The sequence below is a fragment of the Micropterus salmoides genome, unplaced genomic scaffold, assembly GCF_014851395.1.
Source record: "Micropterus salmoides isolate LMB-PRFRI ecotype aquatic unplaced genomic scaffold, ASM1485139v1 Ms_hic_scaffold_20, whole genome shotgun sequence".
Taxonomy (NCBI): Eukaryota; Metazoa; Chordata; class Actinopteri; order Centrarchiformes; family Centrarchidae; genus Micropterus; species Micropterus salmoides.
In genome coordinates, this window is record NW_024041151.1 from 18725222 (window position 1) to 18961722 (window position 236501).

The window sequence follows — 236501 nt, forward strand, 5'->3', positions numbered from 1 at the left end:
ACGCCTGCCATCTGACACCCCTCTAAGGAGTTCTTATTTTGAGCTGTCTTCTAAAACCCACAGTGAGCACGCACACACACACACACACACACACACACATTGTTTGGTGGTTGTGAGGAGGAGCTCCTATGTTCTCAATCCAAGGCAGAGGAACAGGCCAAATGGCAAAGAGAGAAACAGACGGAAGGACAGAGAGACAGACAGACACCCTTTCTGCGGGTTAATCAGGCCTATGTGCACATCAAGAAAGAGGAAGAAGCAGAAGGATTGAGGGGGACTTTCTGTTGGTGGACCACAGTGTACTGTAGGTCGCAGCATGTGTGTTATCAACCGTTGGTCACTTGGTGTGATGCCACCTGGCTGTCTGACCACAAGCAGGACATGGGGAGTTGGGTGTGTGTGAGTTTAGTGTGTGAGGAGTGTGAGGAGTCTCGCTGGGCCGGACAGAACTTCGACGGGTAGCAGATGGTGGTGCCAGCGTGGCATGGGCAGAAGAGCAAGGTGGACTCACACACATGGATGCACACAGGCTGCCCTGCTTGTGGTCAGGCAGCCAGGGTTGCCAGGAAGAATTTCAATAAAAACTAATCCACCACTCTTTGTACTTTTTTTAGCAACTGTGTAAAGATCTATCCATCTACTTCTGTTTCTTTCATTTTTCTTCCTGCTTATTAGCACCCATTATTATGCCCACCATGGTATTAATTTATTTTCAAATTAAAAAAGTTTCCTCAATATATTATGGTGGAGAGTACATGTCACTGTCAACAAAGGAGTAATCAATCTGTTTAAGTGTCTCTAAATGAATGCCATTCAACACAGAACAATACTGGTGTCAAACAGGTGTTTGGAGTCTTTGTCTGCATTTGTTTTAGCACAGACTAAGTATATTTTTTTAAACAAGATCTTATAATTATACCAGAGGTCCATTATGCACACAAACAAACTCACTCATGTTTGCACATACAGTACACATACATAAACATGATGCACAGGCACACACACTTTCTCATGGGGCTGTGGCTGAGCAGCTGTCTAGGGAGTGGATGACATCTCTATTGTTGAAATCTGATGGATGAGACGGGAGCTTGGACTATGGGCTGGGGGGAAAATTTCTTCTGTCCACATTGTGTACCTTCATTAATGTGGTTGATGGAAAAATGTGTTCTGGAGTGGCTTTTTGAACAAGGATGTCCTTTCCCATCTCATGAAAGGTGAGGACAAGAGTCGCCAAATCGCATGGAATGAGCAGATGATGACGTGACACCTCCACAAAACCGGTATTGTGCATAGAAGATAGATTTGCTTTGAGAGTGTGTGTTTATGAGCTTCATATCTTGTATATGTTCCATATATATTGTTTCATATCTGGGCTTTAGATCAGTAACTCACATTCATTTCCCTCACACACAAACAATCAAAAACACACACACACACACACACACACTGTGGTCGTTGGGTAAATAATCCTGTCGGGTGAACATCTGTTGTAAGTGACAGGTGATGGTAAGGTGAGACCACACTGTTGCCCCCACCCAAATAACCAATACAGACACACACACACACAGTAATGTTGGGTGCAGCTCAAGCCTTTGGCTGTCAGACTCCATCTCTCTCTGCACTGGTGGTGACAGCATGACATACACACTCATCAAAAGAGTTGACACTCTCTTTTGTTAGCCGTAATACTCAAGGATCTTCAGATGCTGCTCACCAAAATAACACGTTGTGCAAAACACAACAGCAGGTTTTCCAGCGAGAAACCCACATCTAAACTAAACTCATTCAGATATAAAACACATACTATTTGGATACATGTATGTATTTCATCCTTGGTGGCAAGCGTCTTAAACATGTTGACTGCCTTTTAGCTCCAACGTTGTTCCATAGCTGAATCTTACCCCTGACCCCCCTGCAAAGGGGGGGAGGGGGGCAAGGGAAAAACAAATATGTCCTTTGGGGACCATTGACATTTCATATATCATCTTGATATCCAGCAAAAGTAACAGCCTTATAATCCGACTGAATTGCCATTTCATTTCAGAATTGCTCCCCAAATCAGAGATACAGTATGGGTGACAATTCAGAGGTGTAGAGCCAGGCAACATGTGGAGGCTCATATTATTTCACTAATTACCTCCAGGGCTCACTCTGGGCACACACCTGTGTAGTCACATAGAAAGGAGGATGTTAATTGTTTTAAAATACACAGTAAGAATGTCGATGTTTGGGGAGAAGATGCTTGAGAAAATCTGGCCAGCCTCTTCAGTCTCTGTTTTTTTTTAAATCACACCCCAAAAACGGGATGATACAGCTTTTTACTCTGGCTCTATATTGAAAGCGGTCATCTTTTATTGGTGTTTTAATATCTGTTTATTTCATTACACATGCTCTTTGAATGTTTTTTTTGTATTAATTTTCTGGAGTACTGTTGAACACTTTGTAAATTTGCTGTGAAAAAAAAGTTTCCTTTAATTTCCAACATTCTTTTAAGAAACCTACTTGAGTATTGACCTACATGGTAGCTTGAGTATTTTTCATTTTAATAAATCAAACAAAATGAATACATATGGTTCATACCAACATTGATAGGGGTTGTTGGTGGACTGTTGGTTTTTGGCAATGTGTTTTCACATTACTTGGTTGGCTGATGAAATTTCCCCACATACCAAAAATAATGAGTTGACACAACTTCACAATTTGAGATCTAATGCTCCATCATTTTTGCATTTTCACTCTGCTTTAAATGTGCAGACATTTATGCATTGCATTTTTTTTTGTAAAAGGCTAACATCTACGTTTAAAGAGTGTTGCCGTATTTGTTGTGTAGGGACCATGTCATTCACTAAGCAGAAGTGAGCATTTGTCTGGAGTGCAGTACCTGCCATTTATTTTTGTCACTGCACGACTGTGACACTTCAACAGGCTTCAAAGAGCTACAATTATGCTTATTCATTATAATCAAACCATTGGTACATTTAAAGGGCCTTCAGAGAGCAGAAAGTTGGAAAGGACACATGCAGAGATACATTGTAAATTGCATGATTATACACCTGTACATGCACACCTGCCCAAACACAGAGGCTGGGGAGACTTTAGAAGTTGAAACACACAGAAACTGAGCGATCAGACTTTGACTCAAACAGGCTGTTGGCCAGATGATGCAAAGCAGTGAAACCACCAACTTCTTCTTTGTCTCTCTTGTATCAGTCAGGCTAGTGTGAGCTACCATGAAGGTGTCTTAGTTTAGCAGTGCAGCTCATATGGCATCCCATCAAACGTGCAATGAATTTACACTTCGATCCCAGCTGTGAGTTTTATATAGAAAGGAGGGAGAAAAACAAAGAAAGAAAGCCAGACAGGCGGAGATAAATAGGAGGGAGAAAACCGAATCCATACATGGTAGCTCTTATTGCTGCACTGATCTTGCTCTTGACCTTGACGGATATAGGTTACTTTACATCAGTGAGAGACATCAATCCAGCTTGTTCAACCTCTACTCCACATGCTCAATCATCTCAACCACCTGCCCATTCCCTCCTTCCCCATCCGACATACCATGCTGGCACTTTCATCTTCCCCCTTCTTTACATCCTTGCATTCAAATCCTTCCTCTTCATCTTTTGAGATTCCATCCAAACCCCTGCATCTATGTTCCTGTTCAACATGAACATACATGAATATAGTGCCGCTGTTTTCTACATTTACTTTCTATTAATGCTTTTTAAAACCTAACTAAAATGAATAATAATAGTCTGAAGCTACTTATACTGACTATTATTAACGCTGCAATCATTATTTTAGGGAGTAGGTGTTGGGAAAGGGATTATTAACTGATACTAGACATCACAATCAGGGTTGTATATATTAATATATCATATTCATAATGACAGAAGAATTGACAAACAAAAATCTTGCTTCTGTTTTGTCTGTGCTTGCATGTGTGAGTGCATGTGTGTGGGTGTGTGTGTGTGTGTGTGTGTGTGTGAGAGAGAGAGACACACACACAGAAAGTCTGCCTAAATCCTTCCATCTGTTGAGCAATAACAAACCTCCCATTAGATCAGGCTGAATGGAGGAAATAATAAACAAAAATATTCCAGATCACCGATTTCCTAACTATAGAGACAAAGTCTTCGCCACCACACAAACCACATATATTTTTAAATGTTAATGTAGTTTCACTCACTACAATTAAGCACACACCTATCCCTTCACGTGTTAATTTTAAAAGCACATATGATTTTATCCTGAAAAACATTTTTGTAAGTAAGAGTGATGACTTGACTCAAAGCTATAGCTACCAAACCTTTTAATTTTATGCCACTGGTTACCAGTTTAACTCTGTGTCAGTGTCTCCATGTGCAAACAGTAATGTACCCTTGAATCTTCCATTAACGCTATCTGAAAAATATGGAGCTATAAAACACTGCATTTTCAAAAATGGTATATTGTATTGTTTTTTAAAAGGTTGTAGGGACTCCATAAAAAGATGAAGAATCTTTAAATCGCACCCTCAATTGTGCATTGTGCTTGTGCAAATTGTCAAATACTGTGCTGAAAGATGTTCCAGCCCAGATGTGCAAAGTTGATTTATAGAGAAGCGAGAGAATTTATTCCACAAAGGCCATCAATATTCATTCAGACCTAAATTCTATCAGCAAATACTGATGAATAATCCAACGTGATGATCCTCAAAAGAATATGTGCATCATTAGCAGCGGTGTCATTTCTTGTGTTTAATAGGAATTCTTCAGCTAATTGGATTGTCATGTTGAGGAGAATATGCGAAGCAGCACTGTGTTGATTGTAGTAGTTCAAAGCTTCCAAATAAAAATGTTGTTTTTATCCAATCTGGGCTCTCAAACAGTGTGAAACCAACTAAACATCAGTTTGTAGCCATCTGGTGTAGTCCCTGTATGCTGAGAATGCAGTGGTAATATCATAAAATATTGTATGGTCATATGTTTTGTTAATATATGGTAGTCTACCATCATGGCAGTAACTCCATTCCACTGTACACTGTACCTCATATTGTACCATTATGCAAAAACTAGCACTTTATTGCCATATCATGTGCAGAGTATTTACAAACTATCTAATGTAAATGCAAAAGTAGTACATTACCATCATTAGTATTCCTAAACTCAGTTTTCTTGCTGTTGATTCGAGCTAGTATTATGTTATGTATTATGTATTAAGTATTATGTTAATTGTGTGTGTGCACATTTCTGATGTCTGATAATTGGTATGTGAATGGGTGTGTATTTTCGTAGAGTATTAAGAGCAATGCAAATCCCTTGGACTTAGATTCAAAGGAGTTATATGTGACTGACAAGTCTCTGTTTATAACACCCTCCCTACTCTCCCCCTTTCTCTTTGTATTTTTTTCCTAAGTCATTTTATCTTTCTGCCTGTCTCGTCCCCTCTCCATCAAAAACATTTGCATGCGTTTTTGCCCACACCGTTCCCTAATGATGGTTCAGGCCCTGGATTCTGGGTACTATGATGAAAATGAGCACAGGATATTTGCATCTTTCGGGCTAATCCACTTTTAATGTGTCCCAGGCCCTTAATCAGCTTCTTTTATTTGTGAGTCTGGCACGTTGGGTTTAAAGGTGTTAATTACAGTTCAGTTTTAGAGATGCAGCTGTCTACTCCTCTTAGAGAACATGAGGACAGAGAAATGTGTGTGCGCATGTGTCCACATATGTGGAGATGGATGTGTGGCCCAATGAAATAATGAATTATACACACATAAAATCAACAAAAATCATGATCCTATATATGACCTGGATGATGTGTATATATAGCACAGACTTGCCAGGAGGGTGTGTACTCAAACGCACACACAAATACCACTGACATCTTCTTATGGCTTTTCATTACCCTGTCACTGATAAAAGAATTTCATTTCTGGTGGGGACATTGTTTATTACAGTTAGACCTCTCATTATAGATTTCTTTTTATCAGTTTTGTCTTTCAATTTAACAAAAAAACTCCACAAAAGCATTAGGACCTGTGATACTTTGCAACAGCAGCCTCAAAAGCAAATATAAAGCTACATTTTATTCAAATCTGTATGTAAGCCACCATTTCCATCATTAGCATGGGTTGACAAAAGAGACACACATATAAACTGATATACCTGTATATTACTTTTAAGAACAATGGTTTATGACGAGGAGGAAAGGCTGAAGAGAAGAATGAGAAAACAAATTATTAGAGACAAAAAGGAAAGCTTTCACAAGTTTTTTCGCATTCATCACATCTCATTGCAAACACTGTTTTGTCAAAGCCACCGCTGTTGTGTCGGTCACTTCTGTTTACTTTTTGATTACTGCTGCCATTTTGGGGACTTCCCCGACATGAACAAAAAACAAAACAGGCAGTTTTCAGATACATCAAATTTTGGACTTGGCCTCAACAATGTTTCAGTGATTTTGGCTGCTCAAATCACTCATAGCTAGTTTTACACTGAAACTAACCCTATGTCTGTCTCAGACACACACTTGTACTAAACCAAAAACATCAATGAAACACAGTTTACCTATATACCTATTCACAAATAAAGTAGTAAGTCAGATCAGTGTGCGGTAGTTTGTTTTTAGATTTTACATGTTTACCTACTTTGTATCTTCTTGTTACTTTAATGTGAATGCTCTTACAAAATTAGATTTCAACAAACATCGAGTCTTAGTTCCTTTGATTTAAAGAAAGAGGATTTCTTTCTAGTCTTACTATTTTTCAACAATGAAGAACCAGCAAAATGTTATTTTTATTTGAATGTTCCTCATCTTTCCATCCATGTAATCAGTAGGTCTAAATTAAATCTTATTTGAGCTGCCATTTGTGATCAACACCATCTCAATCCATGTGTGTGTGTTTGTGTGTGTGTGTGTGTAGGAGGAAAGGGACACTGCAGAATCATTTGAGACTGTGTTTTTTAATTTGCAAATGAAATGAAAAAATGGAAAAGAGAAAATACTAAAAATGTGTGTGTGCTTGTATTAGAGACAGAGATGGAGGGTTAGTAGAAAGATGAAGGGAAAATGAAAGAGTTTGCCAGAAAAGAATTGTCTCAGCTGTGTCTATAAGATGCAAGGTATGTGTGTGTGTGTGTGTGTGTGTATGGGTTTAGATGTCTCCCTCTGATCTGCAGGCTGAGACTAGATTCACACCTGCTGAAGATTTTTTTCCCAGACACTCAGAAATCTGTCACCTCCACATTGCTGTCTCTCCTCGTCTCTCTCTTGCTGTCGGGTTTTCAATGATCTTTTTCCCACCCTTCCTCTCGTCTTATTTCTTTCTTTAACTTTTATATATAATATATTTCACACTTCTGCATTGGGTTTTAGGGCACAGACTCTTTTTCTCACAGAGATGTGCTCCTCTTTTTATAACCCTCTAACTTATTTTCATCTCTCTCTGCTCAGCAGCACTCTTCTCATTATTCCTTCCTTTCTCACTCTCATACTCACCTCTCTTGTGACTCCATCATCTGTCCTTTTGTTCCTCCCAGTACAATTTAAGAATATGTGTGGTCATGAACTTCCACATGCAAAAGAATGTAACAGAATTAAGTGCATTTACCTTAAATATAATGAGTTAAAGACACTAAAGAAAAATATAGTTAAGTATGGTATAGTTATAGTAATTCAGTCCTTCAAACATCAACACCTGGCTTCACAACATCATCTCAGTGGAAGGACTTGGAAGTTAACTACCATGCAGCACTTAAAAGAGTATTATTCACTTTCCCCAGCTATAGTTTGAAGCCTCTGTAGTAATTGCTGTCTGATGTTCCCAGACAGCTGACGTTTCCAGATGGGTCTTGTGTTTTGGGTGTGGCAGCAGAGATCTTAAAGGATTTGTTTGAACACACAGAAAGAACACCCTTTTTCAGAAAAACGTATGATACCACTCTCATGTCTGTGTGACAAATATGGAGCTACAGCCAGCATAACAGAACAAAGAAAATAGCAAGCCTGACTCAAGCACCTCTAAAGCTCAGTAATTAAAACCGAAGTCCAGCTACGTCTGTTTACTTGGCCAGGCAAGAAATAGTGTGGCACATAACCCCCAGAACAAACATCTAATTTTAACACCCACAACTTGTTGCTCATTTCAGTTTTTGTGTGGATGAAACAAACAACATATAGCGTGTTGTTGCCTTCACACAGACCCCGGCTAGCTGGTTCATCCTGTTTCTGTGTCTATGTGCTGAGCTAAGCAAACCAACTACTGTTCATATTTATCATATAGACATTAGAGTGGTACTGTATTTATCTCCTCACCTCATTTTCACAATGTGAAAAAGAATGTAAAATGTCGGACTACTCCTTGAAGTTGTGGTGGGATTCTCATCATCCTCTCCCTCAGACTTGCTCCATCTCCCTCTCTATCCACCTCCTCACTAATGTGATGTTTTTTTCTTTGTGTAGGAGGGTCCTCCTGATCTTTTATGCTGTCAGTGTTAGTTAAAGTAAAATTTTGATGAACTAAGCCAAAAACCATCCTTTCACAGAGACATGGGTTATGATAAAGTGGCTAACTTGAACACTACCTCAGACTCAATAATGCCATGGCAGTTTAGTCAGATTATCATGGACAATCATATCAAACATCTGTCCTACTACTTCCCCACAACCGCTGTAAGGTCCCCTGCGAGCTGACTCACCTGTACGGGATTGCCATAAAGAAGAGCCCTCTGGTCCTTATACTGCTTCCCAAAGGCATTTTTGAGCTTCCTCTTGTCTGAAACTATCCAGAATTACCTCAACCTGGGGGCTTAAACATACCATCCTAGGACCATCCTGGAGATTTGATGAATAATAAAGTGCCTAAAGTCTACAAAGTAACTTGTGGGTTCTTTGTGTTAGTTAAGGTGAGTAATACCAGTACTGACTTTATTACTAATACTGTGTTTAAATTCATGAAAATATCACAGAATTATAAAATGCCATTGTTTTCTTCAGTGCATGGTACCTAAATTCCACAAAATATTTGAGTAACATTATGTATTTTTATCTTAAAATAACAGCTAAATAATTTTATTGCTACACTGACTTGTAATAGGGTGAATGGAGTTTCTGTCATTTCCACTCTGGGCTCCTATTCGCTAGATATGTAACATTGGAATCCATGCAAGACATTTATCATCACAACAGCGTAGTGATTTGTAACACCACCACGCAGAGCCGGCCCTAGACCTTCAGGGACCCTAATAAAATTTAGTTGGAGGCCCCTCTGACTGTCGGGCGTTGTCACTACACAGAAACGTCTCTTGTTTTTAAATAAGACCTGAAGAATCTTTCTTATATTCTTAAACCTGCCATGTTTGTTTAGCACAAAAACACAAAAGCAAATTTCTTAAACCTGTTTGACAATAAAGCTGATTCTGATGAAAAACAATAACTAGATTATACTCTATATTATTATATCTACAATGTTTGATGTCAAACTGGAAACATACGATACCACCAGTGCTACTGAGCTTAATGGCAGTGCAACACCCAATAGACACTGATGAACTTAGTTCTGGATAAAATGACTGATAAAGTGATTATGACCAAAGCTTAAATCGTTATTGACAACCAGACAATCGATTAAGAGACAAAAACTACATAACAGTTGATAGCATCACTTTTCTCAACCAGAAAATACTTTTACTGTCTGAGTGTCTTTTTGGAAAAGTCCTGGTAAGTAACTGGTCATTAAGGACTGATGGCCAGTCAGCTGGATCCTCTGGAGGAGTAGAAATTAGAGAGTCAGGTGTGGTAGTAAGCACGATGGTACTGCTCTCCACTTCAGTAGGCCGAGGTAGACCTATGAGGGAGATTAACAAATAAAAAATAAGCAAAAAATAAGTAATTTTAGCAAGTTGACATGTTCATACACTTCGTGTTCCTAGAGGTGAATAATTGTTGATGTACGCCTAAAACTTACCAGCACTGTCAGCTTCTTGGATGAAACCAATGATGGAGGTAGAGGTGGAGGCTGATGGACCTGCTATGAAATAATAAAAAAATATAAATAAATTGACTGAACTGAAATGACTGACTTGTGTTTTTAGAGGTGATAGATCTTATAATTCAAGACAATCTGCCAGAGTTTGATTCTGTCTCCTTTTAAAAAGTGACTTTAGATAAGATGTCTTTTCAACACTGGCAGCTTTGGAGGAGGCTCCATAATGTCTCTCAACAATCAGTCCTTTAAAACAGCTACTGTTTTAAGTACTCCCTACAAGACAGATTTGATATATAATGAAAGAACAGGGCATCTCTGTAAGTTTAACTAAAACACATAACCTACCAGCAGAGTCAGCTTCTTAGGTGATATGACCTGTTGAAACCTGACCCATCTGGTTTTGTTCAGGTAAATGCTTTATAACTTTAGATTTGAACAGCTCAGCTCCAGAGATAGTTAGATAGAAAAAAGATAGGCTAATGGCTTAAATTGGAGAAGACCCATGTCCTAATAACACTATTAATCTAATCAACTGACTTTAACAATGCAAGTTAATCCTATACTATGGTATAATATTAATACTATACTATATTTATGCAGTTAGCATGTTAGCAAGCTATAGCGTTAGCATTGTTAAAAGATAGGCTAATGGCTTAAATTGGAGAAGACCCATGTCCTAATAACACTATTAATCTAATCAACTGATTTTAACAATGCAAGTTAATCCTATACTATGGTATAATATTAATACTATACTATATTTATGCAGTTAGCATGTTAGCAAGCTATAGCGTTAGCATTGTTAATACCAGCGCGGCTAACTAAGACTAATGTAAGACCTTTAGTGCAGATTATCTAAAAAACAGGCATAGGAAATGGAGCTTGTGGCCTTAACTTACGTACCTTTATCTTCTTGCCTCCTCTCTTCTGTTGTCTTTTTACATGTCCAGACAAATATGATCTTCTCTTGTCAGACGTCAAGCGAGTGATGTCGGTGATGTCACAGGGTCAGTCAAGGTTAGGAGTCACAGGTCACAGCTGATTTTCCAAAGTAAATTAAATAAACACTATGCTTATTATGGTGCGTAATAAAAGAGCTTTCTTTCATTTTATTTTTATTATTTTACGTTTCTTTTGTCAGTGATTTTCTTCCACCACTAGCAAGCAGTGACTGTAGGGGGCCTCTGCTGGCCACGGGGCCCTAGGGCAACATAACTGAGCTCAGCAGCCTCTAAGGACAGAAGAGGATGCTGTCCGAGGAAGTTAAGAAGAAAAAAAGAAAGTGACCTACCAAGCAAAAGGCTAGCGCTTTGTGAAATAAAAGGCTGCAAGACACAGAAATGGCAGTCTTTCTGTGTAGACAGTTGGACTAGTAAGTAATATTGCTTTGTCTCATGATGATGCACTTACTTGATGTTTGGCTGTGTTAGCAAAGTTGGTAACTTGCTAGTTTCTGATCATAATGTAATCATAACAAATGCTAGTGGACAGTTTAGTTATGACAGCCAGGAATTACACTCTGAAACAGTAGGGGCGCCAAATCCCCCCCCCCCAAAAAACCCATGTTACATTATGTTGCTTTTTTTGAGATAAAATAGCTGATTTTTGAGAAAATAGCACAATACACTGTATTACACACAGTGCAAAGTATATGCTGTGAAAAATTAACGAAAGATGAAATCCAAGTATTGTATAAGTCAGGCTTCTCTAAGTCTAAGTCTTTTTTATTAGTTTTTTCTTAGCAGGCTCAGCACACACATACCGATGCTCAAGCAGGAACACACACACACAGAGGGTGAGCCCTTATTTTACAATAATGCTATAGCACTGTGGCGTTGACAGTTGTTGCTAATCCAAAGAAAAGAACATCTGAGCTATGAGGTCAAGATGTTTTGGAATTTCTGTCATGCTAACCGTCGTTGTTTGTGGAGTACATGTGTCAGTGCTGAGATATTTACAGGGGGGCTCAAGCAAAAACAAAAGACACTAAGCATGCAGAAATAGTTCAGGAGAGTGGGTGCATTATTATTATAAGTGGGATCACTTCTGTATGTCATTGTTATGTTAATATTATATATCATACATGAGCAGCAGAGCAAAGGGTCACTTGATTCAGATATTCTATCTTTTTATAAATAGGCTGTATAAAGTGGGTCTTGGCATTTCCTCACGTAGAACGCAATTATGTTGATAATTATTTTATAAGATAAATTTGGAGAAAGGGCCACACATTAATGGTAACAATGAAGTGAAAGTATTTATAGAGTTTTTGGTAAAGCCAACCCAACCACCTGTTCTTCTAACTATTTACTGGGATAGACCACCATGTATGTGAGAGTGTTTGTGTGTGTGTGTGTGTGAGAGAGAGATAGAGAGAAAATGAGGCGAACAGAAGATCACTGAAACATAACACCACAGTATTCAAAGTATATCCAACAATGGTGACTAGTATATAGTTTAGTTTAATAAGCATATGTAGACCATGGCAAAACGATTAACCACCATTAATATTATGTGTTACTTGATAACCCTATCACAACAGCTACAGATTTGCGCGAAATACACAATGGCTCTTTTTATTTTATTTATTTGATGTCATATTTCATAAAAAAATCATTTATTTTAGTGATGTTACCGTTAATATAAAACACTGCTGGAATCCCTGGAGTAAAAATAGAGGCATCATAGGTAATATAAAGGTTAAAAATGGAAGGGATGAACCGGTGCTTTAACTGTTTTTTTCGTAACTCCTGCTGAGAGCTGCCACCAAATCCATGCTCATTATACGTAAGTAATCAATGATCATGTTTATTAATCTTCAGCCCCAAGGAATGGGAGGTCACTATGGACAGGCCGCATAATCAGCTTAAATCAATGTACTCATACTAATTGGGTTTGGAGCCAATGGAAGGGTAAGCTTTCCCCAGAAAGGGCAGGGGTGAGGTCACCCATCTGTAGAGAAATTGAAATGATGACCTTCACATGAACCTCTCCTGACCACTGAGAAAGTGGGGCTGATTCCCTAGATTTACACTGAGGGATGTATTATGTAAAGCAGGACACAGTGAAGTAAATCCATCAAATGTGGTCGGTAGTGTTGGTATGGAATCATCTGGTCAATACTGAGCGCTAGGCAAAAGCCGTAGGCACCAAATGTGGGCATGATATCAATCAATCTAATGGTTAAACTTTATATTTTCAAACATTGAAAGTTGCAACACAGTACAATACGTAGCCCTTTGTTGCATGTCATTCCCTCTCTCTCTCCCCTAAATTTCCTGTCTCTCACATCACTTAACATTTTTCATCCAGTTAATTCACACGTTTAAAATGATAACATTTGGCCAAGATCCACCTAATTTTAACAATACCACTTTCAATCATGCTTTCAATAGACCTTTTTTCACAGCCAACATTTTGGCTGGTCATAGCAGGAAGAGCACAGGGGCTTTTGCATTTTGTGATTTATTACGTGCTGTAAATGATTTCATGTAATGGCCCCTGATCACATTTTTGAACTACTGTTTCCTTACCAACCTGTACACTGCCTGTCATTTGTGACTAAAACAGACTGAACTTTTTCTGTCAGGGCTTCTTGGGAATACCAGGAATAACGTGCCAGACTCAATTCTGAAAGGGTCTTTTATTGAAAGTTTTTGGTGCAATTTTGTACTTCAATACTTTTTGAGGTACAAAAATCGGGGGTCCCAATATCATCAAAAGAAAACACAGTGTAGAAAAAGCTTTTTTTCTGATCTCTCAACAGTAACATGAATATTAGTTGTCATTCAGTTTGTATATTTATATTTATATATTTATTGTCTGTGACAGACTTTTGTCTCAAACGTATTGCAGTAATATCATATTCTAGGAATGGTTATTCCTCAGCATCACAGGAACCTGTAAATTACTTGATAGCTGTTATGGCCATGCAAAAGGGAAGGGAAAAAGAACAGGGAATTTGGAATTTTAAAAATAACTGTTATATATTATACAATATTTATTCCCAGGTCCCGAGCTAAATTGAGCATCACTTTTTTTCCCCATTCATTGTATTGTAAGGCCGGCCAATCAATCACTGAGTACTTGCAGGGATTTGTCTTGTAAGACTGTTGTGTCGCAGTGCTATATGCAATAATTGATATAAAGGAGCAGGTTAGGAGGAATAGGGAGCTAACTTACTCAATGTTAGAGAGTGCAGGGCCCTTTGTTTGTGAGACAACACATGCTAATATTCCTCAAGAGAATTAGAATGAGTTCTCTTTATACTGTGGCAAAGCTTCATGAAGTACAATCACGTTAACACATGGACACATAACATTGAATACCAGTCAAAGTTGTCACTCTAACCAACAAAGCAAGACTTTGCCATTAGATGAGACGTTATTTTTACCAACCAATTTTGATTTTATTTGTCACAATTGACAGTTACAGCAGATCCCCTATTGCATGTGCCTTTAATTTTAGGGAAGAAAAAACACTCACCTGAATTTCAGTTAAATTTTGTGTTTTACTAACCTGGTTCCAGACCTCTGAATCTCTGGCCACATCTCAGATCTTTAGCCATTCACATACAGCAAGCTAGTGTTTAATGCATCACACCCATATTTGCCTCAAGAAATATACAGTCTTGCAACATCCTAACCTATTCCACTGATTTGTAAATTAGATTCTAGTTTATTTCTTATATCTGTCATCTGTAGTCATGTGTACATAAAAAGGATTTTATGATTGAATACCCTACTTGATTATAATGTAACGCTCTTCCCCAACCAACTAGAGTCATGTAGTTACTCTTAAGGATTTATTCCTATTTTCCTGCTTCTCAATGTCATAAATCATGTACTGACTGGGCTATGCTAGCAGCATATACGCAACCAGGGTTGGGAGGATTACTTTAAAACTGTAATCCGGTACAATTGTTAAAAAATGTAATCAATAACATAATGCAAGTACCAAAAAATAAAAGTAATGTGAACTGATTACTTTTAGTTACTTTTGGATTACTTCAATGCCAAATAGGCAAATGAAGACAAAAGTAGTATCAATGATGCGTTTTCTGCTCAGAGTTTTTTTTTTTTTGAGAAATATACAATAACTAAATCTCCTATTCTCCAAATCTATTGTCAGGAGTTATGCTAGAACCCAGATGCAGACACAGAAACAAAGCAGCAGTTAAACAGTTTATTGACTGAGGCAGGGTGAGCAAACTAGGCAAGGTGAGGTGGCAGGGAGTCTCTTTCCAAGTAGTGGAGCGTGAGGGCTGGCTGGTGTGGCTGGAAAGTTTGGATCTCGGCTTTGAGGTACTTGGAACTGGCAGGCAGGCAGGCAGAGCAGGTGATCTGGAGACAGGCAGAGAGTTAGTAAAAGCAAAGTGGGTGCTAGATTAACAGGCTTAAGGCTAGATGCTAAGGTAAGACCTTCGGTACACGACTTAACAATCCAGCAGGGAACGGAAGTCTGGTCTCTCCTTAAGAAGTAGGGATGGCTGATGAGGAACAGGTGCATCATTACCAGCAGGTGCAGCAAGTGCCAACTCAGGAAATCAGACATGCCCAGGTTTAAAAAAATCAGTCCCAAACTGAGAGATGCAGGGTTCATGACATCCCTATTTAAATGTTTTATATGATATGCTTTGCACTATGTCACCAGTATGGCAATATCTGGCATCAATGACAAAAAAAATTTGTTTTGTAGGTATTCTTGATATTTAAGTTTGTCATTTGGAAAACCACTCTGTCCAATGAAAAGATTTCTCAATGAAGCTGCTGAAGGATAGTGTTTCTCTAACAGGGCCCCACTATACAAAAGCACAACTTTTTTCACTCATTTCATTGAAATTGGATATTTGATGGAGAAATATTAGAAATATGGAGAAAATACATTCTAGTTTTCTCTCTGATGTCTCCTGGTTGCTCTTCCTCAACTCAGTTATTCACAGAGTTTCCTGATGGACAGATAGCTTTACTTGTTACAGTAGTTAACAGTTAACTAGCTGCTGTTGTTAGCTCAGTTAGCAGTGCAACCACTGGTCTAATTAGCTTACTCTGCCAGTCTATACCAAAGACTGTATAAAGGTGTTTAAGTTAAATGGGGTGCGGTGCCTGAACCCTGCTCAGCAGCCTCCCAGTGAACAGGGCATGAACAGGACCAACAGGGACGCGGTTCTATTAGTTTACTCAGCCCCGGGGTGACAAGAGCTAAACCCAGCAAGAAAACCACCTCAGTCTCGGAGGCTGTGCTCGGTCCCGGTCCAGCTGCCGTGTTTACGCACTGAGAGATGAACCAGTCTGCACAGAGCAGAGAGTAGTGTTGTGTCGTTCAAAGAACGTTTCGTTCATAAGACCTAATCGTGTGTATGACTCTGGAGGAACGGGTTGTCTCAGTGAGTCTTGGACACAGCAGCTGCATGGGCTCCGTCAGCACAGGAAGCAGAATTGATTAGTTCACGACTCTCAACTGTGGGTCTCCAGGTCTGAGTCGTTCATTTGTCTCGTGACAGCTCCTTTTGTGGAGCAGGAATGAACCACTCGTTCAACGCTCACATGGGTCCTCCTCAGTCTTTTCGTTCATTCGGCAGGCTGAGTTACTGCCAGCGCCGGAGAATGAGCGGCAGGTCAGCTGTCAGGTAACAGTCACTGGACTGATTATATAGCTATTTTGTTAATTATGTGACATTTTATAAAGCGTACCGTTATTTCAGCGCAGTGATGTTGTGCTAAGTTATAGTTTTAACACAGCTGTACCATAACTTTAGTCCAGCTAGTGTTTAACATTACAGCTAACAGCTGATGAGAGTTGTTGTGGGTCCACTTCAGAGCCCTGACAGGGTTCTACCGGGAGCTGAATTACCTCAGAGGTCGTCTCTCCTCTCCAAAACAAACGGACCCGGTCATTAAAACATTAAAACACAGCCACGTAGCAACATTAGCGTTCGCCCTGTAAACAGCTAACAGCTGATCCAGGTCCGCCAGAGAACGCAACGTAACTTTCCTTTTTATTTACCAACGGAGCCCTGCTGTTGTTTCACAGCTCTTGGCTGGTGAACAACCTGCAGTGTTTGAGAGCGATGCACTCATGTGCGTTTCTCTGTCTGCAGGATCAGAACCTGATGTGGCCCATTCTGCTTCAAGAACTGCCAAACTGCTGCGTTTATATGTGTTTATTTCTTTGTTCCTCTCTCTGTGCTGTAGTTCTTTAAGAACTTGGTGGTCTGGTTGTATACTCGGGAAAGATTGTGAAAATGGAAGGATTTAGCCGGAGTAGTGGCGATTACATATTGACAGCATATTTCTGTGGTTTTTACATGGTTTGAATTTGGTTGTGGGCCCAGGGGGGGTGTATAATGATAATATACAGTAATCAAGAGGTGAATTTGTGCATTATACTTTGTCAAATAAAGCAAGCCAGGCAGCCTTCGTGTTTGAGAACGGTGCTGTTTTTTAATCGCCCACTAGAGGGCTGCAGCGCTGCAATAACCAGCCTATATATAATAATGAACGAAATTACTCAAAAAAAGATTAGTTCATTTTAATGAACGAGATTAGAATGAACGAGTCTGTCAAAAGACTCGAACTTGCCATCACTAGCAGAGAGCCTGCGTGGGCATTAACATTCGGTGCTACTGGCAACTGTAAATGCCAATCAATGTCTGCGACACGCCCCTCCCTAGCTTTGTGTTTTTACAGGAATACGTATATATACCATAGACTGTATATAAAAAACATATATGGAGGCAAACAGCACTGCCTTTTCTGTTTCATGGAAACTTTATGCTTAAAGTAATCCCTGTGAGTAATCCCAGATTTTTCAAAATGTACCTGTAATCTGATTACGTCTTTATTTTCTGTACTGTAAGGGAATACAGTTCAATTTTTTTGTATCCTGACTTCTTAACGCAAGAAAATGATGGATTGAAAATACTTTTAAGATTAAATTAATGCTGTTAATGATAGCTATGATAGTTGAGGAGAAATGGTATCTTTTGTTAAACAGACAGGCATGGTGATGAATCATTTGATTAAGTACAAAGCATTTGAAATGTACCTAAAACTATTCTGTGCAGTCAGTGTGTTAAAGATTTATTAAACATTAGTTAGTCCCACATTTAAAAAAAAATCAATTACATTGAAGTTGCTAGTGTTCAGGTTCCTTTTTTCAGTATAGCTAGCCAGATATTGGCTGCTTGCGAACACATGGCAATCATGTTGTATGATTACTACATTGCACATCATTATGATTGATCAAATCTATGTAAATTGGTCATAATTCTGCAAACGCTTTGAGTGCAGTAGCTTAAATAAATAACTAAGCACAAAAACCTTCATTTAAATATGCGTTGTATTCATGTTGCAATAAGTTTGCATGTGAACAATTTTTTTCAGACAAATATGATATGAACAGTGAGCATCAAGTCACTTGTCAGGAGCACACAGTTTAACAGGCAGGCAGCTGGGGCATCATTAGAGCAAGCAGTGCACAACGACTGTTGCAGATGGTCTCTGTTCTTGTCAGGGTGGATCTGGCACAAGAGCTGAAGTGAGAAAGGCTTGAGAGAGAAGATTTTTCCCTAGCAAATCAGGATGAGAGGGTAAGACCAGGGCAGCACCATGGTCAAAGGTTATGTTTTTATAAATCACACATTCTCTTTCTCTCTGTTTCAGTCTATCACCCCTTGCTTTTTATTGTAGCACTGAAGAACCTTTTTTCAAACCCTCGTTTCATCAGGATATGTCTCTGCCCTAAGATGCACAAGAACTAGACGAGAAGAATCATGTTTGCCCAAAAGTCATACCTGAGAGGCCCAGGTGTGCCTCTGGTCAGCCTGACTGCCCCTCTGCTAGCTCTGTTGTGACCCTAATGAACCATAAAGCTAAATGTAACCCTAAACCTTCTTCCTTTGCCCCTGCCAATCAGGGGAGTCTGTGCAGTGTAGTAAACCACGAAGCCAGCATCCATTACAAGATATTATGCTCATGATGTATATCCCTGTGTTGGCTTTTCATTTCATCACTCTTAATTTTAACATAATTCAATATATTTAAACCTAGCAAAGTTAAAGTAAGAGTACTACTTAAATATTCACTCAAGTAAAGGTGTACACTGGAAAATACTGAGCCTATCCTTGTTTTTATTTATTACAGGGGGATCAAACATGTCATGTATAGCCACCGTCAGCAAATCCTGTTAACTGACACACACACACACACACACAAACACAAAGGTCAGGGGATAAACCCCCCTCTGTTTTTTTTCTGTCACTCACATATCAGGTTCAATGTCAACGGTTTCACTGCAGTGAAAGAAAGACAGACTAGTTTGTTGGTGATATAGCCGATGAGTACAGTTATTTAAAAAGTATGTGTGTATTTATGACATAATGTGGATTAATATGTCATACAATTCTTTATTTCATACAGATACACAGATACATCACAGATCTTAGAGCTTGTGTCTTTTCTTATACAACTCTCTGTGTTTCCATTCCCTGTCAGTGGACATTGTTTTGAGATCACCTTTTTTGTACCAGCCTCACAGACAGCTGCTTACTTTGTTCATAGCATTTACCCTCCTGACGCTATAGTTCTTTTAAGCATTTGTTAGAGCATTACATTGTGCAGAGATAAAAGTGAAAGGGCATGCCACTGAGGAGAAGCTGTTGTTGTAGCTGGCTGTTTTTCATGGCAGAGATGAGCTTCAATGGAGAGATTCACATTGCTGAAGGCCATAAACTGGAGGACTTGAACTTAATTCCACTCAGATACGGAAAAACCCTTTACGTGATATATATTAGCAGTAAAGTAGTCAGTGAACTCAGAAATATTGGTGTTGTTTCACACTAAAATACTTAATAGGTACCTGGACAAGGTAACAGGACAAGTATGTGAGTACTGGGGACGAAGAGACCATGTTATATGGATACGGGGGTAACAACTCTGAAAATTGTTTTCAATACTGTTACTGGGCATAAAACAGGAAAAATAGGGATAGCATGGTGAAGGTAACAGTGAACATATTTTCCTGTGAAGTATTTACTCTTTTGTATCAGTGCTGAAACTCTATAAAGCGTGCTCACTCTGTAGTTTTAAGATAATGCCTCTCTTTCGCTATAGCTAGCTGAAAAGTGTAGGGAAGTAATGATGTGAGGGCTTTTGTAAGAAATGACAGATGACGTAGGACCTCCTGCTTCATGGTGTTGAGTACATTCACGTACACCAAAAGAGCCTGCAATTCTCAAACTCTCTCAGTTGATATTGTCTGACTCAGAAACTGTCCAGGCCCTGTGCCTCTGGGCCTATGTGAGGAACAGAGTAACCGAAACAGCCCTGTCAGCTTCTTACTCTCGCATGTCCTGCTGTGATTTCCATAACACTCCAGGTCAGTGAAGACTTCGGAACAACTGTACTATGATTTTAAAGTGCTTCAGAGTGAACTCACAAGTCACTGAAATTTTATTTACAGCAGAAAGAGTAGATCATTCTCTTTATTGGACCCTCTGCAGCTTGCACTTGCAAAGGCTAACTGAGACGAAGGAATGAGAGGGGTAGGCCACACTGTCTTCTGAGAATAACTGGAGAATATCTACAGATGCTTCTTAGAAAAAACACAGAAATGTAGCATTTATACTTCGTGGTAGTTAGTACTTGTTTTTACTGTAAATAATGGATAAGGTGGATTCAGAAGCGAAACCTAGTTAAATGTAATGTACTCAAATAATCTGAACCCAATTATACCACGGTCACTTGCCTTGGTTGAAAGACTCCTTGAACTTTCTCTGAGAGGAACACTTTACACTTTGAGAAAAACATCATTAGTACTATTAGTTGTCTTTTTCTTAGTGGTACACATACACCTTTAAATTTCCCTCTGCTCTCTAACCAATAAATAAGTTGTTTTTATGTGGTCTTAACCAAAAGTCTTTCAGGATTTGACCTGAAGAGTCTTTGAACTTTCTTTGATGTCGTTTGCAGTGAACACATCAATACTGTGGAGGAAGATGGTGATGAGATTGGAGCCTTTCCTTGCGAGTCACCTTGTGACTGTCAAAAGTCATGAAACATAAATGGGTACGACAACTAACCTACATCTATGGTCTCTTAGCTATGAAGAAGGTTACACTCGTATTTACAGAGGTTCTTTCCACTGCTGAGAATCAAAAGATTACATTTGAAAAACTAACAGCAACATGTTTTTGGCAGAATCAATGTCCTGATGATTCAGGATAATCCACAGACTTTGCTGTCACACAGTTTCACTATTATGTAGGCTACCAAATTTTTATTTATTTTTATCAGAAAATTCTGCTAATTCAGAAAATTCTGATAAAAATCCCCCTCATCATCTGCAGATTTTGGGTGCACTGTCAAATACTTTGTGGTTGCCGGTTTAAAAATGTGATGAAATGGAAAATGTGCATACAGTACAAATATGATATTCAATATCATTGCGGGCCCACAGTTTGACCGATCTGAACACTGCTTTACCTTCAGTGCTAATGCTCTTTGCACTGCCTCCACCACACACACACATATACAGACACATACATATACAGACATATGTATACAGAGTAAACATCATGTAATGTAATTACAGCAATCTGCTCAAAATCCAGCTGAGAAGAAAAAAACAAGGAGTCCTCGAAATAGTTGTTGCAAATGTATTTAAATACAAAGGAACACAAACAGAAAATGATACTCCCTTCACATACTTTTTATAGGATAATGTTTTGCAGAAAACTGGGACTATATCTGTCAATATGCTCACTGCCTATCTAAACTCGTGCCTCTTATTAGATTTCAACCATAAATAATTGATGACTTTGCACCTCCCTCATCCCCCTCAACCTCTCTCTTTTTGTCTCACCCTCTCAGTCAGCTGTGGCGAAGGACACTCAAGGCTGAACAATGTGATTTTGATGTACATTTGTGTGTGTTTGTGTATAAACCATGAAACAGAGAGCAGCAGAGACCAAAGGACAGGGAGCGTCTTGGTTTGATTCCAGGAGGCAGGGACTGATGGATAGATGGAGAGGTAAGAGAAGGAAAAATGGAATGAGAGGCAGAGAGAGACTTTCATACAACAACAAAGTGTACAGTAAAGCACAATAAAGAGAATTACATTAACATGATGAACATAATAACAATACGATGCAGTAGGTTTAGATTAGATTAGATGAAACATTATGATTGGCTTGCAGACATTGGGTCACAATGCAAGATAGACGGACATTAGACAAATGGTGTATGTTAGAAACAAAACAATACACATTTCTTTAATGTAGAGAAAAACATCTTTAAAAAGATGGGATTTGCTCAAGCATTGGCAACATGTTGGCTTTTACAGCAACAGGTTTGCAGGTTAACAGATGTTCACAGCTCTTCATAGTCAGTGAGAGCCTTCACAAGGACCAGACTCACTCAGAAATTATGCAAGTGAGATGCTTATCTTCTCACATCATCCAGTATGCAGATAGAAGAACATTAATACAGAATTAATTAAATGTGCATTGTTAGCTGTTGACATATTTCATGAATTTCAAAACAAAGTAAGCACTTAATTTATTCCTTCTAGTGATGCCTCTGCCAAGTTGAACTGTTGGTGTAATAAGATTACATTGTATCTGACAAAAGGAAAACAGAAGAATTTAATTTAAATAAAAATATAAAGTGCAAGGTACAACATAAGAATAATGTTCTTTAAAGGGGCTCTATGTAGTTTTATATTGAAATTAGTCACTTTGTTATTGTGAATGGGTTGTAATGGAGTTAAGTAAACTGAGGTTCAGGAACAGGACAACGCCTCCCTCATCCCCCTCACTGATTAAACCACCCGTGTCCCATCACACACACCTGCGAATCCAATCACCACCACATACATAAGATTGCCCCCTCGCAGTGTGGACAAACGAGGCAGGCCCATGCTCTTCCAGGGTGGCCGCATGGTGTGCAATAACTTCAACGACTTGGGTTGCATCATGTCAGGCTGCCGTTTTCACACTTGCTCCTTCTGCGGTGGCGCACATGCTTGTCACTGCTGCGCTCACAACCCCACCAAGCCCAGTCTATGACTAAGGCAATTTCTGAAAACAGCCATAAATATCCCCGCCCTCGACCTCACATTGGCAAACCACCCTGACCGCCAGTTTGTGAACTTCCTCATCAACGGTTTCACTTGCGGTTTCCACCCAGGCATCGAGGTTTTTCCCGACCATTCCTTCTCTTGCCACAACTTCCAGTCTGCCTTAGCCGAACATTGTGGACGAGCTCCTAGCCAAGGAGGTGTCAGATGGGTTCATGATCGGACCTTCTCACCAATTCTCCATTCCCTGTCCACCGCATTAGCCTTATCGGCATTGCGAGCCGCAAGTACTCCTGCAAAAAGAGACTCATCTTAGGTCTATCTTCCCACCACGGCGCCTCCACACCTAGCATCAACAGCTTAATACCCAGCCCAGGATTTTTCCATCCACTACGCCACCACACGCTCAGGCTATCAACCTCATTCGCCTCGCCGGCCCCCGATGCATGATTAGCCAAGGCCGACATAAACAGCGCCTTCAAGATCTTGCCCATACACCCTGATTTCTGGCATTTGTTTCGCGTCTCCTGGAAAGGCTCCTTATACTTCTCCGTCCGTCTCACTTTTGGGTGCAAGAGCAGCCCCAAGATCTTCGACTCACTTTCCGAAGCTTTGTGTTCGATCTTGCTCAATAACCACAGACTCCCGTACGTCATCCATCTCTTGGACGACTTCCTCATAGTCTCGCCCTCCTCTCATTTCCCAGTGCACGGCGTTACCACACTGAAATCTGCCTTCCTCCAGTCCCCCTTTCCCCAGAGAAAACCACGGGACCCAGTACATCTCTGTTAATCTCCAACTACCTCCTCGCCACCAGATGCACGAAGCGCCAGCTCCTCTCACTTCTCGGTCACCTCAACTTCACTATTTGCATCATTCCACAGGGTTGTTCCTTCCTCTCCCACCTGCTTTAGGTAACTGCAGCAGTTCCTGCCCTTCACGGCTTTGTCACCATTGACGACGCTTGCAAAATGGAGCTCAGATTGTGGAGGGACTTCCTGTCGTCATGGAATGGCATCTCTTTCTTTTACAATGCCCACATCAACCACCCAGAGGACATCGGCCTCTACACGGATGCTGCTCCATCCACCGGGTTCGGTGGTTACGGCTCCCAGTGGTTTGTCTCAGAGTGGCCACCGGAGATATTTTCCCTCTCCCCCTCTTCAGCCCTCTTCGAACTGTACCCAATCGTCGCGGGGGCACGAGTGGTCCCAAAAACTCATCCTCATACACTCCGACAACCAATCCACAGTCAACATTATAAACAAAGGGCGTTCCCAATCTCTCGACATCATGAAGTTCATCCGCAGGCTAACCTTGGTATCAGCCCAGCACCAATTCATCATCCGCACTGCCCACATCCCAGGCTCACAAAACTCCATAGCTGACTCTCTCTCTCGTTTCTCTCCGACTCCCATCCAACACGGTCCACGGTCTTCGACTGAATCCCCAGCTTCTCCACTTGGTCTCCGCTTCACGACTATCAATCATAAACAGCCTTGCCACCAAAACACTCTCATCATACTATTCAGGATGGTGCAGTTTCAAAACCTTCCATACCTCGTACGGTTTGCAGTTCCCCTCTTTAGACATCATATCCCTAACCAGTTACATTTCCCACGCCCACCCGGTACTCAAGATCAGCACATCCACCATCCGAGTATACCTAAGTGGGATCAACTACTTCAACAAACTCCTCTCAGGAGCTCCAGCTCCTTCCATCTCTCACCCCCACATTCACATGCTGATGAAAGGCTTGAGGAAAACAGAACCTCGTAACACCCTCAAACGCTTGCCTTTGACATCAGACCTCCTCACCCGCTGCATCCTGACCCTCCGGGCCAGGTATCTATCTCCCTTGACTGACTCTACCGTCGTAGCTATGTTCCTCCTTGCTGTCTTCGGCTTCCTACGATGCTCAGAATTCACCACCACCTCCTCTTTCTACGACTCTTCCCGGCACACAAGTCTATCCGACATTGCCGTTCACTCCACAGACTCACTCAGGTTCAATCTCAAAAGGAGCAAAACAGACCAGTTTGGCCTTTCTCATCCCATATTCATTTTCCGTTTAAACTCCTACCTAAGCCCTTTCGAACCAATCCTAAACCACATCAACCGCAGACTAAACTTCCACGCCTCCCCGCAAGACCCACTGTTCACCACCGAATCAGGCGCAGTTGCCACACGATTCTGGTTCCACCACCATCTCAGTCTAGTCCTCTCCAAATCTGGCATTTCTCTGGAGCTATACTCCGGACACTCCTTCCTCGTCGGAGCTGCTTCCTCCACTGCCAGCCAAGGCATTCCGGACCACACCATAAAAATCCTCGGCCGATGGTCCTCCCACGCATACCTCAGTTACATCCGCAACGATCTCTGCGACATCCAACGAGCCCATCACAGCCTAGCACAATAACTTGGGGGGCACGATCCATCAGCTGCTCCAGAGCGAGCCTCTACAGATGATGATGATGCGCGCTACTGAGCCTCTTGCCTACTGATTCTGAAGTGTACACACAACGCCACAGCTAATGAAATAGTCTGTTAAAACACTCCATGTAAGGATAAAAAATAACAACAAAAATGTTTAATGTGCTGGAGCCCATCATGCCAAACACTAATCAGATTGACGTTAGCAAAAACACGGTCAACATCGGAAAGGTATTTGAGTCATGAAGAGACCTCTGCTTTGTTTTGGATATAAAAACCAACCCAGATTTGGCTTTCATTCCGTTGGACGTATTCTAATATTACTACAGATCATATGAAATGTATTATGATTTAGTGTTTAAGTTGGCTCGTGTAAGGTAACGTTATCTTGCCGGCTAACGCCAACCAGTTGCTAACATTATCTGGTGCAAAATATTACAGTTATGTTGTATAGCTTGCCACATTACTTCAACAGCTAATGAGATCCATATTACTATCCTTTGTACCACAGGTATTATGTCAAAGTGTTGATTTTAGCCTGTAAGAAATGATGTAACAGTACAAAGCAAATCTGGAACAATTTGTTCTACAAGCCAATAGTGATGCAAGGCAGGGGCAGCCAGCTGGATTAGCATGGATCTGGTGTTGTTTGCTGCAACAGTCAATTTAGATTTATTGTTGTTTTACCGATACTCAGGTATGTGACCCAAATAAAATACAATAATGCAACATAACAGTGCAGGACAACACCACATCAGAAGACACATTCAAGACAGTAACGTTACTGTGGTCTAACTTTTGAACTAAAGTACATGGATTAGTTCAAAATCAAGCTGATAAAAATATCACTGTAATGTTGCAGTGGGAGTTTACCTGAGTTTCCAGCATTTTGTCTGAAGCACATGCTTGAAAATGTAGTGGTTTCAATCTGAAACCTCACTGCTAGATATCACTGAAAACTACACAAGGCCGCTTTAAGAATGTGGTTTTAGTCAGTGCAGAAAGAGGAAAAGCTTTACGATGACACTTTGTACATGCTCAAAACAAGCACAGTTTAAATTTGAGACTGAAACTTTCATCAACAATTTCACCACAAGGTAGATGTTCAAATTTCCATTTGAACAGTCCATATTTCGCAACATTTCTTGTGACTTTCTGCATGTTCACATCAGGGATTTGCTCAATGGTGATGGAGCTGAATCATATCAGGACTAATAGAAATTATATTTTAATGACAGAAAGATAATGCTTGACTAAACATTAAAAAGGGAAAATTAAACAATTATATTGTTGAAAGAGACTGACAGATCAATACATGCTACAAAAATCACTTTCTCTGAATAATGATGTATGTTGACAATTACCCAGTGGAGTGAGATAAATTAAGGGATATCATCAAGCTGTGTTTTAATTTGGCAGGCATTAAACTCACAATGATCCCTGACACCATCTGGTCTCTTTGTTCCCCCCTGTAGTCCACTCTCTCTCTCTGCGTATTTCAGTCTCTCTCTCTCTCTCTCTCTCTCTCTCTCTCTCTCTCTCTCTCTCTCTCTCTCTCTTCCTGTCTGTTGTTCACATTTACCACACCTCTTTTTCTTTTGTTACAGTATTCTGTCATTCATTCTCCAGTTCGCAGTTAACTATGACTGGCACATGTTGACTGGGTCAAGGTCTGTGCTGGCTGAGTGGATGCTGAGAAAATAAGAAAGGATTATGATTAAGCTGACACAATGTGTGTGAGAGAGAGATAGATGGAGAGGGGGAAAGGAAAATAGGAAATGTTTTCATTTTATACCCACAATGAGCTTCCTCTTCCTCTCTACTGCTAAACGTCTAGTGTCCAAAGTAATTTGATTTGTACTTAATTATGCCTATTTGGGATCTGTTGGGTTGCTTTTAGTGCAATATGTTATAAATATTTCTTTGTGGAGTGGTTAAGTGAGCTATCAAAAGAAGTGGGTAAGAAGTAATGAAATATTCAAAAAGGGATTACTTCCCTGGAATGTTTAAATATATATATATCTATCTGCTTCTAGCCTTTCAAAGTGCTCTTATTTAGCTCAAATAGCATCAATAGTCTGATTACACTTTGATGTAATGATACCTGCAGAGTTTCCTGAATGAAGACTCACAGTCTCTTCATATCCCTTTGTTTTTATCTTCTGCTTTCCCTCATCTTACATGTGTAGTTTGTATGCTGACCTGTTATATTCCTCTGACAACTGAATGATGGAGTTGGAAACTCTATGGGAATCTGACTGGACCTATCCGCCTGTGCCTGTTGTACAGAGGCACTGCACTCTAGTCATTCATGTAGCTGTAGATGTGAGGGAAGATTGAAGGCATGCCATCATCATCAGGTCACACTCCTTATTATCCCTGCCCCAGTTTCTAGAAATCATAATTAGTTTTACTGAAACCATGTTTATGGTTTTATGGCAACAAGTAAAATCCATAGTGAGAGGAGACCCATTATTAAATTGTAAAACACAGAATAGGAACCTACTATCATTCCCACATTGATCATCAGGTGATATGAAATCTATACAACATTTACTGATTTCTAATGTCAGAAGTAAAAGTTTAGTACAGGTAAAACAGGCTGATGTTTTCAGTTATGAGCCACTGAAAACACTTAATGTTTACTGTGGTCTATATTCACCCTGTAGTTGAGTGTTCCCAAATCCCATAATGCCAGGAAATGGGTACTTCAACTTCCTGCAAAACAATGTAGCTCCAGTGGTGATGTCATCCTGCACTAGTAGGTGCAACAAATTAAACTAAAAACTAAACTAAACAACATCAGAATTGTTTCTACAATCCCACCTTTCTGCCCTTTCTCTCCATACTAATAATTTGTTTACACATTGGCTTGACTCTCCACTGGTCTCCGCCAACAGCCTCACATTAGGCGAGTAATGATACAATTTAATTGGACCTGTAAGTTTAGCTTTTCAATCCATTCCCAGTGTTTCCTGCATACTTCTCTCTCTGGACCTCTGTCCATGGTGCTGATTGCCCCTGTCTTCAGAGTCCATACTGAGAGAGAATGTGAGGATTCAGCGTTGAAACCACTTCAGTTTGTCTATTTTGCCTCAGAGTGGGGGATTTAAGATACTCTGAAGCACACAGTAGGTCAGTGTGACCTGATGCCAGGAATTGGATCCAGATTATTCTTTTCCCTCTTGAATGTTTTGACTGATTCGATAATCTTCCCTCACTCAGTATATGTGAGCGTCACCAGACAAGGGCAAGGACAGGACCTGCCTCTGGTTCTACTCAGCCAGGGGACCATCTGTTTTAAAACTTTTCCTCTGGAAGACCAATTTCAGTTATCACTAAGATCCCTTTAAAGCTCAATAGTAATGAGAATTATCATCTCATTCAAACAGCCCTCCTGAGATTTACGCCTCCCAGAAAATTAGAAAATTATTAAATCTGTACAATTTAACTATCCAATGGCTAAAACTTATATTGACCCTTACCACTGTTGTTGCTTGCTACCATGCAATGTATTACTCTTATAATGTATAATTGATGGCCAAAATGTTCAAGTACTGACAACATATGGTACTACTATGGCATGAAAAGTGTTGATGCTGTGAATGTTCTGCAGAGCTTTCTTCTCATGAATCTTATTACATTCAGTAGAACTTCTTAATTTCATACATGGTACAAAAACACTACTGCACATTCAGTGCTATACCTTCTGCAGCTGCAGTCATCCATGCATGCTGCTTCAAATGCACACAATTATAACACCATTTACCATAAGTGGCTTACATTTAAATCAAGCACAAGCATTGACATTATGTTGCAATCTCAGTTATTTGCAGTCCTCTAGTGGTTGGAAACTGGAAGTACATGAAGTACATGATGAAAAAAAGCAGATCAATGGAAATGTACCAGAGCATTTCAATTGGCTTCTAAACACAGAGTTGCACTGATACAGTGACAGAATTAGAAAAGATAGAAGCTGCATTTATACTTGTTGTTGTTGTGTTGTGGAGAAGATTGTCTTTAGATAGCAGTGATGTTGCATGTGAAACCTCACAATTTATGGCTCGATAATGATGAACCTAATCATTTCAGAGACAAGTATATGAGTTGAATGCCAGTGGACTGAAATGTTGAAATGCCAAGAAGATCAGACAGGGAAGTGAAATGGAAGAACGATCCCATCCATCAACAACTCCAACCGAAAGGCCATTAAGTACTTAATCCCCAACTGCTCTGGTGAACTTTCTCAGGGGCCAAAAGTAGAAGTGAAATGACCCCCGCCAGCATCAGTGCATCCATGTAACCCTGTGTGACCTGCAGCTACTCCCAGTGCTGTTAAAGTGAATGCAGAAAAAACGGTTTTGCTGCATTTGCCTTTTCCAAGCTGTGATAAAGCAAGAATTTCATATTTAAGATAATAGTTTAAAATGAGTAAATCCATAAGCATTTCTTCATCATTGTTTATCATATTAACTCATGATAGTGTTATCGATATCTGTAGTGCTTCAGTATGTGCATTTTGAAGGAGGACATGCGCACGCATACTATACATCCATAATATCCTGATTATCCAAAGATTTGGGAGAAAAAAAACATATCACTACAACTTGATCCCTCATATATGTGCTATACAGGACGCCCTTGTAAAAGAGACTGTGTCTCAATGGGACATTTTCTGTTTAAATAAAGGTTTATATATAATGCGCTTCTCTGCAGGCATAAATAGTAATAAGAAAATACAGCAAAATGTATAGTGTTGGTAATGGATCAGAGCTGCACCAAATCATATAAATTGCAGTTTTCATTGAGGAGTCATTGTTTACTTTTAATGATTCAACACGTCACCAACAGATTAGTGTTACTATGAGAGCTGCACCTGGTGCAGATGAGTCACCTTCAGCTGGCTGGACTGCTAGACTCAAAGTGTTGGACACACAAACACACACACACACACACAGGCACACACACGCACAGGCACACTTGTATTCCTTATTCCCAAGCTGGCCTCTTGACTTCCCTCCCAAAGCACAAATGGGATGACACAGAAATGGATAGCAGCAGATTGTCCAGTAATGGAGTGTTTTTGTGTGTGTCTATGCAGTTGTGCTCTTTATAGACTCTTATCATTTACTGATATGGACATTTAATGACTCTGGTTATATTTTTACATCACAGTAAACATTTTCACTTACTCTCAGTTTATCTTATTTTGTGGCAAAGGAATAATAAATATTAATAAGAATCCTAATACAGTGTCTGGGAAAACCACATTCTTTGGAAGCTGTCTTTCCTGTTGTAACCGTGTAGAGCTACACCCAGATGCAAAGAATGGCAGATTCATGCCAAAACAATCAACAGGCTGCAAGAGTCATAAATTAAGCAGTATGTGTAAGGCCTGTACATACTTACAAAAATAAACTTAATTATAAGAGAACAAATGGATATGTTTTAAGAGTAATGCTGTGTATGTATATCACTTTCAGTTTGACCCGGTCAAGTAAAACAGAAATCAACAGTGGTTAGTAAATTGTTAAATGTCATATGGGCCAACAAATGCCAACTGAATAACTTCAGTCCCAGTCCAGGGACACAAGCTGCCAGAAATCAAAGCTGGCAGAGCTCATGTAAACTGGAGTGTTCTCAGGTCTCCTTGTATTTTTCCCAAATTACTCACTCAGTTGACATCTGAGCATCACAGAGACAGTGTCCCTGTCTATACAGAAACTTGCCAATCTCTCAGTGATCCTCACTCACCTTCTGTTAATCTTACTCTGGATGACACCCAAACCACTGCTGTGTGTTATGCATTACAGTTCTTTGCTATGACTGGTCTCTGTTTGGCCAATCAAGGCAGGTGATTTCTCCCCAATGTGAAATTCAATTATGTTTGGCGCCTCCTATAGTCTGTGTATCTGTATAGTATGACACATTTGAAATACTTTTATGTATTTGACTCCCCTATTTACAGAGCTTACATTCTTTAATACCTGTCACCTGCAACGGTTTGGCTATGTATATCAGCCAATAGGTGGCAAATTAAATCAACAATAAGATCACAATGTGCAGTTTAGAGCCCTTACCTTACAGCAAACCTGGATGCCCTGCAAACCATTTCTGAGTAGATACGGGAGAAATTTTCTCTTTATATAACCAGTACATTAATCACAGTAAAGCCCTCAACGGAAAACATAAAAAATTCTTAATGAAGAATAGATAATATATGTCAATGGTAGACAATAAGATGCCACGCATGATAGCTAAAGCATTTCACTCCAAACCTCATGTAATAATTTTTTATTTAAGGTCCTCACAAGTACAGCAAATGATGTATCTGTGTATATGCCAGGATGAATGTGTGCTTGTGTGTATTTGCTGCTTTAATTTCACCTTGATGACAAACAAGGCTTCGATAACTCAGCTCCCTGCCTCCCTTATGTGTGACAAATCACATCAACACAAAATGTCAAAACCTGACGACACAATCTGAAACATGGTCGTCTTGACCTTTTCCACCCGCCGTCGTTTCAGTTTACAATTGTTGTATTTTTCCAGCATTCCTCTTTATTGGACAGTATACAATATTAATTGGCAGGTAGAACGCTTGAAAATAAAAACAGATACCATGACACAAAGGAAGAGGGAGACATAGAGACAATCCTGACAGCCCACAGAATTTAGAGTGTTGATGCTTTCAGTGGTGACACTAAACAAAGACCCCCTTCATACTGAGTCTGAGCTGCTCCCTTCAGGGTGACGATACAGAGTACCTCTGGCAAACAAAGAGATCTGTTAGACATTTATACCTTGTGCAATAAACCTAATGAACAAACTCCATTAATCTACACCTTTCAGCATAGAAAACATACTTTACATTGTATGTATGTTGTATTAACTGTAGTGATGAAATGAGTAGCATTGATTGATGAAATAGGATGTTTTTATATCAAATATACAGTGTTCTGTTATATAGCAGCTGTGGCTTTCATGTGTTTGTCAAACCCACTTTGTCTATTGTGTTTTTTTTAAGGTCGTCATTCCTCATGTATTTGACAGCTACAAATCATATGATTACTGCAGATTATTCATGGTAACACATTTGTATAGATTAAACAACCCAACAGCATTATATAAAGTTAAAGCTTCAGCTAGCTACAACATTAAAATGCTTCTCACACATTTATGCATCAGTAATAATTACTTAATAATCTAATAAAAACTGTACTTTACCTATATTTTGCTGATAATGTTATGTTGGACTGCAGGACTTTAAGTTTTAATGGAGTATTTTTACGTTGTTGTATTCCACCACTGCAGCAGCTTTCAGAGTCTCCTCAGTAAATCAAAGAGAGAGCAGCTGTCATTGATCATCCACAAGAAAGTTGACAACAGCATCACATTAAAGGTCACAATCACATTCAAATAGCAGTAGATACTTATTCAGTTGTTGTTGCAGTGAAGTCAGGATAAATGATTTTGCAAATGTATAGCAGAATGACTCAGGTCATGTGCTGCACATGCACTGTAAAAGTCATCCGGAATTGAGTTTAAAATTTACATTCAAGTAGTAACAGTTCAGGGTAATTCATTCAAGTGATGTGTAGGTACTTTTCCAGAGGAAAGTGTAATAAGAGAAAAGCATTGTGCAATGCTGACAATGCTATAAAAAAAACACAGAGGATGATGGTTACAGTCAATTAGATACATATTACCTACTTATCAGTTCATTAATTTCTGGCAGCATACAGCAACATCACACTCATAAACAACCCTAATTAACAAGGAAGCAATGAAAAGATTTATGACTATTATCCAATAAGGACTATATAACTATCAGTACACGACTTTGCCCAGTAAGCTTTTATATTGTGTTTCTGAAGAACACAAATGTACATACACTTTAAGTAGGTAGAAAAACAAGTACATAAAATATGTGCTATGTTTGCTGTCTTTAGGATGTGTGATAAATGTACAGAATACTTGTGGTATGTTATTTTGGAAATTAAATAAAATGAAAGGTGTGAGGGATCTCATGAAGGAGCACAGCATTTACTGTGTGTTTTTGTCTAAAAAAGGTTTCAGTTTTGTGCGTCTCTCTCACAGGGCGGTGTGTATCATCGCGGCCTCAGGTCAAAGTGAGCTGTCATCGTATGAGGTGGCGGAGAGCTGAATTATTGAAAGCTTGTTTTTTCATCAAGGTGAAATTAAAGCAACACACACACACACACACACACACACACACACACACACACACACACACAGTCATTCACTCCAGCAAATTGCTTCTGTGGAAAACCTGTTTGGGACACAAAATAAAAGTCTAACGCACTACTTCAGTACTTCAGGGTGTACGTGAGCGCTCACACGTGTATGTGTGTGTGTTTACCACACTATATCGTATTTCTCACTTTTCCCAATCTACCTCCATATTGTTGGATTACAGAGAAGTGATTAGCAGTCATGTTCAGTTGGTTCAGTCCATAGGCTGCACCAAAAGGACTAGATGTTCTACTTGGACCTTACTCCCTAAAAATAACCTGTTCAGGTGGACATGGGCATTACCTGGAGGCACCAGCCACTCAATGGTTCACAGAAAAATATGGCATCACAAAAACACACTTTTTAAGACAAAAAAAAATTGTTACATGTATGACTGGATGAAACGGACCATTAGCCTGGTAATTAGTCTTCATTAGTCTTAGTGACTTTTAATTGGAAATGTGCAAGGCCAATTTAACAGCAATTTTCCAGACCAAGCAGGCATCTGTCTACAGTTATCTGTGGTGAAGTACATATAGAGTAAAACACAGTAGGTTGGCTGTAGTTCTGTTTTGTCAGGGACCTTTGGTGGCATCCAGAGGATGGCTAACAGCAGATTAGGGAGGGATCTCTGTGTAACTGTTTCTAACTGAGCACAGCGACCCTTTCTGAGACGCTGAAATGTCATAATTTATGTGTACATTCAAAGAGCCTTTTGTCCCTTAATTAAGAAGGTAAAAATGTTTTTAGTCTTGTTGACAAAATAAAACCAGACAATGTGATGGTGAACTGATGAAGTCTGAAATATTATCATCAGGGCATGTTGCTCTTTAAAGTTGCAGGATGATGAATATGTTAAAATAATAATAGTGCGTATGGTTTCAAATATTACCTTTAAAATAGGTACTGTTTCTGAATGTTTCATATGTACTGGAGTTTTCATTTTGCTTTGTATTTGTATGTTTTTTACTCTGTTCTATGCCTTCTCAGTTCACAGACTAAATATACTGGTGTGGTACAGTGTTCACAGGAAGACGAAAAGCGACTTTGCACAAGCTGCACGCCCAAAAGTCAACAGGAAGTGAAAACCCATAGACCCATTGCTCATGCTAAACACTACATGAGAAGTAGGTCCATACACTATATATTACAGTGACTATTACTCATCTCTGTGTTACAGTAGGAGCATATTAGCTGATCTCCCTGACCTGATATTTGAACACATTAAGTTTTACTGTATTATGCATGTTTTAAAAAAAAGAAATAAATTAACACATACGTAAAAAAAATGCAATGATATGCTGTATTTTGCGTTTGTATTTTGCATTTGTGGAGTTTGTTCCTGTTTGTTATTATGTTTAAATGATAAATAAGAGGAAGGAACAAACAACAAACAAACAAACAAACAAATGACACCAAGACACCAGTGAGTTTCTTATCTTTTTGTAGGGCACCATTGTTCAAAATAAATTGTGGTTTCATTGGATAAGGTTATGGACAGATTGTGGTCAGGGTTACAGTAAAAGAAAATCCATCATTGAAGGCTCTCTGGAGACAGGATGTTAACCTTGGTTTCTGGTTTTAAAGTCTTGCCATTCTGCCTTTATTCGTAAATGGGCCATTCTTCACAAGACAAAGCGACCTCTCAGCAAAACAGTCATTTTTCTGGTAAGTACGGTCACCAAAAAACCCCTTATGTAAATCTCTATCATCAAATGCTTCACTCCTTAACATAGAGCTTTCCCCTTTTGTGGGTGCACTGAAGGATGCTTTGCACTGAACCGAGACATGCTGACAAACAACAGGTCCCAATCACTACATAAATATTTTTTCTTTCATTAATTTCACTGAATCAGGCATGTCGTTATTCTTTTCTCCTTAGAAATTAGATGCACATTAGAATTATCTTAATAATGCATTAGGGTGCAGCAGCATTTTGAGAGATTAAGATTCTCTACCTTCAAACATTAACTATGTATAGAAACTGTGTTGGGAAGATTAAAGGACTCCTGGTTTGAAGTAAATAATCAGTGTCAAAGGTGAGTTATTACCTCTAGATGAGTTTATAACCAGCTGTTTATTTCAAAAGATCAAAGTCACCTATCAGCACTTGTGTTTTTAACACTTTACACCCCTCCAACTTTCCATGGCAACTCTATCTATCATACCAACACTTTTGGCCAGAGGCCACCCTCATATATTCCTATTTTTTATCTTACCCTTTTTTAACCCATGTCATCTCAAATCATCTTTTCATTTCCTCTTACCATTGGTCCTTTTTAGCTTTACACAGGAAGTGTCACGGGCTGCCCTGCCCCTGCTGCTGCCTCTCATATCTCAGTTTAGTCTCCCTCACACATGAATAAGTGTTTGCAGTATCTCACCCACAGAGAGGAACTGTGGTTCAAGGTTTGCCCTCCATAACAAGAACTGATCCTCCCTATCTGGCTCCGCTTTTCTGTTTTACTTTGTCTCCTCTCAGATGATCCATCTGTCACCCACCTGCAGCTGATCTTATACGCACACTGCAGCCACAACATGAGCATACGGAAACTGAGTGAGTACTGTGTGTGTGTGTGGAGCAGCTGCACTTTCACGTTCATGTGTTTCTGCATATAGTCATCTGGGGTGTGAGCAGTTAGGTTAACCAATGCTGTCAGCCACCGTTAGTTTTGCTACATTTTTGTGACAAGGATGACTTGCAAAACAAAATCAACTTGCATGACCTGTTTTGCTGTTTTGCAGTTCCGTCAATTATTAAAATATATACAATTCATAATAAAATATGATTTTAATTATATCCAGTATAGGTTTTGTAAAAGCAGGTCTTTTTCATAAATAGCAAAATGGCTGAATGCCTTCCGGTGTTGACACAGAAACAACCAAGCAGGACCAGATGCACCCACCCACACACACACATCCACACACACACATCCACACACACACATCCACACACACACACATATACCATCACTTTCATTTCATAGCTTCAAATGGTTGACTGCTTCTACATCTGTAGAGCAACACAATCAGTACAATAGCTCTACAAAAGGCCATTTTACTGTAACAGCTGGACCGAAAGAAAGGGACTTGTTTATTAAAGCTGCATTCATTGATTTGTTTCCCACTTGGGGGCAGCAGAAAAGCTGAAAACACAACATCTGAAAAATGAACTTTAAAAAGTTGCTTAGTCATGTTTCTGTCCATTTCATAAATCCAACATTCACTCTCCTTTTAGCTCTAGTTTTAGCCTATGCCAACGAATGAAAACTATCATCTTTTTTGCCTACAAAGCCTTCCAATATGTAGCACAGCTAGTTGCTAACTTTGAAGTGAAGAGTTGGAAAACCAAAACAATAAGCTTAAAGACACTACAAAGCTATGGAAAGATGAGGGAACAGCGGAGTTGGGTTTGTTCTCTTCTTTCCATGTTACAATCCAAATGTACTTAACCCTGTACTCTTTAGTTCCTCACACTTTTAGTTTCCTCCTTAAACATAACAACAACTCTTTTGCAAATGTCTCATTTAACTAACATATTATTCAAATAATCTAATCTCTAATTGAGAGGTTCTCTGAGGATTAGTTGGCAGAATAAAAACCCTAATAAAAGCGATAAAATTCAGCAGTTTTATACTGGACCAACATCATATAGTTGTAACCACACAGTAAGCATTTCTTCCCCTTTTCAAACTTTTCCCCTCTCAAGGTTTCAAGTGGTTCGGGAGCCTCACCAACCTCTCTTTTCGCCGCAGCACTGAGAAATCAGACTCCAAGTCCTCTCAGTCGAAGTCTGGAGCAGGAGCGGGATTTGCACCTGAAGATGGCGCTGACTGCGGTACGCCAGTCCTGGCTCCAGTTGCTGAGACAACAGTGGACGACATGGGTGCCATGCGGCCTCGCACCGCCAGTTACGTACGCTCCAGCGAGAGCTATACACACATGGGTACGCTGCCACGGCTACTGATGAAGAGGAGAGGCAAGAGTAATAAAGGTAAAGCAACTGAAGCTATGAACAACACTGAAGTGACAGCACTTCTATTTCTTTTCTTATTTTTCCTCTACCTGTCTTTGTCTGCTTTGATGTTTATTTCTGATGTCCCCCTCTTCTCTAGGAGGCCCCAGCAGCAGTAAGAAAAGTAAAGACAAGAGCAGCATCAGCAGAAGTCAAAGCCAGCGACCAGCAGGTGACAAAGACAGCTGGCACCCGAGGCCGACAGCCGCCTCATCCAGAGTGGCTGGAGACGGGGCTGGAGTTAAAGCTGGGCTCAAAAAAGACTCTCTCACTGATCTTAAGACCCAGCCTGAACCTACAGGTGAAACAAATACACAAAACGCCATCTCTGGACCCATTCCTGCCTGTGAAGATGTGTCGCCATCTAGTGGCTCAAGTGCTGCACAACAACCTGAGACATGTGACAAGCAACGAATCACCCAGGCAGGTGCAGGTTTGAACCCCGAAGAGACTTCATCACCTCCACTCAGTCAGGGGAATGATCGGATCCGGACAGGTGAGGATGATGGGTTAGGGTCCGGGCCTGTATCTGAAACAAAGGAGGAAGCAGAGAGCAGAGAGCTGACAGACGGAGCAGACAAAGGAAACCAAAACTCTGACAGCATTTACAGGTGATTCTTTTTAAATTTTCTTGTGAACTGTTTATTTTCTTTCCTTTTTTTCTTCCTTGAACGATAAATTCATTGAAGGAAGAAAGGTTACTGATTGGGGAGGAGAGGAGAGTGCCATTCATTTAAAGCTCTGTCCTGTACAATCACTTGTACAGGACAGAGTTTTAAATGAACAGGACAAATGATCCCTATCACACTCAACACAACATTTTGCATTTCGGTTAAACAATAAGTGTTTGATGCAGAGGTACAGTTTCCTTCTTCTGTGCTGATTTCCAAATTGGGAAACTGTCCCAAGAGGTCTTGAGAAGGGTCCCTGTCTAAAAGTCAGTGTTAGAAACACTTTACTCAAGTACTTTCATTAAGCACAGATTTTCCATAGTATGGAACATCACAGATGAAATTTTTTTTAGGATTATCCTGGCAAAAGGTTTTTTCAGTTGTTCTTAAGCCATAAACACAGGAGAGAAAAGTACTTAGATCTCTCAGGGCTTTCATATTTGTTTGTATGTTTCTTTTACATTTACAAAAAATAGAAGATTTAAAAAATAAATATTTTTTCTTTCTTACCCCATAAATAGTTATTAGTAGACCTCTTTGTCTAGTGACACTTTGGGCAACCCCTTGGTTGTAAACAATTGAACTACACTAAGGAACTGTATAACAGGTAGTTAAAGTAGTAGTAGTAGTTATCTCTCCACATCGCATCAGCACATCAGTATTAGCAGTTTTGTAGTGACATATGCTGCAGAAACAGTACGTTTATTTTTAATACATTGAGTATATATGTACATTAGCCGAAAATACTGTGCAGATAGAATTGAATGAAGGGCTTTGTGTATTTTTACATTGTTGTATTGGCACCACTTCTTCCACCATTAGTCAAAATCTGAGTCTTACATTATTTCAGATTTGTGATTACATGTTCCATTGGGCTATACCTAAAGTAATGTGTTTAACACAATTACCACAAAAATATGCTCAAGCTGTGTGGGTATGCCAGGGGGCGCAAATCAGTTTTTACTGCGTGTAAACCTTCCAGGGAAGTTGGACAGTTCACGCTTCACAGTTTGTGCTGACTTTGCTGTGGACAGGGCTTTTCTCAGGCGATGGGTGTGAGGTGAGAAGATAACAGGATTCATAACTTCACCTTTTCAAGGCAGCAAGTAACATTGATTCCTTTTATTGATCAGATGCTGCTGGAAAGCTACCGCACTGTTGTGGTGATGTTTTCTTATTTTGCATCGATGTGTTCTGACACACATGAGACCGACATAAACAAGCGTTTCTTGTGCGCATTGTGTGCGTTTCATAATGTTGTAGTTGTTTTATCAAAAAAATACTTTATGGAAGAGTTTGAGGGAGAATGTGCCTCCTGAAAGGTGCCCACCCCCTACTCCTCTCAGCCGAGCAGACTGCATTTTCTCGCTGCTTTCCCATGACATGCTAAGGTCTCCCTGCCTCCAATATTCCATGCATGATAGCTGAGTGCTTGTATCGTGTTACAGTGGGATTTTCACTGCGTGTGAATGTGCATGCCTGTGTGCAGGCTGCAGTCCTGCTGGTATGTACGGGCACGCCTCTACGAGCATGCACCCCCAGCCCATTAGTTCAGCCCAGGGACCGTGGGAAATATAGCTGTATGGTGTTGTACAAGTTCAGTATGGGCACATCAAAGACTCTCTCTCCCCTGTCTGTTCAGCCCTGAATCACAGGTCGTTCCTTCTCTCAACCCTACTGTCCATTTCACTCTCCAATTCTTATTCTGCCCAAAGTGCAGCTCTTCACTTCTTTGCCTGAGTTTGCCTGCTTTTCTGGAAAACCAATTTCATTTCTCAGAGAGTGCCTTTGGAGGCTGGTAAGCTGGTACAATTATGGGTTTTGTTCTCTAACCTCATTGTCCCTCCTGGAGTAAAGCATTTCAACTGTTATATTCTGTTAGAACTGTTATATTCTGATGAATGGGTATTTGACATTTAAAAGACAAAATTATGAATTGATTTATCAAGAACTAGCAGATTAATTGATATTGAAAATACTATACTAATACTAATTGCAACCCCAATCAAAGCCAATTCAAGTAGACTTTGATTATGTAGCCCAGCATCACAAGTTTCTCGCTGGGGCTTAAAATTTGTACAACATATTACAATCTCTTTCCGCACATCCTTGAGTCACATAAGGAAAAACTGAAAAAGCTTAAATAGGAGTAAGCACGTCATCTAAGCACTGATGGCATTTATGCTCACCCTCTTCCAAGTTAGGCAGACATGCTGTAGGTGCTGCTTGTACAGATTAGACAGATGTAGCAGCAGCAATAGAAACAGAGTTTCAATCTTTAGTAAATACAAGTCAAGTATAATATCAAGTTTATAATATTAAGAGTATAATATTGAGGACATATTATGTGTAATAAGTTCACGAGTTTCAGGAAAATGCGAAAAAGTTTCCTATCTCTAAAGCTACTTGGCCTTGCTTGCCAAACCATATTTGTAGTTTCAAAGCATAAACACAAGGCATGCTAGTGAGTGTTTGAAGCACAACTGGTAAGCTTGACATGGACTTCTTCTCTACTAGTGCTTGATGGCCATCTTATCAAGGTCTGATGTTATTTTCAAAGCCTGGTGCATGATTGGTATGTTTTTGTATTTAAAGCTCAGTCTCACATTCTTTTCCGGAGAAATGCTGACGTTATCAGTGCAAATGACGGAGGCAAAGACTTTACAGTTGTACAACCATTTCTGAAAAAGTTTAAACACAGGAGCAGCTTAGGAGTGGAATGTAGAGCTTCTCTGCCGTGGGACCTATTAACATTCCCAAGCCCACTGCCATGATGGGACCCTTTGATCTGGCCTCTTTGTGGTCATGTGTAACACGGCTTTACTCTGGGCCCTATGAGACCCATCATGAAATTGGGAGTTACGCTGATTGATCTTAAAACGTGTCTGCGAGTGTAATTGCCCCTTTAGCTCGCGCTCGCCCCATATCACAAAGCTACACAGCAGTATCTGCAGTATGGCTTCCTAGACTGCAGCACAGCGGGGGATTTGACACATGATCCAGATCCATCATGGGTGTAAAAGTGTGAGTTATTGCGCCCGAGAGATTTGAGAGGCCAGCTTCATATTCAGCAACCTAAGACGGTCAGCGGGATTTGTTATCTGTCTATTTTCCACGAAGCTAGATTGCACCAGCATTTTACTCAGTGGAGAGGCCGCTGCGGAAGTGAGTCATGGGAATACAGGCATGTTTTTTGCCTGCAGTAACATTCACTGCACCTGTTACAAGACCAGATCAAACACAAAAGCACCAGCATGTGCACATATGTGTCGATATGTACACACAATTTCAACAGAGTTTACAGCCCTATTCCTGTTATTACAACGCCTAACATCTCCCCTCTTTAATCTTTTTTTTTGCCTTTTTCTGTTTCTTCAGCTACATGAAGCCAGTGCAGAGCCAGGGAGAATATGTTGAGGTAAGTCTGCTCTGTCCCAGTGTATGTGTGTCTGTGCCCTAGTCCTGTCCTCTTCCGTCTGGGTCTGTGTCCTTGAATGTGTGGTATGATTGTACAGATGAATGTGCTCTGTGTGTGTGTGTGTGTGTGTGTGTGTGTGGCTAAAATGATTAGTGCTTCATACTGACAGACACAATTACTATTTATACTTATTGTCAGTCTTTCTACACATCCAATTGCTGGAGGTTAAATGTCACATCCAACCATATTGTCCTTTTAAAAACGTAATGTCATAAGTTTCAGTATTAAAAATATATTCATTTTTACTTTTACTAGATTGTAAAAACTTTTTGTGCTGCTTATGCAAAATGTCCATACATTAACCGTACCGGTGCTAGATTATGCCACTTAACACTTTGTCCACCCACTGGTATTAATGATGAATGTGAGAACACTGTTAGGTTGCTTGTAGAGAATGGAGAGACAGAATCTGACAAAACATCAGCTTTTCCTAGTATACAAAGTTTCACTTTTTTCTCAGTGACATACATGTAATGCCTGAGATGCCATTAGATATGAGTTGTAGTTTTCCGCCTGCATAAGCATCTCAGTTTGAATTTCCTCCTCCCTGCTCCCTCCCACGTTATTGAATTAGATTTTTTATTGTGAGCGCTCAGATGTAATTGTGGCTGATTATTAGCCCCTAGTCTTCAACAGTTATGCTCATTTCAGCAGGCTCACTCTGCATTTAGCCTAATTTGGTCTGCCATTTAGCTAATTGAATTTGGAGTGAAGCAGTGCTAATGTCAGCAGTGTGCACCTAGCAAGCAGTCTGTGCTGCAGCCAGTAGGTGGGGCCATACGCTGGAGTTGTGAACTTACAGACCAGAGAGCATGTGAAGCCGTTTCATGACCTTGGAGATAGATGACGGGGATTCGTGCATCTTGTAGACTACAAATACACATTGATACAGATATTGGACTTTAAAGGAAGCAAGAAGAGAGGGAAGGAAAGACTGAAATGAACTGTTGAGCTCTTGGGATCTGTTTTTCTATTGATTATACATCACAGGCGGAGTGGTAAAAGCCTTCTCCTGTGACCCTGACCTGTACTCCGGTTGTAAAACAAATATATCCAACTTCCTCTGACCACAACAAATTGACTGCTGTTAAATCCCACTACACTGCTTCCCTTGTTAGGATCTTAATGTTGTTTTTGCATCAGTGTCTCATAATTGAGAATATAGGCTTGTTTTACTGCTGTGTAAACAAAACTTTAAGTGCATCAGAACATTACATTGAGCTGTTTAGTATTAGTGTAGCGGCATTAAGCCACCCATATCCTCTCAGATCTTGTCTTGTCATTAATTTACTTAGTAGATGAAGGCCTGAACAACTGGTTTAATAGTGCCTCTACTCTTAAAAGTGTATTAATTTGTATAATGTTAGTGATGTGGTCTTTATTTCAGTTTAGGTGACCCACTGTGATATTGGGCAGTGCTAGTCAATTTGAGAGTCCTACAATTACTGATCTTATAATTTAGCAGCATTACATAGGGTGGGGTGGCATGGTGGTGCAGTGGTTAGCACTGTCGCCTCACAGCAAGGAGGTTGTGGGTTTGAACCTTGGTCGTTCCAGGCCTGTCTGTTAGGAGTGTCTGCGTTGGTTCTCTCTGGGTGTTCCGGCTTCCTCTCACCATCATAAGACATACAGGCTAGGTTAATTAGTGACTCCTAATTGTCCTTAGGTGTGACTGGTTGTTTCTCTATGTGTGGCCATGCGATGGACTGGCGACCTGTCCAGGGTGTACCCCACCTTTCACCGATGTCAGCTGGGATTGGGGCCTTCATTTGGTGGACATTTGAGAGGTGACAGGAAATGGGGCCAGAGGGTGGTGACTTGCAGAGTGCTTGTAACACAAATTTTCATTATATTTGTAATATTGTAACATGTAATATTGGATAAACACACACCAAGCACACCATTCAGATTTTAAAGAGCAAGAAGAGAAGCAGTGTCACTGTTTTCTGCTTTAAATCCCAACTCGCCTACTTTTTTCAAATGCATGTTTTGCCACCCAAATTAGTTTCATCTTTCCTTTTCTCACTCTCACACTCCACAACAGCCCCTCCCGCCACCACGCACCGCCCCACCCACTCCCTGAAAGCTGCCAGTACTACCTCCATCTCCTTCAATTTCTCTGAAACATTTATGACAGCTGATGTTTAAATCAGGAGCTGGCCTCAGTGTTCCCTGTTATAGTTGGAAAGACCAGGCCTGTGACTTTCTCCCCTGGTTTGTCATATGTGCATTTTCTCACTTACACATAGACAGTATCACACACACATCAATTGAAAATGAGTTTGACAGCGAGAAAGACAGACAAACCAATCTGATCTTAATATGCCCAAAGAAAATAAGCAATTGCTAAGAAAAGCTCCTGATGCATTCAGGGCAAGTTATTCATCATTTAGGCTTTATCATAAAAAATCCATCATCATTAATTTTTCATGTGGGGGTATGGGTGGTCAAGCAATATCTGCTGTTTTTGTTTTTGTGACTTTTAGTCAAAGATTTAAAAAGCAGTTGGTTAGTTTAGTCTTAGTCTGAGTGTGAGCATGTTTTCAAATAGTGTGTATGTGTGTGGCTACTTGCGCTTTGATTGCTTGCGCTTGTCTTTGCCTGCAGCCCAGCCCTGCTTTGTCTCCTGTCCTATTTAGTGGCTTGGAGCTACTTTGAAAGGAGGGGCAGGGGGGGTTGGTTCATATGATGTTTATTAACATTTGTCTGGCAATAGATTCACACTGGTGCTCTAAAAAAAATTAGTGTGTGTGTGTGTGTGTGTGTGTGTGTGTGTGTGTGTGTGTGTGAGAACAGGCTCAGCTGTATATCTGTGTGTTACTGGTGTTTGATTATGCGAATGGTTTGAATTTCCAAAATCTGTATGTGTCTGTGTGCCGCCTGATTAAATGAAGGCAGTGCCCTGTGGGTGCATGCACGTGTATGTGCGTGTGACTTAATACAGTAGATTGAATTAATGTGGCGCCTCTGTAAATGAGGGGGGTGTAAACTGTCAGGGCAGGCCCACGGTAAAACACCCCTGAAAAGTCTTCAGTTTCTGTTCCTTTGCTGTGCAGACAGACTGACAAAGCCTTGTATTTTATAGCAAGTAGGTGCACACATACACGTCATACACACTATTTGAAAACAAGCTCACACTTAGACTGAGACTGAACAAACACTGTGTTTACTGAAAGGGCATTTATATCTTGGAGTATTGCATAAATCAGTCTATTTAGGTCATCAAAGAGAAAAGGGCTCAGATATGCACAACATATTTTTATGGCATATAGTCGTTTGTAAAATTTGGCTTGGATTTGACTCTCAGGACATGGACAAAATAACAGAAATGCCTTAAAATTTAATGCGGATACCAGTTTGTTGAAACCTACAATGTTCAGAGTGTCATGATAGAGTTTTCCATTGCACATACTTTTTCACTGTTTGCCGTGGACACACCAGCAATTAAAGCCAATAATTGCAATGCTTGCAGGTAATGCTTTTTTTCCCCCCTCTTAGTTTTGAGCATGTTAGCATGCTAACATTTGCTAATTAGCATGTCAACCTCATGGTAGTAGGTTGGACCTCTTGTTATCTCTGCCACATTTACCACATATATTCAATAGGCCTAGTTGTTGAGATAATTCAGTCTGGACCAAAGTCGTGGTACAGACAGATTGACATTGCCATCCCTAAGAATGCTGACAGCATTCAGCAGGCACACTTTGCTAATTGGTTTTCAACTTCAAATGATTCGTCTAGCTGCTTTGTAATGATGATTTACAGAACAGAGGTTGCTGTCTGAACTCCTGGTGCTCCAGTCATAAAACTCTGAAAACATATGTGATTTGGTAAAGAAAACAGTCTCCAAATACTACATGTAAAAAGTGGAAAAACTGCATTAGCAATCAACATTGAGTTGAATCAACACCTCTAAGAATCTCAGAAAAAAAGCTCTGATTTTTACTGTTACTTCGTTCTGTTATTTTGTCCACCCTCTTCAAGGTCAGCATGCTCGTGCCACTAAGCAGCACACGAGGCAGAAAATAATGACACATTGATCTCTCTAAGACAGTGTTACACACCGCTTTATTCACGCTAAAGATGTGTCTAGTTGCTACAGCAACACATTTGGTGTAAGGCTAAGTCATTTTAATGCGATTAAAGCAAGACAGCTGATTTTTAATTGCGCTATTTCACACCTAAATGAACATTTTTTCACACGTCTGTGCGGACAAAGTTGCAGCATTTCCAGCTGGACTCGTTCTCTCTTGCTGCATCATTATTGCAGGATGATGTTTCAAACAGGCTTTGAAACACATATCTGGTGGTTCGATACGGATTAACCACTCGGTGAATGGGGTCCACCCTGTGAAAACACACTGATGACAATCAGACACACAGATCATTAGCTGTACCCTCCTAACCCCCAACGGAGCCTGGCCTTTGTTTTTAGACACGCACGTGTGCACATATGGACACACATAAAGATATGTGTGTATAATCTTCCTCTGTGTGTCTCTTTTCATCTCTCACACACATGCACATATACACATTGTACTCTCTCCCCTCTCACGCTCACTATCTCTGTCTGTCTCTTACACACACACACACACACACACACACACACACACTCACATGCACACTCCTTTCATTAGTGGGATGCTTGCAGGCACATGCAGGGATTCTCCATTGTGCTCCCTATCAGCCTGCGGGATGGGGCTCACTAATTAATATTTAACTGAAGACCGCCTCCAAGCAGGGGAGGAGAGATAGAGATAGAAGTGTGGAAGGATGGCCATGGAGGAGAAGGGAAGGACAGAGGAGAGAAAAGAGGGAAAGACAGGGATTTGAGAATGGAGGATGATGGAAGAAGGAGGTTAGGCTGCTGGTGAGAGGATAAGGAGGGAGAGATGATGGGAGGAGCATTGCAATAAGAAGAGTTGGAGAAAGGTTGGATTTGATAGAGCATAAGGGGAGGGAGGGGAGAGGGAAATGAGGGAAATGCTGAAAAGTGCAAGGAAATGTTCAATGGATGTATAACAGTAAGAGTAATGGAGAGAAAGAGACAAAGAAAGTGAAGGAAATGGAGGAGCGAGTACCTCTATGCACATTTTCTGACAGAGGCACTTGTGCAGAGAATGAAAGTAGGATAGATAAAATGATTTAAAAGGAAGCAATAGTGCAAACAAAGTAAGGATGAGGCAAGGAAAGAAAAATAACAAGAAAGATGACTCAGAGTAATGAAGTGTGCAAGACATTAAAGTAAGAATGAGACACTCTTTAGTCTTCCCAAAGGCACAAAATACAACCATTTTTCATTCAACCTGTGTCTGTGGAGAGTCTATTCCATTAAATCATCCTAAATGAGATGGAGCAGTGAAAGCTGAAGCTTGATGATATACCCTGAACTGTGTATTACGATAAATTGCCACATTTATCTCCATAATGAAATATGTAACAATAATAGTTTTTAACACATTGGTGCATGATGTCTTTACTTTGTTATGTTGACTGATATGTATGCCTCAATGAATTACAGTATAACCATATAAAAATCTGGACTTGTGGACTCAACTGTAGACTGGTTAGCTACTTGGGCTTAGTTGTTTTGGGTTTTTTTACATTATGTTCAGACAGTTGGAAAATGGGAAGTGACTATACTTAGCTCTGTAAGATATTCATAATATTTGCATTTTGATAAATTCAGTTAATTGTCACCTCAATTCAAGACATAGTTCTTCTTAGTTGCCAGGGAAAGGCAAGTAAATAGGGCAAGTTACTGTTGCACCAGAATGTCCACCCCTGAGTGTCATATCATAGTGCAGAGCACAATATACAGTGGGTACGGAAAGTATTCAGACCCCTTTAAATTTTTCACTTTGTTTCATTGCAGCCATTTTCCAAAAATCAAAAAAGTTCATTTTATTTCTCAGTAATGTACACTCAGCACCCCATCTTGACAGAAAACAGAAATGTAGAAATTTTTGCAAATTTATTAAAAAAGAAAAACTGAAATATCACATGGTCATAAGTATTCAGACCCTTTGCTCAGTATTTAGTAGAAGCACCCTTTTGATCGAATACAGCCATGAGTCGTTTTGGGAAAGATGCAACAAGTTTTTCACATCTGGATTTGGGTATCCTCTCCAGTTCTGTCAGGTTGGATGGTAAACGTTGGTGGACAGCCATTTTCAGGTCTCTCCAGAGATGCTCAATTGGGTTTAAGTCAGGGCTCTGGCTGGGCCATTCAAGAACAGCCACGGAGTTGTTGTGAAGCCACTCCTTCGTTATTTTAGCGGTGTGCTTAGGGTCATTGTCTTGTTGGAAGGTAAACCTTCGGCCCAGTCTGAGGTCCAGAGCACTCTGGAAAAGGTTTTCGTCCAGGATATCCCTGTACTTGGCCGCATTCATCTTTCCCTCGATTGCAACCAGTCGTCCTGTCCCTGCAGCTGAAAAACACCCCCACAGCATGATGCTGCCACCACCGTGCTTCACTGTTGAGACTGTATTGGACAGGTGATGAGCAGTGCCTGGTTTTCTCCACACATACCGCTTAGAATTAAGGCCAAAAAGTTCTATCTTGGTCTCATCAGACCAGAGGATCTTATTTATCACCATCTTGGAGTCCTTCAGGTGTTTTTTAGCAAACTCCATGCGGGCTTTCATGTGTCTTGCACTGGGGAGAGGCTTCCGTCGGGCCACTCTGCCATAAAGCCCCGACTGGTGGATTGCTGCAGTGATGGTTGACTTACTACAACTTTCTCCCATCTCCCGACTGCATCTCTGGAGCTCAGCCACAGTGACCTTTGGGTTCTTCTTTACCTCTCTCACCAAGGCTCTTCTCCCCCGATAGCTCAGTTTGGCCGGACGGCCAGCTCTAGGAAGGGTTCTGGTCGTCCCAAACGTCTTCCATTTGAGGATTATGGAGGCCACTGTGCTCTTAGGAACCTTAAGTGCAGCAGAAATTTTTTTGTAACCTTGGCCAGATCTGTGCCTTGCCACAATTCTGTCTCTGAGCTCTTCAGGCAGTTCCTTTGACCTCATGATTCTCATTTGCTCTGACATGCACTGTGAGCTGTAAGGTCTTATATAGACAGGTGTGTGGCTTTCCTAATCAAGTCCAATCAGTATAATCAAACACAGCTGGACTCAAATGAAGGTGTAGAACCATCTCAAGGATGATCAGAAGAAATAGATAGCACCTGAGTTAAATATGAGTGTCACGGCAAAGGGTCTGAATACTTATGACCATGTGATATTTCAGTTTTTCTTTTTTAATAAATTTGCAAAAATTTCTACATTTCTGTTTTTTTTCTGTCAAGATGGGGTGCTGAGTGTACATTACTGAGAAATAAAATGAACTTTTTTGATTTTTGGAAAATGGCTGCAATGAAACAAAGAGTGAAAAATTTAAAGGGGTCTGAATACTTTCCGTACCCACTGTATTTTCTTCTGTGTCAAGCATTGTCAGAGAACATGGTGTGATTTAGCTGGAGTGAATCTGTTGCTTTGCTTTAATGTCACAGCCCCCCAGAGTAGCCATTTGATATCTGTTTGACTTAACTTAATTCATCGGAGGATGCAGTTTGACACGTGGAAACACAAGCCAGAGAGCTTTCAGAATGTGTTTTGCTTCAAAACAATGAGAGGATATATGCTCCTCTTAGCGGGATTCTTTCACTTGTGCAAATTTAAATACTTGTTTAAAAGTGTATGTTTTAAAAAGTATCATTTTGTGGAGTGGCTTTTAACTAATTTGCCTTACAGCGCAATACATTTTCAGTATGACCTGTCTGAGTGGGAATTACTCGCCTAACATTACTATTTTAATGCTAAACTCATAGCTATAGCGGACCATCTTTGTTTTAATCTATGCATCCATCATATTGTCGCATGTGCTTTTCCCACAGCATGCGTTTTGGAGTTGCTTGTGTGTGGCGCAGCGGCCAGATATAACATTCTTTATGTTGCGATTGTTTTGGCATGGTATTACAGAGGATTGAGAGAAGGAGAGCGCAGGGCCCCTCTTATGAGATTATTTGTGTCCCCACTGTGTAATCAGTCTAATCCAGCACTGGATGGTTTGAGATTACATTAAGAGGAGACGCTGCAGTTAATGAATCCATCCTGTGTCTTGTAGCTCCTTATCTGTCGGCCTTTTCTCTGACCCACTAGCATGCATTCAAGAAGCAGATTAGTAGAGTGATTACTGGCATCATCTGATGCTGCTTGTGTGTTTGTGTGGCACTGAGATGACCTCAAAGACAAAGTTAACAAAGGAGAGTAAGACAAAAAGAAGGAACATGTTGCATATTTCTCTGGATATGTCGTTCACTCTTACGTTACGTGTCCCTGCAGTGGTGCAGACCCAACTAAATGCAGTGTCAGAATTTTGGATGCTGTCAAGGCTCTTGCAGTGTTGCCATGGTGAAGCGTCCTCAATGATGTCACTCACTCAGGCCTCTGGAGACAGAGCCCCACCCCTCCTGACATCTCCCCGTTGGTATGTGTGTTTGTGTGTGTGTCTGTGTGTGAAATGGGCCAGTGAAAATCACACGGTGTTATCCTTGAAACACCTGCCCGTGTGTTTCAGTTTATAATGAGCTGTCTAGCTGCAGTCTGCGTTGCTTTTTAGAAACACATCATTATATTCTGCACACACACACACACACACACACACACACACATACACACACACACACACACACACACACACACACACACACACACAGAAGGATAAAATTTCTATTTCCCCACACAAACCAAAAGCTCTGTAGCTCCTGCTATCTTGAGTACTATATAGTGATGTGTGTGTGTGTGTGTGTGTCTACATGCAGGTGGGATAAAAGGTATAAATTTGCATTCAAGCACGTGTGTGTGTGTGTGTGTGGTGGGGGGCACCCCTGTTGGGTTCTTTTCATGGCAAAAGAAAGCTCAGATTCCTTTGGGAAGCTGCACTCCTCCTCCTTTCTCTCCTTCTACCCGCATCTTAGTCATTCATCATCTCATCTTTTAATTATCTTTTCTCCCATCTTTTCTCACTTTCTGCATTTTTTTACTCCCTCCATCACCCCCAACCCTGTGTAAGCTTTGTCTTAGCACTGGAGCAGGGGTCGTCGGGAGGGTGGGTGGGGTTTTCGACAGCACTTCTGTCTTCTCTCTGCTTGTGCCTGCTAGCATTCAACCCCCCTCCCTCGCTCCATCCATCCTTCCCACCCACCCTCCCCCTCTCTCTCTCTCTCTCTCTCTCTCTCTCTCTCTCCCTGTGTCCCTCTCCCTCCCTCTCCCTCTGGTCTGCCCTCCCCCCACCCACACTCCTTTCATCACCAAGCAATGAGGTAATCCCTAGCAGCCGCGTGAAGTGCTGCAAGTGCAGTGAGAGGGAGAGAAGCGAGAGCAGAAGCGACAGAAGCCGGTGCAGGGCAGAAGCAGTGGAGATGTCAGGAGCTGTAATATCACTAGCTGTTATCAGTACCAGCTGTTAGCGGCTCACTCGTAGCTAATAGCTGATGTGGTTACCAGCAGCTGCTTGTAAGCTGTAGCTGTGGTGTTAGCTGTTTAGCTTGTAGCCTGGTTTTGTAGTGGTGGCACTATGTTGAGGGGCTGTTAGGCAGGCAGGCAGGCAAGGAGGCTGGCAGGGGTGGGACAGGCTTAGCCCAGGGGCTGGGGTTTAGATCGGACACCCTGGGTGGGGTGGAGAGAAAGAAGAGGACAGGAGACGGGGGAGAGAAGAATAGGGAGAGGTGAAGTAGAGGAAAAGGAGAAAGGAGCGAGGGAAAAGGTTTGAGCAAAGGTAGCAGAGGAAGGTGTGCACCCACCATGACGGAGAGGTGTAGTCTGTGGAGTGCCCTGTCGGCTGCAGCATGCTGCTTCTACCGGGGATCTTTCATGCAGGTGCAGGTGAGTGAGCATCTATCTATGCGTGTTTCAGTTAGTTTGCATGTGTTGTTATACAGTAAGAGACCCCGGGCTTCCTGGTGTGTAACAAAGTCCTTTCAGCACATGATATGTCTTTAGCAGGAATATGTGTGCTCCGATTTCATCTACTATCCAAGTTTCCTTATATTTGGCGCATTTGTCCATGCACGTGTGTGTATGTGTATGTTCGTGGGAGGTGCACTCACTGTTGGCTCCTCTCCTGTCCCGGCAGCCGGTAATGTCTGCTGGCTGGCAGACTGATGATATCATAGATGCTGTACAGTACTTTGGTGTCAGATGGACTCTGTGAAATCACCGCATGGAGAGAGATAGAGGGACACGATGAAGGAGGAGAGGGGTTTGGAAGAAAAATACAAAAAAAAATGTGTATGTGTGTGTGTGCATGCATGTGTGTGTGTGTGTGTGTGTTTGTGTATGAGAGGGAGAGAAAGTGTGTGAAAGGTACAGTAGAGCTTTCAGGATCAGTTTTACTTCGGTCTAATTCTGGCTTCATGCTTGAAACTTAATATCCGACCTTATTCCTAGGACAAAATGACACCTACAGTATATTTTGTGTGTGTATATGGTATGCTTCTGTGTAGAGTTTAGTTTATAGAATATTACATAACATGAGACTTTTCAGAGTGAGAGTTGCAAAGATTTTATATATGACAGCAGTGATAAAGGAAGAGAACACATAAAGGGGACTGATTAATACATTAGATAATGGGAAATAGTAGACTATGAGGAACCAAAAGATGTTACTGCCTGGGGTTATGATACTGTGCTGGACTCCCTTCTCTTCTCCCTGCCACGTTGTTTTAGCTGACTCTGTTGTTATAATTATGGCTTTACTTTAAACAGCAAAGCCACCGAGTTGTGTTCGTGTGTGTGGTTTTAGTGCTTTTCAGGGCAGCGATGTTAGGTGTTGGTGCCCCCCCCCCCCCTCCTGTCATCAGTGTGACAACCAGCTGAGACAGACGGTGTATTCATGTTGGATTACTTTGGTTGTTTTCTTGTTCTAAAAACAAAATATCTGTCCTAGAGAAAGGACAGAGAGAGATTCTTGGCTCTCTTCTTTCAAGGTTTTGGAAGCATCTGCTTTTGTTTAGAGTGAAGTGTTTCAAAGCTCAGAGTAATGAAGTCGTTTTAATTGAATCTGTCATGGGGTTCCTGTGTAGTGGTGGTTGTAGTAGGCGTATATGTGTGTGAGCGGGGGTAAATTAATTAGTAGTCGCTGAATTAGTTAGAGGGATTCTATTGTAAAAAAACAAAAATAAATTACTTAATTCCCTGCAACTTGGGTTTGTTTACAAACAGTGTGATCTTTGTCTGTAGACTAATATTGATTCCCCACTCTATTCTAATTAAACACACCCTGTCAAGCACAAAACTGTGTGTCACATAACCCAAACAGTGTCTGCTACCCAGAGAAGTGATGCTTTAATCATTACTTGTTCTGCGCATTCAGTGTCAAGTTGATGCAGTTTCTTTGCCTTCAGGGGGTAACCATTCGTTATAATATTTAGCTTCCTAGTACTTTTCTCTTAGAAACCTGCAATTGTGGTGATTTTGTTTTCTTTTTATCTGAAAACACAAGGAATACGCTCTGCCCGGATGGTGTGTGAAACTGTGGGGAACTCAGGGGAATGTGTGATATTGATCTCAATCCTCTTGTCAGTGCTTTACCCCCAAAATACATTTTGATGAGAATTAAGTGGTAGTTCAGCATAGTTTTTTTCATGAAGTAACTATACTGTCACTACCTGTGCTGAAGCATTATCAGTGTTCTGTCACATTTACTGCTCAACATTAATCCTTAATGATTTGTCACCTATCTCTGATAAGAGAAGATGGTAAACCCAGAGATTAACATCTAACTTGTGGGCAATAACAGTACATATTCCATAGAATATAGTTAGTAATATAGTTATTGTTGATACTTCATAGTTAAGTTAATTGCAGCCAGAAAGGGTCAAATACTATAAAATAAATAGGTTAAAAAGTGTATTTAATTTAATTTATGAATGAATTAACACTGCATTGTTACAAGTGACATGCAGAGATGATGTTGGACAGTGGTGTGTGACCACAGCTCATCAGCTGTATCAGTGGAGAGAGATTACACTTGATCCCCTGGTCTAGACTGCAGTATGCTAACTATGGACACACACACACACACACACACATAGAAACACACATGCAGCTTAACCATTGTGTCTGCATTATACCCAGTGCTTCCAGCACATCTCTGTAACTGGGACAATGTAACTGTCTGCTGGACTCCAGCAGCGGTAACCCCACCCCCCCATGAGCCCCCAGAAAAAGACACATACATACACACAAGTACATAAACTCATGCATGGACACACAAGTACACAGAACTACCCCCCCCCCCCCCCCCCCACCCACACACACACACACTCACACACTACATTGTTTTTGAAGCTAATCCTTTTTTCTGCAAGCCACTTTCCCAACCTTGCCCCTCCCTCTCTCTCTTCCTTTCTGCCACTCGACTCTGTAGCCTCGTTCCCTGCTGACCCGACCAGCATGTGACAGCCTTTATGCCAGCCAGTAGCCAGTCTCTCTGTCCTTTAGCGTTCCAGCAGCCCAACTGTATCTGGAACGTTGCTGTCAACCTCCAACCCCGCAGCATGGCACCTCTCTGCGATCCAATCCCATACACCTCTAACCAAGTTTCTGTTTGGACAAATATTCAGTACAAAATAAGAAAAATGTCCAGTAGTTCTGCTTTTAGTCTCCTCTAATGACTACTTTGATTTGATCACATACGGTGGAATAATACAAGGCTGTAATATCACAATACAGTAGAATATAAAGTGGATTGTTTTTGTTTACATTGATTTTTAGTGAAAAATACCAGGATTTTTTACGAGTAGATTAGATTTTCGCCTTCATTTAAAGTCCCTTTGCAACCAAAACTTGTGTTTCCTGCTGCAAGAACATCCTGATCATCTTACTTTACAGTCAAAATAAAGGATTCCTGTGATGCGCAAAGCTCAGAGGATCTTCTGGTTCTAAAACGAGACAAATGGGGAGTAACTGCAAAGGAGCTGCTGATTATGCACCAGAGTCTATCTAAGTAAGTGGTATATTACATGCAGCAGGATGATCGTTTTCAAGAAATGCTGCAACAAATAGATCATACATATTAAACTGGCCAGCTTTATTGCATTGATGTCCCTTCTGTATGTCCCCTCTATGCTTTATCTCTACTCCCAAGAACAGGTCACAGTTTAATAACAGAAATTGAACTAATCATCTTGTCTGTATATGTCTGGACACAGTTCACTGTACTCTGTACTTCGATGTTATTAGTTTTACAGAAACAAAAAAAAAGTTTCATTTGCCTTCTGCAAGTTAGATTGTTTTTTCCAAATGATGACAAAGTCTTAAAATGATAGGGAGAGCTCGGTTGGTATTGGTCCACTCAGTTAGTAACAGCGGGTTAACCAGCAATCATCTTGTCAGTCAGATCCCCGTGGGGCCCAGTGGTTTTCTATTGCTTTACCCATCACCCCCACTGTCTGTCTAGTCAGTGCTAAGCTAGCTGTAGAAGATTTTGGCCGTGCTAATGCCTTAATATGTCTGTGTGTGTGTGTGTGTGTGTGTGTGTGAAACTGTCTGTCCAAGCCAGAAAGGGAGCCCAAGCCAATTGGTATGTTTTCGTATTGAAATATTCACCATGTAATCCCCTCTTCTCCACCCCTCCTATCTCTCTCTCCCTCTCGCCCTCCTCCCCAAAGCTTTTCACCACAAATCCTCTTTTGGCGTGCCTGCCTGTCACACCCTCAGGCTCATAGTGTGAAGGGCAGCTGTGCATGCGTGCATGTGTGTGTGCTTAAATCGCCTTCTCCCAGAGTCCATATCCTCATTAGAGCACTGTGATGTTTTTGGCACTAATGAGGAGCAAGCCTGTGTGTGTGTGTGTGTGTGTGTGCGTGTGTGGTGCGGCAGACCGTCTGTGAATTTGTTCTTCATTCACGTTTCTTTTTCAATTTATAGAGGACATGTTAAGCCATTATAGGTTTGGGCATTAGCTGAAGACAAGGATTAGAATAAGCCGGTGTAATCGATCAACAATTCTTTAGATTAACTACTTTGTACAAGTTAGTTTGACACCAGATCAAAGAGAAGTTATCAGCTCTCACAAACACAGTTCATATGAACTTTTTGTAATCTGCCACCTCTGTGGTTAAGGTTGGATTACTTGTGAGGGAATATGGGAAATCTCAAAGAATCCGAGCAGCAACGATTTAATTGTAATCCCCCATTCATAAACGCATACCTGGGCATTCAGCCTGAGTTAAATCAACAATATCAAGTGTGGTTGTAATTGCTGCACTGTATGCCTGAATATGATTGGAGCCAGTGATTGCGAGGCATAAGTTAAACAGCTTATACCAATCAGCTAATACAAGCGCGGCTTCAATGCTTTGCCTGAACCCGCCTGAAGTGTTTTACCAAATGGCAAGTGTTGTTGATTTCTAGTGTGGTCTTCTCCAGAGCATTTCCATCTCCTCCTAACCCCTTACCACATTCAAGCTTACGTGGGAATGTGGTTAGGGGTTAGGAGTTACACAGAAACATCACAAGAAAATGTTGTCTACCTCGATTATGTGTGTTGGAGGCTTAAGGCCCAGATTGCCATAAAGCCCAACCAGCTGACTTCTGTAAAACTGATCACGACAACAGCAGAAAAAAATGTAGATGTCATCTACTATCTAAAACTCAAAATATTCAGCAGCTGCCTTACAGTAAAAGCCAAACAGAAGCTTATTTCACCTTCGCTTAAAGGCTTTTACTGCAAAACAGCTATGGGAAGTGTTGAGTTAGCTTTAACAGCACAATAAAGAGTCCACTACGATCTCATTCTTCAGCAGTGCTTTGTCATTCTGATATATTGTGCTCAGGCTCTCTCTTAATCTTCATCTTGGCCTAGAAGGTTGGAGAAAACACTGCAAGTTAAGTGGTCTTTCAGCCGCAGATCACTTTTAGGCAGCTTAAGGTAAAAGTGTGGTTTGATTCCTAAAGAGATAAAATGTGAATTAACTGATGTGTTGACGTATGGTTGAGCCTCATATCAAATAATGTAAACTTATTTAGTTGTACACACTAAAATACTCAGCTTTAAATGAGTTGTTAGAGCTAAGAGCAAAGGCGTTGACATCAGTTATAAATACTGTAATTAAATACTGTAAAAATACTGTAAGTAAATGTGGCCAGGCTGACTAGTAGAAATGTGTCTTTAGGCGCTCCATGGTTCAGCGAACTCAAGCGCATAATGTGCTCCCCGTTCAAACAAGTGAAAATGCAAAATCCAAATTGTCCTCACATCATGACTTTTAGCTGCAGGCTGGGATCATGGAGGTTTCCAGCTCAGCGCTTCATGTGATCATCTGCTCTCTATCTTGACAGGATAGAGGAAAGCTTTAAAATAGAACAACATAAGAACATAAACCTATGGTGTAGACTCTTTAAACAGAGGCTGGTGGAGGAGAGAGATTATTCTACAGAATACCTGCCTGCAGGTTAGAGATGAAAATGCCCTTCAATTCAGTGTTATAATTATCTTCTTCTCTCTCAACATTTAAGTGGTAGAGCTTAAAGTAATTGCATTGGCGAATATTTACATTTTGCTTTTTTATCTTGTGGCACCTTTGCCTCTACAGAAACTCCTAAATGTTCAGCACTGTTCTACAATCCTGCATCACAGTCTATATTGTCCGTGGATTATGAGAGCTGGGTAAAACATGCCAAAAAATAGCAGCCACCGCCTCACAGAGATGCTAATGATGGCAGGCTGGTTGTTTCTGGACTTGAATGGAGGTATGAATGCTGAAAAGCGTAGACACCCCTTTTAAATGAAGAGAAATGATCTAAAGATGATCACAAATTGTGAAAGCTCTTGATAACTGTGAACATAAAGGTGTAATTTCACATTGAACAAAGGTTTATTGCCTCGCCCATTAGCACAGCTTATGTATTGCATCCACTTGCTCGCCATTGATTGAAAATAAGAATAATATTCTGCTCTCCTCTCCTCCTTTTATTCCTTTCTTGCTCTCTCACTCTGTCTCCTCTTACCGCTCCATTCATTCACAATTTCTAATGGTAAGTTTTAAGATGAATGAAGTCAAGTGTCTGTTAGTTTTGCAAGCAAACCTTCAGATCTGACACAGAGGCTGAATACTGTGCGTGTGCGTTTGTGTGTGTGTGTGTGTGTGTGTGTGTGTGTGTGTGTGTGTGTGTGAGAGAGAGAGAGAGAGCGAGTGAATCAGTCCTCTGAAGTCTCTCCGCTAGTCTCTCGCTGAAGAAATCACACATGCCTGTGGATCCACACAGGCACACACCATGCTCACATATGCTGGGAACGACACAGCTGAGAGGGAGTGTGGCATAGGGCATTTGGAGCAGGAGGCTGGCAATTGTTTGCTCTCCTCATCTTTGACCTTACTTGACCTCAGAGAACGACTAGGCTAGTAGATCACAGGCAGCTGCAGCTTTCAAGGCTCTGTTTTCCCTATTGAAACAAATATCCGTTCCAGCATCGGGAGGTGTGCTCTCATGCTTTTGATGGCCATTTGAATACATACAAAAAGTAGGGCCTTCTAGTTTGAAATCACACATAGTGGATGCAATCTGGAAGTCTAGCACCTTCACAGACATGGAGATGTTAGTGGGAATGTTGATTTAGTTCATGTTAAAGAATACTGAATTTTTTGAATGTTTATGAAGGGTTTGGTCTCATGTAATGCAAAACAGCAGAACACAGTCCAGGGCTTTGGACATCAGTTTTATCATGAAAATAAATCAATGTAGGGTGTGGGGTCCGTTTTGCGAGGGAGATTGTGCTTTCTATAGGTGAAGGTTTTCCAGCTTTCCATGATGCTGTTCCAATGTCTAATAAATCCCACTGCGTGAATGTGTTTGAGTTACAGCATTTCATTTGCATTTGTCCTTGTTAAACAGCATAAACAATTAATTGGTTATCGAAAATGTTTTCAAATAATTTTCTGTCAGTTGAGTAACTGTTTCAGCACTACTGCAGATGCACAAGTTCAAACACACTCACTCATAGAGATGGAGATGACTTGGCAGATAGAGTTAGTGATAAAATGTTTTAGTTATTAACGAAGCTGATTGGGGTGTTAATGTGAGCCTGATACAGATACTGATTAGAGATTAAACAGATTTAATTGGCTGATATTTGATCGCTTTGTTGGATGTAATTCAATTCAAATTAGATTACACTTCTGCTAACAAGAGAGAATTCATGCAGTGCAGACAATCCGGAACACATATAACTCACGCACATGCATAATCTCTGGGATTACTTTAATCAGAGAGACAGAAAGAGACGGATGAGAAGACTGTCGATAGAACAGTAGATCAGTTAATATGTTTCCGGTGTGTAATGAGTAAGCAATACAAGTGTCCAGATATAAGACAGTAATGGACTAGGCACAAGCTAAGAACATCCTCTTGTGACCCAATTATTTTCTGTAACAGGACATCTCATATTGCATTATTATGGTTGGTAAAATGTTTTTTACTATGTGTGGTATCTGGATTTGTATCTATAGTGTGCATGCTGGATTTTTAATATGAAACTAAACAACTACAGTATGTTTAAATAAGAATCCGGGCTGTTTTGCATCTTGTGTTCATACGTGAAGTCTTGGAAGAAACCCAGAAATACAGCTATGCTGGCAATTACAAGCCTGCAAGTGACATCATAGTCCAAAAAAAGCAGCGTTGGGGTGAGGAGTGGAAGGTGTGGGTGGAGGGGGAGGGGGAGGGGAGTGTAAAACACTCAAGGAGGAAAGAGAGGAAGAGAAGAAGGAGAGTGAACGTGCAGCACTGTGTAACAAGCTATCACAGGCTAATTTCCCATGAGCATCTCTTAGAGGAACGTGTCTAGTGTCTCTTGTGGGAGTGTTTATGCTCACACCTTCACACGCACACACACACACTGAAAGCGAGTCCTTTTTCTGTTTTCTATATTTTCTGTTGCTTGAAAGTGGTTGCAGTGAGGGCAAGGTTGCACTCAAAAAGGTGTGCATGTGCACGCCTCAGTGAAGAGAGGTGTGAGTGCTTGTGTCGGGGTGTGTGTGTGTGTGTGTGTGTGTGTGTAGTTTATTGCCCAGCTAGCAGTTAAAGCTCCATCTGCATCACCATGACAACAGCCCAGTAACAACAGGGAGACAACACCCATCTCAACCCTCCCAACCCCCTTCAGCTGTGTGTGTGTATGCGTGTGTGTGCATGCTTGATTACTTGCATATTTGATTGTGTGCATTTGAGAGAAATTCCAGTGTGTGTGTTTGTGTGTGACAGAGAGAGTGTCCATTAGGGAGCATCCCAGCAGGTACTGTCTGTGTCTCTGAATGATGGACACGGCCCTAATAGCCCTGCCTGTATGCCTCAGTGGGGAGTGGTCTCACATACACACGCACGCATGCGCGCGCACACCATAGACTGTATATAAAGGCGCACACACACGCTCCATTGCTGTCTCTGTATGAATGGAATTGATACCTCAGCGGCGCTCTCCTACTGTCTGCCTCAGCCAGCCAATTGTTCAACTCGCTGCTCAGCCTCCAGGAAGAGATGACATCATTGCTGGCCAATGGCAGCACAGCACCAGGGCGTGCTTCTTTTTGATGGTCTACATGATCAGGGGTGACAAGGAAGGTTGTGTGTGTATGCGCGCTGGTAATAGGGAGATAAAACTGATTGATATGCATTCGTGGTCTACCTATGGGATCAAACTGTTCCTCATTTCCATCTCATCATATTCAGTCACCACCCTCTTTTCTTCCTTCCCTTCCTCTGTTTTTTCTCCCATCTTTCTCCTTCTATAACTTTTTTCCCCTTTTCCTTTTCTGTCTTGTTTCAATTCTTCCTCTTTCTTATCTCTCTGTTTTTATTGTTTCTTTACTTTTCACTGCTCTTTTCATCATCTCTTCTTGTGCCTTACAGTGTGTTTGTGTGTCCAAGTTTAGTCAGCCAGTCAATAGGTCATTGTTTGTACTGTGACTCGGCAAAAATGTGTGTGTGTGTGTGTGTGTGTGTGTGTGTGCGCGTGTGTACTGACACAGCAGGGAGTAGGATGTCACTGTGACCAGCCTACTGATTGTGATACACTTCCCTACTGTGACCTTCAATCTAAAGTTTTGAATGAACTTCTGAGATTATTGGAATTGCTGTATATGAAAAATATATATTTTTTGCTTTTGAAGTCTCTGTAAAATGTTCTTATTTACATTTGGAATATGAACATATGGTCTGTGTTAAACACCTCCTTTTCTTTGTGGTAGGCTAAGCTAACCGTGCCCTGGATCGAGATTCATATTGAACAAACAGATAGCCTACAGCACATTTTGGACACAGCATGTCACGTCCTTATGCTCTAAGAAAGTGAATACTTTTCCCACTGACAGTAGAGGCACGGAGAGTCCTCATTTGATCCCATTTGAGTTTTGAAAGCTTAAAGTTGAGCGTAATCCCATATACAATTAAATAAAAAAAACACATCAAAAGCGCTGGTTGTGTTTGTCTGAGAGTGTTTGTACATACATCCTATTTCTTGGCTGTGTTTCAGCTAACAAAGCAGATTAATCCTCTGCTGTCAGTCATTGATTAATTAATTAGATGCTGTGTCACCATATGTGTGTGTATCCATGGTAACCAGGCCTACAGCTTAGGCCACAGCCTTCATTTAAGATAAATATTAATGTAACTAGTACAAACAGAATGCTATGTTATGTTTTTAAATATAGTAAAGTAGAATTATACAAAGCCATAATCTGCATTGTTATCAAAACAATGACACTGTTATCAAAACTCTGCACTGTCCGTCACTTAGATGAATACAAGAATAGGGCATATGAATTGCGTTCTGTTATAGCATTCCTCTTAAAATCACATGTCAATGAAGGATATAAATTGCTATTTTTATTTTTAAAGAGACATCTTCTCCTACTTCACCAAACCCCACCTCTCCTTTTGCCTCTCTGCAAAGCCGTCCTTCAGCTTCTGTCAAGATAGATGGTACTAGTATGGATGGTAATGGTGCTGGCTTGCGGTTAAATGGCAGGTAAGGAATAGATGCGTGTGTGTGTGTTTACCCGGTCCACAGCGCACGCATCTGATTGGTTGCAATACAGGTTTAAATTCATTCACACATGGCTGCACCTGGACATGTCAATGTGCACAAAAAAGTCACACACAACAGCGGAAGGTTAGTATTGATGAGTCCTTAGACCCTCCATCCATCAGTGTGACCTTTTACCTTAAAAAGCCAGCAAATTAGCCATTAATGGTTCAGCCCAGAGGATGGAAGAGAGGATGATAGCAAGTGGCACAGCCCTTATTGGTAATTGTGTGTGCATATATGAGATGTTGTGTTTCGTTTTTCTGAAGCGAAATTGCGACCAAGCTGGGTTAAGGGTGTTTGTTATCGTGGGTGGACGCTGATTTAACATACCATAATTAACATATTTGTCATGATGAGGTCTGTTTTTAAAATAACACTTTTCCAGTCTGCTAACATTCAGCCCTCTGCCCCCACCAATCCCAGGCTCTTCCCTGAGCCGCCAAAATGAAAGGTTAGATGTTGTATTTCCAGCTGAGTGAATAAACTGCCCAGAGCATCTTTCAGCTGTCCCAGCTGGTCTTGGCTGTCAAAGACACAAACGGGTCCTGTTTCAATTAAAGGCAAAAGGAGGATAGTCTTTACTGTGAGTGAAATAGTGCCACATGATCTCAGAAGAATTGCAACAAATAATGAAATGATGAAAGATAAAGCTGATATTCTATGAATAGAGCAGATACTAAGACAGTGTGTGCTCTTAGTAAAGGCAAAGTACATTAAAATGACTAATCAAATTATACAAGTGAGAGGAAAAGTAACTCATTCGCTGCAGCGTAAAACATTTTACTAGACACAAGCCTATATAGTAGCTTTCCTTGAATGTGCTCATTGTAATGTATTATGTATACCCTTTGTAGACTGGGTTGTCAATGTAACAAGGAATTTAAATGAAACCATTCTACAAGCTCACTTGAGAGTGCATAACATACTTTTTTAAAGAAAAACTAAATCATTAAGGAATGGTTGATTAAATGCTTTAAATGACAGCACTTCCACCCCCCTTCTCTCTCTTCTGCCTCGTAATGCATCACTTCTCTCTCTGTATCTGTCTCTCTATATCTGTTTCGCTGATGGAACAAGGTGATCGTCCTGCTGTATGTTTTACAACAGCACACATGCACACACACAAACAACTACACACCCATGCCAATAGACCGGCTGAGTGGATCGCTGAGGGAATAGATATGAGATGTGGTTGAGAGATGGCAGGTTAGAGCAGGGAGGGAGAGACGAACTGGCAGTGGAGGCATAGAAGTAGTGACTGAGATGATTAACTTAGAGGAGAAGGGATGAAGGAGTACTTTGAGTGGAGGAATAAAGGGATGAAAGAGGAAAAGGCAATAGAGTGAGTTGACAGGGTGATAAAGTACATGTTGAGAGAGAGAGAGTCAGGGATGAGATGGACAGATCAGCTGTGATGCTGGTCACAAAGGGGAAATGAAAAAACTGAACTCCCTCCACTTTATCTCCATCTTTACCAGCTCCACCTGTTAAACGGGTACATGTGAGAAGGAGAATGGGGAGACATAAGAGGAAAGACAAAGAACAAGTTCAGAGGAAGATACAAGGAAAACATTTTCAAATAAAGATAATGAAAAGGTAGGAAGTGCCTGCAGAAAGTCTGCAGTGTTTGCTTTAAAACTGTTAGGTGGACGAAAAAGGAAGGAAAATAAAGCTGTGTAGGAAAGCCATATAATGAGTCAGATGTGTGTGAACATTTCAGCGGTCTATAAATTGCACCGCAGTGAAGGAGAAGTGAAGTATGAGAGGCACAGGAAAGCAAGCACAAATGCAGTGACGAACAGCAAAGACTGGATTCTCTTTGATTACTCTGAGCTTTAGCCAGCCAGGAAAGATGGACAGGGTCGGCTCAGCTGCACCAGTCGGGGTTAATAAACATCTTGAAAGAGAATTGTTTTAAAAAGGTTTCTGTGTGGTCCAGAAGACTGTGTCAGGGATTTATTCAATATCATGGCTAAGTGTGCCACTAGCAATGTTGGCTTCACACTGGATGGCTACGGTATTATAGGGCTTATTGTTCAGACAACAGATAACCAGCTTAGTTGTGTGGTCACATGACAAGCAAACACTCAAACTTCTCCCACTGTCAGCCTTTTTTTTAAACAAAAACACAATGACAGTGCCCCTACCAGATGCAGATGCAAAGCCAGAAACACTGTGTGCTGAACAATAGTAAATGTCCTTTGAGTACCTCATACGTGTTGGCTGTTAGCGAGGGCAGAAGTGTGTATTGCACTGATGGACGCTCTGTGATGAGAAATGTTGCAGTAAAAGGCAAAAACATAGAGGTTTGTTGTTGATTAGTTCAGGACATTTTCATTGTTAAGTTCCTGTTGTTCATCACAGAAAGTTAACTACACAGCATAACACAAATTAGCCATTAGCTTTTATGTGACAGACTATGCCATCATTCATTTCGAGTCAGACTGTTGCCAAATCCTTTATTTTAAATTTTTAAATTTTACCTTTATTTAACCAGGAAAAAAAACTCATTGAGATTAAAAATCTCTTTTCCAATAGCATCTTGGCCAAGACAGGCAGCAGCACAATTAGCTTAAGGTTGCAGACATTAAAACATAAAACATAACATGAACATAAAACAATTGTATGTGTCTTTGTGTAAGTTCCCATGATGAGTTATGCTACAGTGAACAACACTGTGCTGGACATGACTACTAAATGCTTTTTTAAATACAGAAAGAAAAAAATGTTGTACTTGTCTCAGATCCTCTCAGCCATGTTGGCTGACACCCAGGTCACCACACACTGTAATGTGTGTAAATTTAAAGCATGAGTCACTGTAAGCAAAAAGCTGTGTGATTGAGTGGGCTGCTGACGTATATGTTGTCTGTGGTGTAGCTCCATGACTTCAGCTATTGTTGTGGTTGTACTATCAGATTTAAATTAATTGAGTTCAGATTTTGGCAGTATATTCTTGGCTGTAAAGTAGATCTAAAGGGTTTAGTGGTGTTTTATCTTCATTCACTGCATCTTCAATGTTGTTCTGTCAGGGGTGAAATGCTCGACCAACACCTAAAAAAACTGATGGCTGAAGTATAGAACAGAAACATAGGAAAATATCACACACACAATCATACACGCAATGGGATACCATGATAACTGCTTCCAACCAGTCATGTTTTCCTCTTCAGTGCACCCCACTGCACATGACAGAGCAAGGCACACATGGGGGCACATTAACCTCTCTCTGTCTCACACACACACACACACACGCTCACACACACATGCTCACACACGCCCATACATCTTCCTCAGGGAAACACCAGCTGGGGCATGCAGAATATGGTGTTACCATGGCAACAGCATATATAGGTGTGGCATTGCTGAGTCGACAGTAAGGGAGTGGGGTGTGAATATGTGTGCTTGTGTGTGTCTGATTTTATGTGTGTGGCATCTTATTCTGGGTAACAATTTTGTTTTGTGGCCATTTTGTGGTCGTTACTGCAACAGCAATGAAAAAAGTCTGTCCATATTACAAACAGATAACAGACATCTGTCGTCAAGTACGGCATTACTATGTTTTTCTCTGCCGCATGCACATTTCTATACAATAGCAGTGCAAATTGTAAGCAACTGAAAAAAAACCCAACAATTCTTCTGTCTCTGTTGCTTTCCAGTGTTTCTAAAAGCTCCTTTGAATGTTTATTAGTAAACTGTAAACTACCACGGCTTCCTGCCTGATGACCCTTTGTTTCCATGTCTAGGGAAAACCACAGAGGTTGGTTTGTTTCGCGATGTTGAGATAGAATGAATGATTAAGTGTTCTTTTATGGTCACAAAAAGGTCTGTTTTCTGCTTATGAAAGGTAGACACATGGTTTTCACAGGATTGACACAATGCTGCACCTACTCTTTATTCCTGCACCAATAATCTCAACATCTGTATGTACTATTTATTAGGGAATGTAACACTCAAAAAAATTAAAAAATCCCACCAACTGTCATCAGATTGTTGCTGTATCTTGACTGGTGCTCAGAAATTCTTGACATCAGTTTTTTATAACCAAGCCTCGCCCACTTCAAACCAGCAAGCAGAGAACAGAGAAGAAATACATCCAGAAACCTGTGATGTGAATTAACCAAAACTGTTCAAAATTTGTCAGGAAGTAGAGCACTCTTGTACGACCGTGTCACCCAAAGTCACCCTTAGTCATCTACACATTGGGTGAGTCTGTGCAATAGACCTGTGCATGTGCTTGCAATAAATTTGTATGGCTAATTACCGTAACGCAATGTGTGTGGCTACATTGCTGTGTCGTTAGCAGAAGTATTAAACTAATTTGAATTGAATTAGGTTCATGCAAGCTATCCAATTTCATCTAGAGAAACGTCTAATTGAATCTGTGTAATCTCTAATCAGTATCTGTATCTCACTCTGGATGACATCAACACTCCAATATACTTCTTTAATAACTAAACATGTTATGTTTACAGTACCTTTAGCTAAATCGAGCACTATCATCTCTATTTTTAACTGTGTCTACACTTTGTCTAACAATATGTGTGCGTCTGTGTATATCTTATGTAGTCTTTGTATACCTGTGTGTTCATTTGTGGGAATAGGGGTTTTGTGTTTGCGCGGATGCTTTGGGGAAATGGATGTTTACTCCCCTCACTCTTCTGAGTGTGTGTGTGTGTGTGTGTGTGTGTGAGAGAGAGAGAGAGAGAGAGAGAGACAGTGTGTAGCCTCTAGGCCTGCTTAACAGAGAAACCATGGGTCAGGAGGCGAGGGAGTAACGTGCAGTTGGGAGTCGTGCTTCACAGTCAAACATCATTAGAATCTTCTCTGCTCCTCTGTGTGTGTGCGTCAGCATGTCTTGTATTTATATTTGTGTGCGTGTGTGTTGGTGTTTCTCCGACAGTTCACATTTGTGGGGGGATAACAAAGTTTTTAGGTTGCTTACTTCTGTTTTCCCTCACATGATAGCTGACAGCGCTGTCAAACACTCTGATTACAGCAATTAAAAAAAAAAGAAGATAAATGAGCCAGAAAAGATGTAATTCAATTCACTCGAGTGACAGTATTGTGAACACATTCACAATAATAATGCACAAAAGCACTCTCACACATGTATACAGACACATCCAGAGAGGACATTCAGCCCTTTAGGCAACTGATTATCAGCTCGTATCTATTGGAACAATGACGCACACACACATACACACTTGTGTTTCACTCTCAGTAATGGTCTTCTCATCAAAGTGCTGATAGATGTTGCTCGCCAGGTTGATTAGTGAGAGGGAGAGAGAAACAGAGAGAGGAAATGCTTTAGTAGCTCTTTGAGCCAGAAACAAAAAGCAGGAGAAGTGACTCACAGAGGACGAGACATTTAAAATATGAATGAAAAGAGTCAGAAATGGACCCAGAGAGAGAAAGATGGGTTTGGTCCATAGAGAGAAAAGCAGATACTTGCATTAATATATAAAAGGAACATTATTTTTTTAACCACAACATGTGCTTTATTTTCATTGTTATGGCTCTTATTCATCGATTTTGACAAGATTTTACTCAGTCAACATTATTGATGCTATCTCAGGACACAGTGGGAGGTCTTAGCTTTCCAGCTGTGTTCTCTGGATAAGGCATCACAAATGGTCTGACATGTTTTATGTATGTTTTATACATACAAGCCCACAGTTCAACTACCTTTCAATCACTTTAACCAGGGGAGGGAACGTGAAAGGTTATTACCCAAACTGATTCTGCAGAGCTGTGTCTTGGTTCAACCTGGTTTGACCTGATGTGCTGACATGCACCAGAAGCTGTGGCTCACACTGTGCTACAGTGCAAAGGATGATTCTAACAGACATTTTGGGTGCATCCGCTCGTGTTTTTACTTCCACACAAGGACGTTTTTTACACTGGGGACGGGAGGGACACGTCCTTCTCACTTTTCAAAATCCTATTTATGTTCCCCCTCCCCAGTGGACTTACTTGCTAAAGATTTCCATAAACAAAGTCTTCTTACTGTCCAGCCAACATCCTTCAGCAGAGAGGAGGGAGGAGTTGATAAAAATGTTGATATGCTCATCAAGGTCACTTTCAGTTGTCACAGCAATTAAGCTTTATGAGCAGAAGAGAGCGAATGAAAGACTTCCTTTACCCCGGGGGCTGTTTCTCTAAGACTACTGCCCTGGCCTCTGATTGGTGGAGGTTGTACCTGCAGCCCCAGAGGAGGACTACGTGTTCTACTCAGGACTGTAAAAAATTATTTATAACCCCGTTATAATCTATATTTTTATTTGCAGAGATGATATATTTCAACATCAATCAATGATAAGGCAGTAAAGAATCATCGATCATCAAAAATGTAGGAACAAAAGGGAGGATAGCATTTGTCTTTGTCCCTGCCTCTTCATGGCTATAAAGGCTCTTGAAATTGAGTCAGTAGACAGAACGGGGTTGAGAGACATAAAGAAGCAATCTGGGAAAAGAGAGATAGACACAGCTGAAGGAGAAAGCAAAAGTGTAGGAGAGAAGGAGTGCAGTTTTGAGAAAGAGTGGAGCCGTGCAGTGCAGAGCGGCACTGTGCTTTCTGCTGTCTCAGTGGGAGTGTAGCTGTATGTCATATCCTGTCCACCACCTGTCACTCAATCCAGGGGGTCTCTGCTCTGACACCATACTGACTGACAGCTCACAGCAGCGCTCTATATGTGTGTGTACAGTATATATTTCTGTGGTAGGATATATGTCGGCATCCACCTGCCTCAAGGAGTGAATGCCCTGTGTGTGTTTGTGTGTGCATGTGTGTGTGTGTTTGTAGGAGACACTCATTCCCAACGACAGTAGAAGGTCACAGTTATCAGTCTCATATTCTCTTGCTGTCTCTCCACCAGTCATCACTCTCTCTCTGTCGTTGAAGAGACTAGCTGGTTCACTGATACTGTCTGATCTTATGAAACATCAGCAGTGTTATTTTTATCTCTGTGTGTTGTTTTTTTTTCCTTTTTTTCGGAACGCCTGTTGTATCCCATTTGTGACAAGTGCTTGTTCATACTGCCCCACGAAACAATCAATAATAAATCAAATATAGCTTTATATCTCAGGTTCTTTTTTTTTTTACAGTCAAAGCATTACATTCTCATCCCAAACCAGTCCGGGTGAAACAGGTTTTAGACTGTTGGATCTAATTTCTCTCCATTCCCTTGCATATGAATCAATTAGGTTTTGTTTTAATTCATTTGGTTCTTGACTTTCTTTCACACGACATCATGTGCGTCATAAAGCCTGCATCTTCTCCACAGGCAGACAGTCAAAATCAATAAAAGATTACTAATTACTAACAGCTTTTTTCACCTTATAAGAGTTATGGTTATTCCAGAAAATGGCTGGCTGAGGCACTGTTAAGAGTTTGAAGCTTCCATTTTACTTCAAACCATCATTAGGAACAAGTGCGTGTGTCAGGAAACAATGTTTAATAAATACCACATGTGTCAGCTGATTACTCAGCTGCATCAATTAGGCTGATATAAGGGAGACTCTGGATGTAACACCACGACCTGCAAAGCAAAGGTCACGTTTGACGCAGCTAGCCGAGCTAGCACATCCAGCTACTGCTAATGCGATAATCTGTTAGCATGGAAGCTGTTTTTACTCTGTTATCTAATATACCACGCTCTCTGTGCGTTTGACGACGTTGTTTTAGTTAATATGAATCAATTATTGAAAAGGATGTTGTCTTTTTATTACAGTGGCATTGAGCTGTGTGCTCTGTTCTGATACAGACCGAACAGAGTTGGTGGAAGTCTTTTGAAGATCAACTCCCACATTAAAAAATTGGATGGATGATTCTGTGAAATACAGAAAGAAAAAAAATACTTGTATTAAAGGGACCAGTAATTGTGATTTTCTGAATCTAGTTAAATAGAAGAAATGTTTGTATGAATATTCATAAAGGGTACAACGTAATAAGGAGGTTGGCTTGTTCAATGTCTTCTATAAGTTTGGTTCTCTCATCTCATTACATTTAAGTCACAAATTATCAAAACTATATAGAGGTAAAAGAATAATGAAATGCAGCAGGTTGAACAAGCTTTGCAGCATTTTTCCCAATAATGTGCTTCTTCACTTATTAACGTCTGACAGTACAAGTAGAAAAGCTATCAAGGCTGCCGACAAATAACCTCGTTACGGCCTTAGCTGTCTCCAGTGCTCGTGATGCCAGCCTTGCAGATAGGACACATCAATACATATCATCACTCACTGCTCTTAACATCATGTAAATAACAATTTAATAATTAAAAATGGATGTTACTCCAACAAAAAGCCCAGGGTACGGAGACATTGATACGGTTCAAAATGTTAAGAGTTCAATCTTGTTAAACTGCAGTGGCTTGGGTTCAGGTTGAGTTCAGGCTGAATCCATGTTGGTTGAAAAAGCAATTTCTTTGGACTTGAGCAGAATCTTACTTATATTGTAGGTGTAAAAAGTTAAAGATACCAATTTTGCCTCTCTCTTTACATTCATTTCTTATTTCTTATTCATTTTCCTGTAGAGCAATCCACTACCAACTATTACTAGTACTATTTCTTCCTTACTTTCATATTCTTAGAAACAAGAATACGATTTGTCATGCAAAACGTTAACCCCCCCCACCACCCTCCATTGAGCTTTCTTTATTAGATCGTTGCAAAAGCAGTTTCATTACCTATGATTCAATGCCATTCTCACGTCACAAAAATAAAGGTTAAATATAGAATGTCTAATGTTGCCAGTGCTCCCTGTAATGCTCATATCATCTTACATGTGTGTTAAAGACTACTATACCTGTGTGAACCAGGGTGAATATAACAGGGGAAATAAGGCTGGAGGGCACAGAGGGATTATGACAGTCTGGAGAGGGGTGATGCTGGCCTTGTATATACACATAAACCCCTAAAATGTGCCTGTGTGTGTAATGGTGTGTAATAGGAGATAGGAGGATTCAAGGGTCTTTATGCTAAAGAGAGGCGACATGGAGTTTAAGGGGGGGGTGTGGGGCAGAGAGAGAAAGGGAAAGAGAAAGCAGATCAAGGTATAGAAAGGTTCTTCAAGAATTGGACACCTGACTTTGATGTGTGTGTGTGTGTGTGTGTGTGTGTGTGTGTGTGTGTGTGTGTTTCATGATGTTATATCCCGGTTGGGACTAACCTGTATGCACACTAACCCATATCAGCAATCTCTATCTATGGGGACCTCAGTTTTTGTCCCCACGGGTAAAGACTGCTTTTTGGGGGTTAAGACGTGGTTTTAGGGTTCAGGGTACAATTGGGTTAAGATCAAGCATGTAGTGGTTAAGGTTAGGGTAAGAGGCTAGGAAATGGATTATGTCAATGAGATGTTCCAATAGGGATAGAAGAACAAACGTGTGTCTGTGTGTACGCACGCTCGTGACCAGGAGCCAAACCCCCCCTGCTCAAACCCAGCCTCAATCCTCCCCCCACTGCCACTACCACTCGGGGCGTTACCATGACAACGGGGTTAGAGGCTAGCCCATGAGCTGAAAAAGAAAGACGATGCATTTTGACATGAGCTTAGTTCTAAGTGCTGCAGTCTGTTTAGAACGCATTCCTCTCTTTTGTTGGTACATTTTCCCCCCACTTTGCATCCATGCAGCTAAATGCCAAAGACATAATTTCCTTCACTGCAGGTTTGTATACTTGTCAGCAATTATCCTCTATTTCATTTCTCATTCATGCCTTAGCTCTCTGCCTTGTTTGTTTTTAGTCGCATCTCTTTAAATTGCTCAAGGTATTTGGCTTTGTGCTCCTTCCACAAGAATTAGCAAACAAACCAGTTCAACCACAAACAACAACATGCTGATTTGTGCCAGCGTTAATTCTGCCCCGCTGTGTTGTGCATTGTAAATACCTGTGGCGGTGTATTTTTGACTTGACATCAAACACAGTTTCAGTCAGAAAGTGGTAACTCTCTGTTAACTCTTAATGACTACTCAGATTGTTTTTCTAATCAAATAATGTTCATTAACTGTAAGTTAGAACTCTAAAGCAGACACACTTGCATAATAAAAGAAAAAATACGGCAAACTGAACAAAGTAATATACATAAAAGAACCAATTCAGCAGGAACACACACAACGTGCTAAAAAAAGGATTGTGTGTGCATAATATATGTATAAATATGTGCATACATTTAGAATTTCTCCCCATTTTCAGCCCTTTCATTTATTTTCCTTTTAGGTGGTCCATTTTAATTGATAGCAGGGTCAATTTTCACTCAGGGAGGGTGTAGTGATGTCATCAGACGAGATGGTCTAATTGGCCTACTCTAAGGAAAAGACACTCAAGTGCATGTTGGTGTAAATTAGGTGATGGATCACACTTGGTTTTTATCTATAACTCATATTCACACATGTGCACACACCCTTAATCCCTGTAGCCTAGTCCCTGTACCCCCCCCCCCCCCCCTCCACAATCATTCAAACTATACAGCATATCATGAATATATCTAAGCCCATCTTTATATTAGCTGTGTTCTTATCTTTGGTAACCCAGAGTTACTTTCGCTTCAATTCAGACCAAAAATAGAGCCCCATCCATTAATAGTGCTACCCATGTAGAACACACACATATGCACACACACCCACATGGATGAATACACACCCACACACATCCTGCATATACACCAATCTCTTTTCCTCTCTCCGCCTCCCTGGGGAAGCAAAGTCCTGCATCAGCTGCTAAATTGCCTAAACTCTCTCATCTGGTAATGGGCTACCTGTCTTCCTGCGTGTCTGGCTCTCTGTCTACATTAATGAGTTTCTGTTGTCTGTCTGCCTGCCTCTTTGCCTTCCTGAATGTCTGATGTCTTGTCTTTATGTCTGCTGGTTGCTTTGTTTGTCTGTCTCTGACTGTTTCTGCTCCCTTCTGCTCCTGTGCCTCTCATGTCTTTCTGCCTCTTGATTCATAAATCTGTTGGTCTCTGTGTTTTGAGCTGGAAGTCTTTGCTACTCTCTATGACAGTTGTGTTGATGAATCCTCTCTCATACTTATTCCCTCGATGTACACATCTTATAAATAGAAAATGATCAGGTGCTATGTTTTTGATGCTTCAAAACCTGTGGGAAATACAAAACAAAGGATGACTAAGGGAGCCTGCTTACATTTGTATTTCAGTCTTACATACTAGTACTTGTTACTGATCGATCCATCCATCCATCCATCGCCAACCGCTTATCCTGCGTACAGGGTCGCTGGAGCCAATCCCAGCTGACATCGGGCGCAAGGCGGGGTACACCCTGGACAGGTCGCTAGTCCATCGCAGGGCCACACATAGACGAACAACCACTCACACTCACACCTAAGGACAAATTAGGGTCACCAATCAACCTTTGGATGGTGGGAGGAAGCCGGAGCACCCGGAGAGAACCCACACAGACACGGGGAGAACATGCAAACTCTGCACAGAAAGGCCGGGGCAACCGGGGTTTGAACCCACAACCTTCTTGTTGTGAGGCAACAGTGCTAACCACTGTAGTACAAAAATGCTAGTTACAGTTACATTAGTTATATCAGAATAGTTGTAGAAGTAGTAAGAGTAGTAAAAGCAGTAATACTAGCTATAGTAGTACTGCTACTAAAAACATGGACTCAAGCTAATTTTATTTATTTTTTATTTTATTAACAGAACAAATGGCAGATAAAGGTATATAAAAACAACATAGGAAGCAATGTGCAGAAGAGGTACAAAACCCCAAAAGGCTTATAGTAGAACCTCCCCTCTAGGATTTACAGTGTATATAATAATACAATTAATAATAGTAAAATAGTAGTAGTAATACTATTATTATTATTAGTATGGAACTATAGTGGTTATACTATTAATAGTTATTACTGTTAGCTCAGGGGGTAGCGACGTCGTCCGTCCATTTATCAGAAAGTCGGTGGCTCGATGCCTGCATGTCGAAGTGTCCTTGGGCAAAACACTGAACCCCAAATTGCTCCCTGTGAATGTGTATGAATTACTCAATTTCTGTTTCTGGTGTCTAGGTGTCACCTAAGCCTCTGCTCATCAGTGTGTGCATGTGTGTGAATGGGTGAATGTGATGTAGTGTAAAGCGCTTTGAGTGGTTGCAAAGACTAGAAAGGCGCTACACAAGTACCATTTACCATTAATATTATTACTGTCGTGTTTGTTTCAATGTGTCCATGTTTATAGTAGTAATGGTACAAGTAGTAGTGATAGAAATGATTATAGCACTAAGAGTCATATACATTCTAGTTATGTTGTAGTCAGCAGTAATAGTGGTTGTAGTGATGCTAATAGCAGGAGAAGTATTTGTGACAAAATTAATATAGTTGCAAGGGCAGTTATTAGTAGTAGCAGTTAAAGTCATATAAGTTATAACTAACACCTAACAGTATTAGTTGTTGTTATTATTAGCAGTAGAAGTACTCGAGACAAAGACTACCACTACTAAGCAGTAATTACAGATAGCAGTACTTAGTAGTAGTAACAGTAATTTGTGGTGTAGTGCTAACAGTAATCAAGTATAATTTGGATGATATGAATAATACATAATATATAAATATTAGATGATCCATAGTATCAGAATATGTAGTTCTAGTACATAGTAAGTAGTTACTACTACTGTAGTTGATGAAACATGGAAGACCTTACTCTTCTTTGCACACCGACAGGCAGACGAGCACAATGGTATGTTGCTATGACAACCAAAACTCGGCATAGTGGGCATGTACCTAGTCGTTGTAATTGTACTAGTAACATCATATCGTATAATTTGTAGATGTCTCCCATTGTACTTTTTTCCTTTGTGTCGTCCCCTTTTTGTCATCAGTCAACACAATTCTCCTGAATAGAGTATTTCTTTTTCTTCAGTCTTACCTTTTCTGTGATCTCGATGTCATCTCTGTTGTGCCCCACCACTCTTTAAGAGGAGAGTGTGTATGCCATTACAGTGCACAGTTATAGTCATGAGCGCAAGACATTTTCGAGTGAAACAGGCCCACAGTATGTACAAATAGCACAATAGAGGAATGTCTCTGCAATATTAACATAGGATATGTTCATATTGATGCCTACTAGTGTGTGTGTTGGATGCATACTTTCTGCTTCCCTCATATGTTAGAATACAATAAAGTTAATGTTTTTCTGTGTCTTTGTCTGTCCTTCACTTTTTCTCCACTGCTCCTTTATTGTCTGTCCATTTTTCACTCCCTCTCTTCCCCTCTGATGTCAGCCTATTTCATGAACCGTATCATAAATAGAGCCCCATTGACATTTCAATTTGCCCCATAACCCTTCATATATATATGTGCACACTCACATGCACACAAACACACACACACACACACACACACACACACACGCACATACACACACACCTATACATACCAAGTTCATTGCTGAGCATCAGTTCAGTGGCAGGCCTCTCCTGGGTTTCCACAGAGACAAGGAAAAGCAATAACTGCACACTTGACCTCTCTACTCTTTTATTGGCCTCTTCTCCCCTTCACACACACACATACACACACACACACACACACACACACACACACACACATACACTCACACACCTCAAATCTAATCTGGGAGAGTGAGCCTCCATGCCCATATTCCTCCATCCTCCCCTGAGGATTGGAGAAAGAGCAGGGAAAAGAGGAAGTTAATAATTTCATCTTGCAGTGACCTGGAGACGATAAGATCGATTGTTTGGCTCTTGTAGTCTCCTCATATCACACACTCTCACACACACACACACACACACACACACACACACACACACACACACACACACACACACACACACACACAGACTCATGCAGCTAGGCGGAAACACACTCTACACACACAGATCATCACAGTTTCCCATCCTCTCTCTTGCTCTTTTATGCTCTCTCTGCCTCCCTCTCTGTCTGTCACACACATTCAGCAAAAGGCCTAACAACTTACTGAAACGATTGTGAGGGATGAGGAGAAAACTGTGGGCAGGGGGGAAAAGAGTGTGAGTGAGAGAAAGCTGGAGAATAACACTGGGCCAAAGGGGGAGAGAGGGAAAGAGAGAGTGAAAGAAAATATTAGGAGAAACGACAGGCCAGCCTTAGCGACAAGGCTGTTTACTGTTTATTTTGGTCTCCGAGCTCATTTCTCTTCATATTGGCAGAGTCGAGATGATTTCCTTCTCGCTGTTTATTCCTGTGTGGATATCTTGTGTTGCGTGTTTTTTTGTGTAAGAGTTTGTGTTTCTGTGTATGTGTGTGCACATGCGTATATTAGTGTGTCCTCTGTTTGCCTCATCTAAGATCATCTATGTGAACTCAATCTTTCCACAATCATCGGTTGTTATGGTATCTTCACGGAACATCAAGGTCCCAGTGTGGGATTTCCTATCTTTCTTTCCAAACCTACACAAACAGTTCCTGAGTAGATCACATACTTGAACGCATTCTATCTTCAGGGGTTCGTGTAAAATGTAGAATGCCCAATTAAGCATGCATGTTCTGTGGATAAATACAAGTTAAATCAAGCACTTACTAAGAGATTGTGGATTCAACCAATCCAGGTGTCAGTATCACCTAAGAAGCTCAGCGTGTGCTCGTTATCATTATCTCAGACACACACAGCTGAAGAGTTTATTTAAATAACCATGAAAGCATTCAGTGGAATTTATTTTCATGTTTTACAACCCAGCTTTGCCCCCCATCTGCCGTTCTTTGTGCAAACAGAAATATGAAACTTTGAAATCTAAATTATGATCCGTTTGTTTGTGTGTGGAGTGTATGTGTGTGTGTGTGTGTGTGTGTGTGTGTGTGTGTATTTGACACTTTTACAATATATCCTGAGTGACCACACTCGAAAGCTGAAGCTAGGTCTCCACAGTACATGAGAACAATAAGAGCTTACTCATGATGAATTCTCCCTCTTAGTAATCAGGTCAGGGTCGATTGGATTGTCTCTTGTATGTGTGGAGTGTTTGTTTGTGTGTGTGTGTGTTTGTGCCTGAGTGATTGTGTGGATGGCAGCACACAGTGTTACTTCCCTGCAGTGTTGCCTTCTGTAACACAGGTGTGTGTGTTTCTGTAAACGACGCTCTGCTGTAGCTAGGAACCACACACCCATATGATATTATTATACTGTTGCAAGATTGTTTTCTGCTCTACAATGAAGTATTATTTCAGCATCATTTTGTCAAATCTCTATGGGATGTACCTGAATAAATAAAACTGTCCATTACAGTGTGAATACACTATGTTTTCCTCTTTTTCCATGCAGTTCTCCAAGGAGAAGTACCTGCTGGAGTCTCCTCCCGAGAAACTTCGTAAGGAGCTGGAGGAGGAGCTGAAATTAAGCGTTGCTGACATCAGAAGCCATGGCTGGTACCATGGACACATACCGAGAGAGGTATAAACACACTGTGCACCGTAGGATCGGTGTACATGCACCATAGAGTAAATCCGGTTAGTCATGATAGTGCAAATCCTGAATGGATGTTTGAGAATAGATGGTTACAAGGCAATAAACCACAGTATGTCCCAGCACGTGCAATGGTACACACAAACTTACACTAGCCCTTTGCAGGAACACATACTAGAGCTGAAACGATTTGTGGATTAATGGATTACAAGATATTTGTAGATGTCATCTATAATTTGGGGCATTATTCACAAATTTTCTGACATTTCTTTGACAAAATCAGTCAATAAATTGAGAACATAATTGGCAGATAATTGCAGATTGATTGCAGACAGCCCTAATGTATATACAAATCGCAATTTTAACAAAGGTTTCTGCTTTAAAACTGTGAGAATTTACACTGTTTTCTGTTATGTCATTGGAAAATTTTTTTTACAGATGAGTCGAAAATTAAAACAATCATTATTTGCAGCACTGCAGCTCTAGCTGTACAAGTCTAATGTGTTTCAGCTAACACACTGAACTTTCATACTTAAAAAAGCCAAAACTTAATTTATTAATAGCAATTGATCAGTTTCAAACTTTAGTTATCAAGAAACTCACTAAAATATAAAGCTTCATGTCATGTCTTCCAGTCCCTGCAGCAGTGAAATCTATTATGAATAAATTTCTCACGTTTCATGATATATTTTTAAAAGCCAGAATTAAATGAGATAAAAGCACACACATAATAGTATTTCAGTGTGGGTTGATTGTGGTTGTCAACCAGTAGTATTAGTTGAGCGCTTACTTGGCCAAAGTCTCTGGCTTTGAAAGCACAGTTTAAATGCTTTACAAACAGAATGACACTGATTAATGAATCCTATCATTTGTCACAGCTCAGTAGAAATTGCTTTAGCGTTCAGAAGGAGGGGAACCACTGCCAAACAGACAGCTGCACGTGTTGCTGATGTAGGCAATTGCTTTTCGCAGCTGGTGACTAAGACACAGATACACACAACCGACCTGCACCCACACACACACACACACAAACACACACTGCAGGCACATGTGGAGGGTACAACCTCTGTCTCTTAATCAACCTCTGTCTCAAACACACACACGCACACACACAAACACAGATTCAAATCAGCCATCTGTGAGTCTTTCCTCTTTTAATTTACATAAAATATTCATGGATTCATGGATTTGCCCCAGTGTAAACTTGGGGAAACCCTGAGCCCCCTGGTTACCAAAACAATATTTATTGACTAGATTTTACACACATCCTGTGTGTTGCTGTGCTGTACATTAGCTTCCCTAAATCCCATCCTTCCTCCTTCTTGCTTTTCTTCTGTTCTTTTCCCTTTGAAGTGAAGACACACACGTCATAAGTGTAAGGAACAATGTGGCCTTCCTTTTAGTCATATAATTTTATATATTGAGTTCCAGGAAGTGTAAAACATGATATATTCTTATATGCAGTTCGGGATAAGATAGAATAAGCTACAAAAAGAGACAAATGTTTAGCAATGAGAGAGACAAGAGCATCCTCAACTTGGTTTGAGCTTTTGATTGTGTATATACTGCCACCTGCTGGTCAGTGACACTCTGGGACCACTGTGTACCTTCATCAGCAGTGTCTCTCTGCAGGTAGTTTTAAAGGGAATACTGCTCAGTTTGAAATATGTTTCTCTTTTACTACACGGCTACTAGATCAATATTTGTGATCTCTCTTCTGCAGTGTTTGGTATCAGCAAGATGTACAGCCTGAAGCTGTTCCATTGACCATGGATGTGGAGATTGCTTTTCTTTATTGCTTTTTTGTCTATACATTCGAAACAACTTAAATTTTTTTACAATAGCTGAACTGGATAAAATGTATCCTCAGAAAGTCATTGCAGCCATTGTTGCTGGCATTTTATCCATTAATTCAAACTGTGCACAGACAGTTTGGCAGTGAGAGAAACTGTCCTAAGGCATTTTTATAATTAATCATGATTCTCTAAATTCAATTATTCAGCAGTCAAAGTGTCTGAAACAAAATATTCGCACCCCAACCTTTAAGGATTGGAAAATTTTTGACCTGTTTTTCCAACTTAAAACCATATGCATCATCTGTCTAGGTGTCAGAAACTCTGGTTCTGCGTAATGGAGATTTCCTTGTGCGCGACTCTCTGACCAGCGTGGGTGACTATGTACTGACCTGTCGATGGGATAATGAGGTGCTGCACTTCAAGATCAGCAAAGTCCTGGTCAAATCCAATGACACCAAGGTACTTAATTCTTTTACTAGCTGTTTTAGCACTCATCACCTAACAGTCAACAATCACTTTATTTTAATACGCTTATATGTCACGCCTTTTGCCTTGTTGTTAAATTTGATCTCATATTTTTGTATTCAATGATTTTACCTTTTAAATCTTGTGGTGCTTTGCATTTAATTTATATTCTATAGGCATTAAAGACAGTGGAGCTGAATCTGCCGTTGTTGTTGCCTATTCTCTCTAATTTATTTAATGCCAAAAGATCAACCCTTCATCACTCAGAAAGTCAGTCGGTCCTTTTTGGGGTGGGAGCAGAAAGTGCACAGATGTAAACGATAACAGTAGCCACGGCTCTGTTCCATTTAGGTGTCTTAGCCAATGCTTTGCCAGTGATTTAGCATACAGGATACAGCATATATTTAGCATATAATCTGAAATTTTAGTGATTTTGGTACAAAAGAGAACACTGGTCTCACTGAGGCAAAATTTAGGCTTCAGTGTGTCCATAGCACAAGCTAATTGCAGCAGGTATGCAATACATAATATGTTATATTAAATTCTACTGGATGTATATTCTCCTTGTCTTCAGGTGCAGTATGTATTGGAGTCTGACAGTTTCGACTCGGTCCAAGAGCTTGTGCGGTTTTACGTGGGCCAGCGTAAACCGGTCTCCCAGTCCAGCGGTGTCCACATCTACTGTCCAGTCAGCAGGACTCTCCCTCTGCGCTACCTGGAGGCCACCTTTGCTCTGGCCAACAGCAAGCAAGGCTCCGCCTACTCGCCGTCCAGTCAGAGGGGAGCGTACATTAAGAGAAGGAGCGTCACCATGACTGATGGGCTGACGACTGAGAAGATGATGCCTCACAGGTGAGCCAGGAGGAAGAGGAGTGGAGTGAGCAGCCAATAATAAAACCCTGACTATTCTTTTTTTGCAGTCTTCATCATATTTGTCATTGTTTCATTCTTGCTTTATGTTATATACACAATCAGTGACTCAGAGAGTCCCAGTCCAGTTAAGACGCCAGTGGCACCACCAGAACCAGAGCCGGAACCTGTGCCCAACTGCAGGTTGTGTGTGTGTGTGTGTGACACTAGTGTTGTGTTTGAGCACTAAACTAGCTCACTTACCTCCCACATTCCTGTGGTCCCCTCACTTCACAGACACCCTAACCCCATCCCCTAGTAATGAGCATCAAGTCCTGTCCCCAGAGACACTTTTGGACTGGATCACTTGAGTTTCAAACAGAACAAGGCTAAAACTTGAATCTACAAAGAAGGAGTAGACAAATATGTTGTGCACAGTGGAAATCAGTGCCTCATAGTGAGTATGGGAAGGAGTTGAGCAAGCTTATGAAGCATGGGACAAAACCAATGCCAAGGACACACTGGCATGCATTTGCATGATTATTGAAAACATTTCCTGGTGTTAATGCACTAAAATAGCGATAATGCACCTTAAACATTAGCTAGGTATTACTTTTTTGCAGGTTGTCTTTTCTTAAGAAGCCACATTATACAACATTCTGTATTCCTGCTTTAAAGCCCTAAACATGGTTTTAATACTAAATAAACTTAACTTACTGAATTCATAAACACAAGAATATGTGTGAATCATGACGTATAAGAAAGGTTGCACCAACTAAAATCTTTCCCTCTTCTCTCACCTTACACAGCATTTGCATCCGTAACAACACTATTCCTGTCATCTTATAAATGTGACATCCTGAACTGCACTGCTTTGTGGGGTTTAATTCAGTACCCTGACAACTTTTAAATCCTTAGCCAAAGAAGATTTTTTAACATCCTTAAAATGCTGTGTTTGCAGCCCGTCGACAATCCACCACCATAAAGACGCAATGCGGAACTGTGCGATGAGCATGGACCAGATTCAGGAGTATCGCTGCCCCTTGTCACCTGTTGGCGAAACCCCGCTGTCTCCTGCATATAGTGCCAGTAAGTGCCAGAGAAACACAACTCAAGACACACTCACAATCACACTCACAAACAGTCTGATATCTTAAGACTTTTCTTTCTTTCTTTAGTCACCAGGCAGAGAGTCCACTCAGGCGGGCGGGTCCTGGCTGTTTGTCCCACCCTCCCCTGTGATGCGCCGTTCCAGCGACCCTCAGCTCAGCCCCTCAGCCTGTGACAACCCTCCGGAGCATCCCGTACATACCTCTCAGTCGGCACACTCCTCGCCTGCCCATCACCCCAGCTACCAATCACATTCCTCAGAAACAGCGGGGAGCTACTGTGACCTTAGACCTTGCCCCGTCGGGCCCCCTAAACCCCCGACTAAGAGCTATGTGGAGCGGTTGCGAGTGGAAGAAGGGAGGCAGGACGGACCAAGGGAGGAAGGAGATGGGATGTTCAGTGCCCCACAGGTGGAGACGGCGTCCTCATTCAGGCCATCCAGGTACGAGATACATACACACTTCTAAAATTGGACTTTATGGTGTTTCCAAAGGACACACATCTCTTTCATCTTGATTTGGTGTGTGAAGGGAGGGAGGGAGTCCTACCACTATTTACCTCTTAAGAAAAATGACTTTAGGTGACAAGAAATTCAGAAACTAAATCAGGAGTATGTTACATGCTTTGAGGGCTAATAGGTTGTTTACACTGTCAAAAACTTGGTAGACCGTTTGAAAACTTTTAAATGCGTTGTGGATGGGTGGAGTTGCAAACTGTCATCTTGAGCAACAAAGACCGAGTATGTAAACCATATAGTTAGAAACTTTCTGAAAATAGTACACAACATGACACTATTTGAAGGCCAATGGTGAAGGCCGCTTCTGCATGAGTCATTCTTGTTTTATTCCTCTCTTTGAGTGAGAAATTATATAATGAGGAAAATCTGTATTACATTGAATTAGTTTCATTATCTGTTTGCTAAGGCTGAATGCACATTTAAAGAATTGTTGTCATGTCCATAGGAAGAAGTCCAGGTACAGAAATATGGCCTTCCTGAACGACTAGTGACTTATGGCAGGACTTTCAGCTGAGTCAGATTGGTGTGCTCAGTAGACATTGAAAATACTTCCACTGAACTATTGATCAAGAAGACTGCTGCTTGAATGGAACTAAAAAGAAGCAGTTTAATAGATAAGTTAGAGCTCAAAAGTAATATAAATGTAGGCCGATATAACAAGGAATGCAGGAGACAACTTTTGTAGCAAACAGCGTAGCGGACTGCTGCCCAGCTTTTACTACACTGAAGCATATTCTCTCAGGATGTCAGGTTGGTGTGCTCAAAAGTCAGTACACCTGCTGACATTTTGTCACAGCGGACAAAAATATGGGAGTGAGGCAATTTTGACCGGACACTGCAGTACAGAGACGGGAAAACAGACTTGAGTAAACAACTGATAATCCTGTGGGAAATAGCCTTAGGGTAGACTAAGATACTGTATTTCATTGGACTTACGGAGCAACAGGAGGACACAGCAGATGAGGCTTGTAAAAAGAAAATGGACAGGTACACTGAGTTGGCAGCAGTGATGGAGCAGGCAGTAGCTCAGGACATCTAAGCGTCCCCTGTGAAACTTTGGCACAGAGCGGTTACTGTTAGTGTTAACACTAGTGGGGAAATGGACTCTTAAGCCAGTAAAAACTACTTATGTTTTGAGCCTGTGACTGGCTGGTTGAAGGGAAAGCAAAATTATTGGGACACAATGTTACAACTAGTGTCACATTGCTTGAAATATATACTGTGTATTTGGTTTGGTTTGCTGATGTATTAGTCCAGTTTGTCATCCAGTCTGACAGATCTATGACAGAGCGTCAGGTGCATTCACTGAAAAATTGTGTTAGTAGTAAGCTTTGAGCTCTACATTATTGGTTTATAATGTGTCACATCAGTTCATAAAAGTAATTCAACAAATAACCTAAAGACCCCTTCAGTTACAGGACTCCTTTGTAACTAACAAGAAATTGCACAACAAAAATGACACTGTACAGCAGGGGTCGGCAAGTAGGTCTGGCATCGGGCCAGATTTTTTTCAAGTCATTAGATGGTGGGGCAGAACACAGTCAATTAATTTTTTATAATCCATTTTCATTGCGTACCTGTTTATCTCAGTTAGCAGTGCACAGGACTCCAGTTCAAAGGATTATGTGTTCAATCCCTACTTGCTGGTAGTGTTATTTTTCTCCCTTTTCAACAAATTGATTATGAAGAAATCATTTTACATGTTCACAATTAAGCATGTGCAGGAGTGTGCCTCCCAGCGATTGGTCCACATCAACCTACATACAAACTGTAAAGATCTTTATAAAGAATAAGCTTTATGACAATATATTGTTCTAAAGATTTTTAAACTCTCAGATATCGTATGTCAATCCCTATTACAACATGATCAACTTAAAGTCATAAACTACGCATCTCCTTTGAACCAAAGAACTGGACCACTGGGTGAGCCCACCAGGTTACAAACCATTCTGTTGTAACCTATTTATCTTTACAACACTCTTTTCTTTTGCAGCCCTTGCCAGTGCTCATGCCCTGTCCTTGTTCAGTATTTTCTAATATGGTGTAATCGCCCCTGTGCAGGTATGAGTCTTGTCTTATGCCAGCTGAGAATAAGCCTCTGGAGATGTCTGTACTGAAGAGAGTCAAAGAGCTGCTGGCTGAGGTGGATGCAAGGACTGCAGCTAAACATATCACCATGGCAGACTGCAAGGTACACACCAACACACACACACACACACACACACACACACACACACACACTCACACGCACACAAATACACGCATACCCAAATAAAAAAATCACATTCACACACACTGACTTGCATCAATCATACAGTAAATGCACAAATGTGAACACCAATAGGCATGCATGCATGTATGCACACATAAATGTAAACACACAAACGAATACGCGCACTAACAAATACCTGCACACACAGCACACACGTACAACTAAACATTTTTTCATCCTTGTGGACAGGTGGCTAGAATAATAGGTGTAACCTCAGACCTGCAAAGGATGATGGGAGTGTCCTCAGGGTTGGAGTTACTGACACTACCACATGGACACCAGCTAAGACTTGACCTACTGGAGAGGTAAAAGAAAACACACCTTTTTCCCCCACTGTCAACTGACTAACATTCATTAATTCAACTATTGATTATCTGTGCTCATTTATTCTTCTCCTCCATCCCCTCTCTTCTCTTCCCTCTACCCTGCAAATCTCTTTTTACTTTCTTCTGTTCCACCTCTTTTTTCCCTCTCCTTTCATATGGCTGGTTATACAACACATCTTTGCATGACTTCCTCTTCCTTAACTTTGCTTGAGTGCTTGAAATAATATATATTTCATCAACATCTGAAGGATCCGTCAGATTACATCACTCTATTATACACTACAATCTGACATTATGTGAATTTCCTGAATGGCTTTCAAAATAAGCCATAAATAACATCCTCTGCTTCCCTATCAGCAGCAGTAATTCACTTGTATTATTAAGTTTTATTGAAAAGCTCATTCTTCTTTTCTCAGGTTCTACACCATGTCGATCATGATGGCAGTGGACCTGCTAGGTTGCACAGGAAGCACAGAGGAGAGGGCGGCCCTACTCCACAAGACCATCCAATTGGCAGCAGAGTTGAAAAGCAACCTGGGTAACATGTTTGGCTTTGCTGCTGTGATGAGAGCCCTGGAGCTGCCGCAGGTAAGAAGGAGATAGAAGTCACCATCATTAGCACAAAAACAAAGGTTTTCAAAGAATATTTTTTCAAAAAATGTTTGTTGTATCGCTCATTATGTTAGATATCCCGCCTGGAGCAGACGTGGGTGACTTTACGCCAGAGACACACAGAGGGCGCTATTTTATATGAGAAGAAACTCAAACCTTTCATGAAGAATATGAACGATGGCAAAGGTGAGATCCTAGTTTATATGGCCGTGTGCAAAATGTGCAAGTGTGCTTTTAATTACAACTCTCAACTCACCTTTGCATACAGAGTCCAGCGCCTTGTCCAACACCTCCATCCCACACATCATTCCTGTCCTGTCCTTATTGGAGCGGGGAATGGCTCTCGGGGAGGCACCGGAGCCCTGGGAGAGTGCAGAGGTGGGAGTAGACGTGGTCATGTACCACCTAGAGGCAGCTCGTACTATCGCACATCACGGGGGGATCTATAGAACCAACGCTGAGACCAAACTGCAGGGTAAGGCAGAAGGCAGTCTTTGGAAGCACAACAGCATCGGTGTTATTTTTAGCCATGTTATGTATATGTATATATGTTTGTCAGTCTGTTGGTCAGTTGGGCATTTTGGCCATCCTCCTCTCTGGTACAGCAACTGGATGGATTGCCATTTTGCACATTCATGATCCCCAGAGGATAGTGACGTGTGATACCACTTAATTCCTATATAATCCAATACCAAATAATACCCAGGCTGGTATTGCCGATACCGATACCAATACCAATACTTTTTACATATTTTATTTCTAGTTTAATGTGACCTCCCCTCCTCTGTATTTATGAGATAAATAAGAAGTAGGCTGTAGCGTTACCAATTCAAAATAATAGCTGCATAATGACAAGACATCAAACTACTGTCATATTCTTTAATTATAGCCTAAAAAAAATATCCTGCTCAGAACTGCTGCTTCATAACATCATCCTATTATTGTGACAGACTTAATCTCAGATGTTTAGCGAAGTTTGCAGTGTTGTCAAAGTATTTCACTGTCTTTGCTCACATCACACACAGCATCATTATTACCGTCACAGCTAATATACAGCCAGACGTGACTGTTTCTACAGTCAGCCAGATTCAGTATTTAATCGCGGGAAATGTAAAGGGCTACAGCAGTTCACTTCAAAGAAGCTCCTTTGACTTGTACCTGTAGCATCAATAGCAGCTCACAGTTCTCACCTATCCAGTAAAATTTCTCAGTACTAGATGGATTGGCAAAAAATGTTGTACAGACATTCATGGTTCCCAGACAAATCCTAAAGATTTTTGTTGTGAGATTTCTCTGCAACTATTGGATGGATTGTATTTGGTACACACATTCATGTTCCCCCCCAGGATGAATTGTAATAACATTAAAACAATAAGTTTTAATGACCAAATACCTGCAGAACTGATGACTTTCCCATCAGCCTCAGCTGTATTTCTTGTTCATTGCTAATTGACCAATGTTAGCATGCTCCCACTCTAAACTAAGACATTGTCATTGTGACCATGTTCGTATACTAATACGATACTTTAGCATTTAACCCAAAGCATCACTGTGCCCGAGTAAAGCCTCCCAGGAGTGCTAGCATGGCTGTAGAATCTTGTTTTAAATAAAAAAAATGCATCTACCTTGTGAGCTGTAGAATTTTGGGGGGAATAACGTATGTTTTCTCTACACCTCTATAACTCTCATACTGTTTGGTTTAAGCTCATTAATACAGTTAATCATGTTAATTATTTCATCCAAGTCAACCATGACAAATGATGAAAATAAGCCATTTTATCGCTACATGCTGCAGCTGGTATTGTGTGTTACATGTTATGCTGTTACTGTATTACTATTAATAATAATGATCGTTTTTGGTATTAGTGTTACCACGACATCACTGATTTGACGTAATGATTGTGTGTGTGTGTGTGTGTGTGTGTGTGTGTGGTTACTATGTTAACTGTATTGATCCCTAATACCTCCCCAGTGATCCTCAGTTTGAGGCCATTAATGCTTTATCGAACCGTGTCAATAGCTATCAGCTCACATCTCTGTGTTGTGTTATATCTCACTATCGATCAGCCTGACCTCAGTCTGCTCCCGTCATCAACAATGCTATGAGCCAATGTCGAGATGCTTACTTCATACATTGTTAAAACTGGTTCATCTCAGGATGTTTATCTTCAAGTGTTGTTCATCAATAGGTTAGGTTTAGGGAGTATGAATTTCTAAGGAATGTATTATATACTGTACTGTACACAAGGCACACAGGTTAAATTCCCTGTAGCCTTATTGCAATGACCAACAGAATGATGATATTTAAGCATGGAATAGTATGTGTGACAAAATAATCTCTTCTCAAATGTCCACTTTTGAGACCTTTAAACCTTATTTCACAGTCTTCACCAGCAAATGTAACTGGTTCAAGTGTCGTCCCTTGACCTGGAGTGTGGAAAGTCTGTCACGTGGTAATAAATAGTCATATAGAGGGGAGAAGAGCACATATGAAGATCATGAGATATGATTGAAATATAGAGCATTTTCAGTGAATATTTTCAAACTGAAGACTTTCCCCATGTAATTTCTTTAAGTTAGTTAATTTTATTAGTTGACAAAATCAGCTACATTTCAGTTTTAGTTTTTCCACACTCTTTTTTTTGTTTTTATTTTATTATCCAATCAAGGATTTTTTTAGTAACACTTTTAAATGAATTTTTGTTATTTCCTGTCAACCATGATTGTCATACAATGTCATCTCCAAGAGTAACATCCTCTCCTCTCCTCTCCAGGATTCCAGGAGCGAGCAGAAATACACGATATCTTCCAGACAGAGTTTCAGATGCGTCTTTTGTGGGGCAGCCGTGGCTCTGAGGGCAGCCAATCAGAGCGTTACGAGAAGTTTGACAAGGTCCTCACCGCCCTATCACACAAGCTAGAGCCTCTTGTGCGCCACAGCGAGCTATAGCACCTGCCCCAACACTCGCCACAGCTGAAACACCCCCATTTGCACTCACCACTCATCGTGGTATGGTCTTGTTTTGCATCGCGAAGGATGATGTGGAAGAGTATGGCGTGAACACTGGGAGGGGTGAGAGTGACAGAAGAGGCAGCTAACAGAGCATGTAAAGTGAGCAATAGGAATACAGAAAAGAGGGTCTCACTTATAACACGTGTTGCACTTCTCCTTCTGTTCCTCCCTGTGGACTTCCTCATTTAGTGCTAAAATATTTAAATGGCATGAGTGAGGAGAAAAGCTAACTGGAAAAGAAGATGGGAGAGATGGATGACCACCTCCTCTACTTGGTGAAAAACAGTAACATGTGTACAGTGTGTCCAGAGGGCCAAACAGAGCTGCAGAGTTTGGCTTTGGTCCAATGAAACTCAGACACTCTCTTGTTTCAAACAACTGCTGTCACACACTGTAGCAGGAATGATAACAATAACTTACATAGCTCATATATAGATATTTGTGTGGGTGAGTGAGTGAGTGAGTGAGTGTGTTTTGGTATGTATGTTTCCATTCCTTAATTTTTTGTATGGCATTAATGTTTCATGTGGGTTTTGTTTGTGTCTTATTGATTTGTTTTGATCAAAAGATAGCTAAACATCATGGACGCTGCTCCACCGACCTCACGAGAATCTGTCAGTGCTCATGCTGAGGGAACCATGTTCATAAAACCTCATTAAATATGTATCAAGCAGTCCCATTGAATCCCATTAAAAATGTATCAGGCATGCATTAATAAATGTATCAGAAATGAAACATTTGCAGAAGTAATGCAGCAACTTCAATACGAGGGCTTTGTGAGTTGTTAAAAACATTAAGAGGACAAAGCAACCTCCCTCTGTTGTGGCTGTTTGACTAATACTTTTGATATTGTGTGTCTTGTGCACAAACGTTGCTGAAACAGCGCTGTGAGACAAATGGGATGCTCAGTATTTAAATTTAAAGCAATGTTTCACTTAGTATATAAACATTTATGAACGTGTATAACTCTAGTTTAAGTTACTAAATTTGCATAAATAATACAGTAAAATGTTGCTTTAAACTAATAATTTAAATATAGCAATGTGTCAAATGTGAGAAAAAATACAGATGATACAGTTCATGTCTGTGGACAATCTTGAATGACAGAAAAATCTGTCATCTTTCACATTTCTTTTTTTTGAAAGCCAATGAATGATTCCCAAACCAAATCAAACAAGGACATTTTGACCACAGCCCTGCTACAGAGAATGTCTATTGGTTGTGTGTTTTGAATTTGTGTTTCTGCAACATAGCTAAGAATCTTTTTACAGCTATGTGATTACATTTCGGTTGAATGTTCAGTGTAAAATCATTGCTGTATTTACAGCATGTGGGCCTGAGAGGGCTTGAGCTAACTCTCAGAGCTATGCAACCATTTCAACCAAGGGCTGAGACCCCTGAGGAACAGACTCTCATTCAGAATGTATTAGAAAAAAAATCTTTTTCACTTTTTGACCTCTACTTCACCTTCTTTTCAAATATCAGTCCTTTTGTTCTTCCTAACTCTATCCAAACCAATAACCTATATATGAATGAAAGTCATATCAATCAAATAATTCTACACATACTACCCTAGAGTCGCAAATCAGAGATCCTCAAATGGAGTCAATGCAGTTTGTGAGGTGAGGAGCCATGTGCCAGTTCCCACTGTGGTCCAACAGGGGGCGATCTTGAGTCAGCAAAAAAACACTGAATCATTAATTGTAATACAATGTCACAGGAAGACCTGTACACACAGGGAAAAAATACATTGATTGTGTGTGTTTTGAGACCAATGTTTGACATCAATGCTATCCGATATCAAACCTACTGGTTTAGGTTTGATATCTGATAACGCTGATGATGAAAAAGTCATGATGGTGATAATATAATATGTATGTTTTTATTTGTCCTCTGTTGAATGCTGTACAGGAATGTGCTGACAGTGTGTGGATTCTCCTGTTTTTGAAAACAGGACTGTATGAAATGAACTTGAAAAGCAAAAAGATAAGAAATGTTTTAGGATTGATCTCATGTTTTTTTACGTACTGTACATAGCGATTCACTTTTTTTCAAATAAAATGAATGCTCGTGTCAAAAGAGTGTGATTTTGTTCAGGAAATAAAGCATACGTGTGTATCGCTTGTATAGTTTTGACTGTGTAATACCTTGCCATTTACAAGTGTAACAGGATGCTGTTCTAAAGTTATTTAGGGAATCTCTTAAATGATCAAATTCAGCTTTAGAGAAAAAGACTAAACCAATAATTAAGTGTTGCCTGCATTGCAAAAGCCTGATATAGTTCATTCCTCAATGACAGTTGTTGTGCAGAAACTGTTAAAAACACATCATTGAGATACACTTCAGACTGTGGCTGAAGTTAGTCCCTAACAAACATTGTTGTAATGTTTGCTCAAAACTGTAGTGCCCAGCTGTTTTAGGAAATATTTAAACCAGTTTAAAAATAAAAATAAATATTTGTGACCTGTTTTTTAAAGAAGTACGTCTTCAATAGTAACGAATGGGCTTAATGCTGAGCGCTACAAACAGCCTGGAGATGTTGGAAAGTATGGAGAGACTGACCAATACATTCTTTTGGTCTTTTCAAGGAATTAGTTGAAAATAATTATTAGAAGAAGAAAATAAGAAAAATAAAGTAGATTGCCCGACTTATCCTTTAAGCTATTTAAATACACACACTCTTTACATTTTTTGTTAATAAGAAAAGATGAAGTTCCAATGAAGATACTTAGCAACAACTATTGTAGAATTGATTAGGATAAACAATTACAGATCCATGTACTTAAAGAGCTTCTGTTGCAATTCATATTGGTAGCCAATAGGGGACAGCATTTCACTGTCAAACCAAAGCTGACCCTTCTCTTATATACAGTTCAGAGTTAATCCTCATCTAGCCAACTGCAGTCCTGAGCATCCTGGCTCCTGGTGCAGTTAAGGTAGAGTTGTAATGGTTCCTCCCCAGGCTGACAAAAACATCCTTGTTAGTCCACTAGTTTCTTGGATCGTGCACCCTCCTAGGCATTTTAGCTACTCTATTAGTATGTTTAAAGTTCATGATGCATAAAAATCTGCAACATATTTTGTGTTTATCTAAAAATGCACTGAATGGTGCACTGAGCATGTGTGTTGAGCAGGGCATCACACATTTTTCTGCAGACAGACCCATGGTGATGGCAGTGGGAGGGAGACAAAGACAGATGGACTGTGTGTGCCTCCATGCAACTGTGAGTGTGTGCTCGTATGTATGCATGCATGCACGTGTTTTTGTATCAAGGTGTGCTTTTGTCAACACGTCTGTGTCTGTGTGTGTGCCACAACACATATGTTGCAGGAATTCTGCTGTTGGTCTTGCTGCTTACTCCCTTCATGAAGAAGGCAGTAGTGCGGCCTGGCTGATGTTACAGTGAGTAGGGGTCGAGGTTATTCCAGGTGGATAATGTCCTGGGAAAAACAGAAAGTAGAAGCATTGATAGCGACATGAAAGCTTTCAAAGCTATCATGTCGAACAGAGAAGTTCAAAACAAAACAGAATACAATAGAATCAAACAGAATTGAGCACAATAGGATGCCCCATAATCTGCTACAAAAGAAAATTATCATTCGCACTGCTCTTTGTCTCCCCTTTCCATACAGTTCCATAGGCGTAACATGTTATGGATGTAATCTCTAAGAGGATTCTCTCTGCTTGGTATCATGGTACATGTTAATTTCAGCTCTTTATGTTCCTTATTGAAACAGACCCAAGATCTCCTAGGCCTGCCAGCCAGCCAACCAGCCAGCCAACCGTCATCAATTCACCCCTAATCTCTCCCCCCAGTCCTTTTACAGCTAATCCATTGTGTTGGTCATTGTCATCTGATCATGTGTGACCCTGGCTGCTTTATAGCCATTGCCTGGCAGAGTAGCATTGACTTTTGACATCCATCTACAGAGCAGATATGGGGGTGGGGGGTTCAAAACTTGCCTCCATTTTAGTGGATTTAAGGTTGTAGTTGTGCTTGATTATGAGACTTCTTAATTTCAAAAAATGTCTAAAAAGTGGATGAGAGTCTGCGGTGAAGATGACAGAAGTTGAGGAGGATATAGGTTGGAATCAAATGTTAGAATAATCTAATGAAAAATGTTTGTACTCATGAACCAGGTGTTGGATCACATTTTTAGGTTGTCCATGCTGGAGATTGTGTAATTTAAAGGGTATATGAATACTCGCATTGGATGATGAGAGCAGATCCTTTTAACAGGGTATTGTGTATTCACATTTGACAAACACAGAATTAAGAATATGACCACAAAAGTTAAGATTAATAGCTATTTGTATAATAATAATAATAATCTTTTTTAAGGCAGCTTAACAAAAGGGGGATGTAAATCAAATACATGTGAAGGCAAATTTTTACAGAGACGAAGATAGCACAAGAAATCCATCAGAGTACAACAGAACTTTACGTAGCCTACCATCCACAGCTTTACTTGATCCTCAAGGCAGCTTAGTAAATGTGACGTGACACCCAGCGATTGTGGGATAATTTCTGGATAACCCATGAAACGTACAGCCATAACAATCCCACACACACCCCATCTTCTGCCCGTTTGTCTCCCTCTGAGCTCACCACATGACTGTTTTCACTTGTGATGATACTCCTCATCCTCAGCTAGGACGACAGACTGCAACCACAAATCGCGCTCATCATGTCTTCATTATCTTTCAGAAACTTCCACTTGGTATCCACCATCAGAGGACCCCCTCGTTTTCCCGCCTGCCTCTCCATCCACGCCTCGCTCTTCCCAACCCCCCTACCCCCACCCCGATCTGTCTATCTGCCCCTGCACTGACTCCTCATTAACACATGAATGAAGGCAGGGAAGGGCCTGCTAAGGCTTGGACGCCAACAGAAGGCAGTGGATTTGCAATTCAAACCTCTGACCGACTCTCTCCCACCCCCACCTCATCCTCTCTGTATATAAGACTGGGACTGGAACTGTCACCAGTATGATTGAGGGTGTATGTAAGGAGAGAGAGAGGGATAGCGAGAGACAGATGTACATTCGCACACTCATGTTATGCCTCTGCACATTTTCATATTGACATACACAGTTCAAATACTGTTGTGTATACTAACAACTTTCCAGTATAATGATTTTCTAAAATGAAGTTAAGTCCAAGGGAATACCAGTTCATACATAGGGACGCTGTCATAGGGCTTAGTAGTTAGACAGCATTTGGCTTAGAAACAAGTGAATCTGGTCATTTAACCTGATCACGAAAGGTCGGGGAAGTCCATAAGAGCAAGGCCCTCAATCACAACTTGGGAAAAAATAGGTCAAGTCTGGCCTAAAATGATAATTTAAGTCCCTACACTACAGGTGTTTAGATAACAATATAATTTTAAAAAGTCTCATTAAGTAGGCCTATGCTGCTGCTCGACCAAGAAACTGACCAAATCACACAGGTCTCTGCACTGGCTTCCAATGTGTCAGAGAGAAGACTTTAAAGTTCTGCTGCTGGTATAAACATCTCTGAGTGGCTTATGACCAAAATACCTCTCTGAATGTCCTTTACCCCACGAACCCTCTGGCTTCTAAGATGCCTTTGATTAAACCTTAAATACTAATCATGAACCGTCTTGTTTGCCTACACTATTTTTACTGTATGTCTTTCTTTTAAAGGTTTTCCATTCTTTTATTTATGTATGAAATGTGCTACACAAATAAAGTCACTTCACCTTGGGATAAAGGAGTTGGTATTTGCAAAACTGACTGTACAGTAGAAGCACTGCAAGTATACAGAACAGAACAATGTCCAGAATGAGTATTCATATGATCAAGTTAACAAAAAACCCAACTCCTTAGCTCCTCATGTTGAGGGCAATATGAAAAACAACACATAACATAAAATCAAAGTAACTGAGCAACAATATTTTTATAACTAGTTAAAAACTACCCGGTAACCAAATCATAAGCAAAATATTTACACTGGTGAATTACAGAGAAATTACCTACACACAATTTTATTATTATATATTATTATATTATTATTTATATATATATTATAATATTTTTGCAACACTCATTCACACTGACACTACACAGGCAATATTGTGAATAGGGAATAGGTTGATTTTGTGTTTTCTTCATTATACAAGGCTATAATGTAGTAGTGTTATCTTTTTTTTTCTAACATTCTGAATTACTATAAATAAATTGTTAACTCTGTACAACATGCTTTAGCAACACTGTGCATGATTATGGTCATGCCAATAAAATTGGAACATTGAACTTCAATAGGTGGAAGAAAGAAAGAAAGCAAGAGGTGGATATTATCAATTAAATAACAATATGTGTCTTTAGTTATAAAATACATTGTTTATTCAAAAATAATTATAAGTTTGCTGATTATTTCATGTCTCAGGTTAACTAAGTGGAAAGTTGTACGAAATTTGTACCAAATACGTCACTTCCGACTTCTCTCTCCATTACTTCCTGTATGTGCCGACAACATGGCAGCGCCCACAGCGATACACCTGGAGTTCGGGTAGGCGAATTTAAAACTCTTTGTTATAGTTTTGCCTGCCTGTTTTGATGTTCTGTCGCCACTCATGCGGAAATAAAATGTTTACTTAAGTTTATGTTTTTATATCGTTATCCTTCGTTTATTTAAACACGAGCTCAAACCAGTGTGACAGCTCGCTGCCTACCAGTTTTGAGTTTGTTTATGAAATATCCATCAGCTTGTGGTCCGCTTCTTCACTCTGACTAGACAGGGACAGACAGAGGTGTGGTGGCTCAACACACTTTAGAAAATGAGCAACTCTCGTATAACGTTACACAGCCACAGAACTGAACCTAACAAAAGATAACACTGCTGGCAGCTGAGTAACATTCATTCTCATTCTGACCATGCTGCACTGTGGACGCTGTAAAACATATAAAACTGTGAGATTGTCTCGCACACAGACCTCCTGCAGCTCAGCCAGATGTGCAAAGTCAGCCTGGCAAAGCATTATTACTGAACATGCAAACTGCAAAAACAAAATAGACCTTAGACTTGGATTCAAGTCAGACTTGCATCACAAAAACGAGGACTTGAGAATTGACTTCTCCCGCTAAAGCTTTGAATTGAGACTTGACAGCAACCAAGATCAAGTCTCTAGTGTGTGTTTACACTGGGGACGCTGGGGGCATGTCCCCACTGCTTTTTGAAGGGGCTGATTTTGTCCCCATCACTTTTTGAAAGTATTTGTTAAAATGATTCTGATAAATTGCTTGTAATGAGTAATGTTAAATGTTAAATAAATGAAAATACTTTAAGAAAGGTTCATTTGCACAATAAGAAACATTCAATGCAATGTCTAAGAAACAAATCCAACAAATCTAAGAAACAAATGTGCATTGTCCAAGAATGTAAAGTTGCTGATCACTACATTATATTACATTATCATCATATATCACAGTAGTGAATATTTATTCTAGTATCTTCTTGTTTTGCTCACATCTCGGGAGCAAGTGTATTCACTGCACCCCTAATCTGAGCCCTTAAATGTCTCCATCACTTTTCGGCACAAAGTGACGCCTTGTAATTACCTAATATGTTACAGAAAGGAACGTCCCTGTCTTTCAGCCAGTGGACACTGCAGGTCAGCAGAACATGCATGTGGGGAATAATGTTTCCAATAATACATTAATATTTCCTTGGGTTTAATTGGATCTTTTTGAGTCATTAGGATTTTAAACTGAACTGATGAACAGCTGGTTGTAAATTCAACACAAATAACTAAAATAACTAAAAACCGAAATGACTATTTCAGGATCTCTTCAAAGTTATTGCACTCTGTAAACTCTTAGATACATACATAGGATCATAAACTGTGACTGTGAAAGAAGTCTGTGACAGGTAAAATTAATACAAACAAAGACCACCAATTTCTGTAATTACTATAACCCAAACAATAACCTATATCCAATATAAAATAACCAGACTTGCATGTCTGGTTGTGGCTAATCCACTGAATAAAATACCTGACAATTCAAAGTGCTTAATCACTGTGATTTAAAAATACAATATTGTCATAATAAAACTGCCCTGCACAGTGATTTGCAACAATGTCCACAATGGCTCAGCATAGATATAAAAGAGATAACTGTGATAACAGCTATATTGTCCAACCTTAGCTGCACACCACAAACATTTAATTGTTAGGCCTAAGCACTGAAAAGACTTGGTCTAAGCACAAATAATAAATAAACAAATAAATTTCAAATGTAGTGGTCAGCATTCAGAGACATGACAGACTTAAATCTGGGATTGCAGCTTGCTAATAAAGACCTGCGACTAGACTTTGACCTGCCCTGCTTTCCACACGTGACATTTTGTTTATCAGCAGTGTCTTCCACTTATCTTCCGAGTATGCTCAGAGAAATAGCAACTCTGTCTAACTGGGTTTTATACATTTAATCGTGCCACCTGTTTAGGCCGCTTAGATTTCTGTGTGTTGTTTCAATGTGTGCTCTTGTTTTTGTTTTTTTTTGGAATACATTAGATTAGCAGAATAGCCAGTTTTCATGCACTGATGATGAACCCTCTCAAGTATCTAAATGCCCCCTAAACACACTCTTTCATCTGACTCTTTTTTTTTGTCTAGTGGTGGAGCAGAGCTGCTTTTTAATGGTGTGAAGGAACATCATGTGAGTCTTCCAAGCCAGTCTGTGCCTTGTGAGTATCCCCTATCACCTGTACGTATCACATCACCATGTGATGATAATGTTAGATTAACAAAATGGAAATTAGATGTGAGGTTCAGTGTGATGGATTACACATCAAGTTTGCAGCGTCATCAAGTTGACAGTGACGTGCTGACGGAAGTGGAAACCAGTGGCTTCCTGGCAGGTAGAATAAAAGTATTTCAAAAATGTAATATAGGATGGTCCATCAGTTGTATTCACTTCATTCATTCGTTCCTATAGCGTGTAGGATTCCTTCTTCACAGTCAAGAGTTTGTGTTCCTATACACCTCACTGAGGCACTTAAGGTGTGTTCACACAGAAAGCGAGGTTAATATTCGCCTCGCTTTACCCGCACGAGTTTGACCGCTGGACATTTTGAGTGTTCACACACAACGCGATAAGCACACAACCCAACCCAAACACAACCCACGAATTCAACAGCTGTAAACCTTTTGCTGCGATTTATTTACAATAAACGGATCAAACCGATGCCGGACGTCAGCAGGACGACAACTTTTAAAATGTTTGTTTTCTGAATGGAGTTCGGATCGAGCTGGGCTATGCTATGCTAACCTGTTCACAGTGAAGTACAACGACAGCTGGAATAAAGTTACAGACACATATTTTCTGAACTCACTAGACAGCTCAACTTCCTTGTTTTCTTTTCTCCAAGTGATGTCCAGTTTTGTCTGTTTTTTACATAAATATGTAGTAGTAGTCCAACAGAACTCTGGGTGCCATCCGATGCTAACAACAACAGTGGAACCGGAGGTGCACGGAAGCTAACTGCCGAGAAGCGTGAGTGAAGATAAATTGTAAAGTTGTAATCCGAAAAACTAAAGTAAAAAGCTAATTTGATAAAAGCTGTTAACTCTGAGCTCCTCCTGTGGGTAAACGGTGTAGTTGTCAGAGCAGAATCCACACCGACTACGGGTGTTTATTTGTCCGAAAGCTGCAGCGCTCCTCCCCGTCCGCTTCCCCGTTCTTTAGCAGCTCCCCATCGGCCAGTGGATTGTCATTACACTGCTCACCAGGTCCTCTCCAAACAACACTCCGAAGCCGCTGGTGACGTTTGGGTGATTATCTTTTGCAACATCGCATCCATCAAATTTCTCGCTCAAGTTGAAAAATTTTAACTTGCGCGAACCAGCGAATGTCGTGACAAACCCTCCGCCCTCCGAATTTGTAGGAATTTGCCTCTTTGCATTGACTTTGTATGTAATCAAGCCGCCCAAAACGCTGGATTCGCTTTCAGTGTGAACACACCTTTAGGCTTTTTTTAGTGTACAAGAAAATTGTACAAATAGTTACTTAGAGGAGGGTATGGAAATTAAGGTAATCTAAAGAGAAATCACATTAAAATGCAAAACCATCAATATTGTCCTGATTTCACATCATTAGAGCTGTTATCTCAAAACAATAGACAAATGAGTCTTTTTCTAGATCATTATTGCCACATTTAACCTTTATGTAACCTTTTTTTTTATTCTTTTGAGAGACATTATCACCTTTAGAAGACCATCCTGAAATTATGCTTGTAGCAGAGTCCTCTGGCAGTGAACTATGAACAATATGGAACTAAATTTATGTTAGGATTTGGGGAGGATTTTGCAATTTGTTGCATGTGATATACTTTATTTTTGCCTCAGGGCTTTATCTGTTTAGTGTAGCTATCATAGAACTTCTGTAATAGTAGATTATCGAAATGCGTTCCTCCAGAAAGCAGTGATTCTTTCCCTACCTAAAACACTATTTTATTTAAATTTAGGACGTGGCAGAAAATGTTATCTTTTTAAAACATACTTTACTGCATTATAACTGCTAATACATGACAACAATGTTTTAAGAGGACATTATAACTCCATGTTTATAAGACTTCTGAGTGCCACCTTTTGAGGTTTTGTTGTGACATGTTTTTATTTTTTGTTTGTGCTGTTTCTATTTTTTTGTAAAACACTTTGATGGGAAGCACTCTATAGATAAATGTAGTATTATTATTATTATTATTTTATTATTATTATGCTAGTATCATGCAACAAGAAAATCTGGAAACTAGATACTCTGTATTCAGTGTTGATGCAAGCTCTATTATTAATCCATAACCACCAGTTAAAACAAATGTAAATAAGCCATATTTTAGCTTCCCCTTCGCATTTCTCTGTCACACCTTCCCTCCCATAAGTTATTATCCTCCCATCACTTTCCCTTTTCTTCTCTTTCTGTTCCTCCGTCCCTCCATCCTCATCTCTAACATCTGTGTGGCTGCCTGTTCTGCTTCTAAACGGATCGTTTCTGCCTCTTTCACTTGTGAATGTTGCCCACTGGTAATGCCGATGTATGTGAGCGTGTGAATGGGGGTAGTAAATGGGGTAAAAGCAAAGTTTATGTTGTTTTTTTCTGCTTGTTGCAAAACACAAGTAGGGTGACAGAGCCCAAAGCCATTTCTTGTCTGAGGTCATTTCAGCCAGCTTGGCGAGCAAGGGCTCATTTCTCAATTCATACAAAACTTTTCCACCTCCAAATTGATTAGATTTTATTTTGCTGAGGGATTCCGGTTCCTTCCAATATGGGTCACTAACTCAGCATGGAGTCGAGGGGGAACCTGCCTGCAGCCTGATTTTATTTGCCAAACTCAGCTCAGGACCCGGATCATTGAGAAAATAAGGGGAGGAAAAGTGAAGGCTGCGAATGACACTTACCTAGAGGTTAAAATGTCTTGTGATTATATATAGATGTGTGTGTGTGTGTGTGTGTGTGTGTGTGTGTGTGTGTGTGTGTGTGTGTGTTAGGGAGAGAAAGAACAAACTAGAGAAATATGTGTCTTTGGTATTTAACCAAACAAAGGGTGTTCATCCATGGTGCTGATGTTACCACGACAACAAAAAGACAAAGGTTGACCAGAACAGGGAATGTGAGCCAGATATGACCTTGCAGCACCAGCGGACCTGTGTGTGTGTTTCTGTGTGTGAAGTTTTGCCATGTGGTGCACAAAGTTCATCATTTTGATGTCACAGAAGCGCCGACATTTTGACATAACATTTCCTGATTGTATTTGCTCATTGTGATCTAAAGTCTGGACTGATTGTGCATCTGGCAGGTTTGCTGATCCTGAAAATGTTGCTCTGAACTAATTTCGCATTACACATCAGTGCGCGCGTGTGTGTGTGTGTGTGTGTGTGTGTGTTTGCACAAGTGTGTGTTGGTACAGAAGGGGCGCAGTGAAGGCAGATATAATTGGTTCTGAATCCTTCGTATTTCTCTTTGACCCCAGCCAGTGATTGATGACCCTCGACTGAAAGAACCCACCCCCACTCTCTCTCTCTCTCTGTCTTTCTCTATATAACTCTAAGGATCACGCCAATTCTGCCCCTCACATCAGCAGAAAGATGGATAGCTCATCCCCCCTCATATGACCATCATAATCGCACAAAGACAGAAAAGCAAAAAGAGAAGAAAGGGGGGAAAAAACTGCATGCACAAAAGAAAAGCTGGCACGGTTTTGAATCAGAGTCAAAATGGCGCCTTTTCCCTCCCCTCGCTCCATGTCTCCTTTCCACCCACGCAACGCAGATATCCCAAGATGCTTTAGGAGCCTGTGACGCATTTTCCCTCTCGTCTGTTTGTTCCCTCATTTTCTTTCCCCTCTACCTGGACCGCAAAGCAAAACCTTCACCTCTCAGTCCCTCCATGATGCTATTCTTTCCTTTCACCTCTCGACTCCCAATTATCTTTACGTTGTCTTCCATTTTTTTAATACAGTTCATTTATATGAGCCTGTCTTTTCGGTTCACACTGGATGATTTAAATTTGTGTAACCTTTTTACAAGAAAGCCATAAAAGGGGGAGCGCCCGAAGACTGTTTCTGTTATAAAACTCTTAATTGATGAAAGTGTGAATTATTATTGACTTGTGTATTGAGCTAAGGCATCCCATTTATTTTCTGCGTGCAACTTTGAACATGTTTGCTTGTGTGTGCATTTAGGGAGGGAAATAAAAGAGAGAAGGCACAAGATGGAAAGAGATGAAGGCGAGGAAGAGGGGAGGAGAGCAGGTTTTTACGAGAGAACTAAAGAGTGTGTGTGTGTGTGTGATATGGAGAGAGAAAGAGAGAGAGCAAATGAAAAAGTAAATGGGGGCGAGAGGATGAAAGAGCGAATAAGGGGTAATGGTGGAGAAAAATTACCAATAGGCCATGGCAGAGAGAGAGCAAAGAACGGAGTCTCCACAAAGAAGGAGTTATGACTGCTGTAGTGATTAGTTCTGTTTTTAGCCCCGCAGAGGTGCAGGTCAATATTCACTGCCTAGTACACGTGTGTGTGTGTGTGTGTGTGTGTGTTGCAAGGGAGAGATATTTGTCTTTTTTTTATATGGAGGACTGGAACCATAGAAAACCAGCACTATCATTATACTACTGAGCTGGCCGACAGCACTGCAATTAACCTGAACACTATTCACACAGGCTTGGAGCTGCATGTGCAGGCACACACACACTTATACACCTCCAACACACAGTCGGTTGCCCCCACAGTGACCTTTTTTTAAGAATCTTTTATTTTCACAAGCTAAGTGCTGCAAGTAGGCCTTCTAATATTTATTTTTTTTAAACTTTGTTTTGATGTTGTCTTGTCTTGTTTAGCTTGTGGGGTATTTGTATCATCTGTTTTGTAATCAGCATTGGTTGATTAAGATGGGGGCACTGTCATTTCTGCGATTTGTATGGATGAATAAATGAAACCTTTGTGAGAACAAAATATATTTTTTGTCAGACATGTGGACCCAGATTTGAAATTGAAAACACATGAATCCCAATCTAAACCACTCTCTCAGTATAATTTCATCATCTGAAAAAGGTGGCCTGGAAAAGGTAGGCATTTTGGAGAATTCTTTGGAAGATTTCAGGCATCAAAATGTCTCAGTAAATTCAGATGTGTGCTCAAACCCAAAATGTAAGCCTACATTCTAAATCTAATAGGATAATTAACTGCAAAGTCAAACAAAATCCAATTTGAGCATGCAGCATTTTCCTCCTGCATTTTTCTGAATGTGTTTCATGTAACGGTCTTCTTTGCACTGTTTAAATGTGATATTAGCTCTGCCTTCGATCCAGCTGAACTTGCGAATCCCTGTGTGGTTCGACTCATACCTGCTACGGCTTCCCTGTTCTCCTTACACCTGGCTCGGGATGACTTACTGTCGTCCTCTTAACCCCTCGTATGTGCTCTCTCTGCGGCTGCTCTCTTTCTCTCTTGCTCTTAATGTGTCCATATTATTACACCATGTTTCTGTTTTTATAAGGAAATGTAGAGTTTTGTAAGGAAACACACCAAGCTAATAGACACACACACTCTTAAAAGCTCTTACACCACCTTGAATGTTAATGTGAACGGCCATTACTATAATATATTCATTATTAGTTGTTTAGTGCGGATTTATCCTAAAACGCCTCATTGTCATTGCTTTTGTGGCTGTCTGTCAGCCGGTCTGAGTGAGGTTCAACCTATTGTTGAGACGAGGTCAATCTGATTGTTCGGGAGGTCAGACTCGTAGAAAACTCAAGCAGATTCATATTCAAGCTCAGGCGATTTAATGTTCGACTCCAACAAAGAAAATTATTATTCTGAAATTATATTAGTTCAATTTATTAGTCCTGCGTTGAAAAATGTCAGTATTCTAATATGAGGCTAGAGAGGTATAGGATTTTTGTTTATAGTTTATAAGAATGAGATGTTTTTAGAAGATATCTGCATTAATATTTTAATATTTTTTCTTTGTTCTAGCCTTTGAAAATTGCATGGCCAGCTGTGGATGGTCTTTGTTTTCTAATCTGTTCAGCCATTCCTACATTTATACACACAAATCATTCATTTTATTTCTTTCTAACCAAGGTGAACAATGTCGCTCTTGGCCATTGACTTCAGTCAACCCTCCCCCCTTTTCTAGCACGCCCTCACCCCAACATACACATACACTTATAAATATACATGCACATAGACACACACAAACACAGCCTCGTCCCGCCTGGTGCTTCCGTCGCGTCACATCGACCAGGGGGCTGGAACCATGCACCTTGACCCTTAACCCCTGACCTGTGACCTCTGTTGTCTGCCTGTGTATGGGCTTTGTGTGTGTGTGTTTTCCAGGGGACATGAAGCAGCTGCTGGTCTGGATCCAACGGAACCTGCTGAAGGAACGGCCCGAGCTCTTTGTCCAGGGAGAGTCTGTGTGAGTGTGTGCGTGCACTTGACACACACTTGATCTGTGTACAACAATACAACCATATATGTTACAAATCACAGCGCCACTGGAACAAAATCATGACTTCAAAATATGTAATATATGTTCAAAATTGCTCTGTAAGAACAGTTTTCAATGTACTGAGTATTTGAAAATGAAAGTGAAGTAGACGGTGAGTCGAGGAGCTTTCTGAAGCATTTTTCCTGCAATTTGAAACTGCTGAAATGCAGGGGAAAAAACAGTCTAGCCTACAGGTTATGGGTTTCAGTAAGATGATTACCTGTGTGCATGAGAACGTGTGTGTGTGTGTGTGTGTGTGTGTGTGTGTGGATCCAGGGCTCACAGCAGCCTTACAGGACTAGCTGACTTTTAGAGCTGCCTTTGTGCAGGACTATTTATAGCACCACATAACCAATGAATGAAGAAAAAGCTGAACTACCTATAAACCCTTTAGATTAGATGTGTGTGTTTGTGTGCACTCTATTTTGGCAGCAAACACTCTTTTTAAGCAAACCATCATCAAGGTGTTTCTTCATTATCTTTTAAAAATGAACTATGTACAATCTTGACCTGTTTAAAAAAAAAAAAAAAAAAAAAAATTTTGTTCTTTCTCAACGCAGCCCTGTTTTTGTGTGTGTGTGTTTTCATGCCGCTTGTGTAGACCCACGTTTGTACTCACAGGTTCCTCTCACAGTGCCCTTTCTCATTGACGTCATAGAGCATCTACAAGGTGGAAAGAAGCTCACTTGAACCGCATAAGAGGCATCAATATCTGTTTAAGGCATTATCTCGCCACCTAAACTGTTTACTCTGTGGCTTTCAGCAGAAAAATACCCAACTTGTTTAAGAAGACTGTACCCATAGGTGCCTGTTGTTATCCTCCCCCATTATCCCCATTATCCTCCTTTGAAGGGTGGTGGAAAAAAAATTAAGGCTTCCTCTGTATGTTATTTTTGGGCCCCCATTAATTTCCGTTGACAGATTGTTTTCCCCCCACAATCTCCCTACTCTTTTACTTCAGCCACTTATGTATGTTTTATTAAAAAAAAACATGAACGTTACTTTCAGTCCTTGTTAGCCAGAAAACAATTCAGTAATTTGTAATTGGTAATACAAGTGCTCTCTGCATGTTATCAGATAGAGCAGTTTAAATGTACATAGCTTTATCGGTAGTGAGAGTAACCCCAATGTGCTTGTTTATGGTCCTGTATGGGCTGTAACATGAACATAACACACCCATGCAGTCACTTACACTGATAGATTTATTATCATAAAAAATAATAATAATAATATGTGTTTGTTCCTCAAACAAAATGCTGGTTGTCTTTTATTTTTATACTGTGAAGTGTTGAAAACACCAGGTTTGATTTCTTGTCTTTTTCTGGGCTACATTTTACTTTAAATTGTAAAAAACAAAACAAAACAACAAAAAACAATTTAAAATATTTCAATAAAAATGTTCAATTACTTTCAAGTGTCTTTATTATGTTTTTTTTATAAGGAAATTTATATTGGTTGATTATAACTGTTAGACAGGCGGTGTTCACAAACATATGACCTCTTTGTCACAATTCATCACCTAGAGAATGTAAAGACTAAACTCTAATTGGTAATAATTAATTAGAATGTAATTAGTGATAATATATGTATTTAAAAATATGTTTTAATTAGACAGGCTTCGATTCAGAAAAAAAATACAAATCTCCGCTCCAAGAAAGCAATACCTATAGCTCTCATTCATTAAACATCATTTTAATCTTTATTGTAGCTCCTGTTTCACAAATTTAGTTTTCAAATTTCAGTTTGTATTTTGTCTTAATTTAAAAAAAAAAAAAAAAAAAAAAAAAGCTTTCCTGCTTTACCTGTTTGTGTCTTTTACACGCTTGTGTTTGCATCTCTATTCCCTTTGGGAAATGCGTCTCACTGAAAACAGTGTGTTTTCCCACAGGAGACCTGGGATTCTGGTGCTTATCAATGATGCAGACTGGGAGCTAATGGTGAGCACTTGGAGCCGTGTTCCCTGTCAGATGGGGTACTGTGTGTGTGTGTGTGTGTGTGATTCCTGCAGCTTTTAAAAACATGCATTTTTTTTGTATTTTTAGCTATTTTAACCCATGTTGTCTGTTTTCAGGATGCCCCATTGCAGTGTTAAATGATTTGAGCTTATGTATACAGTTGTGTTCATGTGTTCATGCATAGGTCCCTTTAACTAAAAAAATTGCTTGTGCAGACGTTCAGGAGGAGGAAGGTTGGCCTATATGTTCACCGATACTGAGATTGTTAATTTTCTCTGAGTGAGCTCATGTGAAAGCAGCTGCAAGACATGTTTGTCCATGGGGTCTCATATCTGAACACATATTTACATGCGCACCCAGTCTGAGCACTTCAGTTTGAATCCATTGATTCAATTACAGGACACAACACGGGATGTAAATGAAATGCAAAGTTTGTCATTGATTGGACACCAATGGGAACACAGGAGTAATACACAAATTTGTACTGGTAAAGACAGATATTTCTCCTTTCACTTGTAGAGGTGTTAGAATATTGAATATTTTGTGTGTTTTCTAAACCTTAGGGGGAGCTGGACTACCAACTACAAGACCAAGACAACGTCGTGTTTATTTCTACTCTTCATGGTGGATAAAAAATGAATTGAGGAATACAAACATCTTCTGTAACGGCCGTTTCTCCACATCCTCTTCACTGTTTCACCCCCCTCCCCCCCCCATCTCAACAACACGCCACCCCGTTTGATGCTGCTATTGCCCCGTGACATCTGAGGTGATTGATGTCGGCCCGCAGGAATGAGTGAAAATTCAGAGATGGTTACCAGGAAAAATGTGGAAACTGTGAGACAGGAATTCTGTGGACACATGCGTACATTTTTTCAAATCAAACTGGACAGGTTTAAAGGGCAGTCGCAGGGAGCTGCAGTTGAACTGGTCAACTAACAGTTGTGTAAATACCTACAGTTGGCGTGTAAACCTTCATCTCCCTACATCCTCTCCTCTAGCATGACTGAAAGATCAAATGACCTCATCTTGAGGTCTAATGACCTTCAGTTCACACAAATATAAAAGAAAAGGTAACACTTTACTTCAACCCGCCCTAATTAGCATTTCTAAGCTGTAACATTTAATAAATTGTTCATAACGCATGTGTGATGTGATGTAGTTATAAGCAGATATGAGGACATTTTATTAATGTTTTATGAATGTCAACAATTCTAACTTTTCCTATGAAGATACATTTTATATGATAACTATTATACTATTGTCATGAATCATCTTATACACTAGCAACCAGTTATGGATGTTTCCTTAATAAACAAAACTTACAACTACATTATAGAGTGATAAATGTTAATTTAGTGTTAAGGAATGCTAATTAGGGTGCAATAAAGTGTTACACATAGAAGAAAGTAGAAGAGAGTTTTTTTTGCCTCTTTTTTTGGACCCATGTGATGGGGATAAAAAGTTGTTTTCTTAAAATATATTTTATTGTAATTGCTTGTGATATTTTTCCTCAAAAAATGATAAAAGATTAAAAGTTTTTTTTAATCATATCTGGATCTATTTTTTTTTTTATGCCATGGAATTGCACTCTTAATATTTATTTAATATGTATTGCTGGCAGGAATTTCCATTTATAAACATAGCAGTGAAATAAGGAATTTAAAATATAATAAATTAGGAAAATGTAGCTCTTACATACTATTGTCTTTGTCTTGCAATTGCACTGATATGTGTCAACTCGTGTCAACTCTTGTCAATGTTAGGATGCTTGTTCTCACTCTAAATGTTATTCTTCTACAAATCCCAAACCCACATTGTGTTTCTGCACTTTGCGAACTCCGAAGAGTCCAGTTTTGGCTGCAAGGACCCAAACCACAGTGTACATCGCACAGAGAGGCCTGTAGCCAAATGCTTTTCTCAATTAGGATTTTACATCACGCTTCGATAATTCCTGGTGATATCTTATATCTGATCGATTTAAGCCCAGCTCTGTGATCACACTGCAGTTTTAGGCTGATTAAAGGACACAGGGGAAATTTTTTACTATAGCCCCACTCAGCTGGAATATTCATAAAGGGGGGGTGAACTACAGGACCACTGCGGGAGGTCGAGGTCTAGCCTCCGGGCAGCCCTCCCATGAACGCTCGGGGCGACCTAAAATCTTTTCTCGGTTGTGGAGTCCGATTTGCAACGGGAAACCGACCGATAATGGCCGGTAGAAAGGAAATGCTAATGAGGCTGCGAGGGGGTTGGAGAGGAGAAAATGTATCTCTGTATCAGCTGGTTATAGGCCTGGGGTACTGAGTGTGTGCGAGATGGAGACTTTTACAGAGTGAGGAGATGAGTAAAGACTGATTCTGCATATGTGTGTAGGCCTGATGCCTCTTAGGCTCCTCATTTCAAATGTTGCATCTTTTTTCAATTTGTTTGGATCAACTATTGAGAACATCAAAGGTTTCAAAGTTGTTCAAGCTCTTGTTTTACTTTAAAATTATCTGTTATAGCCTAGATACATACTTTATTTTTCCATAATTCGTGTGCAAATCTATTGTTATGTAGGCTACTAGAGATAGAATATGAGCTCAGTTATAAATACTGGCGGTCTTCCGTCAGTCCTGCACGGTTTATAGTTTAGTCCACATGTCCATAGCCTGCACACTGACCGGCTGACTGCTCAGCAGGAGAGATAGTGACAATGCTGGTGGGGAGAGAGTCGACCTGGCCTCACCATCAGATCACAGGCGTGTATCACAACGAACACAGAACAACAGTTCAGGTTACAACACTGCCTGGGTAAGCTATAAAAAATGCCTGTGATCTCCAGGCTGTGAACAACCATAAAGTAAACACTAGCCAACACACGAACTGCCAGACTATGGTTTTACATAATAGCATTGATCTAGTGTTTATTTATTTTTCCTTTCAGACTGACAGTATGATCCTTTTTGTAATTGGATTTGTTCTATAACGAAAAAGAGCAAAACTCAAGTGCATCCCTGCATTAAAGAAAATGTACATTTACCACAAAAATTTCGATCATGTTAACACAATTTTAAACGTTTTAATTAGACTTGTTTGTGTATAAGTGACACCTGTCGCTTTTTTGGGCTAAAAGCAACTGTTGCCAGATTTGCTCTCCATCTTGTTTTCCTCTTGCATCCATAGGCTCCCATAGTTTCCTGCAGTGCTGAAGCTCAATGCATGTCAGCTGTATGTGAACAGAACACTGTAGTTCGAATATACAGCTCAAATTGAGCAAACCAATGAAAACTAAGCTTACAGCCAAGTGCCTCTTAATTGTATTGTTTTAGTATCTACCGCCACATTCAGAATATTACAGGACTCAGCTCTAACAACACTGTAACCTGCTGATTAAAAAATTTAAAAAGGAGCTCTTTGTGGGAAACACATTCCTGTAATGCATTAGTTTTTTTTTGTTAAAACGCATAAAGTGCACAAATCATGCATTTGTGCAGAAAAGGTTACAGATATTACAATATCTAGCATGCGGTTGTAATTCAGAGGCTACCAGTAGTCTGTAAAATAAATGAAGAGAAACAGTAGAGACTTGCAGAGTCCATTTCACACAGAAGCATTTCTGCATGGGCAAACATGATGCACTGATCCCCTGGAATTAAGAAAGGTTAGCCTTTCATGTTCAACAACAACACGCACGTTGGCTGTTGTGTGTGTGTGTGTGTGTGTGTGTGTGTGTGTGTGGGTGGGTGTATGTGTGTGTTTAGTGTTTTGAATTTAATTGTGAGTCTACAACAGCGAAAAAAAATCAAAGACATTTAAAAAAAAGATATTTAAAATAAGAAAATAGCTAGAGGTAATATATTTTTGATATACGTTTTGCATTAAAACGTGAATCGTGTTTATTATTTATTGGATTAATCTTAGTTTTAATGTTTAATAATTTCTCGTTTAAAAACAATTTGAACTATTTTAACGTTGTAAAATCATTAAATTTTAAAAAGGAATAAAAAGTGATTGGATAAAAACATCTAATGAATCAAAAGGTGTCCCACGTGATTAATCTGTGACGCTGTTTGGCTCCAGAGAATTGGCAGCATCAACCATCAGGCCTCTTCTGTGTGTTTTCTGTTGTTACAGTACAGTAAACACCTTTAAATTAAGTACATTGCCTTTGCCTTTACCTTAGAAGAACTAAATGTCTTTTAAAAATTATGTTTTAAGTAATAGGCCTATATGTGATTAACTGGCATCCTGTGTGATGCACTTTAGGCTTTGCCTTAATAAGCTCTTAATACCCTATTAATATTAGAAATTATTTAAGAAGCTATTTTACCACCAAATGTAGTTTTAACGAAAACCTTTTTTTAATGTAGGCTATCAAATCTTCCACGTTTATTTGTATTTATCCTCCTCGTCCATGACTTCAAATATCAGAGAAGGTCTTTTTTTATTATTATTTTTTTTTAGCTTTGCTCGTCTCATCCACAGCGTGCATCTGTGCTGCATGCAGGCCTCACTCTGTGACCACTCAACTTACTGCTTTCTACTATTTGCCAAACACAGTCGATACATCAATGCTTCTAGTCGATATTTGCCATTTAAAACAAACAGTCTTGATTAGATCTTCGACAAAGTGTAAATATCAATCGGGCCAACCACAACGGACACCCCCGAAAAATACATTACATGAGGCAGAATAGGTTTCCTCCACTTTATTGGCCAAGGCCCGCGCCGTTTTTCTCTATAACATGCTACATGTGGGTTGTATCTTACCTGAAATGTGACAGTTACAAAACCAAACGGGGACTAAAGGCCTTTCTATAGCCTTCTTTGTGGTTTGGAGGCCTACATTCTTGGTATGGCGTTTGGCCAAAGACAGCAGTGATGAATGTGAGTCTGCAGCAACAGATGTCCATACACAATTCTTGGGGGTGAATTTGAGTTTACTCAAGAATTGCGTTTGGACAATCAGTCGCTAAAGACTCTGTAAATGCTCTGCCAAGATTAAAAGAGGAAATTCAGCATTTGATTATTTAAATCACAAGTGTGCACGGGCACAGTTATTATATAGGCCCATGGCTGCACCTGCTATGGCTGCCTAAATGCCCTTTGAGAGTATTGGATGCGTCTGACGCCGAAAACTGTTTTCTTTCCCTTTTTTCCCTACAAGATAAAGAGTTGCAGTACAGTGCATTATTTTTGACACTCTCCCTGCTCAGCAGTGCCTCTGATTCGCCTTTTCCTTTGGAAAATTAGCTTTCCTGTGCATCTCCAAAACTGAGTTGTTGCAGCAGAAAACTAAACCCCAAGACATAAAAAATATATTCAAATAGCCTGCAGTGCAACTTTCCTTCAAACTCCAAAATGCTTGAGCACACTCCGTTAATAAATGTCAGCTAGAAGCTGATCTCTGTTGGACTGATCGCCACATTAGAAGAAACTCCCGTCTTTTGAGGAATTGTTTGATAATGCTAAGGAGGCATTGTTAAAGCTGTGTGACTTTTAAAAAAAATGCTGTATGAAATAGCTACCATTATCTCCCCAAGTCTTTACACTGGTTGCTAGTTGTAAAGTTAACCCCAAGTCTGTCCAGATCTCTGGGCCCTTAAGATGGCTGAACGGTCGTTGCATCTTTAAGTAAAAATGTCATCTCCTTCGGTACACCAGAGATTATTACTTTTAAAGTGTCTCAAAAACGGTGTAAAAGACAGGAATCAAACAGCTCAACTGGACTTTCCTTCATTTTAAAGTTCGAGGTGAGAACGCCAGGAAAACGTTTCGCCATTCCTGCACCTGTGCTCTGTCATCGATTTAGGGAAAGACTGTTCAGTTCTGGTGCCTCAAGATGCACAATGGCTTTCCACGGATGTTAAATAATAAAAAAAAATCCTCTCCTATTTGAAGAAATACACTTGGAGCGTTCATGTTCTTTCCTCTGGGGTTTTATAGCTGGTAATGAAACCGAAATGAAAAAATAAATAAATAAAAATTGGAAACCCCTTTAGTTCCCGTTGGTGCGTCCTTGGTTCAGTTCCCACGACGTGCGTTCTCTCGGATCGCTCTGCTCCGTCCAAATGCCCCCCAGCGAGCAGCGTTGGATGCTGACAAAAAGAGGCTGAGGAGGAGCAGGAGAGCAGCGGGCTTCGTACACTCCGGACAGACGCTCCTGCCTTCCTTCCATCCTTCCTTTACGGGTCTCTCGGACTGACTGGCTGACTGGATGGATGTCTCTCTGCCCTCCTGGCTTTTTCTTTACGCTGCTCCAACAATGAACGCTGCGGCCGCGACGCAAGGCGGAGAGAGGAGTGGAGAAGGTCCTCGCTTGGTACTGAATTTGAATAACACCACGGGGTGATAAATGTCCATTGTACTGCTTAAGTAATGAATCTCCGCTGTCCTCTGTGTCACACACACACACACACACACACACACACACACACACACACACACACACACACGCCAGCAGCTGCGATGAGGGACCAGCAGCCCCTCTTAAAGACACAACAGCCCTATTTTCTACCCAAAAAGAGATTACAATCCCGACACTGTTTACTCTCTGACCGCACTGCATGACGTTTAGTGTTTGTCTTGTGCCCCCTCTCTTGTGTGAGCAAACTAGTGCAACGCTGTAACCAGGCACTTGGACATAAAGCGGTGCCTTCAGCGCCATGTGCAGCCATTCTGTTGCAGAAAGGGCAGCCTGTAGGCCTGTGTGGCAAGTGTGGTCCGGAGTGACAGAAAATGAGTGGATTATATGATGCTCATGTGACAGACGATTGATGGGGCGACATAGGCCGTGTTGTCTAATATTTTTACATAATGATGCATCTTGATTTATATAGCACATTTCACACAAAAAGATTGCAAAACTATAATGATCATTTGGTATAGGCTTTGCAATGCATTGCATATATAATTTTACACTATAAACCTCTGCTATGTTGCACTTGTGCAGCTGCTCTGTTTATTTTTAAACGCCAAGGTTAAAGCACCTGGTTAAATCAGGAACACTGTCACTAATGAGATTTTTAACAATTATTTAAACAAAAGAACCAAATTAAAGAACTTTTTTGTGAGCGTTTTCTGCTTGAAAGCACACAAAGCTGCATTTTAGCACACTGAAAAATCCTATTAAGAGAGTTGGGACGCTTTTATGTTCATGCGTAACATGGTTTTGTGTAAAAGCCCCGATATGTGAGTGAGAGAGGTAAGGGCTACGCCGGTGTCTCCCTTTCGCTGGAATCTGACTCAAGCCCATCCTCATGTCGTGCATATCAGCACTTTTGAATGCTGCGTTTGCGCTGCAGCTTTTGGATGCTTACAAACGTCACTCTCTCTCTCTCTCTCTCTCTCTCTCTCTCTCTCTCTCTCTAATAAATCATCCTGTCTGATCCCGCCCCCGGGCGCAGGGGGTCCTCCTCTTTAAAGCTCAATCCGTTTTTTCCCTTTTCATTCCTCTGAAGAAGCCGAGTTAACCTCTGCTGATCCACAGGGCCAGAGCCCCTCTCAGCCCCAGCCCGCCTCTCATTCATTGCTCTCTTTTTTGAGTGGTCAAAAGGAACCCCTCCATTTCCACTCCCCTCTCTCTCTCTCCCTCTTTGCCTTTTCATGCCCTGACTCTTCCACAGGCGGGAAACCCAGTAAGAAGTCAAGAGGGTCCACTTTCACTCTCACCTTGACATCCTTCACTCATGGATCTGAGGAGTTTTGACACTCTCAGAAGCAGTAACACAGTGCAAAGATCCGTTTTTTGACCTTGTAACCACATCAAACACACACTGTTAAGATCACAGAAGTTTGTTCTTTTGAGCTTAAAAATATTGCCTATATGTACAGACAGCTCAACAAGTGATGTACAGGATATGTTATTTACTTATTTTGTCGACAAGAAACATCTTTAAATCTGAAAATGATGTTCCAGACATGTTAAAACATTAGATTTGGACCATTTTAAGTTCAAGCACTAAAACAAGTTTGTCCCTTAAAAATGTTAAACGTTTCTGTTAAGTTGTAGGCCTATAGGTATTTGGCTTTAGTTAGTAAGAAAACACAATGCTGTGACAATGTGGAAATTGTCTGACGACTTTGTATTTTAAAAAAGTCCAATCAAAACTATCAAAGGCTAAATTGCAACACAAAAACATTTGAAACACTATCATCTTCAGTTTGTTGAATTAAGGCCTTTTAGCTCAGTAGCTTTCATGTTGGCTGTTAGTCTTGGTGGTGTATAGTAGGGGTGTGTGTGTGTACACACAGAAACAGTAGGGGACCGCTGCACTCGACGCAGGGGCCACTGTGCTTCCCTCCATTCACAAATCAATGTTTAACCCGCTGGCTAAAAGGCCTGGCAGGGGAGAGAGAGGCCCAGTCGACGGGGTGGGCTATGAAACCGTCCCCTCGAGAAATGGAAAGTAGAGAGAGGACAAAGGGAACAGGGGAATCCTTAAAATAAACCTCCTCTGGTGAAGGCATCTCCTCCCCGCTGCTAGGGCAAGGCTATAGAGGATGGAGAGCAGAGGAGAGAGGTTAGAGAGAGAGGCAATGCTGTGGCAGGGAATGTCATTGAAATTTATTGTGGGAAGCATGTTTAGGCAACACAGGATATAGAGTCAAATGGACAAAGAGGTAAATTGGGAGGAGACTTTTTGAACAGGCTCAGTGGACAAACACAAGTCCTGCACACATATCTACCACTGTTGTGTTTTTCAAAAACATCATTACACTATGCCAATTTCATCCAGCGACCATGATAAAATTGGGACCTGTTCATCTGTGCTGGCAGCTTGCAACATTTAGTAGAGAAAATGTACGCGATAGGCAGGAAATATGATGCACGACCAGGGGCGTTAAAGGAGACAGACAGCGAATGCAGGAAGCCAATTATAGAGAGGCATCGAAGTCTTACGGCCATGACACACAAGAGAGACCGTTTTAGCTTTCATTGGAAATGCATTCTGTGTCCCACAGTCCCATAAGAACATAACATGCTTTTTTTCTTTTTGCACATTCATTTACTTCTTGCATGTAGTGTTGCCAAAATGTAATATTTCTTATGGGGAAAATATTTCAGAGTTTGGTTCACATGTTATTGTAGGTCAAGAAGATCACCTTGTGACCAGGGTAAAACAATGAAAACACACTGTAAACATCAAAAACATATGTGTGTGTGTGTGTGTGTGTGTGTGTGTGTGTGTGTGTGTTTGTGTGTGCGTATGTGTGTGTGTGAAGAGCAAGTTCTTCTTTCTTGGTGAGAGAAAAGTTGACTCGTCAGAGATCCGGGCTGTAGGCCTACTTTGTGACACTGATGAAAGGCTGGATTGTAAAACAGATCTTGAAGAATCACCAAGTGGTGTAATGGCTGAGATTAAAAGATTAAAAGAAAATTCTCATATAAATGCACAACAGAGAGTGTCCTTCTACTTTTTACCCAGGCCAATACACACTCCTGCTTCTCCTCTGCCGCCACACACACACACACACTCCTTCCCCCCAAAGCATGCCGCTGCCTAAACATCCCCCAGAATTCTTTGACAGTGGCTGCGCTGTTGCTTGGCAACGAGGCGACGGACAGCGTCATCCAGGGACTAGCAGAGAAGATGAGAAGCAGAGAAGTCCACACTAATCTCACCATTACTTTGTAGAGATCACGGGGCCCAAGGGTGTTCACAAATATCCTGTAATTTGTTATCTGTTATGTCTGTAAGATTTTAAAGATACAAAAGTAAACCCACCTTTGAATCAGTGTGCAGGGTTTGAGATTTCTGTGAGAAGTAAAAAAAAGGAGCTGATATTCCTAAATCATGCCTCTGCAACCAAAATCTATGAAGTGACTCTAAACTGCAGCAGCGTAAAGGTGGAAGAAGGTTTAAAGGAGATTTTTCCCTCACTTCACACCAGACTGTAAGGCTCACTGTCATCAACTACTGTAAAATGAATTTACTGAGCAGGTTTTGTATTTGATAACATTCAAATGAACTAAAAAAAAAATCAAATATTATAAATGTTTTGTTGACAATCTGTTTCATATTCATGAGAACAGGTAATGCAATCATACCTCCATCACTATCCTCATAATCTCATTATTTCAGGTATTGCCAGAGCATTCAGTCTGAGCATCGGCTTCTCTGTGCTGACTAAGTGGTGTTGTGTAAAGACTGGACTTGACGTACACAGGTTATTTTTTTACTGAAGCAATTCTGTTAAAGCGCTTGAGTCAAACTGCAGTTTTGGCCACCTGGGGTAAAAAACAAAAAAACAAAACAAAGCCCAGCCCACTATACTGCTCCCAGCTCCTCAACATCCCCTCTTCATCTGACACTGTCCATTGTGACCAGAAACATGACGATATTTATATTTCTAACAAACATGCTGACTTGTCGCTTACTTACAGTAAATGTGCAAAAACCATTCTTGTTGGAAACCAGCTCTTGTTGGATTAGCTACACATATTACTGGGATGAAAGGAGACAGTCAAAATGTGTGAGTTTCAACATAATGTTCTTTTTTTGTGTGTAACTAAATAGTGACTGAATGTAATTCAAAGTGTGCACCACAAGAACTCTTAACTGAAATGATCACAAGGTTACATTTTCACAACAGTCTCCTTCGCAACCAAGTGAACAGTAGCCTATTTTTGTTTTTAGGAAAACAATCTCGAGTTTCTCAAATATCAGCTGCTTAGTAGCAGAAAAAAAACCCTGATTTGATTTTCTCAAAACTGCCATGTATGAAATTTTCAATTCGTAAAATTAGTTTTGAAAGAGTTTCATAAGCTGGTCGTGGAATTTTCTGAACCTGCAGATGATTATGTAATCATTCTGTTTACAATAAAACACGTTAACAACAACTGGAGTTGAGTGATGAAAAGATGAACTGATTTGTGAATTGAAAGAATATTCACTGATAACAAATGCTGATTATTGAATGATTGTTTAAGTCTTTTATCAAGAAATGCAGATCATTCTCTGGTTCCAGCTCCTCAGATGTGAAGATTTGCTGCTTTTCTCTGGTTTATATCATTGCAAATGGGTTTTGGACAAATAAATTACTCAAAAAGAATCAAAAACCATCATTAATTGCAGTCCTATAGGAGTCACTATAGATTTTCACTGATACTGTGGCTCAGTTGGATATGATTTCAGATGAAACACATGTCTGCTTAAATTGTGATAACATTACACTCCTGAGATACATAAGATGACATGGGAGAAGGGATGCAGACAGAGTGAGGCTGCTGTAGCTGCTGAGTAAGAGGGTATGTGCCACGGATCAGACCCTGAGTGACAGGTATTGACCCGCCCAGCCAAAAGACTCTGTCTCTGTGGGAACGCTATTGATTATTGCCACAGCAATAAAGGTCCCGGAAGCTTGTGAGAATGTCACGACTCTCTGCTGCCTACCAGCCCCGGTCCCAACACGCAAAGACAAAGACAGAAACACTTTCCCTTGGACACATCCTAACCTGCAGCCACTCATTCTCTCACGCTAACTGAAGTGTTCTGACTGGGAGAAGAGAAGATGAAAGAGAGATTGGTGGCGTAGTGACTGCCTGGCTGGTTGAGGCGTGTATTGTTGAGTAGTTCCAAAAAACAATATATGCCCACTTATCATCAGTGGTATCATGCAGATAGTTTTGGTTTATTTTGCTTGACGTTTTTGTTAGAGTTCTGCTGCCACTCCTGTACGTTTGTGGGACGTACTCCGAGCGACGAAGAATTACTGTCTTTCCAAAATCACTATCCCTGCTACTCAAAATAATCCGCAGAACATGTTGACTTATTTTGTTGCAGCAAAGATTGCAGATTATTCAGGATAAGTGGATTCTAAAAAAGACACGTTGCTGCTGAATTTTCAAAATGTCACTTTTCACTGCTTTGAGTGCCACAAACAAAATCCCATTCACCTCCACTGTATTGGAATGAAGGCAGAAATCTCAGGGTTTGATATTTCAAAACCTGCACAAATAAAACCAAAACCATCTATATGGGTATATTCCACTAAAGGAGAGTAAGAAAATGTGTTTGGTTTTTTTTTGTAATTTGGGTGAAAAGATCTTTAAAGTAAAGCCACACAAGTAATTCAATAACTGCAATTTACCCACTTTTTCTTTTCTCTCTCCTGCAATCTGGTCTAAACAATGAAGATTTCCTTTTTGTCCTTCGTTCTGTCTGTCTTTTCCTTCTCCCCCCAAAACTCTCTTTCACACACCCCCACACCCAAACTCCATCTCCACCCTTGACCTCGCAGTGAAAAGTTAGTGCACCCGAGGTGAACTCTCCCAGATCTGCCCCAGCCACAAATGCTGGGAAAGTGCCACTGCCATACGTGAATGTGTGCGCGCAAGTGTGTGTTTGTGTGTGAGCGTGGCAACACTTGGGGTGTCATGAATAGGAGAGATGTGACCCTCGACCCGATGACCTGTCCACACAAACAGCCGATTTAACCCAACTCTGCTATTGTCAGCCTATGACTGCCTCCGTTTATTCACAGAGCCCACCAAAAGAGTCAAAATGCATTATATATTACTTTGCTTATTATTTTCCACCCACATTTATGACTCTGCGCCTTTTCCTCATTCTTTCTTTCCATCATCTCATTCTCTTCCTCCTGCTCCCATCACTCCTCTTTTTGCTTTCTCCACAGCCTCTGTCCTGCTGACCTCCACTTCTGATCTTTAATTTTCACTGGAGTGTGGAGCAGATTGAGCATCAGTATGAAAATGTTGGCATTGTTAAATTCACTATGGTTTTGGTAATATTTAATTTAGTTCCAATATATATTTTTTGTTCTTAGAAAAGTGTTCTTCTGGCCAAGATTTCCTAGAAGAGTTAATTGTGCATGTGTATATGTATGAACATTATGAGTGTGATGGAATGGACTGCTGATTGAACACAATAGATTTGACATTGTTACAATTATTTAGATAGTTACTTTAGTGATATTGTGTTTAATCTATCTCATTTAGATGATGGGATTATCCTTTACAGAGGAGCAATAGAAAGCATCCTGACTGAAAACATCACAAACTGCCCTGGGATATGCATGGCCCAAGACAGAAGACGTCTGCAGCGGGTGAATAACTCTGCTCAGAAGATCATTGGCATCCATCTACTGATTATCACTGATATCACTGAGGTGAGGTGCCTGTGTACAGCCCAAAGGATACTAAAAGACAGTACCCATCCAGCCACAGCCTGTTCACCCTGCTGCTGTCATACCACCAGACTTCTTAGCAGCTTCTTCCCTCAGGCTGAGACTCCTAAATTCATCCTCAGCTCTCCATCATGTAAAATATATTTCTATGACTCGTTATTTATCCACCCATCTACTGTATATAAGTCTTGGATATAATGTTTTGCTTTTGTGAGTATAAAGAGAACTACAATTTCACCTCGTTATACAACCATGTGTCGTAAAATGATAAATAAATCTACCTTGTACCTTGGGACTTGTTGACCCTCAGATTGACGAATACCAGTGGTTATTTATTTAAGTGAGTAATGGAAGCTATCTTTACCTTTTCCACCAATTTTTGTTTGGCATATTCCTTTACTTTGTGACCATTGTAGTTGGCCTTGTTCCATCAGTAACTGACCCAACACACATTTAATCCTCTGACCTCATCTGTTCACAAGCTTGAAACTCACCACATTCCTAAGGTCTAACCTGTCTGCTCCTGCACCCACTAATCAGGTACGACTTGTCTGATGCCCACATAGTGGCACCCAATACATTAAAGAAGCATCTTTGACCCTTTAATTTACTGAGGAACTAATCTCGGTTTTCTTGGTTCTTTCTCAACAATTGATTCTCTGAGACCATCAAAACCTACCGCTTCTCTTCTCAACAGACCACTCTAGGCTATATAGTGCTTTAATAAATAAAACCAGGGTGCAAATGGAAAATGACAAATTAAAAGTTGTATGTAACTTTCTAACTTTTTAGGGGGCCTCATGGCTCAGTGCCAGAAACGTTCCTATGTTGTTGTTAAGAACTGCCATGACTCCACGGATTCAGTGATCAGTCCCCCTCTCCAGAATTCCAATGAATATTAGGTTGAACATCAGTCCCATTGATCATTGTTCCAATGATCAAGCCTCCGATACTAAACTCATTACTTAACCCATCCTACAGGAGACCGTTACAGCCATGAAGCCTCCTGCCCCTGTGGCGTGCATTGCACAATACATGTGCCACCACCCATCCCAACACAGTTTTAGATCCCTTTATCTTAAATCTTATCTTTTCTATATAAAGTACTTGTACCTTTCCCAATTATCATCTCTTTGAACATAATCTTTTTTTGAGATTCTGTGTGTGAGGTAACCAATGAGCACCTACTAGCAGCTGATGCAAAAAAAAAACAACAACCCCGACTTCTGCATTTTTGGTTTTCTTTGAGAGCTCAGTGTGGCTTTTGACAGCAGGCCATATACAGTAATTGTGATTAACCCAAGACTCTTTTACTTATGGAAAAGTAGCAAATACCACAGTGTAGAAGTATTTACATAAATGTAGAAGTAGTCTATTATCAGCAAAATGTAGTATGTATGTCAAATGTAGTCATTATGCAGGATGGCCACTTTCAATGTGTTATGTTGTTACAGTGTTGTAGCTAATCTGAACTGTTTTATACTGTATCTACAGCTGTGTACTTTAATCTACAACAATCAGATGTTTTGTATGTAGAATTATATGTTACAAAGATACTAGTAACTATTATTGGCAAATAAATGCGGAGTGAAAGTAGGGTATCCCTCTAAATGTAGAAGTGTAGAAGATTAAAGTAGCATGAAAATACTCGTACAAGTAACCCCAGAAGTGTAACTGAATGCAGTCCTTGAGAAAATGTAATTAGTTATCCCACCATTAACCAAAGACAAGCATGAGATCAAAGGCCTCAGACAGAGTGAGTAATGGGCCTTCTCTTGGATCAAAACCCCCCTCTGCTGGTGAATCTCTGAAACTGCTGCCAGAATAAACACCAAAAACTCATCATAATACTGATGTAGTGTACATTTTAGCCTACAGATTTTAGACTACACCTTCATTCAGTATCTCACTTACATATTATATTTCATAACAGGAAACATGCCTGCTTAAGGTTATATAATAATGTTAGTCTAAATGGTTAGAATTTATCTGCTGACTTGCAAACTGTGCTAAAAATGAAACAGGGAGAAACGAGCAGGGTAGGCTACTATTTTCGACTCAAAGCAACAATGTGTTATCACTTGAAATCGGTACTATAAATGCATTTCATGATATTTTACACATTTATCCAGCAATAACTAAAGACAAACTGATTTATTCCTTTAGAGGTTTTTCTGTATACTAACGTCTTCCCCACTGTATGTCTGCATTGTCTGCAGAGATTTACGAAGAACTACAACCTGGCCAAATCACGCCTTCATATTTGGATAACGTTGTCAGACTTTTCTTGTGCCACAGGCCTAAAGCGGAAGTTGTCATTTAACCCTCTCTCTGGCTGGGTTTGGATTTGTTCTTGGAAAAAGCGAGCCAGCCTGAACACAAAATAAGGGGGGGGTGGGTTGAAAACTTATGGGAAACCCTTTTTTTTTCTAGGACTGCTGACGCGTCCAGCAGCTACTTGCTGTGCTGAAGCACCGCGGATCAAAACCCTCACAGCTTCCATCATGTTACTTCACTTTCTAGTTTTCGGGGCCTTGGTTTTCCAGGCTGAATGTTACTTTTCGGAGGAAAAATATCCGGAGGAGTCGAAAATGCAGCCTCCTACGGTGGTTGTCGCTATCATAGCCAGAAACACCGCTCACTCCCTGCCGTACTACCTCGGAGCTCTGGAGAGGCTCAAATTCCCCAAAGATCGCATCTCTGTGTGGTGGGTTTCCTGCATGGGCTCTGTGGACTGCATGCACTGCCAGGCTGTTTGTAGAGGGCTCTCCTTTTTATCTAAAGAAGCCGTTCAAAAGGTCAATGGCATTTAAATTAGTTTGTGAAAGCAGCAGCGTCCTACCCCTCCCTTCTTCCCTCAGTGCCTTTCACAGCCCAGGCTGCCTTTCACTCTGCTACATCCATTTCCTACTGTGGATTGCATGACATTTTTTGTTTTGTTGAGTTTGTTCTAACTGTTTTTTGCAAGTATTTTAATAAAATATGTCTAACAATAATGATTAAAACTCACAAACTGAAAGGTCCTCGAAGGGTTTTTAGTTGCAAATGCCTCTGTGGGGTACTTTGATGTAGGATACTTTGTGTCATAAAGTTACCCTGATCTAATTTAAAATCTGTTAAAATTTCATTAAGAGAAAGATTAACTGTTACCCGTTTGCCTTTACAGCACTACTTAGAGCTGTGATAATCACATAAAACGACCTATGGTGAACAGTGATGTAGGAAAAATGTACAGATATTGTTTTGTTAGGCCTATGTGTTTTGTAAAAAGGTGATAATTATACTATAGCTGGTGTGTTATTCAAGTACACTTTTGAGCTAGGGTGGGGATTTGTGGGGACAAATCCTATGTCACAGCAATGACATTTTATATCACTATATCAATATCATGAAAAAGTCACTTGTCTACAAATTGATTGAGAAATTGCTAATGGATGAAATAACTAGACAAGAGTGTCTGCTTTCAACTAATCCAGCAAATTAAATACCTTAAGAACACTAATTCATTGATGCTGCTTTCCACCAAGTCTACTGGAGTAGACACTCCAGCTCTGGAGTAGAAGTAAGATGTTAAAAGCTATCCAAACACTTTTGAAGGTTGGGCACAGTTACTAAGAGATTATAGATGTCAAATGGGACATCCTGATTGAAAAAAGGTTCACTCTGAAAGCACCCCACTAACTATTGCCTCTTCCAATTTAGTGATGCGCTTCAAAGTTGTGACCATCTTTGTCTAATGAGGGAAATACTGCCAAATCTAGTATAATATGCAATGACAGCATAAAAAAGATGTTAAAGATTTGTTGGAATATATTTCTCCTCATTTAAACCAGCATTTGAAACAAAACAGTTTTGAAGATGTGCATTTATTTTACACTCCTCTCTCTGTGCTCTTCAGGGCAGCCACGGATCACAACACCGATAACACCACAGCCATACTGAAAGAGTGGCTTACAGTCATGCAGAAGTTTTACCATTATGTTGAGTGGAGACCAATGGACCAGCCCACGTAAGTCCAAATATTTTTATGTAGCGAACTATATTTGCAGTAGTGATCTGGGTAAGTAAACATCCTGTCCTGTACCTATAGGTCACGAATAGATCTAAGTAACTCTTACCAAGGACACTTCAGTAGGTGCATTATATGAAGGAAAAGAAAGGAGTAAGCCTACTCCCTCTCTTGTATTTAATCAGGATCACAATCAAAGCTTCCTTCAAGTGTCATTCTGTTGGTGATAAGTTGAATTTACCAAATATATCTGCAAACACTCCAAGTTTATAGTTTAATATTTAAGTTTATTAACACACTTTTGAAGCCTCTAAATCTGTAGTTTACCAATTAGTCGTAGTGAAGAAACCCTCGTTTTCACTTTACATAATGAAGAATGATGCAGCATGCCACTGCTTGTCCACACGTGTAACCTGTGTGGACATACATCTGAGCTGAAGAGGTCATTAGTGGAAATTATTTGTGCATGTCAATTACAGTTTGATTTATCTCTGCTAATCTGCTTACAGTCACTTAACTTTATGAGCTGTCAGTCTAGCTGTTATTTAAGCCGTTTATAGAACAGATTCAGTGTTAACTGTATGTAGAATTAATTTGGGCAATTCAGCCAGATTAGATTGTTACTGAGCCTATAGTAGACTTTCGTCTGTTTAGTATGCATTAAGACTTAGCAAAAGGTATTTCTGGCAATACGCTAGGCTAAAAAAACAAAAACAAGGCTGAACTAAAACTGACATCCATGGAAAAGCATCGTCTCATCTTGTACCGGCTCTGGTGATTAATGCCATACCCGAAATGTTGTGATCCACTAAAGTCAGGCACAATACCAGATGACTAAAGCCCTGTTTTTGTTATCTTTGTTGCCATCTTGACTGTAAGGGAGCCAGGAGGGACAATTCACTGAGATTTGGGAGGGGAGAGGGATGTAGGGAGGGGTTTTATTTTGTGTAGTGTGTTACAAAATGTTCTGAATAAATAAGTGTAAATTCAGAAGTTTGGACTTCTTCTATTTCCTTAGTAGGTTTATACAGTTAGGTGAATCCAGGGTGTTTGTTTGGCATCTTAAAAGAAAACTGAGACTATAACCTACTATATAAAAACACTTCCAAGATTTTTGGTTTGTTTTAATATGTGTAACGATCACAGACTGTATAAAAGAAGTGGACATAGCCAGTGTCACCCATTGGTTTGTGGACTATCATTTTGAAGCCTCAAGTTTGGCGTTTTGGCCTTCTCTGTCTTTTTTGGAACCATAAGTGACCATATTTGGATGATAGGGTGGAGCCAGTTAGCTTGGTTAGTAAGGCGCATCCGTAATTCACGTTAACTGATATTAATTGGGAAGCTTATTTTGGTTTGTGAAAAACAGATGTAAAAGAAAATGTACTTTCTAGGATTTCAGACCTGTTGGACTTACATGCGAGGGTATGAAGTGCTTTGAGAGAGTAATGCTAAACCTACTTAGACTAGAAGTAACTCCTTGTCTTGATCCCTTCCAGTTTGCATATAGGGGGGGACGGACGCCTATGCATGCGTTTTATTTGTGGATTTTAGTTCTGCTTTCTCACGTCCTCACTTGCTCGTTCGGAGGCTTGCTGACATGAAAGTTAATCCTTTAATTATCAATGGTTTTATTCTCTTTTAAGAAACAGGTAACAACTTTAAGTGTAGTGTAAATGCTACACTCTCTAAGGTGAAATACTGTAGTATAGGCGTATCTCAAGGAGCTCCCCTCTTGTTCACACTTTATGCTAATGAGTGTAGAAGTAGTGTGTTCAACAACTATGTCATAAAATTCTCTGATGACACAATCATTTTAAGTTTATTGCATGCTGCCCTTCTACTTATTACAGGGAGATTGATTTCTTTAAGGATTGGTGTGTGAGGAATCATCTCATCCTTAATAATTTGAAAACAAAAGAGATGATATTTGAACCCAGGGAAGTGAGAGCCCACGACAATGTTATCATTGGGGACAGAGAAATCGAGCAAGTTACTTCATATAAGTACTTGGGTATAAAATTAGACAACCGACTAAAAAGAAATGTGCATGTCGACTATTTGTGTGCCAAACTGGCCCAAAGACTGCATTTTCTCTGCAGATTGAGATTGGTAGGGGTGAGTACTAAGATCATGACATTATTTTACAGCGCAGTGCTGGAAAGTCTGATCAGATATGGAATGTCATCCTGGTTTGGCACCCTTACCATCCAATGCAAGACAAAAATTGAAAGACTAATAAAAGCTGCGATGAAAGTTATGGGAGAAAGACTACACTTCACTTTAGACCATCTTCAAAAAAATGGTAGTCTCCCAGGCACAGAAAATTCTGAAGGACCCTTCACATATTCTGCACTCTGAATATGATGTTTTACCTTCAGGGAAACACTATAGAGCTAGCAGATGTAAAAGTAACCACTATAAGCTGTCCTTCATCCCATCTTCCATAGCGCTTCTAAACAATCTGTTCGGAACATGGCGGCTTGAAGCACTTCCGGCACTTTAATTATTTTTAAGCCTAGTTTAATATTGATTGATCGCTTGCACTAGTGTTTTTTATCAACCAGGTCTTATATGAGTTCTTCCTTTTTAATATAGAATTGTGGTGGATGTACTTTAATGTTGATATATTGTTTTCTGCTTTATCTGCTCAAGTGCAATTGAATATAATTATTCATTGGTTTATATCACTCAGGTTCTACTTACCTTGTAATTAATTATTGACAGGGGTATGGTCTCTGATACTTGTGCAATGTAACATAAATGTATGGTGCTTACTGCAGCCTCATTGCAGCACTGCTGCCCAAGACAAATTTCCCTTCGGGGACAATAAAGTTCATCTTAATCTTAATCTTACTTACAGGAAAAAATAATGAATGGCTGACTCCTTAGAGTGTCTTTTTGTACAACCTAACGCAGACAAGACATTTTTAGGCAACCAAAATGTTACAACTTTTGAGCTGAAAACACACAATGAAAGGGTCAATGTTCTTAGACGAAAACACAGACAAAACCCAGAAAGAAGTTCACACCAAGTTAATGTACACAGTGAAGTGGATACGATTTGCCTCTATTGGCTACCACAGCGACATGTCTACCACAGCGTAGCCACAGCCTAAAACAGACCCTGCTTTATCATCTATTTTACTCTAAATGGGACCATAATTTACAAAATTAATAGCTGTACACAGTAAAGTGGATGTGCTGTTTTGCATAAAACTTTAAACTAGTGATTGAGATTTGAGAACTGATTAGGAAGGTATTTACTGAGGTAATAAATCAAGTGAGAAGTAGGTCTTTTTGCTATTAACTCTTATGCAATCAGACTTCTTTTTGCAACCAGTGGAGTGGCCCCCTGCTGGCCATTACAAAGAATGCAGGTTAATGGCAGCCACTGTTCGATCTAAGATTGCGTTGTTGTTCTGTAATCAATGAGCCCCCAGAAACACTCAGCTGTGGCGATGTCTATCATATTTCCAGCCTAATTTTTTTTTTTTGAATTCGGGGTCTGATAACACACACATTCGTCAAATTCAGTGCCCCATATCGCTATTTTCCAAGGTAGTTACTTTAGCTGTCATATGCTGTCGAGCACACTGTCAAGAAGATGAGGGCCACAAGCACTGGTTACAGAAACAGATTTTGGTTGACTGCTTGGTGAAAAAAGGAAGGTTTACATAGCCTTCATACAACAGAACCCTACTACTCATGCTCAAACCCCACTGGCTCACAGAACTGGGGGACTCAGGAGGAAGGACTGCAGTTGGACCTATCTCACCTCCTCTTGCATAGTCAGACCTATCTCCATACAGAAAGTGGGCTTTTAGGGAGGGGGGCCTTAAAGAGACACGAGCTAAAATTGAGTGTTCAAAATAAATAAACTGAGTGTTCAGTGTGAGTGAATAGAGGTGCTACAGCAAAGGACAGTATGAGAAAATTATGTGTTTTTTAAACATTAAAGCATGTTAACATTTTCTTCCAGTTAAAATTAGCATAATATGTGACCTTTAAAATGCTGATCGATTGTTTTCTTGAGAGTTGATAAAATCTTTTTACTATATCATTAATTTTTGCTACAAACCATTCAGCCTAATCCAGTTATCTGAAAATTATGATATATGAGAAAATGGTAACATCAATACAACAATAAACTATAAAATCTGTATCGTTTTTCTCTGTTTAGGTCCTATGCAGGAGAGCTGGGTCCCAAGCACTGGCCCAACAGCAGATATGAGTATGTAATGAAGCTGAAGCAGGCAGCACTCAACTTCGCCAGGAAACGCTGGGCTGATTACATCCTGGTACATAGTAAAATAACCTTTCTTGTGACAGCAGTATAAGATTCATATCAGGTCCCTTGCAAGATTAATCTCATGAGATTTGTTCCCTCTTTGTTGCTGTTGTTTCATCTAAGAAAAGGAAAAGAGACATCACACCACAGTCACTCTGCTATTCTTTTCTTTTTCCCTCTGTCTGTCTGTTTCAGTATGCTGACACAGACAATATCCTCACCAACCCAGACACCCTCAACCTACTGATAGCAGAGAACAAGTCAGTCATCGCTCCCATGCTAGATTCTCAGGGAGCGTATTCCAACTACTGGTGCGGTATCACTCCGCAGGTGAGTGAACTTGATAGCGGCCAGGAAAAGTCAGCCATTACTTTTGAGTTGGACACATGCGCAGCACTCAAAAATGACTAGAAAATAACCTTTTCATGTCAAGATTCCTCTTACACATGCATACCTGCTACTTGCATGATTACCAACCTGTAAGCATTTGTTTTAAAATAAATATGATTTCTTGATTGCATAAAAGAGATTATGTTACGTTCAAAGTAACCATACTTTTTATATTTGTGCTCCCACTCTTACTGTATATCCTAATCCCTCTCTTTCTCAGGGATATTACCGTCGAACAGCAGAGTATTTCCCCACCCGTCACCGCCACAGACTGGGCTGCTTCCCTGTGCCCATGGTCCATTCCACCATGTTGCTGGATTTAAGGAAGGAAGGCATGAAGAAACTGGCCTTCTTCCCTCCTCATAAGGACTACTCGTGGCCATACGACGACATCATCGTGTTCGCCTTCTCCTGCCGGGCTGCAGGTTCGATAGCGATTGCCTGTGGTTTATGTAATCATATAAACTGAAAGACAGGAAGAAAAAAGAATGTCAATGTCTCAAATGTCTCATTCATTCATTCTTTTATTGACTAATTCATCTTTGGTGCTACTCAGAGATACAGATGTACCTGTGTAACAAGGAGCGCTATGGCTACCTGAATGTCCCGGCCAAACCTCACCACACCTTGGAAGACGATCAGCTCAACTTTGTCCATGTCCATCTTGAGTCCATGAGTAAGAACAGACTAATGTACAGGAAGAAAATACATTAAAGCAACAAACAGTGTTTATTTGTTAATCCTCATCTTATCAAACATTGATATGCAAGTTCATTATGTTGTTTTTGTTCACCTATCTATCTATTCTCTCCTTGTCTAACAGTTGATGGTCCTCCCATGCACCACTCACGCTACGTCCATATGTTCCCCAAACAGAGAGACCTCATGGGCTTTGATGAGGTGAGAGACCCTGTTGTTTTTCTGATAAGGATGTAGATATGTTTTATGGACACAGTAATTCCTGATTTATAGATATTCTGTATACATTGTATACGTATATTAGATTGTTTTTCAACCAACATGGTAGTCTCAACATCTGTGGAAAAACACTGTGCCCTAACTTCTTCATTTTTAAGTCTAAATTGATTAAAATAAGGCTAATTATGAAATGGGCTACAAAATAATGAGAGCATAGAGGAACTGAATTTGTTTTAGGCTGTTTTATCATTCAGGTTGTAGTATGTAAGTATGTAACACGTTCCTTTAAGTATGTTTCTGCAGTTTAAGAAAGTGCAGGATATAGACTTGTTTACAGAAGTCAAAGGTGGGAGTTAATTTTATACATTTTAGTTATAACATGCAGTTTACACAGTACACAGTTAAATAACCATTTGTCCATAAATAACCATCCTCTCCTCAGATATATCTGATTAATCTGCGGCGGCGTTCTGACCGTAGAGACCGGATGCTGTTCTCTCTGAATGAGCTAGAGGTTGATGTCAAGGTGGTGGACGCTGTGGATGGAAAGTGAGTGCACTCTCAGGGAAAGACTCAATATAGTGAGAGCACTCAACTGGCTTAGATGGAAAGTGTGTTTTGAGTGTTTCTATGAGAAAGAGAGAAAAATCAATGCTAAAATAGCAGATGCTGACAGAAAATGTATAATGGACAATGGTTGGTGAGAAGGAAAGAAAATTCCCTACAGAAATGCACTGATATATCAGTACCTGATATTTTAAGAAAATTGTCAATGATGGTAATTGCAAAATGCCCTCTTTAGTTTTTATGGGGAACTGAATAAAATGTATAGACCACAACTAAAAAAGGTGGTTGCAGTTCTTATGATCATTCAATTATTTTTGTTTTGTTTTGCTGTTAGCTTGCTTCTTTTCCTCCTCCCCTGTTTACTTTTATTGTTTTCTGTCGTTCAGTTCATTCAGCTCAATTTTTAGTGTACTGTAATTGTGCACAACCAGGTAATTTTCTCATTATGATGGTCATGTTTAAACAAAATACGGTTATAAGTTTAATACTCAAGTTGCAACTAGAGATATCCATTGTGGTGTTCATCGTGGAGTATGTATATTTTCTGTTTATGATGTCAACACTGAGGTCCCTTTGGGAAACAGTAGAAATATGTAAATATAATAATAGAATATCTCTGGGTGTGTGCAGTGCATTGAACAGCAGTGACATTAAGATCCTGGGTGTCGACCTGCTGCCAGGCTACTATGACCCGTTCTCTGGACGCACTCTAACCAAAGGAGAGGTGGGCTGCTTCCTCAGCCACTACTTCATCTGGAAAGAGGTAAGAAAACACACACATTACTCATCTAAGTCTTTATTGGCATGATTGAATAATTAACACGTTATCTCTTGTTTATTTTATCCGTAGTGTAAAAAAGACAATTCACCCAACCAGGCTTTCTGTTTCCTGCGGTGTCCTTTTTTTGTGCTAATCTAAGCCCTCACCCCTCTTTGTCACTGTCCCATGTTTTCTTTCTCATCGTGAATGTTTTTTCCCTCTGTTTTCCTTAACATCTCTGCCATTCTGAAACAAACGTTCCCCCCCCCCCTTCTCCTCAGATAGTGGACATGCAGATGGATAAGGCGCTGGTATTTGAAGACGACGTTCGTTTCCAGGCCAACTTCAAACGACGAGTCCTCAGACTGATGGAGGAGGTGGAGCAGGTGGAGCTAGACTGGGACATCATGTAAGATGGACACGTTTTGTTCACGTGGGTCTTTTTTTAATAGTGGGAAGGTCAAAGGGTGAGGATGGGTAGGTGAGATTATGTCGATACAGTGTCGTCTAAAGCTTCACAAACCTCTCCTGGAGTACCCCTGCTCCAATACAGCTGATTTAAATGATCAGCTTGTTATTCGGCAGTTTCAGGAGTTCATAAAGGGGACTATGTTATGTGTATGTGTGCTGAGGAACAGGGTCAGAAGTCCGAGGAAAGTTGTTAAGTCCAGGAATGCTATGCAGGTCACTCATTTTGTGTCAGTGTCTCTGTGGTTGAGGTTTCCACAGGACACAGAAACAAATGTTTTTGATTGAAATCATGCCGAAATGATTAGACAAAACTTCAAACACAGGATTAAGTAATTTTTAAAATATTTGTCAGCAGAAGGATGAGAAATGTGCCAGCATGTTTTTTAGTGTGTTGTGGTTGCCACGACGATCTGAAAAATGTTAGGCACACATGCAGAACACATGTTGCTAAAAAAGACGACGCTTCAAAAAACACATTTGGCAGCAATAAACCGCAACACTACAACAGATTTCAGTACTCCGATGCTTTGGACGTTGCCTCTTTTTTCGACTATTGTTTTTGTTCTTCTTCGTCCTCCTTTTTTCTCATTCTGGCTTTATGTTACTACAGATACTTTGGCAGGAAGCAGGTGAATCCTGGAAAGGAGGAGGCGGTGGAGAATGTTCGCAACTTGGTAATGGCTGACTACTCGTACTGGACTTTGTCCTATGCCATCTCCCAGCAGGGAGCCCAAAAACTGCTCAATGCTGAGCCACTGTCCAAGATGCTGCCTGTTGATGAATTCCTTCCCATCATGTATGACAAGCATCCCAAGTATGTATAAACAGCACTTACTGCACCGGCAAAAATGTGCAAATTTGTTGAGCATATGCATGCACACCTCATACTTTTCTTGTTTTAATCTTTAATCTTGATGAATATCTTGGTGAAATTATGTACAGTGGTTGTTTCTTATCAATCATTTTCATCAGTCACTTCTATGGTGACTTTCAGTCCTCCGCACTCACAGCCTGACAATCTATAACTGACCTCATAATTGCTAAAAACAGTCTTCCCTATAGTTGCCTAAACATGTATACACGCTATATATTCAGAATAGGTTTTACTACTAAGAACTATAGTTAAGTCTGCGGCCAGGATTTCTATTCTTGTCAGTTTAATATGTAGTGCTTGTCGGGCTCAATTAGAACGCCACATTTCAATGTCGGTCTTTAATCTTTCTCAGCATTTTTCTTTTTATGATGTACAGGTTTCATGGCATGGCGTCTCTTTCTGGGATTGGTTGTCTGGGATTCAGATGTGTTTGTGGCAGACTTGTGCTTAACGTTTAACTTTTCTTTTAATGTTTTTAGCCACACTATTGGTATAGCTTGAGGGATGGGAAAGTTGGCTGGTCTGACGATTGGTTCACCACTTTGGTCCAGAGTTAAATATCTCTGCAACTATTGGATGGATATTTGAAATTCTGGACAGACAGTTGTTGTGCCCACAGGATGAATCCCAACAACTTTGGTGACCATGTTTTTGTTTTTTAGTGAAATGTCAACAATTATTGGAATTGTCATGAAAGCTTGTGCTGAGATTCATGCCTCCCTCAGGATTAATTGTAATTGACATTTGCATCAGCATCAGCTATACGTAGTGTTTAGTTCTAATTAGAAATGTTAGCATGCTAATATGCGAAGATAAGACTGTAAACATTATATCTGCTAAACATGTTAGCATGCCTACACTTTTGGCAATTTTCTCAAAGCATCGCTATTTCTTTTATTCTTATTGGCATGACAGGTGGTCCACCCAAGCGTATGTCAAAACAGTAACATTTGGGTCCTCCAACCAGTCTGAAAAATGTCCTCAGCTCTTCTCACACTAATTCCTTCTCTTTCCCCCTTAACTCACACAAGATGGTTGTTGCTGGCATTTGTAGTTGTTGTTGGTCGTTGGTTTATTCCAAAGGCATTGTGACGTGAATTAACTGTCATCTTCGAAATCACTGCTGTTTTTAAAAAAATACATACTTCACCCGGAGACTATATTGTAATATATTGACCAAATGACTTTTCTCATTATCCCCCAGTTATGATCTAGCAGAGTGACTGAGGCACATGAGGCGCAAAGTGTAAGAGATGAAATGCACCTTGGGGTGCAGGGCCAGCAAACCAGAAGGCTTGGCAGTGTCTGTGTGCTCCATCATGTGTGGAAAACTGGCTTATAGCCAACCCACTTTCTCTATTCTCTCTCGCTTTCTCTCTCACCTCTCTGATTCTAATTCGATATGCTTGACTAGTCCACTAAGAATGCACAACGACTGCACACCACACATTGGTCCTGCTGTCGCCCTCCGTGCTAAGAGTAACTGAACTGTATTTGATAAATCCGCCTCTGTCTCCATCTCTTGTCAAATCAGTGTATTCCAAATGAATAATATATTAATAATAATCACTGATATTATTGATTAACACTGAATTGTAGGAAAAATTTTAAAAGTGCACTAATATTAGGAGTTATATTTTTAAGTGAAATATTAAATACATGTTAAAAATCTATGTCTCAAATTAATAAAACCACATCTATCATCATCTCTTTCACTGTTCTCTCTCTGCAGTGAGGACTACAAGTCCCATTTCCCCAACAGAAACTTACAAGCCTACAGTACACGCCCTCTTCTGGTCCAGCCATGTCACTACGCTGGTGATCCCCAGTGGGTGAGCGACACGGAGACGTCGACTCTGTGGGACGATGACTCTGTACGCACCGATTGGAGGGGTTCCCACAAGACCCTGAAAGGGGCTGCGGCTCCACCCAACATGCTGTCAGCTGCCTACAGGGATGAACTTTAGTGCGGAGCTATGGAGAACCTGCAGACCAAAAGGCCATGAGGTCAGAGAGACAGACGCTGAGAAGCGTCCACTCTGTGTCATGCCATTGACATGCTCAGTGTCATTTAAACTGGACTTTGTATTTTTTTTCAGAGCATGTTAGCAAGTGTATGGTACAAGATGATTTTTTGGGGGGGAAACAATATAAAGGACAGCATTAACAGAGGCTGTTTGAAAAGTAAAATAATGGGTGTTTTCTAACTTGTACAGATGTATTATTAGCAATTCAAATACTTGAACTTCCACAACAAGATTTTTCTAAAGAACAACCCATCCTTTAGATTTTTTTTTTTTAAACTTTATTCAGACATTTTTGATATTATGGGAGTTATGGTTACAGTTTGGGTGGCTGATGTCAAGAGCATTGTTGTTTGAATGTATGCTTGTGATGGTGTGTGTGATAACGGCATGTTTATAATGCTATTTACACAGCTTTTAAAAAGGATACCAGAGAGGCGGCTTTACAAGAACTTTAATGTGTTAATCTGTTGAGAGCCGACTGTGGCCCCAGTAGCTGAATTGTTCACAACTCCTGGCAAGTCAGGAAAACAGTGGATATTAACACAAAGCAAGACTGCCCCAAATTATTATTCAACAATAGTTTTAAAGCTGATGTACCTCATGGTTTCTAGTGACGGTACAAGACTTTCAGTGGTACCAGATTGTATTCAGGAAGTCTTTTATTAGTGAAACTAACACATTGAATGTTTGCATTTAAATAATTTAAGCTTCTTTGACTCATTACACTACATTCTACTTCTACACTATGGCTGTGTTTTAATAATTTTACATTTCACGCCATAGAAATTTGATTTAGATTTTGTGTAATATTTATTTAGCACTCCCAAACTTCCACTAAGTCATCTCTTCCACAGGGTATTCCGTTTTATTTTCAGAAGTATTAAACTGTGTTTAAAGAGAAAAATACATAATATAATTTATTATTCCTATAATAAAACAAACAAATTATTTATACTCCAACTAAGACGTATCTGACGTTAAAGTATTGTAAAAAGCAGTTGACATAATCAAAACCTCACAAAATGTTTACATCATCTCGAATGAATCATCAGTAATCAGAATTTAAGTACAAATGCTTGGCACTATGTTACTGCATAATCACATGACAAGTCAGTGGACACATTTGATGTTTTATCATATATGGTAACTATTTTAGACATAATCCTGAACAAGTAATTTTGGGAGAGCTCAAATATCAACAAAATCAGTGTGGCATGATGAGACGTGAACACTTGTTTGCAGTGAAAGTCTCAGGCGGTAACTGTGGTCTATCTGGTGTTAAGTGTTCGTCCAGTTTTGCAGAATGCTGCTACCTTTTTGGAGGACAACCAGCTACTGTCCCATGCTACATCCTATGTTAAAAATTTCTCCACACACAGCCATATTAAAACACAGCCTTAAATAACCTTTTTTTGTAGCATCACTGGGAATGTGTTGACACTTTGTCTGTACAGGGTTGCTATGCAAGTAACTGATGTTGTAATCCTGATGTCTTTCTGAATTTAGATTACTATGATTAAGTTACACTAAACTTATATTACATTAATTTGTCTTGATAGGCATCTATGATTTTCTGAGTTTATGTATTCATTTTTATCTGTCATGAGTGTTTCTTTTCCTTCAAATGTCTTAATTTATTTGTTGAGTCTTGATGTGATTGATGATGAGTCACACAAAATTATGTAAAGCAAGCAATCAAAGTGCAATGGCTTTCTTTCATAAGCCCCACTCTATCAAATGTCTTTGAGCAATACATTTGTATTAAGATGTTATAAAATAGGATGTTAGGACAACTGTATAGCACACTTTTCAAATGTTATTTTATATATTTTTTTTCCATTGGCTGAATGTGATTATACAGTTTGTTAGTTAATAAACCAAACTTTCTGTGGACAGAAAAGTATCTAAGTATACGTCCATTTAAGAAAAAAAAGACTACCAGATGTTGTACTGACAAACATGCATCACAAGAGTGTATAATATAAATTTTATGTAATAACCAGTTGGACCAGGCATGGTACTATTCCCTGGATTTCAAGAAAGTCTTTAGAAGCCCAGTTGCAGATTTCCATTTGTGAATGGAATTTATATTGTTTTTTAATTTTCTTATTGCTGTTTGCACAAACATAGCACGCACACTTGCGCATGTTTGTGCATATAATGGTGTGTGAGTGTACATGCCATGTTGCACTTAATTTCTAGTTCAGAAACTGTCAACTACACAAAGTTCAAGGTTGGTATAGACCATTTTCTCAATCTTAGACACACACACATACAGTGCATTGGCTGCAACTCCTGTCCAGCTCAAGGCTGTATGAACTGGAGAGAACCCGTCGCAGGAGGGAACCTAAACTCAGGACCTCATTGGCTGCTGGCTTGGAGGTGGGGATTCATGAGATCAACTTGGCAGACGGAAATACCTCAGGGCTACGGACCATACGTTGTCATAATGTTGATTTACTTAGGCAGCGATATTTCAGGGTTTTAAACTGTTCTTCTCTTGTCCTTTATTACCACTGCAAGATCACCTTGACTATGTATCTAATGCCTCACACATGCAAACTCTGCATACGTCACGTCCTATGCAGAACTGTTCTACTTCTGCTTTGTTAAGTCTCTGGACCTTGAGGGCTCTCAACAACAGCTGCTACCCTGACATCCGCCACACAGTTTATATAATTGAATCTAAATAGAGCAAACAACAATTTGACTGCTTCTGCAATTCTCCTTTGAGAATATTTTGAGGTGCTTTGCCCTCTAATAGAGAGGCTCCTCACGGCGGAATGGGGCGGGGTCAGATAAAAGGTGAGATTGGATTTCTGACCCCTCCCTGTAACTGTCCTGATTGGATTGCCCTTCCCTTTCCTTCAACCACTGTCCACACTCCAGATTAGTGGGTATTCCACCTGAAAGCTATTTGCCAAACATAAAAAAAAAACAAAGAAAGAGGATAAACAAAAGCACAAGGCAATGCTCCTGGTCCCACCCGGGGAACACAACCCATTGCTTAAAAACCTGTGCAAATCACACCACACAATTAAGAGCTATCCATTGAGACGTCAGAGGAGAACCCTTGGCCCTCCATGTCCAGGTCCATGGCAGACAAAGATTTCCCAAAAAACCTGTTGTGTGACGAGAAATCTCAACCTAGCCAGCTGCGATCGCACCCCTAAGGTGTGACTGCTGTCAAACAGGTCTGCAGAGATGCAAAATATCCTCCTGGAGGCAAGGACAGGGGTTGATGGCAGGGGTCTTCAAGCAAACGCATGAACATATGCAAAGCGGAACCACTGGACCTGGGAGATCTATGTTACTCGGCTTCTCTCCGAGCTGCCAAACCATACAATGGTGTTCCAGGACGGCGTGAGTTACAGAGAAACCCCCCTTGAATCTGCTTGAAAGGACAGGACTTAAATCGTCTGTGGGCATTGCCCATAGTTGATTCAAGAGTCATGCATCTGTACCAGTTGGCATTCGGGGCCCTCTGGTGCCACTACTCTGACTCGCAGGCACTGACAGCTTGCTCCACTCTTGCGACAATGTGAGAATTGCCCTGGTGCGTGCAGCTTTCTGAGATTTCACTCTCAATGAGTAACAGTATTAGTGAAATCGTTCATTTAATCACAAAAAAGATTTTCCTCCTGAGTAATTGGTGAAATTTCACAAACAACAAGTCTGAATTTGTGTTAAAAAAACTTCCTACCTGCTTCTTGCTCTTCAGGGGTTAAGAGGGACTGTCCAATTGGCTTGCCATCCAACTTATTCAGCTTGACCAGCAGACACCAGTAAGCCTGATTGGGTGACCAGAGTATTTCTACTTTTACTTATGTACAAGATCTCAGTACATCCTATGGCAACTGTACTCAAACCAGCTAAGGTCAGCTAAAACCAGCAACCATTGAAACCGGTCTGTGCTGTTTTTTTCAGACATGATATGTTGTTTCTTCACAAAATCCTTTTTTGACTGACCTAATTTGTGAGTTCAGTGTACAGTATTTTAAGAGACGGGTCCGGAGGGGAGGGGTGAAGTCAGGAACTGTTCTGCAGTAGGCTACGCTACAGCTCACGTTATCTGCAGCTACGGAACTGCACCTCCCGGACCACACTTTAAATAACTGTAATTTCTAGTATAGGCCTGCACGACTGTTTTTTTCGCGACTACAACCCCGCCTGCAAAGTGTTTTCTCGCCTACCTTTTTAGATCTTGCATCGAGCGTAGGCTACTGTGACAGGCGGAATCGAGAGTAAGTGTGCATGTGGAAACCAATCTGCTCTCATGCTGCAACAAAGTTATTGTTGAACGTGGAGGTTTGGTAACGTTGTTATGTATCACGTGCTTGTCGGTGTGATTTCTCACATGTTACGTATATGCCCTGTCACCGGCTGTAGCTGCTCAGGCAGTTTTTGTTATTTTGGGACGTGGCGTTTACACTCAAGTGCATGCAGTCTGTCAAGTGGGACGGCGCGGTTCAGTTATCGCCTACACGTTAATATGCATGGTAGGCCTTTCGTTTATCCACAGTGAAGTTTGCGGCGATGTTTTTCAAATCTTCCTCCTCCTCGTCTCCCAAGTTACTGGAGGTTGCCAAACTACAGAAAGGGCAAATTGTGAATGGGGACTTTTATACCTTGACGGACAACCTGTCATTCACACACACAACGATGGCGGCTGGCCCATCATGCATAGCCTACTCATCTAATTAGCGTAAAGGAATGCATCTCTGTATGTACGTCCGTCGACAGTCGTTCATCTGATCGGCTTCATTGTTGCTGAGATGGTACGGGACATATTTATCATCTCCACTTGACATAAGCATGGAGGGGATCGTGCGTTTGTCTAGGTCAATACGCAGCTCTAGCATAGACCTACTACTGGATCTTTTTTGTGCGCACAAAAAAATAAAAAATAAAATAAATTATTGATTGAGACTGTATCATAAAGGCCACATTTTGGCCTTTATAAGATAGGCTCAGTGTTGTGGCCTCAAAAACTAACATCCTTAAAGTTTTGGTCTCACCGGAACATCTGCTGATAAATTCCATACCCGATATGTTTATGATCCAACAAAGTTAAGCAACATATGACATTGATAAATACCTGTTTTTATTATCTTCGAGTTGAGTTTAAATCCTTTGTTTGGGAGGGAGGAGGGAAGTAGGGAGGGTTTTATTCTAAATAAGCTACAAAATGTTCTAATAATTAACAATGTTTAAATTCAAAAGTTTGGATTCATCATCCCATTTATTGTTTTCTCACTGAAGGGAAACTTAGGACACTCTTTGTGGACCCTATTTCCCCATGTTTATGTGTGCGAAAATGGCCATGTAATGCAGTATCTGGGGGAGTTTGCATACATGATCAGCCCTATTGTTAAAATCCCAATTTAATCTTTTTTTAGTTATAATGGGACACTGAACTAAGATCTTTATAGAGGACATTTGTTTTTTATTTTGTTCAGATTGCAGCCATCTGCTTACTTAGCTTGGTGGTACAAATCTAGGACATCAATCAAAGCAGGTGTTCTCTGACTGGAACTAGAGTTTAGTAACCTGTTAAAAGCCACCGGTTTTACCTGCCCTTTCTTTAACCTTTGTTCCATAGTTTTTATAAAATAATGCATCCATTTACTGTAATGGGACACAAACCTTGTATTTGAATATTTAATTACTATAAATACAGCTACACACTATATAAGTAGTAGCCTTCGGCAACCAGAAATCTCAGTTACAGAATATACTGTATACATATGAGTCATGTCATCTGTCATGTAGTTTATGTAAATACATTTGAAGCTACTTGCATTGTACATGACTTTATTTTTAATATTGCTTATTCTGCACATACAATCCACATACGCTTCAGCAACATGACTCTGTCCCTTTGTGTCTGCTGACTGCCAACAGGGGCCATGGCCTTCCTAGGGAGCGCAGTTCGCCGTGTGGTGTCGACAGTGTGGCCTCCTGTCTCTCCCTTGTGCCGGACAACCGCTCGGTCCTACAGCTCAGAGCCCACCAAGGAAAAAAGTGTCCCCTATGAGAAGACACTCAAACAGGAGGGTGGAGTCTCCTCTGGACCCACTAAACCTTTACCCAGGTTAGCTTAGTGGATGAATGGATGGTGTATAATGTGCTGTAAAAGTGACTGTTGACTTTCAGTGGTTCTTGCAATGTAAGACCAGCTTCTGTTTGAATTCTTACATCATGATAAGATGATTTAGTTTTAAGAATATAATAATTTCGGGGGGGGAGCTTCATAGCAGTATTTTAACATTTTGCGACCTATGTTTTACTTTTGTGCCAAGAGTTTGAGTTTGAAGATCAATACCACTCTCATATCTGTAAGTTAAATATGAAGATACAGCCATTAGCCAGTTAGCTTAGCTTGGATGAATTGAACAAATGAGAGACATGTTAGTTAGTGTACTTTAGAGGTGCTGGTAGGAAGCTTTTGTTATTTAGTGAAGGGTGTCACGGGTTTGATTTTTAAGTGGTTCATCTGCCATCTGCCTCAGGTCAGCGGATGTGGTGGTGATCGGAGGAGGCAGTCTGGGCTGTCAGACCATCTACCACCTGGCTAAAATGGGGATGACCAACGTAGTTCTGCTGGAGAGAGACAGACTGACTGCTGGCACCACCTGGCACACTGCAGGTAAAAAACTGTAAGAATATGGACAGGCCTAAGGAGTGTGAATATACCTAAAATTATGAGCATCAAGTATTATTAAAATTAATATGTTTTAATTCAACATTAGTATCATGGCTCCAACTCATGTAAAATATCCTTACAATGAGTAAAGAACTGGGTTAGTTCTTGTTGGTTTAACAATAAAGCCAAATTTTGGTACCTTCTTGTCGGTACCTCTAAAAGAACATTTCTGCACCCCTAGTGACAAAAATGTACCTTTACAATTATTAATTTAGCTGACACTTATCCAAAGAGACGTACAATTGTTATATATATCAGAGGTCACACACCTCTGGAGCAACTAGGGGTTAAGTGTCTTGCTGAGGAACTCATTGGCGGATGTGTCACAGTGGAAATTGAACCCGGGTCTCTCACACCAAAGGCATGTGTCTTATCCACTGTTACATTGCCCATTTATTACCTGGTGGCACGGGATCACTGATTTTCTGCGTCATTTGCCTGTAAGCTTGTTAGAAGTACAATTATGTACCCTTTGCTATCATCAATGATTCTGTACCTTTAAAAATTAACAAAGGTCCACGGTTAACACCTTAAGGACGATTTCCGTACCTTACAGGGTACTTTTTTGAAAAATGTACCTTTAGGGAACAGAAATGATACCCCTATTTCTCTTTGTGTACATGTGTGTTCAAACACTTTTCAGTACATGCTTTCCTGTATTTTTCTGTCCACTAGGGCTGCTGTGGCAGCTCCGTCCCAGTGATGTTGAGGTAGAGCTCTTGGCTCACACCAGGAATGTGATCAGCAAAGACCTGGAGGAGGAAACGGGTCTCCACACAGGCTGGATCCAAAATGGAGGACTCTTTATTGCCTCCAACAAGCAAAGGCTGGATGAGTACAAGCGCCTCATGTCGGTAAGAATCCAGATTGCTTGGATATCATTGTATTGACAGATAAAGAAATTAAAGGCTTATTATGGGACACAATAATTGTATAGTGCTAAGGTGGATTTTGGTACTGGTGGATTGTATAGGAGAATGAAGTATAAAACTGGTGAGGAAATGCCAACAATTGAACAAGCTTATCAGATAGAAATAGAAAATATTTTATTTCCTTTATTTTTTATCAACATAATTAATTAATATGAATAATTTCCAGTGTTAACACATGTCAGAAAGCAAAAATGTTTGTTTGATGATTCCTCATCAAACAAATAATGCTTGGTGCAGAGGGAGATATCAAACTGGCTAGCACTTCCTAATGCTAGGCTACATACTGAAAGTATTACTGACTACTCAGTTATTTAAATATGTAATTAACTGGCTTATAGCTTTAAATGTTTTCATAGCAACAGGGGTCATTGAGTCCACTACATTAACAGTTTTTTTCTAAGAATGCAAAAAGACTTTGGACAGAAGAAGCATTACTGTGACAGCAGTAAGGCATGATGTATTCAAAATAACTTGAGGTTGAAACAAATTGGATAAGAAAATAACTCAACTACTGCAACTACTCATCAGGGATTTAAAATGCAGTTGATATTTGGGTCTATTATTGCTCAACACCATGGTGGCACATGGCCAAGGAAAGGCTTTGTTTACCTCAAGTATGTGTGTCTGGTGTTCGAAGTTCACTTGAAACGTCACCTAATCATTACACGGTATGAAAACTAATCCAGCCATGAAAATGCAGTGAACATGTTTAGATGTTAATCCTCAGTCAAAACCTAGCTAATGATCTGCTACTTGTGACTGTCACGCTTCAGGCAGCTGCTTCACAGTGAGATAATCAGATCTGTTTGCTTGAAAGCTTTTACTGTGAAACGCATGTAGCTCATGTCTCATTTGATGTAGAATTAAGGTGATGTAACTGATCTTAAAATGAAAACATCCCTCTCATGCAAGACCTTAACCAATAAAACATGCCATCTCCCCATATTTCTAGCTGGGTAAAGTTTATGGTATTGAGTCCCATGTGTTGTCACCTGCGGAGACCAAGGACCTGTATCCTCTGATGAACACTGATGATCTGTATGGGACCCTGTATGTACCAAAGGATGGCACCATGGACCCAGCAGGCACCTGCACCACCCTGACCAGAGCTGCCTCCGCCAGGGGAGCCACGGTAATGTGTGCTGGTCCGCTGACTGGTGGTGACACAGTGTTTTGTTCTATTAAATGGATATACATCACATACTACAGTGGATGCACAAATTTGTAAATGCAGTCTAGTCAACCAAAATCTCTTATTCTTTGTAAATGGTAGTTTTTAGTAAGCTTTAGTATTTTAAGAAAAGCAGGTGTGCCAAAAGTATAGTAGCTTTTGTTACACTGCAATTAAAAGTTTATACAGTTGTCTGCATGTGATTTAAGTTTCAGTTCAGTTTAGTTAATCATGTTACATAATGTTAAATGTCCGGATATATTAAATCCCACCCATTTGAATGCTGCAAATAGCTTCAAAACAAATGCCAGAAATAATACAGTACAGTAAATAAGGTTTAACCTTTTTGTTAGGATAATTTCGATAGTTCGAAATACCTTTGTCATGCAAAAGAATTCTTAGCTGGTGTCAAATTTTTTGTGTGTGACTCAACCTGGTACACCCTTATCTGAACAAGATCTAGTGTAGATACGCAAGTTATATCCTTGTGTTCGGCTAAATATTAATTGCTCTTTCGATCAAATGACTGCTTGAATGGCAGTAAATATAACTCACAATACCATACCTTTTTAATCTAATCTATTGCCTATCAAAGACCTTCATATTTATGATGGATCATTTTCATCAAAACTAGGGTAAGAATTTAGAGAGACAAAATGTAGGTTTTGCATATACACACTTTTTGGCCTCATGAAGATTACTTTCTGGGTAGATCATCATGGTAACTGAGACTGCACAGCTGCTGGGAAGCTGCTAAACTCAGGCTACCAGATCCAAAAATACTGTCCTAAAAATGAAAACTAAATAACTAATAATTTTTCTCAAACAATGAGATGTCACAATTCCTAGATTACTTTTATTAGCAGTACGATGCAAAAGCACCTTGAAACCACTGAAACCATGTGATATGTGGAAGACTGTATATTGTACTGTTTGTTTAGCTTAGATTGCTGTGACATGTGGAGAACCTCTGCTCTTTCGTGTGCTGTTTGTTCTCAGAGAATTTATTTGTGTATATCACATATTTTAGCATTTTACAGTAGTTTACTCTATGGTAATCTATGGAATTATGAAAATATGAACAGGATTATTAGGATAAACCCATACCACTGCCACAGCAGAGTTAAAGAAAATAAGGCCACACTAGAAAACCTATTCAGAGCCTCAGTGAGCAGATATTAAAAGGGCTGTAATATTATCCAGTTGATTTACTGTACAAATCCTCTGTACATTACATATATCCAAAGCATACATTATCTCCATGTTGCATGTGAATAACTCCACGTTGTCTTCTTCAATCAGGTGATTGAGAACTGCCCTGTGACTGGAATCCAAGTGCGGACAGATGAACTTGGTACGAAGAAGGTAAAAGCAGTGGAGACCCCTCATGGGACCATTGAGACTTCTTGTGTGGTGAACTGCGCAGGTGAGATTTAAACAAGATCAAAACCACAAGTTAAAAGCATTTTGGTTTTAATTGACATGTAAAATATATATTGTGCCATGTACATTTTGTGATGTGAGACACTGTTGATGTGACTCAGGTAGATATTAGGAGCATCTCCCTGCTGTTTCACGTATGTCTTGTAAAAGTGAGATTTCAAAGAGGTTTAATACTGAATGCAAAAGAAGCAGTTTGGTATAATGTTACTGGTGTCTTTGCTCAAATTGCATTGATCCAGAATTAAAGGTGGAATTTATGTGAAATTATGGTCCCTGTGTGTTGCAGGTGTGTGGGCCGCCAAGCTGGGGGAAATGGCCGGAGTCAAGGTGCCTCTTATTGCGATGCATCATGCATATGTGGTGACAGAGAGAATTGAAGGCATACAGGTACACAGTCGGACTGCCATCTGTCATATCTGAACAGCTTGACTGTGGTTCATGACATATTATGCTAAAATAAAATCAACCATTGGCACACAATTCTGTAGGCCCTGATGGTATGCTGGTAAATGGCAGGTATGCCTTTCATATTTTATTGCATCTAAACTTTTCTTGCCAACATGTTTTATAGTATTTTTTTTTTTTCTTTTTATTCTCATCAAGCAGCATGTTGCCAACAATGTATAACCCTTCAAACAAGAATAATCATCAGTAACCACGATACCTGATTATATGTGTAATTACACAACTACTTGGATAGGGTGAGATAGATAGAATTTACTCTTCATTTAATTCCTGGTAGAGAGAAATTCCTTCATCTGCCTGTATTAAGTCTGTATGACCAACAGGGGGCACTGTGACACTATAGATTTCCACCTGTCATGGTCCAGACTGCTGTTAGTGAATGTCGGAATGTGATGTGTGTGTTTGTTTGTGTAAGAGAGAAAATTGATCGTTTTGTTTGTATCCTTTAATGCTAATAATGTGTGTATTTTGGGGGTACATTGGTGAGCCCTAGGATGCAGATATAACACAGGTCTGACATGGATAGTAAATGATCCGCTGTGGCTCTGTGATTGTGGACCATGCGGGTGTGCGTGCACGTGCGTGTTAGATTTAGTCATTGTATACATGTATAACTGTGGTCATCCTCTAGAGGCCGGCGGTTTAGTTGTTTTCTGCCAGCCGTCATAGCTTCCCTGTGTTATGTAGTTTAAGAGCAGCTTAACCAGCATTACTGCTACATCATGTACACAGACATCAGCCCACACACACAAAATGACACTCAGATTCCATCAGGGAATCTGTTCCTATGAGGGTGTGCAACTTGTCAGGTCAAACATCTCATGTTGACCCACATGTCTGTGTGTGAATAGATGTGTTTTGAGACTGCAGTGGAATTAAAATTTAAAAAAGTACCAAGCTTGCTGATAGTAACTGGTTTATATTTTTTATCTGTGTGAGCACACGTATGCCAGAGTGCTCAGTATTGATCACATGGAGCGAGCTGCCAGACCGTATTCAGCACAGAGCAGTTTGGCTTTTATTATATATGTAGTGCGCCGTTTCCCAAATGTCAGCTTGTTCACTGGTATTTTGATTTTGTACCCAGAGAGCCAATTGACTTTTGAATGAAAAGCATTTGTGACAGAATGAATGCAAATGACAAAACATACAGTAGGTGTAACCATTAGACACTCCCACAAGAATGTTTACTGTGATTCAAGGGGCTGAATGCTTCTCTCTGCTCTGTTCTGAAAGAGGATTTCATGGTATGTCAGTAGCTGCCATACCACGCATAAAGAAATTATATGGTTTGTTAAGGTATGTGCCACTGGTTATTATGTCCCGTATTGAAGACCCTGTTCTGTACATACCAGACACACTGAATGTGAGAATCTGGGTTCCAAAATTTAATTAAATGAACCAAGAATTGTGATAACGTTTGATTAATTTTTTTATTTTTTATTTTAGGATCATTTTAGTCCATTATCTGATAAAACTACCACATGTTTACTGGTACAGCTTCAAATATGTCGCCATCAACTTGCCTTACTTTGTGTCATTATGAGTGAATAGTATAATAGAATTCTAGCTGCCAACCAAGCATAGTAATGTAGATAAAGTTTGAAACTCTAGTAACTGCATTTGCTGTTATGATTGGTAAATCAATTGATGAATGAAAAAATGAACTTTTCTTTTTACAAAGATCCAGAAAATCCAGCCATCCTTTTGTTACTAGAACCCAATGTTTCTAATTCGCATTTTTGAATTTTTCCACTTAACTCTTTGCAGAACATGCCAAATGTCAGGGACCATGATGCATCAGTATACCTGCGCCTACAAGGTGATGCTCTGTCTGTGGGTGGTTATGAACACAATCCCATCTTCTGGGATGAGGTAAGCTTAAAAATTGGCTGAACTATGAACAGTTTCATTTCTGGGTGCCTGAGTGAGAGCCCTGACGCGACATCTGTCTTGTTTGATGTAAAATCAAATACTTCAGTTCTGAAACTGAATAAAGTTTAATCCAGTTTATATACTTCTTTCTCTCTGTTAGTTTGACCTCATCTCTTATTTAGTCTGTTTTTCTTTCCCTTGTCTTCATTACTTGCTGCTGTATTAGCTTGGAGGTCAAACCGTATTCATAACAGTGTGTGTGTGTGTGTGTGTGTGTGTGTGTGTGTGTGTGTGTTCACTAATATTTCCCACAGTGGTGGAAGGAAATATTCAGATCATTTAATCAAGTAAAAGTAGAAATATTATAATATAGAATTACTTTCAGAAGTCCTGCAATCAGAACTTAGTAGAACATAAGTAAATGTACAGTAAAGTGTTATCAACTAAATGTAACCATAAAGAAAAAGTTTGCCATTTTTGCAAATATGCATAATTGCTTTCATGCAAGAGTTGGATGAGAAGATTGATGCAACTCACGTCTGTAGCCAGGAGACAGCTAGCCTAGCTTAGCATAAAGACTAGGAGTAGGAGGAAACGGCTAATCCGGCTCTTTCTAAAGTCTGTCAGCACCTCTAAAGCTAATAACCACGTTATATCTGGTTGGTTAATCTGTATAAAAACGGAAGTGTAAAAATTACAACTTGTAGTTTTACATGGGGTTACGCTAAGCTAAACTTGCCTCCTGCTGGCTGTCGGTTTAGAGTACAATCACGAGGCTGGTGTCAAAGCTCTCATTCAATCTCGGCAAGAAAGCAAATAAGCATGTTTGTGTGGAGTGTGGAGTCAGATTCGGGATGTTTTTATGTTAGCTAAACATGAAGACTGGAGGTGGGGGAACGGGTAGCCTGGCTGTGTCCAAATGGAAAAAAATACATATTGTTTCTAAAGCTGACTTATTTGTACAGTGTATAATATTTGTTTAAATCTTACATAAAGAGAAATGTAAAAATGACAATTTGTGGTGGGTGGAGTTAGTTGAAATTAGAGTGGTATTAATCATTTCATCCAACTCTCTGCAAGACCAAATAAGTGTATTTCCCAAAATATCTTTATATAAATAACTTTTCTAGTATCCAAATTTAAAGAAGTCACTATGCAGAAAATGTTAGATCACCCATCAAACAGTATACTGTAACTGGTGGTGTATTGAGGCAAGGTTGTTATACTGAATAGATAGAGATGAAAGTGTTTTCCCTAACTAATGAGTGTGTTAGAGGTTTTGGCTGGGTACTATGGGTCAAATTAAATACTTTTTCAATTCTGACCGAATAGTGTCCACTTGCGCTTAGCCAGTATTTATTAGTATCGAAATGTAATACTGAATACTTTTCTCTAATACTTTTTTTTATCGAAAAACATACTCAGCAAGGTAAGTTATCAAAAAAGTGTCTTATTGCCCGCATACTAGTTATTATAATAGCGTAATACATGCTCCCAAAAGAGATAAACCCATTTGATTTTAATGACCCCATTGCTGGTCGTTTAGCACATTATATTCTTAGCATCACTACTGGTGAAATTGCTTTTATTGGAACATGAAAACCAAAGCATTCCTGTAAAAGACTGAAATTATAAAAGGCTGTGATGGCAATTCATTCTAACAACTCTTTGGCACCTATAAAAAGTAATCATACAGCCAGTTATTTCATGCACACACTGACTATTTAAAGGGGTGGTTGACTTTACAGATTGATCTTTATAAAAGCCTGTGAATCGACAGGTGGTCTTAGTCTTCGTGGATGTGAACTTTCTCTCAAGGATAGGTTCTACTATTTCATTACATATCATGCACAAACCCGGCACATTGCACGTATTTGTTGTTAATTTTAAATTTTTGTTGTTGTACATTTTTATATTGTCAATTTATATATTTATGTACAAAATATTCTCTTCCGTTGCAATACGTCTGCACAACGCAAACCCAGAATAATACACGTGTAAATATCTGCGACTTTGTCCTCTCTCTGCAAATAGTTGTATTATTTTTCTCTATTTTCTTTATTATTCTTATATAACTTGAATTGTCTGTTCCATATTTATATATTTATTTATATCAACTGTTTGTTTATCTACGTGTAGTACCTTATCACCAAAGCAAATTCCTTGTATGTGTAAAACTCTACTTGGCAATAAAAGTCCTTCTGATTATAGTTTGGTTTGTTAACTGGGATGGAAGGTTTAGAGGCAGCCATCTCTGCTCTTTTTCCTGTCCTGGTTCTCCACACTTATAACTTTTCACTTCTCATGAATTTCCTGTTTGATTTATACATTTATTCCTTTACATCTGTGCTGGCATAGTTCCAGGATTAAATTGCTGTTGTTTAGGAATGAGCCATATCTAAAACTTTGATGAAATGCATTTAGGTGGTAAAACTTGTAGAAACAATCCAAACAGAAGACATTTCTGTCTTAAAGATATTATGCCCCTTTCCACAAATTGAAAAATATTTAGTCTCAGTTTTTATGAAAGGCTTCAAACAGGGTTTTTGCAGGTCACTGATATTATCTTCTTGGCTTTATGACTTTCTGTCTTTCCGTCTGGCTGCCTGCCGTCTCTAGACTCCTCAGTGGCTTTACATTTTAGAGGATTTCTTTGTGCAGAAGCAGCGTCTTTTGTTCTCGTTCTGCAGCTGAGCATTGCTTTGATGTCTTGAGGCGGATGGAGGAAGAAAGTGGAGATACAGAAAGGAGAATTAGCAGGGAGACAGAGAGAATAGAGGATGCTGAGTGAGTGAAGATTGATGGCTTGGGAGGGATTGAGAGAACTGTGGTGTCTAGGCTCCTCCGATACTCCAGTTGAGTGTCGGCGCTCGGTAATAGTGCAGAAACTCTTTGTTCACATGAAAGCAGCCACTGTCAGCTTGCACATCCCTGTGACGTTCAGGTCTTAATCAAAATTATCCTCACTGACACTAATTGTAAAGCCAAAGGAACTCCTTTCTCCTTCAGCAATTTTGTCTAACTACAGATTTCTAACTTAAAGAAAACTTATGTTTAACATATTTAACTATTTAGGGTGTAAGTTGAGCCTGTTATTCAGCGTGATCGTACTGCAATGACTCAGAAAAGCAGTCACTGTCTGAATGTAAGAGATTGACTGCTTTTCTGTGAGCCAGGATAGAGTCAAGTTAGAATGGAGGGATAACCGGATCAGTGCCAGGATATAGGGAGAAATATACATGAGTGATAAAATTACTGCACAGAGCATAAGCTGGTGTGCTGGACTCAATTTGAGCACCCTGAGTCAGTCAGATTAGTGTAGGAGGGGAGAATTTTAGGCGAGGCGGTCTGCACTGCTCAGCAGGAGTTGTAGGAGTTAAAGGCTCCATTTTTGCTCGACTGATGAGGGAGTTACAGGAGTCCAGATGGGCGCAAATTAAAGCTTGGACAAGGAACTGTGAGGGAAGGGTGTGATTTGCCAGATGTTGATTCCCTGGTGAGAAGGCGTCGATTCAACAGATGCTACAGGATTGCGTGTTGTGGCTGCAGTGTGTCTACTCAAACAGTTGGCTGGTCTACAGTCACATGTGCTGACTTAGAGTGAAGTCGCTGTGTTCTTGTCAAAAGTGATGAGGAAGAAAAAGGAAAAAGAGCACATCAGTCTTGACATGACATTGGCTTTGACATGGTGCACCAACATCGAACAGTCCACTGCAGGAGTGGATTGTAGTGATTCATTATGTGTGAAATGGTAACAAGCCAGAGCTGAGGATCTTTGGTTTTTAAAGTGCCTATAATAAATATTTTTGTAATAACAATGATAATGACAATGTGAAAGGGGTACCCTTTCTGTGACTACTGTACTACTGTTGCTACCATGTTTGTGATATCAACTTTAAAGGTTTAAATGTAGAGTTTACAACTATGTTTCCGCATCTATAGTTACTGCAGTTTTTTTTTTAAATCCTGGAATTCATCTTTGTTTGTTTTGAATAGTTAATAATCCTTGGGTGGACTTGATCAGTCACTAATTTGCATTTTTTCCCCACAATTTTTCATTTCATTTTTTCTCATTGGAAGAAAAAAATCCCAACATGGGCAGCTGTTTCTAAGAGTGTCACACTTGTCTTTTGGCAGTATTAGAAAACCAAGTCCTCGTATACATTTTTGCTTGACAGGAAATAAGTAACTCTTGCATTGTGTTTCATTTTCCAGGTGTCTGATAAGTTTGCCTTCAGCCTGTTTGACTTGGACTGGGATGTATTCATGCAACATATTGAGGGTGCAATCAACAGAGTTCCTTGTCTGGAGCAGACTGGCATTAAGTCCACTGTCTGTGGACCAGGTAAACACACACACACACACACACACACACACACCAGTTCTGCAGAAGCATAACGTTTTGTGAAGATCCTGCAAGCCCTTCTTGCACATTTCTTATAACATTATGCATTACAGCAGGAACAAGCAGCTTTCATGACACTTCTTAAATTGAACACATTCTAATTTAAAAGTGAAATGCATCCGTCTGTGAAATATTTTATGCACTGCTCCCATACTGCATTTGCTCATGAATACCTAAAGCAGCACGCTATGTGTCATGTTTGTAGACGAGATAGTTTGATTAGCTCCAGCCTGACTTCATGTCCAGGCCATATAACGTTGCCGAAGCGGTTGAGTGAGCCGGTCTGTAGCTGCGCTGCCTGAGGAGTTACAGTATTGAATTGGATTTTTCGTCATCATACTGTGATGCAGTTTTCTGGAGAGTCGGAATGATTTTGAGTGAAACAGCTGAAACTTGCTTTCACACAAACAAACAGTTGAGCATGAACAGAGAAAAGTAGAACCGGAGATGGTAATAGAGATACAGTCATGGCCAAAAATATGGGCACCCCTGCATGTCTGTCACATAATGCACTACTTCTCCCAGAAAATTGTCACAATTACAAATGCTTTGGTATTCTCATGTTTATTTATTTAGTTTGCATTGGAACAACACACAAAACAGAGAAAAAAGCCAGATCTGAGACATACACACAGAATTTCAAAAATGGACTGGATAAGATTATTGGCACCCTCAACTTAATATTTGGAAGCACACCCTTTGGAAAAAATAACTGAAACCAATCGCCACCTGTGACCATCAATGACTTTCTTACACTTCTGTACTGGAATTTTGGACCACTCTTCGTTTGCCAGCTGCTCCAGGTTTTAGAGATTTGATGGGTTACTTCTACCAACTGCTGTTTTGAGATCTCTCCACAAGGCGTTCTATGCAGAGGTGCCCATATTTTTGGCCAAGACTGTATAAAGAGAGAAAAGGAGAGATCAAATGTAGGCAATGGCAGAGACAAAAGGGAATACAAAAAAAAAAATGAAGGTCAGAAGTCAAAGACCGAGCTCAGTGGGACAGGAAGATGAAGGAGATAAAAATTAGAATTTTATCAATCCCATTGTTGTTGGAGAGCATCTCCTCGCCTGTGACACTCGCTTTGAGGCTAGCTTTTGTTTCATTTCAAGTGTTGTGCTTACAAGTACACCACGTTGCGCATTTAATTTTCATAATGAGCTTACTGAGTCCTCAACCATTTCCGTGGGGGCAGATTTGGATGAATAGAGCAGAAATCTGTTATTAGTTCCATGAGTACCTATGCCCTCAAGAGGATATCAAACGCACAGTAGAACACATACAGTAAAAGGTGTCTTGGTACTCTTGAAAAGGTTGGTTTAGGATTAAGGTCGGAATTACAATTAATTAGAACAGAAGTTGAAGGTTAAACATGTTTTTTTGGCATATTCAGCAGTAAATTGGATGTGGCTGTTGAACATCTTCACTTCACTAATTATATGTATGCACTTAATTTTTTCTCTCGTTATTACCAGTGTTGGGCATCAAAAATGCAATCAGTTCATCATTGAAAAATGTTTTATGCCTTTTAAACAAGTCTCCACACCCACTTATTAAAAATGTAACGCATGCGGATATACAAAATGAGACAGGGATGTTTTAATAAGCAACCGGCCCAAAGTTACTGTTTGGAGGTATTTACTGACCATTAATTGTCCCCTGGTGACTACACCCTTACCTATATAACTATAAACAAATCTAGCTAATTCCTGAATATTGGCAGACCTGTTACTATCATTAGCAAGACAGTGGAGAACACACAGTATCTTTGTTTGTTTGTTTTTTTTTTAAAACCTGTCCTGCCCAGCAGCCTGGTATAGAGTATAATGACCTGGATACCATATTGTGCCAGACAGATTTTACTTTAACAAGAGAGTATTAATATACACCTTTGTCTGTTTTATTATTTATTTAATTATGTATTGATTTGTCACCGGGCCGGACAGGGGGCAGACACGGGGATTGGGGGGCACAAACAATAAGCACAGAGAAAGGACAAGATCTGTAAGAGAAGGGTAAAGGGGGATGGAAGGTGGGGACAACAGGGAAAAGCTGTGGGAAACACCAATTGCAGAAAGCAAAGAAACCTGCAATAGAACAGAGAGGGGGGCTTGGGGAGGAGAAAAACAACAACAAACAAACACAAACAAACAACAAAAATAATAATAATAGTAAAAGACAACCAGCGAACAGCAGCAATAAACAGCTGACATAGTAAGACAACTAAGAGAAAAATGAAAACAAGAAACAGTCCAGCACACTAAATAAGCAACACAACACAGCCACGAGAGCTGGAATATAACAATTAATTTCAATAAGTAACTGAAAGAAAAGCATCAGGAATAATTCTACCAGGGACAACCTAAATTTGTTTGTGTCTATGTGTGAGACTGTGTGTGTCTGTGTGTGTGTGTAAGTGAATGTGTACATGTGTGTGCGCATAAACCTGTTAAAGAATGTAGTTGTTAGTGAGAGTGGGACGCCACGACTGTGCCACACTTACCCCAGCAACAGGCAGGCAAGAACCCCAGTAGCCAATATGGGTGGGAGAAAGAAAAAAAATAAATCAATCAAAAAAACAAAGACTCCCAGATGCACCGCGATGCAAACGCAGAAGACCCCGACCCAAATGCCAGTTGACAACGTAATGCCGACGGAACGCAAGAAGCGTAACCCGCGGAAGAGCAGCACCTGGACCGACCGCGGCGCGCACACAACATAGACCAGTGTTCCCCCCCCCCACCCAGCACCCCACCGCCGCGCAGCGAACAACCAAAATGCCCAAATGCCACGCAATCATCAACACCAATGCACAAGTTACGAGCCCAACGTGCACGGCGACACCCAATGCCCAGCAGCCCCCTGCGAATCCCACGTGCGAGGTCGGGCAAACGAGAGAGAGCAAGCGGAACAACACGACTGCGAAAGCCAGCGGAGAGAAACACCAGCAGCAAGTCCCAGCCCGGCAGCAAACGCGCCGCACAGGTCACCGTGCACCGACCAATAAAAGTCTGCCGTCCCCCCAACTGCCGGAAAAAACTAAGGCCGCCAGTGCCAGCCGACATCCCCCATGCCCGGCACGCCCCCCGGCCGACGTGCAACACCAGCCAAACCAGCAACGAGGCAATCAACTAGCTCAGCTGCATGCCACCAACAACCCACCCACCCATCAAGGGCCGAGAACTCCAGGCACAAGCCCAGAACAAACCGGAGCACAGCCCTGCCCCGCACCCACTCTGCACATCCCGAAAACTAACTTTATACCTCAGTATCCAGAGGGGTCCAACAACTGGCCGACAGAGAAATGGGGAAGCATGGATCCGAAACCACAGGAGCCCCACTCCTGCCGAAGAGGGCCCAGGCGAGGAGAGGAGACAACGGGCCCCCAGGCCAGGGGAGGTCAAGAGCGGTCCCTAGGTCAAGAGCGGGCCCCCACGCCAGGGGAGCCCCGACCCCCCCAGCCCACCCCGGGGCTCCAGGGGCAGGACACGAGGCCAATGAGAATCTCCCCCACTCCTTCAACCCCTCTGCCTGCCTCTGTAAATGTATTGTTTTGTGTTGGATGCATGTCATGGATTGTGAAGTGTTGTATGGTGGAGTAAAGATAAGGTGTGTGGTAACTAAGGTGCAGTTAAAATTGGAGGGTAGTTGTGACACAGGCACCCCACAACTGTCAGAACACACAGTATCTAAGTAACAAACAACTTTTGAGTTACCGGGACCCCTAGCTCCTGCGCCAAGCTAACATGTGCCAGACCAGTTTGTCTGATAAGAGACGAAATTACACCATATACCTCCATCAAACCCCAGTTTAAGACAATGACATTTTTTATTTGACTAACTTATTATTATTATTATTATTATTATTTAACCAGAAAATCTGAAGTACATTATTTCTTTTACAAGAGGTCTGAAGAGAGACCTGGCATAAATGATGATAAATTAGCTATCCATCCTAACAATAACTTATAGCACAGTCGTCACTGTATCATTTATACTATGTACAAGTGTTACTGGGGAAAATAGGTCACCTCTGTGGTAAGTTTCTGTATCTTACATTTCTTGCCACTTTTATCTACAACGTTTCTGTCGCTCTCTGTTTTCAGAATCATTCACAGCAGACCACAAGCCGCTGATGGGAGAAGCCCCAGAGGTCAGAGGTTTCTTCCTGGGCTGTGGCTTCAACAGTGCTGGTAAGTGCTGCAGGGATGGAAAGATTAAAGAAAGAATGAGAGAAGACCTATAAAGAAAGAAAAGAAAGGAAGGGGAAAGAAATTAGGAGTGCAAGTACAACAGAGAATGTAAAGACATCTCTAGTCAGATTGTCAATGTCATAATCTTTACCTGTAACAGATCAAACCATGACCTGAGAGAACTAAAAAGGTTAAAGGGATCTTCAAAGAAAGTAGATGGCAAAATAAACAAGAAGAAAACAAGCAAGGAGAAATGGCCAGAGAGTGTTGTTCCCAGATTTTGACCCAGCCATGGCCAATCTCTGTGGACACTCTCAAGGCACAAATGAATAATGGAGTGCTTTTCATTTTTCACTGAGTTCATGGAGAACACACACACACATACACGTACAAACAACAACCCAAGTCACTCCATTACTTACCTACTCCATTAGCTTACCTCTGACATTAGACAGGGAGGAATGTGAGTATCTTGGCAATCTGAAAAACATAGAGAGAGGGGGCGTAAAGGGTAAAGTAATCACCATCTGCGTTAACAGACAGTTGAGAAAAAGCTGTTTTTCCTTCATAAGAGCAAAAGACCACAGCTTTGAGCTCTAAAGTTGTTATGACAAGAGCTTTGGAGGTGCAGTGAGGTATAGCTCTAATGAGTGAGCATACTGTTTTTTCAACACATAATGCAATGACCTTCCTTCTCTCTTGTTTTTTGCTTCAGAAGTGTCGTTTTTGAAAGTTGAATGCCAAGTTCTTGCAAATTGCTGATTGGTCTTTGCTGTTCTCGCTCTTATTCCCCCGACCACTCATTCTGTCCATCAGTCTGATGGTAGGCCAGTTAATATCTTGTTATCCAATGTCAGGTTAACAAGGGCTCATACACTCCAGTCCCTCTGCTGTTCCTTTTTATATCTCATACATATTGCCTCATACCTTATTCATTAGACCTGTATTGCTTATGGTTTACGTTGCGTTAAAAATATTAGGTAATTAAAGCTAGGGTGGCCAACGTTGGAGAAACTAGCAAGAGACAGCTAGATGTTGAAAGAATCCACCCCTTTACTTCAGGCCTACCTCCAAAGCCACTCCCCCAAAAACACATTAATTTCATTCTGGGCGAATGAAATGAGAATTCCAACAAATTCATATTTGTTTATGGAGATTAAAAGTATATCACAACTAATGTCCATGTTTGCCCACGCCATCCCTTTTTCTCTGTCACTATTTCTACCCCCCGGCCTCTTCGTCCCTCTAGCAAGGGAAAAGTCTTCTGTCCATTTCACTCTATCACACAAAAACACATGAACTCAAGACAAGTCGGGGTAATTCAGAAACCAGAGGGTCAGAGTCGACAGTTTCACATTAAGAAATCCATCACTTTTTAAGCCTGCAGTTGTTTCATTTTACCTGCTGGGGTTCTTTTTGGTTTCCAAGCAATCACTAATTCTGCTTACTTGTGTGGGTTGTATTTGTTGCCTAGATACCTTAAGTTACCTATTCTATCAAAACCATTGGGCTGAACTCTGAACTTCGAGTGCATTTATTTATTTTAATTATGGTTATTTAATTACTTTCAACTACTGTACCTCTTTTTTGGTTACATGACCATATTGCTCATAGTCACTATAATGAGGCTTTTGAATCATATTATAAGGTACAGTGAATAATGTTTTTTGCTGGGAATAAAGTCATTCACCTCTTACTTAACACAGTTTTGTTAATCAGAAGCAGAGTAGGGTGGGTCGATTCAACTGTACATGTTTCCGAACCAGCTTCACAACCTAGATTGGTTTCAGAGTGGGAAGTTATTAATTTGTAACAAACTGATCTGTCATACCCAACGTTTTAACTCTGCACTGTCTCTAAATCACAGTAACAACTTTATGTCCATATATATTTATGTCATATTTATGTCCAGTGACTGCTTAAAGTTAAGTGTCACCACATGATTGACTGAAATATATTTCCCACTTTGGCTGTTAAAAGCAGACAGTTGGCTTTCTAGCGTGAGGGACGACATAACCGCCATCTTTGCCCTTATGGGCTTTCCCCATAGAGTTGTATTGAGGATGTGTTTGAGTGGCGTGTCTCCACTATAGAACGTCTCTGCTGCAGCTTAGTATTTTTCTCCAAACATTTTTTTGAGGGTGTGCCTGACTAGCCGCTAGCCGAGAATTATGACGTGTGTTTCAAAGTGACGCAGATAGTTGACGGAAGTAAAGGCTGGACTACAATATAATGTAAGTATAATATGACCTCTTTAAGCTAGTTTATATTTGCCTACTGTGGCCTAAAGTTGACTTATTTACATGATGTGCCTTGTTTGTTTAACTCGTACATAAAGGGGAGTTGTGTGCTGGAACTTCTTAGTGAACAACAGCCAAGCGTAGCTTCTCTGTGTCTTGTCACAGTGAGGTTGTCAGGTTTGGTACACAAACCAAAACCTAGTGGCTAGGGTTCACCAGCCATATCTGTCAACTTGTGCTATAACTCAAGATGCTACACATAAGTGCTAGGCAGACAGGTAAACTATTGTATGTCAAGAGTCAAGTCAGCTTTATAGATGCTGGTAGCCAAGGTTTTGAACTTTGGACAGCATAAGATGGTTTTGCCCAGCCACCAATCTTTATGCTAAGTTAGACTAAACAAATCCTGACTGATTTGCTGTGCAGACGTTCGACTGGTAAGTGCATTTATCAAAATGTCCTAGACGACTTTGACCTTGATGTCTAAATGTCTTTCACCTGTGAATCAATGTGCTTACGGTGCTGTGGATACATAGAATTATGTAGGTATGTTTTCTACTTCTTTAAAAGCATTTTTTAATTGCTAGCGGCATCCATGGCAGCCTCACTGTAAATGTCACAAGAGAGGGAGAGAGCAAATGTCTTGCAGAAGAGAATAGAGGGAATGATAAACAGCAAATATTTGCACAGCATAAACATTAATAGAGTGAGATACCGAAAGCTGGTAAGGAAAGGGGAAGTACAGAGGCAGAGAGGAGGTGATGATAAGATGAATGGAAGCTTGAGGGTTCACACGCAGATGCATGCTCACACATCAGTGTGGTTATCTCGGGTGACATTTATCAGTGCCACCTCGCCTTGCTGGTTGTCTACAAAGTGTCTTGCAAGATCTCCCATCATCCCTCTACCACCCTCCTCCCTCAATCTCTCTAACCCTTGCTCCAATCTGTCCATCTATCGCGCCATTCAAATGTCCACCCAGGCTCTGGCCCAGAGTGACAGTGCCTGGAGTGGGGCACTGAGGGATGGAGGGTGAGGGGATGCTGCAAGCAATGATGATGGAGGGATGCGCTGTCCGGGCTGCTGCATAGTGATGTTGTGCTCGCAACACATGTAAGAGTGTATACACGCGCACACACAACACACAAACATGATGTATGCAAATTAGCAGCAAAACAACACAAGAAGGGGGTTGCTAAAAGGGAGCAGCTCATTAACCCATCGGTTTTGGGACTGATGTATAAAATACTGAATAACCAGCGTTTGTTTGTTGGTCTAGTTGAAATGAACAGGAGGCTGCAGCCGTCGGGTGCAGCTGATGAGGTCGGATTGCCCTGCGGCAGCTGTGAGCAAGGGTCAAATGATGGAACAAAAGTCAAAACAATCCTCTTTAGATCATATGACATATAGAGGCTGTAGCAAAGGACAGAACGTCTCTATTATTTTCCAAATTAATGAGACATACTCACAGTCTTTCAGGCAGACTATCAGTGAGAGAGAAGATGAGAGAGGTCCTGGTCATTTCCAAGCTAGTGCTTGCATCAGAGACCCAGTAATCTGCGACAGCAGGATAAAAGTGGTGCATTCATTCTGCAACTTAAGATCATTTTATTATCAATTAATTCATCAGAATAGTGAAACAAATAGTGAAACATGCCCATCACCAAAATAGTGCTGTCAACTTGTGCTCTGGGTATTTATGATGTGCATATTTCTCATTAGTAGTTGACATTTCATCGACAAAAACGATTAATCAAAGACAAATTTTTTTTGATTGCAGACCAAAACCCAAAGATATTCCATTTAAAATAAGATAAGAACGGATAGAACCAAATTGAGCTTAATTATGTACTTTTTGATTATTAAAATTGATTGAGTGATTGTGTTTTCTGCAAACTACTGAATGTGATTTATGAAATGATGTTCATAATAATTTCTGTGTTTATTGTTTCTTTTTCTGTATGTGTGTTTTTGTGAGGTATGATGCTGGGAGGTGGTTGTGGTAGAGAGCTGGCTCACTGGATCATACATGGCCGCCCTGAAAAGGATATGTATGGATACGACATCAGGTACATCAGCGCATTTAAAGTGTTTGAGGGGCAACAGTGATCTCAGGACGTGTCACTCTATAAAGCAGAGCATGGTTTTGAGCTTCCGATTGGCATTTTATCAAAGGAGCAGCAGGGACCAGAATAATTATGAAGTTTTAATGAAGTCAGAAGGATTGTGACTTTTAATGAGCACTAATCTTTTTGAATTCCTCTCCCTCCTGTCTAAGGCGTTTCCATAACTCGCTGACAGACAACCAACGCTGGATCAGAGAGAGGAGCCACGAGTCGTATGCTAAAAACTACTCTGTGGTGTTCCCCTTTGATGAGCCTCTGGCCAGCCGAAACATGAGGAAGGACCCTTTCCATCAGGTAGATGAGTGGTTTGATCTCTACTGCAGACGGTTAAACAGGGCGTTTCTTGAGGAGTTCAAGGAAACAACCCAACCAAATGTGCGTCTCTCTGGTGTGAGTTAGTCAGACTCCTTTCAACTGTGATGAGTCATTTAAGTCGCGGGACGACAGGTTAAATGGCAACGATTTTTTTTTCTTGCCTCTGTACATGTACACAACTATTACTTATGATAGAAAACTAGAATGAAAAGAACTATGAACAGATAGTTATTTTATAAAAAAACAGGAAAATATTGTCAAACTATAAAATTAGTGATAACACAAATACACAAAGATAAATTAACAAGAAAATATTCTTTGTGGCGTTATTGTGTTATGTTGAAACATGTTCCTGTTATTTGTTTCCACCAACAATGTTCTCGATTCTGGTGCCTCTCCCTGAGATGTTACGGGACCATATTCATAAATATATATTTTAATGATAAGTTAAGCACAACCTTTGCTTAATTCAAGCATTTTCAGTTAGATAAGCAGGGCTTTTCATTTTGAGTGAAAAAATTTTGTCTTTTGCATAGCTGATGGAAAGTTTCTGGACCCATATCGACGAGGTTTCCAAACATAGATGATACCAGTTCATCTCTTTAAGTCACAGGCGCATCTTACCTGCCATCATCTTCGATAACTTCCTGTATTTTTAGAGGTTGTATGACTCACCCCTTTTCTCCTTTACCTTTTTTACCTCTGTTTTTTTCCATGTGTCTACCCACGGCCTTCACTCAATGTGGTATTCTCTCTTTCTGACATCCTACCCAATGCAGTTTTTTTTCTTCAATTCATCCTGCTATTCATATTTAATGTCTGTTTCTACCTCTGTCTCGCCTTCTGGTTGCCAGTGTCTTTTGTTCTTGTCACAGTCTATATTTTGAGAGAGAAAAAGTGATGCCGTTGTTTCTTAACCTCTGTAACCTCAGCGTCTGATTGGATAATTGAAACTGTAATGTGGCAAATCACCGTGTCAACAATGCCCCAGGTTGTGCAGGCTTGAACATTAAGTGTGTGTGCATGAATGCACGGAGTAGATGTTGAATAGGGTATGCTTCAGTTGATGATGCTAAAAATCAGTTTTAAGTTGCAAATAGGAATGGAGAGCCAACTATGTGTGCTTTCATGTCTGTCATTTAAGATGGATAGATAGATAGGTACTTTATATTACATATAATATTTTGCCAAGCTAGTCTTGAAGTAATGGTGATGCATGTATTTGCAAATATATAATTTGTCTCACTCTCTCCTCTTGTCTTCTCTGCTCAAATGTAGAGACAAATAGCTGATTCAAGCTCGGGCAGACAGCAGTTAGCAGCTTAACTTATCCCCAGCAGCTACATTTATTAATGCGATCCTTGCCAACATGACTATAAATGATACACTTAGCTTCGGTAGCCCGGTCTCAGATGTCTTTCAGCTTCCTTTCTCTCATTATCCAGACACAAACTCTTTTAATGGGCCTCGCCACCATATTTTATGCATTGATGACCCCCTTAGCCTTGCTTTTTCTGCTCCAGACTTCATTTACCTTTAACTGTTGCAGTTTCTACCCCTGCTCATGCATGCCGGCATGCTTTCAGAACAAATTACTGTCACAGAAATTGCATTAGCAATGTTGTCAATGTTTTTTGTAGATCATTTCTACTACTTTCTTAGAACTTGTTTTATTTAGCTTCCCTGACATATTTCATGCATAATTAACCAAATATCCCAAAGGGCTTTTTTTTAAAGGTTTTGCACAGAATGAGCAAAGGCATGAAGAGATGGTAACTACTTTAATGTTTTTCAGTTAGTGATTTGTGTCTTCACAATTAATTTGTACATTATGAAGAAAAAAGTACTTGTATTTTGGATGAATTAATATCTAATTTAATATTGTGATTACAAAAAGAACTAGAACTGCAAGCAGTTGTAAGCGGGGTCCAAACCCCCAGCGCCAGCCACGCTCCTTGCCCTGTGGAGGCAGCGTGAGGTGACCCGCCCCGGCTCCGGTGGCCCGAGGTTAATGAACGACCAGAGTTTGAAATTAAACGGACTTGTGGTTAAGGAGAAATAAAATAAATGTATGTCTATGTGAGTGTTATTTCATATACGATTTAGCGCCACCTATTGCCGAATGACACTAAATTTTATACAGCCCTTTGGTAAGTTGTGCCGCATAAGGTCCTCAAGTTTGGTGTCGCTCGGCCATTCCAACCCTAAGATATGACATGACTTCCTGTTTTTAGTGTTTTTCGCAAACATTTGTTAGCTATAATTGGAACAGTTTTTCATGTATCGACCTGGTGAGCACATGCCTGTATCAGCTTCGCCCAGAGATGGTCCGTGCCAAGTTTGGTGCTGATCGGACTTGCGACTTTGGAGAGTTAATCAAAATAAGTTTTTCAGTTTTCGCGATTTTGCGGAAAAAATTATAGATGAAAGTTGGCGTGGCCTATACCAGATTTGATATGCGCCTTCGTATGTTCCAAGCCCAAGCGCGTTGACCTTACCGTCTAGGCTGCAGTATGAGTTTTAGTTGCAGAAGAATAAAAATAAAAAAACGAGAATGAATACAATGGGGTTCCCAGCTCCACTGGTACTGGGAACCGCAGTGCCTTGCATTCGCGGGTTCCCAGCCCCACTCGGGCTTCGACCCCTAACAATTCATGGAACTGAAAAAACAAATATCATGCTCTGGCCGTCTTAAGAGTAACACACCAGAGACATATGTGCATCAAAATAAAAACAGCTGCCACTGTGTCTGCGTGAATTTTACAGAAAAACAGTTTTGTCACATTCACGCCCCCATACAACATATCTTGCTACTGCTTGATGCAGTATAGAAAAGGACAAAATCATTTGCCATGGCCGCAAGAAACTAGGGAGAGAGAGAGATGGGGGCAACACGTAAGGGGCAAAGGGCCGCAGGTCAGATTCAAACCTGGGCCACTGCAGTAAGGACTGCGCCTTGTACAAGGGATGCCCACTCTACTAGGTGAGCTAAACTGTGCCCCTATTGATGGCACTTTAAAATGAAAGCATTTTGTCTAGCATAAAACACATGAGCTGATGGACCCTTCCAAGGCTCAATAGATTGCGTCAGCAGTGTTATTTTTAGACAGCTGTGGAAGATATGTCCTGTTTAACAACACTATCACATTAAGGCTTAATTCCTTACCTTTATGTCTTTCTCCAGCCAGCACAAAATACCTTCATTTGCATGATAACACAGTGAGGTATTATCATGTTATGTTCAGTTTAATAATGGCAACAGATTTTATGCTAGCCAGCTACAGTATAGAGCACTGAAAAGACACAAATAACTGCTCTCAGGTAGACAGCTTAAATGAGAGCACAGTCCCTGTGAGACTGGGTTGGTCCAACCCTCGCCTGCAAGCCCATTAGACCCCTGCTAATCACTTGTTCAGGGCCATCACCTAGCAACTAGCCCTGCTACTGTTGGAGAGCCTCAGATAAATGTAGGGGTGGCAGAGAAAAGAAGAAAAAACACTGAGTCTAATTATTATTTTTTAAATGAGCTTCTGTTCACGATATTGGCTCCTGCTCCTAATCACGACTGCATCTATTATGGCTAAGAGATACTTAAGGAGTTTGATCTGCCGAGGAAGCTGTCCCTGTGCAAATAATGACATTGTCTACTTTTAGGAGGCAAAATGAGATTATTTCAGAGCACAAAGAGGCCATCTCTGACACTGCTGCTCACGCATTTTCTCCACCTCGGTAGCACGGATGATAAATATAGCTTGGTGTGGGAAGTTTTGGCAAGAGACAGCTAGCTGCCTGCTAGGAGGAGAGCATAACAGAACATACCTACCAAATGTGGGTGGCTGTCAGTTTTAACAAGGAGGATGGTGAGCGCTGAAACATCCTATTTTAACACTGGTCAAGAAATCAAGAATTTTTAAGTGTATTATTTTTGCAACAGGTTGTGCTAAAAGAGGGATTTCTCATCAATCCCTCCTATGTTAGGTTGATGTAATATTTATTGTTTGCTAGCAAGTTCCCAATAACTACGTTATAATGTGATACTATGTCAATGTTGTAGGTACAGCTTGTTGTGCTGCCCCCAAGTGGCCACAAAAAATCCATTCGTGCTGCTTAAATGCTTAAAAACAGCAGTAAAATGCCCTTGAGTAAGACTGTGGTTGCTCTGGCAATAGATGTTTTCAGTTGAGTGGGGTGAAGTTGCTGAATATAAGAATACATTTACAGGGATACAATTTTGTGAATATATCATCAAACACATCCAGATTTTTTTACGTGGGCATTAGTTTGCATGCAATGAATCCACAGTAAACGCTGAACAGTAAACATTCTCCGCTGCGTGGTGCCCTCTGTGTTGATTTTATCTCTTTGTTTGTGTGTGTGTGATTGTCTGTCTAAGGTGCTGATGGAGCAGGGCTGTGTGTTCCAGGAGAGACATGGATGGGAAAGACCTGGCTGGTTCAACAAAGACAAGCCCGCTCCTGTGAGACAACACACACACTTACACTAAACACATACTGTATATACTGTGCACAAGCACATGCACACCAGTGATTTATTTACATTCTCATATTACATATGACATAAACAAGTGAGATGCAAATTTTCTCTGGTACTTGCTGGATAGGGACTGTTGGAACAGATTGACTGCCAATAATGGGCGGCACTGACAGTATCTGGCCCAATGCTGTGTCCTTGTCTGTACTTGGAAACACTGATAAATAATTAGCCCCTAACTATATGTTTGTCTGTATTATTGCGAAAGGTTAAAGACTATGATTACTATGGTGCTTATGACATTAAGAAGAATGTGAACTACAAATACAACGAATTGCTGGGCAAAGAGTACACCTTCGACTTCCCTCCGCATCATGACGTGGTGAGATGCCAACCGTGTGTGTGTGTGTGTGTGCGAGAGAGAGAGAGAGAGAGAATGTGTGCATTATTCAGTAGAACAATGTTATTAAATTACATGCACCTTCCTGGTCTATGGGCCAAAAAAACTCTGGGTCCCCAGATGAATATAAATGCTCCCATGGTGAAAGGGAACATGTGTCCTCATGGGAAATAACAATCACGCACAACTGACAGTGATGAGAGTACAGTCAGTGAGGTTTATAGAGCATAAAGTGCACACCAAACTAACTCATCAGTTCAGAGGACACACCACAAGGGGAGAATTACCAACACTGACGTCAGAACCTCTTTATTAGTTCTCCCTTTAATATCACAGTTGTGATGAATGTTTCCTTCAAGGATTTGGCTCCAAGTTTATACAGTCATCGTAGAAATGTTTGGCAAAGAGAGGAAGACACGCACGTTTAATGTCAGCGTCTGTGTTAATTGGAAGTGTGTGTCTTGTGTGTGTGTGTGTTTTTTTTTTTTTAAATAATGCAGATTAAGAGCGAGTGCCTTTCATGTAGACACGGTGTGGCCGTGTTTAACATGTCCTACTTTGGAAAGTTCTATCTCACTGGACCAGATGCCAAGAAGGCGGCTGATTGGCTGTTCACTGCTGATGTCAACAAGAAGCCAGGTCAGTTTTCTGCAGCAAGAACACACACACACACACACACATAGATGCACAGACACAGACAGATGGGAGATAAGATTGACAGAATGAAGAGGGCAGATACATGGATAGAGGGACTGAACAAAATGCCAACACATGAGCAAAACAGTCCAGTCTTCCACTAAATCTCAAAATACCACTAATACTAAATGCCAGTATGTAGTATATCGTAACTTTTCAAAATCAACAAACCGACGGGTACTCCTGCTTTCTGCAGTGACTGGTGTGTACAGATGTGAAAATGGGCAAATCTCCAAATGCTTCTAATATTTTCTCCACTTTCTTCACATTCCTACTTCATCCACTGTCCATTTTCACTGCTGAACAGAATAAATTCAGAAACTTAGATCTGTCATCTCATCTATGTGGGATTTCAAAATGTCCAATTTTGGCGACTCCGTTTGGCACCACCCCACAGATCTGACCCATAGACTGTATATCCAAATGGATGACGGGTCCCTTCTTCCTCCCACTGTACAAAAATTAAACCACAGTAAAATCAGAATCGTCAAGTCGACTGATAGTCGAATCGTGTGTTTTTGTGCACGGCGATTGTAAGCAGAGTTTTTGCTGTGCTTCCTTCAACTGAATGCACGTCGCGGTTCCTTGCGGCTCTATTTCAAGTAGTGGTTGTTTAAAAATGATATAATATTCTTTGTGTGGTTCATCAACAGTGATAAATTACCAGAAAGTCCCGCGAGGTGCGTACAACTCGGCACAACACTGGTGAAGCTGTGGCTCCATCTCTTCAGCAAGTTTTCCTCCTGCCACTACACACACAAACGCTATGCCTACACATGCGCACTGACGACCCAGGGTTAGGGTTACAATTTTGGATTTATTCACGCACTTTAAAAACATTTATTGGAAGTTGTTTTTTTCTTTTTACATGTTTATTTACAGCATTAAATGTTGAAATGTGTATTGTAATAGGCTGTATTTTAACTTATTGGGAGAAAACTGGTAGTTCTATGTAAAATCAGCACCCCCATATCACATAAATGGCATGATCCTTGTTTCGCTGCAAAGCTTCGACTGTGAGATTGACAGTCAAATCAGGCTCCGCCCATCGAAGCATCGAATCTTCGACTATTTGGGGTCAGCCCTACACACCGCTTTCTTTGTTTTCCATTTACAGAGCCAGGGCTGTCTAGGAAAACCTGATTCTTTTTTTAAGAGCACACACAAAATGGAGAGCTAGCAAACCGTGAGGAAATATTTGCTGAATTGAACAAAACGTGTATTGGATTACAATCACTTACTATCCAATTAAGTAATAAGGTGGGTGCCATAGGTCAACAAGACACTAGGGGGCAATAATAACATAAATAAGTGTTAATACTGTAAAAAAAACTGTTGTTGTATATATGAATAAAGTGGAATATCACAAATACTCTTTATATACAGTCTTCCTCTTTAAAGAAACCCGGTGTAATTGAAGTGCATTATCGCTGGAATAACCCTTTAATGTGGTCATATTATGCTCATTTTCAGGTTCATAATTTCATTTAGGGGTTGTACCGGACTAGGTTTACATTGTTTTATTTTCAAAAAACATGATATATTTTTGTCATACTGCACATTGCTGCAGCTCCTCTTTATACCCTGTGTGTAGAACACACTGTTTTAGCTCGAGCCTGAGTCTAAACCAAACACAGGCAGAACAACACAAACCAGCTCCGCAACCTTGTCTGGAGCAAGACGTTTCAGAGGGGTAAATTAATAATTTGTAACAAATGTATCTGTCATATGTATCATTTAACAGTGCACTGTCTCTACACAATAACGTTATTTCACTAGACGTTAGGCAACATTACAACGTGAGTTACAAAGTGACGTAGATAGGTTATGGAAGTTAAGGCAGGACTACAGTCGAGGAGCAGTGTTTTCTGTGGGAGATGGTAACTCCCTTTGGGGTGGACTTTGGGCTTCTCATCTATTACATGCACAAAAAAAGATATATAACAGAATAAAGGTAAGGAAAAAAACACAAAATGACCTCTTTTTCGCACAGCTGGTGTTAAGCACACACCAGGAAGTGTGTTTACCTGCGTGATACCTGTAAATGCAATATTTTCTTTTCTATAGCCGGCATGATTGATTTTGATGATTGCTGACATCTAATTCCACTTTATTACCCTCCACTCATTATGACAACCAGATGTCACCCCACCGAAGAGGTGGTTTCTCAAAAACGTGGCTTTTTCGACACATCATCCGCCCTTGCTTTCACTCTCTCTTTCATGTCCCCACTTCTCAATGTACATCAGTTACAGTGGTCACACTTGCTTTGAGAATATTTGATGTCTCACCGAAACATTTACGCTGCCCTTTTCTTTAATACCAGCGACGAAATGAAATGGTAACATCAGTCATTCATTCAAATGAGAGATGACAGAGGGACAGCCACATATCAGAATGTCCCCAGCTCTTTTGGCCAGTGGATGAAATGTTATTTTTTCTCTTGTGATTACCGACTTCATTTGTTAGGAAATTATTTTCATGATGTTCTCATTATCAGTATTTTTGTTAAGTGATGTTCTCAGCAATCAGTATAAACAGAGTTCATACTTTAGTCGTTTCCTTGGTAACTATTTTACAAGAAGACGAGGTTCTTGTGTTGTCAGGGCCAATGCATTCCCTGGAGGCAGAGATTGATAGTGATTGCCTCTTAAAAAACAACAAAGTTGTAAAAGAAGTGTAAGTATGCTTGAGTTTATTAAAAATTCATTCTTATTCACACATGGGGGGGGCAGGAAAGCACACACACAAACACACACATACAGTCACACAAAAGCATACAAACTGAATTACTCACAAGGAATCAGTTACAAACAGAAGACTGACCTCAGATTCGGCTTCATTTTTATTCTGAGATTTTTGTCGGCTTGGATCCAAGAGACTGCACGCTTTAAATTGGCCTACAAAGTCTGCCACAGGAATTAATTGTTAATGTGTGTGTTCTTGTGTGTTTCAGGCTCCACTGTGTATACCTGCATGCTGAATAAGAGAGGAGGGGCGGAGGCTGACCTGACAGTGAGCAGACTGGAGCATGGTGCTGCCAACCTGCCCCTGGCACCAGAGTTCAATGGTGAGAAATGGAGGATGTGTGTGTGTGTGTGTGTGTGTGTGTGTGTTGTTTTACAAACCTGCTTTACTGTTACCTGTATTGCTCTTTGTTATTTTATTCTACTGTTTATAAATCCATCACTGTTTGTGTTTTTCATTTTAACTGTTGTATTTTTATCTGCTGCTGGATATCTGTCAGTCTATTGTATCTTATTTTGGATATATTTATTGTTCTGTCTCCCAGTCTGTCTATCAATACTGTATATCTGTTATGTTCATCATTATATTCTCCCACCAATTTTTCTTCTGTTTATTCTGTTATTTGCATCATACTATTTGCATCATTCTATCTATGTGAAATCTATCTTGGTGCTTTGCTGGATGCATCTATTGTTGTGTTCGCCATTCAGTAATTTTCCCTACTTTTCTATGTATGTACTCATCTGCCAGTTCTTTCACCAGAAAAAAACCCCCAAAAACAATGAATTAAAAGAGTGGCGTTGTCGGGGTGTATGTAGCTGCAGCATCTCCGGTTTTAGCTCAGATAGGCTGTTGTTGCCTCGCGTACACACAGATCAGGCAAATGTAGCCTATTTATTGGAGAAATATAACATCTGCTGTTCTACCTTTTGTTGTATTTTGACGTCAATTTATGTGCTGTGTGTGTTGTAGTCATTCTAGTTCTGGTTTTTAATTGTTGTGTTTTTTTGATGTATAGAAAACCACAGCGGTGTGGACTCGAGTCACAAAAATGATGACTTTAGACTTAACTTGACAAAATCAAAGAAGACTTGCGACTCGACTTTGACACCAATGACTCGTGACTTCACTTGGACTTGAGCCTTTTGACTCGAGCTGACTTGACACTCCCCATGCCCAAATATAAATTATGATATAAACTTGCGCAGCGCATCAACATAATGCGGTGCTCAATTAGACTGGAACGTGCAGCTTCCTCCACCGTCCGAAGCGCGGCCGGCCGCTCCGTTATCTCCTGTCCCTGTACGCCCCAGCGACCCACTCCCTCTCCGGTACCTACAATGGGTGCACTATGAACCGTTCGTGATCGGACCCTCTGGCTGGATGAATTTTACGCTTAATTTATGCACAACAGCTGGGGGCCTGACGCAGCGCCACACAACTTTCTAAATTCCTCCATATCACGGAGAAAAGAAAGGTCAGGTCGAAACAGTGTAGAGAGACTGCCTCAACTGTTGCATGATGCTGCTTCCACCAATTATAAAAACAAGTTAATTAAGATAAAACGATAATAGCGCTGGGTGCTGTTTCAAAACGACACTCGTTTTGTTTTATAAATCCAGCGCACCTCTTTCCTTTACAGCTGAGCCGCTCGTCCCTGTCTAAAAAGTGTGTTCAGTGTTGCTTTACCTGATCGGTGCTTGTAAATATTCAAGGTGTCTGCCTCTTCTAACGTCATAGCGATTTATAGTTTTCTCACCGCTGGTTTCTGTCACTGCATCTCTCCACAAAACAACACGGTTTTATTTCAGCGTTCTGTAACGTAACTTCATCAACTCCAGTAGTTCACCTGTCACCTGCACTGCTCCCCTCCGTGTACACACACACACACACTTACTCAAACATACACACACACACACACACACTTACTCAAACATACACACACACACACACGTACACAAACATACACACAGAGCCCCCTCAGTGACCCATTCCTCAACCAAAGCTGTCAACTTGGGGGGAAACTGTGGTCCTCTTGCACTGTAGATGCTGCTTAAAGTTAATAATGTTGGATTATTCTTATTTCATGGGCTATATGAGATTTTGGAGTAACGTGTGTGTGTGTGTGTGTGTGTATATAGAATAGTTTTTAAAAAGAAAGTATTACATTTTAGAAGTTCAGTAGTTTAATGTTTCCTAAGGCAATGAGTAATCCTGTTAAATAATTGTGATCTCAATATTGACCAAAATAATTAGCAGCCCTACATGAACATTTAATTTAATTCATGAAATTATAGAACATTTTTGTGTGAAATTGCACCTCTGCCTTCTTTCTGTACAGGCTAATGCTTCATTCAATACATTTTCTTTATTTTTAACTTATAAAAACTTTTGAAATGGTTTTACATTTGGTGAAGAGCGCATTATGGGTTGTTTAGGACTCGAAACTCAAAGTTTAAGACTTGGACTTGTTGGTCCTTGACTTGAGACTTGACTCGGACTTGCCAGTCATGATCGGTTTGGACTTGGGACTTGAGTGCTAAGACTTGAGACTTGACTCGGACTTGTAAAACAATGACTTGGTCCCACCTCTGGAAAACCATCACTTAATCATTATTTATTTCTTTCCTTTCCTGCCTTTCCTCCAGGTGATGCATACTATCTGGCCATCGGAGGTGGTGTAGCAGAACACAACTGGAACCATATTAAAACGGTACTTCAGGACCAAGGCTTCCGCTGCCAGCTGACAGACCACTCTGAGGACATGGGGATGATCAGCATCCAGGGACCCAAGAGGTAGGACAAGAAAAGGAGGAGAGAGGGATGAAAGAGGGCTATGAATGAACGGAGACATTGTCAGGATTTATATATCCAGGTGAGAAAAGGAAAAGGAGTGAGTGACAAAAAAAGAATGGTAGACGGGGGGAAAAAATTAACTGATTGGTCCAAAGATGAGTTATGAATCACATACTGCACATGAAAGGTGGGGAAAAAAGACGAGCTGTTCGATCGATAAGAGGGAAAGCAGGTTAAGAGCCTATCTTCAAGACTTGGCCAGGGGCAGAAGAGGTGAGTGAGTACAGGGGCGGAGGTGGGTTGAAAACAGGAGACAGGAGCAGGGAGGTTCATGGGTAACTCTGCTGTTTCATGATAAATTCAAATCTATTTTTTGAACTGAGTGAATGATAAAATATAAAGATTAGTTGCAGTTGCACTCTCTGTGTCCACAACAGTTGGGTTTAAACGTTGAACCTGGCACTGACCCATGACTAGCTTACTTCAGACCACCAGCAGGTCAACGTTTTCAGTTATCTGGTGAAATATTTCAACTAGGTATGTCCAGATAAATTATTTCTCAATCGATCTCAATCCGATTCCTTTTAATATTGGGTATCTGCTGATACTGATTTTGACCTGATAACTATAAACTATTAAGTTTGCAAGCTTAAATTATTAATAGATTATAGTAGGGCTGCAGCTAACGATGATTTTAGTATTTGAAGCTTCTATCGGTTATTTCGATTCATTGATGCATCGTTTAAGAAGTACTTTTAAAAAAATTCGGGATCAGCTATGCATGTTTATAGGTGATAGATATTTATTGGTCCTTTCGGAAATTAATAGTGTGTCATATAGTAAACATCAGACCAACAATCAGACAGCTGCTTTACAAACACAAACATCACAAGTGCACATATACAAGTTATACTAAAGGCTCGTGCAGACTACACGACTTTCAGCGTCGGCCGATGCCGTGCTGTTCAGACTACACAACTTGCAGTCATGTGATGGGAGTCTTGAAGTCGTTGTGGCGTTCACACTACGTGACTGATCGGTGACAGGGGGTCACACACTACACAAGCTGACAGCAGCTGTGTCACCCGACGCTGGTCTCCAAACCACGTTTTGTCAAGAATACACGTGAAATGTGAAACGAGTGATCCTGCACACGCAACGTCTTTTGTTTGTTATTATAAAGAAAGGACATTTTGGACACTTTCTTCTTTGTCCCTCGCTATTTTCTCTCTCTTCCTCCACTTTGCAAACAGGTCCATTATAATCACGTCGTGTTCACAGCGTAAGCGCGACAGTAATAAATGTCCGTGTGAAACACTGTTGTGTTTAGTTATATGGATTAAACGAAGCATCGATGCAAAGAATTTGTGTCGATGCATTTTATTAATCGATGAATCATAGAAAATGTACTGTTACCAACAGACAAGTTTAATTTTGGCATCATATCCAGTTACTCTCGGGTTCAGCGTTTATATAGAGACATTTGCTCAGCTGCATGGGAAATTTGTCATTTTAACCAGTGAAGAATTGAATTATCAGCTTTATTTTAGCTGACACCATTAAAATATGCCTGGATCAGCTCCTGGATTCTTTTGGATTGGCTCGGGAGATCTCTAATCTCAACATCTACCAGATGGAATCTGTTTGTTTTCTAGTAGGTTATTTCTTATTTCACCATTTAAATTTTACTTCACTCTCCATCTTGTTTTAGTGTTTATTCACTACTTGAATCTGGTCACCTTGCTTTTCCCTTCAGTTCTCTTTTCCCCACGCGCACACACAGACACCCACACCTACATCTCTGGTCTCTGCTCTAACTGCTTACATCTCTCTTGCTCTCTCCCTGTATGTGTCTGCTCTGTTGACTTTCTTCATCAGAAGTATGTTTTATAAAGTTGCCAAAAAGTCACAGAAGGAGTTTACCACCTGCGATTCATTTTCACATCAGCCGGTGCGCCACATGTGGAGGAGGTTTGTTAATGATGTAGCCCATAGAAACGATCAAAACCAACCATCTTCACTGGTGTGTTCACTGTTCACTCTCTCTTTACCTGGTCCGTGCTTGTAAAATATCCACCGTGTCTGCGTCTTGTAACGCAATAGACAACATATCTTTCTGTGTTTTCTCTGCAAAATGGGTCCAAATAATATACCTGGGTACAGAATTGTTATAGGATAACTATAACCTCATAGTAGATACTGGTGTTTATTAACTGATTTAAGGCCTCTCAACAATAAACTCTGCTTTTCTCAGTCTCAGAGTTCAACATGATATTAAATTTTAGATTGGCACATTATGTTTTTGTAATAGAAAGGTAATCTTATTCCTACATCTCTTCACCTGCACCGTCTGCCATGATGACTCACTAGTGGAAACACTGCACTGACAACTTTCACGGACTAAATATTAAGTCTTTATAATGTCTTATGAAATTATACTGTACAGCTTAGATCCCTGAACGAGGACGACCAAGGATTAAGTTGTAACAGTAGTATGCTATATGAATGCTGTCAAACGCAGTGTTTATGTATGAAAGAAGTACGTATATAGCTGTTTGATTTATTTCAAGCCCTGGAAAATCTCTTGCTCTTGTGGCTGATAACATTCAGCAACTTCCATTGTGTGTGTGTGTCACTGTAACTTTGGTTAAATTTAAAAGCACCCGTAGGGTTTGATCCTACAGGTTCTAGGATCTGGAGAAGGGGAGATGTGTGATCTTGCATTACTACTACTGGTAGACTTGAAAATCAAAAGGCTGTTCTAAAATGTAGGCCATTCAGATATTTGTATGGTATGACAAAAAAATTCCACATCTACCAATACCTAATATCTTTCATCTTTAACAACAGTAATAATTACATTTGTATGAGACCATATTCTTCACACAAACATTTTTCTCCCTTTAACTTCACTTTTGTGGTTTTGCAATTCTTTGGATTTTACTTGAACTGAACCATAAACTAAAAACGTCACAGAATTCCTTTTTTACTCTTGTCCATCAGAACCACCATCTATTGATTTCTTCATGTAAGGATGAGAAATCGTGTACTGTACACGTGCAAAAGGGTATCGCATATTCGGACATGGGATGTAGTCCAAGCTTGTCACTATCTTCTTGCTCCTACAGCTTCCCTTTGTACTTCACTCAAAGAGCAAGCCAGGCCACCTTTACCTCTTCCCGATCTCATTCTCTGAACTTCTCATCTATCTATCCTTTCCCTCTCACCTCCTCTCCTCCCCACCTCGCCACCCTCCATCTTTGTTCTTCCTTCATACCAGCAGCAGGGTTAGGCCACTCTGTTCTCTGTGTGGGCTTAGTCGATTTCTTCTCCTTGAGGCTTTTCTTATCCTCTGTTCGCCTAAGTTTCTTTTCTCTTAGATCTTATCCAACTCTATTGCTCTTCCCTCCCAAGTCCTCCCATTTTGCTCAATCACCTTTTCTCAGTGTCCTCTTTTTCCAGATTTTTTTCTCCCTATCACTTTTATTGCTTACGTCAAAACAGAAAGCAGTGCATCACCAGCAGCAGTTCATTATAGATACATTCACAATAGGATGTTTTTTTATTATGGAGTTTTCTTGAGCATCCAAAGCGCACTCAGCTTATGAGTGTCTGAGTGTCTGTATTTGCATCTGTAGAGGTTTTGTGTGTGGGTGTGTGGTTGGGTTTGTGTGGGTGTGTGTTTTACTGTGTTCGTGGTGTACAAAACTGGGATTTACTATACTTCTAGGGACCGAACTGCTTTGTGGCGCGGAAAATGCTGGATCCCACAAGTTTAAAAGGCTGGTTAGGGGTTAACACTTGGTTTTAGGGTTCAGGATAGAATTAGGTTAGCGTTAAGGTTAGGCATGTAATTGTGATGGTTATGGTTAGGTTAACATGCTAGGAAATGCATTATGTCACTGAGATGTCCCCACAAAGATGGTAAGACAAATGTGTGCGTGTGTGTGTTCATGGCATAAACAAGATTGGCATCTGTAATTCCTCTGCACAACACTGTAATGATTCTCAGCTCCTCGTCATTGTTTCTGCCACATATGAAGAATTGCAGAGAATCGATCCTCCAATGTTTGAGTTTTGTTTTCTTAGCAACAAATTGATCTCTTTTAAAGCTTGAGGAGAGAGGAAATTACAGCGTTTATGGAAATGTGCTCGTCTCAAGTTTTATCTCCCAGAGATGTCTCATTCCAAGTCTCTGGAGTGGGGAGTCCATTAACTTGCAGCTTTTGTCTCACATAGCTTTGGCAGCATGCTCCAAGGGTGAAACTGGTGCTCTATCATTTGTTTTGTAATTATGAACCTTATTTATAATATATGAAATTATGTGATACCCTGTTCGGTGGTGGGCCAGCGGCAGTTTTTGCATATTTAGACGATACCTATCGAGGGAGGACAACTTCTACAGTTTTCAACAAATGAAACAAAATTTGTTGCCACTCGTACTTCTTGACCATTTTTTGTTTATCAGTAACTTTATTAATAGGCAATAGGAGCGTGCAAACTTATATGTACTTATCATCCAATAGTGTGCTTGGAAAGACATGCGAAGCGAGTTAACTGCAGGTTAAATACGTGGATATAATAAGTTATCATTAAATCAATGAGTGAACTTGTGCTAACACGTGTAGTTTATAGGCTATTATTGGCCATTTTACTGTCAACAAAACCAAAATTAAAATAGATCTACGTTGTAATTACAGACTGTAAACATTTCCTATTCTGCCTTTTTTGTATAGCTTCATTGTACAAGTCACTAAACTACTCTTAAGAGTCTAAAGAAGCAAATAGAGGAAAAGAGAGAGCATAGTGTCCTCTAACTCAAATTGATCCTCAGCACTGCGCCATAGAATATAGTTTATTTCTGTGTATTGTAATTTCCATTTTATGATTGTTTTTGTATACTGTAGATTTATGAGAGTTACAAACCACATTTCATTTTACAACTCTCTTGTAATGTGACAATTAAACGTACCTTCTACTTTTTTTTACTTTACTTTCTAACTAATTTGACACAGCACCTCCCCATGATACCATCAATAGTTTCGGGACCATAAATTAAGCACTGTTATAGAGGATGGGTCACTAACCTGATTTCTGCAGTTAGTGATTAGGTGGGTCGGGATGCATTGTGATGATGCACAGCCTTAAAACAAGCTGAAGCCTAAATCTGTGAATGTCTTCCGCTTGTTCACTGCTAGGGGTAGAAACAGACAGAAGATGGTGAGAAACTCCGGCCCAGACACGGGCTGTAAGGTTACACACCACTGACTACTACACATTGAAACGAGCATCATTTGCAAGCATAAATAAAAATACAAATATGAGTCAAATCTAGCTAATGACAAATAGATGCAAGTCACGTTCAACTAATTGGTGCATAATGTTATCTAGCAAGCGTAGCGTTAGCTAACACTACCTTTAATGTTACATGGTAATGTCACTGTACGTTTGAACAACTAACGTTATGTAATAAAAGAAGTTGCATCACGAACATTTTCCAACAACATTAATTTGTTAGTAGGCTGCCATGTTTGCCGGTAACTTTAACGAACTTTAAAGTATGGTTTGGGGAAAATGTGCAAGCATTACGAGTGGTAACCATTGTGGCAACAAACGGAATCTGATTAAGAATAAAACAATCTTCACAACTTCAAAAATCTGGGTCCTCCATCGATAGGGATCATTACTAAAGCACATACGCGGCCTCAGCCCACCACCTCTGTGAGATAGGGGTGTGTGTGTGTGTGTGTGTGTTAAGTGGCAAGTCAGAGGAACAAATTGGTGGTTGCTAGACTCCCTCACCACACACACACACACACACACACGCACACACACACACACACACACAGAGCCATTCACTGATTATAAATAGCTAATTGGCATTGCTCTTAGGCTCTTGAGTTCAGTGAACAAAGCATTGCTTAAGAGAAAACAGAAATCGGACGACAGCTTGAAGGAAATATAAGCCTGTGCATCATACCAGCACATACATGACATACATGCCTGCAATCATGCATGTACTGTGTACAAGAAATATTTTATTTGCATTATGATGACCATAACCGCTCACCCTGTTCACACAAACTTCCACATCAAGTCATTACCACGTCAATAACCCACACAGATGCTCAAACATGTACAGCACACAAAGCGTAACTTGAACCCTTCCCCAAATACCTTCAACCGTAGCTTCCTGCCACACTGTTGCAAAAATATCCTTTAGAAAAGGCCTCTACCTGCCCACTCACACACACACAAGTAGCAAAGTAAGCTAAACTTAGTCCTTTTTTTTTCTGTTGACTCATCTTTATGTAATATTGATTTGTGTGTGTTTGTGTTTGTGGAAGAAGGAGACATGGTACATTTCTACAGCAAATATAAGAGGTGCTGCTGTAGTTTTGTAGTAATGTTTTCTTGAAATATTTTTTAAAAAGTCTGATTTGATTATTGCAAAGGATACAGATAAGCAGTCACCACACCAGTTGCACGGGTGTAAACGCAAAATATTTTGTTACTACTACTGCTGTTCATAATGTTCCTGTGTTTTCTCTTTATGTGCAGTCGAGAGGTTCTTCAGGAAGTGTTGGACACAGACCTGAGCAACGAAGCTTTCCCATTCTCTACCCACAAAGTTGTCAACGCAGCAGGGCATCAGGTGAGAACACACACTCAGTGCCTCAACTCATTTCTACATTTATTGTATATAGTACATTTAGCAACTTCAAAATAACCCTAGCTTTAGTACTAGCAGTACTAGCTAAATGCCGGTAATTAAAAAAAACTAACAAAATTCTATGCAAATCACATGCTGTTGAATGAAACGGGTGTCTTATTTCAAAGACTCAGTCAGCAGAGATTATAGACTGTGTGTGTGTGTGTGTGTGAGACAGATGGCAGGTTTTAAGTCGTCCTTGTGACTTACTTAGAAGTAAAGTCTGTCCACATGTTTTGTTTTTCTCTACCTTCTTTCCGCCTTCTATCTCTTTCTACATCTTCGCCTGAAGTCAAAAACTCAAAACAAAGTTTATAGCGCTGTTGTTTTCAAGCACTGGGGAAATTGTATAATTATACTTTGCTGTATTTTCCTTTCCATTTTCTCACAATAATGCTGTAAGGGAATGTGACTCCAGCCTCTCAGGTTGACCTCTACACTGTTCCTGGCCTCAGACCAACTGCCACATGCTGCGAGACATATGTCCATGCACACTCGCTCTGTCTTAGTTGCTCTTGCGTGAATTATGCAACGCTCCAGTGATTGCAGTCAGCATCTTCTCACAGCTCTGCAGAAGTGTTTGTGCATGTGTGCGCGTGTTGCTTGTGCTGTGTTCCAGCTGGTTGCCGGCTTCGTCTGGGTGACATTTTAATGGCTGCACTGCTGTGAGAACAGAGCGCTCCCTCTGCCCTCTGCTCCCCTCATAGCTCATTAGACTCTCTCTCTCTCTCTCTCTCTCTCTCTCTCTCTCTCTCTCTCTCTCTCTCTCTCTCTCTCTCTCTCTCTCGCCAGTTGAAGCGAGTGTGCTGGCATGCGTGATAGGTGTTATGAGCATTTTTTGTACTTGTGTCTGTCTGTGCTATGTGTGTCTGTGTTTGATGTATGCCTGATAAATGTATGAGTGACAGTGTGCATGAGGCATGCATGTGTTTCTGTGTGTTTAAGTGTGTCGCCTGTGTATCTGGTGGAGTGTGTGTGTTGTGAATAAGCGCAGGCCTACATGTACTTCCCTCCCCAGAGTTTCATGGTGTACATATGGGGCCCAGGGTGATCCCTGGCTGGCCAGATGGCCTGGCTGTCACAGCACCCACTGGGGAAACTGTTGGAGAGAGTTTTCTCTCCTATTTTTTCACTCCCTTACACATTTTCTCACTCTCTTACTTTCCTTTTCTCTTATGCTGTCAGTCTTCACTCATATATTTTTTGCATCCAAGCCATTCTGGTATTTGTCAATCTGGGTGTTATTCTCATATTGTATCTATTGTGACTATTATCCTGGCAGATACATGAAAAATCTAAACTCAGTAATCAAATCATCCTTGCATCCCTTATCCCTCCATCTGGACCCTTACTCCATTCCGCCTACATCATCTCGGCTCTCCTCCATCCATAATATACAATATAATATTCCAAATACGCATCTTTATTGGCATGGTTTTGTTAGTGAGTGAAATAAAAAACAAAAAGTAGTCCCCTGCAAATGCTTGTAAATCTTCTTGCAGACTGCATAGCTGACCTGTCTGCCAAATTATTGTGCCTGCAAGTCTCCGAATTTCAAAAATGGAATGACAGCATCCACACTGCGCACTTTTCATGGATTGCCACTAAAGATAAACAGATTCTAGTTGCATGTAATTGTTCCACAGCTGCTGAGCAGTTTACCACAGCAGCCACAGTGATTTACAGCGGACTACTTTCTGTGTTTACTTGCAGTTGGAAAGACGTTTTTTGAGATGATATCTGTTAAATTTAATTTTCTTGCGGTGGCTGTAGGAGGCTCACCCCATTCAACACCGTTCTTACTGCATTTTTAAAAAAAATCTCTACAATGGAGGTGTTGAGTAAAATGACAAATACTCACAATGGATGGAATTATGAGAATAACAGCCAGGTTGATAAATATTTGTAGTGTTTCCTTTTCTACCTTCAGTGCCTCAATTTTCAGAGTCATTCATTTAATTTCTTTCAGGCCCCATCTCTGCCAACTTCTCTGCACTGTTGACCTATTCTCTTAACCCCCAAATATGTTATGTATGTAATGTCTTTCAGGCATTTTGGACACAACATTCATTTCTAAAGGGAGATTATATTTCCCCTGTTTCTCTCTTTATGTACTTATCCTTGAATCTACTCTATTCTATTTTGTTCTGCTGGTCTCTCTCTCACTCACACACACACACAGACACACACAGACACACACACAAGCAGAGGCATGGCAGCTTGGTCCTCTACATGCCTCTCTTCATCTCTCTAAGCCTCCTCTCTTCCCCTCTCTTATCCAGGTGCGAGCTATGCGTCTGTCATTTGTCGGAGAGCTCGGCTGGGAGCTGCACATTCCCAAAGACTCTTGCCTTCCAGTCTACCATGCTGTCATGGCTGCTGGTGCAAAGCACGGCATCACCAACTCCGGCTACAGGGCCATCGACTCACTCAGCATAGAGAAAGGTAACTTCCAATAAGACGTCATGAATAATGTAATCATATCCATAACAAATCCAGCCAGTAAAATAACCCTGTGGTGTGTTACCACAAGAGCCACCTCTCACGTTACATTTTTTCCATTGTTGATAACATAAATATTGATTAGAGCAGCATAAACACTTTTTTTGCTCAAATCCCCATCTTATGTTGCTTCTCATATTTTATGTCTCAGCTCTTTCTCTCCCTCTCTTTATCAGGGTACAGACATTGGCACGCTGACCTTCGCCCAGATGACACACCTCTGGAGGCGGGGCTAGCCTTCACCTGCAAACTGAAGAGTTCCATCCCGTTCCAGGGCCGTGATAGGCTGGAGAAACAGAAAGAGGAGGGGCTGAGGAGGCGCATCATCTGCTTCACCATTGATGAGTATGTAAAGCCTGACATTACAAGCTAGTCAGAAAGAAATTCATGAACTGGACAAAGTTTCTTTACAATATCAGAAATTTTTCACATAGTGGGAAATTTTAGAAGACAAAAAATAATTCTCAAATAAAGCTTCATGTATTGAAGCCACTTTAACGTCTTAGATTCCCAAGATTTCCATTTTCTTTGGCAAATACAGGCCCAAACTGAAACTTTGGATACATTTATGACTTTTTCTTGTAGACTTTTGTCTGAAAAACACAAAACATTCAAAATATTTGACTTAATTTAGATTGTAAGATGCAATGTCAAATGTCTGCTCCGGAGATGCAAGCACCCAACAGCAGTTTGCTATCATAAAAACATTACTTTTTTGTGTGAAAGAGACATTGTCAAAGTTGGCATATTCTGTTTGGGCCCAACATCCATGATTAGTGTGTATGTGTTTGTCTGTCTCTCTCTCTATCTCTATCAGGAAAGTACCGATGTTCGGTCTGGAGGCCATTTTCCGTAACGGCGTTCCCGTTGGTCACCTGCGGCGTTCTGACTATGGCTTCTTTATCGACAAAACTATTGGCTATGGATATATCCGCAGCCCTGATGGGGGAGTGGTAAAGACATTAGACACACAACACTTACACATATACTCGCACACTGTGTCCTTATCAGTAATGTCTTTAATTCTTTCATACCTTTGTTTTGTTTCCTGGGCTGTTGTCTTTTGTGGTCTCATATTCTGCCTAATTTTTTAAAGAAAATCTTTTTACAGTGAGGTGAGATCCCACTTGTCTACAATTGTTCTGTGTATTGATTAGCAATGTGCAATAAAATCTTGACAAGAAGACTGAAAAAGGACAGATTGCTTCACTAGCACCAAGAAAATAACTTTATTCTACAAAATTAAGGTGAAATGATCAGACAAGTGTTAATTCAGTTTTCTTTTTTAATGACTTGAGGACTCAATAATAGATAATTTGTAAATATTATTATAATAGTATATGATCATATTATAATGGTATATGATAATACTATTATTGTTATTGATATTTAATATTATTTGGCTATATAATTTCCCTAATGCTTGGAATGAGCACATACACTTAACCAGAAAAGTACTGTATTTATGTGGTGTAAATGTGAGCGTACTTCAGGTATTTTCAGCTGTCAGGTCCAGATGGTAACAGATGGAACATCAGATAAGAAGAAGGAGGAGGCAAGAGAGTCGTTATCGTTATTATTATTGGTTGAAGTGGTTGGCTCCAAAGCAAAGACTGTGTTTTAGATTCTGAAAAATAGAACAATCCTTCTGTGATTTGTCAGAGTATTTAGATATATTTAGATATATGAGTGTGTGCTCAGTAGACTCACATGCTGTGCGTGCATGTGTGTGTGTGATAACATGTCTGCCTTTGTGTTTCTGTGTGCTCATTTGTTTAATATCCATCCCCGAGTTGTAACCAGGGAAACAAAGCGGATTGACCGTTAGCTTTGTCGAGCACTTTAGTTTGGAAATTCACTGTGTGGACAAGTGCACAAAGACAGAGACACACACACACGTGCATTCATGTGCACACACAAGTCTTTGGTATCTAATCTCCTGTCACTTAGCATTACACATCACTTCCCCTACAATCACACCACTGGCTTCTGCAGGGGGGTGTGTGTGTGTGTGTGTGTGTGTGTGTTTTAAGTGTCTTCTTTCCTAAGAAGACCTACACGAGAATATGTCAATGCTAAGTCTGTACTGCATAACCCTTAACAAGTTGAATTGTGCTTTGGAAATCATGAAGCGCCTACTTGCAGGAAGGCACCTTTGCGATAAATGTCTGCAGTAGGTGCTGTTAATGAATTGTAACTGATTTCTTTTAATTGAAATTAATAAGCACACTTATATTTCATTTTGTGTTGTAATAGGAACAAATGACAAAAAAAGTTTGTATTTAGTTATAGAATGAACTTAATTTCCCCTCAGAAACCTGGGATCATGTACTGTATGTATCTTCATAGAATACAGTGATATTGGCAACAGGCTGCAGGGTTGGTTCGGGGACTTAGAGGATTGTAAGGGAGCACTGAATATGGCCAAATACAGGTACATTATGGATCCGTTGGCTGGTCGATGTACCTGGCCTTCGGTCTCAGTTCATTGGAGTGTGTGTAATACTTGCCCATTCAAACTCAGGTAAGGGCATCAACCAATGTCAAATGGCTGCTGACGTTTTAAGCTGGAGCGAAAGCGGCTTTGTTCTTGAATAAGGTTATCAGTTAAATAGAGCCTTTGACCACAATACTGCTCCATCTAAGTGGCGATGAGAGGTGTGTGTGTGTGTGTGTGTGTGTGAGAGACAGATTGACAGATCAGTGGGAGAACTGCAAGGGGGAAAGGGAGTCAAAATTAGCTCTCTTGGTTACGAGGGAGCTGACATTGACTCATGAGTGAATGAATTGCTTTCAGCGTTTTATAACTCTTGCGCCGTTCTCTTCTGTCAGATATGAACGCCGTGAAATTGTCCGTTCTGGAGTGCTGTGCCAGTTGAGTTTTTGCAAAGAGTTTGGATTAATTGGCCACCTCATTTTCACTCTCACTTTTAATCTCCATGGTCCTCCTCATCTACCAAAATTTAAATTTCCACCACTCTCTCCTTTCCTTGCTCATCTCCCTCTGTCTTTTTTTTTTGTTTCCTTGCCTCTCATTTTCACCCCATCTCTCTCGCTCTCTCTTCCTGTCTTTACCAGGTGAGTGCTGATTTCATACAGAGCGGCAAGTTTACCCTGGAGAGGATGGGAGTGACGTACAAGGCCAAGGCCCACCTCAAATCTCCGTTTGACCCTGAGAATAAACGTGTCAAGGGCATCTATGCTTGAGAAGTACTGCAAATGTAAAAAACCTGAGCAATAACACTCTTGGTTGGAGAATGAGGCTGAGAGAGGTGCAACAGTTTTTTTTTTTTACATGCAGGTGCAGCTGTTTTAGTGTTTAATAAATGTCAAATGTTGATTGAATGTTGTTTTTATACCTGCTCTGGGTTTGAGCAACAGCGTTCAATATGAAGACAAATTCAAGAGTTGTGTTATCTCCACTAATCAAATTTTTTTTTTTTACCCGTACAACTGGGTCAACTGAATGTAAAAATTAATTTTTGATCATGGATTTATCTTAAGGACTCAAATAGCAGCACATGATCCATTTTTAATTTTAGAAATAGGAACTAAACCGAACAATCTTTGTGTCCATCAACATTCATACAGGCTAATTCAGAATAGTGCCTTAATCTGTAACTACTTAATGTCACTGGACATTTCAAGTGGCAAGGTTGCATGTATGATTTTTTGGCCATGGAGTACTGTATCAGGGAATGGAAGTATTATCAAACTACTAGCCCTTCAGGCAGTTTGACTCAGATTACAGTGACTGATGTTTGTACTGATGATGATAATGTCTAAAAACAGAGTTTTACTCGCTTGTATGGTATCTAAATCTTAGGCAGACATCCTGAGTGTTTATCAGAGTTGCAGGGAAAGGGAGAAAAAACACCCTGAGGCACAGTGCACCAGCTGGGGACATAACACTGCTGGAGAAAAATGACAGAAAAAGACAAGAGTTATCAGAAAGCAGCTGTTACAGCAATGCTTTGTTTTCTGATCTGTCCCCTGGTTGCTTTGCTCTGCGGTGATAAACTTCTGTTGCTGCTATCGGCAAACTCAGTTCTCTGTTTTTTTGTAATAAATACATTATGATTTAATATGGCTATCTATCAATTCAGGCATCCTTAGGAGTTCTCATTTTGTCTTGTTTTGCTGTTAAATCAAACTCAACACATTGTGCATCTGCTTCACGTTCAAGCCCTCCCAGCAGTTCATGGGGCATACTCGCTTCTTGAGTACTTTTTCTGTGAAGCATCAGCAGCATATTTAAAACCGTCTTAGTCCCTTTAATTACTAATTAGTACTTAAAATTCAAAACATGAAGTTAGTACAGTGAGAATAACTGGACTTTAGTGTAGGACTTGTGTGATTAATATGTAAATGACCCTGAATCAAGTGTGTGTGTGTGTGTGTGTGTGTGTGTGTGTGTGTGTGTGTATAAAAACTTTTTTTGTCGACAATTCATGGTTGCTGGAATGGAAATGTCTTACTATGCTTTCAGTTTTAACAGGGAAAACTGTGATTAAAAAAACAAGAAGAGAAATCACTAGTTAAGCACCTTAATAACTGATTCATGTCTTTTAATGCAGGTGCAGGTATGTGGATGTGAAATGTAGTAACAAAGATAAAACACCTATTATTCATTATATTTTCCACACAAGCACAGTTTAGGCCAAACAAAACCAAAGTTCATCACATGCGCTTTGTGAACAGCAGCCAAAAAAGTGTGTCAAAGCAGAAGAAGGCATTTGTATGTACAGCTACTATTACCCCTCAGTTTTGCTGCACGTTCAGCACAAAATGTTTACTAATGTGGAGTGATTCATTGATTTGCCCGGAGGCCATTAATCATTGAAATGGTTGTTCACAGTAGAAGCTTAGGTTAATAGCAAGATTATATGGGAAATGTGAAACGGACAGATAAAACACTGTCACTACTGGTACCCTACCACAATATGTCCACAGGTATTTTCTAATTCAGTTTATACAATTCCTCTTCCTTCCGATAGTGATGTGAATATTGCAAATGCCTCTATGATAAAAGCAGGTAAAGTTAATTCTTAAATGCTAAAAGTGTAACTTTTCAATGCTGAGCTATTAAATACAGTTCTTAAAATTGTTATCCTTGTTGTTATTATTGTCTTAAGATAATTTTTTGACCAGTTTAAAGAGCAGAAATGACCAATGGAAAGATATGATTCATTTATTCTGTCCAAAACAATTTGTGTATTAATAAATTCCCTTTTAACTGCCAACGTTTTTGTGACATTTATTATTTAACACATACAAATAATGCAAGAACCCACGGGCATGTCGCAAAACAGGGTGAAAATTACAAGTGTAATACTATAAAAAGTGATGGACTGTTATTACCACTCAAGCCGGTGATTATGAAACAGTTTACTACAGAATGAAATGATTCCCCATATAGCATAATAATGTTTCATGTCATAATGGTGCTTGTTAGTATTATCACAATCATGGGGAACAAAATGCAACAAAATAAATGTTGAAGGAGTAGTTAGTAGGAGTAGGAGTAGTCTCTTTGGGCTGAAGTGTGCCCTGATGCCCCCTCACTCAGACTGGGGGGTGAAGGGTCGGCTGGTGGGAAGTGCTCCTCCCTCACAGGGGTAGCGAGGTTTTTCAAGGATGGAGTTAACCACTGGTATAGGCTGTTTGTCCCACTCTCCCTGGAAAAACAGATATATGATGTTGGAGATGGGTTGTTTGGTAAAAAACAAAAAAAACAAAGGTAGTGTCCTTGATATTTAGACAGCAGTTTTTATTAGGTAACTGCACATAGTTGACATTACACAATGTATCAAACACGGTACGTCTTCAAAAACTACACTTGAGAGGGCAATTTTTGTGTATTTTTTTATGGACAGCTTTAAGACTGTAAAAAGGCAGCTTTATTCCCTTTTCTCAAGGTCCAGTTCTCAAACGTTACAGTAGCAGTGTTTTTGTGTGAAATTCATCCTTCCAGTTTAGTGTTTTGCCAGTTGCCAGTCTGTCAATTTATTTCTGCTTGTAATGTCGCTGCTGATCATTTCCTCATTCTCAAAACAGGTGTTCATCATTAGGCCCTCCAAGCAGTGGAAGACGGGACTCTGTCAAGTGATGGCAGGAAGGTAAAACTGGTGTACCTGTGTGTGTCCACAGCTAAATTTAAATGTCAGCAATAACTAAGAAATCTAAAATGACTGCGCTGTATGTTGTGTATGTCAGATGTTGCAGTTGGGTGAGGTTGAGAGGGTAAAATGCTGGTCACTTGGGCAGTAGGAGAGTCTGAGGCTGTGGCTTTCACTTGGTGATTTCAGCTTTAAATTGTCTTTATTTAACTTCACAAGCCTTTGCCTTGTATTCGTCCTGGTTTGCACATGCACAACTGAAGTCACACATCAAGGGGAAAGCTTTTTCTGACAAACAACCTCTACACAGTTTTGAGCTTTAATTGATTTATTGCTGCTGATCCAAACATTGTGTGTGTGTTTGTTTATATTACAAGTTAACAAGCTGTCTGTTCATCTAACAAATGTCTGCGTTTTGAACTGGGGGCTTGGTGGCAGTGGATTGTAGCATGGTGTGTGCGATTGGGGACTTACAGGAAAGAGGCGTGCAGTCGACTGATTGCAGTGCATGGAGATGGGTGCTGTATTATAAAGGGAGTCCAGCACTTCTCCAGTGAATGCGTCCCACTGTAGCTGAGAATACTGCTCCGTCACACTAACCTCTCCACACACAGTGGTCATTTCCGTGGAACCTGGAGGGAGGAGAGAAAGAGAGAGGGGTTGAAGGAAAGTCGATAAAAAGGGAGGTAGAGTGAGATTGAGAAAGGAGGAAGAAATTGGAAAAAAGAAGCAGTCAGAATTGGCATTAGGAGAACACAGTTTCACTTTAAAGGACAAGCATCTGGTTTTCGAGATTAAAAGAAGTAATCACTCTGGTTTCCCGGGAGCGAGGATGGTGGGGGAAGGGATGAATGCTGAAACCAAAATTGCTTAGTCACACAGGAGATGGGGGGGAAGATGCAAAATGAAAAATAGAGAGTGAAGGACAAGGGAAACAAGCAAATGATTTTTGGGGGAGAAATGATTTGTGCGTGTGCTACCTGTTAATGAAGTTGAAGTATTTCTGCAGGTATCCTGGGTCACATGGCTCTTGCACAGCTCCAGCTTAGTTCGAGGGTAGTAGTGAATGTAGTTAACACACATTTCCTCCATGATGCCAAAACCTCCCTGAGGAGACAAACAGATGAGGATGGGGAAGCATATATATATATATATATATATATATATATATATAACAAAGCAGGTGTAGGTATTAAGGGGTAGAGATGGAAGGATTACGAGGATGAAGGGAATATGGTGAGTTTGAAGGAGTGAGATGGCAGGGGAGAGATTAGAGACAGAAGTGCTCAAGGTTATTCAGTGGTTGTTGACAGTGCTGAAGGTGAACTTTTACAATATAAAAATAGTCCTGTATATTTATAGTGTGCTGCTCACCACTGTAGGCTTGCTCCTGTCTTCTGTGTTATAAGTACACTTTGTTATGAGGACGTCGCCCTGCAGGATCAAGCACAAACACACCAGCACTTCAACATATCTCAAGATTAACATAAGACCACTGAAAATAATATACTATTACCGGTATGGACAGAAGCCTTGTTATTTAAGACAGCCAACAACTGGCTGTCTTAAATAGAATTCTGCTTTGAGCTCAGCTGCTGCGGTTTTGTCTTGTTCGTCTCCCAAGAACTTCCTATCACAACGCTTACAGCCTGTATATATTTACACTTTACACACCTTTTGCTGCATCAGTATTTTAATTCAGTACTTTAAATGCAGTGTGTGGGGGGGGTGCAGGCAGGCAGGCAGGCAGGCAGGCATCTGGAGCACTACAATCCTGAAGTAGTTGGCTGAGCTTGCAGAACAGTAAAAGTTCTGTTCTTCTCTATCTATCAATATCAATTTTATTTATATAGCACACTTAAAAACCAAGGTTGGCCAAGGTGCTTCACAGGTTAAATACAACAACAAGACACTACTCACACAGTAACGTACAGCAATAAAACATTATATATACAGTATACGATATATAGTGATATTAAAATTGCCAGGAATAATAACAGACTTAACTCGAAGGAAATGCCTTTGGTTATTTTAAATGCAGTTATTGTGATCGACTTTATACTTACGGGTAAAACATTGGCCATTTTCCGTAGAACTCGAATCGTCTATGAGACAGAAGACAAAAGAGATTGAGTAAATTAAAGTGAAAATCCACCCAGCATTAATTTTTTGGATTCGGGTATTCTTCTATCAGGACATGAAAACATGAAATGACTAGAAATAAGTATGTAACACAAACACTGACAATGATCTTAGTGGAGTGAACAGAACAGTGGTTTCTTTAAGTTCCTCAAAAGTCTCAATAGAATTCCATTTTACCATTGGATATATATTTTCCCAATGCATTTCCCTCCATCTGTACGGTGGATTTATTTCAAACACAGAGAGATTAAACACTGGTTGCTTTTCTTTATGCTTGTCTTGGAGGCAGCTTTCATACTTATTAGCTGTGTGTGTGAAAAGATCTATTAGCTTTGCTGAGAATGGTTTGATAAAGTCTTCATGTGCCTAATTAGGCTTCAGGGTTGGAAACAACACCGTCACACAGGTACACTCAGATGAGTCTGACATCAACAGCAGCTGGAAATGTTTATCAAGCAGTCTAGCAGATGTCCTTCTCTGTTCTGTGTGTATGTGTGTGTGTGTGTGTGTGTGTGTGTGTGTGTGGTGGGGGTGGTTGGGAGGGGGCAGTTAATTGGGGAAAGGCTGATTGTTTTGTGCAGTTAAGGTTAGAGTTACGGTTAGGCAAGTATTGTGTGTGTTCGGTATGGTCGGATTTGGCACTGACAACCATAGACAGTTTATTATGGACAAAGCCACCCCGCTGATTTAAATGGAGAGCAGTGAAGCCAGTTTTGGACCAGTAAAATACTACTAGAGGGCTACCTGTTGGCACCAGCGTCTACTGCACATGATCGCGCAGCATAACCGTGGTTTAATGACTTAGAACAACGGCAGAAACAAGTTTGGTAGCTGCATAGCTGCGCCAAAAAAGTTTCACGGCTCAGTGTGCTTGTCTGACTCGGATCGTCACTGTTTAATCAGCCTACCTACAAGGTTCACCTGCCAACACCAACGCAGCGTATAGTTGTTTTCTTTTTTCTCCGAGAGTTTATAATCTAAGCAATACGGTTACATCTCTCATGTGCGATGGGTTTCACAGGGTTTTGACGTCATTTTTGGGCCTACATGGATCCCTCCATACAGTGTTTTATTAAAAGTGTTTTATTAAAGTATCTTACAGTCACCAGGATGGTCTAAACATCTAAACATCTGGAATTAAGTCAAAATAATAGGATGATGTTATGAAGCAGCAGTTCTGAGCAGGATATTTTTATTAGGCTATAATTAAAGAATATGACAGTAGTTTGATGTCTTGTCATTATGCAGCTATTATTCTGAATTGGTAGGCTACAGCCCCTACTCCTTATTTCTCTCATAATACAGAAACGGGAGGGGGGAGGTCACATTAAACTAAAAATAAATATGTAAAAGTATTGGTATCGGTATCGGCAATACCAGCCTGGGTATTACTTGGTATTGGATCGGATAGGAATTAAGTGGTATCGCACATCACTACCATGAAGGTTTTGGTCGGCTTCACTGTCCGATCTCTGGCTTACCCCTTGCTGACAACATGTACGACTGAACCCAAGCCGTGTTTGCCAGCTTTTCGGGACCGTCCTACTCTGCTTCTGATTGGCTAGTAGTCCTTAACTAGGTACTGCGCATGTGCAACTCCCAACAAAGATCTTGTAGAAGAGAGACGCTTCACTCCGTAGTTCAAACGGAGCGTTCAACACACAGGGTGAAAAGAGGAGCTGCCGCAATGTGCAGTATGACAAAAAATATGGTGTTTTTTGAAAATGAAACCATGTACACCTGTTGTGGTACAACCCCTAACTAAGATTTTGAACCTGAAAATGAGCATAATATAACCACTGTAAAGGGGCAGCAGCGCGGTTTTAAGATTGCAGCCAGGTTCAACCAACTTGAACTCATTGAACTTGACTCATGAACATGAACAACTTTTTCCTCTTCTGTCATGGTGGTGGAGTTAGCCGCTAGATTGGCGGAGGAGGAGGCGATCAGCGCCGTGTTGTTGGTAGAGGCGGAGCTCTGGAAGGAGCTCTGGAAGGAGCACTGGTGGGTCCTGTCAGCGATGCAAGACATCGTCCGGACGCTGTCTGGCCTGGCTTTACTAAGGTGGTGAGGTTGGGCTGTACAATGCCACTCCCTTTACCCATTTTTTAAAAGATCACATGGACATTATTTTCATTTAAACACAAATAATTAGAAACTCCTCTTCAACAAGTACACAACAGATCATGAAGTATGTGATTGTAATTTTCAGCTTGTTATAAATGTATATATAAATATGAATATATGGGTCACTGACTGCAAAATCAGAGACACAATCCAAGACTTGATTGTAATGAGATAGCAGGTTTTTATTTTAAAGGACGTTGTAGAAGCAGTCAGTAGAAACAGCTAGCTTCAGACTTCAGATTCAGGATAATCTTTGTCCCAGTCGCACACAGCTCCGTGTAAAGTAAGACTAACTTTTATCCCATCTAATACAATATAAGCACAAAGGAGTTCCTCTGGGTAAATCCTGCTGTTGCTCACCTGGTAGTGGGTGCTGAAGTGCTGGTCCTCCTGAACCACCTCCAGCTCTTTGCCTCCCCTCACCAAAACTGTCCTGACCCCACGCCCCGCCAGTGGGTGTGCAGCTGGGACGCAAATATATAGATTCCTCCTGGAGGCAAAGCCTAGATAAAACAGGCAGACAGACAGAGAAACAGACTTTTAGGGTCAAGCTCCAAAAAAGTGATTTTATGCTTTAAGATTCAAAACTTGAAGAAACATGTTTTAATATATTTGTGTGTATACATACAGTCCGGGTACACTTAGAGGTGCAATATCCATTGAGGTAGAAGGTGTGTTGTTTGGGTGGGATAGCCATGACAGGAGTATAAACAAGGCCCAGCTCCATGATCCCTGCATCGTACCGCCTCAGACTAGGGTGTAATGCAACCTTATCCCTGATGAGTCACGACGGCCTGCGTGAGAATTATCGTGGAATGTTATAATATATCATGCCGTCACTTTACTAGTATCATATTAAAATACAGAATAATTTTGCACTAAACCAGGCTATGAAGTATGTATGAATGTATGAGAAATATATTTACTGCAAGGTGCTGTTCACCTATAGACAGTGTTGGGAAGGTTACTTGTATTGGAAATGTAATAGGTAACAAGTTACCCTATTTAAAATGTAATCAATTCAATAACTTTATCAAAGTAATGTAACTTTTTACATTTAATTGCTTTTTGATTTCTATTAAATGTTTTCAACCGTTAACCATTTTCAAAAGACTGCTTGAGAGGCAATTTAAATAGCAGACGGGCGGGCTACAAACTCAAAAATGAGAACCAATCAAAAGCATCACAATAGCAAACTTAACTAAAGGGCTGTGGCTGGAAATATCAAAGGAAGACATTGCATGAAAAACAAAATTAATATTATTCAACATATAGACTAGCATTTTACAGAAAATTTTCAGATGTAATGAATGAAATCATGAGCATTTTCTGGAACTGTAACAGATTACAGTAACTATATAACATGTAACTAGTTACTGCCTCTAGAGCAACAAATATAAGATTGTGAATAAAACAATACAATAGAAAATCAGCAGAGAAATTATAATGTCACAAAAGAATTTAATGGGTGTAATGTGTGCTCTCTATCTTTGCCTGGTAAACAAACATGCTGCAGCATTTTGATTCACCTGGCGTTTATCTGGACTGTTAAGCCTACCAAGGACAAAGCTTGCTGGAGAAAAAAAAAACCCAGACCCCACCCCGGTCTGGCAATATTCCTAAGATGTTATGAGCTGTTCTGGTGATACTACTGAGATTAGAAATTCAAATCATGTGGTTTAATTCTTCAGTTTAACTCCTGCTAGGGGTTTTGTTGCATGCCACCCCTTTTCTCTCTGTTCCCTCATATATTATTTCTCTGTTGTCAACCCTAAAATGCATAAAGTGCTCCATACATACTTAAACTAAACAGTTCAATCAGGATCACTGAGCACAGCACTGTTGCTATGGCTCGATTATTGGTGTTGTTTGCTCTATCTCTTTTGAACTGCAAGACAGATTGAAGGGAGACGAGAGATGATGAGCCGTAACAGACAACTTCAAAACAAAACAAAAAAGATATGTGGAGAATTAGAAGATGGTTATGTAGGATGTATGCGTATTGTGAGGTCAGATCAGGATAAGGAAGGCAAAGTCTGTAGTGACTCGTGCAGGCGAGATCAAAAGGTATATCTGGAAAATTTTAAATGAATCGCTCTGTTGAAGATAAGGCCGGCGCTCATCTGGGAGATGTGGAGAATCCTGGTGCTGGTGTGTGTGTGTTTCAAGAGAAAGAAAAAGACATAGGGCACGTGTAACAGTATTTTGCTAGGGTTATGTGTTTACGTGTGCACTGTGTGTACCAGATATAAGGAGAGGGTTGTGGTAATGGACCTCCAGACGAAGGAACCTAGAGGAACCTGGTCCACCCATAGGCAGCCCTGCATCGGGAGGATAGTAAAAAGCCTGCGAGCAAACACACAGACATTATTCATTATGCACAGCTACTTTAAATTTGTAGCAAAGACTCTTCTTCACGTATCGTCCAGATGATTTAGAGCCGTTGAATAAAAATGTATTAAAAGTCACAATACAGCTGCATTTTATTCCTGTTTTTATTTTTTTACAGAAACTGTAGGTTTGATATCTTCGCAATTATAAGTATTACATGTGAGAGTCAGAAAGATTTTGTCTAAACATGGCCACTTGTGGAGGTTAAACAAAATTATAATCACACGCCTTTGTCTTAGCATCGTTGCTCATTCTGGACAAAGCAGGCATTGTTAGAAGATAACAAAAAGAAGTCACACAGATGTATATTCCTGTGCAAGTGTGTGCCAATTAAGCTTTGAAGGACATGCATGTGACAGGTGTTTGTCAAACTTCTGAGAAAGTTTAATTTCACCCACCGTAAGGTGTCTTAAAATCCTACTTAAGATGTGCTCTCCTGTCAAAGTGGTTTATCTAAGGAATCGCAATTGTGTCATTACATCTTCTTGCCCATCCTACAGAGATAACAGGTAGCTTTCTCTAGCTCTAGTGTTGTTCTCTACCATTTTCTGATAATGACCTCTAAAAATAAAGGTATGCCTACTCACAAACTCCCAACCATACATCAACAGCAACAGACTGTAAGAATATATATTAGATATTAGATTATTAATACTGAATATTGTTTTTAAACAGATTATAATTCAGAAAACTGAGCATCAGCACGTAAATTTAAATCATTTCAATCTTTGCATCAGCTATGTTCCTTGTTTGGAGCCTTTAAATGTCTTTGAGGCCTTTTGGGAATCAATGATCTGGCTCAAAAAATGTTTATTGATTATTTATACACCGAGAAAGGTTGTATTCTCATATGGATGGGCGGGCCCCCAGGGATGCTGGTTGAACTTGTGAGGTATATTTTCTTGTAAGGTGGTCTTTTTTCTTTTTCTCCAGTCCTACTCTTTAGACATACGTCATGCAGATGTGTTATCCAGATCCCAATGCAAGTAACTGTTAAGATACTGATAAGTGTTTCTTCAAATTTGATATCTCTGTCTCTCTTAAATTGCTTCAAGTTACCAGTTGCTGAGATGGAATGTGAGGCCACAAGGTGAAAGGAAATGTGAACAAGGATTAAAGTGGCTTTGTATTGTGAGCTTACATTAAATATTGATGCATTAATATAAAACATTAAATAGTTATGGAATTTTTAATAATGTGGTAGGGCCTCTGCCGGGGCTAATGTGTGTGTGTTCTTGTGTTGGTGTGTTTATTTTGCATTGTTGTAGTTAATCTCGTGTCTTTGCCAGCTGCATTTGTTAGAATCAACATTTTTGTTACATTTGTTTGTCTAAATTACTTTTGTTCAATAAAATTCCTTTCTTTAAGTTAATCCCTCACATGTGTTTCCCCACATTAGCTATGGTCTCTGAGCCGGGCCTTAAGTCTTCCTCTTTCACTTCTTGGATTCTGAACTGTTCTGTTTATTGTAGCAGGAATATATTTTTGAGTCACTGCTGGCGCCATGGGCATCAAATCTCCACGCTATCACCAAGGAATCTTGATTTAATCAATTCATCAGTGTCCTCACCTATTTCAGGGAGGTCCACCTTAAGCTACATCTGCTGATACAGTTTGTAATGGAAGAAAGAATTGTCTTATTTAATCATATCGTAAAAGTAAAATCCTTAGAGGCTTACTTTCTTCCCTACACACACGCACACATTTCTTTTTCTCTGGTGCTGTCCTTTGTGTCAAACATTATTGTTTCTCTCCTCAACCAAACTTCCCCCACTCCATTTTCCGCTTTCTCTCTTGTTTGTGTGTTTGCACGGCCACGTTTCCCTTCTGATGCGATGCCGGGGAGAATGAAACAACACTATTAAGAGGTGATGAAAGAGGCCTGAATATTTCCCACCTAATCTTGTCTTCACAGCTCACAGCTCAGAGAAGGCATCCTGCTTGTTTTCGTTTGGCTGGCAGATAATCCAATCAGAGAGGGGCCAGGCTGGCCGTGATACAGTGGGGAGCAGAGCTGAGAAATATGGTGACAGGCTCACCGTTCCCTGTCCGCTTTGCTTTATGTGACTAGCAGGCTGCTTGCTTGCTTGGTCAGCCGGCTGGTTGGTAGCCATAGTACATAAGTGGGGTGATTTAACGCCTGATAGATTACTAACTGACTAGCTGGCTGAGGAAACAGGTGTGGTTCTCCTTTCAGGACCTCTGCATTAAAAAGAAGTGAAATTATTTTGTTCCCCATCTCAAATCTGGAAAACTCCAACTCCAGTAGTTGCTGGGGTTTCCATTTGCTAAACAAAAATCAACTAATGGAATGAACAATTGTTTTGTTTTTGTTGTGTGTTTTTTTTTTACTACTGGCTGACTAGTGTGCTAGCTGACTGTCGGGGCTGTAGTCAGGATTTTACAAATACTCATAAGTGCCCCTCAGAGAATTTCAACCAGACTCCAAGAAAAAGCCTCTAAAATATTTTAATTCTTATTAGATTTTTCATACTTGATTTTTTTCAGTTAACTAAGAGGTGGATCTCACTGCATGATAATAAAATGTGACAACATACTGAATCATTCTATTCTATTTTATTTTATTTACCTAAAAGTATGTAGAATAATTATGATAAGGTTAGCAAACAGTTGCCTATAGTACACATGGACTAACATTAGTATTCATTTAGAGTTGCGCTACTGACCACCTGATGATCTAAGTCTAATACTCGCTAGAAATGGCATTGATTAGAATGGAGTTGGTGGGTGGGAAAATGTTAAACAGTAAGCAAAAAGAGGTTAAAACATGTAGAACCGAGGGAAACTGAGGAGTTTCGGCACTTCAAACAACCCATTTCAAAGTACTTGTCGTAATTTTTTGTTACTACTATTAATATAATTTGAAGTAGTTGAACTTTAAATATAATATATATTTAAGAGCCTAAAGAACAAAGAAACATTTGTATTTCTTTGTCCTTTATATTTTTGCAATATTTATGCGCTAGTTAGCAGATTAGATGGTTGAATGAGAATTTCAGCCAAGATGAAACCTTTTCTGCCTTTTCAAAGCTACCAATGTACATTAGCATGTGGTTTTCAATGAAAGTATTTGCATGTGAGTGTGCTTCCCACGTACAGACTGTCTCTGAGCTGTTAATAGACTTGTGCTGCATGTGGGATCGTATGTTCAGGATTTTCTTAGTTTTAGGCTTGGATATCACTCGCGTAGGAGTTCCAACTCTTTTTCAATTAGACACCTGTTATGTGTATTTAGAACTTGTCAATGCATGTGTTTATTCTGCTTTATCTGATGGTGTTTGTGAGGGTGCTCCTCTATTGTTAGTTATAGAAGATCTGGATGTTATGTTTGATTGTCAGTTTCAATCTTAAATCTTTTGCAAAATGATGGCATTGTTATTGTTACAGCTTCAAGGGTCAGTTTTAGGGTCAGGACTTGAACGTTTTTGTATGTTCAGGTAAGTGTTGAGGATATGCTTCCAGCTCAGTGTTGGTTTAGGGAACAGGGGGTGAATACAAACAGTAGAAGGTGCTCATCGGGATAGAAGTAAGACGATGTGTGTGGGTGTCTTGTTTCCCATCATACCTCAGCACCCATAGCCCATGCGGCTAGCACATGGCGGCAGAAGTTGAGCTTGCCCGGTTTCATCTTGTCATCACAGGAGCCGCTGTACTCTGGAACATCGCGAATGTCCGGTGAACATTCAAACACTTCTATGTGATGCACGATGGCCTCGTTACCTAGAGTTATCACTGACTCATACTGACAGAAAAAGAGAGAGGTGGAAAAAGAAAGATGTGGAAAGGAGAGACAGTCATGTTGTCTTATGTGTTTTTACTGCTAAAAGGTCTGGCAATATGGCTCCCTTAGACATGTATGTCAATAAAAACATCAATTAAAAATTAATTATATGTAACATACAGTGCAGTAGCTTCAATAGCTTAATCTACTGTGTGGGTTTTTGTACTGGATCTGCTCACATTTATTCATATCTATTTATAGATCAATAAATAAGGAAGTGATGTGTTTGTTGTGTTCATACGTTTTCTTAGATTTGTGTTTCTTCTTTCTATCTATGACAACTTGGCTGTTAGACCCAGCTGGTAAACAAGGAGCAATAATAGCTCCTTGTGCACCATCTCCATCTAAAACACCCACTCTGTGTGTACATAAACTCCATGTTAAGTGTTTCTACTTTTAGAGGCATTCATACCATAACAATGTGATTCTTGGGCATGTTTTCTGGCAGCTTCTGTATGAAGCACCAGTACGTGGTCTCCTGGTTTGGTATGATGACATTTGGCGCAATGACATCCAGCGTCTGCACATCTGGAGGCAGGGTGGGTGACGGCATATCGGGGCGCAGCATCAGGACTCTCTGTACTCCTGTGTTTATCTGGGACAGGTTCAGCTGCTCAAGTGAAGCAAGTGGTTGATCCAAGAATCCATAGATGATGTGCACAGTTCCCTCCTGACCAATTAATAAAGAAAAAACAAAGCATGTTTGATGGCTACAAAGCAGAACATGAGCAGCAGAGATGTGTATTTCAAAAAGTCTCTCATGATTATTATTTGGCTGAAATGCCTACTAAGGCAAAGACAGAGAACTTGCCACTATGTTGTCATAGTAATGAGCATTGGTTTTGTGTCTGCAACTTAGAGGTCTGATGTGGTACCATGGCAACCATAATCATTATAATGAATGCTTCAGAGTAAATTGTCTTGATCCTTCCAACTTTCTGAGTATTTTATGTCCACACCTGAAACCATCACACACACCCTCCCACACACATACGGGCACAGAGCAAATACTCGGCATCGTTCTTAAGGTTACACACATGAGTGCACTCAGACACCATCTTTCCCGCCTTCTTTCCATGTTCTTCGCGTCCTTGCCACCTGTTAGCTGTGAAGTTCAGTCAGTTCAGGACTGACAGACTTTATTTTTGCTGGAGACTGTGTGACCCATAAAGCAGCAGATGTTCTCGCCCTTTTGGCCCCACATGCACTCGGAAGGGGTAAAGTAAATGTAGACAATGATTTATTTAGCACTTTTATACAGGTAGGTATAGTTCGACGTGTTTAACAGGTGACAAATGAATAAGAAAGCAGAAGGATAAACGGCAACACAATGGGAGGGCATGAGGAAAGCAGAGCAAGTCACAGCTATGTGTGAACCCTCCTTTATTATTTAGAATAACTTATTGCAATTAATTCCTGGCAGATGTGTCTGCGAATGGAAGATTCTCTTTGAGGGTACCCAGAAGTCAAGAGTGCCCACATTGCTGTCAAAAAGCAATTTAAATTCACAATCCCACTCTGAAATGAACAGACCCACATTCTGCTCCCCTGGCATGCATACAGACACAGTGAAAGAAATACTTTACACACCTCTATGAGGTAGTCTCTGGGATCACAGGTGCTGAATGGTCTTTTGAAGAGCAGGTGGAATCCATCAGGTTTCTGTTTGGCTTCGATCAACTCGTAGTCTTGCTGGCTGTCCAGTGAAACGTGACCTGCGCTGTCGCTCCACGCATCCTGAAGGAGAAGACACACACAGCAAACCTATGAATATAACAAACACCAAATAGACACAAGAAAACAGTGAAGAGCGCTTGTTATGTTTTATTCATCACATAAAGTCATGATTTGGTGGGGCAAGGTTAGACTAACCATTTCTTAACTGCGGATTTGAGTAACAATTGAGGGAAACAGCTCATTTCCATTTAAAAAGATTTATGGAGGGGTGTGGTTTTGTTAAGTGAAACTTATTATTCAACCATTACTGAATCCATTTCAGGGAAGATGTGTCCATGCAAACCATGTTTTGAGAGTATACTAAACATGAAGTGCAGCTACAATTTTTTTTCAAATTATACTGTAGAAAAAGCAGTTGTTGAATTTTGCAGACAAAATGTTTGAAGGGGAAAGTTAACTGAGACAAAAAAGAAAGCTTTGTGCGGAAATGTCACTTAATTGTTGTCAGAGGGAAAATAACATTGCTATTGTTTCTTAATTTTAAAATGAGCAATACCAACCTACACCTTTGTAGTCGATAATGTTAACAGTGGATTTATGATACAGTCAATAGAAAGAAATCAGTAAACTGTGAAAGGTTTGTATTGTGAAACCTTCCCAATGCGGTGTACAAGATTCCACCGCTCTGCCAGGAGGCTTTGCAACAGCTCTGTCTACCCGCTTCTGTTATGTTTCTCACATTCATATCTGTCCAGAATAGCACCTAAGATCGCTCTCTTTATTTATGTCTGCCTCTCTGTCCCTCTTATATAAGTGTTCTACACAAACTGCAAAGATTCTGTGGCCAGTGTTTTTTAAAATACAAACAGTATATAAATCTAAAATAAAATGTGGGCAGTATCCAGTATGTCTTACATGTGTTACATGTCTGTGTACAAAATACACTAGATACAAACTGTGCAAATAGCTAAAAGACAGAGTCATATCTTGACGATTTAATTAGAAAAAACTCAAATTCTATGTCTTGAAATTGTTATGGTTATCTATACATAATTTTGTTCTGGCTTTTTTGCAGTCTGGTCAGCTGTTGGTGTAGTAAGGGGTATCGTATGGACTTGCCTAAATCTAATTTTGGATCATTAAGAAAAAATGGTTGGGTTAGGATAGCTTCACATTTTTTCAAGTCTATCTTATAACAATAATCACATGCGCATATGTACTCTGAAACAGTTTTTGGTCACTCCGATCATTGGTCTATTTTATACTGGCCTTAAAAAGATGATTTCCCATGTTTGCTCCTGGTATTAACATGTGATCTGTATCTGTAACAGAACGTATGTGGAGTCTGGTAAAAAAGATTGGATGCAAAATCCACAGGGTTTTTTTTTGTTATTGTTTCCCTGGACACGGTTTCCTTTCTGAGCTTCAAGTCACACCTAAACAAAGACAAGAGAGAGAGCAGGAAAAAAACTGTTTTGTGTCTTCATATCCCTGGTATGTTGGTACAAAATCTTAAAATCCAAGTCTCCATGGGCTGATTTGAATACATAGATTTAAAAAGGGATTTTAGGAGTCCCTGAACTGGATCTAAAATGTGCCTGGCTTTGTAAGAAGCAACGTGTGTGTGTGTGTGTGTGTGTGTGTGTGAGAGAGAGAGAGAGAGAGAGAGAGAGAGAGAGAGAGAGAGAGAGAGAGAGAGAAGGATTGACTAACTCAGCATTGACCTGACTTGTGCTGGTAATTTTGCACTCCTGAGGAAAGAGAGACAGGGTGGAAGCAATGATGATTTGATTTTAAACTGCAGGGATTTGATACTCTGGGATTTGGGTAACTTAAAGGTAAACCAGGCTGAGTTTAGAAATTAGGTAAAAAATGAATGCAGGGAAAGGAATGCCTGCGTGGTTTCCAGTTCTCCCTCATGCTCCTACAATAAAGAGTTTTTGCTCATAAAATACTTAACTAGCTACATTTATTTAAATGTAAATTTTTATTTAAATTACATTTAATAACATCAAATCACATGTTTAGATTTTAATACTGTGGCTGAACAGTTAAAAAAGTGGTAATAATTGGTCAAAAAAAGTGTAAAGGTTTTTAACAGAAGAAATCTGCTAAACAGTAGACCCCGACACTGGGACATCTTAATGTTGCCTTTTTAACATATAAACATTTTTAGTTAATGTAAAATTAGATTTATTTTGTACATTAACACCCTGGAGGCTGCCACTTGGTCCCAGCATTTGTCAACCATTAACCAACCAATCGGATGCTGGTAGATATAGTCTCAGTTCTTATGTTAATAATCTGACACAGATAAAGTAGAAGGAAAAAGAATCAGAAGTGATACTGGATCATTTTTTACTGCAGTTACTATTCACCTTGCTTACTGTTTCTCTTTAATATTGCCACATAATAATCCTATGGACAAAATGAAAAGTTAGGTAAATGGGAATTTTGTAGCAAGATGCATTTTAAAATGCATTTTTCACAAACCTTTATCAGGAGATGTGAGGGAAATAAATCTTAGATGAATTTGTTAAAAAGGCTTGTGTGTTGCAAAACGAAAACAAGGCATTTTATGGCATCTTAATCGGCATATAGGATTCAATTTTAATATGCTAATATCTGGTAATTATTCCCCCGATGAACTTCAGCTACTAGTGCAGTTTGAGTGATTTCCAATTAGCAGGGGCCGATAACATCCTTTGTGACTATGCGATTAGGAAGCAAGCCATACGCCGGCTCCTCGTGGAAAAACACCAATCTCGCGCCCCAGAGATCACAGACAGATGAGGAACACTAGGGAAACCTCTGCTCCACAAGGAATCCCAGAGCATTTATGAGTTTCACAAGTGAACATAGAGAAAAAAATGGAAGAGAGAGTGAGAAAAACAGTTAAATGATTTGATTTCACACCTGTTTGGAAATCTGCTTGATATCCTCATCTTCTGAGAGGCAAGTGTTGTTTTAGTCTGACTTTTTATAAATTTTACTCCCCAAATTCTTTTAAATTCAATAATCTGAAATATTATACATATAACACATATTCCAGGGCTACTTACCCCAAAGTAGCTATTGGCTCCAGAGTCCCACAGCACCACCAGGTCAGCATTTGTCAGCTCTCCGCGGTCAGACATCCCCAGGACCACCCCGTGTCTGAGCTCCATGACCCTGAGCTCCATGTAAACTTCCTGGTCGCTGTAGCTGATGTTCCAGGCCAGCTGGAGCTCCCCGCGTGGGTCAAGGGGCACCCGGAAGGGCATGGGGAGAGGTGGCAGAGGGCTGGAAGGCTTTGATTTCAGGCTGGAAACTTCGATAGCATTGGTGGGCGCCTGGTATGAAGCCACCAAAATGACCATTAGAGCTGCCAGGGCAGTTAAGTACATGATGGTGACGTCCTGAAGGCGAAGGTTCTTACTGAAGATCCTCATAGCCCCAATGATGGTTATCAATCAGCGTCAATGTAGTGGCAGACAAATTATCTCCAGATTTGTTTTTTATACTTTTCACCTCTGTTGTGTCTTTCGTTCTTCCTCAGTCTCTTTAGCCAGAGTTGATTTGGAGTTCAATGCAGAAAGTTTTGAGTAGGTTTCTTGTCCAGGGCAGTTGTAACAGTGCTGCAGTTCTGTATAAGCTTTAACTCTCCAAACTCAAACACTCACTGGTTTTGTTTGTCTGGTCAGCTCTGTTCTCTTTTGTGGCCACAGTAGACTCAATTTCTCCCTCGCAGCAGTCAGGTGAGGTTGTTTATTCCTTTCTTCCCATGTTTTCTATCCTCTCAGGCCCTTGTTTTCTGAAAAGTTTGACCTGCTTTTGAGTATCACCAACTTTCCTGTCTTTAGGTTTCTCTGTTTCCAAGACCTTGTGGGTATTGTCTCTTTCCAATGGGCAACTGCTCTGTCTCATCCCTCTCCCTGGTTTTTAAGAGACTCCTCCCTTGTGAGTTGTCTGTTTTTATCCAGCCTAATGGTATTACATTTGTTGAGGAAAATTGGATTGTATCCTTTAAGCCCTGGGGTCAACCATGATTCTGCACATCTGCCAGCCCCTAATTGATCTAAATTCAACCATGGACATTATCAACAACAATCTGCTTAGACTGACTAAACTTTATTGTGCGCTCCATCTCTGTCTTTTTTTTTTTGCTTTGGTGAGCATGCATTATACATTTTCTTGAACATTTCCTGACAAAAGGTATCCGGCACACTAAACCTTACACCTGGTTTGTTGGGTATTTGATTCAAAGTGGATTTAGAGGGCAGCAAGCATTAATGCATTAGGGCCCTTTCTTTAAGCCACCGCCTAAGGCTGCAGAAGACCTAATCAAACTGTCAATTATGGGTTTCAAAAGCAAGAGGGACACATTCAGGTTGGTTTCAAAGGTTAAAGCCCCTGTAGAAAAGTTAGTGTCCATCTGTGTGTTTGTATTTGGTGAAAAACAGGTGAGTTACAGCGGACAAATGGATTTAAATGGATTTGAAGAGAAATGAAACACTGCTCGTTGGCCTGTCCCTGCGCGCTGCACACATTTGTGAATCCATACAGTATAAAGATTACACACATGCAGGGAGCTTGACGTGACACAAAATTACAGAAATTACAGCAAAACAACACAGAGTCAAGAAAGAACTGTAGAAAATCAAAAGGTCAAATAAAGTTTGAAAGGCACAAACAGGTACAAAGTTATATAAAAACACATTTTAAAAGGGCTTAGTGAATGAAAACAAATATTGCACGAGTTAATTCTATTTGTAGCACCACCACTGGGGTTGCAGACACTATGTGACACAGAGAGTTGAGACTTCTCCATGTATAGTGCATTTGAAAATAATAACATTTAATACAGTAGTGGGGTGGCATGGTGGTGCAGTGATTAGCACTGTTTCCTCACAGCAAGAAGGTCACAGTTTCAAACCCCGGTTTCCTCGGCCTTTCTGCATTAAGTTTGCATGTTCTCCCCATATCTGCATCGGTTCTCTCCGGGCTCGCTCTCCTTTTTATATCTCTTTAATGTATGGATAGGGATAAGTACAGGATGTATGGATGGATGAGTGGACAATTTACAGTAAATGCAATCTCATTTGTGCAGTAGTTCATCACATCTCTTGTCATGTCCTGGTCAAAAGTGATCATTCAATACATTTCAAGTTCCTGTGACTTCCAGGGAAAGCTCATCATCACATGTAGGGTGCTGTAGAGTGAATGCAAAAAATGTGTGCGTCGGATTACATTCTGTACGTGATGTCAAACAGTTGATTCATTTTTCTTGAAGAGGCTCATGAAGGGAAAGGTTTGGATCTGAGCAGAAAACAGAGAGCAGAATAGAAAAACACCAGCCTGGTATTGTGTTGTTTAATGTAATAAAGACTCTAGTCCCTGAGGCAAAAGCAGAGATGTGTATGTCCTAATGTGTATGGCCTTTACATGAGGCTCAATAGTCATCTCTTTCTCTATGTGTCTTTTTTTTCTTTTCACCTTTAACACCATCACACTTCCACCTTTTCACCAGCCTGTCTCTCCTCTGTCACACTGCTCTCTTTAACTGCTGATCACCCTCTCCCACTCTCTTCCTGCCCTCTCACTTCTCTTACATGCACATTTATCTTTCTGCTGCCGCTACTGATGTGTCAGCAAACATAAATGAGACAAGACGCCATAAAGTCGTCTGTGATCTGGAGGGAATGGCAGAGAAAGAGGGGGATAGAATGGGGGATGGGTGGGGAAGAGCAGATTTAGGTAGGGAATGATGGCCCTTTATGTGATCATGTCTGTGTGTGTTTATGCAAAAGCCTGGGGGTCTATCTGACATTATCCTGCCTAGAACAATCCAGATATTGCCCTGCAAAACTTTCCCATCCTGCCTTGCTTTCCGTTTGGGAGAGGCTTACGCATGGACACACAGAAACACACAGAGACCAAAATAATTATGTGACAAATGATCCATAGCTTATTTAGTTTACTTTTATGTTGTGTGGTGAGCGCTACTCTTTTCTGTTATGCTATGTTTTGCGTTGCATTTAGAGTCTGATTGCAGTATATTTTATGTATATTATTATTTAGTAGTGTTGCAACATGGTTAATTTTGTACAGAAACCACATCAGAGATACATAGTGAGCTGTGTCAAGTTAGTAGCATTAAACACAACTTTATTGTGTGTGACTTTAATAGTAAAATGTCTTCTAACTGGATTTTTACCCAGGACCCATATACAGCACAGAGCCACAGTGTCTTAGTTGATGCTGCCTGTGAAACGTTTGCTGAATAGCAGCCAATGTGGAGACAAGTGGCAATTACAGGCTAATGGGGATATCCTAAAATGTAGTGTAACAGAACCACAAGGATTCATCATGAAGTCAGCAATCTGACTCAGTAATGTCAGTTACACGACAATATCTATCTAAAGCTTGCTAACATTGGCTAGTGTCACAATGACCTACACACCAAGTAAGACTATAACAATAAAACCCTAGACTAGACTGTATTGAGGCTTATGAAACTGTTCTTTTTAAAGTTACATAGTCACTTTTAAGTGGTGCAAATTCCTCACAAGTCTACAAATACTCAAACCACCAAAACCAAGTCATATGTAATAAACCTTGGACATTCGTGACCTCTAGGGGTTTAAGGCTTTTGCTTACTTTGCCTGTTTGGTAATCCAGTTTGACTAAAAGATTGCAGGGGTGTTCATAGATAATACAAAGAAAGTGTAATTAAAATTCTGCTAAGGAATCTTATTTTATTTTGGTCAAAAAAAAAGTAGCTGCGAATGTGAGGTGAGCTGCCTCATTCACACTCTGACTCTCGCCCTGCATACAAAGCTAGAAAGAGAGAGAAATGAATGGAAAAAAAGCAAAATACACCTCAACATGACCAGTCCAACCATCTCATTCTCTCCTAATATAAATATTTCAATGCCGCACGCTCTGAAAGTGCACTAATCTCCACTTCTGTGAGTTTGAATAATGAATGCAATAAAAACTCACACTGCTACTCCTAACGCAGCCTCAAACTGCCCCTTGACTGATCTGAATGGGGGAGGCAAGCCGTTGTAAGAGTGGATCGGATAAGCAGAGGACACGATGAGTGAAGAGTTTGGAGAGGAGAAAAGAGAGAGATGATGGGGGGGGGGATACAATGACAGAGAGAGAGGCACGTGGATCACACGACAGACGGTAATAGGTAGGAAAGTCTGTCACATCCATGGATGGATGTCCTGCAGTCAGAGTCAGAGCGTTAAGAGACAGAGGGAAGTAGAAAATTATCCTTCCAGGGACAGTTGTGACCGTTGTCCTAATGGGATTTAATGAACGTTTTGTTCCAGACAGAGGGCCAGTTTGTTTTTCCACTTTGGCTGAACCTTGGGCTGAGGACAGGTGTAATTTCTTAATTATCTTTATAGAGTTGGCTGTCACATATGGATACAGCTCGGGTGATTAACTGGTGTGACTGTAAGTGGGAAGCTTAATGAATCTCCTCTAAATGCTGCAGCAGCTTATGGTTTCCAGTGTAATATGAGGACGTAATCAAGGTCTGACTTTCAGGTCTAGACTACAGTTAATACTGGTGATACATTGGCAGAGTTTGTGGACGCACACTTCTCTTCATTTCTCCAGAATTGTGCTGCTGACTTTTTGACACAACTCATTTTATATGCAAGTGTAGATGTGCAAGTCAGAAATGAGTTTTTTCTGTATGTAATGAACATTTCTAGCCATATCCCCCTATTAAAAACTCAGCACTGATTTCTGCTTGGAAGTCAAAGTGGGACCTCATCCAGCATATTGTGCCTCTTTCTTCCCCGACCCCCTCCTCTTGTCTCTTCTCTCTAGCACCCATAGCCAATCTAAGCCTGTGACTAAAGCGCCATCTCTCAGGCTGCATACTCCAGGCTGCATTTACTCACTGAGTCTGCGGGCGCTAAGAGCCACCTCTGAATTTAAAGCGCATTTCACTCGTCTCCGCGCATTGCCGGACGTCGCTCTGCAGGAATCAGCAAATGTACGGAAATCCAATCACCGTGCATTAAATATACAGTAGCTGCAGACACTTGGTAGCCCTAAAGCGACGACTGCTTGCCAGCTTGTGTTTCGCCAAACATGAGATGCAAAGAGAGAAACATACTGAAGGGAGGAAGGAGATAGATGAATAGATTGATAGAAAAGAAAGGGAAGCGTGCAAAAAAAAAAGCCTCGCTTGATTGGCCGCGGAACACGGAGCAGCACTACAACAAATATCTGACCTCGACCTCCTCGGACGGTGGGAAACTGGTTATTGAAATGGAGATGTCGAGCTTTTCTACCACCCCGTCTCCTCCTCCAACACACATGCTGCTGAGGCTGCTGATGATGATGTTTGCGTAGGAGTGCTTTATTTTGCGGACAGCCGTTGGTGAACCAGTCCCTACTGTTCAAACAACTCCAGACAAGCGGTGGATGAATCTGTGTGTGTATGTGTAAGTGTGTGTGGCTGGCTGCCTTCTCCAAACACATCTTTTTTCAGAGATATTGTTCTCGGAGCTCGGTTTTTTTTTTTTTTTTTTTTGCGTCTTTGGGGTGTTTTTTTGGTTGTGTTTCTGCCAGTCTGGAATTGGACAGAAACTGTTTTGCATGCGAATTATGTCGGGGGAAGTAGCCTAGAAGCAAAGAATACGGCTATTAGCGTGGACATTTTTGGCAAAGAACGCCTCAGCTATTGTATCTTTTTTTAATTAACAACCAAAGAGGATCAGGCCCAGCGGGTCGAGCTTCATCTCTACTTCGATAACAGGCACTTCAGTGTTTTGCTGATTACTTTTCCGACACTGGGGGCTTCTTTTTTCGTTATTGGTTTCATTATTCAGTGACTGAGGTCTAACACAAACTACAACCAGCAGAGGTCGGGACCTGAGCTCCAAGGAGCCACTATTGCCCTAGATGTGACCCTGTGAATTCCTCTTATCTCTGAAGGTAAGTTTCTTCACCATTTAAGAGAGAGTAGTTTTCTTTTTTTTAATTCATTCATTCATATGTTGAATTTGGTTTCACTTGTAGATAAACGGATATGTTACATCTGCTTGTTGAGTCATGCATGCAGTTGAGAAGTTCTGCTTGTTAGGAAATATATATGATTAACTGAAACTGAGGAAATGAGTAGCTAGATAGATAGATAGATAGATAGATAGATAGATGCTTCATGAGTTTCTCATTTCAGCACCATGGACAGAACCACACTTGTCTTACAGAAGGATGGGAGGAATCTGCTTTTCTTCTCCTTATTCCACCCAGAACATTTATAATTTAGTCCATATACACAACATTCACTACATGTAGCAGACTGTGTTTCTGGGAGCTTAAATAAAACTATGGGAAAGATACAGTAGTTGAATGAAAAAGATAGAGATGTACACACAGGCAGAAAGACAGATGAGAAAGAGAGCATGAAGGCGAGGGAGAGAGGTTCAGAAAGGTGCTTTGACAGACTTGCTGGCTGCCCGGCTTGCCACATGCTGACAAAACAGCATGGCTTGTGAGCCACAGCTACTGTCACCAACTGTTAGCCATGGTCACATCCAAACTGTTCGCTCCAGATATTTTTAGGCAGGGTGGAAATGCATCTCAAGCAGCATTAAGGCCGTGCAACACAAAAAACATTCCACTTAATGTGGGTTAAATTGACAAAATATTTCAGGATGTACACAGGATGCAACCCACCACCCACTGGGTGATTTGGAAACACTGTGGTGGATGAAGTAATAACTAACCAGCCAAAATGAGAACCCACATATGTATCTGAATATTTCAGCTTCTACAATAGATTTTTTTTTTTTTAAAGAAAATATTTTCTGTCTCTAGAGACAGCACAGGCACAGAACACAGGGGAGCAGTCAATTAGGCAAGAATTTGCACAACCCATTTTTTATATGCAGTAATGATAACCCCTGACCTCTGTAGAGTATGTGTTGTAAGAGTGATTGGGAAAAGAGGTATTTTGGTATTATAGTGGGGGGACGTACCTTTGCTGAGATGCATTTTACTAAAAGCACTATTTCATACTGCCCTGATTGGACAATAACTTCTTTGTTCTTCTTTTATCATTGCAATGCAATGCAACCTGTTCAGTATCAAAACTTCATTGGGCTGCTACAGTCCAAAGCCTCAGTTCAGGCTCCATTGTATGCTTGAACTGCCAAAGGAGGAATAATATTCATGTGTGAATCAACAGACATGATTTGGAGTTTATGACTGATTTTACCTGAGCTAATCTCCGTATATGCCTCATCTCGTCCTCATGCACTGAAAAGGTTGAACTCAGATCCCACCATATGCAGATTTGTGACACATTTGACAAAAAGACTGACAAATTGAGTGGAGAAAAACAATGCATACAGATGCTTGTAGGGTTTTTCTTTTATTTCCCTGGGGTAAAGATGACTCAAGCTTGCACACTTACTCAGATTGATCCATGGGAGTCCTGAATGAATGAATTCAGTTATATTGTCACTATATTGCTCATGCTGCCTTAGTTTTAGCATCACAGTTACTGGTTTTAAACACTCCATATCATATGATATCATCTGGTCTAAGACAGTATGCCCTAAAGCAAGTATAGGGAATGACAACTGGGACAAAATTTGTGTTGGGGACTGAAGATAAAATAAATACACACACATACATACTGTGCTTCTGGGGGGCCTACAGCAATGAAAAGCTAGGAGGGGCTTGTGTTCCCATGGCGACTTCCTCAGTGACCCTTGGAACAACCATGGCCCCCTGGGAGATCAGTCATACTCCTGCATGGACACACACACATGCACACTCCCCCCCCCAGTGACTGTGTGTTTCTTGTCTGCTCGCGGTTGCTGCTGCTGCTCTACCAGCCTCTCCGTCATTACAACAGGAAAGAGACGAGGAGGAGAGGGAGTTGAAGGACAAGCAGATGAGTGGGATGGAAAAGCAAATTTCAAAGACAGATGGGTGATGAAAAAAGATGAAGAAAGGTGTAGGGAGACGAAAGAATATAAAATAGGGTGCGATGGAAGGAGAAGAGGAGGAGGGACGGTTAAAACACTGGCAGAATAGTCAAGAGTGAATTCAATTACAGAGGCAGCATATACGCTTCTCTTTTTTTCTCTGGGCATTAAAAGTGTACTTACATATCAGCCTAATTACCTTTAAAATGCACTATTGAGAGGGCAAATCATGATAAATCCGCTCTGGTGGAGAAAGAGAGGAGAAGTGGAGTGGATGGATTGAGACTGGGGGAAGGGAATATGGCTGCTCAATGATCATATTAAGTAGTCACCACCCGTTCCTCCCTTCCTCCCCCCCATCTCTCCTCCCCTCCCCTCCCCCTCGGCATAACGCTCTGCTCTCCCCCCTCACAGCTACACCCTGACATGCTCACACATCACACTCACGCACAGATGGGTCCCTACACAGACACCGATATCAGCAGCGCGCGCGCACACACACACACACATGCACAAGCTGCTGGTCAGCTGCCCTCATCCCAATGAGTGATTGTAAAATAAAAAAAAATATAAAAAATAACTGAAGCTCATTCCAAGGAGTAGAAGGGAGGCAGGAACAGGGTGAGGAGAAACAGCAGAGGAACAGCTGCTTTTCCCTTCCTGTGCCTCAACCATGGCAGCTTGATTGTGTGTGTCTTCGAATTTACATGCACATGAGACATAAATAGTTCCAGTAATTGTATCAGTCAATAAGGTAAACACGAGCCTCCAATTGAAGTGCGATTAAAGTATAAATACGGGGGAGGGGGGGTTCTAAGATGGGCCTCATTTCCATAGTTTTGGCTCTTAGCAACTTAATTGCTGAGATAACATGACATCATTATACACACTATACACACAGAATTAGGACTGGCAAAATGAGCAGTCAGAATACCAGACCGGTTGTAAACAAACTCCAGTTCATCCCAGTAATCTAAAACAAGTGAGTTTGAAGTGTTAAATGCCCCTTACAGTCAGTCATTACACCGAAAACTGTATATAATCAAAGCTACATAAGAGCTATGTTGTGAAAATGTTGAATCTTCCTTTAAGACTTGCACAGCTGGCCTGTCTGTCTATATGGCCTGCAGCATGCTGCATACATTACACACTAAATATACAGGCAGACTGCATACTGCTCAGACTACATTTACAATATGCAAGATGTCTGTGTCTACAATATACAGTACATTTCAAAGAAGCCTCTGGGCTTTGCCATTACAAACTCTATGGTCCAAAGCCTTTTTTACAAATCGTACATGCTCATTATGGAAACAGCCAAGTTAATCCAATGTTAAATCTGAGACTGAAAAGTTGCTAATGTCAACATGCTCCTTTTGGACAGTGATGAAGCAAAAATTATTTAAGGACAAGCCACCTCAGCAGGGCCATGACTTACACTGCCATAAGAGGTGATCCCAACAAGTGCATGTGAGAGAAGAGGTTCTCAAACACAAATTCCTCTCTTTCCGATGTACTATATCTTATTTTGCATCTTTGCAATCCTGTCTGACTGCACTGTGCTTCATGTTTATCATCTTAGAGATTAACATACAGTTAGTGAGCTGGGAAAAGTTGGTTCAAGTACAATAAGGCTAGAACTTTTAAGCGTAAACCACCTACTCAAAAAACAGAAAAGGCAACGGTGAAATGTCAGTCGGTAATAGCCCTGTCACCATAGTAACTGAAGACCTGTTCGTACTTTTACACACACTGCCTCTTGAGTGCTGACCGTTAGCACTAACAACCAAGCAATCATCAGCCTTGCACTTTTAACACATTTCCTTCAACCATCTATACATTTCATTTGGGACACTCTCAAAGGTGCCCTGTCCTGCCTTTTCTTCTTCATTTGTCCCCAACATATTCCACATCGTCCTCTCCTCTCCTTTCTTTCTGCATCTTCTCCTGCCTTCTACCTTATTTAACCTCTCTGCACCACTCTCCTTCATGCTGTCTCTTTGAGAGAGCTCCTGTATGTTCCTTTAGACTCCTTTAGGCACACACACACATGCAGAAGACACATGCAAAGAGATAACTAATCAAGCGAATCAAATCCTGGAAATATCAGGCAATAGTTGTTTGCTCGTACACATATTATTTCTCCTTCCAAGACATGTTTCCTGATAGTTAGCTCTGAGGAGCTTGATGCCACATACATAGGGATGTGAGCAGAACATTGTTTTTCATATGTTACAGATGTACATCAGTCGTGGGCATGTGTGTGTGAGTGTGTCAGCTAGGAAGATTCAGAGATCCTAAATGAATTCTTTCTGGCATGATATAGATTTTTATTAAAATTGCCAATATTTTTCTACCCAAACACAAGCAGATAAATACATGAAGACAAAAATAAAAGAAGATGGGATGTTCACTGTGCAAAATTTCACATCTGAAGTAAGTTTCTATAAACTGATTTTCACGGTGCTTTAACCAGTAGCTGCATGGGAAATGGAAAATAACATTTATGTTAACTCCTGGCTATGGTCTGCAACAAGTCCACCAAACTAAACAACATGAAATTTGGCAGCAGACACACACAGTATTGTCAGGGCCTTCCAATACCGTTACAACTGACCAACTTTGACTGCTGGTAGGAAACACGTGCTTTTGCTGTGCTGCACCAACATCCAATTACGACTGCCAGACAAGAGTCGTAATTTGCACGGCCACTAGAGGCCTTTGTCTGGTAAAAGATAATTTAAGCCATTTAACAAATGTTTTCTTTCAAATAAGTGAATTTTAGTGGCCAGCCCACAGATGATCAAGACCAAAGGAATGTTAAGTCTGAGATTAAGAGCTCTGTTTTGGTGCAGGAGCAAGGCACGAAGCTCAGCTCTGCGTGGGTTAAGTGGTATTTTCCCAAAGCATAGTTTCTTTCCCCTTTACTTATGCCAGATTTGGTATTTTTGTGACTTGCATGGAGGACATTTACAGGGCAGAGTGTCACTGGCAATCTAGTCATTTAGTAGCGCAATTCTGGTGTTATGTGCTTTCTGCTTTATACCTGCTCGGACCAGGTTATGGACACTGTATGTCACCCTCTAAATTTGGTTCAGCTTGAATAACTCTATTTCTTAAGAGATACGGGGAAAGAGAGCAAGTCAAGAATAGAGCCAGAGAGTGTTTGTGTCCAGGTACAGGAAGAACAAAAAGTGTTGAAGAACTTTCTAAGAATGCAAAGTATTGTCAGCTAGTCACATAACTGATGATCTGTGCGTGCACATTTTTGCGCATATCTGCCGGTATCATTTCCCACAGTGCATTTTGCCATATGCCAAAACTGTGTGATGATTTAATCAGTGCCACAGATATGTAGTAATGTTTGACACTCCTGTGTCTCTTCTGAGTGGTGTAACTTCTTGTAAATACCATGTTTGCTTGACAGACTGCGGCTTTGAATATGCAAAGTGACGCACAGCATGATCTATCAATCTCCATGTCAGAGGAGCTGTGTAAGTGGCACTGCTGTTCGAAGTGATGTTTAAAACACAGGCCTGCCCATGCTCCCTAAGGCAGTGTACGTCAGCAGAACAGACAGAGAGCGAGAGTGGTGGAGAACAGAGAGGGAGACAAAGACAGCAAAGTTAATAGAAGGAGAGGCTAAACATACGGTGAGAAGCCACGGGGAAAGAGACAGCAAGAGAGCAGGTGGAGATAAGAGAGTGAGGTAGTGGAAAGCAAAAGCAAGGCAAAGATGACAAAAAGTGAATGACATGACTGGCAGTGTGCCAAGAATATGGATGGGGATATAAAAAGATGAAGGAGAGCAGTACTGGTTGCCTAACTGCCCTTCACAGGAAGCTTTTTGCTTGGAAGAGGCAAAGACAAATAAACATCCAGCAATTTAGTGTATATTGCAAACAACCCCATATTCACAGAAATACATACACAGATAACTTTCTAGTTAAGTCTTACTAACATAACTGCTGCCAAGGGACTCCTGTGCTCTCCTCTCTCCTGCCCACAAACCGTATGCTTTGTCAGATGTTTGGGGAAACAGAAGCAGCTGGGTTTATGTAGTGGTGAGCACTGAGATAACCAGGTTATGATGTTATAATATGACTTGACCTTCGCTACACCACCTCTTGTTTCACTACATTTACTGTGGCATCTGGCCAGACGTGAGGGGTGAGTGTGTGTGTGTGTGTGTGTGTGTGTGTGTGTGTGTGTGTGTGTGTGTGTGTGTGTGTGTGTTTCTGTGTGTGTCTTTGCCAAGTGTAGGTACTTATCCCTAAGGTACTTTATGGTGCATTTTAATGCACACATTTAGATTGAATATCATGAAATATCCATTATCTAGTACAAGGACATTATGCCTGATCAAGTTACATGTCCTTGACTTACTCAAGGAGCTCAGGATTCTACATTCACACAGTCTGCAAAAACATCCAGCCTCTGTTTCAACCTTCTCTCCTCTCACACAACAAGGTCACACAGGTGCAAGCATATTTGATTTGAAATAATTTCTTCTAAAGAAAAGAGAAAAAGACCTTTTGATATAGTTAGAAAAAATTAAAAGGCCTTCTATATGGGCTGTGGCTAAACCGTTGCAATCTATCAAGGACTGTAGGAAGAGTTTGAAGTGTTACAGGTTTCACTCAACTTCAGTTCAACAGAGAAGTGCAGTAATGCCACAAATGATATTTTCATATATAACTACTGGCAGGTAAAGCAAAGAAAAGCCTTAGGTGGGCAGCCTTGGCGTTGGGAGGAGGCTGATCAGGAGGACGGTGGCATAGGCGGGTCCCCTCTAAAGATCAGCGATGGAGTGCAGAGCAGTAGGCCGGCGCCTATAGAGCAGAACTTGAACCAGCGACAACTGGGAGTCCGGCAGGTGAGCCGGTGGGGCCAGGGAAACAGGAGACTGCGGAAGAGCAGCAGATTGCTGCAGCACAGCAGGAGCAGGTGTCAGCCGGATGACTGGAAATGAGGAGTAGAAGTTGACCAGGCCGCCGACTGAAAACCAGATAGGACTGGTGCCAACTGAAGCTCTAGGCAGTTGAGAGAGCCATCGGTGTCGGGAGTCATTGGGTTCATGCCTTCTCTTGGGTACTCCATGGTGCTAGTCCCAAAAGGTGACTGCTGGATATCGGGAAGGCTCCTTGACTGCTCCATCAAAGGCTCATGGGGTTCAAGGAATGCAGGACCAGGACAAACATTAGCGATTCAGCCGGGTTGAAGGATAGAGGCCAGCACACTGGTAAACTGGCTGTAAACTAGCAGGCTGGACGCTAGGTGGCTAACAGGCCGGGGGGAAAGGCTCAAGGCTAGCAGACTGGAGGCTAGCAGGCTGGGGTAAAAGCTCAGGAGAAACAGGCGGAGCAGAGCTAGTGTGGAACTTTCACCAGTAGAAAGCTACCAGCTGGGGACTCTGGGTCCTGCTTCCAGTAGACTGTGAGGCACTTGAGGAAGTCCAGCTCATCACCGAAAAAAGCCTCCTGCTGAGTCCATTCTTGGTAAGTTCATTCTGTCACGGTGAGTTATGTCAGAGAATGGGTATTGAACCCAAATGCAGACAGGAAGACTGGTGCAGTTCATTGATTTGCTATCCATATAGCTTACACACAAGTTGATAGGCAGGCATGTAGGCAGACCAGTAGGCTGGCAGGTAAGTGACAGAAAATCCAACATGATATCTAGGCACATGACAAGTAGGATGAACTGGCAATGAACAAGGGAAGTGAACTGGTATAAATGGTGAGTGACTGAAGAGGGACTGAGTTCCAAGTGAGGAGTGGACAATGTAGGCGGGGCCAAGTTCAGCCCCGACAAAACGTTTATTTCAACGGAAACGGTGGGGCCTTGGACACCCTGTTGTGTATGCAAGCACACTGCACTATACTGCCTTTTTATTACGGCTGTTTTTACATGCTTGTCGCTGCTGATTGGGTAACACCTGTCATACACCCACGGGAAAAAACATACCTCGAAGCCCATTGCGCAGCGTTGCACACCATTTCAAGGAAACATGTCATTCCAAACCGTAGCAAACCAGTGCAAAACGTTTTGAGTTTGATCTCGCCCCAGGTCACTGCACGGCTGATGAGAGAATTGAGAACAGGTGTGAAGTTGGGTGTGGAAGTCAGTTGATAGGAAAAGGAAGGGAAGTCCGAGGTCATCTGGTGGACAGTTTGATGACGGCGGGTTTGGGGAGTTAGAGACAGGGACAGAGAGCAGAGCAGAGAGCTGGGGAAGAGAAAGTGTGTCTGACAAGAGGGACTGAGGAGCAAACTGTGACAGAAAGAGTCTAAATTGGAATTATCTCATTGTCAGGTGTCAAGGAGCAAATGCAATTTAATGGTGTCTTATCTAATTCAGGAAGAGGAAAAGGAATTCAATTTATTTGAGGGCAGTGTATTACCCTGAACAGACAATGTAGCCAGAGGAAAGGTTTGTGTGTGTGCATGTGTCCTTACAAATGATTACACTTTTTAGTGTTTTGCAGTAACATATGAATCTGTGACAGGGGCAGTCTCAGCCCTGTATTATATGCTTGGTGCTTGCATGGCTAACGTTTTTCACAGCAGAAGGTCCTAACGGAGCTCTGAGTATAATAACAAACTGTCTCTTCTGTCGCTGCGATTTCTCAGGAGTAGACATGACTGACACTGAACTTATAAACCTGGAGTGAATCAGTGGCAGGCGGCAGCTACAGTTATGATCTGGTTTGGAGTTAGAATAAAATAGAATAGATCCACCTATGTGCACAGCATATACACATGCAGAGATTGTGCGTTGACAAGGGTGAGCAAAACATGCTGAGATTTGGGTTGTTTGTTGCTTTCATTATTGTTATTATTATATAAGATATATATAAGAAAAATTGTGCAGTTTGCATAAGTATCTCTTGACAGACTCATATAAACAGCAGTTTATTTCTGAGGTGCCCTGAGACTGGAGATGCTGTCAAGTTGGAGGTCTGCTCTTGTCTATCTCTATCTATCTATCTGTGTAGCGCTAAGCAACAGTAACTACTGTTCATGCTTTTACACTGAAGTTGCTTGAGATGTGTGAGTGTGGGAGTGTGTGAGAGTGAGTGAGTGTGAGGAGGAGATGTTAGAATAAATAGTTTGCTCCACATGTATTCACACATAAACACAGACAAATAAGTGCACTTTCCTCAAATATGTCCTGAATATTAAACAGAGGTATGCTCACAAACGCATAAGTCTATCTACTGTATATTTTCTATAATTAAGTGTGTTTTCACTCGATGTGTTATTTGCAAATGTTGCTTAATTACCGTATCTAGGGGCTTTGATGCACCATTCATCCATCAAGTGGTGCTGGGCCATCATTGAGCCTCTGTTGCAGGCCGCTGGCTGTAGTTTTTACAGTGTGTCCAGCACTGCTGGCACTAGTCAGAGCTCATCAGTGACTGATCATAAGCATGTTGAATCTGCAGCCTCCGCACTCAGTGAGAGACTGTAAACATTAAACAGAGCTAGTCAGAGTAACATACCTTTGATTCCATCACTGGTTGTAGCCTTTATTTTTTTTTTTAGTTACATGTTTCTCCACTAGTGGGTTAAATTTCATCCAGATGCTCATCAGCTTATTTGGCTCCTTCAGTCAGTCTGTGTACTCTGTAAAATAGCATTACTATCTAAAGTTATGAAGTTTGCTTACTATTTAGGGTCAAAAGCAAAGTTTAAGACCTATAGAGCAGCTGTCACAGACTTTTAGAAACCCTGAACTTGTCCACATATTTCCACTAGGAGAGCTGACGTGCACTGAGGACACCTTTTTACCACTTGCCTCACTCAGTTTCAGGGCTAAGAACTGCTCTTCAATCCATCAACTGTGAAGTTCAAAGAAGTGTAATATCTCTGAGCCAACTGTAGCCCCTGCTGGTGGCTAGATTATAGCCTGTCACACACAGACTAGTAGTATTATTTGCACAGCAGAGGGTAAAGCATGGTATGGCAGACGGGAGGAGCAGGAAGTGCAGTGGCAGACTAAAAAAAAATTGATTATATGCAATTATTTTTGAGATGATATGAAAGCGAAAGCTCATTTTCTTTAATCATTCAGGGTAAAAGACAATTTTTGGGGGGGAAATGATGCACTCACAGACTGACATCCTTTAAAAAGATGTTTTTGTTAGATTTACCATAGATCTACCATTCAAAATTAGACAGTTCAAAGTGAAAGAGGCAGGAAGGCTTTTACACTGTTTGTACCTTTCACTCTTCTTACTGTAAAAGAGCAGTGAATTGAGAAGTTTGTCTGCTATGTTGCACACACACACACCAAATAATACTACATATGCTTTAACATATCAATTCTTTTGACACGATTAGAGCCTTTATCTGAGCACTGAAGTGACTCATAAAAGCATCCTCATAATGTGGTCTCCTCCAGGAGCTGATTACAGCATTTAACTGGGAAAGAATTAATGTTTGATTATTTTTCTGTACAAAATATTATTGAAGACCGCTTCTGCCACGGACTTGCTAAGAAGGAGACAAGCATAGATTAAAGGAGACTGTTTTGAGAGAACTGAATAAAACGACATTCATAAAGATCTGTATCACTGTTTGCCAACAATTACAGAGTGAAGTGCCCATTAAATACCATAAAAAATTTAAAGTAGCAGTTTAGTTTCATCAGAGATTGTCCAAACTGAAAGTGTTAGCACTGCCTGATAATACAAATTTTTTTTCACTGGAATATTGTAGTGGGAACATCGTTCATTTTCCCTATGTGAATATTTCTTGTTTTGGTGATAAGGTGTACACGTAGACAAACATACAGTTGACATAAATAAATGTAGAAATATATAAATATGGAATAGACAATGCAAGTTATATAAGAATATTAAAAAGAATAAAGAAAAATAATAAATAAATATATAAATTGACAATATGAAAATATTCAACAACAAAGATTAACAATTAACAACAAATGTGTGCTATATGCCAGGTTTGTGCGTGATATGAAATGAAATAGTGTTTACATGTGCAGAGACATATGTATTTTATTTATTGTGTGTAGTGATTTAATCTAGAAACAAAGCATAAACGGAGACAAAACTCAGTATTTGAGAAATACTACTCTTTTGAAAAGGCCTAATTTTTTACTATTTGACAACATTATAGAGACACAACATTCACAAAGATTCCTAAAAAAACAGAAAAAAAATACATTGTCAAAGTAAAAATACAGAATGTCATGGACAAGGAAGGGCAATCATGCTTCCAGTGCATGCACAACACGTTTAAAGTTACAACGACGCTTCTTGCATCAGCATGCAATTTGAACTGGAGGAACAACTAAGAAAGGTCATTCAGATGGAGGAGATACATTTAGCAAGCTGTGTAATTAAATGAAGAGTCCCCCTGGTCATCGTGAAGTTTTTTCAAACATCCTCATGGTGCTATATTCATACTAGCCAAGGGCCATTTTTATGATATATCATTCGCCAAGCGGCACTAATTACAGAAATGTTGCTCAGGCAATACTTAGACACACGAGAGGGATAAAAACTATTCCTGGGTTCTAATCATTGCTACATGAGCAAACTAGTTCCTCTCTTTTCTTTATCCACATCCCCAAGCTTTCCCTCGCCCTTTCTTTCCGACAACATTTGGGATTTCCCAGATACCAGATTCAAGGTCAGAGTGTTGGTGAGCCAAGCTGGTCAGTGCCTTTCAGAAGGATGAGGCAAGGAGAGTTTTACTTGAGGCTGGCTCTGTGTTGTCATTATTCCTGGAGGTGGGTGTAGGGACACAAAGAAATAAAATACATGTTCGTGTGCTTGGTGAAATTTTATGCTGGAACAGGGTGAGCCAGGAGGCTGAGAAGGAGAATCAAGTGATGCTGCAGTCAGGGTCACTGCAGCCAGACAGGATAATATTGTGACAAGGCTTACTCAGGAATATGTAAGCTTATTAAAAAAATGTGTACTTCACTCTATTAGTGTGGAAGATTGCTTGGGGTCTATATTACTGCTTGCATTGAGGCTTAATGGAGATTTAAAAATGTATTAATAAACATCCGGTCAAATCAATGTTACACCATCGCATTTTCATTAATTTATCTCCTTCATCATGTGAATGTTTAGTGAACTCATCTTCTTCCTGTTGGGGAACATTTGCATAAGCACATAGGCTTCAGTAATATTTGAATTCTTAATTGTGTTGACACACTGACATCTCATGCATGTTCCAGCCTCAACATTTGTTTTTAAACAAATACATTTAATTAGAATTCTAACATCAGTTGCAATATCTTTTTTATTTTTGTTGAATATATGTGTTTGCCAGTGAAAACTCTCTGCTCATCTGCACTATGCAGGAATGTTGAACACTTATCCGATCCAACAGAAAATCGAATCGTTTCAATTAGAAGGGTCTTAAATTTGCTTTCTTTTAGAGTTAGATAAAAAGATTGATACCACTCTTTTGTCTGTGTCTGTACCACAACAAGCATATCACAGCGGGACTTGAAGTTGTGCTAAACAGTAATGAAGTGTACAAAGTGGATCACAGTGGCGGTTCATTATCTTCAAGATAGTGTATAATGTATGAAACACACATAAGTGATGGGAGATGCTATAAATGTTGCATAATGGAAAACCGAATTCATTTTAATTTCCTTTGAGAAGATGAAACACGCTGTAGGTTTGTGGCAAATGCTAGCTGAACACTCACTGATTGCACAGTTTATTAGGGTAGGCAAAGAGTAATCGAGGACAAAAAGCTGTAATCAAACAGCTTTTGTCACAACACTTGATGAAGCATGGGTCACTGTGTCTTTCTTTATATTAACAATTTGGAGCTCTGTTATCAAAGACTGTGAGCTTGAAAACAAACTGCTGGCAGAAACTTGTCAATGTCAATCACTAAACGTTTAAACATAAATTCCTTTTTCGGTAATGTTTGGCTTGTGTTATCTCCTAAGAGCACTGTGCATGTGTGTATGTGCTCTGTCTTTGTATATGGCTGCAAATATATGTGTGAAATGACTCTCTGACAGCGACAGCTGTAATATAGCTCATCCTATTGTTTTCAGGGCATGTTATTGTCTCTTGTGTATGACTCGAACCCGCCACCTACTGCGTACTTCTCCCCATTCAGCTGAAAGCCTGTCAACAGCCATTATTTCTAGCAAGACCTCTGCTGTGATCCCTGCCATGTTTCATCAAAGTGTGGCTTTTTTTTTCCAAAGCCCACTGTCTGAGCATGTTAGCTAGTACTAAAATTATTGCATGTGAGTCTTTGTGTGTGTTTGTGTGTGCGTGTGCCCACTGCTATTCTTCTTTCGCCCCAAACCTCTTGTCATTCCTGTGGACGAATACCAGCAAAAGGAGCTGAGCAGACAAGTTTGCCTCTCTCCACTATTTCACATTGGAGTCTGAGTTTCGTGTGTGTGTGTGTGTGTGTGTGTGTGTGTGTGTGTGTGTGTGTGTGTGTGTGTGCGCGCGCGTGTGTGTGTGTGCTTAAATAATTAACACCGTTCAGGCCTAAGAGATACACATTGCCTGCCTACACTGTACAATGACAAATGCATGCACTGTGTGTGAGTGTGCGTGTGTGCATGGAGGATGGTTAAGACACATTGTGTGTACACATGAGTAATGACTTTTCCCATGTTATTGGTTGTGTGCATTAGTGTTAGTTAGCTTGTCAAGATATTGAGTATTTTTTTGTTTGTTTTTTGCAAAAGTAAAACACAGACACCCCATACGTGCTTATTATTATGTGGCTGTTTTGTGTCATCGTGTGTGTGTGTGTGTTGTGTGTTAATGAGTAGGAACAATTTTCTGCAGAAACAGTTCAATACTACCACTAACACCACCGCAGGAAATACTTCATAAAATGGATAAATAAGTTTTATAAATAATATATTGTATTTTACTAGCATAATATATTTAGTCTAGTCTAGTCTGCAACAAAAAGCATATGTCTGTATTAACAAATATAATAAACTATATCCTAGATTTAGTTTTACTATAAATCAATACATGGAAAAATGTCTCATTGGATATATTAATTATCTTAAGTATTATTATCACACTGAAAAAAAAACTAATTGTGCAGACTCCCCTCAGTGTAGCAGTCTGAGCATATTTTTGAGCATTTCTGATCTCTTTAGATGCTAGATGCTCCACTATGTTCACAAGCTAGTTGCTAACTTTGTCTGCTTACTGCTTGCCAGGTTGATGAGTGCAGTGAGAGTGTATCAAAGCAGTTACTTGCAGGTTATAAAACCAAAACAATGGGCTGAAAGACACTAAAACGATCACATTATGTGTAATTTGATCCAAAATGTTGATTTGTGCTGCTTTAAGTTCATCATTATCAGTAGACGGATTATTAATATTTAATAAAACTCTAATTTAAGCAATAAGTGAAGACTTATGAGACAATCCCTTAGAATTCAAACTCTTCTCCTCGTTCTTGTTTCCTGACACCAGAAATGTCCCTAAATCACCGCCATTCCCTCTTCAGCTTAACTCAAAGCCTTTAAGGACAAAACACTCTCACACTCAGTGTTCTCGTTGTTCCTCCATATTGATTTGGTTGGTGGACTGTGTGGCCTGCAGATTGGATTAGCGTCCAGCTGTATGCCTGCCTGAGGGAAGAGACGCTGTGTTGTGGTTGTATACAGGCCAGATAGTTACTGTAGAGACAGTCTGATCCATTCTAACTGTATAGAGCATCTCTGGAGAGACATATCCCAATGGAAGCTAACATGGTTTACACAAGTTACGCAAAGATGAATTCAACATGAATTAGTTGTGTTTCAGGGTGAGAAGGTCAGAGCTGTCAGTCACTTGGTGAATAGCACACACTGTCCCACAGTAAAGTATATGTAAGCAGGCTGAGGGACGCTGATGGAGAGCACTGTTTACACCATAATGTGGAACTGGGATAAAAATCAATGTATATTGCGGACTGGGTAAGCAGGAAATAGAATGCTCCATGTTTTGTGTCCTGACTTTGGAAGTCCTGCCTCTTTTTTCACTATTTCTGTTAGACGTTGTGTATATTGTCACAGTTGAGTTAGATCTTGACAACACAAGCCTATACTTCTGTGCGCTTGCTGCTGATAATGGCTTGCAACATTGAGTCATAGCTTAGCAACAAGCCTGCTGTCCTATTTTTGGTTTCAGGCAATTATCCACAATGCAGTGTGATGGTGTGGTCCTATGACACATCCAGATTGTGGATGTAATGGAGGGGGAAAGGGCTGTACCCACATCTGTCAAGTATCTGCAGGGTGGTTCTCAAATATACAATGTTATTAAACAACAACATACAACAACAACTTTATTTTATTTTATTTTTTTAAATCATTGTATATGAAGAGGGCAAAAGGGCCCTGCAAGACAATGTTAAGTTAAGAGATTTACAATCCAAGTATTGTATGACCACACAGTTTTCTGATTTTACCTCTAATATTTGCTAAATTCTTGTAGTATACTCAAGCTTATGGTGGGTGTTTTTGCATTTTATTTGTTGATTCACTTAATGTATGCTTTATGATTTAAACAAGCAACAGATCCATCTCAACATTTCTATCATATGTTATAGTATATATACTGCATATACATGTAACGGTAGCCAGCTAGGCTGTGCAGTGAGTAAACCTCACTCCCCCATGCCTTAAGGGACGCAGTAGCGACCAATGCTAGTGCCCATGAGTTTTTGCCTCCCGTACCTGAGGTTGCTGGTTCAAGTCAGGACCGTGCAGTACAACTCGGGGTCAGTTACATATATACTAAAAGGACAGTCATATGAAATCAAATAAGATGCCTAAAATGCAATTAAAGCAATGGAAAACTTGCTGCCTGTGGTTGTTACTGCAACTGTAACACTGCGGGACATTGTGGATTTGTTTTTTCAAGATGCTCCATTGATCATTAAAATAACAATAACATCAATAATGGGCAAATTATGAGCTTACACCTACATATATTTGCATTAAGTAACAGTAACCATATAACCAGGCTGAAATCCTGCTTGTTTCTCCATGTTGCAGTTGATGTGAGACCTACATCCTCCACAGTTCAGCAGCTCACAATATTCTCTTGTGTGATGCTATATTACAGTTACAGAGTCCCACTGACCCACTGAGGTGAGTGCAGTGATGCATGTCCGCCATACAGGATTTAGGGTGGAGTTGCTCTTATCATAGCATATTATAGCTTTCAATGTAGTGTTGATGGACACACACTAGCTGCTGCAGGGATCAAACTCCTCAGCTATGTGACAGTTTCCTGCTTTACAGTGAAGCGAAAGCAGAACAAACACATTATTTTTGACAGTTTGAATGAAATTATAATGTTTGTGATTAATGTGCATTACTTTCTGGAGTAAAATTCAAATTTAAAGCCTCTAGGCTCTAGGCTTCTTCCGATAATTTAGCTGCTGTAGAGAGTGAAAAGGGGTAATTAAAGGGAAGCACTGATCTAATAAACTGAGAATGAGGTTGTTTCATTCTCATGTCAGTCATATTGCTGCAGATGTTCTTACTGTACTGTAGCATTCACCCTCAGTCATTTCCATCTGCATATGACAAGTAAAACTGCTGTGAAGGAAAGACTAAATAAATGAGTCTCATGTAGATTACAAAAAGGAAATGGCTTGGGTTTTATGAATCACATTATAGGACAGCATGCTAAAGCCACAGACACTACAAATGAAACATGCAATTTTTGCAAAGATAGATAGTTAGTTAGAGAATTCTCTGTTGTGAGTTTTGATTTGAAGACAGAGTTCACGGGTCACCCACAGCTGTCTGGTTGGATGTTTCCTGATGCAACTGAGGACATCAAGGTCGTGATCCTTCTCTCTGACTTCTTTGCGTATTAGCTCACAATATTCTGTTTCTGTTCTGGTGTCTGTTTTGTTTTTTCTATCTGCTCACTGTTGAATCACACTGAATCTCTCCTTTGTCTGATATTCTCTTGGTCTTGGTTTTAAATAATCCCTGTTTCATCAGGAGATGCATATGACTAAGGAAGCAGGAGTGCAAATGCATAAGCACTGACCATGGATTTCTCTCCACTACCTGTTATACATCTGCCCATAAGATGTTCAGTCAATGTGTTTTTGTGTGTATGTTGTACATGCAGTTTATTTTATATTTTAAAACAGAGGCATGTAGTGAACCATGCATCACTGACTACCTGCTGGGACAACAAGTAGGCAGCTGTATTCATTTTGAGTTTGATTTTCTGTTTCAGTTAATTGGTACTGACATCACTTTTACAGTCTGACCTTTCAGCCTTCTTTTAAACACAGACATTTTGTTTGTATATTTTATTTATGTGGGCTGGTAATAATACAAAAAACACATTAGTGTTTTAAACTGTTGTGTTTGCAGCTTCATTACTACTACTATTGCAAAGGTTATGTCTAAGGTTTTTGGCATATAGTACTTAATATTTACTGAATAACTGAACATCAGCTAATTTATAGATTGCGTTTAATGTTTATACTTTGCTATTTTACCATAGTCCTAAAGATATTTTTCTTCAGCAGTTTTAAAGCAGTGGGCATGAACAAAAGTATCTGGGATTAGGCATTTGTGAGTCCTGAATGCATGCATAAAACATCTGCTGTCATTCAACCATGGGCTTGGCTTGAAGATATTGCAACACAAAATCTCCTCAGTCAACCAATCAGCTTGTCTTTATCTCCTCTTTTTTTCCCCATCCACTCCTCTTCATTTCCATGTACCCTCTGTTTATGCTTCACCTCTCAACATCTATCTCTCACACCGCCTTCTCCATCCCCTCCATCATTTTGTCTCTGCATTTCACATCTATTTATCAGACCCCTTTCTACGCGCATTACTCAGCTCATCTTGACCTCTTTCTCCCTCTCGCTCCATGTCAATTCACCGCTCACTCTGTCTTTATTCCTCTTACCTACTCAGTCACTTCAGCTCTCCTCACTCCCAACATCCATTCATTTCTTTGATGGTGTTCTTTACAGGACTCATTTCCATTGCTGCTCTGCTATTGAATGCTGATTTCCCTCTCTCTAACGCTTCTTTTTTTCTGTCTGAGATCCTATATTATGAGCAGCATTTGTAGGATGATTCTATTACATGTCTCCTAACTGCTGGATAATTCAATAACCACCACTGAGATGACACACAGTTATAATCTACTTAATGAAGCCACTGTACTGATGAATTGTATCATTTCTTCTTTCACTTGATCCCTACTCTCCTCTACTCTGTTCTACTCTTTCTCTCTCTTTGTTCCTCTCCTCCCATCCTCTTGCTCTCCACAGGGTGTTGATGGAGAGCCATTCGAATGACAGCCGGGACAGTGGTCATCACTGGCGGAATTCTAGCGACAGTTATATTACTCCTTATCATCGCAGTACTGTGCTACTGTAGGCTGCAGGTGAGACCAGTTGTTGATAGTCATAGGATGGTGTTAAATAATAAGTATAGATATTTTCATAGGTGGAATTATTTTGTGACCCTCAATTACCAAGGATAACAGAGGCTTTCTTTCAACCAAACATTTTAATTCATGAGTATAGCTACATTCTTTGTCTGTGTCTGCCAACGTTGATTATCTTATCTTGATTATTCTTATAGAAAATGTTTAGAAATCTGCACTGGTGGCCATGATATCTGGAGGAGTCGCAAAGCCTGTTAAGCGAATATTAGGGCTTTGTACAAGGATTGTTGACAGTAGACATGTAACTAACCTATTTGACCATCATGAAATGTCATCAGATTTGGCAGGATGTCTCAGAATGTGCACAGTCATCAAAATTTGGTTGCCAACCAAAACATTTAGCGCTTTATAAATGGCCACATATAATGCATCAGCACCTAAAACAAAAATGTTTTCCTTGGCACATGGTAGAAACCTCTCACCAAATTTCACCAACTTAGCCTGTGAGTTGCTTTGAAATCCATAAAATCCATAACAACAGTAAAGTAGAATGCAATGGCCATGCTAGCAGCTCTGTGAGGCTGTACTTTAACAATGCCTTTAGCTTGATGCGAATGTCAGCATGTCGCCATGCTGACAATGACAAAGCCAAAATGTTGATGTTTAAAAGGAATAATGTTTCCTGTGTTTACCATATTTAGTTTAGTGTGTTAGCATGCTAACATGTGCTCATTAGCATTAAACACAAAGTACAGCTGAGGCTGTGCACTTTCTGTATCAGTAGTTCTTGGGCTTTGGGACTCAAATCAGGGACAGATCATATTTGGAACTTCAGGCGAATCATAGCCTATATTGAATAGAAAATGTCCAATATTGCTTCAACACAATAGAAATAAAAGCATCAATAAGCTCCAATACTTTTCATTTCATACCAGTAAACAAAAATGTGTTAGCACTTGGCTTTCAACGGCACTTATGCCTCAGCGTTTCTCCAGTCTGAACCCAGACTTGTCTACAAGGTCTTAAAGTTTAGCAAATCATTATATGGAAACTTATCTCACATTAGAAGTGTTACAGACTTCAGTTTCATTTCCTACAAAGAAAATCACATTGTGGTCATTTTAATTAAATAGTCATCGTGTTGTCCATCTTTCTATGCTGTTGTGCTCTGTACATTCATTGTGCATTAACCTGCTTGGACTTTGGACATTAAAAATGTACTAGAAATTGAGTTACGATTTCTTTCTGGTGGGGAGTTGGATGAGAAGGAGATGGATACCACTGTCCATCAAATATAAGGCTGCAGACTGCTGCCAGTTAGCTTAGCTTAACACGAAGATTGGAGACAGTGGAAAACAGCTGGCTTGGCTCTGTCAAATGGTGACAAAATCCACCTACCAGCACTGAAGTGTAAAACCACGATTTGCCTTTTTACAGATGTTTATGTGCCTGATCATTTCTTGGCCATGATCAGTAAATTCCTGGAGGATCTTCTGGTTGGCTGGGAACTGCTCAGAGCCAAGAAATAGTCAGGCAGATAACCCCCTTAATAAAAGACAACAAAAAAAATATTTTTACACTTCAGTTTTTATGCAGATTATATAAACAAGATAAAACATGTTAATTAATGAGCTTTAGAGGTGCTGGTGGGCAGATCTTGATATGTTATGCTAAACTAAGCTAACCAGCTTCTGTCCGTGGAGGGTTATCGGCTATCTACTTTATAGACAAAGGGTGTTACTGTATCAGTCTTTTCATCTAATTCTGCCAGAAACCAAATAATCTTATTTCCCAAAATGTCAAACTTTTGCTTTAATTTATCAACTTCTTCCCCTAATTTGCTTAATTTTGTGTAACTGTACACCTAAAATCAACTTAAAGTTAAAGTTGCATACTTTTTAAATACTAAAAGGCCTTTTCACACCTGTGGGACTGAGCTTTATTACAACACTGACCACTGACACCATGACTGATCCTTCGTATCAAGGTTCAGAAAATATGTGGGAAAGCAACATCTTGCAACATCTTGTTATCATGTAGCTCTTCATTTGCTCCCCAGCCTCTAACAGAGTACAGGGACAGGACAGAGTCCATGAGCAAGACACTGAACTCCAAATTGCTCACAATGGTATCACTAGGGCCTTCTATGGTAGCTCATGCGAATGGGTGACAGAGATGCTAATTATAAAGCACCTTGAATTAAAGCAGTCCATTTACCAAGATCAACTGGAAACTAAGGTGAAATTGCTAGAGTGGAAATAATATGATCCTTTTCACTTTGAGCTGATTACAGTTCTTAGGATTTTTATATTTCACAGTAAAATCAAAAGTGACCCCCAAATTATAGTTCATATTTGTGGGCATGATGCCAGGAATTCATTTGAAAACTACATTTTGTGGGCCAGAAATAGCAACCATAAATTCTCCACTGAAAGGTGGATTCTGTATACAAGTCTGTTCAAAATTGTTGAGGATTTGTCACAGAAATCAGACTAAGCCTTTCTGACACTGTAGCGTACAGCTTCACGGTTATGGCACATCTAGGGTCATGTGGGTTGAAGAACACCTCATGGATAAATAATGTGGGGCTAAATTTTGAGAGATATGCTGTTTGCACTAATATTCTCCCTCATTTCTTTTCTTGTCTCTGCTCCCCATCATCCTCCATATCCCGCAATCCTTCCTCTCCCACCACCAGTATTATTGCTGCAAGAAGGAAGAGTCCGAGTCGGAGGAGGAGGAGCCAGACTTTGCAGTTACCTCCCGCCTCCCGCCAGTCCACTCCAATCATAACATTGTGGCGGCAACGGCCGCCGCCTCCTCCATCCCAAATGGCCCCGCCCTTTTCTCCACCCCTCCGCTGGCCAGGAAACTAACACGTTCACAGACCTTCTGTCCATCCTGTACGCACTATGAGTTGCCTTTCTACCTCCAGCCCCCTCAGCCGCAGCTACACCATCAACCAGATGGATTGAGGAACGGAGGTGACCGGATCAGCTACCGCAGCGTCCAGCAGCAGGATCTGGACCTGCCAGTGCCTGTGAACATTTCAAACTACCGTAAACCAAACCTCGCCCGGTCGGTAACCATGAGGGACATGTTCACACGCAGCTGTAGCATCAGTACGGATGTTTAGCTTGGTGAGGCTGGAACTCGGTGTAAGTTTATGCTTAAATTAAGTGGGATGGCCTAGGCCGGACTGGGTTTTTGTCATCTTGACCAGTTTAGTCCAGTCTAGTATGGGGTGATCTAGTCTGGTCTCGTTCTACTGGTCACCTCCTTGCAGAATGGAGGACTCAGATGGCTCTCAGGACAGGATTTTCAAAGGTACTATGCTCAGGTCCAGGACCTTACACTTGGGCCAATATAGAGTTCAAAGTATTTAAAAAATGTTAAGTTATCAATAACATGAACTTCTTGGTTTGTTTTGTTTTGAATAACTCTTTTTTAATGATAAGAATGGAATTTGTTTTACGATTTTAAAATTTTTTGTGTAGCCCTACTTCCTCTGGACTCTACCCATGTTCTACCCATGGATGAAACATAGACAGATTCCCGCCATGTCAAAATGACATAATCAGCAGGGATTTTCTCTCTGCCATAGCTGCTACAAACAAAATATTATTAGGAGAAGTCCAGTGTTTCCCTCTCCTGTGATGGGATGATCTGTCTGTTCCTCCATCTACAGATTATAGAGATTATAAAATATCACCCACCACCAGTGGAGAGACTAGAAGAGGAAGCAGGATGTCGAGTTTTAGCAGCCACACACAGGCATTTTACATAGATTTAACATAGGCCATAATATTTTAAAGACATAAAGGGCTCACAGAAGAAGTAAATACCTGCTTGTTTTTCCTTTCATAGATGCCTCCAGTTTGACGGGAGGCTGGTTTCTCAGAGCATCTGCTGACAACACAAAGTGTACATATATAAATATGTAGTATACTACACTTCAGCAGAGAAAGACCTCTGTGTTCTTGCCAGCAGGGTGGACCAGGTGCCAAAGGGGGATGGGTTCTTGTATTTGTGTGTGCGTGTGCTTGCATGCATGTATGCGTGTGTGTGTGTGTGTATAACTTGATCAATTGTTATACAAGAATTCATATTCCATACAATTAAACACAATCTGTCCCCCCTATATGAACCCAGTGGTGGGTTGCAATAACATTTTAAACATTTATTGTAAAGGGTGAAGGGATTGTATTAGTTTCCGTCTGTCAGTTTTACCTTTAAATTCATGTTAGTGCTAAGAATGACCCAACCAAATGATACGACAAACTCTTAGGTGGGTTTGCAGCTATTTTGTAAATGTCTATTTTACTGATTAATGCTATACCACAGAGTCAAGTTGCAGGTGGCAGTCACGTAACTTTACAAAGTGATATTCATTATAGTTCTTCGCTGAAGTTTCATTTTGTGGACTGCATTCCTTGCGCTGTCTCTGATTTGTTGATATATGGATTCATTGGCTTAAGATTAATTCACCTTTGAAGGCATATCTATAAATATTTAACAGGCAGTAACATACACTCCAGCCTCTCTCTTCTCTCAACTCGTTGGACTGAGGAATATTTGCTCGTGCTATGAGGTACTCGGAGAATTCCTTCTTGCGTTTGTTTTTATTTTCTGCACTTGGCAAACCGGCTGGGCTCGAGGGCTCATATTCTGACTGGAGGAAGCAGTGGCTGAATTTTATGGACACAAGACACACATTTAATGAATGAAATTATTTACTGCTGTGTTTCAAGAAGAAATGCCAGTGGTTGTGTGAGGGGCTTGAAGCCGATTGGATTGTCCCTCTTGGATCCCCCGCCCCTCAAAATGGATGGTAAATGCTGTTGTACGCCCTCTCTCTCTCTTTCTCTCTTTCTGTCTCTGATGATTTTATCAGCAATCATGCTCATTTATTTTCCCAAAGGGTCAAAACGTGAGTGATTTTGTTTTAAGTTTTTCCTCTTGTGACATGTGCTTCCCTGCAAATATACTATGACACACAAACACATGCACGCACACATACACACAGTTCTCAATGCTATGCTTTCCTTACTTTTTAAAAAGAAACTATGTGACAGTTGCACAAGACATTTAGTGCCATAAAGAATTATAAGAGAAATGTATTATTATTATTATTACAAGTGTTTATTCAAATGCAGTGTTGCTTTTACCCTGAAGTATTTGAATTACTTTCTTTATTTTATGATCCATCTGGTTTTTCAGACTCAGTACAGTACAGCAGAAATGTTTCTGTCCTTGTTTCTAATGTATAACTAACACACACATTGTTGCTAATAAAATGGTGTGAAACTCCTTCTGATATGGTTTGCTGTTGCTGTTAATTTTACCAAAACCAAATGTGGAGTAAAATGTCCTTGTGATTCAAATTCATATTCAAATGTTTTTGAATGACAAGCCTGGGCAGTCATTCATTCAATTCAAGTAATTTACACGTTTTAAAAGATGTTTGCGTGGTGTATACTTTAATATGAAGTGAAGCCTCTTGATACAAAGGTTTATCCATAGACATTTACTGTAATGAGAATATGTATTCCCTGGGCAGGCAGGACTCCACAGGACCGTATTTCTGCTAGCTGCCAAATGTTGAACAGTGGATTCAACTAAAAGCATGGTGCATCATCCGGGATTATCTGATTTAGTCAATTGCTGTAGGCACGGTAAATATCAGCTAGATGAAACATATGCTTTGGTCGGAGCACCACACCACAAACAGCCGAGCCGTACAGAGAGCCCGGCAGGCAATCTTGTAGAAAATACAAATTTTATTTGATGTCTAGACTGCAGGATTTAGACCATTAGGTTTGCCGATTAAAGTAGATTTTTTTGGATATCTGAAGAAAAATGAATGTGTGCTATCCTAGATTGAAAACAGCAATCCAGTTCTGATTTGTTTGGTGTATATGTTGGCTATTTGTTGTTGATGCCACTAATAAGCCAACATCTGTTCATAATCTCAATTGACAGAGGAAAATGATTATTATGAAATGATTGTTATTGCATAGCGACAGTTGTATTCTCTAAAAGGTTACAGGTGTAAATGTGTCTGGAAACCAGTGAACCTACTAACATGTTTTTTTTTCTTTTATGTTCAAAGTCAAACATCTGACAAACTGCAACAGATCAAATTTTAACATGAGAAAATGGTGAAGCCTGCCAAACCTTTAACCGCAGTAACAGCGATAAGGCGTCTGTTTGCACACAGATCCCGTCAGCCCTGCGGCGACGAGGTGAGAGTCATGACAGAAAAAATGTATGAATTGAAAGGGAAAAGAAACAAGAATGGGATGCTTAAGTGCGACGATAAACCGACCTGACGGTTAGAGGCGAGGAGATGATAGTCACAGTGAAAACTCACCCGTGCAGAAAGGATAAGAAACGAAAATGGGAAGCTTTATTCTGGCAATAAACTGAGTGAGTCAGAGAGGGAAGAAGACTAATCACACAATAGAAACACAACTGAAAACTATTTCAGAGAGGAAATAGAAGTAGTTATTAGAAAGATCAGTCACAGCTAATGAATAAGAAATAGCACATAGCACAGAATACACAGACAGATGGAGGCGTAGAGGAGTTGATATCAAACCAAGGCCTCCCTGGCAGAGACATGAATAGACCTTTTGTGATGGCATTAATACAACAGCACTGCTTCAGACATGAAAAACCTTTCACATTATGATGGATTCCCTTGGACGTGGATACATTCAAACTCCCAATATAATTCTACATGAATTACTGTAACAGGGAATTGTCACACTTGCATTCCACCCACAAGGCAAATTGGCTGCAAATGTTTTTATTGATTCTCTTTACAGTAACCATAATTTACATGTACCAGGACCACATGTCTGATAATTCAGTTTTGCAGTGGAGAACACGTTTAGCACGCTGTAGCTTTGCTCAGAGACTAGAAGCATGGCAAGCAACTGCTAGCCTGTCAAACAAAAAGACATCTGTGAACATTGTTGAAAACACCTGATGCGTTGAATGAGGTCTGTCAATGCTATTTTAAATGACATGTTGTGAAAGTGAGGTTGGAGGTCTGTGATGGCATCCTTCCATCACGACTGACATTGTGCAGCTCAGCAAGAGTCTGCCTCATAACTAAAACCGCCAAACAATCTATTATCTAATCTATGCTTTTTATCTAAGAGTACTTCACTCTGGCTAATACAAGTCTTTCCTTCTGAGAGTTAACCAGCTCTCCACCAAGATCTCCAAAATGTGTGTATTTCAATAAAACCACTGATTTGTGCTGTTATGGATGTCTGAAGTATACATTTTCTGACTGCTTGCATGTGTGCACTACAGGAGTATATATGTGTTTGTATGTAGGTTTTACTGGTGAAGTTTGTGTTTGTGTATTTTGCGTGCATTCTGCATATTTTCAGTTTGTGTACGGTAGTACGGGAGTCCTCACTGGCCCTGAATTCAAACATTTTATTTCCTGTGATAACAAGTTAATTCTATTCGTTTTCTCAAGATCACGAGAACTTTATTTACGTCATTATCTCAAAATAACAAATGTTGTTTTCCCAAGATGACGAGATATAGTTGGCTGGGTTTTATGATCTCCAGATTTCGAGAAAATTATTCCGTTAATTCAAGACACTGACATAAATAACTTTTGATCTCAAGAAAACAATAAAAATTAACTTGTTATCACGGGAAAATGTGGAAATAAAATGTTTAAATCCATGGCCGTTTAGGGATCTTAAAAAGAAACCCTTGCGCATGCTATATGAATTATTTAGAAGCATAATTGCCACCAGTGTAAGCAAAGCTCATAGCACAGCCTTTAGCTGTCTATCGATGTTTTATGAAATGCTTTGATTCATCCCCTCTCTCACTCTGTCTGTCCACTGCATCTCTTATAATATCTCTTTCTCTTGTTCTTGATTCTCTGCTCTCTCCCCGTCTCCCTTAGCCTACTCTCTAGTACTACATGATGTGTGTGTGTGTGTGTGTGTGTGTGTGTGTGTGTGTGTGTGTGTGTGTGTCTGTGTGTGTGCGTGTGTGTGTGTGTGCGTGTGTGTGTGTGCCTATTTTATGGTCTCTGGCCATAATTCCCCAACAGTGGAATTTAGATGCAGTACAGAGGACGGCCGGGATTCCATGAATTATGAATGCGATAGATATGAGGCTTTCCAACTAACATCGCAAACCAAAGCTTCTTGCCCATTCTCCTCCGTTCCTTTTATTGTCCTGCTGCTTCACCCTCCTTCCTCTTCCCTCCTGTCATTCCCACTCCTTGTCCTTCCCTTGCTCGGATTTTCCTTACTTTTTTTCACCGCCTCCTGTTCCACCTCCTACCTCTTATGTTCTCTTTTCAAATCCAGCTTTTCTATATAACCCTGTTATGAAACTTTCTTTAGATTGTCAACAGTAAAAGACAAATAGATGGATTTCATATTTTAGATAGATTTCTGATGCTATTTTCTGTCTGTTTTGTTTGTGGTACGCAACGCCATTGAAAAATAACTTATCTTTCCACACTGGAAATGTGGTTGTTTACCTGCTTTGTTCATTTCTTAGTATATTTTGTGCAAAAAACACCACCGAATATCACTATAGAAAAGTAAATTGGCTTAGGTATGTCACAAGAAAATAAAAAAGTAAAAGTTCATTCTTTGTCTTAGAAACAGTAGTTTGACCAAAGAAAATCTTAATGCAAAGTCAACTTACTAGCATTTTCCAGAGATTCCAACTAAATCTCACAGCCTTCCTCATTGGTTGGAGTTTTCTCAGAAAAAGCTAGCTAGCTGGATCTGAAATTAAGGGAAAAAAAACAAAAATGCAAATGTGAGCTCAATGAAGACTTAATATAAACATTCACAAATAAACAGTTAATAGGTAACCAACATGTCCTCCTACCTAAATGACAAAAAAGGTTCATTTAGTGATGTGTTTGTTGCAAACGAGTCTGCATCTATGAGCCCACTCTATTAAGTGAATGATTGGAGCCAGCTTCCTTCAAAGAACAGTAATTCCCATCATTAGGTTGTTGTTGTTGTCCCACAATGACATACGACCATTCCCAAAAACTGGTATGTACGAGAATTGGCAAGTACCAGTCCAGTGACAGGCATACAGCCCTTTAAGTGCATTATGAAGGCACATGACCTAAGTCACATGACGTTTAACACATGATAAAAGTTGTAAAACGGCGTAGTTTGGTTAGGTGTAGGCAACAAAACTACTTGGTTAGGTTTAGGAAAAGATTAAAATAAGTACATTACGTAAGTAATGTGATGTTAGTAACCTATGAAATGTTAGTTAACTTTTAAATTTAACTTTGAATGTTCCAACTTTGAGTTTTTTCACATGTGACTCAAACCTATGTCTCCTGAGTGACAGTCCTTAGTTTACTTGACACATCCATCCAACCCACCACCCTCCTTACAAAGAGGGTTGGAGCCTAACTAAAAACGTAAATATGGGTCATAATAAGCTGCTGCACAATCGACCTACAGGACGTTTGTCTGTCAAGGACAGGCTGCACACAAAACACATTAGGTCTTTTTCACAAAGACATTTTTGACATGTCACAGTTGATCTATTCTCACCTGGTCATGAGCTGTGGAAGAAATGAGATCATGGAAACAAGTAGAAATCCGTAGGTTTGGTTTCCTCTGTAGGGTGGCAAATCTGAGCCTTAGAGATAGGCTGAGAAGTTTGGACATCTGGAGTGAGCTTGGTGTAAAGCCCCTGGTCCTTTGCATTGAAAGGAGACAGTTGATGTGGTTTGGGCATCTGATTAGGATGTCTCCTGGGCACCTTCCTTTGGAGGTTTTCCATGTACGTCCAACTGGGAGGAAAACTAGAACTCACTGGAGAGATATATATCTCATCTTGGATGGACAGTAGGAAAAGTTAATGTAAAAATAATAAAATAAATGATTTAGTTTCAGGGTCCTGGTATTGTGCATGCTGGTGGCGCACTGTCACACTTTCATGACTGACTGGGACACTTGAATCGAACAGAGCCATTGATAATGTTCTTAGTAACACCTATGCTTTCCCTATGACAAGCACAAATGCCTGCTGTAAAAAAAAATATCTATAGAGTATAGCTATGAGCCTATAAGATTCAAATAATACACCCATCCACCTGCATACCTTGACTACTAATTAGTTTAATAAGCAGTGTTCTTGAGTAGGTATAAACTAAGACTCCTGCTAACTCCTGTAATGATACTGTGTATTACAGAACATGTACACAATATTCCATGCCAAAAGTTTAGTCTTTTATTTTGGCATTCCTGAGATTCCTCATCACCAGTATGGACATTACCCAGACTGCCACAAATAAACACAGGCACTCCAAGCTTTGAGAGGTTGGTCGCACATTAGGAAGGGGCTCTTTCATCAGAGTCCATGTCATTACTGCAGGAAGTTTTGTACATTCACACGAAAGGAACACACAACCTTGTGTCCTTTATTAACAAAACTGAATATGCGATAGAGTAACACACACAAGTGTTTATTGCTGGGTCAGAGATGTGCAGAAATTGCCATCCTCCACAAATCTCTCCTTCTCTGTCTTACACACACACACACACATGACTGCGTGTCGGAGCCATTACTGCTCAGTGTATGTAATCTTGCAATTTCTAAAAGGAGAAAAGGCCATGCATCCTGTCTGAATTTTTCATTCCCCCCCTCTCTGTCTCAGTATAACAACTGATAAATAATCAATGAATCCTGTGGACACAACACAGAATGGACTTGATTTTATGTCCTTTTATGTACCACCCCCCCAACACCAGCTACCCTAGAAAACACATCCCGTCTGCCTTTCTCTTTCTGTCTCACCCTCTTCTCTTTATAAACCCTGTCTCCCTTTCCAACACATGCTCCTTGCTCCTCTCTCTCTCTCTCAGTTAAATCTTTTGCTGTGTTCCTCTTCCTTTGGTCATTGGCCAGTGAACCGTACTGGAAAGGCTCTGGCTCCAGTATGTGGTGGAAAAGTATGTGTGTCAGTTTTTGAGGATTGAACATGACCTTTTGCTTTGTTAATCTACCACCGGTTTTAGAGCGCTGTTGTCTTTGAATCAGCCTGAGAGTCACCTTTGTTTGGTGAGTAGTGCAGAGTAGCCTCATTTTATCATTAGCACATGAATATGTGCCACACCATCTGATTATGCAATATTCTTCTCCGTTAACAAGTGTGTGGGTTGCTTCAGACAGACAGTCTGTATTTGAGTGTTGTGAGAGGTGAAGATGCGATGAACACAGAAAGAAAGAAGTCAACTTAAGTGGCACTTTGTCGCCATCTGGTGGTCCAATAAGGAAAGTGGCTTTGCTGACACATTCTAGTCGAACTCTGGTCAATTGCTTTGGCTCATTTCTTAAAACAAATCTCAAATCTCAAATCTCTATGAGCATTTGTCAAAACACCATAGCTCGCCTGCAAAAGGTCATAACTCATCCAAAACATTTAACTCATGCTTCAAGACAAAGACATAGTCTCATATAAAAAGGCAATGCCCTCAAAATTAAACATTCTTTGGCATTGTTTAAACAATGGTGGATGTTTTGTCAGTATGGCAGTGGACCCTGGAAATGTTCTTTATATCCACATTTCAGTCTTGTCCTACTTTTTTTCACTGACACTGAATGAAAAAATAGGACATGAGATTTTCACAATTGAATTGACTATTGTGCTTGTGATAAATTACACAATGAAATAATTCATACATGCTATTCAATTGAGACGCAACATACTATGCGTCTCAAATCCTGGCACACGATTTGCAATTTTCACTGCTGGCCAAGCAGCAGAAGTATCACCTAGGATGGCAAGTTCAGCCCTGAGAAGCTTCTACAGCTATCTCTGCACATGCATCGTCCATAGTTTGCAGAAGAGGTAGGCTA

The 236501-nt window shown here is 40.3% G+C and overlaps 6 protein-coding genes and 4 long non-coding RNA genes across 16 annotated transcripts; 5 read left to right on the forward strand and 5 right to left on the reverse strand.

The window, feature by feature from the left end:
* Window positions 1-8883: 8883 nt before the first annotated feature.
* Window positions 8884-10951, reverse strand: LOC119914284. The gene is made up of 3 exons (XR_005446752.1): window positions 10874-10951; window positions 9950-10012; window positions 8884-9829 (listed from the first exon to the last, which is right to left on the reverse strand). It is a non-coding gene; the product is annotated as an uncharacterized LOC119914284 (long non-coding RNA).
* Window positions 10952-15140: 4189 nt separating this feature from the next.
* On the reverse strand, window positions 15141-15570 carry LOC119914285. Its single transcript, XR_005446753.1, has 2 exons — window positions 15391-15570; window positions 15141-15312 (listed from the first exon to the last, which is right to left on the reverse strand). It is a non-coding gene; the product is annotated as an uncharacterized LOC119914285 (long non-coding RNA).
* A 6343-nt stretch (window positions 15571-21913) lies between these two features.
* sh2d3ca (SH2 domain containing 3Ca) lies at window positions 21914-90437 on the forward strand. Its single transcript, XM_038733482.1, is given in 19 exon segments — window positions 21914-22000; window positions 34727-34863; window positions 35369-35404; window positions 36219-36293; window positions 37446-37730; window positions 37852-38362; window positions 41801-41840; window positions 77258-77386; window positions 79504-79653; window positions 80234-80511; window positions 81470-81597; window positions 81687-81730; window positions 81732-82060; window positions 84197-84326; window positions 84597-84712; window positions 85150-85321; window positions 85420-85531; window positions 85614-85820; window positions 88120-90437. Coding segments are annotated over 19 exon segments (3063 nt in total). The 5' UTR covers window positions 21914-21992; the 3' UTR covers window positions 88296-90437.
* LOC119914283 lies at window positions 31760-37941 on the reverse strand. The gene is made up of 4 exons (XR_005446751.1): window positions 37802-37941; window positions 37475-37699; window positions 32708-32807; window positions 31760-32249 (listed from the first exon to the last, which is right to left on the reverse strand). It is a non-coding gene; the product is annotated as an uncharacterized LOC119914283 (long non-coding RNA).
* Window positions 90438-94822: 4385 nt separating the features above from the next.
* urm1 (ubiquitin related modifier 1) lies at window positions 94823-106881 on the forward strand. The gene is made up of 5 exons (XM_038734258.1): window positions 94823-94890; window positions 96998-97068; window positions 103220-103301; window positions 105262-105310; window positions 105892-106881. The coding sequence occupies exons 1-5, from the start codon at window positions 94856-94858 to the stop codon at window positions 105958-105960; spliced, it is 306 nt and encodes a 101-aa protein (XP_038590186.1). The 5' UTR covers window positions 94823-94855; the 3' UTR covers window positions 105961-106881.
* A 13921-nt stretch (window positions 106882-120802) lies between these two features.
* Window positions 120803-134669, forward strand: cercam (cerebral endothelial cell adhesion molecule). Of its 2 annotated transcripts, none has more exons than XM_038734182.1 (12): window positions 120803-121169; window positions 122361-122471; window positions 126655-126772; window positions 126958-127092; window positions 127373-127577; window positions 127709-127828; window positions 127976-128052; window positions 128513-128619; window positions 129268-129400; window positions 129679-129806; window positions 130479-130682; window positions 132475-134669. In XM_038734182.1, the coding sequence occupies exons 1-12, from the start codon at window positions 120967-120969 to the stop codon at window positions 132707-132709; spliced, it is 1776 nt and encodes a 591-aa protein (XP_038590110.1). In that variant the 5' UTR covers window positions 120803-120966; the 3' UTR covers window positions 132710-134669. The 2 variants fall into 2 exon arrangements, with proteins under 2 accessions (XP_038590110.1, XP_038590111.1); XM_038734183.1 differs by having other exon boundaries at window positions 121138-121260.
* Window positions 127488-136592, reverse strand: LOC119914709. The gene is made up of 3 exons (XR_005446823.1): window positions 136473-136592; window positions 127723-127839; window positions 127488-127617 (listed from the first exon to the last, which is right to left on the reverse strand). It is a non-coding gene; the product is annotated as an uncharacterized LOC119914709 (long non-coding RNA).
* Window positions 136525-183403, forward strand: sardh (sarcosine dehydrogenase). Of its 5 annotated transcripts, none has more exons than XM_038734179.1 (22): window positions 136525-136646; window positions 138674-138863; window positions 139282-139418; window positions 140151-140329; window positions 141360-141539; window positions 142881-143004; window positions 143308-143408; window positions 145257-145361; window positions 149577-149706; window positions 153876-153962; window positions 158181-158271; window positions 158481-158622; window positions 163037-163120; window positions 163403-163516; window positions 164035-164173; window positions 167187-167300; window positions 169627-169774; window positions 176336-176429; window positions 178769-178931; window positions 179165-179333; window positions 179806-179941; window positions 182067-183403. In XM_038734179.1, the coding sequence occupies exons 2-22, from the start codon at window positions 138679-138681 to the stop codon at window positions 182193-182195; spliced, it is 2751 nt and encodes a 916-aa protein (XP_038590107.1). In that variant the 5' UTR covers window positions 136525-136646; window positions 138674-138678; the 3' UTR covers window positions 182196-183403. The 5 variants fall into 5 exon arrangements, with proteins under 5 accessions (XP_038590107.1, XP_038590108.1, XP_038590106.1 ...); XM_038734180.1 differs by having other exon boundaries at window positions 136545-136676; XM_038734178.1 differs by lacking the exon at window positions 136525-136646 and adding an exon at window positions 136745-137013.
* A 1047-nt stretch (window positions 183404-184450) lies between these two features.
* dbh (dopamine beta-hydroxylase (dopamine beta-monooxygenase)) lies at window positions 184451-201368 on the reverse strand. The gene is given in 16 exon segments (XM_038734184.1): window positions 184451-184666; window positions 185582-185717; window positions 185719-185739; window positions 186088-186130; window positions 186133-186214; window positions 186482-186541; window positions 187174-187212; window positions 189737-189828; window positions 189831-189879; window positions 190005-190135; window positions 190138-190170; window positions 191620-191722; window positions 195354-195530; window positions 195982-196239; window positions 197160-197306; window positions 200309-201368. Coding segments are annotated over 16 exon segments (1857 nt in total). The 5' UTR covers window positions 200678-201368; the 3' UTR covers window positions 184451-184549.
* A 3752-nt stretch (window positions 201369-205120) lies between these two features.
* Window positions 205121-229931, forward strand: fam163ba (family with sequence similarity 163 member B, genome duplicate a). 2 transcript variants are annotated; one of them, XM_038734661.1, is made up of 3 exons: window positions 205121-206192; window positions 224491-224606; window positions 227308-229931. In XM_038734661.1, the coding sequence occupies exons 2-3, from the start codon at window positions 224514-224516 to the stop codon at window positions 227743-227745; spliced, it is 531 nt and encodes a 176-aa protein (XP_038590589.1). In that variant the 5' UTR covers window positions 205121-206192; window positions 224491-224513; the 3' UTR covers window positions 227746-229931. The 2 variants fall into 2 exon arrangements, with proteins under 2 accessions (XP_038590589.1, XP_038590590.1); XM_038734662.1 differs by lacking the exon at window positions 205121-206192 and adding an exon at window positions 212883-213693.
* The last annotated feature ends 6570 nt before the right edge of the window (window positions 229932-236501 follow it).

What these genes read in the sequence shown, in the direction of transcription:
- urm1 (XM_038734258.1), top strand. Translation starts at nt 94,856, where the DNA reads ATGGCAGCGCCCACAGCGATACACCTGGAGTTCGG. An exon ending in TTTGTCCAGGGAGAGTCTGT is followed by an intron (nt 103,302 to 105,261) that starts GTGAGTGTGTGC and finishes GTTTTCCCACAG; the next exon opens with GAGACCTGGGATTCTGGTGC. An exon ending in ATGCAGACTGGGAGCTAATG is followed by an intron (nt 105,311 to 105,891) that starts GTGAGCACTTGG and finishes TCTAAACCTTAG; the next exon opens with GGGGAGCTGGACTACCAACT.
- cercam (XM_038734182.1), top strand. Translation starts at nt 120,967, where the DNA reads ATGTTACTTCACTTTCTAGTTTTCGGGGCCTTGGTTTTCCAGGCTGAA. An exon ending in TGTCCATCTTGAGTCCATGA is followed by an intron (nt 127,829 to 127,975) that starts GTAAGAACAGAC and finishes CTTGTCTAACAG; the next exon opens with TTGATGGTCCTCCCATGCAC. An exon ending in ACTACTTCATCTGGAAAGAG is followed by an intron (nt 129,401 to 129,678) that starts GTAAGAAAACAC and finishes CCTTCTCCTCAG; the next exon opens with ATAGTGGACATGCAGATGGA.
- sardh (XM_038734177.1), top strand. Translation starts at nt 137,127, where the DNA reads ATGTTACGTATATGCCCTGTCACCGGCTGTAGCTGCTCAGGCAGTTTT. An exon ending in ACAAAGACAAGCCCGCTCCT is followed by an intron (nt 163,121 to 163,402) that starts GTGAGACAACAC and finishes TTATTGCGAAAG; the next exon opens with GTTAAAGACTATGATTACTA. An exon ending in AGCATCCAGGGACCCAAGAG is followed by an intron (nt 169,775 to 176,335) that starts GTAGGACAAGAA and finishes CTTTATGTGCAG; the next exon opens with TCGAGAGGTTCTTCAGGAAG.
- fam163ba (XM_038734661.1), top strand. Translation starts at nt 224,514, where the DNA reads ATGACAGCCGGGACAGTGGTCATCACTGGCGGAATTCTAGCGACAGTT. An exon ending in TGTGCTACTGTAGGCTGCAG is followed by an intron (nt 224,607 to 227,307) that starts GTGAGACCAGTT and finishes TCCCACCACCAG; the next exon opens with TATTATTGCTGCAAGAAGGA.